Here is a 288,358-nt window from a genome sequence, read left to right on the forward strand (position 1 = left end):
CAGTTGCTGTCCGCTGCAGTGGCCGGTATATTGGGTCTAGGTCGATGTGTTTGTTGATAGAATCAGTGGATGAGTGCCATCAACAAACACATCGACCTGGACCCAATATACCGGCCACTGCAGCGGACAGCAACTGACAACCGGAAGCGGCAGAGACAAGCCACTATAAATGCCGAAGGAAACATGACAGAAGCGCTTCACAGGAGGCTCCCAAGCACTGAGGATGTCACCTAGAAAGGGGACGAAACCTTTGCAACTAAAACTCCCAGCTCGGTGAACAGAACCACAACAATCTCTGAGAGGTGCTCCAGTCCTCAAGAAATCCCGCTCCAGCAAAAGCAATGCAGATACTGATGCTCAGGAGACCCTGGCTTTGCTGCTGCTGCCACCTTGCTAACACCACCAAGAATCCAGGCTCCGGGCCTACCACTGCCAGAAGTCTCTGCTCTGGGCACTGCTGCCACCAGAAGTCCAGAATCTGGGCAAAATATGCCAGGTGACGAGGCCCATGTCTATTGCAGCCAGGATTCTAGGTTCCAGGCCTAAAACTGTCAGGAGTCTCTGTTGCGGGCACCATCACCACCAAGATTCCAGGATCCAGGCCTAAAACCATCAGAACTCTCTGCTCTGAGCACCATCACCACCAAGAGTCCAGGATCTGTGCTCTGGGCACCATCACCACCAAGAGTCCAGGATCCAGGCCTAAAACTATCAGGAGATGAGGCTCCAGGCCTACTGCAACTAGGCATCCAGGCTTCAGGCCCATCACTGCTAGGAGTTTCAATCTGTGCCTCTGTCACTGCAGTCACCATCCTCCTGACACCGCTGTGGCATTGAAAATGAAGGAGAATGGAAGAAGAAAAAGAAAGAGAGACTAAAAGTACACAGAGAAAATGATGCCACTGGCTTGGAGCAGATGGACTCTGATGAACCCGAACACTACCTACTATGCCAGCGCCATCTTGAAAATGGAAAATAATTGAAAATCAATAGGATCATTACCACTTTCATTTTTTTAAAATCATATTAACTACAGTAGTTGCCTACAATTGCTAGTTATATTTGTCGATATGAGATTCATTTCGAATAGTGTAGAATAGCTTTTTATTTGTCATTTCTACCATATACAACTGATGTAGCTGAATATAGGAATAAAGACAGGATTCTTGGCAGTGTGGAGGAAGAGCGGGATCCTGGTGTTCAAGTTGCCAACCAAGCGGAAAGGGTTGTTAAGAAAGCACATGGTGTTTTGACTTTCGTTAACAGGGGGATCAAGTTTAAGAGCCACAAGGTTTTGCAGCTCTAGAAAACCCTGGTGAGACCACCCTTGGAATATTGTGTCCAGTTCTGGTCACTCTATTATAGGAAACATTATGGAGGCTTTGGAGACGGAGAAAAGAAGGTTTACCAGGATGCTGCTTGGACTGGAGGGCTTGCCTTATGAAGAAAGGTTGAGTAAGCTTGGACGTTTCTCTCTGGAGAGAAGGAGGAAGAGAGGAGACCTGATCGACGTGTACAAGGTAATGAGAGACTTGGATAGCCGGAGACTTTTCCCCAGGGTAGGATTGACTGCCACGAGAGGTCATAGTTTTAATGTGTGAGGAGGAAGGTATAAAGGAGACGTCAGAGGTAGATTCTTTACGGTGAGAGTTGTGAATGCATGGAATGTGTTGCCAGTGGTGATGGTGGAAGCAGAGTCATTTGGGACATTTAAGCGACTGCTGGACATGCACATGGACAACAGTGAATTGAGGGGTGCGTATGTTAGGATATCTTACATTAGGAATAATCTTTGGCACAACATCGTGGACCAAAGGGTCAGTTCTGTACTGTACTTTTCTATGTTCTATGATACAGTAAAAATGAGACAGTATTCCTCCAGTACTGAGGGTGCCACATGGACAGCACAAATGACACAATCCTACATAGCATAAAGTGCATAAGTAGTGCACAAACTTGCAAGTTAGTGTGGCAGAAGAATGATGAATAATAGACATGTTTCTAGCAGCAATATGAAATGATTTCAGATGGGAAAGATTCCGATCATAGTGTTAAGGAGCCTGATGTCTTGGGGAAAGAGACAGTTGCACAGTCTGGCTGTGAGAGACCGAATGCTCCGGTATCTTTAGCCAGATGGCAGGAGGGAGAACAGTTTGACTGAGGGATGTGTGGGGTCTTCCACCATGCTCTTAGCCTTTTGGATGCAGTGTGTGGTATAAATGATTTTGAGCATTTGAATTTTTCCTCCACTTATGTTATGTTCATGGCTCTCACACATTTGCTATAAAGGTCCATGCCAAAACCCAGAGATGAGAATATACACACCTGACTTTTGTACTTCAACTCCTCCCATGTATTTTTCTAATTTCTTCAAGATGTTGATGCTTTTCTGCATATGTTTGCATGCCTGCATGTATAGATGTAGGTGGTACGATATAATTGTAGATTTTCAGACGCTTAATGTCAAAATTGTATTGCTTCATAAGCAAATATGCAATTGATTTTTTGTTTGTTGGAACTAGGTGAACAGAATTATACAATTTGAACACAGCAAAGAAGGTTAACACCGAGTACAATGGGATCTTGATTAGATGTGCCAATGGGCTGAGTGGTGGAAGATGGAGTTTAATTTAGCCAAATGTGAAGTACTGCATTTTGGAAAGGCAAATCAGAGCAGGACTTAGACACTTAATGCTAAGGTCCTGGGGAGTGTTGCTGAACAAAGAGACCTTGGAGTGCAGGTTCATAGTTCCCTGAAAGTGGAGTCGCACGTATATAGGATAGTGTAGAAGGCATTTGGTATGCTTTCCTTTATTGGTCAGAGTATTGAGTACAGGAGTTGGGAGGTCATGTGGCAGCTGTGCAGAACATTGGTTCGGCCACTTTTGGAATATTGTGTGCAATTCTGATCTCCTTCCTATCGAAAGGATGATGTAAAACTTGAAAGGGTTCAGAAATGATTTACAAGGATGTTGCCAGGGTTGGAGGATTTGAGCTTTACGGAAAGGTTGAACAGGCTGGGGCTGTTTTCCCTGGAATGTCAGAGGCTGAGGGGTGACATTATAGAGGTTTATAAAATTTATGAGGGATATAGATAGGCTAAACCGACAAGGTCTTTTCCCTGGGGTGGGGGACTCCAGAAAAAGAGGGCATAGATTTAGAATGAGAGGGGGAAAATTTAAAAGGGATCTAAGGGGCAAATTTTTCACACAGATGGTGGTGCGTGTATGGAATGAGCTGCCAGAGGAAGTAGTGGAGGCTGGTACAATTGCAACATTTAAGAGGTTTCTGAATGGGTATATGAAAAGGAATGGATTAGAGGAAAATGGGTCAAGTGCTTGCAAATGGGACTAGATTAGGTTAGGATACCTGGTTGCCATGGATGAGTTGGACCTAAGTGTCTCTTTCCGTCTTGTACATCTCTATGACTTTATGGCTCTATGCTGCATCAGGCTGAGCCAGAAATCGCAAAACAGCAAGCTGTGGTCAACTCGGTTTATTTGAATTCACAGACTTTCAGAGCACTGCTCTTTCATCAGATGAAGTCACCAAAAGCTTGTGATTTCAAATAAACCTGTTAGGTTCTAACCTGTTGTCATGTGACTTCTGACTTTGCCCACCCCAATCCAACTCTGGCACCTCCACGTGAGTCAGATAGGTTTAATACCGATTGCTTGCTGTTCAACTTCAGGTGGAAGTTTGTCCTTATTATAATAAAGTACTTGAATACTAGATGGTGGTCAAATTAACCTGCACTGTGCTGTAACTATCATCACTCTTGGTTATCTCTGTAAATGTACACCAAGAGGGTTTTGTAAACAATTCTTTGGTTTGACATTTGTGCAAGTGGCATCAGATTGTTCAGACTATGGTATATACAAGAGGATCTGAAAAGTAAGTAGTAGTTTTAGATTTCTGTTGGACATGAGACAACATTTCAACATATTTTGTCACATTCCAAGTTCGAAAATCTTGACTCTTCATTCAGTGCAAGTATGTTATTTTCTGTCTGTTCAATCCTTCCTTCTCTCTACTTTTTTCATTCCTCTCTCTCTCTCTCTCTCTCTCTCTCTGCTGTTCTGAATATACACAAAAGTTTCAAGCTGCACTTTATTCAATCCAAGTTTCTTTTAAACAATTTCTTCATTAAAAACAACAGACTGGAAATTGTGAACTTTACTTTTGAATGTTTGCCATTCTCCTGTACAACAGGCATGTCATGAAGTAAGAGTAGGAGGAACAAAAGATAATCAAGCTGAGTCTGCAGATTTGTGAATTCAATTTGAACGCGTAAACACACAGAAAACTGTCATAAACTCTGTTGAGCATTACACGCACGTGCGTCATACACCTTGAAAGCATACTTAATTATACATGAAGCATAAAGATCTCATTACTCAAAGTGTTTGATGGAAGTAATAGAGGTGTCACCTACTAGTTTTGAGAGTTAGCGAGTGAGCTCCATGCTACCTCTTTTTGTAACCCAAGCTGAATTAGACACATTCTTATGTGTCTTCCCACCACAGTGGTAAAACCTGGTACTTGGTACTCATTTGCCTGAGCAAATGATCCCTTGCCACTAAACTCACCAAGGGGTACAGCATGAAATTCTACACTCACACCTACTTCAAGTGCAAATATATCAGATTTATGGATAAGAAAAATGACCTTTATGTGCGAGCTTGTGTTTCTATCCCCAGTGCGATGAAGGAAGAGCTTTCATCATTCTCCTCTTCTAGCTTCCTCAAGAGTTTTATCAGGTGGTTCATGGAAATTTCTAGGCTTGAGGCATCTGACTGAACTTGGGGCTGACAGTGAATTTGTAGTGTGTGTAAACAGAACCAGCAGGAGGGAACTCTTCAACCAATTACATTGACAAATTCTCACAGAGACAGACTACAAAGCAGTAAGTTAAAGAAAAGGAATTCTAAAATGTTCAGGACTGAAAATATACAGAAGGACATATGCACATGATATGTGAAAAGACACAAAACTTAAAATAGTTGTACCTTTTATTTTATTTGTACATTGTAAATAGAATCTGCAACATTTTTGCTTCTGAGGGAATGAGATTTTGGATTCTAAATCACAGCCCTGATATTCCTTCTAGATAACTGGATATTTTCCTTTCCTGTTTAGAAATGTTATTACAAACCTCTAGAGAAGATGGGAATTGAATCCAGACCTCCTGGCTCAGAGGCAGGGATACTACTACTGCACCACAAAAGAACCCACTTTCTGGATTGCTAATATTAAGATATATATCAGGATCACCTGAAATCTTCTTTTCCACTGTTTAACACCCTGGATTAGCACGTGTGCGCAAACAGGAACATGAAATATTTTCTGGGTTAATGCTGGACATAGTTATGGACTAGGCCAGACCACTCAAAATATTCTTAAGCAGGCAGCCCCAGACCATAACTTTGCAATTTGTTTCAGTAAGTGTACAGTGAAAATTATCAAGATTAAGTTAGCTAGGTTGACTACCAGCTTTTAAAACAGACAAAAAATGTATTCACAACATTACACAATTAAACACCTAGAACAAAATAAAGAACACGTACAGAATTCAATATTTCCAACTAGACTTAAGTATGCTGTTCTGAATATACACTATTTCAATAAGCAAACTCCCTTTAAAAACCAGCATAAATGGAATACATGCTTACAGGTTGAAGTTGAAGGGCAGAAAAGAGAGAGAGTTTCCACACAGCTTCCTGTTGAACTTCCCAGTTCAAGACCGAACTGAAACTGCTCAGCTCAGTTCAGCTAGAGCTGACCACTCCCCTCTCTTTATACAGGTCACTTATAAAGCATGACTGCTTTGGCCTGAAGTCTCATCTGTTTACATATAAACAAAAAACTTCTCAAAATCCTTTTCATCTCGTACCAAACCAGACTGTTCAGACCCTGGCCCGGTTTATTGCCCCTCTGAAACAAATCAAGGACAGAGTCTCGTTGAGCCAAGGAACAGCTTTTAGAAAAAAAAGGACTAGCTTTGTGACAACATTTACACACAAGCATCCAGTACAGAATTCAGAATCTTGTGTGTTATATTATTTACTCTTTGCCAATTAAAGTAAAACCACACAATTAGCTGAATGCTTTGTGGTAAACTCCTAGTCCAAATTTCAGAGAGATTGCTTAGCAATGATGATCACTTAACACACTGTTAAAAGCTAAGCTATTCTTAATTGAACAAGTCATACCTTTTTCCTCTGCCTTTCAAGCAAGAGTAACTGTTACTTAGCATATATTCATGCCATTACAGTGATTTATTTGCAGATTCCATCTGCAAAGACTATAATGCCACAATATATGCTTATCACTACCAGTAACTTCCTTTATGGTTCTATGAACTACATGTGCAAACACGAGAAATATCCATCAGATTTGTCCAGTAATGATAGTGGGCACTGACAGCCTCCTGTTATGACTACCTCAAAATCAGGCCAACGTACAGTGAAGATCTCTTCTGAATAATCCTATTGGCCTTGTGTGTGAACATAGTCAAGTTAAACATGGAACATAGCAAACAAGGACAGGAGTAGGCCATTCAGTCCTTCAAACCTGCTCCACCATTCAAAATGAATGTGCCAAATAATTCAACTCCATAACCCGGTTCCCACTTTATCAGCAATACCTTTTCATTCATTTAGCTCTAAGAACAATATCTAACTCCTTCTTGAAAACATTCAGTGTTTTTGGCCTCAGAGTGGAAATGAAATTTCTGGCTGCTTGCTTTCATCCTCATGTTAGAACATGCTAATGTAAGTACAAATCTGCTGTAAATATCCTGTTCAGATAATCCCTAAGCCTGGTTAGAACTGTTTGACAAAACATTCTCCAGAGGTATGCCACAGCTTTGCATTATATCTCTTTCAACGACGACTTCCTAACAGATGTCCTTGGAAATGCCATGAATATCGACATATGCTGCAGTTTTATGATGCAGCAAAAGATCATTTTAATGCTGTTTTAGTGGACTGTGTGCTACAGAAACCTGTGAAGCTTTACTTGCACACTCTTAAAATGTCTTGGAAACAGGATTCACTTATAATCAGATCATCTAACTTCAATTCCAGAACTCATCAATCTCATTGATCATTATTACAAGGTGGTTAAAGTATAAAAATAGAGATGTTTTGTTATAATAATGACACTGTACATTGAACCACAGCTATGGTATGGAGTACAGTTTTTTTTCTTCTTATTTGAGGAGGGTTATAATTGCACTGGAGAGAGTTTGCTGGGAGCAGGATCACTAGGCTTTCCTGGGAGCTTATGAAGAAAGGTTTAACAGATTTTTTTTTGTATTTATTTGAATTTAAAAGAATGAAAAGTGATGATGTGTAACACAGGATTCTGAGAAGGTTTGATAGTGTTAATGATCAGAAGATGTTTCCTCTCATGAGGGAATCCAGAATTATATGGTACAGTTTCAAAATAAGGAGTCTTTCATGAAAGCTGTAGAGGAACTTTTGCTCTAAGAGATGCTTTAATTTTTGGTAGTCTCTATCCTACAATATAACCTTGTCAGAGATTAGAAACAGTAGTGATTAATTGTTCATATTTTTATAAGGCATATCATGATTAAAACAACAAATGCAAATATTTCTGCTTTGTTGTTGTGTGTAGAACTATATATTACACAGGTGTCATTTCCAAAAGATGTAAAATTCTGATTTGTGACTCAGTATAAATCATGTTCTCATTTATATCCTGTGGCTATGCTGCTTTCAAACAGGAGAGTTGTAAAATTTAAGAGTCATACAAGTGCTTACAGTATTTTCAGAGCCTGTTCGAATAGGAGCTCACGATACTTTTAGAACGTCTACGGAGAAATGGCATTCCTCCAAAGGACAAGTGAGAGCAGTAGAATTATTTGCAGCCATTCCACCATTTGAATTTTTTTGGGGAAAGTTCAAGGTTTTTATGAAATAGTGTTTACTTTTTCAATTACTGGGGGTTCAGTTTACATTGTTAAGAAGCAACTGCAGCAATGGTTGAATTATTAATTAATTTAAGAAGAACTTATGAAGTTTATACTGTAATTTAGTATCAAATAATAGATTATTCAGCAGTCATTCCATATCGAAATCAAATTGTGTTTTGAGGCATAAGACTTTGGCCAATTAGCCCTGAGTGCACTATTTAAAATGCAACACCTTTAACGCCAGCATTGTGTGCTGAGAGCTCAAACGTTTGGTTGTATTGGCCTGATATTAGCGCACAGCAAATAAAATGCCTTTGTAACATATACTTTTGCACCTGTTCATACTGTGACAATGATTTACTGTTTCCATCTGATATGTGAAAATGTTGCAGTTGTTAAATAATAGGTTAAATTGTTATTTTCAGTGCAGTGTGGAAAACCCATAAGTTTTCTATGTTTTGATAAAACTGATGAATATACAGTCAGCAGTCAATCTGTTATTGTCAGTTTCCCAATTGATGATTAAAGTGTACTTTCACAAAAATAAGTTTGTATTTAACTGATGTATGCAGAATGTCAAACAAGATAGTATTCTTTCAATTTTCGTCTAACGTGTTGAAACCCCTCAACGTGTTTAAAAAATAATCTCCAAATTGTACAGTTTTGATTTTCTATGTATCGAATAGGATGCACATATTTTCTTCAGGGATTGACCCAACCTACCTCAGAGAATGTAGACAAAAAATGCTTGAAATCACAACCCTTCATCAGCTGTGATGAAGAGTCATCTTGACTTAAAATGTTAGCTTGCTCTCTTTCTCACCATGGATGGTGCCTGAACCATTGTGATTTCCAGCATTTCGTAGTGTTCAGTCGAGATTCCAGCATCTGCAGTAATTTGCTCCTCCAAACAGTGTAGATGTAGGGTGGCAACAGGGAAAGTTTTAGAATTCCAATCTAGCCCTAAGAGACTTAATCCACCTAATCCTAATCTTTGTAGGGATTTCAAGGTGTCCCTCAACCTGACAGCCAAATACATTATAACAGAATTGTGAAACCTCTTAAAACCAGTCCTTCAAAACAAGCTAGCACATGCTACCAATGGTTGTGACAGTGGTCTCTATTTCTTTGCAAGAGATTCTTTACATTCACGAGATGAATCCAGATGGCCTGTGGCCTGCATGTGGTCTTAGAGGTGATAGTTTTCTCATGTTTCAGTTGCCATTCTTCTTCAAGATGGTAGAGGTTGTAGGTTTGGATGCTGTTGGTGCAAGACCCATGACAGGTTGACACAGAGTATCATGGAAATGGTTAATGTTGCATAAGGTAATGGTTGTGGAAGGGTTAATGTTCATAGTGGAATAGTTCCACTCATTCTGCTGATGCCACTCATAGTCTGTGGGCTGAGAAAACAAATTTGACTTTTTTTTGGAGGGAACAAATGTATTTGTATCCTAAAGGTAATTATACTTTGACCAAAAGTCATTGCACTTACAGCTATCCTGCATGACATGGAGGTGCCGGTGTTGGACTGGGGTGGTCAAAGTAAAAAATCACACAACACCAGATTTTAGTCCAACAGGTTTATTTGGAAGTACAAGATTTCGGAGTGCTGCTCCTTCATCAGGTAACTTGTACTTCCAAATAAACCTGTAAAGCTATCATGCAATGAACCTTCTTGTTAAGTCAGAACAGTGCCTATCCTGTAGATATTCTGTAATGGTGTACCCTCTACCAATAATATTGGACACGCTCAAGACAAAACATTATGAATAAGCCTTTCCCATTAACACATACTGCTCAAAGTGGAAAATATCACGAGATCAGCTAGAAAAATATAATTTGGTTGTAGCTAGGCAAATCTGACCCCCAGTACAAAAAGAAATCTAGAGGAAAATAAAAAGAGCGCAAGCAAGTGAATTTTCACTTCAACAGCTCTCCTGCTTTAAGAAGACGCAGACAATTGGTAAACAACTGAAACATGATTTACTGACAGGCAGAGACAGCAGTAGCCATGGAAGCAGCTGAAAGGCAAACTTGGCAGTCCAAAGGCAAAACTTCATTCAAAAGCTGATAAGAAGCAGTGCAGCTCTGGAAAGAGTGAAAAGCCAGCCACATTTCAAAGAAATAGTGACCTTAGTGAAGGAGGTTCTGAAAGAAGCAACTATAGGCTCCAGGAGGTAAATTTAAAATTCCTTAAGGGAGTAAAGAATAACTATGAGGATTGGATCAAAGATCAGATAATGAGGGACAGTAGCAGAAAGCAGAGGGTTCCACCTCACACAACAAACATCACAATCGTCAACACGAGGCCTCACAAGGTACAGCTACAGGAATTAGTGAAATTTTAACCAGGGTTACAGAGCTAGGAAGGCCTGATAATTTATTTAAGCTGAAATCAAGCTTATTTCATAGAAATCTAGTGGAAGAGTTGAGCAAAAGAAGAAGAGTTTAACAGAAAGAAATGAATTTCTGAAAGGACTGAGACTCAGTAATGAAGTTCCAACTTCGTGGGAAGATGTGTAAAGACAGCAAGCAGAGAGGCTTATTTTAAAATGTGTGTCAAAGAATTTTAAGGTGGGAGAACATCCAGTTCACCTGCAAAGAAGTGGAAAACGCCAAACTGGCTGCAGAAGATGGAAAAACCTTGGAAAAAAATAGGTGTCTGTCATTTTAATTGTTCCAAAAAGTAAGAAATCTCTGAAACAGGTGGGAAAACCCTGTAAGCTGTACAGAGGTACAGAATTACAAAGAACCAAATTTAAAATGCTTAAAAGCTCTTTTTTACAGAATGGTTAATAGCATAATGTAGGAGTAAAAAATGAGGTCTGCAGATGCTGGAGATCACAGCTGAAAATGTGTTGCTGGTCAAAGCACAGCAGGCCAGGCAGCATCTCAGGAATAGGGAATTCGACGTTTCGAGCATAAGCCCTTCATCAGGATTCCTGATGAAGGGCTTATGCTCGAAACGTCGAATTCCCTATTCCTGAGATGCTGCCTGGCCTGCTGTGCTTTGACCAGCAACACATTTTCAGCTGTAATAGCATAATGTAACAGTTTATTGAGGAAGTCAATAGTGTTAGAAATATGGAGTTACAGGCAATTAAAGGAAATACTGCAAGATACACAGTCCAAAAGTTCTACAGTCATTTAATTTAACACTGTGTTACTGAATAAAAGAATGCAAGGTTAAAGAGCAGTAAACTTAAAGCAACATTGAAATGATACAGATTTGAATCAATAATATCAATCATCACAATGGGTAGAAATGGAAAAAGATATTTCACTTCCTAGTACATTCAAGAGCAGAGAAAGGGCATAAACACAACAATATTGGACTTCACAAGGGTGACAATTTTAAGATATAGCATTGGTTTAAAATTGAAAATTAAAAGTGCTGAATCTTAAATCTTTTGACTATGTTCGAGAATTTTGGACGGGTTCTCACCACAAGACCCAAAGAGATTTCTTGCTACACCTTACAAAACTCGCTTCATTAGCCATCTACCCACCCCTTGGCACTTCTCATGTCCAAATCTAGCTCCACGTTTCCATTCATTGCTCCCAGGACAGCTTGTAACTCAGAAGATATCCACCAAAATACTGGCATCCCTCGCAACTGCTTTGACGCAACTGAGTACCCGACAAGCATTGGCAATCAGTATTGCTCCTTACAAGCAGTGCAATGGCACAGACAGACTGTCCATAGCATTGGCATGCTTGACATATACTCATACATGCAGCCTTATTCTGTCAGCCTAGACACTATTTCACCGCCAAGCCATACACTTTTTTTTAAACCTCTCCTTCAATACATCCCATCTCTGAATGCCTTCCACTGATTCTTCCCGCCCTTCACAACTCCCAACCCTGCCCTGTGGTCATCTTGTCATTGTCCAATAGGGGAACATCAGTTACAGAAAAGCACACAGACAATGGAAATGAATACAGGTTGCACTTTTCACTCAAGATGGTGAACCAAATACTGTCATCTTGATCTTGACAGTCTGAGTTCTACTGAACCCAATGAACATCTACTGTATCCAAATGTCAGTCAGATTCTGTCTGTCTTGTTATGCAAAATGCAGCTAAGCTCCGTCATCAGCAAGGAGGGCTTTCTCCAGAATACTGTCCTTCAACTTCTTCTCAGAAGACTGTTCCCTTTTGGCTCCTCAGCATCTATCCCATTGCCTCTTTATCTGATCCAGTCATGCAGGATGCATCACACCAGGAATATATGGTGCACTCTTTCTAGACTATACTGGAAGGCAACCCCCAAGACTCTCCAAGCTGTTGAATTGCATCTTCAGGACGTCTATCATCTGTTCGAGCATGGACCTGCTGGCAGCACTTACACTGACTTGGTGAATGTGCTTCACTGGCTGAGTGATGAAAAATTATATCCAGAAGGAAGAGTCTGATGTATACCATCCCTTCCCACCCAGGACCCACAACAACTTAAATCGAATTCATTAGAGTCCTTTGTGATACTTACATGATGGGTGATGCAGTGCTGATCCCTCCTCCCACAGTACCCTTGTCGGTTTCTGAAATAATAGGGTGTTCTTTCCAGCATTCACTTCCTTTTAAGTTGTTGTTGCTAAATTCTGCTTCACTGAGATGACATGGTTAGTTAGACTGGCACCAATGGCGTGGCACAATCCACTTCTGACCAGCATTGGACAAGCAAATTCTCTCTGCATGCATTGCATATGTATTGCTTCTGTACAAAGATATGTTTGCTAATGAAATATAGCTGGAATTTGCAAACCCATGCTTCAAGTATTTGGCCATTCAATGGTTTTATATCCAGCAGACATGCATTTTTGCCCATAAAAATGACACTGCCAACACCCACACTAGGTTGAATGAGCCTTTTTCAAGTTTCAATGTGTATACGAGAACGACAAGTGAGAGTAGGGAATGCAGCTCATGGCTGACCCTGTCAGCACTTGGCCTTGCCTGGTTACTAGATAACTGCTCTCAAAGCTTCCATGTCCACTATTATTGTCCCTAGCCCTGACAGCCCACCTCCACACAATGTGGAGACTCATAATACTGAAACTTCTTCCAACTGTCATTGCACCTGAATGACACACACCCAGGTTTTTTTATGCTCTTTGTGGAGGTCACAATGGTGGTCACTGCCAAACATCTACCACAGCTTACCATATCTTCTGATGCTGTTCTCTATATCCCTTCACATACCCTGTGTTTCTTTCAGTCACTGTTCTTATTCCCACCTCCACAAATACCTCTGCTCCTCTCTCCCAAACCTTGACATTTTCCCCCCACCCCCCACCCCGAACCATGCCCTTCTGGCAGTGATTCTCTATAGGCCTCCCTTGCACCCTCCTTAATTGACAGACACACTCCAAAACTGTGTTCACCCTCTGAAACAATTTTTGACCTAATTATAACTGAGCCAATCCCCACTGTTAAATTTGCAGCTCCTGGACTGGCAATACATGACTCTCCTGATTGCTTCTATATGCCCTAAGCAACCGACCATTGCCCACTCTCTGGACCATAGTGTACACATCCCTTAGTGGTAATCGTTCCAATTGACCATGACTAAGCCCTGGACTGTGTGTGGATTATGCTCCTGACTGAAGGTCCTGAAACCTCCTGACTGACAGCATCCCAACTTGATTGGATTGGGGATGAGCTAGCACCCAGTTTCTGACATGGCCATTTGGTTTAATGAATGTGCAGTATGTTTGCTGTGTGGGCAGCTGGACATCAAGATACCTACCCCCCACCCCCACCCCCAACACTTGGGCAATCCTGACTGACAGGCATGACATGCAGTATATGTCTGCACAAAACAACTCATCTGTACAGCACTGAAAGCATTGACTTTAGCTGAAGGACAAAAGCACTAACTGGCATGGCAGGCAAAAGCACTGATGCAACAAGAATGTAGGTAGGCAGTAAGTGCGCACGTGCTAAGAGAGCAAGTGAGCATCTCTGAGATGCAGCCTGAACCAATCTGAGCTGAGTGTCTATCCCTGTGTGCAAAGTGACCCTGCTGCAGCATTTCAATGCTTTTGCTACCGTGCCTTACAGTGCAAGCCTGATTTACCTAAGCAGTCAACAGGCATATCGGAATGGTGCCATGATGGTCATCGGAAGTTGGTATATGCCAATATCCATGGATAAGAGTTTGGTATGTCTGGTGCCCACGATTGAGCCCTGAAATGCTGTTTGGTCCTCTGCAACCAGTGGCAAGCCGAAGTAACCAGGTACCTGCTCTTAGTTCCATGTTGAAATTTCTTGACGTTTAGTTTGCTTGCCATGACTGGATTACTAGTTCAGTGACATTACCCTATGCCTTTCCTACTCCGAAGTATCACACAATTATTGCATTCCAGATAAAGAGTTGGTTAGAGATATTTTCTAATTGACATGTTCATGGATGTTATGACACATCTTTGGAGCAGGTTGGACTTGAATCCAGGCCTCCTGGCTCAGAGACAGGGACGCTACCACTGGAACTCAAGAGCCCCTGTTGAGGTTAGACAGCTAAGACCTTGATGTGATGTAGCAGCATCCTTTAGAAAGAACAATGAAGGCAATTATAGGAAAAGTTGCTGATCCCAATTCTCACAGAATTCGTTCATGTCATTGGATCTCTTATTGAAATTAATCTTGCTACCAACGTGAAGGTCCCTTATCCTCCATGACCAGTAACCCTAACTGTAAAAGCAGAAGCTTCAGCTTAGAGGTAAAACTACTTGGCATAGGTAAAAAGACTATCAGGACCATAGAAGAGTAAACTATTATGCTGCAACACGTGAAGGCAAGACAGTTGAAAATGTGCATGTAGCTCGCAATCAACATTTCTCACCTTTTGAGCGAGAATGCATATTTGGGTGTCAATTTCTTGAAGAATGGAAAGGATGTTTCTCACGTTTCAAGAGAATGACTGGTCCCGAAACAGTGATCCAACCAGTCAAAGGGAAACCAATAGGCTTTCTTGACTCATGGCAGAACAGAAAGGGAAGAAAGAATCTGTAGAAATCACCTATTATCATTGAAGAAATATTTCATGTGGCTAAGAAGAAGCAGTGCTGAGCAAGCGGAAAGACTACCATCCAAATCTGACAAGCAAAATATTAACCAACACTGTACTACCATTAACCAGCTTTGTGATGATGGACAATTTAACCAAGTGTCCATAAAGTTGGCTGAGAAAATATTTCTTGAGCACTCGTAACATTTCAAATCATGGATGATTTACTAGTGCATGATAAAAGACTTGTTATCCCAGCTTCTTAGACTTAGACTTAGACTTAGACTTACAGTGTGGAAACAGGCCCTTCGGCCCAACAAGTCCACACCGACCCGCCGAAGCGCAACCCACCCATACCCTTACATTTACCCCTTACCTAACACTACGGGCAATTTAGCATGGCCAATTCACCTGACCCGCACATCTTTGTGACTGTGGGAGGAAACCGGAGCACCCGGAGGAAACCCACGCAGACACGGGGAGAAAGTGCAAACTCCACACAGTCAGTCGCCTGAGTCGGGAATTGAACCCGGGTCTCTGGTGCTGTGAGGCAGCAGTGCTAACCACTGTGCCACCGTGCCGCCCCTTGAGGAAGATGTATTGTTCAGAATACACTGGGGAAACTAAGGTATTATCTGGTGCTCAGCCAGAACTCAGTCAGTGGTGCATTGGTTAGTGATCTCAAAAGAGTTTGAAGAGCTCACATTTCACTGTGAAATCGTCAAGTAAACAGGATTGTCAAGTCTAGAAAACAGTCCTGTCATCAGTGAACACAGATTCAAAGCTAAAACTCAGCAAAATATATAAGATGAAGCCAAACAAGTGTCAACAGTCCAATCCACTAAAACTCACTGAATCCTAATCATTAATGCACTGAATCTTTAACTGAAATTGTTTCAGATGCCTTTGACAAACCATTTGATACAGTGGAATTATCCATGCTAGTGACAAACACTGTTCTCTGAGTAACAATCTTTCCATAAAATGCAAAGAGTATAAGAAAATCTACTTCATCACTGAGACAAGCACAGATTACTGATACAGAAGATGCAGAGCCAAGTCAACAAATCAAAGGTGATGAGCTGCCAAGGATTCCATGGGAGACGGACCAACATCCGTAGGTCCGGGACACAGTCAATAAGATGAAACCACCTAGTTTAAGTATCCAGGAGACTGAAAGAAAAAGGATATTTCTAACGCAGTTGCTGGATTCAGAATTGAGGGTATCACAAGGAAGGAAGTAATTGCTTCAATGCAGCAACTACCCCTCAATGTTTCAGGAGATTTAAGTATCCTCTGGATAAGATAATAGATCAACAATGTCTAGAAAGAATGGCACACATCCAACTGTTCTCAAGCAAGAAACCTACCATTCTTCCAAGTCCAAAAGTAAAGTGAATGAACTGTGAAATGTCCAGACCACCTTTGGGAGAAATGGTGTTGTGGTAAATGTAATTTGGTGATACCTTTGGTTGTATTTTGAGTTAATTGACAAGAAAGAAGTTTGTGGGTGGATGCTATATATAAGGTAATGATTCTAGGGGGTTAATGTTCATGTTACATTGACTCTACCCATTTTACTGATGTCACACAGTCTGTGGATAGAGACAAGGAGTTCCCATCTAGTGTTTGGAAGAGACAGATATATCATGTCAGCTCCATAAAGTTGTAGTGATTGGGCCAGTAGTGGTGGTGAGATGATACAAATATCTACCTGAAAACAGCATCCACTGGACTAGTTGATCATTCGAGTGACTCTGAATTGTGGGTTGATTTCAAGTTCTGACTGTGTGTTGGGAGAATTATCTCTGTCAAAGGTTCACTCCATCAGAGGATTATGAACGCAAGGAACAAAAACATTTTGCCTTGTAATATTGCAGAATGCTCATTTCTTACTCTTGATGTTAAGCACTAACATTTCACACTTAAAAATTGGAATTTTTTTCCATGTGAATTTGTAGGGTGGTCATATTTCATTCAAAAGCAACTTGTGTTTTCTCCTAGATAAACACAATTCGTAAAATGTACAAAGTTAGGGCAATAAATATTATAAATTATGTTCCCATTTTGAATCTACCAGAAGAAATGAGGTGAGAGATTCACATAATTTCTCATCAGTGTGGGATTAATGGCTGCACAAAGCTATATTTACAGATGCTGCCTTAGAAGTGCTGATGTATGCATTGAGGTAAAGCCAATTTGTCCTGGCTCGCACTCAAGGGCACCTTCTTCAATAAAGAGTTGTACAAAATGTCTGCAAAAGATCGCTGACAGGGTGATTGCTGTCTTGAAACCCAAAGGACATGACTGCAAATGTAGAAGATGTCAGCAAGCTTGAGGAAAGTTGTCAATGTGTTGTCACTCAATAAACTCACATGGAAATATTTTTCCCAAGTGTGCTTTTGTCGCAAAATATTCCCTCAGAATCTGTTACTCCTTGCCCCTACAAAGTTTTCATTCAATTTTCCAGTGCTTCTAATATTACATTTGAGAGCCAATACAGCAGGATAGTACAGACATACAGCCACTGACAGCTGAAACTATTTTGTTGTCTTAATGGAGTTGCGTACAATAAAACCTCCAAACAGCCCCTGGCTGCATGATGCAAATCCATTTGTTCGTATATTGGGTGATTGAATACTGCGCACATATTTATCAGCACAGACTGAATTTAATAATTCTGTGTATGGACTAGTTCTCTCAGGGAGTCTGAGTTAAAGAATTGAAGCTGTAGCAACTGATCATCGCTGATGTCTTATTTTGAATGTAGTTTCCCTGAAGTGAGTGCAAGACTACCAGAATTAGCCTTGATCGTTGTTCTACAAACTTATTACATATCAACTCTACTTATCTGCTTTAAAGTTACGGTGTACACAATACAAGGCAACTGATCGAAATTGAACGAGGGCTGAGAAATCACAAGTCCTTGGTTCCATTTCAGCAGGTCAAGTAAAATGTCTTTTCAATTGAAAGAATTTATTATGTGAACCTAATGCTGCTCCCAGACTCAAGCTGTTATCCAAATTTTGAAAGCTCCATCTCTCTTTAAGCTCATTGCCACACACACATAAACAGAAAAAAATTCAGTCTGCAAACAAAATATTGCGGATGCTGGAAATCTGAAATGACCAGAAAATGCAGGAAAACTCTCAAACTCGGGTCTGAAGAAAGGGTCATATCAGGCTTAAAATATGAATTCTGTTTCTTTCTCCGCAGATGCTGAGTTTCTCCAACACTTTCTGAGTTTGCACAGCAATACTGTGGTTGACACTGCTGCCTCAGTGCCAGGGAACTGGGTTTGATTCCAGCACTGGGCGACTATGTGGAATTTGCACGTTCTCCCATGTATGAGTGGGTTTCCTACAGGTGTTCCGGTTTCCTCCCACAATCCAAAGAAGTGCACGTTAGTTGAATTGGCTATGCTAAATTGCCCATAGTGTTCAGAGATGTGTAGGTTTGGTGCATTAATCATGGGAAAAGTAGGGTAGGGGACTGGGTCCAGGTTGGTTACTCTTCGGCGGGTCAGTGTGGACTTGTTGGGTCAAATGGCCTGTTTCCACACTAAAGATTCTATGATTCTGTGATTTCTATGAATATTTAATCTATTTTAATTTCAGAAGATATGGACCTAATATCCAGGCTGCGCATCAATGGCTCACTGATTTCCAAACTTTGTGCTGTGCAGCCCAGTCCAGGGTTATGTTAGGTGTCTGGTTATGGAAAGAAAAATAAAAACTTATTTCATTTCTGGTCAAGAATAAAGCAGTCACACTGACCAATCTTTCTTCAAATTCACAGGATTGGCACTTTTGTTACTCTTCCCAGTTCCCTTTGAGAAGGTGGTGGTGAGCTGCCTTCTTAAACATTTCATTCAATGTAGGTATACGTTCAATGCTGTTAGGAATAGCCTTCCAGGATTTTGAACCAATGAATCTGAGGGAATAATGAAACACTTCCCAAGTCAGAATTGTGAGTGACTTGGAGAGAAACTTGCAGGTGATGGTGCATTTGATACACTTGTTACTTTAGTTGCATTGGAAGGAATAAAATGTAGATGGCAGTAGTTGTGGGTAGAAGATATTATAAGGAACCTTAGTGACTTTGAGCGAATCCTGCAAATGACACACACTGCTGCTATTGAGATTTGATAGTGGAGCTAGTCAATGTTTTTAGAGGTAGTGTTAATTTGACGGAATTTGTTTTCTTCCTTGAAGCTTCTAGAGCATTATTGGAGATGCACTCATCCAGAAAAGTGGGCAGTATTCAATTACACTTCTGACTTGTGTTTGGTAGATGGTGGACAAACTTTGGGGTTTCAAATATTGAATCAATTGCTGCAGGATTCTGAGACTGTTCTTAGAGTCATCATATTTGTATAGCTATTCTGGTTCAATTTCTGACCAAAGTAACTCCCACGATGTTCATGGTGAGGGATTCAGCAATGGTGGTCATTCAATGTCAAATTCAATAGTTAAGTTCTCTCTTAATGAAAATGGTTATTGCCTGGCAATTGTGTGACACAAACATTTACTTTGTCATTTGTCAGTCCAAACCTGGATGTTTTCTAGGTGCATTTAGACTAGGACTTCTTCAGTATCTGAGGAATTGTGAACTGTGCTAAACATTGTGCAATCATCAGTGAACATTCCCACTTATGAGTAAAAAATGAGGTCTGCAGATGCTGGAGATCACAGCTGCAAATGTGTTGCTGGTCAAAGCACAGCAGGTTAGGCAGCATCTCAGGAATAGAGAATTCGACGTTTCGAGCATAAGCCCTTCATCAGGAATAAGAGAGAGAGAGCCAAGCCGGCTGAGATAAAAGGTAGGGAGGAGGGACTAGGGGGAGGGGCGATGGAGGTGGGATAGGTGGAAGGAGGTCAAGGTGAGGGTGATAGGCCGGAGTGGGGTGGGGGCGGAGAGGTCAGGAAGAGGATTGCAGGTTAGGAGGGCGGTGCTGAGTTGAGGGAAGTCGGTTCCCTCAACTCAGCACCGCCCTCCTAACCTGCAATCCTCTTCCTGACCTCTCCGCCCCCACCCCACTCCGGCCTATCACCCTCACCTTGACCTCCTTCCACCGATCCCACCTCCATCGCCCCTCCCCCTAGTCCCTCCTCCCTACCTTTTATCTCAGCCGGCTTGGCTCTCTCTCTCTTATTCCTGATGAAGGGCTTATGCTCGAAACGTCGAATTCTCTATTCCTGAGATGCTGCCTAACCTGCTGTGCTTTGACCATTCCCACTTATGACCCTAGGGTGGAGTGACTGTCATTGATGAAGCAGCTGAAGATGTTTGAACTGAGGACACCAGCCTGAGGAATTCTTGCAAAGATATCATGGAGCCGAGATGACTGACCAACCACATCCAACTTCCATTGTCCTAGATATGACTCCCACCAGAGAAGTGATTTTCCATTAATTCTCATTGACTCATATTTTACATGGGCTCCTTGATCGTGCACTCAGTCAAATGCAACCTTGATATCAACAGCAGTCACTCATACCTCACTTTTGAAATTTAGTGCTTTGTCCATATTTTGAAACGAGTCCGTAATGAGCTCAGGAGCTGAGTGGCCCTGCAGAACTGAGCCTCCATTAGTAGCTTATTGCTAAGCAAGTTCAGCTTGATAATATTGTTAATGGTCCCTTTCATTACTTTATTAATGTTTGAAAGTAGATTGATTAGACAGTAATTGTCTGGATTGAACTTGCCTGATTTTTTTTATAGTACAAGGCATATCCATGCAATTTTCCTCATTGTTGGAACATCTTTACTAAGTGCATTCGTAATTTTGGAGCACAAATATTTTTGGTGGAACTTTGTCAAGGCCTTTAGCCTTTGCAGTATGTAGTGTCTCCACCTATTTTTTGATATTAACATGGAGTATATTGAATTGGCTGAAGAATGACATCTGTGGTTTGGAGAACTCCTGAAGGAGGCTGAGACAGATCAGCCAATAGGTACGACTAGCTGAAGATTAGTTCCAATATGTCAGCCTGATCTTTTGTTCTGATGTGCTGGGTTTCCCCTTCACTGAGGATGGTGATATTTGTAGAGCCTTCTCCTCCAATTAGTTGCCTAATTGTCCACCAACATTCACGACTGGATGTGGCAGAACCACAGAGCATAGATCTGATCGATTTGGTTGAGGAAGTGCTTAGCTATAATAATCATTTGTTGCTTATACTGTTTGCACATAAATGATCATGTTTTGAAGCTTTACACCTCAATTTTAGGTATGCCTGATGCTGCTCCTGGCTTGGCTGCCTTGTATTCTGCATTGAATCAGTGTTGATCCCCTGGCTTGACAGTAATGGTAAAGTTACGGATATGTCGGACCATGAGGTTGTAGATTGTGGTTTAAGTCCAGTTATGCTGCCGCTGACTGTGCCCCACAGCACTTTAAGTCTGACCAGTCTTGAGTTACTAATTGTGTTCAATACATTTAGTACAGTGAAAGTGTGGAGGATGTCCTCGTTGTGAAGACAGGACGTCATCTCCATAAGAACTGTGCAGAGGTCACTACTGTTAGAGAAAAGTCTGTAATGAACGGATGGATCTGCAGCGGGCAGCTTGGTAAGGATAAGGTCAGATATGTTTTCCCTTTTTTGTTCTCCTTCACCACCTGTCAAATAACCAGTCTAGCAGCAATGTTCTCTTAGGATTCTTCTAGCCCAGATAGTAGTAGTGCTGTTGAGATATTCTTGGTGATGGGCATGAAGTCCTCCACCCAATGCACCTTATGAGCCCTTGCCATTCTCAATGCTTTTGCCAAGTGATATCCCGATTCAGCAGTCTGAGACAAAGCTGGAGGTTTCCTGCTGTTATGAGTTTGAGCTTGATTTATTATCATGTGTACCAAGATATGGTAAAAGGTGTTGTTTTGCATGTGATACAGGCATACAAAGTGCATCAAGGTAGCAGAACAGAGTGCAGAAAACAGTATTACAACACCGAGAATGGGCAGAAAAAGAGATTAACATTAACATTTGAGGGGTTTGTTCAAAAGTCTGATAACAGAGCAGAAGAAGCTGTTCCTGAATCTGTTTGGATGTGCATTCAAACCGTTATATCTTTTGCCTGCTGGAAGAAGGTGGAAGGAAGTCTAACTGGGGTGGGAGAGGTCTTTCCCTTTGGTATTATTTTCCTGACGCAGCAAGAAGTAAAGATGGAGGAGATGTATGGCAGGCTGGTTTGCGTGATGGACTGGACTGTGTTCACAATTCTCTTTAGTTTCTTGAGATCTTGGGAAGGCCAGTTGCCATACCACACAGTGATGGATCCAGATTGGATGCTTCCTATGGTGCATCTATAAAAAAAAACTAGTGAAAGTCTTTGTTGACATGCCAAATTTTCTTCACTACCTGAGGAAGTAGAGGTTGCTGTGCTTTCTTGACTGTTGCGATCACCTGGGTGGACCAGGACAGATTGTTGGTGATCGTCACACCCAGGACATGATGTGCTCAGCCACCTCCATTTCAGCACCATTGGTGCAGACAGGGGTATGCCCTCCACTCCACTTCCTGAAGTCAATGACCAGCTCTTTTCCTGTATTGTTTACACAACTGCCTTACATTAGATTGGAAACAAGTTGAAGGCAGAATGTCTGCAAGTGAAGCTTTGGCTGGCAAGAAGTAACTGATTAATCAAAGGTTTTTTTTGCCTGCCACCTGCTAGACACTTGGCTGCAGGTAGCTGAACAGCTTGGTGTGAGTGTGTTCTGGCAGAAAACATTGCACCCTCTGAAGATGGAGCAGTTTTTCCTCTGCAGTATAAAGCTTCTCAAGTCTGAAGATGGCCAGTTCCCTTAACAATTGTAAGCTATGGCTCTTAACCAATAAACCAGAGATTTTTTTTTAAGCATGAATCAAGCCACTGGGTACCCTGTACAAGCAAGTGCAAGTATCTGGAGAAAGAGAATCAAGGAGCAACATGTTCTGATAAGGCAGAAGGACTACCTCAATGGAACCACTGAATTGACTTCCCAGTGTTCCCCACATTTCATTGCATCAACTTTCTTGCCTGTGTCTATCTGCATGTGTGTGTAGAGGGAGAGTTTATAAAGAGTGTTAGTTTTTATTAGGGTTCATAATCGTTGTAGCTAGAATCCATTTATTTTTAATAAAAAATCGTTCTTGTTAAGTGCAGAAACCTAATCCATGCTTTCTATCTGCTTGGGTCTAAAAGGCTGACAAATTGGGGAATTCAGTGTACTTTATAAAATATTTAGCTTTTGTGTTGACTCTGAAAATTGTGCATCTTGATTTCCAGTGCACTACCCTCGTGAGGTGTAACACTAGCACTATGTTGACTTGCTGCCCTCTGCCAAAGCCAGCTACTATTTCAGAATAATTCTACAAAAAAAACATCAACATGACTTCTTCTTTCCACTGCCACAAATCTCCTTAAATCTTCATTCTACTCTTCAGGAATAAATTTGAGGGTATCCTAAAGTTTGTTTGAGAGTATACATTGTACTCCCTCAGTTGCTCCTTCCCACTCTGGTCCTAATTTGAAGTCTGTATACTTATCTAGATTTTCTACTGTCACACCATTTCAGAGCTCACAATGTACACAAAACCCATCTTCTGATATCTTAACCATCTTCCCTTTTAAGTGATTAGATTAGATTAGATTAGATTACCTACAGTATGGAAACAGGCCCTTCGGCCCAACAAGTCCACACCGACCCGTCGAAGCGCAACCCACCCATACCCCTACATATACCCCTTACCTAACACTACGGGCAATTTAGCATGGCCAATTCTTTGGAGTGTGGGAGGAAACCGGAGCACCCGGAGGAAACCCATGCAGACACGGGGAGAACATGCAAACTCCACACAGTCAGTCGCCTGAGGCGGGAATTGAACCCGGGTCTCTGGCGCTGTGAGGCAGCAGTGCTAACCACTGTGCCACCGTGCCGCCCACCATGATCACCTGGCTTCTCTATTTGACGCTTAAGGAGCAGCATCTATGGATTGAAGAAGGAAGTGTGTGAACTTTGGAGAAGAAGTTTTCAAAAATGTGCCATAAATGAAATTTTAGATGGGAAGCTGATCTCACAGGGTGGAATTGTTTTTCAAATGAGTTTTGAGAAAGTTTTTTTTTATCAACATAACCTTGGGTAGTGGTTAGCCTCAGTTTTGACAGAGTTTATTAGATAATTTGGCCATGAAATTCTTTAAACTAAAGGATTAATGAAAACCATAAAATTTTGAGATTATGTGAACCAGAGGATTTATGTTTACATGACAGAAATTCCTGAGTAGTATGGAAAGCCATTATCCTTAACTTAAACCACCTAGGCTACAGCTAATGGACCATAAAGATTCTTTCCAATTGACGGCAGAAAAATTCCTGAGAAATGCAAGATCATTCAGGGTGGGGTGGGAGAGGTGGTGTAGTTTGTAAAAAAAAATGTACACATGATGTCAGTCACTAGGGGAAAGCACTGTTCGAGCAGCTTATTAACGACCAAAGAGTCCCAGTTATCAAGTTAAGTTTATGAGAGGAGAGCATGTCCTTTAACTAAGTGTCATCCAATTGAGACCTAAGATATTATCATTGAGTGTGTACGTAACCACATGTGACAAAAATAAGCCTACTCAGGTATTGACAGAGATTTGCAATCAACTACTTTTTAAATTGATATAAAGTCTGCATTAACAGTTAAAGAAAACTTCAGCATTTCAAATTAAGTTACGATAACCACATATTTAAGGTGACATTCCTTTCACTTCTAACTCTTTCTAATCTGTGAATAAAGTGAATGCATGTTGTGAAGCGAGAGTATAATTTTCCCATACATACTCTGTTTTATGCATATGCATTAATGAGTCGGATACTGGAGAAAATATATGTTAGGATAATATTGTGGCCAAAAAACTACACAGAAAACAGACCAATTTTAATCATGTTAAGTCCATTTCCTGTCCTCAATTGATGTTTATTCTTCTCAGAAACCTGAAGCTTCCATTTTGGCCACATCGGAGAAATTATTATAAATTGAAGTTAACTGCAGTAAGTGTGTTTGTATACATATGCTGCTATCCATATCTTCTGAGTATGTAACTTGTGTAGGGGCTTACGTGGTCTCATTATGTGAGGGCAATTGCCTTCTGATCCAATAAGAAGTCTTTTAGTATCAACAAGCTGCAATTCATTGCATCACTACAACAATTTCTAGTTTGTAAGAATGGTCTCTACGTTACAATAAAGACTGTTGGGAAGACCTAGGCTTAAGTTTAAGTCAGATGAGGTCCAAGTACTAAGTCCTCATGATTTCATCATTCTCAATTGTCCTTATTGCATTCAAGTAAACATTAAACTTCCAGATTCATGGAAGCCATCTTTACTCAGTTTTGTTCTGATAACTATTCCTGCTAAAAATTGGTTCATACAATTAATCACATACAGCACATCACTGCATCTCCTCAGACAGTCTAGAGGTATTATTCCCTTCAGTCATTGACTCTTTTTACAGAAGAATTGTAGTGTTAAGTGGAAGTAATTGATATGGACTTCCTGATGCTCTGAGACATGAGCTTCCCCTCAGACAGGAAGATATTTGATCTCTTGTATTTGTATTGTGGATGACTTCACACTTGCTCTAATAGACATTTTTTTTCTTCACAGTATCTTGAATCTTTGAATATTGCTTGTGCCTTCTTATTAGTGTCTTCCATGGAGTTGTAAGCACATTTTAAATTTGTATTAGTCTTTTATTGTTTTTGATTTCCCTTCAGATTTGTACTGAAGTAGGCATACTCGTTTCTTCAACTTGTTGAGTAATTTGGACTTTTTCATTCCTTCCCAGTAATTAAATAATCAGTGAAACCGAATTGTTCACTTCTTCAATTGTATTTTTGAAGATCCTCTGTTTTTGATGTGATATTCATTGTTGTTATTGAGGATTCTTCATTGGATGGTACAGAAGTCAAATATTCTAATAATCTTAGCCATTCCTAGATACCTCTATGTCTAATGTGTGGCATATTTATCTTGAATAGTTGCTCATGGTCCTGTTCTGTAATCTTATTCAATTCAGTTGTAGATGTTGCTATGGCCTCACATAGGCTGCTTCTTTGCCTCCAAAAAGTTTGTTGGTACTTGGAACCTGACTGTATTTAGTGTTGAAAAATTTCAAAGGCATAGACAGGAAAGCAGTATAGTTGCAACTTTCTGATTTGTTCATGATAGGAAACAAATTCCTTATTCTGATGTAAGTAATCTCTTTTTGTTCAAGATTTCACATGAGCTTTTCTTCATCTCTCCCTGAACCTTTTGTTTACCTTTTCCAGTTTTTTAATGAAATTGATGTCAATACAAGTCTTTCCAGTTGGGTGTGTTAATTCTTAGCTGTGGAATACATACAGGTTTTCTAATGTTTGGTGTATGTTCTAGTGGAGAGTTGATTATAGCATAACTTTTTAACATTAAGTTTGATGTCCCCTGGACCATGCAGTTAAATGTCTCTTAGCTGTAAGCAAAGTGTTTTGTCAATCAAAGCTCACTAGCTACCAATATTGTGATAAGTAGTCTCATGGCTAACTTGAAATTTGTGAGATGCCAATTGACGTAATTGTCAGCTTGTCAAAATGTTTAGTCTAAATCACTGATTTCCCTTGCAAAATCATTAGGTTTGGTTTATACTGGAGACTAGCCTACCATATCTATCATTTTGTGTAGTTTGTCTTTTGCTGTTTTGTAGCTGTAAAATGACTTGTTATTTTACAATAAAAACATTATGTTTTAATACCAGACCACTGTTTGCCCTGGTAGGCTTCTTTCTTCCACAGCATTGGAAAGAATGTCTTTTGTCTGCTGTCCTACCCACTGTACAGGCTTATTACATGTGTCTTTTGTCATTCTGTATCCTATGAATTGGATGGATTTTGAAGAAACTTGTGCAAAGTTTGATCTTCTCCCCATAGGACTGATCTATGTTCCACGTGAACCTCTGTTTCTCACGTCATCTGAATGGCTTTCTCCAGAGATAGGTCATCTTTGGTCTGCAACAAATCTGACAAAGCCCTCTTAGTAATAGCCACAATAATTCAGTCTCATAAATTTTGACTAGATGTCATCACGGTGATACCTCTCCATGAATCTGTCTATATTATTAATGAAATTATTTGTGGATTCCCCTTTTAAACCATGATCTTTCAATAATATTGTTAGTTCTAAGGTTGAGATAACTGTCAAAGGCTTTCAGTAAATTTAAATGTGTCTGTTGCTTACTTTATTTCTTGATGAACAATAGCGTCATCTATTAGAATTCCAACTGTGTAGATAAGTATTTTTGCTTGTTTAATTTCTGAAAAGGTATCCAGTTTAAAACATGCTATATTCTTCAAAAATTGATTTCTCGAAGTTTGTCCTATTTGGCCCATCTCTGAAATTAAATCGTTATGATGATCCTATTTCTGATTTTTATTTTGTAGTAATTCTTTAAAAGATATGAAGTATCCAATCACATTGGGAAACTACAGTATTATTCAAAGCTTCTCCTTTTCTTTAACCAGGGATTTTTAGTTTTGACTCATTAATCTCTGATATCTCTTAATCCCCTGGCTGAACCTGGACTTGTCATAGCTCTCACAGATGACTGTTACATTGTGCAGACTGTACCTCTTCCTTAGAGTTGCAAATTATATTTACTTCAACATATCTGTCAATCATTATCAGTTCTTTGAAGTATTATTTGATGTTGAGTCTTGCCATTTGGTATGTTAATTGTTTTCAGCAAGCAACAACAGTGTCCTTTACAGCTTCTGGGTTACCAGCATGATTGCCTTGTTGGGTCTGTGACTGCTAAATTAAACCTTCAGATCCCATACTGATCACACGTTCTCTGTCCTGCCATCCACATTTTCTAAGTGTGTGAGTTTTTCAGGGACCTAGGTGGTGCAAAGTGACCTTCTAATCAAATAAGAAGAGATTTGTAAAATGACTTGTTATTTTACAATAAAAACATTGTAAAGCAAGATGTTGCTTATTTTGACTCTGACTATTTGCACCTGATAAAGAAAATGTTCTTAATTGTGAAAAAGACCTAGCCTAAGGTCTGCCTTCCATGACACCAATTTTCCACTCTCCACAGATCCTCATGAAGTCACCACTGTTGGTAGTGCTAATTGCACTCTTTCAAGTGTTAACCCTTTAGATCCTTGCAGATCTATTGACTACAGCCAGTTACAGTGATATAACCACCATTTCAAACTTTGGCCACAACCTGAAAATAAACCTTTTTTTTTCTGAATAGTCAAACCCAAGAGTTTAAATGTACTGTAGACTGCATTCCTAACAGTTCTAGCTTAGAATAGTGCTGGAAAAGCACAGCCGGACAGGCAGCATCCGAGGAGCAGGAAAAGCTATGTTTCGGGCAAAAGCCCTTCTTCAGTCCTGATGAAGGGCTTTTGCCTGAAACGTCAATTTTCTTGCTCCTCGGATGCTGCCGGACCGGTTGTGCTTTTCCAGCACCACTATAATCTAGACTCTCTGATTTCTAGCATCTGCAGTCCTCACTTTTTTGCCTAGCTTTACCTCTGTTCATTTAGGGTCTTTCAAGTTAATAAAATGGGAAATGGTTATTGTTTTCACCATGTCAAAATTAGATGATCATTTATTTAGCATTCTACAGCTATTCAGGCATACAGGGGAATGAAATTACATAGTTTTTTTTCCAATAAAAATTTAGTTCATAATACAACCAATGTGTTTATGTATGTACTAGATGCTTTGGAACATATAACATGTAATTATACAGTCCACACAAGCACTGATCACTTCAAACCATATGTTAGCACTTAAAATTCTAATTCCGAGTCCAACTTATCATAACATATGCCATTAATAGTAACGTAGATGAATACGTCGACAAACACTGACTTATGTCTGCAATACTGTATTTTATATATTTTAGTCCATGCATGTATAATCCAGCGCATTTCCACATGGCTGCCTGCATCATACTTTAAGTCATAATGTCTGATGAATATGTACATGTTTAAGTTCAAATTATGCATTGTGCATGCACATTTTAAAATACATGAAAAATCTAAGAGAATTAAATTAGTTCCGTAAGTAAATACTGAAGAGAAAAGATCTGTGATATTTCTATAATTCAGAACAAATGGTTGAATTTAGGAACAGATTGCAACAAGACAGGAATCTTCCTCATCCAGAACATATGGAATTAAATTGTAAAACACATCTGCAATCATTTCTGACTGTAACGATTCATTATTGTGATTATTAGCAGACATTTTGACTTGGTCTTGTGCTGAAAATGGTTATTTGACATATTGTCCTAATGTGGCCACTTCTTCTTGCATTATGTTGTTTTGATCAGTAATAATAAATAACAACAATGCTCATAAAATGTATTGAAAAAGACAAATGTAAAACATTCACATCTGGGTAAGAATATGAGAATTTATAGGAATAAGAAAGTTTCAGCAGGTCCAAACAGCTATTCTTCATGGAGATATCTCCATTATTCCTCACTGGCCTTCAGTTTCTGTCCTCTTTGCTTCTCTTGAACTCAGTTATTCTTGTTAGAAACATTGAATCCAATGAGATGATCAGGGAACAGCAGCAAGGATGCTGTTTCATGTCACTCAGCATCACCACACAATTATCGATCACCAGTATAATGATCAGTACGTATTTTGTATGTTTGTGAATTTGAATTTCTAATTCACCCTATATCCAGTGCAGTTTTGAGAGTTCTCCACCTGCTCACTTATTGTGTATCTCTTTTATTCACCTCTGTCTTTGAAGGAGAATTTCCTGTATCTCAGAATGATTAAACAATTGGTGACTGGACAGATTTATTTGCCCTTGTTCCTGAGCATAGGTTGTGCTGGGAATGGTTGTCCCTTCTTCATTAGTACTTTACAAAAATGCAGCAAATGCACAATGAAAATATTGTTTTGATAGTATGCATGCAAACATGGACGGACCTTTTGCTGGGGAATAGTGAAGCGACAATGTGATTTGGGCCAGTCCTCACTTAGCTCACATATCCTCAAATGTTTATGATATATTGAAGTTCATTGTCATACACTTTTTTCAATTGGGGGTGTCCGACAAACTTGTATCAACGATTGTTGCACATTGAACAACAGGAAATTTAGAGAAGGCATCGATCAATAAATTGCAATCTCCCCTCCCTATGCATTGTGAATAGGCTTACTACTTTCAATCAAGATAAAGATGGAACATTTTGTGGATGTAGTGGCTCCATTGCTACTGGATTGAGTCATTCTGCTTGTCTCTCATGCATTCACAAGTTGCTGAATACCCACCTTCGTTTCTAGCTAGTTCACAGATTCATGTGCTCACCTTCTTGTGAATTTATTAACAAAACAATAATCTCCCTGAATAGACAGGTTACTGCTTCCCATTTAAAAAATCTCGAGTCAATGCCCAGAACTTAATTAAATGATGCAGCAAGTTGTTGCAAAAATCAAAGTAGGCTTCACCAGATTTCTGACATGATTCAGGCCCCTGTAAGATTCTGCCCATTGAGATAAACTTGGTATTTCCCAGCAAGTCTTTTTTAAGGACAAACAAGCCATAACACCAGAAGCATTATGCCAAGATACGATATCCCTCCCTTTTACACCAGAGACACGTGTGTTTTGAATGCACAAGAAGGTGAGCTGGTTAGGAATGAGTGAGAGTTGTTTGGTGTGTTGCCTCTCAGATGCCAGGGTTGGTGATGTCTCAGATCATGTTTCGGGATCCTTGAGGGGAAAGGGGAGCAGCCCCAAGTTGTGGTCCACATAGACATTAATGACACAGATAGAAAAAGGGATGGGGATTTAAGGCAGAAATTCGGAGAGCTAAGGTGGAAGCTTAGTGCCAAAAAAAGTTATTTCTGGTTTTGATGCCCGTGTCATGGACTAGCAAGGTGAGGAATGTGGAGAGAAAGGAGTTGAACATGTGACTACAGGGATGGTGCAGGAGGGAGGGTTTTGGATCCCTGGATAATTGGGGCTCATTCTGGGGTAAGTGGGACCTCCACAAACAGCATGGTCTACACCTGAACCAGAAGGGTACCAATATCCTAGGGGGGAATGTTTGCTAATGCTATTTGGGAGGGTTTAAACTAATTCAGCAGAGGGGTGGGAACCTAAATTGTACTTCCAGTGCCCAGGAAGTTAAGAGTGGTGAAGTCAGAAATATGGCTTCAAGGTTGCAAGAGATCACCGGCAAGCAGGAAGGTGGTTTGAAGTGTGTCTACATTAATGGAATAAGGTGGGTGAACTTGCAGCATGGGTTGGTACCTGGGATTTCCATGTTGTGGCCATTTTGGAGACCTGATAAACCAGGGACAGTAATGGTTGCTGCAGGTTCCTTGATTTAGATATTTCAGTAAGAACAGGGAAGATGGTAAAGGAGGAGGAGGTGTGGTATTGTTAGTGAAGGACAGTATTACTGTTGCAGAAAGAGCGTTTGACTCATCCACTGAGGTTAGAAACAGGAAAGAAGAGGTCACCCTGTTGGAAGTTTTCTATAGGCTTTCAAATGATTCCGGAGATGTAGAGGAAATGATAGCAAAAATAATTCTGGATAAGAGTGAAAGTAACAGGATAGTTGTTATGGGGGACTTTAACTTTTCAAATATTATCTGGAAGTACCATAGTTTGAGTACTTTATATGGGTCCGTTTTTGTCCACTGTGTGCAGGATGGCTTCCTGACACAGTATGTAAACAAGCCAACAAGGGGCAATCCCACATTGGATTTAGTACTGAGTAATCGGCCTGGCCAGGTTTTAGATTTGGAGGTAGGTGAGCACTTTAGTAATAGTAACCACAATTCAGTTATATTTACTTTAGCGATTGAAAAGGATAGGTATACAATGCAGGGCAAGAGTTATTGCTGAGCGAAAGGCAATTATGATGTGATTAGGTAAGATTTAGAATGCAAAGGATGGGAAAGTAAACTGTAAGGGATGGACACAATTGAAATGTGGAGCTTTTTCAAGAAACAGCTACTGTGGATCCTTGATAAATATGTACCGGTCAGGCAGGGAGGGAGTGGTCGAGAGAGGGAGCCAAGGTTTACTAAAGAAGTTGAATCTCTCGTCAAGAGGAAGAAGAAAGCTTATGTTAGGATGAGACGTGAAGGCTCAGTTCCGGCGCTTGAGACTTACACGTTCACCAGGAAAGGCCTAAAGAGAGCGCCAAGAAGAGGTGGGAAGAGACATGAGAAGTCGTTGGCAGATAGGATCAAGGAAAACCTGAAAGCTTTCAATACATACATTAGTAATAAATGAATGACTAGAAAAATATTAGGGCCAATCGAGGATAGTAGTGGGAAGTTGAGTGTGGAGACAGAGGAGATAGGGGAAGTGCTAAATGAATATTTTTCATCAGTATTCATACTGGAAAAAGACAATGTTGTCGAGGAGAATACTGAGATACAGGCTACGAGACTAGATGGGATTTAGGTTCACAAGGAGGATGTGTTAGCAATCCTAGAAAGTGTGAAAATAGATAAGTCCCCTGGGCCAGATGGGATTTATTTTAGGATTCTCTGGGAAGCCAGGGAGGCGAATGCTGAGCCTTTGGCTTTGATCTTTATGTCAACAGGAATAGTGCCAGAGGACTGGAGGATAGCAAATGTTGTCCCCTTGTTCAAGAAGGAGAGTAGCAACAATCCTGGTAATTATAAACCCGTAAGCCTTACTTCAGTTGTAGGTAAAGCATTGGAAAAGGTTATAAGAGATAGGATTTATAATCATCTAGAGAGGAATAAGTTGATTAGGGATAGTCAACGTGGTTTTCTGAAGGGTAGGTCATGCCTCACAACTCTTATACAGTTCTTTTGAAATGGTGACCAAACAGGTAGATGAGGATAAAGCAATTGATGTGGTGTATGTGGATTTTAGTAAGGTGAAAAGGTTCCCCACGGTAGGCTATTGCACAAAATATAGAGGCATGGGATTGGGGGTGATTTAGTGGTTTGGATCAGAGGGTGGTGGTTGATGGAAAATGCTTATCCTGGAGTTCATTTGCTAATGGTATACCGCAAGGATCTGTTTTGGGTTCACTGCTGTATGTCGTTTTTATAAATGATCTAGATGAGGGCGTAGAAAGATGGGTTAGTAATTTTGCAGATGACACTAAGGTCAGTGGAGTTGTGGATAGTGCTGAAGGATGTTGCAAGTTAGAGGAACATAGATAAGCTGCAGAGTTGGGCTGAGATGTGGAAATGGAGTTTAATGCAGAAAAGCCTGAGGTGATTCACTTTGAAGGGAACAACAGCCAAAAAGAGTACTAGGATAATGTTAAGATTCTTGGTAGAGTAGGTGAGCAAAGAGGTCTTAGTGTCCATGTACATAAATCCCTGAAAGTTGCCGCCAAGGTTGATAAGGTTGTTAAGAAGGCATAAGGTGTGTTAGTTTTTATTGGTAGAGTGATTGAGTTTCAGAACTATGAGGTCATGTTGCAGCTGTACAAAACTCTGGTGCAGTTGCACTTGGAGTATTGCATATAGTTCTGGTCACCACATTATAGGAAGAATGTGGAAGGTTTGGAAAGGGTTCAGAAGAGATTTACTCAGATGTTGCCTGATATGGAAGGCAAGTCTAATGGGGAAAGGCTGAGGGACTTGAGGTTGTTTTCGTTAGAGAGAAGAAGGTTGAGAGGTGACTTAATTCTGAATTACTTGATAATTAGAGGGTTAGATCGGGTAGACAGTGAGAGCCTTTTTCCCCGGATGGTGATGGCTATCAGAGAGGACATAACTTTAAATTGAAGGGTGATGGATATAGGAAAAATGTTGAAGGTAGTTTTTTTACTTAGATTCATAAGGGCTTGGAAAGTCCTGCCTGCAACAGTAGTATCTCACCACCTTTAAGGATATTTTAAATGGTCATTGTGGATGAAAATGGAATAGTGTAGGATAGATGAGCTTCAGATTGGTTCCATAGGTCGGCATAACATTGAGGGCCGAAGGGCCTGTATTGCACTGTAATGTTATATGTTCTGTAACTTCGTTAACTGCCGATCTTATCTCATTAGGATTTAGCTTTCTATCCTAGAAATTGACACAAACAAACTGGATGCTGAAAATTCTTGACTTGGAGGTCAGAGCAGATACCCGACAACTTCAACTCAAAGCTTGTTTCAAAGAACTTCCATATTAGACACCAGGTATCAACATCTTAGAACATGTCCTGTGGGCTTCGGTCACATTCATGCCCCATATCTTCTGACATTTGCCAGCCTTTAAAAATGCTGATGTCACATCTCCAATCCACTTACATTATACTTCTGCAGACCACTACTGCACCCTTGGAGTACAACTGCAACTTTCATAATAATGCTGCGGCAAGGCCACTTTGCACTCAATGCTAATAACCAAGCACATGAACAGAACCAGGCAGTCTGTCTAGCCTATTTATTTCCCCTTATATCATGCACTCTGAGCCGACCTAGATGTTCACAGTATCCCTGCATAGCTTTACCTTTTACTTTTGCTTGTTGCCACTCAGCCAGAAATATCTGGCTCATTCATATATTTAAGCACTTTTTTCACAATCTCAGAGTATTCCAAAACAATTTGTAGCCTGTACAGAAATACATTTGCACTCACTTCAACAGAAATATCAGCACTCTGACAGTACTGAATAAATGCCAGGCTAGATTCCTTTAAGTGGAACTTGAAACAACAACCTTACTTACCCATAAGTAACAAAACATCTCTTCATTCACAAATTTCCCTGCTGAACTCCACTCAGGCTTTTATTTCCTTGCTGGTTAATTTGCTGAGAGAGCTGAGACATGGAATTTCTCACAAAGGCACAAACAGGTTCTATCAGTGAATGCAGGGTTTGCAAATACTATGGATCCTGAAGAGAAAGATATAAATTGCCCAGAAGCTGATCAGAGTCACAATCAGGGTCCCTTTCACCCCTCAGGTGGCCAGCGAGGGAATTTCTGCTGACATATGGCAGATGGGCATTAAAGAAGCAATCTAATTGGCATTGCCAACTTCTGGCCTTATGTTGCTCTTCTACTGATCCCACAAACTTCAAATTCAAAAGCACTAATGGAAATTGACTTTGGACAATTTAAAATGCTGATTTTGGAAATTCAGGGCTGTAATAAGAGCTGTATTTCCTCTTCTGCTATGGGAGTAGTGGCTTCAGAGAAATCTAATTTAAACAAACCGTCTCTTCTTGATTTACTGACATCATTCTAGTTGCTCATTAGTGAGTTATGCGCTTACACCTCAGAATTATTCTATGATGTTAAACTTGTCGGTGCCAGTCTCAAATTAGTTCAAAATAAAAGAGTTACGTAAGCCAATATGCAGTATTGAGCAATACCCTACAAATAGTAAAAATGTATTTTTATTTCTAGCCTGTTCCTTTTTTTGCAAAATAATTAGAACAACTTGACTGGATCTGGTACTTCATTCTGTTTCAGAGCATCTCGCTTTTTTTAGTGTTGTTAGCCTTTTGTTAATTCTCATAATGTTCAGCTCCTCTTCTAAAAACTCCTCTTTCTCTCAATCTAATCTCTGATTTGGCAATTTTCTTTCATCTTTCTAGGGGAAGAATGATTGAAAGAACTGCTAGTAATTTTGCTATTCCTTTGACCATGGGCGCAAGTATCTCACTGTTATTAATGGGTCAGTATTTTCTTTCACCAATAACTTGTTCCAGAAATATACATTGTTTTAAAGCTTTAAAACAGCATGACACATTTCTTAGAGTTAGTTTAGTTTTCAAATAAACAATGTTTTGATTGCTATACTTTCATGAGTAGTTATTGATAACATAAGGCAGAAAGAAACATTTGGATTTAATTGCTGTGCATCTGAGGCAACTGGTATATACGCAGAAGAACAGATTGCATGATTTAAAATGGAAATAAAACAGCTTTCCCTGAGGACTCCGCATTTTGGGGGAAATCAAAATATTTCTTTAAGAAAAACTGTCATATGAAGTAAAATCTCCTGAGGTGTTAACAACTGCATGGTCAAAATGGGACTAGATTAGGTTAGAATTAGGTCAGCGTGGACGAGTTAGACCGAAGGGTCTGTTTCCATGCTGTACATCTCCAGGACTCTTTTTATGCACAAAAGTATAAAAATTGGGTTTCTTCATGGCTGTCAAGCTTCCTAAAATATAACCTAATGGCTTTAGGGGATCTTATCTTTACTCTATAACAAATTCATTTGCTGGTAGAAAACTTGACATTTCAGATAATTGACAGACTAATTTATTTGGCAGATTGCATGGTTAAAAAGCAAAGTTGGTCACCTTGTTGCATATCTGTATTAGTATTTATGTTTCAGTGGAAAATTGTATAGAATTTCTTAATGATCAGTTAAAAATAGTTCACAGAAAGTAACTGAGGTGGTTATGTTTATTTGCCTTTCTATTCTTCTTATACTATCACCCTTGTTTAGTTGAGCAGGTTGATATTAAAACTTTTATTTTTTTTCCCAGAAGATTATTTTACAGTTGGTAATTATCTGTGATTTCTTACTAGCAAATTAGTACTTGTGTTAAGATTTAAGGATATTGGAACACATCATGAAACAACATTGTCTTTTGCTATGTGGCATATACAATTGCAACTTCTAAATAATTGCTTGGGCTTAATATTCACCTGTTTGTAAAGCTATGAAATTGTAATAATTTCAGTTCTTTTATTGGCAAGACCTAAGGACCTGCATGGTAATTTATCATAATTGTGAATTTTCTGTCAACAGTGTTTCATCTTGATACTGCCCAGGGGCTCAGTTCTAATCAATGCTCGTTTACCTTAAGTTGACATACCTCATTCAATTTTAATGGAATATGTCAACTTAAGACAGCCAATTGCTGATTTAAAATTGGGCTCCAGGACTCCCCTTTGAAGGGAGAAGCTGTGGAGCGTGTCTGGTGTGTAAATCATGAAGGGTGTTTTAATAATATACATTTTCGCATCATTTTCATTCACACAACATAGGTGCTCTTGCCAGCTTCTTCTGTCTTCATACTTCTATAATAGAATCAAAAATCCTGTGATCTCTTGTTAATATTGAGAGGGATCAATTAATATGACTTTTTTTTGCAACTTTCCTTATTTCTACCAATTAAATTGCTTGAAAATATCTATTTATTATTTTAATCTTTATTAGTTATCAGTGAAAATAAAACCTGAAAATCGCGTCAAGATGTTTGTGCAGCCCTGAAATGACTGCTTACTATTACACTTGTTATGTAATAAGGTGTAATAAATGTAATCAAAACATATCAGCAGAAAATGATATTATTCTTTAATGCGGTATTGTTTATCGCTTCTTTCTTCAGATTCAAAAGATAGTCCATGCTTAGTACAGGATAACTTTTTTTATTCAAATGTCCACAGTAGATACTGAAAGGAAATGTCAGGTCACGTACCTTGTTATTGTGTGCCATGATTAATCGAAGTTATCTAGGGACTCGTTACCTTTTGCAGTTTTTTGCTGACTTCTAGCTTGTAAACAGGGTCTATTGCCTTTGGCTTATTAAGTATCAACTTTACATTCCCTAAGAGGGAGTTGGACAGATCCTTTCAAAACTTTACGGTTACAACTTTGTGCTGAACATTTAAGGAAAGAGATTAGAGTGCTGTATGATTAATGAACAATTTCAATAAACGTTTTCTGAACACATTGACAACTAAGCAGTTGCCAGCCAAGGTTCAGTGGTATACTCTCACCTCCTAGTGGGAACGTTAACGTTACATAATAAGGTTGCAACTTTCTGCAGCATCAGACTGAAAATCTAGCTTCCTATGTTCTCTGGACATAACAGTAAATTTTGCAACCTAATTGAACAGTGGGAACAGTTGGTAGGGAGAAAGGAAGAAGGCAAATAAACTAAAATTATTAGGTTGAGAACTACCGCTATCTCTTGTCCTCAAACAGAAAATGACAGATGTCTCTAATCATTGAAAGTTGACATAATATTCAGACATGGATAGACAGTTTGAAGACATTGTTAATGTTTTTATTATTTACAATATATGGGAGCCACCAGATAAAATCCTTCGCTGGAATTTTTATTTCATCTCAATTAAGGACACCTTTTGAAATGTTGTAATCTTTTGTTCAGTGTGACCATTTGCAATTACATTATAAGATAAATTTGATCCACTGTAAAACAAAATGAGAGCAAGCTCCCCTATCTTTTGCACTATGAAAGTGGATCATAATATTTTAATGGATTTAACTTTTTTTCTTGGTATTTTTGTTATCTACTGTATGTTTTCAAATGAAATGACTTGGGAAAATTATAATTCAATCTAATTGATTGTCAATGGGAAATCTTAGTTTGAATGCACTTGCCGTCCGAGAATAAAATGGCCGTAACAACATCCAATACACTCACATCAATATTTGTCCACTCTTCAAAGTCTGTGCTTGTAATTTGCTTGTAAGATCAATTTATAGCTTGACTGTGATAATCTATTCATTTAGGCCAGCTTTGGCCAAAGGAGTTTCAAAGGAATTTTTTTCACTGTGGTTGCCAGTTTTGCTAACCTGACTAGTGCTAGATCCAAGTGAAATGCAACCAGTGGTAAGATTTATTGGCTTTGCAATCAGAGTCAGCAATTTCCTCCTGTCTATAGCCTTTGTGAGCTTCATAATCTTTCTCTTCCTATACTGGGCATTTTGGTTTCATTTATTTAACTTATAAAAATATTTGTTTAGTTTTTATAAACTTAGAAGTATAGAACTATTTCCAAGAGTCATATCACATTGAGTATAATACAATACCAGACTTCACAGCGCTTAATTTTAATAGAACCCAAGAACAACTTTGGACCTTGTATGCATTTTTAAAAGTAGTTTTCAATGTTTTAAATCTTGGTAAGAAAGCAGTCACTCTCTCCCATTCATTCTGTACTGGCCCAATCATGTAGCTGTAGTCCTGCCTACTAGTCCAAAAGCAGTGGATGTTAGTGCAGTTTGGACTCACAACTAGAATTTGCTAGTATATCTGAACAAAGCATTGGGGGGAGATAGCATACAACCTGGTGCTTTGGGTCCCCAGCCCACTGAAAAATGTGCCATGATAATCTCATTTGTGTTCATGTATATTATTTTCATATGTGTGGTTAAACAATAGTTTGAATTTCTTTGACAATTGCTCCTCTGGTTTGATAAGTCTTTTCCTTCTGTTTTAATCACTTGCGGCTTAATGATAATAACTAATGTTCAAGCAGAACAGCAGTAGGAAAGAGCATGAATGAAATGAAAGATTAAACACAAGGAGAACCAGATGAGAAACATTGTTTCTGATAATTTTGAGTCCGATAGTAAAGGGAGAAAAGCACAAAAGGCAATTAATGATGGTTTGGGGAGACCCTGGTGAAACCCCCTATAATGATAACACCAAGGGCATGGTGCAAGAAGGAATGCACTTAGAGAAGTCCAGATTTTTCAAGCAGCAGCAACGATAAGTTATTTGCTGCTGCATTAGAAAATTCCCAATGTGATGCTGCTACACATTTCTTTTAGGATCTTTTGATCCTGGCTGTCACAGAAATGGACAGGACGGTTCCTTCAGAGAGTGAGTTGGAGCAGAGCAGAATGGGGAAAGACAGGCTACAAGCTTGTATTGTAGCATGATCTGCCATATGGTAAATTAAACTGTCCAATCTTTGAGTGTTTGTGAGTGGCTGAGAAGATTAAATGGGTGAATAGGGAATTGGATGGGGTGAGGAGACTGGATGAGGTAGGTAATTGAGCTGGAGCATCATTGAATCAGGTCAACGATGTTCACTGATTGTGGGGAGGGGGGGACCAGTTAAAGGTTAATTGGAATTTGGACCAGACCCCAGGTGGTGTTCCCCAAGTTATTCTGATTTGAAGCTGGATGTGCCAAATTGTCAAGTTGTTGGTAAGGTGGGATGAACTGTCTTCCCTTTGCTCTTCACCCTCCCTTTCAGCTTGTCACAAAAGACTTAATTTACAAAGCATCCATTTGGTTGTAGATATCTTTCACCCAGACAAATTAAAACAATGTTTTAAAAGAAATCAATTTTACCATGAAAATGAATCTTTAATTCATGAAGGATTGAGTTTATTAGTTGACCAAGGTCAGGAGAAATAACATTGCTACACACAGATTAGAAATGAGATATGAGTCCAAAATAGGTGCAAATTAAAAGATAGACCCATAGAGACTGATCAGTATATCATTAGGAGTAGATATTGGAATGTTGACAACAGAAAAATCAACTTTGGAGTTCTTGACTTTCCATGTTATTTGAAACCCTTTTGTCCAGTTTCCTTTTGACTGGTTTGCTGGCTAACCACTTTCAAGCACTCAAAGTAGAAGAGTCTTTTACCTAAACCAAAGGTAGAACAGTGGATGGTTCTTCATTCATGACCTTCACAGCATGAGTTCATAAAGCCAGGCTGGTATATATGGGTACCTCAGCCCACTAACACACATGAGCATCTCAGCTAACAAGCACACCTTTCCTTTGCGCACACAGACCAGGATTGCACTGACTTTTAATCACTTATTTTGTGTGTTCTTGAAAATGGAAGCCACAAAGCAAGTCTCTTGCCCAGACTGTGGTCCTTTCTCCATCATATTCACAGTTTGAGACAACGCCCATGAGATTATAGTACAGTTTTCTGTGCATTTCTTTCTTTTAAGTCCATTCACTAGAAATTTGTTTTGATATCTCATGATGTGTGATGTTCCAGTGTCTCTGTCTCTCTGTGTGTCTCTCTCGCTCTCTCTCTCTCGCGCTCTCTCTCCAGACAGCCACTGGATTTACATCCACAATTATTTTGACTGCATAGTCTTCTACATGCTGCATTTAATGATCTGGGTTTATGATCTGTGTTCAGATAATTGGGTTGGGTCAGATGGGTTGTAAGGTAGTCAGAGAAAATAAGTCAGAAAACAGTCTATTTTGATAGTGTGAGGGGATAATGATGGTGTTGGATCAGGCTGGTTATCTTCATGTTGGTATTGTGAATTAATCGCATGGATCAGTTAACTATAAAGGTACATCCCATGGAATTGGCTGTAGTCTCCAACTCTAGCTCAGGATATCTTTGTAGAGGGTCCCAGAGATCATGGGAACTGCCTATCAAAAGTTTAAACTTCTAATGGCAATTTCCACATGGCGTCACACAACTGGACTTATAATGCCCATCTTCAGGTATATGTCTGGATTCTGATGATCCAGAGACTGAAAGATGTGACTCAGAATACATTATTTCTCTTTAATTTTGATTGGAGTATAGTGACAAGTTTTGTTTTGCAAGCAGTACAGTCAGATCATAGCAAACAAGGACATACAGATCAAAGGGTGCTTAAGGTGAGGCATAAAAGGCTATGGCTGCACAAAAGATGCACAAAGTAAGATCAACATTATTTGAAGTTAGAGCGATCCATTCAACAGTCTAATAATGGCAGGGAAGAAGCTGTTGTCAAACCTGTTGGTGCGTGTGTTCAAACTTCTATATCTTCTGCCAGACAAAGAGGTTGGAAGAGAGCACTCCTGGGGTGGGAGGCATCGTTGGTGCTGTTGGCAGCCTTTCTGTGGCAATGAGAAGTGTACATGGAGTCCAGAGATGGGGGGGGGGGTGGGGGGCGCGGATTGACCTTTGTAATGGTCTGGGCTGTGCACACAACTTTTTTATTGTTTTTCACAGTCCTGGGCAGAGCATTTGTCATGGCAGGCCATTACACACCCAGATGGTATACCTTCTAAGGTACATCTGTAAAAGTTGGTGAGGGTTCTTTTGGACATGCCAAATTTCCTAGGCCACCTGATGAAGAAGAGGTATTGTTTTGCCTTCTTGAATCTCGCATCTTTACATCTCAGCAATCAGACACTCCTTGTAGAATTTATTTTGATTTCAATCAATATTTATTCTCTAAAATTGATCCTGCCGTTTCTTCAGCCAGTGAGTGGTTTTACTCCAGACACATACCTCTGATGAACACATGGTTTCACATGAAAAACTACACTTTAAATTGAAAATGAATTGCTGGTTTTCATCATCTTTAGTTATGATTGATGTCTTAAAGTGGGAGAAATTTAACTCATGACCTGAGAAGTGGTGGTCAACAGGTGAAAGTCATCCCATCAGCCTCAGTGATGTCTGAGCCTTAGTTGATGCCATAGTTAGGTTGTCTTATGATTGGCAAACATCCATTCTATCTAAAAGTGGCATTAGACTGCTTAAGTCTGTAAGTCAGGTTCTAAAGTCAAGATAAAAAGGCTGTGTATGGAATTTTAGTGTGAAGTGTGAATCATGTTGTCCTTGAAGAGACTGCTGAAAGCCACTCAAGAAAATTACCTGGGAAACTTGAGCTTGTAATTTTGTGGGGCCAGTGAAATCGGAGGTGTTTCAGGTTAAATGATCTCCTACAGTAAAATGATCCTTATAAAGGTCGAAGCAGCTCCAACAGCTGTGCGTATAATAATTAGCATTTTCTCTATTTTTCATTGACTACATTTAAAAGTGTTAAAATATCTCAAAGTACCACATTGCACTGTTCGGCCTCTTTGGTTAGAAAAAATCAAAACCTCAAATAGGTCAGAAGGAGTTATCTTTATAGCGAAACAGAGATCAACTTAGAAGCAGAAGAAAATGCAAGGGGCCAACAGTGTTCATTGGAGTGGTAATATCTGTAAGTGTAGGGCATTCAGTAGCCTCTAGTTTGTTCTGACATTTATTTAGATTACTGCTGATCCGCCTCTTAAGTCCTTTTACCCTTTTTGGCTCCATACTCCTAATTGCCTCATTTGATATAAATCTATTCCTTAAGTTGATGCTTTAGTTCAAATCTGAGAATATGCTGTGCTTTGAATGAGACGTAAAATCTGTTCAAGCAGATATAAAGCATCCCATCAAGTTGCAGACTGAAGAAAGAATGGGAAGAGTTCCTGATATCCTGGCCGATATTAATCTGCCAGGAAAGGTTGTCAGTCATTCAGCTCAGTTGTTTTTGGTGGGACACTGCCACTTGCAAATGGATTGACATTTGCTCACAAAGCAATAATGTGACTGCACTTCAAATGTAATTCAGTTTCTGTAGCTTTGGCAGCCCAGGAGGTACTTGATTCAGTTAATTTTCGGTACTGGATTTTCAGGTATTTAGCTGGAGGACTACATTGTGCTTCAGGGTTGAAGATTATTTCTCCATCTCAACAACAATGGTGTAAAGGATTGCATTTAAGACGGGGCAAAAAAAAAGAGTTCAAGACCCTTTGTGGTCGAATAGCTTTCGGGCACAAAATCTAAACCCAAATATGACGGTGGCAGATTACTTTTCCCATGACAGATGTATGGGTTTCTAGACAACAGTATGACACAACAAGAACAGCAGTCACTTGAAAATAATACCCAGTCCAACACCTCTGGAGAAAATCAGTCCTGTGAACATCCAGAAAACAAATTGAAGATAACTAAAATTTGACTGTGATCTATGGAATTATATCACAAAAGAACGTGTTGTTTTAGGAGAGAAAGGGAAGAGAAAAGGATTCTGGAATGAGCAATGAAAGAAACCTTGCCTAACATCACTCCACTGAACTGTAAACATTTATGATTATTTAATTGACCAGGGATAGTGTGTAAAATGTTCACATTCAGGTTGTCTTTGACTAAGAGTTTGAAATATAACTTAGGGATACAAGTTCTACCCCATATCACTCTATCGCACCTTGGATTGTACAATGATGTCAGCCCATTTAACACAAACAGAGATTAAACCTAGCACCTTCCCAATCCACATGCATCACGTTCAGGATTTAAGCACAGACTCACCATATAGCACGAGTGACTTTCATTAAATAATGCAACAATTGTCTAATTAAGTTGCTTGTTTCAAAACAAGATTCAGGGATTTGGAATTGGGCAGTGCAATGAATCAATAACCGTGCAAGAGTTATGTAGCTGGTAACCACTGTAGATTAAAAATGATTTATAAAGTTAGTTCTAGCTTTTGTTTGAATATGAATTACTCTAGAATTATGTTGCATCCTTAATCTGAATAATTTAATTTCCTGCAAAGCTGAACAATTGACATCCAGGTTATCTTCTATTTCCTAATGTCTTTACTTTGGTTCAGGTCCTTTCTTTAAGAAACGTAGGGTATTAAAATTTTTAAAATGACCATTAAATAATATTCTGTCAGGCAATTAGCTTGACATAGTTCTGCCAACAATGACAATGGAGTATTTGAACCTTTACCTCTGAATCTTCATGTAGTGTGGAGCCAGTACTGGCAGTACTTCTGCTTGAGTTCTCGACCCCAAAGGCAGGTCCACCACCCAGCACCATGATCTCCATTTGGTGGGAGGCAGGACCCAAATCCACCCCAACTGGAATAGATATCAAACACCCTGCTGTTGGCACCAATCTGTTCCTACCAGCTACTTAGCCATCTGAACCAATTGACTACCCAAGTGTTTTGAGTTGCTGTGGCAACAGATACTTGTATCTGCACATTGTAGCCCAGAGCTAATGATTGTAGAGGCTCCAGTTTCTTTCCACAATGTGGCTGATTAGGTCTTATCTCCTGCCATTGATGTATATTTTGAAGGATTTACAAGTTAATGCTTAATTTGTTTGGCCATGTTATGACACACCTTCCTTGACCATTAAGTCCTGGAGTAGGACTTGAACCACGAGCTTCTGATTTCAGAAGCAGGGAGGTACCGATTGCACCATACTGCTGCACTGTCAAGGAATATTAATAATTACTGGTAGGACAAGATAGGTGCATACATTTTCACAGTGCTATGAATAGCAAATTACAAAATCAGCATGATAACATATAATAGTTTGTCCATACCAATGAGTGCAAGGGATGATTTTTGCTCTTGAATGTAAAAGTCCAAGATTCAACTCGCACTGCACTTCATTGTGATCAAATTGACCAGGTTTAGGACACCTGATGGGTATCAATTAGCTGCTTATTGGTGGAAAATGTGCAAGATTAGGAAACCTATGATGGGATAATACTGGTTGTGGTAGCTGGAGGAAGGTGGCTACAGTTACCTTTTTTTGAAGGTTGGGTGTGGGTGTGTTGCTGAACAATCAAAATGAAGCAACTGGGGGAGAATTGACATTGATGTCCTGCCTATTACTTGCTCCACTCTTTATGGTAAAATATAGGGCAATTAGCAGGCAGGACATTTGAGATAGGCAAGATGGGTAACATATAAAGTAAAGGAGGGCATGTCGTGGAAGTAATGAAGGACGAGAGAGACTGGTGACAGGGATTGCAGGGATTTTTTATTGGAAAAATAAACTTTATTCATTAACTGCATATATATAAAGTTTTTGTTAATGTACAGAGTTTGTATACTGAGGAAAAAAAAACTCAATACATAGTGACAATTAGTGTTTGCATAATGACGGCCTACACAAAGTTTTTCATGTAGCTGCACAGAAAGATGGCCATCAGGATAAGGGCAGTGTTGTGTATGTTCCTCCACCCACCAACCCCCCCCCCCCCCCCCCCCCCCCCCCCCCCCGCAATCCAGAACTTTAAGTGGTATCCCTGCAAACCACCAGGTGAAGAGGAAGTTGGCTCAGGTGATTGTAACAGTGTAGATTTTGGGAATGGGCCAGACCTGTATCATGTACAACAACAGAGAGCACACCTTACACCTAGTGACCAGGTTTTTACCTGCAGTAGTGAGGAAGTGGTGTTCCCAAAAGCCCAGTTTCTGCCTCACCTTGGTGACACACTCCTCCCATGTTTTTGTGCATGCCCCCAACCCTTCCAAGCTATGTTTCCAGCATGCTTTAGTAGTCATCCTGACGGTGAAGGAAGAAAAGGATCGGTCGTCCCTGTTCCTAAAGAATATGGCCTCATTCTTGCCTCTACTCCCAAGGCCAGTTGGAACTGGTCATGTATGCTCATGTTAACATGCCATTCATGTACAGGGAGGCTTTGACCTGCAGGCCTTTGCTGACTGGAATAGTCAGCCTTCCAGATGGACTCTGACTCAGAATACAACACACAAAAACAAGGTAGAAGAGCGGCAGCCTGGCCTGACTCCCAATCAGATCAGGAAACTTTCTGATTCCCACCCATTGATTGAGACAGCACTAATGACGTTGGTGTAGGGCAGTCAGATCCATTGCAGATTCCCTCCCAAAGCCCATTTTGGACACCCCATCTCACGTATAGGTGTGCGTTATCCTGTCTAAGGCTTTCTCCTGGTCCAGGCTGATGAGGCAGGCATCCACTCCCCCTGTCCATCATGTTGGTGATGGTATCCCTGAGGAACAGAGGCTCTCAGAGATCGTCCTGCCTGGTATAGGACAGGTTTGGTTAGGGTGAATCACGGATCCCAGAACAAACCCGATCCATTTGACAATGACGTTGGACAGGATTTTGTAATCCACATCCAGCAGTGAAATTGGTTATCAACTTCTAATTTCCTCCTTTCCCCCCACCCCTTTCTGCCTGTAGATGAGAGTGAGGATACCTTTTCTCAAGAATTCACACATGGTACATACCAGAAGCATATTGTCCTACATCTCCGGCAGCACCTGCCCAATCAAGTCCCACAGAGCTGAATGTAACTCAGCTGGTAAACCCCTGTCACTTCCAGGAGTTTTATACTTATCCAAGAACTCGAGGGCCTTGGTCAGCTCATCCAGAGACAATAGCTGGTCCAGCCTGTCCCCCATGCTGTTGAGTAAGACCTTCATGATAAAGAACAGGACTGACTGGGAGGCCACGCTGTCTGTGGGCTTTGTGTCATACAGTCCGGCATAAAAGGATTTGCTGATTCTCAGAATGTCAGACTGAGATGATGTGACCAGGCCACCTTCTTCCTTCAGGCTGCTGATCAGAGCTCTCTTTGTTCACCTTCTGGCAGAAGAAACATGAGTACCTCTCATCCAGCTACACAGTGCGCAGCCTGCATTGAGGATTATCTGGCAACAGTGAGGCTTGCTGACTCTTCATCTACTGGACATCCTCCAGGATATCGAGCCCCATCGTCTGCAGCAGACGTAGGTTCTGCTTGCTTTACTGGAATTTGTGCAGCTTTTTCTGAATCTGTGTCTCTTTCTCTTTTTTTTTCTCTCGCTTTTTTTCTCTTTCTTTCTTTCTTTCTCTCTTTCTCTCTTTCTCCCTTTCTTTGTCTTTCATTCTCTCCCTCTTTTTCTCTTTCCCTCTTTTTCTCTTTCCCTCTTTTTCTCTTTCCCTCTCTTTCCCTCTCTCTTTCTCTCTCTTTCTCTCACTGTCTCACTCTCTCTCTCTCACTAGAACTTTTTTTGATGGCTCACTGTTTCCCATCACTCTGCTGGAGACTCAGAGGGGCTTCATGGTTCTCCAAGCTGTGTAATCCCTTTTGAGCTCCTCATTGTTTTCTGGGGTTCACAGTTTCGCATTTAGCTTCCACATTCCCTTGCCGCCACACTAGCTGTCCTGTAGGTGACAGATGGCCAGCAGGAGGCATGGTTACAGAAGAATGCCGGTTGATTTCTGTGGAACTGAGCAAGAACATACGGGAAACAAACAGGAAATCTATCCTCGAGTAAATAGACCCGTCTAACTGCGACAAGGTGTACCTACACTATGCTCTATCTTCAGGCCTCTGAAGACATTGTGTAGTTTGGCAACTTTAACTGTTTCCATCAGGAATCTGGACGTGGCATCAGTTTGATGTCAGCCCCTTTGGATCATCCATCTGCAGTGATGATATAATTGAAGTCTCCAGCCAGACTGACTGGCTTGGATGGCGCCAGCTGCAATGGGAGCTACTGCAAGATGGCCAGCCACTCACTCTGTACCACCGGGGTATACACATTAATTTGTCTCGGGGGGGTGTTTCTGTACATAACGTCTGCTACGAGGAGGCGCCCACCCATCACCTCCTTAACCTCGGAGATAGTAAAGTTGCCTCTTTACAGCAGAATACCTAGGCCAGAAGAATGGCTATTGTTTCCCCCTGAGCAAATCGAAGGACCATGGGTCCATAAACGACCATTTCCTGTAGCTGCTGAGGTGTAGTATTCTGTCCTCCTACAGAAACAGGAGGTCCATACTGAGGATGGTCAGGCAAGTCAAACATGGAAGCACATTGCGTAGTAGCTTTAATGTTAGACACATTAATGCTGGAAGTAAGACATAAATCAGAGTAGTTAACTTCAATATAAAGTCAGGAAAAATAATTTGTCCTCCTGGCTCCATATTCAGGAACTTATTTTTAAACGTACTTCACTGTTTGGTATCTGAAGCAGCTTGTTTGGTTACATTGGGCTTATTTTTTGCAGTAAGTGCCATTAGCCTTTAGAGCAAGTAAATTTTGCAAATAATGCCTGAAATGGCATTAAGACTCTTGTTTGCATATATGGTCTAATTACATTTTCAGGTGTAGATTCAAAGAGTTTTTTTTCTTACCTCCATCAATATGGCAGAAAGTTCACTTCCAATTCATAATGATTATATATTTATTGCCCGCCACATTGAGACCCCACATTTATCATTTGAAATCGGGGCATCTTTCAATCTTTATACAACCAACTCAACTGAAAGAGCCATGCTGGAAATTTGATCTTTACATTTTATGTAAATAACTGGAATCAGAAACACCATTTTGCCTTGGTCAGTCATTATGTCAACCTCCACATTGGCGGAAATATCCACTGTAATGTGTTCTTTTTGTAGTTAACTAAAGAAGAGCTACTTCAATTTGTCAGTGTTTAAATTCATTGATAATGAGTCATGCAGAAGTTCCAAATCTGCATAATCATTAGTTCAACTCTGCTACTTAAGAGCATTTTGAAGTACTGATTATTTCAAGGACTGCAGTAATTCAAGGAAAAGGAACGCTATACTGTATTGAAACTCTGCATTTGGCTTTAGTATTCAAATTCTAGTCAGAAGGAGAAAGGATTTACATTTCTGACAGTTATCCAGTGAAGCATTGATGGAAGTTGCACATGTGGATATCACAGTAAGGACGATGATTCCACTCGGTCAAATAGACTCTAATCTCTTAGGCATTTTAGAACATGTAAATAAATCGATAATGTCAGCAATACCACATGGCCATGTCTGTCTTTTTATGTCTGATTTGTGCACAGTTAAGTGATCAATGATGGTGTGAAAGGTGACACTTTTACTTAATCATAAATTGAAACTCATGAAATTTTGGACTTGGTGTCTCTTGATATATGGGATGAATTTGGTTTTATTTAATATGGTGATGATGGGTCAGACCAGTCTTAATCATTTTAAAATAAAAGGCATCTTTCCAAACAGTTCTATCATTCAGAAGTTCAAAGCAAACAACGTATGGGTTTCCTGCAGCCCATCTGTGTCATCTAAGACCAATCTCTAAGATAGCTTTATGGAAAAAAGACAAAATTGTTGCATAGACAAAGGCTTCTGCTCAATACTGTCCTGTCAGCTAAACCCCTGGAGGGGGATTAAGAGACAGCCATCTATGTTAAAATCCTTCACATCTGGACCTGTTTAAGCAATTGATGATGAATAAGCTTGATACATGGCATCAGGTTTGGATGTCTGGAATTTTGAGAAGGCTGGCATATTACAAGCTGTCCTTCATCTGTACATTTCGCTATGTTTGAAGAATAGATGTCATTAACTATCTGAAGAAGGCTGTTTATAAGACCACATCCTCATAAATGGAATGTTTACTCCCACAATGATTAGGTTGCTTGTATAGTTGTTGCTGAAGATTTGTATCTCAAGTAGATTTAACCACCATTGAATAGACTACATGGAGACCCTCTGCTGTGGTTAGAATTATGATGTACTAATGTCATGGTTATTTATGCTGCACATTATAAATAGTAACATTCAACATGGGTGCTGGGGGAAAAAATAAGCACTACCGCAGTTGGGCGGTAGTTTGGGGGGAAAGAGAAAAAAAAACAAAAATAAATAAATAGTAGCATAGTCAATTTACAGTACAGAAGGAGGTCATTTGGCCCATCTTTTCGTACTGGGTCAATGCAAAGACAACTCATCCAGTCCCACTATCCTGCTTTTATACCATAGCGTTACAAACATTTTCTGCTTGGATAATTATAAAGTTCCATTTTGAAATCCTTGATTAAAGCATCCCCCATCGCAATCTTGGTGCATTCCAGAGCATAACTTCTCACTGCAGTTAAATGTTTTTCCTCATGTCATTGCTGGTTTTTGTTGTAAGATGTGCCTTTTTAAGAAGGATTTGTTCAATCATGTTATTTTTGAAAGCAAGTTTTTTGTAAACTTGGAACTGAACTATCTGCTCGAAGTCTAACTAGCTTTGTTTCCTTTACAAGTTGGAACAATAGAAGTAGCATAAAGGGGGTAAGGTTAAGCTCCCAGAGAACCAAGAACTTCGGTTTTTAGCAATTGCTGGGGTTTTGAAGCTGGATGTGGAAGCTTTTGTTCCTCTCTCTGTTTCAGCTGAAAGCTGGGGTTCTCTTCCTGCACGTGAGACAATCTATTTTATTGAATTTGCCTTTGCCGAGGGTGTGATCATGGGATGTTACTTCTTGGAATAGTTGCTGTTGAGTAGTTGGATAATCTATAATACTGTTAAGTTTTCCAATATCATTGAATTATTCCAATTCTTTCTTTTGTTTGTATTTTAATGATAATGTAAAAATACAGTATGCTTTTCTTCAAGCTTGGACTTATCGAATTTCAACCGGAACACATCTTTCACTTGCCTTGAAAAATAAGAAAAAGTTAGGGCCTAGGCTATCCTACTGATAGATTTTGAGGGTGTTTGTTCTGGTCCATAACACTTTATTTGCCGATCACTTTAATGAGCATGGTTTCTGCCTACCAACTCTGTCCAGACCCTTTATTTGGGAGGAACTTCTGGAATCTCCTTCCTGCCTGACGCATTCACATTTGTTAGTTGTTTAACAATAGACTTATGACCATGCTCATTTTAAAGGTGTTCATTGCCAGGTCATTTTCAGATCCAAGCTGCTGTACATGACAATGGAGGATTACAGTCAAGTCAACTTGTTGAAAAAAATCTCATTAATTTTATACCCAATCCAGGGCAATGTTAATGATTGACCAGTCGGTCTGCTGCACTAATATGCAGAAAATGAGAAACTGTCATTGGTGATTCATCCAGATAACTTGCTACTTTAGGAAGAAAACTCTTGGTTGCACCATTTGCAGGAGATCAATACAATCCAAGGCAAAGCAGCCTGCATCATCATTGCCTCTTAACCTGTATCCTCCTTTCCACCCCATCTTACAACAACACACTATGATCAGAGCATGCATCACTTATCAACTCTATAAAATCCCCAGAGTGTGGAACAGGCCATTCAGCCCAGCAAGTCCACACCAACCCTCTGAACAGCATCTCACACAGACCCATCCCCTAGCCTATCCCTGCAACCCTGCCTTTCTCATGGCTAGCACACCTAACCTACACATCCGTGAGCACTATGGGTAATTTAACATAGCCAATCCACCTAAATTGCACATCTTTGAACTGTGGGAGGAAACCAGAGCAACCAGAGGGAATCCCACACTAGACATGGGTAAAATGTGAAAACTCCACACAGACAGTCACCTGAGGCCGGAATCAAATCCAGGTCCTTGGCACTTACAAAAGCAATCTTTTGCTGATGGCCTCATCCACATCTCAGACTCTCCAGGCAAGAAGCATTCTGCCAGCATTGCCATGGGAACACCCTGACATCCGGGGCTTCTTCCAACTCAAACTGAACTTTGACATGAGGGTATATTGTCATTCAATTATTGTTGCAATGTTGTGAGAACAGCAGTAATGTAAGGTGCAGGAAGAACATTTATTCACACCTCCTCAGGGCAATGCAGGAATAGCCACTGAGTATTGTCATTAGTGTTACCCACAGTTTGAAAATATTATTTTTAAGAATGGTAATTTAACAGTGCTTTTCATTTGTAAGTTGTGCAGTTTATGTCAATAAATTCACAAGAAGGCTAAATTCAAAATTCAAACTAAAATCGGGCTTGGAGATTGTGATGTGGGATATTCTCCACTTGAGCTTAAAAATGTGTTGCTGGAAAAGCGCAGCAGGTCAGGCAGCATCAAAGGAACTGGAGAATTGATGTTTCGGGCAAAAGCCCTTCTTCAGGAAGGGCTTATGCCCAAAACGTTGATTCTCCTGTTCCTTTGCTGCTGCCTGACCTGCTGGGCTTTTCCAGCAACACATTTTTAAGCTCTGATCTCCAGTATCTGCAGTCCTCACTTTCTCCTATTCTCCACTTGATCCAAGTGACGCAGGCAGTATGCAAGCTTTTTGCTCCCTAATGTTACATCATTGTAGTGCATGGCTAAACATCAAAAGGAGGTGCAAGTTTATTCCAAGGCCAACATCACTTACAGCTAGCTTGCAGTATCCCATGTTAATCAGCATCAGTTAAAACTGCAGTGTATTCTGGCTGTAACAGGAATCATTTCATGGAAAATGAGAGATGAGAAGGATGTTGCAGATATGGCACACCATGGCCCTCAAAGTTCATTCATGTCATCCCAAAGGTCTGGATGCTGACATGAATCGTGCCTTCCAGACCAGTCCTGAAGAGGCAGCTTACTGTATTATTACTTGTTGCAAAAAATAAGTACAACTACATTTGATCCAACCTCTCTCACCTCTTCTTGTGACTTGTGGAAGTCTTTAGAATCCTCCTACTGGTGTAGGACAAACTACCCTCTGGACAAGTATTAAAAGAAAGATCAAAATGCCATAGAATCAGTGTTTTCATCAGCTAATGAAAGAGAAATAATAGAACTGATGAACTATTCCAAATTAACCTATGACACAGGTAGGACTGCCAACTTCACATCAAATGTAGACCAGCTGAAATCTATTTTCACATGCTGTGAATTATAAAAACTCTATTTGCTGATCCAACATTTGCACATCTTTCCAACAATTGCATTCAATGCAAGTATGCACCCATGACTAGAGAGTTAATTCACTCTTTTAACTCCTTGGTGTCTCACGGCAGCATACAATACTTGCATGTTTGACAAACTCACCATCCCAGATTTCCTAAGTTTATGTCTATGTAATTACAAATAAAAAGCACAAAATGAAAAGGCTACCAATGTAAGACATTCATTGCATTGTAAGTTAAATTGCAATGTGGATTCTACAGACATCTAGGAAATTGAGGGCAATTATTTGCCTTTAGTATATATTACAACTTATCAGAAAGCACGCTCCTCTTGCCGAATGTGTACAAAGTTTAAAAATCACACAACATCTGGTTATAGTACAACGGGTTTAATTGGAAACACTAGCTTTCGGAGTGCTGCTCCTTCATCAGGTGGCTGTGGAGTATAAGATTGTAAGACATAGAATTTATAGCAAAAGTTTACAGTGTGATGTAACTGAAATTATATATTGAAAAAATCTGGATTGTTGGTTATGTCTCTCATCTTTTAGAATGACCATGTTAGTTTGTTCTTTCATATGTAAATTGTAAAACATTTTTAGACGCTCCATTCTCAAATGAACATTTACAATTGGTGTCATGTCGGCCCAGATAATGCACATAAGATGTGAGGTGCCCTGTGTGAGACTGTCTGTGCCACAATGGTCAGACTGATTCTCGTCTAAAAAAATGGATTTACAGAATCTTACATTGATTCATGCAGTTTTTGAGCAAAGTAAAATGTAATTCTGCAAGTACAAATTCACCTCACAAGTGTGTGTGTGTGAGAGGTAGGATGGTTGGGGAGTGGGGGTTATGAGTGTCTGTGAGAGGGTGCATGTGCGAGGGTAGGGGTGTATGTGTGAGCTTATGAGAGAGGGTGTGTGTGTGTGTGGAGTACAGTGGGGTCACCTGTAGTGTCGCATGAACCCAAGGTCCCAATTGAGGCCATTGTCATGGGTACCGAACTTGGCTATCAGCCTCTGCTCGGCCACTTTTTGTTGTTGCCTGTCCCGAAGTCTGCCTTGGAGGATGGTCACCCGAAGGTCCAAGGTTGAATGTCCCAGACTGCTGAAGTGTTCTCCCACTGGGAGGGAACACTCTTGTCTGTTGATTGTTGTGCCGTGCCCATTCATCCATTGCCGTAGTCTCTGCTTGGTCTCGCCAATGTACCATGCCTTAGGGCATCCTTGCCTGCAGAGTATGAGTTAGACAATGTTGCCTAAGTCACATGAGTATGTGCCACGCACATGATGGGAGTTGTCTCCATGTGTAATGGTGGTATTGGTGTCAACATTCTGACACTTCTTGCAGTGTCTACCATGGCATGGCTGTATGGTATTGTCCTGAAAGCTGGGCAGTTTACCAAGAACAATGACCAACGGTGGATAGAGGGTAGCTGGTGGATGGTGTATACTTGGATTTCTAGGAGGCGTTCGATAAGGTGACATATTAAAGACTCATCCATAAGATAAGAATGCATGGAGTTGTGGGGAATGTACTAGTATGGATAGAGGACTGGGCAACCAATATAAAGCAAAGAGTTGGGATAAATAGATGTTTCTCTTGTTGGAGATCAGTGGTGAGTGGGGTTCCCCAGGGGTTGGTGTTGGGCCTGCAACTGTTCATGATAAATGATTTGGAAGAGGAGGCAGAGTGTAACATATTCAAGTTCACTGATAACACTAAATTGAGTGGAAAGGCAAACTGTGTAGACAATGTGGAGGGTCTGCAGAGAAATTTAGACAGGTTAAGTGAGTGGGCAAGGATCTGGCAGATGAGTACAATGTTGGTAAATGTGAGGTTATCCATCTTGGAAGTTAAAAAAAAAAGTGGGTCAGAGTATTATTTAAATGGTGAAAGATTGCAGCATGTTGTACAAAGGGACTTAGAAGTGCTCGTACATAAATCACTGAAAGTTGATTTTTCAGGTGCAACAGGTAATCAGGAAAACAAATGGAATATAAGCTTTCATTGCGAGAGGGATTGAATTTAAGAGCAGCGAGATTCAGCTGTTATTGTACGTGGTGCTGGTGAGGCTCTACCCGGAGTACTGTGCGTAGTTCCGGTCTTCTTTCTTGTGGAATGATATATTGGCTTTGAAAGCAGTGCAGAGGAGGTTTTCAAGTTAATTCTGGCAATGAGGGGGATACCCTATGAGGAGAGGTTGAGCTGCCGGGAATTGTACTCGCTAGAATTTAGAAGAATGAGAGGGAATCTTATAGAAACATTTTTTAAAAATGAAAGGGATAGATAAAATAGAAGTAGGCAGGTTGTTTCCACTGTTGGATGAGACTAGCACTAGGAGATATGGCCTCAAGATTAGGGGGAGTAGATTTAGGACAGAGATGAGGAGGAACTACTTTTCCCAAAGAGTAGTGAATCTATGGAATTCACTGCCAAAGGAAGCAGTAGAGGCAGCTTCAGTAAATATATTCAAGACACAGTTGGATGGGTTTTTGCATGGTAGGGGAATTAAGGGTCATAGAGAATGTAAGTAGGAGAAGTTTGAGATGATGGATAGATCAGTCATGAGCTTAATGAATGGCGGAGCAGACTTGACGGGCCAAATGGCCTCCTCCTACTTCTATTACTATGAAACTATAAACTTCTGAAAGATGAAAGAAGATTTGAAAATGTAGCAGTGACTTCTCAATTGTTCATTTAATTTTGCTAGTATCTAGATGAGTTTCAAGAAGAGTATGTGAAATGCACCAGTACCAAAGGCTGGCTGACATATAGCCAGAAAGTTAAAAATAAGTTGGTTTAAGACTGATTAATGAAGGCAAACATGCAAAGGAATATGGTACCAATTAAGACACGGGTTTTAACACATTACTCTTCATGATGATGTCATTATGTTGCATTGAGGCATCAGTTGTGTAACTGATTTGATTCAGTCATGGACCTACACAAGTATAAAAATAATGATTTGCTGATTTGTATTCCCACTACCATGTAAGTTATGGAAGTCTGTAGAGTCCTTCTGCTGGTAAAGGACAAACCACCCTATGGACTAATATTAAAAAATTGTTTATTGAGGGCAGAGTCTATTTTGGCTGAAACTGTACTGTCATCTTTTTGATGCCAGTCTGTTATTAACATAGATTTTTATTCAATAAATAAGTTTTGAGACCAATATCTTATCATGAGTATTGTTCTCATTTTATTTTTCAATTGTAAATCTGTGAAAGATAAACTGAGAAATTATTGGAAGTGATGGTTGGATAAAATTCTGCTCCGCTGTCATAAAGTCAGGGCTAAACTATGCCTTTTAACAAGCTAACACATTTTGTTATAAGTGGATAACATGATGAAATCTGTGTTGAACAATAGCAGAATCTAGAATCAGATATTGTGTGCTTCAAAGATGAAGATGATACCACTTTGTACATGTATAAAGTGACAGACTTTTGTTAATTCTTCTGTGTGTAGTGGACTTGTAATAAAAGGGTTCGAAAGGTGGTCAAATAGAGCTCAAGTTGCCTGAGCATCTGGTGTATTGCCATAATTACCTTAATTAACTCTGGGATCAGATACTAGCCTGGCACAAATTGGGTTGCCACAGCAACCAAATTGTGGTCTTTCCCAAGGGCTTAAGGCCTCCTAATTCATTTAGGAGAAGACCTGTGGTAATTCACAGTGTTGACTGTGGCCCCAGGGTGTATTATATCACTGCATGTGCACCTGCCTGCTTTGGAGTATCAATGAGATCAGTGAGACTTGTCACAAATACATTTTGATGGTAATAAAGAAAATCAACTATGAATAAATTACTCTTCTGAGCTGTACTAAGATTTTAAAAACAATATTCCAGTTTTTGAAAGCAATAAAATCGGAAGCAGTTCCCGAAGCTTTTACTTGTTGCTTTGAGTTTTTTTCTTGTTTTGCTGTCCCTTTTTCCATAGGTGATTAATCATAAGTAAACACAAAAGATGCTAATTTAATAACAGCTAATACAATTACTGTGACATGTTCTAAAATCTGTCCTATTTTGTTAGTACTCATGCACTCTGTAGCTCATTTGAGTCATGCTGTTATTTTACATTCATACATTTAAAGGTATATATGAAGTTAAGAACACTTTCACACAAAGATGCAAAGATATTGTTAAGTCCATTAAAAATGATGGGCTGAATCTTCGATTTCTTTGGTTGAGTGTCAGCTACATGGAGTTTTTTGGAGGTTTTTTGGCACAAGGTCTGGAGAGATTTCTTGCTGTTTTTTTTCACCAAGCTCATTTCATTAACTACCTCCTTATCCCAATGGTGTCCCTCTCTGCTAGTTATATCCCAATCTTATCACATGCTATTCTTGGAATAGCTCACCACTCAAGGGATATCACCCAAAACCCTAGCATCCTTGGCACCCATGCCATTGTTAAAAGGCTGCCCTGCCCCCAGGCAGGTGTTTGTAATCCAATGTTATCCTTCATTGGCAAAATAATGGCAAACACAAAGGCACTCTGCCCACAGCACAGAGCCAGGATGGCTCACAATCCCAGGCAGATACAACCCACATATCTCCCCGTAGTCACTGTTTAACCACCAACCACACCGTTTATCTGTCCTTTGGTATATTTGGTCTAAACATTCTCTCAAAGTCACTGTTAACCTCGAGACCCACAGACTTCTCATTGTCCAACAGGAAAGTATAATTTCGGGAAAGCAATCAGACAATTCCAAACAGTCAGCAAAAGTGTATGCAAAAGAAATGAATAGAGGGTGTGGTTCCCCCCACAATGCCAAGAAAATGCTGACATGATGACCAATGGCTATCAACAGTCAATGATTTTCTATTGTACCTAGCTGTTACCTATTGGAATCACGAGTCAACCAGGTCCTGTTTTGTTTGTAGCATTCAGTGCAGATGAATTGTATTAACCACAAGGACTGTTTCTTCCTTCTGATGTCAGTTGTCCTGCTCAGAAGCTCGCACCCCATTCCCTTAGTTCTTCAGCATTCATCATAGAACCTTATTGCCTGGTCCAAATGTGAAGGGTACAGCATGCCAGTATAATAAGGCACACTGTGTTGCCTATTCTGGAGGACACCCTGGACTAGTCCAGGCAGAGTCAGGAACCCCATCTTCTGCTCCACCATGGCCCTGGTAACAGTATGGGCACCAACCTGGCAAAGGTACCATTACAGCTGAGAGTCAAACACATTACATCAAAAAGGGAGTGTACTCTGTCCACTGAGCCCCTCCCTATTACAGAACCACATCAATCCTTTAACTTTTCATTACTTTCAGTCAGGTCAACCATTAATTTCTATGATATACAATAAAGCAATGTTCCTCTCCTTCCTCAGCACACTAGGAAGTTTCACAAATGATGGGAGGCTTTTGGCAAGTATTCAACTCTTTTTTAAATCATTGTCATTAACTTTTGCATCATTGAACTGCCCATGTTAGACTTTGCAAGCACAAAAGCTTAATGAAGCTCACCTTTGACCAACATTTGCAGCCTAAGCATCTTCACTCTGAATGCATTGTAAATGGATGATGAAATTATTGCAATTGTAAAATATCCATATTACAGAGGAGGAGGTGCTGGAAGTCTTGAACCTCATAAAAATGAATAAATCTCCAGGACCTGATCAGATGTACCCTAGAGCACTGTGGGGAGCTAGGGAAGTGATTGCTGGACCCTTGTTGAGACATTTGAATTATCAATAGTCACAGGTGAGGTGCCAGAAGACTGGAGGTTGGCTAACGTGGTGCCACTATTTAAGAAAGTTGGTAAGGAAAAGCCAGGGGTCTATAGACCAGTGAGCAAATTGTAGGAAGGAATACTGAGGGACAGCAGTTACACTTTGGAATGGCAAGGACTTATTAGGGACAGTCAGCATGGCTTTTTGCATGGAAAATCATACCTTACGAATTGATTGTGTTTTGAAGAATTAACAAAAAGGATTGATGAGGGCAGAGCGGTAGAGGTGATCTATAGGTACTTTAGTAGGGCATTCAATTAGGATCCCCATGGGAGACTGATTAGCAAGGTTAGATCTCATGGAATACAGGGAGAACTAGCCATTGGATACAGAACTGGCTTGAAAGTAGAAGACAGAGGGTGCTGGTGGAGACCTGTGACAAGTGGAGGTGCCACAAGGATCGGTGCTGGGTCCATTATTTCATCATTTATATAAATGATTTGGATGTGAACACAGGAATTATAGTTAGTAAGTTTGCTGATGACAGCAAAATCGGGAATGTAGTTGACAGTAAAGAAGGTTACCTCAAAGTATAACAGGATCTTGATCAGATGGGTCAATGGGCAGAGATCTGGCAGATGGAGTTTAATTTAGATAAATTCGAGGTGCTGCATTTTGGAAGGGCAAATCAGAGCAGGACATATGCATTTAATGGTAAGGTCCTGGGGAGTGTTGGTAAACAAAGAGACCTGTGAGTGCAGGTTCACCAGTCCTTTGAAAGTAGAGTTGCCGGTAGATAGGATAGTGAAGAAAGCGTTTGGTATGCTTTCCTTTATTGGTCAGAGCATTGAATATATGAGTTGGGAGGTCATGCTGCAGCTGTACAGGATATTGGTTAAGCCATTTTTGGAATACCACATGCAATTCTAGTCTCCTTCATATCAGAAGGATGCTGCGAAACTTGAAAGGATTCAGAAAAGATTTACAAGGATGTTGCCAGGGTTGGAGAATTTGAGCTATAAGGAGAGACTAAATAGGCTTGGGCTGTTTTTCCTGGAGCATTGGAGGCTGAGGGGTGACATTATAGAGGCTTATAAAATCATGCAGGTCAACGTCTTTTCCCTGGGGTAAGGAAGTCCAAAACTAGAGGACATAGATGTAGGGTGAGAGGGGAAAGATATAAAAGGGACCTAAGGGGCAACTTTTTCCCATAGAGGGTGATGCGTGTATAGAATGAGTTGTTAAAGGAAGTGGTGGAGGTTGGTACAATTATAGCATTTAAAAGGCATCTGGATGTGTCCATGAATAGGAAGGGTTTTGAGGCATATGGGCCAAGTGCTTGTAAATGGGACCAGATTAGGTTAGGATATCCGGTTGGCATGGACGAGTTGGATCAAAAGGTCTGTTTCCGTCCTGTACATCGCTATGATTCTATGACTCAAAATGAAATGCAGCTCCAGTTTGTGAGCGAATGCTTCATGTATTTGCACCTTCAATATCTTTGCATTCAGCAGGTGTGGATCCTGCACAAATTGGCATTGACTCCCCTCACACTGAACATTGTCCCAGCCATTTTCAAGCTGCATTTCATATCTGGAGAAATGTAAATGATAGTCAGGAATGCCGCTCATGGTGGACAGTGTCAGCACATTTATTATCCCCATGCCTAAATGATTTTCTCTTTCAACTTAATACTTTGGATGTAGATTTGCTTGCTGAGCTGGAAGGTTCATTGTCAGACGTTTTGTCACCATACTAGGTAATACCACTGATGATACTACCTAGTATGGTGACAAAACGTCTGAAAATGAACCTTCCAGCTCAGTGAGCAAACCTACATTCAGGACCTCAACCTGAGCTAAAAATCTTCTCAAAACTCACTAACTTAATACTCTCCTTAACTGCCTTGGTTAGCCATGGTTGGTTTATCTCTCTCAAAATATTTTCTCCTTATTGGGATATATTTTTTGCTGAGAATCATGAACTAACTTCTTGAATATCTGTCACTGCTTGCTTCCTGTCATTCCTGCCAATTCATCCATCTAGTTCACATTAGCTTACTCTATTCTTATTTCATTGTAATTACCTTTATTTAAGTTAAATACAGTTCTTTCCAACCCAAGTTTCTCACTTTCAAACTGAATGTTAACTTCTATCAAACTATGATCCTACTTCCATGAGAATCTTTTACTCTGAGATCATTTATAAAAACTGCTTCATTCTCCATTCCAAGATCTGACATAGCCTGCTACCTGGTTGGCTTCATGATATATTGCTCTTGAAAACTATCCCTCATGCGCTGTATGAATTCTTAACCGTGGTAACCCTCTCTAAGTTGATTAACCTAATCCACATGAAAATTGAAGTCACCCATATTTATTGCTCAATTCTTTTTACATGCTTGAAGGAGAGATAAAGCACTCTACCACTTGTAGTGCCCACCTCTCTCTAAAGATATTGAGGGCATTAGTGGACACCACGTGCTCCCTCTTTAAGGATACCAGGCATAAAATTAAGATATAGGCAGGAAGGTTCATAGTTAGCCTTCAAACCTTTCAGACCTGGGCAATGAATGACTATTTAAATGCCTCATCCTACAATCTCAGGTATTAACACAGTGGAGATTGTACTTGTTGCCATATTGCCTCAACTAAAGCTGTGCAACCAGCTTTTTGCCTACAAAAGAAGGGGAGGAGGTTGATCCTCAATCAAGAGCAGTGTCTGATTGATAGACTACATATTAGGAAGGGTGCATCTATTTAGAGATATCCTTCATCTTTGCTGCTGACCTCTCTGCACCCTACCTCCTCTGGCTCCCTTTCTGCGAAGACCTCCCTCTCCCAACCCTCTGAGTTGCATCATGTTCCTGAGAGTCCAGAAAATGATTTTCTTGTAGCAATCATGGCATCCCTAATGATGCCGCTAAGCACAAGAGCTGCTGGCCTATAATGAGCCCCTAGCTCTCAGTGAACAAGACCTTTGCCCTGGGGTGTTTTTATCCAGTTGAGTGTCCTCTGGTGGTCTCTCCAATGCCTGCTTGTTTGTGGTTTGATAGGACTTCCTAAACAGAGACGGCTTCAATCTTTCATTTGACTCTCCACTCAGCAGATGGGAGCCCCACTGCCTGAACAAGACTTTTTCCAGGGTCTTTCTTTCAGTATTTTCAGCAACATGTAAACAAGAATATTCAGTATGGAAACACCATGCATTTACCAAGCTTTTCTGAAAGTAATGTGAGTGAAAAAAGTTGGATTAGGTTAGATTGCCTACAGTATGGAAACAGAGCCTTCAGCCCAACAAGTCCACACTGACCCTCCAAAGAGTAACCTACCCAGACCTATTCCCCTATATTTACCCCTGACTATGGACAATTTAGCATGGTCAGTTCACCTAACCTGCACATCTTTGGACTGTAGGAGGAAACCCATGCAGACACTGGGAGAATGTGCAAACTCCACACAGACTGTGACCCAGGGTGGGAATCAAACCGACGTCCCTGGCACTGAGGCAGCAGTGCTAACCACTGTGCCACTGTGCTGGATGAACTGAATGAAAAAAGAAGCCATGCATAGAAAGATCCCATGTTGTTTCATCTTAACAATGTGTTTCTCTAATTGGCAAAGAGTTGAAAGTGTTGTACATCAGGGTTGGTGTGTAGTTCACTTTTTTTCTCTCAATGCAAGCAGTAATTTGAAACCTTACCACTTGAGTAGTGATGCAACAGAGCAGAGTGTGCACCTTTCATGGAATCTGACAAGTTTATATCCAAGTGAATCAGGAGGTTTTCCTTACACTGAAGATGAAAATTGTTGTCATACGAACTATTTTGACTTGAGCTTGGAAAACAAAATATTAGAATAAATACAGCAGAATTGATTATAAAAAAAAACAAAGTGGGTTGGAAAATTATTTTCTAGAGAAATAAGATAGTGAGGTTTATCAATATGTAACAGCAATTGAGAGTAAGAATCTGAGAAGATAGCTGGAATTATTTGTACAAACAATCAATATACTTATCTGGAAGTGCAGAACATACCACAGTACTGCCATAAGTAAACTAGTTTTGAAGAAACATACTGGAATTAGACCTAAGTCACTCATAGGTAAGGGAAAACCTTCCCAATTCATAACAGGTCACAAGTAACTCGGAGATATTCAAATGACATTCAAAGTAGAACCAATTACAAAATACATATGGCAGTCTGTGACATCCTTTTTACATTGTGTGATTTTGCTAAATTTTAATGCAATAACACGAGCCAATTTGAGACAAGAAACAATGAATGAACGCATTTAATCAATTGAAATGTGCTTAATATGGGGAAATGTGTAGAGACCAGAAAACCCAAATACATAACTCCTTGAAAAGACGAGTAAAAATAGATTAAGACATAAAAAAAATGTGAATAGCATTTTATAGTTTACATTAAGTTGTAAATCAAATGGGGTTGAGGTAGCGCTTGGACAACTGAGGCATGACAGTGATAGCTCCTCCGCCCTTAAATCCTTAGCACCCGCTTTCTTTTGGGTCAAAAATTTGGAATTCCCTTCCAAACAGCATTGTTACTCCACTTATACTAAATAGCAGAAGTCATTCAAGAAGGTAGCTCACCACCATATTCTCAGGTGCAGCCAGGGACAGGCAATAAATGCTGACCCAGCTTGAAATGCCTGTGTTCCCCAACTGAATTTTTTGAAGACATTAACTATTGATGCTTACACACACACAAATATTTAACTGACTAGTGGATTACCAGTGTGTATGGGATTATCACTGAGTGAGGAAAAGAACAGCAGGGGTTAAATGACTAGATCAAAGAAAGGAATAAAAGAGAATTTGCAAAAAATTCAATTTATTCATCAAATCTTAAAGAATATGCTGTCATGTACTTCTTTGACAAAATCTTTATGCTTGACTCATTCTCATATTCAGTCATTTTACTGAAGCATTTCACACTGCAATTTTTAAGATTGTCAAAATATATTTTTGTCTCAATTTACTTGAATTTTTCAGTCATCTGTTTGGTCAGTACAACAGATCTATGTGATTAGTTAAAGCTATCCTTTGCAGACAAATACAGGCAATACTATTGTGAGAAAAAAAAATGGTGCCCCAATAAGATAGAAAATATTCTTCTGAATTTAGTCAACATCTAGGCAGAAAATAATAGAATTGTAAAAAGGATAGCGAAGTGATCTACTTTTAGACCCTTTTTCAAGCATGATTTGATCAAGAGTGTAGATATAGATCTCTGGCGTGTCACATAATTGCTGTTCAGTAAAGCTGACAAATGCCAATAAGTCTGAAACTTGATTCCTGGAAAAGGCAAACACAAGAAAATGACATCGACACTGAGCAAGTTTTTAAGTTAGTTCTTAGAACTCTGATCCTCAGTATACCAATTGTTGTATGATGTGATGATCTCTGTATTACTCTGTTCGACAATATGGCCAAGTGATCTTTCCACTTGCTTGATCAAGTGGCAAAATCAATGATGTGTCCCCTGATAATATTGTATTTCCTTGTGCTCATTCTGCTGCCTGGAGCAAAATAAAGAAAAAAAGTAAGGTTTTTGTAAATTCATATCACTGTATAATATCAAGTATGACAGATGTTTGGTAATAAATTTAAGATCACAACATGGTATTATTTTCTTGATATTCATAAACTCCCTGAACTCTGTTCCATTTATGTAACTACTGCCTTGTAATTCAAAGTTATCATCATCACATATACACTTGATGCAGTCATTTTACAACTGTATAAATTAAAATATTCTTTACTTTCTCCAGTTTCATTCATTTCGTATTTATTTTACTTGTATTCACAGTGCCTCAGTAAGTTAAACTCACTGTTAATTTACCTCCCACTGCCTGATAGAAACATATCCCAGACCTTTGAAGTGCAGCCAGGGCAAACCTAGTCCTAGTCACTTCATAAAGAAATGTTGCTGTGAGCCAGGGAGTGCAGGAACAATCTCCCAAGAACCACAAGGATATGTAAGACCACAACTTGTCCAGGCCACCCCCTCCCACTTCCTGACTAGACCGTTGAGTTATAGTGGAATATGCAAATTATGGTAATTTGCCTAAGTGTGTCACTCACGTCAGAAAGGGTGATCAGGGTAGAGCAATGAAAAGAAATATATAAAGAGAAAGGTCTTAAACATGCATGAAAAAGGTGTATTCAGTAACCTTTGGTATGTAAATGGTTTCATGTTTCTGAAGAGTGTGAAAGAAACATATTCACGGATGAGGTTGAACTATGGATGCTAGTGACTAAAAGCAATGGTGACCTAGTTAAATCAACAACTTCTAAGAGTCCATGGCATAAGCATTCACAGTTCAGAGCTACTCAGGAGAAGTATTATAGAGTATCAAACAAGCACAGAGAATGAGGAGAAGCTCAGCAGATCTGCCAGCATCTGTAGAGAGAGAAACAGTTAATATTTTGAGTCTGGTATAACTCTTCTTCAGAACTGGTCATCCTGGACATTAAACTCTGTTTCTCTCTCCACAGATACTGCAGCATTATTTGATTTGTTCCATTTTTCAAGTAGTATATTGCCTTTATTCATCCAAGAACATCATTGATTTGCATGAAAGGTAGCATGAAGCATCCTTCTTCTGCAACACTTACTCTGTCCAAGACCATTCCCATGGGGCCCCTTTGCTGCTTTGGTCAGAGAACTGCTTAACTCAAACTTCCTGGTTAGAGTAGAATGTTGTTGAGGTCCAATGTTACAATTAACCAGGCGTCCTTGCTACTCATTCCTGGTGGACACACTGCTCAGTTTGCATTGGTGTGTCCTGGAATTTAGACCCAAGGCCCATTTTTGCCCATTTTATATCTTATGTGTTACCAAATTCCCCCTTCAATGGAGGCAGGTATTGTTCTGAAAACTGGGCAGTGAAGGATAAAGAGCATGAACAAGCAAGCAGAGGAGGTCAACAGACTCAATATGATGTACAGTGACTGGATACATTCCAGGAAGCACCCCAATAACCTCTCAAGGACTAGCAGTTGGGCTTCCTTGCAATACTTTGTTGACAGCTATGATTATCTCACTCTTCTTGGTAGTCCTCCACACAGAAAAACTTTTAAGGTCCGTTCTTTGCAGCCATGCAATGGTCTGCTTCCTTGTCACTCTTCATGTCAAAACACAATATTTACACTCAACCTTAAAGCGATCAGCATGTGTATTTCCGTAATGAAGTCCAGCAAGTGTCACATTGTCTCCTGATCAGTGCACTGCAGCACTCAGACCCTTAACATGTGCCTTGTTCTTATTACAGGGGAGGAGTGAACAACTTCTAGCAGTAGCATTGGATCAGGGATGGATGCCCATTATTGGCACTCCTGCCTCCAAAGGAAGAGAAATCTCTCAAGGTGTCAACAAGCCAGACCGTAACCAAAGGAGAGATGGTGCTACAGCAGAAAGAAAGTGGTAGCATTAGTTGCTACTCAGACTCAAGTGTATGATTTTTTAAAATTTGTGTGGTAGTATCCATGATTATACATTTTAAATCCAGCCGTGTGTGAGTGTGCAAAACCACTAGCACCTACTTGCTTCACGAATTAAAGCCTTATCTTTCCCTCAGAGGCAACGTTGAGGTGCACCCAGAGTGGCAAGTGGAGATATTGCATTTATGCACATCCTCCACATACATAGGAGCCCTCATTATGGTGAGGCCTCAGTCCCGTTTGGAAGGGCAGGCACGGGGAAGCAACATATCACAGGAGTAGTTATTGGAAGCAATAACAGCCGTGGCAGTCCCCCTTCAAGAATTCCAGGCATGCTCAGGTCAATGCAAAGGCTGAGCTGTGGGATTTATAAACCCAGAGTGGATGCTTGTGGAGTAGCAAAGGGAGATGTGCAAGATCTGTGTTTCTTGAGCTGCATGAATGCTTGACCAGAAGATGGAGGAGTCAATCCATTCTGTGAATGCCACAATCTCTCCGGTATATAAGCACATGACCTCCTCTTTTGAAAGAGTGGCTATTCTCATGAGGAGGTGCACACAGCAGACCAATGAGTGGAACCTGGTCCAATGCAGAAGATTTGATTGGCTGAAAATAGTTGGGCTATGGCTCCATTCACCTATCACCTAACCTAACTGCTGCCATTTGTAGAAGCTCCCCCGTCTCCGGGATTAAATATGAATCAGGTTAACTGCTGGGGTGTTCATCGTATAAAGGTGAAAAGACCATCCCCATGAGCTGCTGGGACTGGCAGTGTCATAGGCTTATTTCAATCAAAGAGAACTGTACATTGTTGTGGGATCTTGATTTCACCCGCAACTACTGTGAAGGTGTACGTGGTGGACCCCCAAGTGAATCTTCCCTGGACTTATCCCATCACTTAAGATAAAGAAACATAGAAAATAAAAAGGGGAAGAGGCTATTCAGTGCTTCAGGCCTGCTTCACCATTCAATGTGATCAAAACTGATCAACCCACTCAGTATTCTGCCGTTGCTTTCTCTAACTATGCTTTAGCCCTAAGAGTGATATGTAACACCTCTTACTTGAGTGATACAGAGAATTGTGGAAGGTTTGCAAGTTCCTACAGATGTTAGTTGCACATCTCTGAAATGATCTGGACCTGAAATAATTGTGCTCTTGACCACAGCGGTCAGTGGTTGTCAATCCACTCCTATTGGCCGCAACAATGTCTCCCCAAGGGTGCTGAGGTCTGTGAGAAGGTATTGCAGCTTTCTGAGGCACTGCAACTTGGAAATATCCAAGATGCTGACCCTTTATCTGTGAAGCCTATTTTGAGGGAACATCGCCTTCTGTTTCTGCCTGAAATAACCAAATGCACACTGGGTAAAAAACAAAAAGAGTTGGAAAAATGTTTTCAAACCACCCCAATTTATTTTCCAAATTTTAACTGTCTTAGAAAATTCTGTTCAAGATGGCTCACCTTTGCAGCCCACCAAAAACTGAAATTCCTGGTGTGATGAGGTACTTCCTGGCAAAGCTGGAGAGAAATCAAAGTTAAGAATCACACAACACCAGATTATAGTCAAACAGGTTTAATTGGAAGCATACAAGCTTTCGGAGCGCCGCTCCTTCATTAGGTGATAGTGGAGGACACAATTCTAAGGCACAGAATTTATAGCAAAAGTTTACAGTGTGATGTAACTGAAATTATACATTGAAAAATACCTTGATTGTCTGTTGAGTCTTTCATCTGTTCGAATACCATGATAGTTTCACTTCTTTCATGTGTAAATCACAAAACCTTTTTTTAAAAAGGGGCATTCTCAGGTTAGCTGTAACAATGGTCATGAGCTAGACAATATGTTGAAGGTGCTAGTCCCCTATGTTCTCTGTCTATGCCATGATGTTCAGATTGATTGATTCTAATTTAAAATGTGAGAAAACACATTCATTTTACATGAATTCATGCAGTTTTTGAGCATAGTACAATGTAGCTCTGCAAGTACAAACTCACCCCACAAAATATATGTGTGTGCATGTGGGTCTTTTCCTGTCTGTCATGCCTGTCTGGGGTGGGGGGTTGTGAGTGTCTGTGAGAGAGAGTATATGTGTGTGCATGAATGTGGAGTGGTCTAAGTCTCTGTGTGTGTGTGAGCGTCTGTATGTGTGTATAGTGCAATGGTGGTCACCTGTAATGTGACATAAACCCAAGGTCCCGGTTGAGGCCCTCCCTATGGGTACCGATCTTATCTATCATCCTCTGATCAGCCACTTTTCGCTGCTGCCTGTCCCAAAGTCTGCCTTGGAGGATGGTCATCCGAAGGTCAGAGGTCGAATGTCCTGGACCACTGAAGTATTCCCCAACAGGGTGGAAACACTCCTGTCTGTTGATTGTTGTGGATGCCCATTCATCCGTTGTCGTAACCTTTGCTCAGTTTCCCCAATGTACCATGCCTCAGGGCATCCTTGTCTACAACGTATAAGATAGACAACATTGGCTGAGTCCCATGAGTGCCTGCCACGTACATGGTGAGAGGTGTCCCCAGGTGTAATGATGGTATCCATGTCCACACTCTGACACGTCTTGCAGCGCCTACTGTGACAGGGTGGTATGGAGTTGTCCTGAGAGCCGGGCAGCTTGCTACGAACAATGAATTGTTTGAGGCTTGGTGGTTGTTTGAAGGCAAGCAGTGGAGGTGTGTGGCAAGGTGCTCATCCTCATTGATCATGTGTTGCAGGTCACGAAGAACATGGCGTAGTTTTTCAGCTCCTGAGAAGTACTGAACAACAAAATCAAGCTTTTTAACTCCACAGACTTTGCTTATATTCTGATATCTTTTGTGAAGCACAATTGTAAAGGATTTTCCAATCTCAGATGGGCAAAATAAACATATGAACTGCTCCACAATTTATCTTTAGCTTTAAATTTTCTTTCTCTCAACCTTTCAACTGTCATTTATCTTCACCACCTTTTGCTCAACTCCAGTTCTTTCACACTTTCTCTTTCCCTATGAGCTTAATTACATTAAGTGCCACAATCACCTTAAACTGTTGCTCCACGAGGAATGAAACCTTTTATCACACGTGTTGTTTTTTTTATGGATAATGTCTTGTCAAATTAAATTGGCTTAATCGAATTTGTTCCATAATCCTGACAAAAATGAAATCCGCTGGATAACACAGACTTCAAGACTTGGCCTAATTGCTCTGATGGAACCTAAGGAAGAAACAACTGCAAGTGAATGCCCAAGTTGGGGTTTTTGGTGTCAATTTTCTGTCAACTTGTTTCCTAGCTAATTTCTAAGTGAGTCTGCCTGATAGAATGTCATGTCACCATCAGTCACACTTCTTTCCAAGATTCTGTTGAGTAATTTGACTATTCTCTATCCTGTAGCCATTATCACATCAAAACACTTTGATTAATTTGTCACTTTTTTTTAACGTGACATCTAATATGCTCAGAAGTAGGCTGTTTCCCAGCACCTCCAGATGTGGTGGTTTTCTGTCCTGATTTGTGTATCTCTTCCTGTCAGTGCTCTGCGTCAGTGTTTCCTACGTTGCCCTGAACTGACAAGTGAAAAAAAATGACTTATTGTTTTTTACTACTACCTTGATTATAATTTGAGTTCTTTATTGGGTCATTATTTCCAAGAAGTAAATTTTACGTGATTTTTTTTCAACGGGAGAGATTTAAGAAGAGAACAAGACAAAATATAATCCAAAACTGCTGATAATATCAAGGTATTTAGAGTCATGGTCCCAGAGTCATACAAGGGGAAACAGACTCTTCAGTCCAACCAGTCTATGCTGACCATGTTTTCAAACTAAACTATTTCCATTTGGCTGCTCTTGGCTCATAATTCCCTTCAAACCTTTCTTTTCATGAACTTATCAAAATGTCTTTTAAATGTTGTACTTAAATCTATATTCATCACTTTCTCCGACATTCCATTCCACACACAAACCTTGTTCTTTGTAAAACAAAGTCTCCCCTGTGTCTTTCTAAATCTTTCTCTTTTCACCTTAAAAATATGCCCTTGGTTTTGAACCTTCCCATCCAAGGGAAAAGACCCTTTGTAATTTATCTTATCTATGCCCCTCATGATTTTATAAATCTGAATAAGGTCACGTGTCTACCTTCTCTACTCCAGTGAAAAAAGTCCCAGCCTTTCAAGTCTATTTTTATATCTCAAACCTTCACTCATGGCAACATCCTAGTAAAACGTTTCTAAACCCTCTCCAGTTTAATACTATCCTTCCTATAACAGGGCAACCCAAACTGCACACAGTACTGCAGAATAGGCCTCACTAATGTCCTGTATTTATTGATCTGAGAGCATTTCTTCAAATAGGTGTGACCCTGAGCATCTAAACATAATTGTGGGCAGCACAGTGGTTAGCACTGCTGCCTCACAGCGCCTGAGACCCGGGTTCAATTCCCGACTCAGGCGACTGACTGTGTGGAGTTTGCACGTTCTCCCCGTGTCTGCGTGGGTTTCCTCCGGGTGCTCCGGTTTCCTCCCACAGTCCAAAGATGTGCGGGTCAGGTGAATTGGCTATGCTAAATTGCCCGTAGTGTTAGGTAAGGGGTAAATGTCGGGGTATGGGTGGGTTGCGCTTCGGCGGTTCGGTGTGGACTTGTTGGGCCAAAGGGCCTGTTTCCACACTGTAAGTAATCTAATCTAATCTAATATCTAATCTATAATTGGACCATTTCATGTTTAACACCACCAATCCAATATGTCCCGAGAGGTCCTGGTCAACATTTTGGGCTTCAGAAAATGTATGTGTTAATGAATTTCTCACTGTGATTATCAAAGATATAAGGCAAATAATCATAGCTATATCTCCCACTTTGTATGCAGCAGACTATGGACTTCCCAATAAATGGCATAAAAATGTTTCTCCGATGATTCTGTGGATCAATCCTTGATGCTAGAGGAAATAAATGTTTGGAAAAGAACTCATGGAATCTACCCTCTCAACTATCACTTAGCAATTACTGAAAAAAAATTTTCATTTCTTCCCTTGTTATTGTTTTGCAATCATTAGCCCTGGGATGAAATAGTGAGAGATTATGTGTTTATCTGAAATACTCTTCTCTCTGATTTTAGTGGAGGGATAAACCTCCTTCATTTAAAATATGTTACCATTGCTTGATTGATATGTTTGAAGTGGATGTCCTAAAGCTAGAAAGTGTTCCTCATTTGATTCTTGTCTTGTAATGCCTTTAAAATTAATTTGCTTTTCCTTTGCAGAAATATTTTAGAAAGATAAAATCATGATTTGTTTGCTGATTTTGCACATTTTATTTGGCCTGAAAAAAGTTTGGAAATGTGCAAATGATGTGAAGATCTCCATTCTTGGGGTTAATTTGGTTGAAGGTGTACACACTGAACTTGGTTGATGGAGTTACTAAAGTTAGAGCTGAACTATTGCTATTGACTGCCATGATCATCTCTTCCCATTGTCTTCTGAGTATTTATATGGACAGCCTTTCAATATTGACCACTCCTCCACCAAAGCCTGTATGTGTAGGGTGCAAGCATCTCAGACTCATCATTATTTCCCAGGTTTATTTTACTTCCTGCACAATGACTGGTACCTGCTCCAACTACGACGTTCCTCCACTTTGAGTTGAGGCCAGAATTAAGCAGTGCAGGAGAACATTAAATATTGTCAGGAAGCTGCAATATTTAGGCTGATGTTGATGTGAGCTGTAACTGAAGAATCCAAATGAAGAAGCCATTCCAATGTGCAAGCAGCATGAAGTTGGTATGTTGCCGGCATTACAATCACTTGTCACAAATTCACACCTTATCATCTTCCTAATGTTTAATTAGTAGAATGAGCGTTTGTCTGGTAATGGATGTCAAACAAGCAACTGTGTGACAAGGGGCGGGTTACTTGACATGGAGGGCAGATTGACGTGGGAAACATGCAAAAAATGAAGAAAATGTAGAACCCTACGCTTATTTTAAATTATGTCATTGAGAGGCAGCACATAGACCAGAAATAGGAAGGGGTGAATAATAAATCCTTCAGATGCAGAGCATTTATGTGACTGTCAAAAAGGCACAACAGCACCTCTTCTTCCTCAGGAGGCTAAGGAAATTCAGCATGTCTATAAAGTGTATCACCAATTTGTATAGATGCACGAGAGAAAGCACTATACTACGGCAATTGCTCTGCCCCTGGACTGTAAGAAACTACAGAAAGTTGTGAACACAGCCCAGTCCATCCCGCAAGCCAACCTTCCATCTGTTGACCCAACCCACACTTCTCATTGCCTCAGAAAAGCAGCCAGCATTGTCAAATGCCCCTCCCACCTTGGTTTTAATCTCCCTCAACCTCTTCGACTAGGCAGAAGATACAAAAGCTTAAACATATGTATCCACAGTCTCAAGTACAGTTTCTTCCCTGCTGTTATTAGACTTCTGAATGGACCTGAAAGTTCAAATCTAATGTTGATTGCGCTTTTAGAGCACTTTCTTTGCAACAGTTATTTTGTATTCCTCGCTCTGTTTAATCAAACTATGATTTTTGTATATTATTATCTGCTGGCACTGTATGGAAAATAAAACTTTCCACTGTACTTAGGTACATATGATAATAATAAATGAAATCAAATCATAATGGTGGGGGAGTGGGAAGTTGGTGAGTACAGTTAGATGGATGAGGGAGGAGATGCACTGGAGGAGAATGCTTTGACTTGTGGTTTCCAGGAGGTGTGAAATAATCTCACTTATAGACTCAAATATTGGAATATTCAATCAGTGTATTTCTTCAGACCTCCACAAGTGCCACTGAACAATATCATAACACCATAAGACATAGAAGTGGAAGTAAGGCCATTCAGCCCATCGAGTCCACTCTGCCATTTAATCATGGATGATGGGCATTTCAACTCCACTTACCCGTACTCTGCCTGTATCCCTTAATTCCTTGCAAGATCAAGAATTTATCAATCTCTGCCTTGAAGACATTTAACTCCGCTGTGCTCCATGGCAATGAATTCCACAAGCCCATCACTCTCTGGCTGAAGAACTGTCTCCTTATTTCTGTTCTAAATTGACCCCCTCTAATTCTAAGGCTGTGCCCACGGGACCTAGCATCCCCGCCTAATGGAAATAACTCCCCAGAGTCCACTCTTTCTAAGCCATGCATTATCTTGTAAATTTCTATTAGATCTTCCCTCAACCTTCTAAACACTAATGGATACAATCCCAGGATCCTCAGCCGATCATCATATGTTAGGCCCACCATTCCAGGGATCATCCATGTGAATCTCCGCTGGACACGTTCCAGTGCCAGCATGTCCTTTCTGAGGTGTGGGGCCCAAAATTGGACACTGTATTCTAAATGGGTCCTAACTAGAGCTTCATAAATTCTCAGAAACACATCACTGCTTTTATGTCCAACCCTCTTAAGATAAATGACAACATTACATTCGCTTTCTTAATCATGCACTCAACCTGCAAGTTATCCTTTAGAGACTCCTGAACTAGCACTCCCAGATCCTTTTGTACTTTGGTTTTATAAATTTTCTTACTGTTGAGAAAATAGTTCATGCCTGTATTCTTTTTTCCGAAGTGCAAAACCTCACATTTGCTCACATTGAATTTCATCAGCCATCTCCTAAACTGTCTAAATCTTTCTGCAGCCTCCCCACCTCCTCAGTACTACCTATCTGTCCAGCTAACTTTGTATCATCGGCAAACTTTGCCAGGATGCCCCCAGTCTCTTCATCCAGATCTTTAATATATAAAGTGAACAGCTACGGCCCCAACCCAGAACCCTGTGGGACATTCAGACAACCCACTTGTCACCCGCTGCCATTCCGAAAACGAATCTTTTATCTCACCTCTCTGCCTTCTGCCAGACAGCCAATCCTCAATGCATGCCAGCAGCTCACCTTAAACATCAAACACCTTACTCAGCAGCCTCCTGTGAGGTACCTTATCAAAGGCATTTTGGAAGTCTAGATAGATAAAATCCACTCGGTTTCCCTGATCTAACCTACCTCTTACCTCTTCAAAGAATTCTAACAGGTTTATCAGACACGACCTCCCCTTATTAAATCCATGCTGACTTGTTCTAATCCCACCCTGCACTTCCAAGAATTTAGAAATCTCATCCTTAATGATAAATTCTAGAATTTTGCCAACAACTGAGGTTAGGCTAATCGACGTATAATTTTCCATCTTTTGTCTTGATCCTTTCTTGAACAATAGGATTAGAACAGCGATTTTCCAATCATCTGGGACTTTCCCTGACTCCGGTGACTTTTGAAAGATCACAACCAACGCCTCCATGATTGCCTCAGCCATCTCCCTCAGAACTCTAGGATGTAGCCCATTGGGATCAGGAGATTTATCAATTTTAAGACCTTTTAGCTTTTCTAGCACTTTCTGTTTTGTAATAGCTACCATACTCAACTCTGCCCCTGACTCTCCTTAATTGTTGGATTATTACTCATGTCTTCCACTGTGAAGACTAGTGCAAAGTACTTATTAAGTTCTTCAGCTATGTCCTTATCTCTCCTCACTAGCCTTCCAGCATCAATTTGGAGCAGCCCAATGTATACTTTTGCCTCTCATTTGTTTCATACGTAGTAAAAGTTTCTTTCAATATCATTTCTACCTTCCTATTTGATCCTCTCCTTCCTTATTTCTCTCCTTGTTATTGTTTGATTTTGTAGTCTTCCTAATCTTTTGATTTCCCAGTGCTCTTGACCACTTTATAGGCTCTCTCTTTTCCTTTGATACATTTCCTGACTTCCTTTGTCAGCCACGACTGTCTAATCTCCCCCCCCCCCCTCCCCCCCAAAACAACCTCTGTCTTCCCCGCTAGGCTCTGCTTCCAGTCAATTTTCGTCAGTTCCTCTCTCAAGCCCCAGTAACTACCTTTATTTAACTGTAATACCATTACATCTGATTTTGCCTTCTCTCTTTCAAACTGCAAACTGACTCCACCATATTATGATTCCTGTCTCCTAAGTGTTCCCCTACTTTAAGATCTTTTGTAAAGTCTGGCTCTTTATAGCACTAAGTCCAAAATAGCCTGCTCCATTGTGGGCTCCATCACAAACTGTTCCAAAATGCCATCCTATAAGTGTTCCATGAATTCCCTTTCTTTGGATCCATCAGCAACATTATTCACCCAGTCCCCCATGATCACGTGACCTTGCCTTTTTGACATGCCCTAATTATTTCCCGGGATATCTTGCATTCCTGGTCCTGACCACTATTAGGAGGTCTGTACATAAGTCCCAAAATGTATTCTTGACTTCATATTTCCTCAACTCCTCCCACACTGACTCCACATCATCTGACCCAATGTCATTCAGTGCCATAGATTTAATTTCATTCTTAACTAACAAAGTAACTCCGCTCCCTCTGCCCACCTCCCTGTCTTTTCAATACATTGTAAATCCTTGGATGTTTAACTGCCAGTCCTGAACCCTCTGCAACCAGGTCTCTGTAATGCCTAGTACATCATAATCATTCATGAAGATTTGTGCCGTTAATTCATCTACTTTATTACGAATACTACGAGCATTCAGGTAAAGTGTCTTAATACTAACTTCCTTATTATTAAAGAATTTGGAAATCATAAGATGTCCTAAGTTTTCCTTCCTTTTTGCTACATTCCTAGTCTGTCTTGAGCTTAAACCCATCTGCACGCATGTTATCCTGATGCTTATCTTTCCATTTAGCTCCATACTTCATGCCGTTTTCACTGTTCCTCCCCTCTGACTCAGAAGTTTGAAGTCCTACTGACCACCATATTTATCCTTTTCACTAGAACACTGGTTCTAGAATACAATGTTGCTTTTGTTTACAAATTGTCTTACAGTGGTGACTGATGTGGCATTCTGACTATTCATGTCTCCATGTGTTTAACAATATAATTCCTAATTCATTTTGGGATAAAAAAGCATGGCCGATCATGTCACAGGCTGTGGACAGATTTTGAAAGAGGGGTGGTATGGGACAGTGTGTCACAGTCACAGCCACATGGGATGTTTTTGCAACTTTATTGTGAGCTGTTTTGGTGGCATAGCGAGGCAGAAACCTGACTGGAAAAATTAAAAATGGAATTCCAAACAATTCATCACCAGAGCAGGTGGATTTTTATCGGCAGATTACTCCTCCTTCAAACATTTGCAGCCTGAAATACCCTACATTGTGGCATACAATATTTACATTTTGAACAAAAAAAAAATCAGCATGTCTGATTGTCTAGCATTGTGCTTGTGCTGCTGACAAATTCTTCAAGCATTTAAAAATACCCATGTTTGTTCCGTTCCAATCCCACTTCCATTATTTTAGCAACTTTATCAGCATCTTTTTCTCTACAAATTGTGATTCAATAAATATTCAGTAATCCTTCCAGAACTTACAAATATTTATAATGGAAAGCAAAGTTTAACCCGTTGATCCAGTTGAACAACTAAATTATGTTGTAAAAAATGCATTGTGATCCTGTGGATATGTCAAGCGTGGACTCAACTCAGCTCCATTGCCATCTGAGTGTGATGGAAGTAAAATTATAAGTACAGTGATCACATTCAATGGTCAAATAATAGAATTAAGCTATTTTACAGCATATAAAAAAAGCCACCATACCAACTCTCCACAATAATGTTCCTCTTGGTTCTATCCCTCCGCTCTTTCCCATTCCATTTATTACCCAGCTAGTTATCCATTTCTATTTTCTACATTCAAAACAATCCAAGAATGTCTTGATTTCTATCATGTTTTCTGAGGGGCACAACATCATGTTTTGATGCTGCAGATTGAGAGTTTCTTTCAGTCTGCGGAATCAAAAATAATTGTCCTGACCCCTCCTTTCCTTTAGGCCCTCTACTTACCAACACACACATCAATGCATACAGGTTCTTCCTTTTATTAGAATCTTTCCTAATTGTGCAATTTCCTCATTATAAGGCATTGTACAGAAATGTAATGGCAAAAATTGACACCAAATTGAAGAAGGGTGATTAAAATTTTGATTAAGTGGATAGATTTTAAGTCAAATCTTAATGGAACAGCGATAAGTCGAGCAGAAAACCTTTTCAGCCGAAGACTGAAATTGCAAAGCATGGCTACAAATGGTGGAATGAAGGAAATATGTGATGCACAAAAAAAACGTTCAGGAAAGGCAACGTTCTTGAAAAAGGTTAGAGAGAGAGGGATTGACAATGGAGGAACTCAGATTGATGTGGACAGGATTCTGGAACCAGGCTGCCAGTTATGTATTTAAACTGGATAAGTCAACATCAGTTGTTCAGAATATCAGGAAAAAAAAGTCATGATATTTTTGCCCTTATGTTCAAAATTGATGTTGTTAAAATTGTTCACAGATATTTCCCCGTTCTGCAAGTTTTATTGTGCAGTTCCTACAACACACAGATGAAAGGAAATAATCTCGACAGACTGTCTAGGAGTGAACAGTAAACTAAATTAATATTTTTAATGTGATTTATTATCTATCTCTATGGGTAAACACAATTGATTTTCGTAAATGAAGACATAGCAGCAGGAAACAGGTTTGCTTTTTGAAACTGATAAAGTTGGACCAGCACAGGGACAGCTATTTTCCAAATAATATAAAAAATAATCTTCAAAAGTATTGTCTGCAAAATGCTTTGGAAGGACCTGAGATTGAGAAAGTCTCTAAATGAATGCAAGTTTTTTCATTTGTTTAAACTTAAGACCTCAAATATGTGAATGGGTTGTGCAGGGATTAGCGAGTTACTGATACATCTATGACACACATAAATGTTGTTTCTGATTGGTTAGCTTGTCAAAAGCATTTAGAAACACATGTTACTTCTATTATCATGCGTGAACTCACTTTGTTTTGAACGGTAAGCTACAACTTCTATTAAGTAATTATATGTTTTACAATAAATAATAAGAGTGCTTGCTTGCTAAATTATCTCCAGTTGTATCAGTTATGCATTTGGCAGTTTATGAATTGAAAAAGGAATGCCTGTGGTTTTGAAGCTTGATATTACTCACCCTTAAATTGCCCAAATGAGCAATATTTCACATTATCATAGAGGAGCTATAATTCTACTTTACACAACAGACAGTTCTGACAGATCTGACCTGCAGAATGTGTGCATACCAGGTAAAGTTGCCATACTCTTACCAGATCACAGGTCGGCCCTTTCATTTGAGAGTGACAATTGGAGTTAGTTTAACCTGAGTATCACCACATCTCAGATAAGTGAAAAGATTTGAGAAGGAGAGTCCTGCATCGTAACCTTAGCTAATACAGGAACTGAACCCATGCTGTTGGCACCATTCTGCATTGCAAATTAGCCAACTGAGCTAACTGATCCCCAGAATGTTATAGGGAATCCACAATTCTGGATTCCCAGCTTGCTGTGAAGTTTCAACGCCATAGCAATTCAGCACCTCAGATCCCTAATTAAAAATCTTAGCCATCAGGAAGACCAACAGTGGCAAAGGTGCTGGGGGCTAGTAGGAATGGTGCTGGTTCAGGGTGTCATTTTGGGGAGGGGATTGATGGATTGATTAGGGACATTAGAACTTGGCTAGGAAGGATGTGCTTGCAGAAAGTAGGGAAATGAATGAGGTTGATCTGTGGAATTCCCTACCTAGTGAAGTAGTTGATGCTACTTCAATAAATGTTTTTAAAGCTAAGATAATTGTTCAAAAAAATCTAAGGAATTAAGGGTTATGGTGAGAGGGTGGATAAGTGGAGCTGAGTCCATCAAAAGATCAGCCGTGATCTTATTGAATGGTGGAGCAGGCTTGAAGGTCCCAATGGCCTACTCCCGCTCCTAGTTCTTAGGCTCTTATGTTCTTAATTAGCTAGTTGCCTCGGTAATAGTTGGATTAGATCAATGTTTCATTATGCTTGCAGATCAGGACACAGCAACATAAAGTGATCAAATGTATAATGCTGGGATTGTAGGCCTCAGGGGTGAAGGTCATTGAGGGACCCTGATCACTGAGGCTTGTCTGGTAGGCACTTGGATCCAGAAGGAAGGAACAGCAGACACTTGCCTTGTGAATTCACAAAGTCCTCAATGAAGCAAGTTCTCCAAGGTTTAACAATCCTTGCCAACTGCAATTGCTTTGAAAAGCTAAGTAACAATGAGACTCATTGCCAACTTTCCAGCTCTCCTCAGCTAAAGGGAGACAAATGAAAGGCAGTGTTGAGTGGGGTCCCGCAAGGCTCTGTTCTTGGGCCTCTGCTGTTTGTAGTTTTTATAAATGACTTGGATGAAGAGGTTGAGGGGTGGGTTAGTAAATTTGCAGATGACACACAGGTTGGAGGTGTTGACGATAGTATAGAGGGCTACTGCAGGCTGCAGCACGACATAGCAGGATGCAGAGTTGGGCTGAGAAATAGCAGATGGAATTCAACCTGGATAAATGCGAAGTGATACATTTTGGAATGTCGAACTTGAATACTGAATATCGGATTGAAGACAGGATTCTTGGCAGTGGGGAAGAACAAAGGGATCTGGGTGTGCAAGTACATAGATCCCTTTAAGTTGCCACCCAAGTGGATAGGGTTGGTAAGAAAGTAGATAGTGTTTTGGATTTCATTAACAGGGGTATCAAGTTTAAGAGCCGTGAGGTTTTGCTGCAGCTCTACAAGTTCCTGGTCAGACCACACATGGAATATTGTGTCCCGTTCTGGTTGCCCTACTATAGGAAAGATAGAGGCTTTGGAGAGGGTGCAAAGAAGTTTTACCAGGATGCCTTCTGAACTGGAGGGCTTGCCTTATGAAGAAAGGTTGAATGAGCTTGGACTTTTCTCTCTGGAGAGAAGGAGGAAGAGAGGCGTCCCAATCGAGGTGTACAAAATAATGAGAAGAATAGATAGAGTCAATAACCAGAGACTTTTCCCCAGGGCAGGATTGACTGGTATGAGAAGTCATAGTTTGATGGTATTAGAAGGAAGGTATAAAGGAGACATCAGAGGTAGGTTCTTTACACAGAGAGTTGTGAATGCATGGAATGCATTGCCAGCTGAGGTGGTGGGAGCAGAGTCATTGGGGACATTTAAGCGACTACTGGGCATGCACATGGATAACAGTGAGTTGAGGGGTGCATAGGTTAAGTTACTATATTTTACATTAGATTAAATCTCGGCGCAACATCGTGGGCCAAAGGGCCTGTTCTGTGCTGTACTTTTCTATGTTCTATGAGTGGGTTGGAAGCCCGTTTGAAGTGAAAAATCTTTTTGTATTGCTAACTTCCAATTTGGTCGAAACCTACCTTTCTTCCCACTCTCGTGAGTAAATGTAAGTAGGAGTTAGATTTTTAAGTGGCATTGGGTTGAAGGCATCTGGAGCGTAGGCAGGAAAATGGGGTGAGGAACATACAAGCCATGATTGAATGGCAGAGCAGACTCGATGGGCTGAATGGCCTAATTCATCTTCTATATTTTCTCAACTTATGAACTTAAGGCTAACAGTCAATCCAATAACTTACTTTGGTTCACAGGAATAAATCTCAAGAACCTACTTCTGACTTATGCAATAAAGTGGGCGGCACAGTGGCACAGTGGTTAGCACTGCTGCCTCACAGTGCCAGAGACCCGAGTTCAATTCCCACCTCAGGCGACTGACTGTGTGGAGTTTGCACGTTCTCCCTGTGACTGTGTGGGTTTCCCAGAGGGGGGTGCTCCGGTTTCCTTCCCCAGTCCAGAAATGTGCAGGTTAGGTGAACTGGCCCTGCTAAATTGCCCATAGTGTTAGGTGCAGGGGTAAATGTAGGGGAATGGGTCTGAGAAGGTGGGTTGGTGTGGACTTGTTGGGCCGAAGGGCCTGTTCCCACACTGTAAGTAATCTTAAAAAAAAGTTTTTGATTGTTGTGTTTTGGGACTTTTCTTGAACCATTTTATCCACAAAAATGATTTGAAAATGTATTACATTTAGAAAGTGTATTTTAAAATAAAATAGTTTTGTGTAGATTTAGTGTTATTTTTATTACAAAAGCTATTGGAATAATGAGAAGGCATTCACAATAAGCAGGAACAATAGTTATTAATCATTTTCTCTCTGGTTTCCATTAGACATCTCACCAATTGCTATTGAGATGGTTCAATCATTTGAATTAAGTATGAGGCGTCTTCCGAGATCTTTTCCTTGAGCTGGGAAGTTATCAGTATAACTGGAAAACCCACTGGTAAATCATTGACTTGGGAAAAATGACTTACTCCGCTTCCTGTAGTTAAGTATAAGAAAAAAAATGAGAGGTAAACCTTTGCTGGATTCAGAAAACTCTATCAAATTTGGGAACTGAGGCTAAACTGTTGAAGGAAATCTCACTCATTTTAAGATCAGAGCTATCCAGAGTCAAAAGTTGAAGCAGGAAGGTTGAAAATGAGATGATATACAATGGTTTACTATCTTTGTTGATGAGTGACTCCTTCATCTTATTCCTCTGTGATTGAAACAAGCTTACATTGAAGTATTGTGCAATGTAAGATGATGGAAACATGGATAAGTTAGGTCCAGGTTTGCGAGATGGAATCCTGCAACATTATTCCCTCCCCAGTTTTGGAACAAATACTTTGAATTACATCCACACCTCTGAAGGTTCCTCCAAGTTAAGATAACCTCACAGGCCTCTTTCCTAAATGGGCTTGCCAAGGCTGCAGAGCTATTGGCCATGGAATCAAATCTTTAATGTTGCAAAACTTCCTCCATGGATGTACTTACGCTCACTTTGAATGATCCATATACCTGCAACTATGGCAGGAACAAGGAATAAAAGAATTCAATGACTTTGTGGCACAACAAGTCATAAGAAATTAAATGGTAGCTTAAAGAATGTATGCAACTTGAATGTTCTTGTTTCTTTTACAGTTTACTTTTAGGACACCTAGTTTTATGAATTGTCATCAACCTGAAGCATTATAGTGGGCGGGATTTTTAAATTAACTTTGAAATGCTGATATCAGATCTACATGGGAACCAAGAGGCCATATACTTGCTAATGGTGAGACGAGCAGTGCAAATTTCCAGAGGATGGGTTTCTTACTGGTGACCTCCACATGCATCATCCCATTAAGGTTCTATGGTGGTGCAAGCCTAATCAGCTCTTCAGCAACAAAGATAGGTCAGCATTGTTGGGACAGATCAGGGCCACATGGATGACTGAACATGGGAGTGCCCTCAGACATGTGGGTCCCATTCAAACACTTATGGACTGAGGCCAGTAAGCCCCTAGCAGTGACAGGGACACCTTGGTTTAATGCCATGGCTCTTCCTTGTCATGGTTCTTTCATTGAAATATGGACATCCTGGCTCCAGTGGCATCTCTACCTGATATAAAGTCGGCACGGGTGGCATGACGCTAGTCTGCTAGTGGCTAAACATTGACAAAAGCATAAATGTTCCAATAATTGGGATTTAAATAAGCGCAACTGGAACTTATCTCCATGCCGTGAGCAACTGCTCTGCTTCGCAGCCCAACCTGAACATGCAGTCCTATGACATTGCCACAGAAAGCTGTGAATGCCAAGCCATTGAGTATATTTAAGACTGAGATAGATAGGTTCTTGAGTAGGTAAAAACAATGACTGCAGATACTCGAAACCAGAGTCTAGATTAGAGAGGTGCTGGAAAAGCACAGCAGTTCAGGCAGCATCCCAGGAGCAGTAAAATCGACGTTTCGGGCAAAAGCCCTTCATCAGGAATAGTATCAAGGGGATCAAGGGTTATGTGGAAAAAGTGGGAGAATGGGGTTAAGAAACTTATCAGCCACGATTGAATGGTGAAGCAGACTCAATGGGTTGAATGACCTAATTCCTGATTCTCTGTCTTAAGGTTTTATAGTCTTACAGCCATTCTGACATGGATCCTCCTTTCCCAAGTTGCCATCTCTAAGCAGCCACTATAGGGCCAGTAAAATCCTTCAACTTAATACTTTTCTTCCCTCTGTAAATGATGACAGATCTGATGAGCAGTTTCAAGTGTTTTGGCACTTATTTCAGGTTTCCAGCGTCAGTGGTATTTTGTTCTAAGGTTGGAGGAGGTGGCCTCATTGGATTAGTGTTTGAAATGGCTAGGATTGACTCATATTGGGGGCTAAATGGCCTCTCAACATTCAGTATTATTTCATTATTTTGCGAGCTTTTTCATTTAAGATTATAAATTGACTTTCCTGATTGGATCATTACTTTTCTTTGAGCATTCCATCCATTTATTTGTCTAGTTCTGCTCTGTTAAAGGCCATAGGTATCTCTTGTCACAGTCTTCAGTTTATTTTGGAGAAATGCAGATGTTCCACTTTGTTCCAATTTCTTGTAGCAGCTGCTCACTTACCTCATTATGAAGACAAGATACCCTCACAAAAATTGCCCTCTGTCCAGCTATTTTCCTCATAGCTACAAGAGAGGTTCTTCTTTGGTACTTACAGTTCACATGGTGATTTGAACATGGCTGAGAGAGAATGAGTAGAGATGGAGCTCTATAATGGGGAAACGTTCTGAGTATATTACAAAGCTGACTGAAATCTGTTAAGTTCCTGTTTTACCGAGGTCAGGCAAGGGGGCAGGAGTGAACCCATTTTCAGGAGGCATGTTTACATTTCTAATTCCATTGATGGGGCTGAAGCCTGATTTCACCTGCTCCACAACCTATACTTGGAGCAATCGTGTTTTCCATGAAGACTGAGGCAAACCTTTACAGCCAAAGTGTGGTAGGACTGCTTGCTGGCAGAAGTAACTTCCCTCACAACAGAGTCATAGAGTAACATAGATATACGCTCGAAACGTCGAATTCTCTATTCCTGAGATGCTGCCTAACCTGCTGTGCTTTGACCAGCAACACATTTGCAGCATCATGGAAAGAGACCTTTCGCTCCAACTCGTCCATGTCGACCAGTTATCTTAAAATAATCTAGTCCAATTTGCCAGCACTTTGTCCAAATCTCTCAACCTTTCCTATTCATGTACCTTCTAAATGTTGTAATTGTACCAGTCTCCACCACTTCCTCTGTCAGCTCATTCTATGCACACACCACCCTCTGCATGAAAATGTCGCTCCTTAGGTCCCTTCTAAATCTTTCCTCTCTCACCTTAAGCCTTTGCCCTCTAGTTCTGGGCCCTCCCATCCCAGGGAAAAGACCTTGTTTATTTACACTATTCATGCCTCTCATAATTTTATAAACCTATAAAAGGTCATCCCTTAGTCTCTGATGTTCCAGAAGATGATACAGGATTACTTCCCTAATCTTAATCTCCCTCCTCGATTATCCAGCTCTCCTATCATCAAAGACCTCCATACAGAGGTTACTGGTGTACATTATGTACCAAGACCTAATTCCACACCAAATAGGATATCTCCACACTCTAATCCTAGGGCATGGATCAGATCCCCAACTGTCCTTGGGATTAATCCTAGGAATTAAAATCAGATTCAGCCTCTTTGAAAATGGGTACTTACCTGGTCTTGTGGTTGGTGCGCTGCCCCAGTTGGAGGTCAGGTTTGTTAGCTGAAAATGTGTTGCTGGAAAAGCGCAGCAGGTCAGGCAGCAACAGAAGCTCTCTTCCTCCCTTTCTCCTTGAAGATTTTAACCTACTGCGAATCCTCTTGCAAGGATGCCTTCCTTGAAGAAGCTCTCTTCCTCCCTTTCTCCTGGTCAGGTTTGTCACTCAGGCTGACTTCTAAGGAGGAAATCTGTTACTAACTCTCATCATTGCTGTGTCGTTATACCACTACAGCATGTGGGAAAGCCTAGATTTCTGAGATTCCAGTCAAAAGCTCCACGCTCATAATTCCAAAGCAGAATGTTTGAAATGATGTCCTGCCAGAAATGAGACATTATGCTTTGTTATTCCAGTGTAATGACTGTTTGTAGCTTCACTGTGGACACTTTGAATATTGACCCTGCATTTGTCACATTGTCATTGAAATGTGGCCCGTACAGTCCATTTTAGGGAGGAACATAGGCAATTTATTTTACAGGTCAGAGCAAAGCTAGCTTCACATTTCTTATTTGTTGCAGTAGAGTAACCTTAAAACAAATTTCATGAAAAAAAGTTGTGGTTTTGAAATCATGTTCTGTTGTGTGTGTTTTAGGTTTCTGTTTCTTTTGGCTTACAGCCATAGAAAGCACTTAATTATAAGTGCTAATTAAAAGAATCATCTACCCTTTCCCTTTTTGTCACTACCTCCCTCCAATGCTAGTCCTGTGAACCAGATGGTGATCCCTGGGTGAAGCTTATTAGAGTCTGGCAGAGAGAAAATTTCTGGTACCTGCTCAGTAGGCATCATCCAGGCAGTCTCCATCAAAGATCAAGATAGTGTATCCCAAAGCATTTCTTGTTGACTTTGACAAAACATTAAATGTAGGCAGCAGTTTAAATGTCATTTTTCCATTAATAATATGCCATATTCATTTAATTGGATTGCCAAAGGCTTGAATTAATTAAGTTACAGCATGCTTTGGTTCATCGTATTAGTTCAATCCACTATGAATATATTTTATTCCATTTACAAAGTAAGATGTGAAAGTATCCTTCCACGTTCTATAACCTGTTCATGCACATCCAAGGATTATATGAGATTTTTTCAATTTTTTGAGGGCATAATTTCTTATCATAATTGAAATCATGCAAACTTTTAACCTCTATTTGATTTATATAATGTACCATGTGGAATGCTGTAAAACACCTTAATTTATTTCAAACAAATTGTGAGTATTAATTTATTTTATTGCCAACTCAGCTGCTATAAAGTTAAAAGTAAAGATGATTGCCTGCAAATTATGCGATGAAACATTATAGTAAACCTGACTCATTTGTATAAAATTGTTCTCTCATATCGGATACCTATGATAGTAATCTTCTAATACTAGTGCCTGTTACAAAAGTGGACAGAGAAAGTTGAAAGACACCTAATTGATACGTACCTTGTGCATTGTAATTTTCAAGTTAGTAACACAAATATACAAAAATATGAAACATGTTCATGAAAGAGTTCTCCAGCAGGTACAAAAGAGATTTTCTTTTAAAAATGCAGCTATTATTTGGGTGAATTACAAGGAGTCTATGGAAAGGCAATATCTTTACAAAAGGTCACAGACAAAAAACTATTAACCCAAATAAATCCAGTTTTTCAAACATGGACAAATAACACAAATATGACAAACTAACATCCATGTAAAGTAATAAAATATCTCCGGACATTTAAGGGACACCAAGGAATAAAAGTGAAGTGCAGGCTATTGGTGGAACATGAGAGTGGCACCATTTACATCGATTTTTTTTTAGATCATAATAATGACCATCCATCTTCCATTGGGCTGTGATGGAGTTTGTCAGCTGGTTTTTTTTGTCAAAAGATAGGAATATTTTTCTCATATGAGAAAATGTGCAAATTGGAGGTTGCATATGATCATTTTCAATACTATTACAAAGAAATGTTTATGCGGATCATACGATGTTCAAAAATATGAAGTTTATCTTTCTAATTGTTTCAATGTTTCATCAACTCTGTGTAATATTTTCTTGAAATGGCTCTATCGAAATTTCGTCATAAAGTTACCTCCTTCTGTTTGTTCTCCAGTAATTCATTATAGCTACAGAGTAACCTTGAACAGAGAAGTAAGATTAAACACTACACAACCCCCTCTTACAAGCACTGTATTAATTTTTCTCTTTCTAGGAAAGATGGACAATATTATTTTGCTTCCTCTATAGTTCAAGAGATTCCACCAACAGCAGTGAGTGACAACAATTGCTGACAACAAATAGGAATCATTACATTTGACACTGGCAGATTAATGTGTCGGGCAGTTCAGGACCCAAAATATCTTTAACTTTTAGATTGCACAATCCCAATACATTACAATCATTTCATCCTTATTATTTTCTATGAAAGATTATTGATAATTGATGGTAAGAATAAATTTGTTGAACACAATGAACATTATTTGAAATTGGTCACATATCAGGTTTGGTGAAGTTGCCACTTAGAGTGACTATATCAAAACCAGCTCCATTAGAATCCAATACACAAGCCCTGGTGAAGAAAGCAATAATTTGGTATTCAGGTCAGGATACCAAGCGTGCCATAAGTAGCTATGTTATATCAAAGATAAATGAAAGATAAGACTATTGTATTTAATGTTACAGTTTATTTTATAAAATTCACCAAAACCTTTTTTAGAAAAGTGAATAACAAGTAAATTGAAGGCTTAATGATGAAGAACAGTGATTTAAACTAATGTCAAAATATTAGAAAATAGATTCTCAATTCCAGAATCTATAGTGTGTCAAATATCACACAATTCTAAAGCCATTATTTGTGAACAGTTCAGACAGTTGAAATAAAATATGGCTAGGGAACACAACGACTTTGAAATGGAATTTGCCTTGTTTTATGACCTGAAATAGGCACTGTGCATGTGCTAACTAAAATTAGGCCTTGCCTCTGATTAATACTAACTAGGCGAGTTGTGGCATCTCATGTCTACACAGCCAGCGAATGGTTTGCAGAAAATGTAAATTCTGGAAGGAGGGAGTGAAGTGGCAATGGGGTGAGGTATTAGAATAGCATCTGTGTACAATGAAAACAGTGAACTACTCCTGTTCTGATCTGACTCCACAGAGCTTATCTTTAGCTGTTGGTCACGCAGAAATCCAGATCGCAGTAATCTTTACCTTTGCCTTCACTTATCATTTTGCTGAACAGTGATTAAGATGGTCATTAGGCCATTCCATTAAATGAGTATGGAGCATAACATGTCACAGATAGCCACTACCTGAGGAAAAAAAATAAATTCTATTTGGGACACCTGTAAAACTGGTACAATGAGGCACATTTTCCTCCCAAGCATATTTTCAAATATACATGGTGCTATAGTGTACTGTGCTGGCATTTGGATCCGTGACAATCATTCTCCATGTGATGAGTTAACAATCTGTAATCTTATATAATCTTATAATTAACAGGATGCCTGGATGAATTGGAAATGAAACAATGGACAATCCGGTTATTGATGAACTGTGGGAGATCTGTATATGTGGCCATGAGCTTATCTAGAATCAGGCAGCAAATTCTACACACTATTCTCAAATTAATGACATGACTGACCTTGAAGTTAGGATTCTCTTTGTCTAAAAAAAAGCTGCAGTACTCACAGAAAAATCTTACAAGATCCAGACATCCTATCATCCTGATAGTAATGGCTAGATGCACTATAATTCAGAAGTAATTTCGGAAATATGATGTATTTTTGAAACTCATCATGCAGCACAGCATGTTACTGGACTAAGCATTCTACCCTTTGAACTAATGTCTGATTATTATGTGGAATTTGTAATATTTTCTGAGCCTTAGTAAACTAGTCAAGGAGGATTGCTGTTGGTATATATAAAAAAAAAGGTTACATGGGCACAAAACTGCAACATTACATTGGACATTAGAAATTTCCATTACTTACTCAGTCCAAAGGTGGGAATTTAAAGTGTGGAGTGGAATCTAAACATGAGTGGCATGGGCTATGGCGAGATGAGCTATGGCTACTTCTTCTGCTCCCAGTGTAGGTTATCTCCACTGAGAATCATTGGACCCTGCTGTTGTGGCATATTGGTTGCTATGGCTGACTTCTTAAGAAAGCAAAGGTGGATGAAGGGGGACCAGGGCTGACTTCAAACTCTAGGGCATAAGCAGATCAGTTCATTTGACAGAGTCCCCAGCCTAGGTAAAGCTCACTGCTACAGAACCCCTCAGATCCATGGGGTATGCAGAAGATCAGAGTTTATCAGATTCATCTGCATTTCCTCCAGATGAGCAAGGTGCAATGTTGACAGAAGCTCTGTGTGCCCTGAGACACTGTGGTGGACCTTTGCTGGATGCTGGAGCAGTAGCTGAGGGCTGCAGGAATGGAAAATCATGCTCTCCCATTGGCTGTGAAGATGACCATCACACTGAACCTATGTATTACTGGCTCCTTTTAGGGAGCAACAGGTGACCCTTTGTGAGACTTGACATCCAGAAATACAGGACAATGACCGATCCCATCTGTGCAAGGTCACGCCAGTTCACTTAGTTCACCCAATGTGAGGTCAGTGTTGCAGCCAGGGCAGGACTTGGGATCATAGCTCGATTCTCACTGTGTGCTGCATGCTATCAACTACACTCATGTGGCACTGAGTGAATCATATCAAAACAATGCAGAATTCATCCATAGGAAGCGATTCCATTTGGTTAATATTCAAGTAGTTTATGATCACTATTACGCACTTTCTGGAGGTGTGTGCCTGCTCCTTTGGCAGCTGCTATGGCTTCTGCATCTTGGGGCATTATTGTGTACCTGGTGTATTTTGAGACTCCAGATGCATTATATAGTTGGTTACTGAGAGACAATGTCCATTCACTGCAACATGGCTGATGACTCTTTGGCATAACTGGCTGATTGATGCAGACACAGTTACAACACTGCACATGCCTCAGTCAGGGCTATAGTGGAACACACAGTAGGGTGGTTGAAGGGGTGGTTCTTCTGTTTGGACTGGTCTGGGGTGTCTTCCACTGCAGTACAGACAGGGTGCACCCATCATCCTGGGGTACAGTGATCTGCACAATTGGAGCAGGAATAAGGTGACATGCTGCAATTTTGTGGAGCTAGGAGATTGGGAGCAACCTTTCAAGGAGGAAGACGAGATATGGAAGAGGAAGTACACCTTATCAATGTCAGAGCTCAGCTGTGTTGGTGTGACAAGCCAGGCAGAAGCATGTTGACCTTCATTTCAAAAAGATAGAGCTGGGTGTAGCAGACAGTTGTGGACAGTAAAATATTTATTGGCTATGATGCCAAAACCTGGTTTGTGTTGTGGAGATGAATTTCAGCCACTATTGATTTTGTTTGTGTTCCCTTTAAATATAGCTCATGTATGAATTTGTCTAATTGTTTGCCTGTATGGGATACTGCTCTATTGGACAGTCACAAGTCTATGGGTGTGCAGAGAGCATCAGAAAAAGGTTATGCTGACCTACATATTCAGAAGGTATTCAGGTAGTATGTGAATAGACAGTTATAGTGTGTGGTGTGGTGGTTATATAATGACTACCATAAGAGAATCAGTTTATGTGTGTGAAGGATCATAAATTGTGTGCTGTGGCTGGTGTGCCTTTGTGATTGCTGTTCCATTACATGACTGGTGGAGGGGAATGCTGCATTGCCAATTCTTCTCCCTGGGCATAGTGCCCTTGCAAAGGTGACGGGTGCAGGGGATACTTGTCTTTCAGTGGATATCTGCTGAGTGATGCGTTATTCTGGGAATGACATGTGGTTATATGGGGCCTGAATTGGAAATGAGGAAAATCAAAGAGATGGGGTAGGTAGCTAATATGGCGAGTTTGGTCACACTATTCTGCTTTTATTGGATTCTCTTTTGTTGTAGATTGTCAAAATTTTTGGCTCTTGTATGGATTTTTCTCACCACTTCTCTGTCTGAGCCTGAATGTTCTCCTCTTTTTGTTGCCCACAATGTATAGCTATGGAGTGCTTCATTATACAAGGAGTTACAAATGAAGTACTGTGGAATCATCAGCAAATATCCTCACTTCTGACCTTATGATGGAATGAAGGTTATTGATGAATCATTGGAAAACGTTTGCAACTATTTTTTTCTTGTGCAAAGTAGAACTCAAGTCAATGGGAACTTTTCCACAAATTCATATTGGCTTCAATTTCATAAAGGTTCCTTGACTCTACATGTAGTTAAATACTACCATGATGTCTTACTGTTGGCACTTCTCATTCAAGATTGTTCCAAATTAGGTCGTCTTTAATTATTTGATATTTCCCAACTGCAGTGGAAGGTTTTGAATTTGTGTTTCTGGATCCCTTGCAATAGAGTCATAGAGATGTACAGCATGGAAACAGACCCTTCAGTCCAACCTGTCCATGCCGACCAGATATCCCAAACCAATCTAGTCCCACCTGCCAGAACCCAGCCCATATCCCTCCAAACCCTTCCTATTCATATACCCCTCCAAATGCCTCTTAAATGTTGCGATTGTACCAGCCTCCACCACTTCCTCTGACAGCTCATTCCATACATGTACCACCCTCTGTGTGAAAAAGTTGCCCCTTAGGTCTCTTTTGTATCTTTCCCCTCTCACCCTAAACCTATGCCTTCTAGTGCTGGACTCCCTGACCCCAGGGAAAAGACTTTGCCTATTTACACTATCCATGCCTCTCATAATTTTGTAAACCTCCATAACGTCACCCCTCAGGCTCCGATGCTCCAGGGAAAACAGTCCCAACCTGTTCAGTCTCTCCCCATACCTCAAATCCTCCAACCCTGGCAACATCCTTGTAAATCTTTTCCGAACTCTTTCAAGTTTCACAACATCTTTCCAATAGGAAGACCAGAATTGCATGCAATATTCCAACAGTGGCCTAACCAGTGTCCTGTATAGCCGCAACATGACCTCCCAACTCCTGTAAAAGACCACCAATAGAATCAATGTGTTATTGAATGGAATATTTTTCAAAATGTGACTCATTGAAATTTCTGTGGGATGAGCAAGAAACTGTTCCATATACTCAGTTAATGTCAGCTTCTGCACGTATGCTATGAGCAGCCTCAGTTCACTATCACTTTTCAGGGCTCCTCCACTGTCTTTCTATTATCACATCATTTGTGCTATCTCCAGATAGGGCAGAACTTTATTTGGAACTCATATGCATCAGAAGATAAAGCAATCACAAGTTCCCTTGTCACAAAGCTAGTCCTTTTTTTCTAAAAGCTGTTCCTTGGCCCAAGGAGACTCCTTGCTTTTTCAGAGAGGCAATAAACCAGGCCGGGCTCCGATCAGTCTGGTTTGGTATAGAGATGGAAAGGATTTTGAGAGGCCTTCAATTTATATATAAACCAATGAGACTTCTGGACAAAGTGGTCATGTTTAGAAATGACCTGTATAATGAAAGGGGAGTGGTCAGCTCTAGCTGAGCTGAGCTGAGCAGTTTTTAATTCAGTCTTGGACAGGTGAGAAGTTCAACAGGGGGCTGTGTGAAAACTCTCTCTCTCTCTCTCTCTTCTGCCCTTCAATTTCAACTTGTAAGCATGTCTTCCATTTATACTGGTTTTTAAAGGGAGTTTGCTTATTGGGACTGTTGTATATACTCGGAACAGCATAATTAAGTCTAGTTGGATAGGTTGAGTTCTGTAGGGGTTCTTTATTCTGTTCTTTGTGTTTCATTGTGCAATTTTGTAAATAAAATTATGTCTGTTTTAAAATCTAGTAGTCAACCGAGCTAACTTACTCCGGGTAATTTTCACTGTACACGTACCGAAACAAATTGCAAAGTTATGGTCTGGGGCTGCCTGCTTACAAATGTTTTGAGAGATCTGGCCTAGTCCATAATGCCTTCCACATATTTTTTTCATTTATTTATTCTTTATTGGTAACTGTTCATAAGACAGATTCTTCATGTTAATTATGGCCTTTCTACAAAGATGTCAATCATTCATTAAATTTCAAACATGATATTGACCTTATCACTGCAAATAGTTAATGGGAAAGAGGGCACTGCAAGTTGAAACTGTAGCCAAATTACTTTTTGGTTTTGCAAAATACTTGACTGCTAGTAAGTTGTATCATTACAGAACGCATAATCATTTTATGAATAATTGAAAGGAGGACTTAATTAGTCTTTGAATATTTGCCCCATTATAGTCAGCAAAACTTGGACACATTAGCTGATGTGAAGAACTCCCATTACATCCCAGTGAGAGGTTTGAGAACTGCAGCACATTCAGAATTCAGGGCAAGAAGATACAAGTCATACCCAGAAACAGCACTACCTAAGAAAAATCTTATTAAAAATTTACTCAAAGACGAGTGTAATTGAAAAATAGGAAATCATTCATGCCAAATGGTTTGTGCCATTTTTATAAATGTCTTCCAAGGTAAAGAATATATCTAGCTACTTTGCAACATAAAGCTTTCTATGGTATTCTTCTCTGCTTGAAAAAGGTAGTGTATCTTTTTTTTTAAAAATTAAGTTATTTGTCTACAACAGGCAGGTACGATTGACACCCATTGAAGAAATCCTAGTGAGGAATATAAATAGCATTAACTGCAACCATATTTAAAATTCCACTAATTATGGATTAGAGGAAAGGTTAATTATTTAGACTGATAATTCTTGTCCCAGTGTCTTAGGTTGGCTATTAAAGAAATTAAAGATCGTGCACAAGAAGTATTGTATTACTGTTGGGTGTTGTGAATCAGGATTAGTGCTCAATCTAATCCCACAGCATATTATCTATTATTGCAATTATAAAACGTCCTAAAGCATTCAAATGTGATTTACACGATACCAGATTTTCATGAGATTAACCACTGCTGTCTATTACTGTTTACATTTTCATTGTTTTTTTTAAATAAGTTGTGATGAATAATTTAATTCAGAGTTACAATGAGACGATTTTAACTAATGAGGATAAATTACTAATAGGTTGATGGGAAATAGTCTAACTTTTCTGTTTAATTAACTTAAGATTTGAGTTTAAATTGTGAATATTATCAAATGTCTAACAAAATAATCCTCTGTCCACTCTTTTGATTGAGTTTTATTGTATTAATTACAATATTCAATGCCTTCTTTCCATAATTCCTGTGTTTTTCTAAGAACTGTTACCAATTTGCATTATTTTTTCATTTATTTAGTCTTTTTCTTTGCTGTACTAACTTGTATCCTTTTGTTTTTAATTAAAAACAAAAGAAGATAAGAAATAAAAGCAACAGGATTCTTCAGAGATCCTTTAGCTCATCTTCTGTATCAACTCTCTATACTTTCCTGCTGTACCACCATATTTCTTGATTTCTTTAGAGGACAAAAATCTATTAGCCTTTGGCACTGAACATGCAAAATGACAGATCCCAATGGGGTCAAAAATTCTTAAAATTTACAACCCTCTGAGGGAATAATTTCTCTTCTTCTCAATTTTCTCTTCTTTAGAATGTTCATTTTTCTCCTTGTATTTATTTTTCCTTCGCTTCATTCTTGCTTTCCTGAATATTAAATCTTTATTTTTGGTTTGACTGGAAATGTTGCAATTAAAATAAGCACCTAAATAAATGTTGAATATGGCTTTTCTGTGTACCTGTACGAAAACAACACAAGACCTTATAGGTTATTGGACCATTCCACATTATCAGTGGTAGAAAAAAAGCAATGATTAAGGATACTAAAAAGTTACTGTACCCCAATGTATCTTTCTCTTTTCAAGGATGTTACTCCTCTGAGTCTTTTCTCCTCAATTTGTGAAGTTATCTTTCCCTATCTACTGAACTATGGAACAACATGGTGGTTCAGTGGTTATTACTGCTGCCTCACAGCACTAGGGACCCAGGTTCAATTCCACCTTTTGAGTAACTGATTGCGGAGAATTTGCATATTCTCCCCATGTCTATGTGAGTTTCCTTCTGGTGCTCCGGTTTTCTCCCAGAGTCCAATGATATGGAAGTTACGTGAGTTGGCTATGCTAAATTCCCCTTAGCCTGCACATCCCTGGACACTATGTGGATTAGCCATGGGAAATTCAGGGTTATAGTAATAGGATAGGCGTGTAGGTCTGGATGGGATATTCTTTGGAGGGTCGGTGTGGACCCGTTATTTCAAATGGCCTGCTTCTGCATGGTAGAGGTTCTATGATTCTAAAGCTGGCTAAAGGTAAAGTCACAGTAGACCCAGACCACCTTAGGGCTGATCTCTCATCAGAGAGAGAGAGAGAGAGATAGCTAGTGGTGGTTTAACGTGAGGGTCATCACTCCCCAGGCAAGATGGGAGGTTGAGAAGGAAAACTCTTTGTCGTAACGTCAGCCAATGTGGGAATTGAACCCTGGCATCACTCTGCATCATAAATGAGCTGTCCAGCCAACAGAACTAACCAACCTAACCTAACTGTGGGGAGAACTGCAGGAGAATGCAATTGTACGATATTAGAACAATTATGCGTATCTTGTTGGTGGGACAGTCATGTAATATGTGACATATTTTGATACCTGCTGTACCTACAATTAAATCATTGGAAAGAAATTTCTTAGGATATACTGGCACTATTGAGGGCTCCTGTGGCACAGTGGTAATATCCTTACCTTTTAACCAGAGGGCCTGGTTTAAGCCTGATCTGGTCTGAATGTGTCACAACATATGTGAACATGTTGATCCACTGAATCTATAGGGCACTTGTGGCACAGTACTAGAGTTCCTATCTCTAACCCAGAGGATTTGCAATCAAGACCAATGTTTCTGACCTAGTTCATGAAAAATATCCACACTGGCACTTTGGAACTAAGCTGCTAGATTGTACATATTGGAAAACAGTTGATGCATTGTCCATGTTTGTCTACCTAGATTTTGTTTAAATCTAATAATGCAAATTAGAATGGTAGCAGTTATTACTCACACTCCTGTCTAATTTATAAAGCTGTTTCATCTTTGTTAAGAAGCATGGAGAACATCTGCTGCCATTTACCTAAAGACATAAAATAACCAATTTTTGGAACCTCCCAAACATTACCCATATCCAACTTTCAAATGACTCTAAAACCAAATATCCACCCTCATTTTGTTTTAAACAAATCTTTACTATTGGAGTGATGCCACAGTAATGTATATCATAAGCATGGAAAGTTCTTTAAACTCTGCTGATAAATCATCTGATCAAGCTCAGGACAGAATACAGTAAGCTGATTACTAGCAACCACCGATTTATGCTTAGGCGGTGAGGATTTACATTCTGCATTGGAAGAAAAGTACTAGACCAATCTAGAGACTAGCTCACCAGAAAATAGGAGGTTTAAGACAAGCACTTGTGCCATTCTGGGACAGATTTCTTGTATTATGATTGACAGATGAGAATTATGATGACAAATGCAAAGGTAAAAAATGACTTGCCACGAGATGAAATTGACTAGGACTATAAATCAATTGAAAGTTAGTGACAAATATTAATTTGTAGCCATAATAGCAATTGAATTTTACTTATTCTTCACAAGTTTCTGCACATTTTAGGTTGTCCGAGGACAGCAGTGAAAAGTACAAAGTTTTTTTTTATTTACTGTTTCCTGTCTATTAATAATCACTCATTTGTGCTCCCAGCAGTCATTAAGGTGAATTTGTAATATATCTGTTGATATTATAATTGCCAGAAGATAACACAATCTTGCTTTCAGATTCTGTATCTCTGGTGATAAACTCAACCGTAATTACCTTTCTTCCCTTTTAAGCAGCCTTATCAACTTGATGTGTTGCCTCCATGTTCTGTGAATTCCCAAGCCCATCTTCTGTTTTGCAGCAGTGATCTTAATTCTAGTCAGAGCATAATTAATTTTGCTATTTTTATTCACTAAAATGTATCACCTCACATTTGCATTAAATTCCATTTTCTACTTTCTAATTTATTTTTCGAGTCGGCCGATATTCCATTGCGGCATCCTTTGCTCTTCAAAAGAATTAAATACTTTGAAGTCCTCTAGAAATGTTGACACCACCACTTTACAAACTTATCAAAATCGTAGATAAATAATGTAAAAGGTTGGCTCCAGAATTGATCCCAGCGGACACCATTATCTGCTGTTTCCCAAAATCTAGGACCAACGCAAAATAGGCCCTTAACTTCTACTTTCAATAATCTTCTTGCACCCAGTTTTTAATATAGTTTTGTATCTTCTTCTAATCTCGTATCCTTTTATCTTCTAGTTACAGTAAAGCCTCTGTATCCATGAATTCATGTCTCACGAATTTGGCTATCCACTCCAAAAAGTAAGTAGCAATAAAATGCAACATCCTTGAGCAAACGCTCCTATCTATGATTTTAACTTGTATTTTTACTGGGGTCCATACTAGTGACTTTCATTATTCACAGGGGATCCAAGAAGTAGAATCCTCGTGCATACCGAGGATTGACTGTATTGGGCCAATGTTTTTCGAAAGTCCATATAGATATCATTAAGTGAATTTTCACACTCACCATGGTCATCTCCTTTCAGCATGCTATTCTGATTGTTAATCATGATCCTATCTTTTGAAAACTACTGGATGTTCTTAATTTTCTCCTGGCATTTCTATGGTAATTTCAGCTGTAATGAAAGATTTTAAAAATTTTCCTGACACAAATATTCAGCTGACTGGTTACAGTTATCCAGGTTAACTTTGACTATCTTTTTTAAAAATGGATACCACATTGGCAATCCTCCACTTCTTTGGCATCCATGCATGCTCAATCACTGTCTGATTAAAAAATAATGAAATTTTAACCAAAGCCTTAAATCCAAAGAATTGAATGGAATGTAAACTTTATTGATTTTTATCTGCTTAATAAGTCTTCCCACTTTATAATTTATTTCTTCATGTGTCCATGTGTGTGAATTCTTGAATGTATGTTTGAGACAGTCAAAGCATTTTTTAATATAGTTTTTAAGTAGATTGGGCATTGAGTACTATAAACATCTATCTTGATAGCGTGTAAGATCATCTGGGATGTCAAACCTGGCATCATGCTTGCTTTATATTGCCCCACTTTCTAATACCTGTGAAATCTCCTCCCTCTTCTGTTTCAGGATCCTCATTGATCCAAAACACTTTGTTTTCATTTAACTTAACAAAATTATCTGAAATGAATCATTCATCAACTGGAAAGAACAAATTCTTTGATGCAGAGGGGGAGGAGGGTAAACATCTATATGATTACATTTGTTTAATGTAGTGAAATGACTAATGTTATAATCAGATGAGAAGCATTGGAATGGCTCTCCACTGATCACACTCTTTATTTGACTGCAACAGTTTATTCCAAAAAACGATGTGCTTGTTAATTCAGTATGTAACTGTTTTCGAGCTGTGTCTGTAGAAGGCAAACACAGACACATTCTCTTGGAAAATTTTAAAAGACAGGGCATTAATGTTTATTGTATTCAATGCCCAAACTACTTAAAAATTATATTTAAAATGCTTTGACTGTCTCACAAACGTACATTCAAGAGTTCTCACACATGGACACATGGACAAATAAATTATAAAGTGGGAGGACTTATTAAGCAGATTAAAATCAATAATATACAGGTTCAGTAAGTCAATGTATTCAATAGTTTTTAAGGGGCTCCTAGATTCAGCAACATGGTGATTTAAAGATGTTGATGGGTGGCTTCTATTTGATTTCCTGAAATCTGCAGCTTCTGGGTTGTATTATAACTGCAGCCATGGGCATTTCTGGTCAAACAATTGACGGGATAAATTTGTAGGAGAGAGAGAGGGGATAATTCTTTTGTGTCTCATCTCTTTCAGGTCTAAAGACAAACAGTTTCTTGAAAAACAGAAGAGGTTTAATTAGCTTTCGTGTGCTCCCTTCTCATCAACTGACCAGTTGCCTAACAGAGCCGCAGCTGTTTGCTTCCACGTCTATACTACTTACTTGGTGAAGATATGGTTACAAAAGTATTCATCTCAACCAGGGTCCATTGTCTAAATGATTGTATCCAATACCATTTCCACACCTAGTTGAATACACAGGTTGTTTTCTGGATGTTTTGTGAATGGTTCAGAAGATGAGGTCATTCTCATTTCTTAAAGATGATTATATCTGATCGGTTCTTCTGGAAAGCCTGGTTCTGTTTCCAATGTCTTTAGAATTTGTAAGGCACAAGTTACACAAATGTTTAGCCATCTTTGAAGCTGCTTTTTAAGTCTTTTTCAAAAATATTGATGTTTCAACCTTCCAGATAAACAAAGCCATTCTCAATATCATCCATGTCTTTATAATACTGGAAGTTCATGATAAAAAAGAAACAAAGATGCTATCTGGGTATTCTTGCTTGATGTGGATATATGGATCAGCTCACCCATTTTATATCAAAAATGGGCTAGTTTTTTTAAAAGGGAAATTTGGATAGTATACCTATTTTGGGGCATTGAGAGTCCCCAATGAATTCCAAAATGGTGACATGACACATCTGCATACTTTTGAATCAAATTGTGATGTTTGTTCAGTTGGTGAAGATGTTAGAATGTTGGGTTGCAGATTGGACAATAATGGTGAAGGATGAGAAGCAATACATAAAATGGGGAGATAATAATACATTTGAGGGCATAGGTTATACTGGGAAGGGGATAGTCACAATTGCCTTGGCTTCAATGGGACAGCACAGTACAGAACAATAGCTGGCTTGACTTAGCTATTATCTATGTTGGGCATTGGGATAAGAATAATACTCCCTTAGTTAGAGTTCTAACCTGTGATGAGGTTAGGGATGGGTAACCTGTGAAACTTGGTTCTTAAATAGCAACACATTGATAGATGTGAACTTGAATCTGCAATGGTGAGTCAGTTGTGCTGCATCTATGTCCTGAGAAGCATTTCTTTTCACTCCTCTCCCACTACATGCACAGTGAAGGGCTGGCACCTTACCTGAGGTATGGTTGGGCTTTGAAATCTCAGGAGGTTTCAACAGTGACAAATACTTTTGGAGGGACAGAAGAATTGGATGAGCAGGTCACCATTGAAGTTGGGTGGTGCACAGCTAATGAGACTAACTGCAGAGAATAGTGTGCAAAATCTCAAGAGGATTCTCTATGAGAAACCCTCTATGAAATTTGCAAGTTTGACACTTAACAAAATTGTGCTAATGTTCAGGACAATGAATGATTCCTGTCTGTAAAACAGATATAAACTTGAATGGACGTAGATCTAACTTGTTCAAACTTTCATCTTAAGATGAACCCTTCAGCCCAAGAATGAGTTGAAAGAACCTTGTTTGAATTTCTTCAAAAGAAAATCTGTTATTTCAAAAGGTGGATGGGGAGGATGAATAGGAAGTGTCATTGATACCTGAAGAATGGATCTACTTGGCCATGATGCCCACAACACCCTTATTCAGAGATGGTCCTTCGAGACACCGCCCCAAAATACATGCCCCATTTACGTCTCTGTGGAAGTTGATTTTCACGTTACCCCACAACCATAAATCTGCTTGGCACAAACAGGGATCTGCCCATTACAGTCTTTTATATTCTCATCAATCAATCTTGTGCTAGTTAAGAGCATGTGCCTTGTCTTGTCTCAATGGGGTAAGGAGCTCAAATGAAACCCATGAGAATTATTGTTAGGTACTACAGTTGTTGTATGTTATATAGGGACAATGTCCCTTTAAGAGGTGAATCATGCTGGTGAGTGATCAGCCAGGTTTGTGGGCTTATTTAGACTTGTATTGAGCTGTCACAGCACAGTTACAGGACAAGCCCCCCGCACCCCTCTTCAAATGGACTGTATCAAATGATGAGTTTGTAAGTTCATTTAGTTCTGACTGAAGCCTAGTAACTAACTAATACGTGTAAATTATAAATTCACACATAATCATATCTTCATTGAAATAAACATAATTTATGTGACAGCAACTGTATAATGGCAGCCACATCACTCCCTTTGTGCTCTGCATACTCAAGTCAAGTCTGTTTGGTGAGGCTTCCTGCTGCTCGGAAGAGAACTACTCTCCATGCCCTGGCTACTTCCAGCATGACCTTCCGTGATAGATCTGAGAACTGGAAGGCAGCCTTTGCAGATCTTCCATCCAATTTCCTCCTTTCTTCACTCCTTTCAGTGAATGAATCATCAAACATACTATTGCCCCTTTGAGGGTTGGGGAGGTGTTTTTATGTTTTACTTGTTTCAGGCACAACATCACATTAATTTGGCTTCATTGGATAGTAACTTGGAGGCACATTCTAAAGTGGTTTGATCTGGCAAGAAGCAACCATAAGGTTCAGCACTTGTAAAGTTGGATTTGTACCTCTTGAAATGGCCCTGTCAGTGTTGCAGAGAGTAAAATTCCTCGAACTGACTTTGATAACTGATGCAAAGTCATTGATCTTCTTGCAGCACTACATTCAAGCTCCAGGGCTTGACATGAGTTAGTGTTCTTCCAGCTATCTGCTTCCAATCAACCTACTTGTCTTTTACTTACAGAACATCTCTCTTCCATTTGTCCTCCAAAACCAACACATCCAGCAAAGTGTTCAGAAGCTTTAGAGCCAATTTCTCTCACGTTGTGCCAATTCATTGCTCTTCAGATCAGATTTGGATTCTGCACAAACACCAGACATGCTCTGACCTCAATGAAATTCAATTCTCCACTGTCTTAAGGGCAGTAAGGGTCGGAAACAAATTCTGGCCTTGGCAGCAATGTTCATATCCTTTTTAACTAACTTTAAATAATTCTCTTTATGATGTGCTGGCTAACTTTCCATACAGCAGGCTGACTTGAATGCTGACTTTCTATACTGGTTCCCTGCTAATGTCTCCAAGCAATCAACAGCAGAGTTACCAGGTAAAAACAATGACTGCAGATGCTGGAAACCAGAGTTTAGATTAGAGTGCTGTTGGAAAAGCACAGCAGTTCAGGCAGCATCCAAGGAGCAGGAAAATTGATGTTTCAGGCAAAAGCCCTTTTTAGAGTTACTGCCTGCTGTATACTGGAATAATTGAAATGATTCGGCAGCAACTTGGTATGCTGTCCACTTGACAATCAATGAACCCAGATTAATTTTGCATTGTAACATTTGTGTTAATTTTCAATTTTCTCCTCATTTTAACTTTCACCTTGTACCATTGCAATCAAATGTGCATGAATTCCAACTTGCTCCCTGGATTTTGTACTCATCCCGAACCTTAGAGTATTATTGATACAATGCATAATTTTTGGTTTAGTTCTAAACAATAGTCAGATCCTTGGGCTGGATTATCTCCTTTTGTTGACAGATTTTTTCAAGTGAGATTCTTACAGCCACTCTACGACTTATCTTTTGCTCTTCATTTTCTTACTTGTACAATTGGTCTCGTGAGCATTTATCTCTTGGAATCATGTGGCAAGAGAGTTAGAATTGTTCACATCTACCAGTGCTTTGCAACATTAATGCCATTGGTGTCATATTAAAAGTCCATCTGCACACCACTTCAGATGCTGCAAGGCAGACTGCCATCACCCTGTGATCCTGCACTGCAGGCCGTATGCCAAAGGGAAAGGTCCAAAAAGGCAAGTTAGCTCCTCATTTTTCCGACAGGGACCTGGATGGGGTGCTGGAGAGGAATGCAGTGCTTTTCTGGCTGAAAGGCAAAGGAAGCCTCAGAACCAGACTCAGCCACATAGTGGTTCGGATAAATACAGTCGTCTGGCTGGAAGATAATGCAGGGAGAAGGTCAATGATCTTCTCCAATCCACAAAGGTAAGTACCAGCATTTCTCTCTCATACTCACAGGGCTAGCACTCACTCTACCTCAGCCAATGCACATGCACCTCATCAAGGACTACAACATCACTATTGCATACTTCATGTCCACTCAGCAGTTCACATCTACTTCATCCTCCCAAATTACTAGCCTTATTTATATTCACTTACTTGGGAAACCTAATCCCTTCTCCAGTTCAAGCATCAACTACTATTGAAGACATACTCAGTCCCTTTCTTTGTTTTAATGCATGAAAATTGGGCCCATCTTGGGTGACATCTAAACCATATCTCTAATGGTGCACCTGTAATATGCAAACTGCCTACACTTGGCCAGTGGGATAGATTGTAATCAACCTCCTGGATTGGGAATGAGGCCATTGAAAGACTCTGGTGGTACCCTGCAATCCTGCTTGACCCTGTTAAGAACTGCTTAGTGCATGGGAATAAGGGAGCTGCTGCTCATTACTGAGATTTCAAGCTACTTGTTTAAACCTTCCAGGAAAATTCATAATTTTTTACTTGACATCCTGATTCTGAATTTTTTTTTATTTTCACTTCATTTTTCCACATTGTCCACCCTGCTAAAATGCTAAACAGAAAGATCCCCCCCACCCTTGTTTCCCTTCATATGTAATAAAATAGATATATGCATGTTCAAATTTTTAATAAATCAATATGTTGTAAGGTTGCATCTGAAATATTCATTTCCTTTCCAGTTATGGGATCGAATATGATAAAACAATTACATTCAGTCATCTGAAATACCACCCTGTGTTCACATCTCTTTTATTTACTTTCTCATGCAAGATAGGTTTATTGTAATTCAAGAGAAAATATAAGTCAACCAAATTAGCAAGCAAATGGGAAATCTAAGTTCATTTTCAAGCTATTTTGAATTAATTTAATTTATGAGTACAGTGCTGAAAAAGAACAAACTGCTTTCAGGCTCTTCAGTGAATGTTATTTATGTGCATTATTGTTATAAAGGTAATTCTTGATGACAAAAATTTGTATTCATTACTTGGTAGATACAGCACCCTTTTGAAAAAGTGGATTTTGTACATATTTTGATCATGAATCCTAACTGCTTTGTTCAATTTGTGAAAGAGTTAGACATTTTTTCCAATAATATATACAGTTTGATACGATGATGGAAGGTTAAATTTATTAAAGCATGCACCTTAATTTGAATAGTTCTTATCATCTCCGATTTTCCTAACTTAGAAGGACATAGCAAATCTGTGCCAGTGTTCAAACTGCATAATAGTTGCTTCCACCTTAATTTGTCTAACATTATTTAATATCCTCAAAGTCTTTTCTCCCTCATCTACAGAAGTTACTTTCTCCTTAAATGTATATGTAACTAATACCCACACTACTGATGTCTGCCAAATGTTGAATGGCTGACCACACTAGAACTATGTAGAAATAATGCCTGATGACAATGTCTACCCTAAATGGTACCTGTTGTGACAAAAATACAGGTGTTATGGAGATGGATTTTGCAGATCAAAACTGTGTACAGTATTGAAGGTACAATCTGAAAAGAGAAAATACAGGACATTTTATACTGACCTGTTCATGACCACAGGGCATTGTAAAACACTTCACAGCCAACAAAATATGTTTTTATGAAGTGAAATTACTATTGTAAGACACATTAGCCAATTCAGGCACAACACACTCCCACAGATTATTATGTGATAAGGGTCAGGTAATTTGCTTTTGTTCATTGAGTGATAAATACTTGTCGGAACACTGGAAATAATTCCCTCCTTTCTTCAAAATAGTGTCCAGGGACCTTCTAGATCCACGCCAGGAGATAGATGGTATCTTGTTTAATGGTCTATCCAAAGGATAGTATCTCTGAATGTATACTCGAGCCCTAGTGCGTGACTTCAACCTGAAGGAGAGTCTTGTGTCTGAAGAGTATTACCAGGCAAGCTGTAGTTTAGCCAGAAATAAGGTTCAAAAAGTGTTAACAATGCTCCATTGCTTTTCAATCCATTCTTCTGGGAATGAATAGAAAATTAGAAACAGCAGGTGACAAGATCAGACCAACCTGTCCATCTCGCCTGCCCCACTCTCATGATGGCTGGACTGTTGTGACTAAACACAGTAATGTCATTTCCCAGGAGATCAAAAAAAAGGAAACAGCGTTGGACCAATAAATTGAAAAATGCTCTGGAAAATTCCTCTCCAACTTTCTCAGGCTGTAAATTTGTAATGATGGAAAGAATGTTTTCAATTCTCAGTTGTGTGACTTTTACTTAAAAGGGAATGGTTTTGGTCTGAACAGATGGTAATTTGAAGTTTTTTTTGGTCAGTGGGCTTGCATACCCATTTCTAGAAATTAGTGTAAAATTCATGCCAATATATGATGCAGTGCAAGAACTTAGAAAGTAGTCTTTAAAAAGATACTTCTTCCAGAACAGCTCAGCAGCAGACACGGTGGGCAAATGTGTAAGAAAGGGGAAATGCTTGGATTTCTCACATGAGTCTTAATTTCACTGTGATTCTCATTAATCTTTTTGTGATAAATTCAGTGATGACTATGACAGAAATGAACAAAGCAAGCAGTGAGACATCACATTCATAAGGAAGAAACCAAATTATCATAGTGTTGAACCTGCAAGCACATCTCAGTAAATACCACAGACTATTGGGTGCCTTTGGCAGCTAATTCTCCAGGAAACATAGCACAAGCTGGACATATGCATCCAGGACTGCAGACTAGTGATGGAAAAATACCTATGGAGCTATGTAACAGCAGTAATTTAGACTTTTGTAGTTTAAGGTCATGGGATAGAGTTTCTGCTTTGAGTACTATGGATGCATTGGGTGCATTTTGAGAATTCCATTTCACATGATTCCACTCAAATGTTTTTGAATATCTCTGAAAGCATAACATACCATGAATCAGTCCATTAGGCAGTTTCTTTGAAGTGTAATATTTTGAAAATGTTACCCTAAAATGAATCCTTGATATTATCATGGACAGAATTCATGTGTTCACTTATTATCTATAATCTGTTTATTTTGTATGTATAGGGTGTGTTTTTCGATTCTTCTCATAATTGTTTCAATAAAACAATTGCCAACAGAATTTTTTGAGTGTTAATAAAAGTATATTATCAAAACCTACCCCAGAGATTTGAAAAGAAAGGTGATATCTCACCTGTCTTTCGGTCACGGCAGAATTTCGTAGAGCAGAAATTCTTGATCATTTGCAGACCTCTTTTTGGTTGACTTTCCTTGGTATTAGTTCTCAAGTGAACTTGAAGTTGGAACAGATCAGGGTGAATCCCACTCTCACTTACTTACTTTAATGTTTATTACCCCTGCTTCTCAGTTAATGTGTGGCTGATTTGGTAGTATTTGATAGTTTGTTTGCAAGCAATTTCTTGATGTAGTTTTTAAAGTAGACCACAAAATGGTTTCCTCACTATGTGGCTTATACAAGTCCTTTATCCATAAAGGGTCAGAGTTGGACTACATATTTACTGCTGTTGTTTGATACTTTGAAATTCACCCAGTCTAGGATGGGATGGGAGACCAGCCAATACAGTGGAAGGTCAATGGAACCCATTTCACATTGATCTGACATTCTGGAGTTTTAATGTTTCTTTTTCCCATGGTGAACAGAATGTCAAGCCACCTAGAATGTTATAGTATTTGTTGATGATGCACCCTTAAATAAGGGGATGTGTGAATCCACTGGCTGGTATTGTCCAGGTTTAATTAATTCAAGAAGTGTGGTGCTGAAAATGCACAGCTGGTCAGGCAGCATCCGAGGAGCAGGATGCTGCTGTTCGGATACTGCTGACCAGCTATGTTTTTCCAGCGCCACACTTTTTGACACTAATCTCAAGTATCTGAAGTCCTCACTATCTCCCTGTATATTTGTTTGCTTGAGACTCAGGACTGTCTGCAGCTCAAAATACCAAGGATCCCATGAAGTGCAACTAATATTCTAATAGAGATACTTGCATTGAAATTGGGAAAGAGTTGTCTGAAAGTTCGTAATTACTGAAACATGTCAATGACCCAGGTTTTCTGATGGTCAGCTAATAGCTTCTGGAGCTTGGTTGCAGTTGTATATGGTGACTCTTCAAAATTCCCATTGTAACAGAATCTGAGGGAATTGCCTTGAGAATTGATAACTTTCTGAGAAAATTCACTTATGCTCGGAATTCTCTGAAAACGTTCAGTTCATTCGGAGAACCTAGAGAGTTCTGTTGAAGCTACATGAATAGTTGCTCAGGAAAAACAGCACACTGTTCACTATCGAGTAAAACTTCCAGCTGGAACTCCAACATACCTTGCATTTCTTAAACTAAACTTCCTTCAGAACTGCTACACACTCCACACCCTGAACCAATACACCCCTCCACAGAACCCGATATCTCCCCTTGCCCAGAATCCAACACAATATCCCATCTTGAGACCAAAGATTTTTCACAACTGGACTCCACCACTGGATCTCTATCATTCATCTCCTCACTGCTAGACACTCCCTCCTCCCCTGTTCTGTATCCAAAACCACACCCACCTTTCCCAACCTCTTCCTCCAGATAATCAATACAACCCAGTCTGAACCTGCCATCCCCCTCACCCAAATCTGGAGCTGATACCAGCCCATTTCAGCCCCAATATCTAACCCCCATACCACTTAGAGTTGGCCATGCTGGACCAGACCTGCTCCTCCCACCAAACTCTGGACTCAACAGACATCCCCCCCCCCCCCCCCACAACACACAACTTCAGACCCAATACTAGACCCCCACCATCTCCTCGGATCCTGACTGCACCCCATTTGGAACTGACCCTTTTGCCCTTGCTGCCAAACATAATACACTTTTCCCCACCACCAAGATTTGACTGCCCTCCCTCCTCAGCTCACCCCACTCTGAGGCCATGCCTCCAACTGCATCCAGTATCTCCCATCTATGCTGGCTTATACTATGCATTCATCCCCACCCCTGGCACTCCACCCTGTGGGAGGGTTTGTCTTGCCTCTCTGTTCCTTGCTGTGTGAGACTGTTAGAATGAAATACACCACTGTATTTTTGAAGAAGCTGTAATCGGAATCTCCTGTCAGAAATGGAGAGCTCTTTTCTCACTTAAAAGGAGAGATAGCAGATTGCCAATCATGTGAAATTGCTAGTGGGAGCTAAATCCAACCCACCCAGTGACTTGATTTTAAATTACTGAAAATGGCCATTAAAAAGTATACAGAGACATTTTCTAATTATGTTGAGTTGCAGAAGACAGTTTCTTAAGGAATTTAAATAGAAGATTTCAATTTCCTTTTGTCCGAGCAAACCAAATTATTTTTCGAACCCTCCCTGAAGGCCTATAAATGAGTGTAATTATTGGAAACTCCCAATGATGATTAATTAAACATTAGGGCATTTTGAGGGTAGAGCCAAGTTTGAGCAGTACTTTTTTTTCGACAAGTGCAAAAGTTTGAGAAATTCCAATTTGTATCTAAAAGTCTGCAATCCATTCCCTGCATTACGCCAATTTTGGGCAAATTGCTTTGGTGAAACCGAGCCAAACGTTACTCCTATATTAGTGGAGAAACTACTTTTTATTTCTCAGATGTTCTTCCAGCAATAATATCATCTAAAGCACATTGAGTTCCTTGGAAATTGGCAAAAATGGTCTCCTTGCTTTTCAGAAATACAGCTGCAGCAGATGCTTTACCAAAATTTAGCCTTTTGTAACAATAAAATCTTTGCGTAATTATTGTTGTTTAACTCCAGCTTTGTTCAAAAAGCCCCAATTGCATGTAAGCCTGGGAAAGATCTAATTTAGAAAATTGTTGGCCACCACTGAGTTTGGCAAGCAGGCCTTCCTTTCGACATCAGTTCTTATCAAATTGGGAATTTGTCCCATGTGTTTTTAGTAAGGACCAAGGCACAGTAATTCAAACAAAAAGCATGAAATTAATTTGCCTCTTTCGATGCTCGCCAAATATTACTGGTACATTATTCAACTGTAAGTTTCAATTGAAATGAAAAGAAATACATATTTTTTAAAAATCCCTTAGCATAATGATAGCACAATTCCTTGAAGCACACTTGGAAGAAAGCATACTTTATTATCTTTATTCAATGAAGAACTGAAAAAGAACTCGAAGGTGATAATTCTAATCTTAAAACTATATGTAGAAACAAATTGATCGAATGGATTGCTGAAGCCTACATCATGTCTTTTAATTAATGATATAAGTCAGATAAATGTTGACTTTTTTTCTCCCCTAATATTTATCCATTTTGGTTGTTTGAATGGTAATAATTGGCTGCCCTCAGTAAAATCACAGAGGAATTAAAGAAGACAGTACTTACACACAAATATTGAGCAACCTTGGGGAGATCTCCAGACAAAGTACCATTCTTATTTGTTTCCTTTTATTCTGTTGCAAAGAAAGTGAGGACCAGTTTTACAATTTCAGAATCATGGCAGTGCTGCAGCTGTTCTTAAGCATCAAGATGCAAGTGTTTTATCGGAAACAAATGAATGAAACCATTGGATCATGGTGACATCTTATATTGTGCTGCTGCATTAATTCCATGATTTTGCGTCTGCACAACTTTGCTAGAAGAAAGCTGAAATCATGCTAAGATAAACTAATAAGTAGTCATTTGAACTTGAGTATTGCTGAAAACATCTGAAGAAAAATCATTTTATCGAAGCATCGAGTTTTGCAGTCAATAGGACCATTTGTAATTGTGAATTGTTCTGACAAGTGCTGAACAAAAACTTTGACAGAATGTGTCTTTTTCAGCAAAGGCAATGAACATTTCTTGGCTGCATACACTATTTGTAAAGTTGATTCTTGCGAGACCTCGTCACAACTTTTCTTTGTAGGTTCAAACTATAAGTTACTTAATATTATTTGATATCACTAATGCTGCATTCTGACAGTTAACATAGTAACCATCAACACCTGATCCTACATCTGCCAACTCACAATACAAGGGCTTTCATCACCAACGCTTTGGCATCTTATTCCTTTCCCTATTGCCTTCTTTCTTCCTGGTAAATCTTATGCTATTCTCGTGGCAAGTCTGTGTTGATGCAATGTTGCTTGATCAAGAGCACACTGCGACAATTTTTCAATATTCATGTGGAAACCTAAATGAACAATTTCAGTTCTACTAGTGACTTAATAACTTGTTCAGGACCACCCTGAAATCGGTGGAAAATACAATAGGAAGAAAGTTGCTAAACAGCCAATGTTGAACCAGTTAGGAGAAAGTAAGGACTGCAGATGTTGGAGATCAGAGCTAAAAAATGTGTTGCTGGAAAAGCGCAGCAGGTCAGGCAGCATCCAAGGAGCAGGAGAATCAATGTTTCGGGAATCCTGAAGAAGGGCTTATGCCTGAAACATCGATTCTCCTGCTCCTTGGATGCTGCCTGACCTGCTGCACTTTTCCAGCAACACATTTTTCAGCTCAATATTGAATCAGCTGTCCATTTCACATCTCATATAACTTTAATTTCCGTTGAGTTCAACTGAATGCAATTCAAGTCATTGAAAATTCCTGACAAGTAAGATTTTTTTTCCCTCTGTATGCATTTCTAATTTCCAAACGGGAAAGGACCAACTTTAGGTGATATTGATACATTTCAAAGGAATTTTATGAACAGTACGAATATTTCTCAATGTTTCTACATTTCACTGTTTTTGTTGTCATGGTTTATACTGAAAGGAAAACTCATCATTGGACAGTACAGCTTAAGCATTGGCAAGAAAGTTCTGAAAATATACAGAATTTTAAAAATCTGAATTTCAATGTTGGGAGAAATTTTGTGATTTTTCTCTTTCAGTCTCAAATAGGGATGTCAGACTGTCAACTTTTTTCCACGTATTAGCATTTTATTAATAATGTAATTTACCTATTTCCAGTTGTGCACTCCCTCACAAGAAACTAGATGAGCAAAATTCCTGACATCCAAGTGGGTATATGCTGATAATACCTTTCAGAGGAAGGGGCACCGCGAGTGAGGTCAGGATCCCTCCTCCCCTCTTACCTTGCCATTGATGCTGAGCAATAGCTGGAGTGATGGAGTGCAATTCCATGCACATACCTGGTGTTCAGTGAGTGCACCAAGTCTGGTTCTCCACAGTGGTCATCAGCCTGTCCATAGAAAGAGCCAGATGAATACATTCTAGAGCTGATGTGGTACTGAAAACTTTGATAAACTCCTCCATCTTTTGATTCTGTGTTGAAAGAAGAACAACACAGTGAATATTACTGCATTGGTTGGCCATTCAGAGAGATCTGAATGCCCCGCATAAGCAGGTTTTTTTAGATTACTTAGTGTGGAAACAGGCCCTTTGGCCCAACAAGTCCACACCGACCCGCCAAAGCGCAACCCCCTGTTCCCCTACACTTATCCCTTCATCCAACACTACGGGTAATTTAGCATGGCCAATTCACCTGACCTGCACATCTTTGGACTGTGGGAGGAAACCGGAGCAAACCCAAGCAGACACGGGAAGAATGTGCAAACTCTACACAGTCAGTCGTTTGAGTCGGGAATTGAACCCGGGTCTCTGGCGCTGTGAGGCAGCAGTGCTAACCACTGTGCCACCGTGCCACCCAGTTGTGATCCTCTCTATCTCTTCACTTTGCAGAGGGCAAGAATGGTTAGCAGCTCAAGTGGAAGAGGTGAACAAGGGGGTTTGAGTGGATGTGATGCATACAACCATGTAGATGAGCCTAGCTGTGGAGCACATGCACTGCCAGAGTTAGAATGAGCACTGACCTTGTGAGTGCGAGGTAGTGGAGAGAAGATGGTGACACGTACCATTGCAGAGCAGAAGGATTACCAACCTTGTTTTTGCATTGCTTAGTGCCGTCTCTAAGGACATAGAAGCAGGCTGTTACCTGGGTCCAGTCTGGCTTGGTCTGGTGGCATGGTGATCCACATGGAAAAGTGTGGCCCCTTCCTCTTCACAATTCCATCCAGCAGCACTTCCACATGCCTGTCTGTGACGCTGGGTGGGAGCTTTTGTTTCCTCTCTAACTTAAAGTCAAGCACCACTGTGTAAGGATCAGCTCCTGGCTTGCAGTGTCTGAAGTGGAATGTAGCTGCTATTTAAAAGATGGTGCCAGCAACATGAACACCAGGCTCAGCAGTGACAAGAATGTCCATCTCTCCTGCTGTGCCAATCCACAACAGAACTACTGTTGAGGCCAGCTTCATAACTGATTACATGGAGAGCAGAAGATTGTGTTGGAAAGGACAGTCTGAGTCAAGATGGACTGGGTGCCATAAATTTCACTTGACAGAACACTTCAACTGAAAATGAGACATTTTGACAGAAAGTTAAAAGCCCTGGTCTGCATGCATATATGATGAGCAAGAATGTGAGGTGGAAATAAAAGTAAGGTTACGCGCATTTGGCATTTTTCATGTCTAAATGCTACAAAGTAAAGGGTCTACTGTGCAATTAAACTTAGCCATGCAAACATTGCTCTTCAAGTTGCACCACTCTGCTTTTACCTTCATGACGATGACATCTCGCTCTTCATCAGACCACTAAAATTCATTTAGCAATATGAAATTACTGCATTTAGTTAGTTAAACTGGCAATAAATATCTGCCTTGCAATTCCAGTCAAGATATCCTTTTAGTTAATTATGGAGAATCAACATCTCTGACACTGAAAACTAACTATCATAAGCCGTGAGTCACATTCACAGAATCATACAGCCTGGAAACAAAACCTTTCAGTCCAACTACTCCATGCCAAACATGTTCCCAAACTAAACTAGTCCCACTTGTCTGCATTTGGCTCTTATCTCTCCAAAACTTTCCTATTCATGTACTTATCCAAATGTCTTTTCAATGTTGTAAGTGTACCTGCTTCCATCACATCCTCTGGCAGCTCATTCCACACATGAGCCACTCTTTGTGTAAAAAAGTTGCCCCTCATGTCCTGTTTAAAACTTTTGCTTCTCACCTTAAAATCATGTCCCCTAGTTTTAAACTCCCTCACCTTAGGGAAAAGACACTTCCTATTCATCTTATCTCTGCCCTTCATGATTTTATAACCTCCATAAGGTCATCCTTCAACCTCCGACATTCCACTGAAAGAAGTTCCAGCCTATCCAACCTATTTTGATAACTCAAACTCTCTATTCCCTGCAAACTCCTTTTGAATGTTTTAGAATTTTGCTACTATACATGTCATTTTTTTCTTCCTCTCTTAACTCAAATATATATATTTTTGAGTTGAATTGAATTTATTGTCACGTGTACCGAGGCACAGTGAAAAGCTTTGTCTTGCGAGCAATACGGGCAGATCATATAATTAAATAACATATATAGTATCTGTGCTGAAAATGTGTTGCTGGAAAAGCGCAGCAGATCAGGCAGCATCCAAGGAACAGGAGATTCGACGTTTCGGGCATAAGCCCTTCTTCAGGAATTAGTATCAGGATATAGTATCTGTCCCAACCTGGTTTAATATTGAACATACCCATTTCACCCTGTACTTCCTTCTTTATCATCGTGCAATCCTTCAGCCCGGTCAAATTGCTTATTCTGCTCACTCAGCCCAAAATGCTTATTTTCCCTTGCTATGATATTAACAGTTCACAATTTCAGAATCTCGCTACCCTAAAGATTCCAAATTGGAAGCATCCAAGGACAATTCTAATGAATGGCATACAACATTATTTTCTGAGGCTATGGAAAATAAAATGTCAGGGAAACTTTGCGGATTCAATTGTTTAGTTAAGAAGTTAACAATTGCCAGTATCAATGTCTCATTGTATGCAGATAAGGGACAGCACCTGGGGATTTTTCTGAGTAGTTCAACATCTCCAAAAATTTTGTGTGAAACTCCCCTTCAAGAAAATGAATTGCTGATAAGATTTAAAAATTGATTATCAATTATTTGATTTCTTAGAAGTACTGCAGAGCTAAGTTATTCTGAATCAACAATATTAAATGCTAACTTTTCAACAACAGTGGAAAAGCATTCAGAATATGAAAACACAGTGGGTAGATTTTGAATGGCAAATTAGCAGCTTGTTTTCCATCTCTGCAAAAACTGCACAAATTACATTGCCTGGATAGACCATGCCGAAGTTTGTGTTTCACGTTTTAACATTCATCACTTTTGGCAGTGTCGTCACAGCTGCAGCTTTGTTTTATTTCAACCATAACAGGAAGGACTTTCAAAGTGGGACCCAACACCATGTGAATTTTAGGCTCCCAAATCTGTAAATGGCTAATTGGGCAGAAAGCAAGCTCACGGCCCAATTAACAATGCTCAGCCGCTCCAAGAAGTGGGAGCTGCCTTGTACACCATCAGCGGCGAAAGCAGGTGGCAACTATACTGGAGGTTTGCCTCTGTCAGGGTGAAGAGAGCAGGAATTTAAATTGTGCCCCACCATGGCCTGATGCTGCTGGGATTTGAAAATCTGTTCAAAACATTAAAATATGTTCAAGCAGGTGAGGCCGTTGGACTTGAATTACCCAGCAGCAAAACATCAAAAGCTCAACAATATACCAGAACAAAATGGACGGTATTATGCAGAGGATGGAATAATCCAGTCTGGATGCTCAAGGTATCTGTTACCAATCTGCTTTCCTTAGGCATATGCAGGGAACCAAAAGATAGAACAAAATCTCTCCTCTGACACCCAAAACAATGTTATAGTGTAATTTATACTATCAAGCTACAATAATTTGCACTGTTCACATGATCAACCAACTACAAGTGAGATTACATTCCAATTTGCACAACACTATGATTCACAATCCTTTATTGCTCAGAGTCTGGCCATTCCTTATATTTGACTGCTTGCCTGGCCTGTTAGATAGCATTTGCCCACACCTTGTGCTTGCCCAGATATATTTCTGCTCTACTAAGCTTGTTAGTCAGTGAGTTGCCCACTCACTGTGTGTTTGTACTGTATTAACCTTTTCAGAGGTAACTGGGCAATGCTGAGGTCCCTCAAATGATCTAGCACAGGAAGCTTAAAAATACAATGATTCTAAGTTTTATACAAAAATGTTTCTGATATCCCACAGTAAATGTAGCCTCCATTAACTAAAATGCACCAGACCATTCAGCTTCACCAAACTCACCATTACGATTGGTGCGTCAATCTCCAATTAGACTCAAAGGATATGAAAGGTCCATTAATTGAAAATGAGTGTGTTCAGTGCTCTATCACCCTGAACCCCAGGCAATATTTTGAGAGTTGAAGATGGTCCCAGAGGCTTTGAGATCCGAGATGATGCCCAGGACCATGGCTTTTGAATTGGTATTGTATTAGGTCTTGACCCCACTGGCAATTGAAAATCCATTCCAGTATAAATGGGATCCACAGACTAGGATTATTTGGCAGCAAAATTCACATTGGAATATTCAGATGCCAATATTAGAAAAATCCACAAAGCAAAATATTATGGATGCTGGGAATCAGCAATAAAGGCAGCAAGTACATGTCAATACCCTTCTGCTGAGAGCAAAATAGAGTTAGATCTATTACTTCTGTCAAAATCAGAATGTATTACAAATGCAACTTGCTTTCAAAAAACATAGATATGTGGAAAAGGGATTGTAGAACACCATGAGGCAAGAACAAAAGAGAAAGTCTAAGACAGGATAGAAGTTTCACGACTCTAGCGGGAATAGTTGACTTGAAATCCATCCCAACTATTTCGTGAGTCATCACAAATGTGAAAAATGGCCTACTTAGTCACTCGAATGACAATTGCCTGACAGTGTGCATAACCCAAAATAAAACCCAAAACCCAAAACCCATACCAGTTTTCCTCAATGAGCAACAAAATTTATTTATTATAACAAACTGTTTTGCTTTTCAAGTGGCAAAAACAGATTTTATTACTTATGAATAGACAAGCTTAAACTATACTTTAACTAAACTAATTCTGCCGGGGCATGGGAACCGAGACTGTAGCTTTAGGGTGCAGGACCTTGAGTGTAGGGAGGTTAGGAACATGGCATCAATCTCGAAGGAGGGTGCCTGTAAACAGGAAGGTGGCTTAAAGTGTGTATACTTCAATGCGAGAAATATATGAAATAAGGTAGGTGAACTTGCAACTGGGTTGGTATTGGGATTTCGATGTTGTGGCTAATACGGAGACATGGGTAGAACAGGGACAGGATTGGCTGTTGCAGTTCCAGGGTTTAAAAGTTTTAGTAGGGTCAGAGGTGGGGGTAAAAGAGGGTGAGGTGTGGCATTGCTTGTCAAAGATAGTATTACAGCGGTGGAAAGGACGATGGATGAAGACTCGCCATCTGAGGTAGTTTGGGCTGAGGTTAGAAATAGGAAAGGTGAGGTCACCCTATTAGGAGTTTTCTACAGGCCTCCTAATAGTCCTAGAGACGTAGAAGAAAGGATTGCGAGGATGATTCAGGAGAAGAGTGAAAGTAATAGGGTAGTTGTTATGGGGGACTTCAACTTTCCAGATATTGACTGGGAAAGCTATAGCTCGAGTACGTTAGATGGGTCGGTGTTTGTCCAATGTGTGCAGGAGGGTTTCCTGACACAATATGTAGACAGGCGAACAAGAAGTGAGGCCATACTGGATTTGGTTCTGGGTAACGAACCAGGCCAGGTGTTAGAATTGGAGGTAGGTGAGCACTTTGGGGACAGTGACCCCAATCGGTGACTTTTACTCTAGTGATGGAGAGAGATAGGTGTGCACTGCAGGGCAAGAGTTATAGCTGGGGCAGGGAAATTATGATGCAGTGAGGCATGACTTAGGATGCGTGGCTTGGAAAAGTAGGCTTCAAGGGAAGGGCACAATCAATAAGTGGAGCTTGTTCAAGGAGCAGCTATTGAGTGTCCTTGATAAGTATGTACCTGTCAGGCAGGGAGGAAAGGGTCATGTGAGGGAGCTGTGGTTTAATAAGGAAGAGGGCGGCCTATGTAAAGATGAGGCGTGAAGGTTCAATTGGGGCGATTGAGAGTTATAAGATAGCCAGGAAGGATCTAAAGAGAGAGCTAAGAGCAGCAAGGAAGGGACACGAAAAGCCCTTGGTTGGTAGGATTAGGGAAAACCCAAAGGCTTTCTACAGGTATGTCAGGAATAAAAGAATGACTAGGGTAGGAATGGGTCCAGTCAAGGAAAGTAGTGGGAAGTTGTGCGTGGAGGCTGAAGAGATTGGAGAGGCATTGAATGAATACTTCTCATCAGTATTCACTCAAGTATAGGACATTATTGCCGATGTGAATATTGAGTCCCAATAATTGGAATGGATGGCTTTGAGGTATGTAGGGAAGAGGTATTGGAAATTCTGGAAAGGGTAAAAATAGATAAGTCCCCTGTGCCTGATGGCATTTATCCTAGGATTCTCTGGGAAGCAAGGGAGGAGATTGCAGAGCCATTGGCCTTGAATTTTATGTCCTCGTTGTCTACAGTAATAGTGTCAGATGACTGGAAGATAGTAAATGTAGTTCCTTGTTCAAGAAGGGGAGTAGGGATAACCCTAGTAACTATAGGCCTGTGATTCTCACTTCTGTTGTGGGCAAAGTCTTAGACAGAATTGTAAGGGATAGGATTTATGAACATCTGGATAGGAATAATGTGATCAAGGATAGTCAACATGGTTTTGTGAAGGGCAGGTCGTGCCTCACAAAACTTATTGAATTCTTTGAGAAGGTGACTAAGGAGGTGGACGAGGGTAAAGTGGTAGATGTGGTGTATATGGATTTTAGTAAGGCATTTGATAAGGTTGTCCATTGTAGGCTACTGCAAAAAATACAGAGGTATGGCATTGAGGGTGCGTTAGAGGTTTGGATTAGGAATTGGCTGGCTGGAAGAAGGCAGAGGGTAGTAGTTGGTAGTAAAGGTTCATCTTGGAGTGAAGTTACTAGCAGTGTTCCTCAAGGATCTGTTTTGAGACCATTGCTGTTTGTCATTTTTATAAATGACCTGGAGGAGGGGCTAGAAGGTTGGGTTAGCAAGTTTGCAGAAGATACGAAAGTCAGTGGAGTTGTTGACAGTGAGGAAGGATGTGGCAGGTTACAGCGGGATATAGATAAGCTGCAGAGCTGGACAGAAAGGTGGCAAATGGAGTTCAATGTAGGTAAGTGAGAAGTGATTCACTTTGGCAAGAGTAACAAGAAGATGGAGTACTGGACTAATGGTTGGATACTTGGTAGTGTGGATGAGCAAAGGGATCTTGGTGTCCATGTACACAGATCTCTGAAAGTTACCACTCAGGTAAATACTGCTGTGAAGAAGGCATATGGCGTACTGGCTTTTATTGATAGAGGAATTGAGTTCCGGAGTCCTGAGGTCATGTTGCAGTTGTATAAGACTCTGGTGCGGCCACATCTGGAGTATTGTGTGCAGTTTTGGTCGCCATACTATAGGAAGGATGTGGAGGCACTGGAACGAGTGCAGAGGAGGTTTACCAGGATGTTGCCTGGTATGGTAGGAAGATCGTCTGAGGAAAGACTGAGGCACTTGGGGCTGTTTTCATTGGAAAAAAGAAGGTTTAGGGGTGACTTGATAGAGGTGTACAAGACGATTAGAGGTTTAGATAGGGTTGACAATGAGAACCTTTTTCCACATATGGAGTTAGCTATTACGAGGGGGCATAGCTTTAAATTAAGGGGAGGTAGGTATAGGACAGATGTTAGGGGTAGATTCTTTACTCAGCGAGTCATGAATTCATGGAATGCCCTGCCAGTATCAGTGGTGGATTCTCCCTCTTTATGGGCATTTAAACGGGCATTGGATAGGCATATGGAGGATATTGGGCTAGTGTAGGTTAGGTAGGCTTGGGTCGGCACAACATCGAGGGCCAAAAGGTCTGTACTGCGCTGTATTTTTCTATGTTCTATGTTCCAAACATAAACACATACATTCATACATAGAATAGAAATAAAAAAAACATATAAAATATAAGCAGAAGTTTGGAAGTTCAGCCCTTTAAGCCTGCTCCACTAGTCAATATGCTCTTGGTTGATTATCCAACTTGGTGTCAGAAGAAAATGGGAGCAGGATACTATTTGATTCCCTTAGCCCTAAGAACTAGGGACATTTAAGTGACTGCTAGACATGCACATGGATAGCAGTGAATTGAGGGGTGCGTAGGTTAAGTTATGATATTTTACGTTAGAATTAATCCTCAGCACAACATCTTGGGCCAGAGGGCCTGTTCTGTGCTGTACTTTTCTATGTTCTAACTGTATCTATCTTGAAAACATTCGATGTTTTAGCCTCAGCCACCTTCTGTAGCAGAGGATTCCATAGGCTTACCACTCTTTGAGTGAAGAAATTTCTCCTTAGAATAAAATAGGAGATGGGGTAAACAATGTCTGAAGGAATATCATGAATGATAGATTTGGGCAAAAGGCATGAAGTCTGCAGATGAGAGGGCAAAGCAAAATACATGGAATGAAATTACTTTCTCATAGTGTTTTTTTTTGGTTTTTGGTGATGATATTGTATTGTTGTCCACCGCAGAGAACTTTAATTCAGTGGACAATCAATTGGACCTTGGTCTTGGCTTGGAGGTAGCAAGGCTTTTTTTTCCCGAAGTCTTTGAATATTCTTTTTTTCCCATTCAGAGAGATCAAGAGGGAGTGATCTCATTTGCTGGAATGTTTTTGCGATCTGAGTTCCAGTTGTTTTCTCAGTCTTCTTAGTTCTGTAACAAACTTAAACAAACCCACAGTCTGTTGCTGGGCAGTTACTTCCCCCGCACCCCTCCCCCACCCCAAAGACACCTGGCACCACTCTGCCTTACAAATGCATCAAAAGCAGTTTCGACAAAAGAACTCAGCTCCACTTTGCCTTTGACTTGTCAACAAAACAACTAATAATTCAAAACTTGTATTTTCTGGTTTACATTTCCAAATAGACTATATGTACTTCTTACAAAAAGATGAACAGATTTGGTGGATGGTAATAAAGAGCAAAAAGTAGTTGATAATGGAACAGGTAAAGGAGAAGTGGTTGAGTCTTGATGTGGCATAAATGAAAATAACAATATTACTACCGACAACTTTTCTCTAAACAAAATGAGCGTTATGAACTGCAATATTTGAAATCAGTGTTGAGTCCAGAAAAATATTACATGTCTTTTTAAAATGAGGTATTATTCTTTGAGTTTCTATTCAGCTTCATTAAAACAGTTTAGGAGCTCAAGGGCAAATTTTAAAAATGATCGTGCAAAATGTCCAGATTACAGAGGAGGAAGTGCTGGATGTCATGAAACAGTTAAAGGTGGATAAATCCCCAGGACCTGATCAGGTGTACCCGAGAACTCTGTGGGAAGCTAGAGAAGTGATTGCTGGACCTCTTGCTAAGATGTTTGTATCATTGATAGTCACAGGTGAAGTGCTGGAAGGCTGGAGGTTGGCTAACGTGGTGCCACTGTTTAAGAAGGGTGGAAAGGACAAGCCAGGGAACTATAGACCAGTGAGCCTGACCTCGGTGGTGGGCAAGTTGTTGGAGGGAATCCTGAGGGACAGGATGTAGACGTATTTGGAAAGGCAAGTACTGATTCGGGATAATCAACATGGCTTTCTGCATGGGAAATCATGTCTCACAAACTTGATTGAGTTTTTTGATGAAATAACAAAGAAGATTGATGAGGGCAGAGCAGTCGATGTGATCTATATGAACTTCAGTAAGGCGTTCGACAAGGTTCCCCATGGAACAGTAATTAGCAAGGTTAGATCTCATGGAATCCAGGGAGAACTAGCCATTTGGATATAGAACTGGCTCAAAGGTAGAAGACAGACGGTGCTGGTGGAGGATTATTTTTCGCACTGGAGGCCTGTGATCAGTGGAGTGCCACAAGGATAGGTGCTGGGCCCTCTACTTTTCATCATTTACATAAATGATTTGGATGCGAGCATAAGATGTACAGTTAGTAAGTTTGCAGATGACACCAAAATTGGAGGTGTAGTGGACAGCGAAGAGGGTTATCTCAGATTACAACAGGATCTGGACCAGACGGGCCAACGGGCTGAGAAGTGTCAGATGAAATTTAATTCAGCTAAATGCGAGGTGCTGGATTTTAGGAAAGCAAACCTTAGCAGGACTTATACACTTAATGGTAAGGTCCTAGGGAATGTTGCTGAACAAAGAGACCTTGGAGTGCATGTTCATAGCTCCTTGAAAGTGGAGTTGCAGGTAGATAGGATAGTGAAGAAGGCGTTTGGTATGCTTTCCTTAATTGGTTAGAGTATTGAGTACAGGAGTTGGGAGGTCATGTTGCGGCAGTACAGGACATTGGTTAGGTCACTGTTGGAATATTGCATGCAATTTGGGTCTCCTTCCTATTGGAAAGATGTTGTGAAACTTGAAAGGGTTCAGAAAAGATTCACAAGGATGTTGCCAGGGTTGGAGGATCTGAGCTCCAGGGAGAGGCTGAACAGGCTGGGGCTGTTTTCCCTGGAGCGTCGGAGGCTGAGAGGTGATCTTATAGAGGTTTACAAAGTTATAAGAGGCATGGATAGGATTAAAAGGCAAAGTCTTTTTTCTGGGGTCAGGGAGTCCAGAACTAGAGGGCATAGGTTTAGGGTGAGAGGGGAAAGATATAAAAGAGACCTAAGGGGCAACTTTTTCATGCAGAGGGTGGTACGTGTATGGAATGGGCTGCCAGAGGATGTGGTAGAGGCTGGTACAATTGCAACATTTAAGAGGCATTTGGATGGGTATATGAATAGGAAGGGTTTGGAGGGATATGGGCCGGGTGCTGGCAGGTGGGACTAGATTGGGTTGGGATATCTGGTCGGCATGGACGGGTTGGACCGAAGGGTCTGTTTCCATGCTGTACATCTCTATGACTCTATCTGAACTTCTGTTGGATTAATTTATATAAGCAACATGCTTTCATCTGTGTAGTTTACATACCTTTTACTTAACGTAGCTGAGTACACTCCCACACTGACTGTGCATCTACACCTCCCGCCCACGCAGACATTCACCCACAGTCGTTAATTCACACGCAAAGATAAAATCTTAACCACATCCACGTTAACAAGAATTGTTGTGTTTACTGTAGAGATACATGGGACTAGCCAACGGTCTGCAAAAGCATTGCATACATACCTGCTCCACAAAATAAGCCACATTTTGCCAGGCCATTGCTTCGTAAGTAGAGAGCAGAGTTAGATATTTCATAATTCACAAAAACAGCCTAACTCCCTGAACATCAGATTCAAAATCCATTCGATGAGATTTCAAATGTACTTTAATCATTGCACATGTAAGTTTTCTGAAATTTAGCATCTTGCAAATGAATACAACATGGCTGATGCCAGGTAAGTTTGAGCTACTTAAAATAGTCAGAACCCTAATTTCCTTTTATTTACTATTAAACTGAAGTTTTTTTTTCCCCAGTTTCTCCTGGTATCCTGTGTTTTCATCAGTGGTAGATCTTTTGTAGCAGTGTTCCAGTGTTGTTAGAGGCTGTTTCCATGAACAAAGAACTGGAATTGACTTGTCCCGCCATTAAATGCATTATCGTACAGGCAATCTATGGGATTCACAGACACATTGCAACTCAAAACAAATCCTTGCTGGTAGCTTTCCAGGCATTGGGAAGTTAATGGTGTTCGACAAAAGATTACCATCAGAGTATTTGAATTGTAGCTAATACATGTTCATTTGTTTACATCTGGCACTGTAGAAAACTGTATTGAATTCAAATTGAGAGGTGTTGACAAGACAAAAGTTGCACATACATCCGAGTTAATTTTATGATGCCAGTACATATTTGCTGAATTTTGCTTCTATTACAAATATAAGTTACCATTCCTTTCTTATGACCTTAAGTAATGACCTTTTTTAAAAATAAAGACTGCTTCAGACTGTGGAAACGTTACTTCACAGTACTTCACTACTTCACAGCTAGTGTATACTTACACAAGATAAGAATTGATCAAACCTTTGATGCTGTGTTTTACTCACAGAGACAGCAGACTAAAATTTCTCCTGGTATGGTAACCAGTAATAAGGTAAAAGTCCATGTTCATGCCTTTTGCATTGTTAATGTTTGACATCCATGTTACTTCTGGCAAGAAGTGTCTCAGGAGCAAGTTGACCATCCAGCTAATGATGTCTGGTAGGCTCCAAATGCCCCTGCCCCTACTCAGAGGTTGGCAGTCCCACTTTTCTGAGTTAAAGCTATTGATGCAGGTAGGAGCTAGGGTAGACTATTCATCATTTCAAGAGATTTTTAAGAAATAACATTCAAAATGACAAAACAGCTAGCAGGTCATCATCATGGAGAGACAATTCCTCCATAGTATGGCCAATCGCTGCAATAATATGTTATGGACAGGTAAGATCCCCTCAAAACATTTCAAGAAGGTAGCCCTAGCATTTCTAGTTGATTGACGAAGATGTACAGTGGATGTATCAGGAGTGATGCAGCTGGTCCAACCAGTCAGTTTTAAACAAAATGCAATTTATTTACAGACAACCGTATGAAACACATGCAAAAGAAACCAGAATATAGAATGACCATACCTAGTTGAAGCCCTATTGCAACTTAATGACGCTGTTCCAATTTCCTGCAATATCCTCATAAGCCAACCTTTCCGTAACTGGGATTTTTAGGTGGAGATTCCATCCATGTCTGCCAGCCAAACCATTTGTGATGATATTGCCCCAAAATTAAGCTCTTGTTTTTGTTTGGGAGGGATCGTAAAGGCAGAGGCTCTGATTTGTCTGGAATAAGGCTACTTTAATAATGGTTAACAGAAAGTGCTGCAGGCAACCATCAAGGAGAAAGGCTTTTAGGTTTTATTTTGTCTTGGCAAAAAGGGTAAAATCAAACATAGGCTCTTACAGAAGAGATGTCAGCCAGAAAACCTCTTTGGATTCTGGGGACCATTTTCCTCAGCAGCTTTATTTGACCAGCACCTGCAAACTAAATCAAACTTGAAAATATCTTGAACTGGGAGAACTGGGCACCCCTTTTTTATTTAAAGGTGTTTTTAAAAAAAAAACCTAAAAGCCTTTCTCCTTGATGGTTGCCTGCAGCACTTTCTGTTAACCATTATTAAAGTAGCCTTATTCCAGACAAATCAGAGCCTCTGCCTTTACGATCCCCCCCAAACAAAAACAAGAGCTTAATTTTGGGGCAATATCATCACAAATGGTTTGGCTGGCAGACATGGATGGAATCTCCACCTAAAAATCCCAGTTACGGAAAGGTTGGCCTAAATAGATTCTTAAATTGATGTAACAGTCTACCTACCACTTATCTTCCTGGAACAAAAGTGGCTCAGAGGTGAATTGAATTATGTGAAATTGCAGAGCGGTTTGCATCTGTTTGCATCACCAGTATTAAAGTTTAGCCCAGCATGTAAAGAACAAAGTGATTTACGTACACGCACAGTAAATTGGAGTGTTCCTGCTCTTGGATTTCGAATCGATGAACTTGGGAGCGTGCCAAGATCTTAATTATTCAAATTAACCTCTGAAAATTTGCCGAATCAGAGACAATAGCCTTCTACATCCACTATATGAATATTAACATACAAAGGTGTATGTATTTGCATAAAATTCATTTGTCTAATACTCCAAAGAAGTCTCAAACCATTTATCTGAAGTGGGTTAAAGCCTCTGTTCAAATAGGAAATAAAAGGAAATGTGTTAACCGTCCAAATGCTTATACTTTCACTCTGCAATTTCAAGGGCAATATATTTTAGATCTTTGATTTACTAGTTTTCCATTTAATAAACTGATTTTAAAAAAGTGTCTGTACAGATAGAGCTGGTTCTAATTGTAGCTTTCACCCCATTTAATTTTTTTAATGGTCATTTCCCATTGGGCTTTCCTCATCACTTCTGCCAACAGAGTTAGTGCATTTGATTTAAATGTATTTGGCTTGATAATGTCCTTTCCATTTCCTTAATGCACTCACTGCTTTGATAATTGATGAATACTAACTGAACTGATTTCCGGGCACAACAGTGTTGAAATGTATAACCATTATTCAGTAAATGCTTTTTTTCACTATTAAACTATTTTACTTAATTGATCTTCACATTTACAGTTAAATGCAGAACATTAATAACAGTCATGACATCTGTTCCAGTTATCTTTTCCTATTGATTAGTGAGATAATAAAGAGAAAAACATACGATTCGTAGTCCAAAGTGAATTATATTATAAAACTATAATTTAAAGAAACTATTATGACAAAATATACTGTAGAATGTATTTACAGAGAACTTCAATATCGTGAAATTATTTTTATATTGAAAAGTTGTAATGTTCTAATGTACTTAACCATGTCTGAAACTAGCTCTACACTGCACAGCAAGCCAGAAGCCTGGATCTCAGACTTTAATTGGGAACTTTGCCCTGACTGTTTGACTGAGTTCTTCACTGGAACACCCCTTAATTTTCAACCGAATTGCATAATTGTGCTTTTATTTTCAAGTAATTCAACAACTTACATTTATGTAGTATCTTTTACTATAGTGAATACACTGAGGTAATAAATTAAAATTGTCTCACTCAATGCATGAGAAAAAACTAACAGAAAGTGACTGAAGACATTGCCAAAAATGTATCTTCTGATAAGCCTGTAACTTGTGGGTCAGTTTAGACAGACTCAACTTGACATCAGGAAAGAAATATCAATTTATTCCCCAATCTATCATAAGAACATTAGACTGTTCTGAGCCCAAGAAAATGATATTTTGTTTGGAATTTTCAAAAAAATTGACCACTTATTGGCATTTTGCCAGGCCCATTAAAAACCTTACATAAGATGTAGGTTTGATATCCAGACGTTTCATTACCTGGCTAGGTAACATCGTCAGTGGTGACCTCCAAGTGAAGTGAAGCTGTTGTCTCCTGCTTTCTATTTATATCTTTCTCCTGGATAGGGTTCCTGGGGTTTGTGGTCATGTCATTTCCTGTTCATTTTCTGAGGGGTTGATAGATGGCATCTAGATCTATGTGTTTGTTTATGGCGTTGTGGTTGGAGTGCCAGGCCTCTAGGAATTCTCTGGCATGTCTTTGCTAAGCCTGTCCCAGGATAGATGTGTTGTCCCAGTCAAAATGGTGGGTTTTTTTCATCCGTGTGTAGGGCTACGAGGGAGAGAAGGTTGTGTCTTTTTGTGGCTAGCTGGTGGCTAACTTTCTTCCTGTTTATCCTACGTAGTGTTTGTGCCTGTCCTTGCATGGAATTTTGTAGATGACGTTGGTTTTGTTCATAGGTTGTACTGGGTCTTTTAAGTTTGTTAGTTTTTGTTTGAGAGTGTTGGTAGGTTTGTGTGCTACTAGAATTCTGAGGGGTCTTAGTAGTCTGGCTGTCATTTCTGAAACTTCTTTGATGTATGGAAAGGTGGTTAGGGTTTCTGGCTGTGTTTGATCTGCTTGTTGTTGTTTGTTCTTGAGGAATCTGTGCACTGTATTTTTGAGTATCCGTTCTTCTTGAATACGCTGTGTTGGTGGTTCTTCTCTGTTTTCTGAAGTTCGCCTGTGCTGCAGTGTGTGGTGGCTCATTGGAATAGTGTTCTGATACAGCTCCGTTTGTGTGTGTTGGGATGGTTGTTGGTGTAGTTAAGTATTTGGTCAGTGTTTTGTCGGTTTTCTGTATACACAGGTTTGTAGTTCTCAGTTGTCCTTTCTTTCGACTGTGACATCCAGGAATGCGTCAAAAAATACAGTGCGCAGATTCCTCAAGAACCTGCATTTGAGAGTTCAGTTCCTATAGGATGTTGACTGCCATTTTCCTTTCTCCTACTAACTGAGAAAAGGCAAAGTGTCCATCAACAGCTTCTTACATTTTTGGACAATGATGGATCCCTTGTGTCAGATTCAGGGAGCAAAAAGTCCCAAATCCTAGCCTATTACATTATTCTGCTCTCAAAAGATTTGTTCAGCAAAGATACTCATAGTGTTCTGCGGGAGATTGCCCTCAAACATGCCAAAACTCTAGATGATCCAGACTATCTAGAGCAGCTCATTAGCATCTTCAATCCAGGGATGTGCAGGCTAGGTATGTTAGCTTGTGGAGATGCACAGTTACAGGGGCTGACCATGGAGTTCTACAGGGCATCCTGGGGTGCCTTGAGAAATGACTATGCAAGAGGAGTGATCTCTACCTCTTTATTATGTTTACTACCTACTTTTTTTTAATCTCCCTCCTCAGCACAGGCTATAAAATCTTTGCTTGCACCATGTCTTCCTGCCTTGCAGCATGCTGGACCACATAAGGCCATAAGACCTCAAGAAGTAGATTATTTAGCTTCCAGTCTGTTCCATCATTCGATGAATGTGATCATGGCCAATCTAATGAGCCTCAAACTCACTTTTCTGCATTTGTCATGCCCCTTGATTCCCTTACTGATTAAAATTCAACCTCAGCCTTGAATATTATAAATTATCCAGCCTTGACAGCCCTCTGAGATAAAACAAAACTCCAGAGTTTCACTACCTTCTGGGAAAATAAATTTCTCTCCATTTCTGTCTTAAATAGGCGACACTTTACTCTGATGTTATGCCCCTTGGTCCTAACATCTTTCAAGAAGAAATAATATTTCAGTATCTATCCCTTCAAGCCCCCTAAGAATCATAAATACTTTAATAAGATTGCCTCTCATTCTTCTAATCTCCAAAAAGTATAGGTCCAACCTACACAAACTCTCCTCACAATAAAATCCCTCCATACCCAGGATAAACCTAATGATACTTTCTTGTAAAATATAATTTTTTTTAGAACTCAACAAAATTCTGACAGTTTTTGCAACTTAGGTATCTTTTGGTATCTCCTTACCTTACTAAGGACAATTTTTTAACCCAAGGATCCAGATGCATCAGCTTTGTAAACAGCCTAATCAACGATCTTGTTTCATTCCAAGGTCAACGTCAGGTAAAATCATTGATTGTTTTAATATCACTCATTCATTGCTACACCTAAGCTCCGTGGAATTTTTAAATTTTGATATCTCTGCTGTTGAGCAGTAAACCCAAGTGGCATTGTAGAAATGCAATATTTTGATTTTCTTTAATGGATGGTGCTCATTTATTTAACTACATTTAGTACCATCATTAGCAGAAAGGAATAAATAGTGCGGTTGTTTTCTGACACTCATCACTATTGGTCTGGAAATCTATAATTATATTAAACCATTTGATTCATTTTGCAAAAGCCTTTGTTATACCTTGACATGAGCTGATGGATGTTTGAGGAATGCAGACTCCCCCCTCAGCTGCTCCCCTACAGCATGCTCCTGTGGGGAAATGCCTGGCTTCTCTTTAATGGCACATGTGAGATTGGCAACATATTGATTAAGAAATCAGTACTGTTAAATTGTATCCCACAGCTTCATAGCTGAATACAGTGAAATAACGACTATCTGATGTCTATTGTACATGTTTGTTAACATAGTTCATTTTGGCGTTAATTATGAGGGAATTAGGGATGGACAATTAATGCTGGTCAGCAATGCCTACATCCCAAAAATTATTTTTCAAAAAAATCAAACAAATGCAGCCATAGTATTTTTATCGAGAATGTGCATATATATCATTAGAAGCTGGAGTTAAATTGTCCAGAGTTTGTCTCTCTAAACCACGAATATTTGAGTTCATTTTATTTTTGGAATTTACTCCTATTAGATATGGAAATCACATTCAAGTGAGCAGTCATAATACGGAGGTGATTATCACAGCAAGCCACCTGCTTTGTCACAGATTACTATGTTTCATTCGCTTCTGTATGTAAACTGTTGCCCCTAATGCCTTTTGTCTTCAGAGTCCTTTAGCATCATTTCACTATTTAGCTCATTTTATGATGGAGACTTTACAAAACCAATCAGCTTTGGTGACTAGGCTATATAAATTATCATTGACTCCCAGAATGCATCATGAAAGAAATGTATGGAATGAGCATTGTTCTCAGAATAATATATTATTCATGTACAAAATGCACATTTTATCACACTCAACACCAATGCAGTAAATAGTAATGAGGCTGAACCTTTAAACATGATGGATTTTTATTTTAAAAATCTACAGCTTTCTATCTATACAGTCAGTATTTAAATTTTACTATGGCATCTTAACCTGCACAAGAGTTTTGGCATTTGCTCACCATTTTTCAAGAGTCATGTCATCACATCTGCAAATTACTGATGCTAGTGAGCTCCAATTGACTGTAGGAGTCCCACACACCCAAATCAAATATTTAAAAGAGATATTAACACAGCCACAGGAGGATTTATTTTGTCTTCTAAGTGCCATCAGAATCTAGCCCTAACTGACTTCAGAAAAACATGCCAAACATACCTTCCTGCAGTAAAAAAAATACAAAGAAGAATTTAGCAGCAGACCTTACACTACAGCATTCTCTCCAATTTACCATGAGTTATACAAGAAATGGATGACATATCAGCAATGTAGATTTTAAAAAATCAGCAGAATACAAGTGCTTTCAATGACCTCAAAATAATATACCATCAATTACAATAAAATAATAAAACTTCTGTTGACTAAATAAGTAAAAATAAAATTTTTAGCATAATTTTCATTTAAAGTCACATCATAAAGTGCATCTATAATCACTTTTCAATCTAATCACTTGCTTCAGCTTCTCTATGATTTACCAAAAGTAATCAATCAGTCACAAAGATCAAGAAATCTTTCCCCATCTGGTACAAAACACAGAAGTGTTGGAAAATCTCAGTTGGTCTGGCAGCATCTATGGAGAGAAATCCAAATTAAAGCCTTGGGTCCAGTGACCGCTCCCTTTCTCCATTTGATCATCAGTTTATACTCCATCAACATGACAGAGAACATGTAAAAATGAAGACGTCTTGGACAGCTCTCAGCTTGCTGAAGGGCAGAAATAAGGCAATGTTGAGTGGCTATAAAATATTATTTCTGCTACCGAGGAAATGGAAGACAGAGAAATTTAGGTGTAGGGTTCAGAAAGTTAAGACTGTTTTAGGGTGGGGTTAGGTAAGTGCGTGAGTGATGGAGGTGGCCAGTGTTAGGGGGAAGAGTTGCTGCAGTGATTGCTAATTGAATGGTTGCAGTTTTGCAAGTGGCAAATGGGTCGCACCCTCCCTTTTAGCACTTCAATAAATGTGTAGCAGTAGAAGTATTTTTATTCTAATTCCTAAAAAAAACAAGAAAAGAAGTAGCAGACTCCAGTCAGTTTAGATGACAGAAACTTTTTTATTCAAATCCATTCCTTTTCTCACTGACTGCCGGCTTCTGTCCAGTCTTGATCTGTGTCCCCTGACAATTTGTGCCACATCTGCTGCTGAATTTTTGCATTGTATCTTCTTTCTCAGTCTACTTTACTGCTCCACCTTATTGATAACGAAACAGTGATTAACCCTCCAGCAACGATCACAAGTTATATTAAGCAGGAAGCTTTATTTTTAATACTTGCTCAATTATTGAACACATGAAGATGTATTTACATTTGAGTCAATAGTTCGAGCATCTGCCAAAGATAATTTGATTTGTTGTTTCTTTTTGATTTATGCTTATGTCAGTAGATCATTGCACTTCTATTTCAGGATGATCTGTTTAAGATTCTAAACTTTTAGTGAAAATAATATTTAAAGTATAAATATGTAGAAAAAGTCTAAGATGCAAACAGAACTGTTGGAGCATGACTATTTTTAAATATTATTTATAAAGTTTAAAGGAAACCCACTTTTGAATGCTTAAATCTGAAATAGCCAAGTCCCTCATACAGACATATGAAGTAGGAGCAAAAGTAGACCATTCAGTCCTCAAGCCTGCTCTACCATTCAATAAGTACATGCTTGTCCTGTTCTTGTTCCAAGTTCCACATTCACAATTTCCTCCATTTTGCTTATGAATGACTTGCCTAACAAGAATCTATCTACTTCTGTCTTAGCAATACTTGTTGAATTAGCCTCCTCCATCTTCTGAGGTGTGGACTTCCAAAGGCACACAACCCACTGAGAGAAAACATTCTTTTTAATGTCTGTCCTGAAAGGGCACCTCCTAATTTTGTAACTGCGTAACCTAGAGCTGGACTGACCCAAAGAGGAAACATCCTTTCCAGTGCCAGATGAGGTGCCAGTCAGCAGGTGATTTGTCCTAGATGGTGTTGAACTTCTACACTGTTGTTGGAGCTGGAGTCTTTCAGTAAATACAGTGCACTCCATTACACTCCTGACCTGCGCCTTGTAGATGAAGAGGATTCTATTAGAAGTTGTAAATATATCAACACCATGAACATATTAAAAAGTACATACATGCCTTTAATATATTCAGAAACTCAGCAAAACCCTATTTAATTCTTGAATGTGATGCCAGCATCTCTCTCAGCATGCCTGGGGAACACCGTTTGGAGATATGAGCATGTCATTTGTAGCATGTTTGCAAGTGGGAAAGTGGTAATGAAAATTGTCACCATCTGGCTCCCACCTGTTTTTTTTTTGCTAATGTAGCAGAAATGACTGAAGGATATTAATCCTGGTTGCAGTCCCTCCTTGAACAAGGTCCTGTGACAAACAGAGTTTGTCTCAGTTGAGGAGTATTTGCTGACGTTTCACATTGTGCTTTTGATTGATAAGGTTCTACTTTCATGTAATCACTGGGGAGTCACACACATTACTGATTATTGAAGCATGGTTCATTCTCTGTATTCACATAATGAAGGCACTCAAGCTTTGTGTAGTGTCGGTCCTGAATAATTTCAAAAAGAACACAAGATGCCTGCTGTAAAAAAAGGTTTCCCTACCCCTTGGGGATAACCATAGCATAATCTGTAACATTGCATTCTTACTAGAAGAGCAGACATTTGAATCTGTATAAGCATTTTTTTTTCATTGTTAGAATGAATTGTTCATGCCTTGACATTCTGTATAATATCTCAACTCCTAATGTAGTGGAATATTACTGATACATTCGACTTTGATGCAGGCAAATATGTACTAATCATCTATCCAAATAGGAAAAGGACATATGTACACACACATATGCACATCCTTTCAACAATTGTAGTTTTCTTCAGTTGCTTAAGAATAAAGTGCTAATCTACGCTAAAGTCCAGTATATCACTCAGCTTTTACATATAATCTTGTGACTGTAGGTTATCTGGTTTTTCTGATTCTTTATTAAAAAGTACAATTTTTATTATCCTGTTCATACATCAGGTCCCAATATTGAAACAAACACATGAGTAAGGGCAAGGGTAGAAGTGTATTTGACTATTCGGGGACTTGACTTCCTTGTTGAAGCCCAGAATCAAATAAAGATTAGGCAAAGAAAGTTAAAAAATAATCTTTATGTCCAAATTTGAAGCTTGCTCTGGGGTACACTTTAGAAATACTGCAAATACATGCCTATCTTCATTGAAGCATGAGTACCTTCTTGAAACATACAACACTATACTACTAAGCCATTGATGTACTGTGAAAGGCATATTTTTTAAACTTTATTTTTCTCAGTTTCAACCATTTCGCAAAGAACCAAAACAGCACTAATTCCACTAGAAATTGCTGCAATTGCTGATTGGAGAGTTGGAGGACTGCAAAGGCTGAAGCTGGATAGAAGACTCTTAAACAAGAAGTTTAAGGCTTCTGCTTAAACAAAAACAGAAAATGCTGAAAGTTTTAGCAGGTTGAGCAGCATCTGAGGAGAGAGCAACAGTTCAAGTTTCAGGTCAAATACAGTTTCTTCTTGTCAGCTATGCACATTAGCCACATCTATTTTGTTGTCAGAACAATTTATACTTGTGAAGTAAATAAGTCAAGTTTATGCCTTATGTGGTTTATTGTGGTCCACCAAAGAAAGGGACTATTTGAATTTGATGTTGGTGTAACTGTGTAGGAATTGTCATGTCTTTGTCTGAAACCAAATTATGCTATTAACTAAGCAATGCTCAATCCCAGCTGTCCTAATTTTTAAAGTGTTATAAAACAATAGCGTATAATTCATCTGTGTGATCCTATTCCACTTATGGTATAAATCTATGAAACAGAAACCATGCATCCACATTAAATGCATTTCATTCATTGTTGTAGCTTTGGAGCTGACATTCGAGTCCACATAGATAACGTCGATAAAATATGGAGCTGGAAAAAGCACAGCAGATCAAGCAGCTTTAGAAGAGCAGGAGAGTCAATGTTTTGGGCAGGACTCTTCATCAGGATGGGTTCTGCCTGAAATGTTGACTCTCCTCCTCCACTTAGATAACACAAAGTAGGGACACCCCTCCAGCATGATTTCTGTGAAATTTGGTAGTCTTGTCACATGGTGTGGACATTCCCACAATGGACAAAGTGCTAACAGAGTTGTGTAGGAAATGGGTGTAATATTTGCCACCACAGCCAGCATATGATAGATAGCTTGCCACATAAACCATCTTTTGTGTCAGTTTATCTGGGATAGAGGATTGACCACTCGTGAATTTAAGCATGAAACACACTTGTCTTACATAACAAAGTTTATTGCTTGATAGAAACAAGTGCAGTCCACATTAATTTGCTAGACATGTTTACTAGGAACTCTTAGAAGACTCATACTCTTAGAATACATCTGCTTCCTTTAGGTAGTCTTGCAGAACTCAATTACCCCCTTTCAAAAATGGTGGAGTTAATGCAATTTTAACACTACCTCTTTCAAAATTCTTTCCTGTACAACAGGTATTTGATTTTGTAAGACCCCTGCCTGTCCTGGGCACATTGAAATAACACTTAAAAGATGAGTCTAGATAAGATATACTTTGGAGCAACAGAATTATATCAACAAAAAATGGAAACTGAGGTTATGATCTGAAATCTTTAAACACATATCGGATTCAAAAGGCTGTTAAGTCCCCAGGTGAAAAATGAGATGCTCTTCCTCTTTGAGCTTCTTCCAGACTGTACAGGAGGATGAGGACGCAGAGGCTAATATGGGAATGAGACAGAGAATTCAAATGACAGGTAATCTTCTCAAGAACCATTCATTGTTTTTTACTTGTCATTTTACCATATTCCTTTGCTTTGCTGCATGGCTAATCCCCCAGGACAGCAAATTGCAGGTGAACTGTGAAAACAGCTTTTCTGAGGAAGAAAGGATATGAATGTAATGAATGGCTTATTGAATGTTCGAAGAATTTGTGTTTGGAGTTAGGGGAGCTATGTCACAGGATTTTAAATGGTCCCCTCAAACACCAAAAAAGTGAATAAAAGCTGGATGAGGCATTACGTGCTTCTCTGGTGACCACGAGTTTAGTTACATGTAACATGATCACATCTGCCTTCTCCTTCTCTCTTCAACAGGATAATGTCAAGCACAAGGCATACACAGCAATTAACAGGGCAAAAATATGCACCAGATCTACGTGGGCATACTGAAGTACACCTTGAAAAACATAATGCACATTTAATGTTTGACCTTGTGATTGTGTGGCTTATATTGTATCTCTTCTTTGTTTTTCTGGCAAAGTTCTTCACAGAATCATCAGCCTTGTCTCCCAGGAGTGAACTTCTGATGCTGCCAAATCCTACTGTAAGTTTACATGATTACCTTCCCATTGTCACAAATTGACTGGACATTGAGAGAATAGTATCCCTAGTGACAGAAGAAAGGTCATAGTTATACTGAACTGTGATTGCCACATATCTGTAACTCTCTGAAGGATTAAACCCAACCACTGCAGCAAAGCCACCAATCCTGTGCATTTGTCTAGCCTTACTGATGACAAAGAGAACATCGAAGAAACCAAGGTATCAGTGAGCTGAGAGATGCAATCATTGACCACAAATTGAAGAATCCTTGAGATGTCACCAGCAGATCCTTGAAAAGAATTCAAGACAGAAGAGTTGCAGGGGTTGCTGAACCCTCAGTAGCTCTGAGCTATGAGTATCTATTGTCCTCTTTGGAAGAATCTCTCCATCCAGGCGGTCACATACACAAAAAAAAAGCTACTGCAAATTCTCACTCACCTGAGATTTTATTACTCTAGCATGGTTAGAAAATTTACCATGTATCTGTCGACCTTGTTCTGAGGATATCACTTTCTTTCTGCTGAAGTGCCTTGACCTCCCCTCTCACGTTTGGAGTAGCAAGCAGATGCAATGAAGGCAGCTTCTGTTGGCGCACTTGTTCCTGATACTCTTGGTTCTGCTGCTCCTCATGAGGGTGTCAGGCTCCTGCTGCTTATGTTGGTCCCATGTTTCAGTGAAAGCTAACAGCAACAAAGTTAACATTAAGGTGAGTATCGGTCCAAGGCAGTTTGAAAGATTTCTGGATAGGTTGGAAGTCACCCTCAAATCCAGGTGAATTCAAGGTCTCAGTATGAATCATGCTGGTTTCCCAAGTCAACAGCCATCTTGGATGTAAATCGTCTCCAGCCTAGATCCTGAGCCAAAACTACCTCCCCTTAGCAGTTACATTTCTGCTCGAGAGTTTGAAATATTTATATAGAAACAACAATCTGAACATCCTTTCAACATTATTTCTATGGAATGATAAAAATTACAAATAAATGAGTTCACTTTTGTACACGGGCAAAGAAAATTCTGAATAAATGCACAAAGCTTTCCTCTGTCAGTGTCCTGAGGTGCCGTTTGAAGCCTGTGATGGATTTGGTGTATGAGAGGATCAGTACTCTTCAATTACAATATTTTTGCACTTGCATGAAAGTTGACAAGTAACTCCTAAAATTCCATTATGAAACCTCAAAGTGGACAGATGATATTTTGAACATCTACAGTAAAGAAAACAGATTGATTAGTGGGAATAATGTACACAGACCATTAGTGTATGAATGAGTATTGAGAATTAGCCAAAATGTATGAGTTGCATTTGTAGCATTCGCATTTTTGGTAATTTATTTAAAGAATGTTTCCTACAGAAGCAGAACTGATCCTTCAATTCTCAGTTGTAACTCCATTCAATATTATTCTGATGACGTTAATCCGTCCCTTGCTTCATCCAGTGGATTCCGAGATAAAGAGCAAGTAAACAGGCAACATCTGTTGGAACAGGTCAATATTTAGGTGGGTGGGGAGGAGCTGCCAAAAAAATTTGGTGAGTCCCTTTCTTGCCAGCTATCTGCCCGTGCCTAGCCTGCCATGAGTGGCAGCTCAGTAGTGCTTCAGTGGCATGGTGGTAAGGTCAGTGGTCTAGCAATCCAGAGTCTCTGAGGCCCTGGGTTCACATTCAACCATGGCAGATGTAACCAATGTCAATTATGAAAAAAATTCAGCTGATTCACTAATGCCTTTTTTGGAAGGAAGTCTGCCATCCTTAACCGGTCCGGCCTGGATGTGATGAATGCACAATGTGGTTGGCTCTTAACTACTCTCTGGGCAATGAGAGATGAGCAATAAATGCTGATCTAGTCAGCAATGCTCAAATGTTGTGACAAATATAAAATAATGCCATCAGGACCGGTGGCCCCTGCTGGGACTGCACCAGCAGAGAGATGTAACATGGAGGAATAATACATGCACATCTAATTTAGTGGATTTGAACATTGTCGATATAATCAGGCAACCCTTAGCATGGGTTGTGGAATTGGTTGGTGACATTAGTGGCAGATGGAGAATGTTGCCATTGGGGGCTGCCTGTTTGTGGGTCCACCCACTGTTAGCAAAATGCCAGGAAGAACCCCTTACTTGGCCAGCTAAGTGTTATAAGTGACCTAAGAATTCCCTGCCGCCAGTGAAATGTCATGTCAAAGGAAAGGAAATTGACACCCTGTAAGATCGGCTTCCCTCAACTTTTCAACCTTCATTTACCACCCAACCCCTTACCCACTCTCACATGCCTCTAAAATTCAGTTAAGAAATGGAAATTTAAAGCATGACAAAGTCAACAGAAAATACAGGGTACAGTTCTAAAGTGGGGCAGGAGTAGAGACACGTGTGTTTATATGTGCACAGATAATTGGGAGGTAGATAGATTACCTACAGTGTGGAAACAGGCCCTTCGGCCCAACAAGTCCACACCGACCCGCAGAAGCACAACCCACCCATACCCCTATACTTACCCCTTCACCTAACACTACGGGCAATTTAGCATGGCCAATTCACCTAACCTGCACATCTTTGGACTGTGGGAGGAAACCGGAGCACCCGGAGGAAACCCACGCAGACACGGGGAGAATGTGCAAACTCCACACAGTCGGTCACCTGAGGGGAAATGAACCCGGGTCTCTGGCGCTGTGAGGCAGCAGTGCTTGCCACTGTGCCGCCCACAGGTAGCGAGAGCACTTAAAGCACCAAAGTGCTGCCTGCTTTATTATAATGGGCATTGATTAAGAGAATAAGGAGGTGATGTTGAACTTGTGCAAGACACTTGCTAGACCTCAGCTGGTGTATTGTGTACAGTTGTGGATGCCAAATTATAAGAAAAAGCCAAATTATCAGAAGCCGAATAAATATGAGGTGATACACTCAAATAATGTAAAGGAATATGTGATGATTGGGGAACACCAGTGATCAGAGCTAATTGGTGTGTCTGTCCACTAGTTCCATAAGATATCCAGACAGGTGGTTAAGAAGGCAAATGGTATACTTGCCTTTATTAGCTGAGGCATAGAGCTTAAGAGCAGAGAGGTTATACTGAAACTGTGTAAGACATTGGTTAAGCCAAAGCTAGAATTCTCAAATTTGTGCAATAGAAGGGATGTGATAGCAGAGGAGAGGATGCAGAGAAGGTTTGCCAGGAGGTTGCCTGAGCTGGAGAATTTCAGTTACGAACTGAGATTGGACAGACTGAGATTATTTTCCTTAGGATCATAGGGCGGCACGGTGGCACAGTGGTTAGCACTGCTGCCTCACAGCGCCTGGAGACCCGGGTTCAATTCCCGACTCAGGCAACTGACTGTGTGGAGTTTGCACATTCTCCCCGTGTCTGCGTGGGTTTCCTCGGGTGCTCCGGTTTCCTCCCACAGTCCAAAGATGTGCAGGTTAGGTGAATTGGCCATGCTAAATTGCCCGTAGTGTTAGGTGAAGGGGTAAGTATAGGGGTATGGGTGGGTTGTGCTTCTGCGGGTCGGTGTGGACTTGTTGGGCCGAAGGGCCTGTTTCCACACTGTAGGTAATCTATCTACCTCCCAATTATCTGTGCACATATAAACACACGTGTCTCTACTCCTGCCCCACTTTAGAACTGTACCCTGTATTTTCTGTTGACTTTGTCATGCTTTAAATTTCCATTTCTTAACTGAATTTTAGAAGGGGTAAGTATAGGGGTATGGGTGGGTTGCGCTTCGGCGGGTCGGTGTGGACTTGTTGGGCCGAAGGGCCTGTTTCCACACTGTAAGTAATCTAATAGAATTCGTACAGTGCGGATAGCAGAGATTGAGAGGTGATATAACTGAGATGTATAAAATTATCAGGGGCCTAAATAGGATTGAGAGGAGGACACAATGGGCTATATCTGGGTATAGTATAGATATTGGCATGAAAAAGATTGCAACCAATATCCTCTTCAGGTGTCGGAAATAACAGGAGTCTGCTTGGAACAGTATGTTAGCGGAAAACCTCTTCCTTGTCTAACTAGAGGGATCTCTTGTAGTTAAGAAGATTTAGTTTGTACCATATTAACAACTACTCACAGGTTGCATTGATAAAAAGAACATTGTTGTAGGAGGATCAGATGTTACATCCCAATCTTTTGAGATCCTAAGTTGTTCTGTTAGGAGTCTAAATTACATCATTATAGTGGGTGGTAATGATGAAATCCCTCAATATTAACCCTTTTGGAATCTTTGAGACTCATAGACTTAATAGGATGAGATGCGTGCAACAGTCACAGAGGAATCATGTGAAATTCATGATGGAATCCAAATGCAATGGTTCAATGCTGTTCGTTGGTTACATGTCTATTTACTGGGGTCAGCCTTCTAGGTAATCCTGACAATAATTAACATATGCCTGAACTTATTAAATGATTAAGAATAAGTGTGCCATAGACAGGGGATACGCATGATGATAGAAATGGCTACAAGATTTAGTTTTCCAGATTCACTAATGCTGTTTATTGACGTTTTTTTTAAGGAGCTGGGTGGAGAAGAGAGAACCCATTCACCACAGAGATCAGAGCACATTGCCAATGCAAAGGGATGGCAGAGCATGTCAATGACAGATGCTAGATTCTCTGGATAGAAGCAACTTCAAGAAAGGTCTAATGATTCTAACAGAGGAACCTTATTTGATAATGAATTACTTTCTCCTCACATTTGTGTCTCCTGCAGCCTCAACATTTAAAATGTTTCATTTTGTCACTCCTTTTTATTGTCCGATAATCACTACAGCACAATTCACTCCTTTCTTTGGTATTCATACATTCTGCACATTCGATTCTCCTCGCTACTTTAACCCTTGCTTCACCATTCTTCACATGTACCACGCAATGTAGAAATAATTCCACTGAACTTTTGACATTCTCAGAATACTTTGTCACCAATATACACCCTTCTTTCTTTCAGGAGAAAGCCAGGTAAAAAATAGGATTGGCATGGGCAATGAGAGGAGGCTGAGAACACCAACACGCTCTGTCCTCTGAAGAAAGACAGGGCCAGGAGCAGAGGAATGGATGTAGTGGACAGCAACACTCAAGGCAATGCTATGCAGGGCTTGTTCACAACTTTTGCCCTTCTTACTTTTATGTCATCCAATATGCTCGGCATGCCAACCTGGATTTGCCTTAGCAGCTGTTTTACTCTCTGACCTGTAGTAAGAGCTACATCCATGCCCCAAGCTTTCAGTTTAGGTGTAGCAATGTTGCTGCCACTTCATGAACAAGAGGTCAAACATTGTGAAAATAAAGCATCACTTAACTCAATGCTAGTGAGAGAAAGTGAGGACTGCAGATGCTGGAGATCAGAGTCAAACAGTGTGGTGCTGGAAAAGCACAGCTGGTCAGGCAGCATCCAAGGAGCAGGAGAATCAATGTTTCGAGCATAAGCTCTTCATCAGGAATCAGGACTGGCAGTGCTTTTCCAGCACCACACTCTTCGAATCAATGCAAATGAGCACCAAGTCAGAGACGGATTCCATACATACTTCAGAGGATAGGTCAGTGCAGGCCTTTTGGATTGGATTTGTAAAATGTGGTGACTGTTTTGAATTTGAGCAGGAAATGAGTTAAATCTTGCACTGAGCTGTAACATTTAATCAAATGTAGCATGATAATGAAAAAGTGTTGCATGGACATTAATATTTTATGATTTTTCCCCTGGCGCACAGAAAGTCCAGTCGGTCACATGATAGCCAGCCAGGAGCTTGAGGCAATTAGAAGCACGCAGAATTGTAGATGAAGTGAATGTAATTGAGAGGATGAAACTGAAATAAGCTGCTTCACTCTCGAGAAAAAGCTCAGCAAGCTTTGAAGCCAGCAAGGGGACCAACAAATCCAGGTGAAAGACAGCATGTCAAATAATGGCGCGCTTTATTGTTGGGACACTGGGATTATGTGCAAGGTTTTCCTGGCTTCTCTGGTGTAACTAGGGAGGAGGAACACATGCGTAATTAATATGGGTCAGCTCCCTGAAGGAGAAAAGAAAGCGCTTGAGCTTCAGGTTCAGTGTATGGGTTTCTTTCTCCTTTTAGACAAATCGATAGACGACATTTGTAGCCGAAACAGGGAGCTGCAGTCACGTGAGCCCTTTTCCAGTCAAAACAAACCTGAGTGAGAGGCAGAAACCCAGCAGTGCTTCACAGCCGCATGCAGCAGTACCCATCCCAGATGTTTCCACGCTTCATAAATCTCTCTTTTCTCCCTGTTGCCTTACACAGCATAAAACAGAAAAGCTGCAGCATAAAGATTTGCTTTGTTTCATTCAAGCCAATATTTGAACGGGGCACAGTTCATTAGCGGTGCTGCAGTTATCTAATTAACCCTTTCAGAATTCAATGTCCTTTATAGCTGGCCAAACATTCACATACAATCGTGGAAGATTAGGATTCATAAAGCAAAATTAATGCCCATGAAGAGCCAATTGTAGTTTCCTGTAACCTTGCTACCTTTCAAACTATAAATTAAATGCTCCTTGCTTCTCTAGGTCTTAAATCTGTGTAAGCCATTAATTCTTTTTAGAACTGGTTGATTTTCTGTTCTGAAACATGATACACATTGAGATATCACCTTCTCAAAGCTGAATCCTCAGACAAAGGGAGGGCTGCCAACTCTACATGTATTTCTGGACATGTTTGATCACGTGATAGCTTGTCATGTAACGTTTGCTGGTTGTTTGCAAATGCAATTGTAAAAGTTGGACTTTTTTTATTCATATAGCTAGGAAAGCTACTATAATTCAGTGCTGAGGTAAACAATTCATTGTGACTGAGGAAGGAGTTTTCACTCCTAAGACAGCTATGCACCTTCAGGAAATTTCCAAACTCTGCCTCAGGAAAATGTCGGAATCTTTGTTCTCAAGGGACCACCAACCACATTTGCTGTTGAAAGGGTGTTAATGTTACAGTTACAAAACTTTCTATGGTATGTCGAATGGGTAATTAATGTCCATATGCAGTGGTCTCATAAAAATCAGAAAAAACTCTATGATGCGGTTGCTTGATAGCAGTCCAGCACACATCAATCAGATAGACTGTGGCACTTCACAATTCACCTACTGTGTGTTCCTCCTTTCGAGGTGGTGGTGGTGGCCAACCTTCAGATGAATAATTATCTGCCTCATTCACCTTTTGTTATTGTCAGTAAAATATGACCAATTTGCCGTATGTACAAATTGATGTGCTGCGATCGCAATTTTTCTGCACATGGACCAAAGTTATTCTATGATTACTTAATCATAGTGTGATGTAGAAGGGGATCCTCCCCCAGATGATTTGTGAAAGATTGTGTGACAACAATGCAATTACGAGGAGGACTGTAAACAGGTTAGAAGAATGTCATGCTGAAGTGTAAATTACTTAGATTTTATGGAATTCTTGTATTTTTAATGACATTAATTATTAAAGTAGAATTCATTTTATACTTTTTGCTCAGTTCTCCCTTATGAATATTAACAACTGCATATTATGAAGATTTTCTTGGCCCAATAACACTGAATGGAATGCTGAAGCCTATAGTTGATTTGTCTAGTTTCCTTCCCACTTTTGAAGGTATTGTCTAGTGTAGGGATCAGCTTCCTTGGCATCTGTTACAACTTTGCTTCCACATGGTAGTACCTTGATCAGAGGTTTTTTGTTCGAGGTGGTGGTTTCATTTGGCTAGAATGTTGGAGTACATCATCTTTGAAAGGTGAGGAAACCATGATTTAATTTTATGGCTGCCATGCTGTTGTAGGTCAGGTCATTTTGCACAACCTCACCCCACCACCCCACTCCCCCCTCCCCCCTCACAATCAATCTGGGACGACAATTTTCCTAAAGTCTAGCCAAGGCACAAGGAGCCAGGAGAGAGCCTGGACTAGAACGTAAATGAGCAGCTTTGTCACGGTCAGTCAGGCAGTTCCCAGCAGGGTGGGTGAAGGGGCTATGATCAGGAGATCAGTGCAGCTGGGAGACAACTAGGGCAGGGATCACTCCTTTGTTGATGGTGATGGTGGTGGTGGGTAGTGGTGGTGGTGGGGAGGGTGGGGTGGGGTGTGGAGGGTGGTGGGGGTGGAAAGCAGTGGCTCTTCTGTACAGTCTCGCAATAGAATAGACTCCCCACAAGAAGGTCACCGAGATTTACCTATGGCAAGAAATACCTCCCACTATTGTAAAATACAGCAGTGGTTTGGATTGAGATTCGTTGTGACCAACACCATGACATATGCTCTATAGCATGTTCCCAGGAACACACATCGAGACAAACATCAACTGCGCCTGGAGAACCATCAACTTGGTGAAAGATGCTCTTTGGTCTGCCTGAAACATGTTGATCTTCCTGAGTAAGATGTTGACCCTGACTCAGTGTTGCAGACTGGCACATCCCAAGTTCCAGGACTATGTGCTGAGGGATGCACTAAGGTTGGAGAAAGCTGCTTCCAAAACACAATGCGGAAAGACCACCATCTGAGGTCTTCCTGCTGAAGGTAAATGGGGGATTGTTCAATTATCGGACCCTCCTAGTGCCTCAGATATATATATAAATATTAGTAATGTATGTATAAAAAAGGTATTTGGTTTTGTGGATAGAGTCAAAGTCCAACGTTTTTATCATTTACTTGACATGCGCCTGTACGGAACCAAACTGCTTTTTGACAAAGTATAAACACAAAGAGATTTTTTTGTGAATGAAGTATATTTTAGTAATTTTAAAAAGATAGCAGCAACAGAAGGTGATACTAACTAGCCATTAATTGTTGACTTCAGGACCTCAACTGAAGGGTGTGTAAGCTACTTGACATCTACAATGACATGAGTAAAATTCCAGTCGAATTTGGACATTACCATGACAAGTTATGGTCTTCCACCTGCCATCCTGCTCTCCTAACCAGTGATGCATGAAATTCTGGCTTTTAAATATGAATTGTCACAATGAGCTATTGGGATAGGCTGGAGCTGTTTTCCCTGGAGCATCAGAGACTGAGGGGTGACATTATAGACGTTTATAAAATCATGAGGGGCATGGATAGGGTAAATAGACAAAGTCTTTTCCCTGGGTTGGGAGAGTCCAGAACTAGAGGCCACAGGTTTAGAGTGAGAGGGGAAAGATTTAAAAGGGACCTAAGGGGTAACTTCTTCACGCAGGGTGTGGTACATGTTTGGAATGAGCTGCCAGAGGAAGTGGTGGAGGTTGGTATAATTGCAACATTTAAAAGGCATCTGGATGGGTATACAAATAGGAAAGGCTGAGAGGGATATGGGTCGGGTGCTGGCAAATGGGACTAGATTAATTTAGGAAAATTGGTCAGCATGGACAAGTTGGGCTGAAGGGTTTGTTTCCCTGCTGTATATCTCTATAACTCTATGAGTGCCAGCAGGTTAGTTCACCTTTTGGTTTCAAATCCAATTCCTTCCTTTCTCTCATCTGACATGCACAAATGTCCTTTTCCAGGAAAGTTACTGGATAGTGGTTGGAAGGAAGAACCCACATGAGTCCAGGGAAGCTGGGGCCAAATATAATCCTTCTCAGTTTGCCTTGGTTTATTTCAACACGGACCAGAAATTGAATCTGGAGCTTTCTGCTCTTAGATGTTAGTGAGACTGCCCTTGGAATATGTGTACAGTTTTAGTCCTTGTATTTAAGAATGGAAGTCTTGGTAATGATAATGAGACTGATTTGTGGGATTAAGGGGTTGATTTATCAAGACTGACTGAATAGGTTACATCTTTATTCATTAGAGATTCGAAGAATGACGGGTGGCCTTATTGAAGCATACAAGATTCTGAGGGGGCTTCGGAGGAGAGACGTTGGGAAGAATGCTTCACTCCTGGGAGAATCTCAAACCAGGGGACATAATTACGGAATGAGGGAATATTCATTTAAAATTGAGAGGTAAGGAATTCATTCTCTGAGGGTAGTGAATGTCTGGAATTCTGTTACCAAGAGAATTGTGGAGACTAAGCCACTAAAAGTATTTAAGGTAGAGGTAGATAGCATTTTGATATATTATTAATTGAGGACTATCAAGAACTGGCATGAAAGAGGATTTGAGGACTGAAGCAGATCAGCCATCATCTAATAGAAGGGCAGGGCACATTGAGAGACTGAAAGGCCTACTCCTGCTCCTATTTCTTATGTTCTTTATGGCTCAGCTTCACTTTAAACAGCTCTCATGGAGAGAAGCGTAAAATAAGTCAGTCCCATTCCTATTTATAGAGTCATAGAGTCATGGAGATATACAGCATGGAAATAGACTCTTCAGTCCAACCCGTCCATGCCGACCAGATATCCCAACCCAATCTAGTTCCACCTGCCAGCACCTGGCCCGTATCCCTCCAAACCCTTCCTATTCATATACCCATCCAGATGCCTCTTAAATATTGCAATTGTACCAGTCTCCACCAGTTCCTCTGGCAGTTCATTCCATACATGTACCACCCTCTGTGTGAAAAAGGTGCTCCGTAGGTCTCTTTTTTATATCTTTCCCCTCTCACCCTATTTACTTTCTTGATTTTCTTTTGTTTGAAACAAAGGTACTTAGGAAAAATAGAAAAGTCACAGATGACTGAAAGCTATTTTCTCATTGATTTAACTTACTGATTTCCAATTGCCTGAATGGCATCCAACAGCAAGATGAACTCTCTAAAATCTTCCAACCACTATCTTCTAATCAATCCAAATACTTATCTGTCTTTGAATATTTGTTTATTTATTTCTCTCAAAATTTGTATATTCACTGCCGAACGTCTGGCTTCACTTACCTTAAAATGATATTTGGTGTTCAATTTATTCATCAAATTGTGCTTTAGATACAATACGAATTTACTCCGATTCTGCTCCCTCTTCCCTCACCACCCCGACACACACTTTCATCTCCAAAATGAAAGCAAAGTCAATATTCCAATATTTCCACAGAAATGCCAACAATCCATTCATAAGAAAATGATGAAGACCTTGGAAGTGAATAGCTGTACACCATTTTGCCTCCTAGGTTTAAAGAATGCTGGGAAAAATGCAAGAGTTGGCTTTGCATATGAAATAACTTCACAGAGGCAGATATCCAGTCATCACATACCCCTTTTATTTATGCAAGGAAAGTCCAGCTCTCAGAGTGACAGGATGTCTGACACTCCTGTTTTTATCTGTCAGCCAGGGCTTCCTGATTGGCCTAGATTAACAGCCCCAATTAGGGAACTCATATTCTATGGCATCCATCAGACTGTCCTTGTTACAGTCACTGCATCTCTCTCCCTTTGAATCTGAGGATATAGGCTGGTTATTTGTCTTGTAGCTCTTCCCGAGATCTTTTATCATGGTTTAGATTCCTCCGACTCTGTGTGTAATATGGATGGCATGGAATGCAGAGTAGGTCACTAGATGTGCCCAGAGCATCTCAGAAGAAATTCATTCGCCTCTTCAAGATACAAAAGCATCACGACAGCAATATCTGCTTTGTCCATCTCAGATTCGAAGATCTCTTCAACACTTGACAGAGAAGGAGAACCTGCCAGACTTTCCAACTATTCCCGAGGAACTGTGCATGTTTTGCTTCCACACGGTTTGTGGATTTACAGTTTTCATTTGGTCCACATGCTTGTTCAGGACCGTCGCACCTACCTGAACTTTATACATCACTGGTCCTGACCTCGCATCAACCATAACTCTCACCCATATAGGACAGTTTCTATTGTTCCTACACCAATCTTCATCTCCATAAGTAAACTGCCTTTCTCACTTAGTGGAGTCTTGTGTCCGGCATTGCCATTCCTGATGCCTTTTCACACTCTTCCCCAGGTCCAGGAAGATCAGATTTAACCTGGTGTGGAGTCTTCTGCCAATTAGCAACTCTGCTGGAGCTATCCCAGTAGTCACATGAAGGGTGGTCCAATAATCAAATAGGATCTGGGACAGTTTGGTACCTAGTGAAGCTTTAGGCTGTTTCTTTAAACCTGCCTTCAAAGTTTGGATTGCTTTTTCTGCCAGCTATTGGACTAAGGGTGGTATGGAGTTGTCCTTATATGTTGAATGCCATCCCACTTTAGGAAATACTCAAATTCCTTGCTGGTAAACGGTGGCCAACACTTCTGTGGCCAACACTTCTGGAAGTCCATGCATCGCAAAGATGCATGCGGTGTTTCCATCATCGTCCCCATGTTTGATGAATGAACTCTCTTCCTCAATGCTAAGAATATTGAGCCATGAAAGGACGGGTGTAGCTCATGCGTAACCAAGTCCGGGGATTACGTGGATATTTCCCACAAACTTGAGGGAGTTGCTGGTGGTAATTGTTGTCCTCATTGGCACTTTGGGCATTGTCACACTAATGCGGCTATGTCAGCATCCAATCCTGGGCACCAGACATAACTTCTTGCCAACATTTTCAATCTGGAAACCCCTGGATGACCCTGGTGGATTTCAGCCCGTATCTGACAGCAATCTTTGCTCAGGCCAATCGCTCTTGCTCCCCGTAATAATTTTCCGTCCTCTTCTGTGATCTGGTCTCGCTGGGTCCAAAAAGGTTTTAGTTCTGGTTATGATGGTCCTTTGGTTTCTTCCATTATTTGGTTTCCTCCATTATCACTGGCTGTTTCAGTTTTGCCAGAATTAGATCTTTCTGCGTCCAAAGTCTGATATTGTCAGCTGTGACTGGAAATGTCTCCAGAAAATTGAAAACCATTACAGAACTTTCCAGTGGTGGTATCATCAGTGGTGTATCTATCAGCAGGAGGCAGCTCAATACATTCTCATTTCTAACTTGGCCTCCTGGACAATGTTCCAACTTGCAATTATTTGCACTTAAAGTGAGAGCCAACCACTGAATTCGGACTGAAACTATGGGAGAAACAAATTTGTGTCCATCAAGCTAAGGGTGGAATTTTCTAACACCAAAGATGACCACCAAACCTTCCTTCTCTATTTGAGCATATTTCTGCTCTGCATTAGCCAAAGTCCTGGATGCTATTGGGTTTTCCACTCCCTTGGATGAGCTATAAGTGATCACTATCACGATGCTGTACAGGGAGGCATTGCATATTAATATTAGATCTTGTGAGGCATCATAGTCCGCCAACACCTGAGAGGATGATAGGAGTTTCTTCATTTCCCTGAAAGCTATGGCTTTGCTATGCAATCACTTCCAAAGCTGACCCTTTTTTTAACAGTTGATGCAAACATTCCAGGTTAGAAGCCAGGCTATGTACAAATCTTGATAATAATTCACTAGCTCAAGGAAAGACTTAAGTTACGGTATAGACGTGGGAGCCAGGGCATCTTTGATTGTCCTCACTTTATCTTCCAATGGATGTGACCCAGTCCTGTTGACTCTGTAGCCCAAGTAGATCACTTGGAGTGCCTGGAACACAGTTTTCCCTTCTAAGGTATACGCCTGCCTGGGAGAAATATTTAAGGACTATGCCCATGTTCTCCAAGTGCTCCTTACTGATCTTCCCTGTTATTAGTACATCATCTAGATAAATGGCAACCTGGGTCATAACATTTTCAATCATCCATTGAAACATTGTAATACCTCAAATGACAGTCTTGCATATCAGAAAGTATTCGTGCATCATGAAGAAAAGACCCCTGCCAATCTTGTATATACATCCTCTATGTGGGTATTGGGTATTTATCCAACTACAAAAAGTGATTTTCTACTATGGCTAACTTGGCAATCGGTAAAGGTAAGACCGGTGCTGCCCATTCCTTCACCTTCTGATTTCTGCCTCTACTTTTGCCTGGAAGGCAAGTGGCACTGAGTGGGCCTTGCCGAATTGTGAAATTGCTTCCTGGTCAACATGCAAGGTGGCCTTGTCTCCTTGGATAATCCCTAGACCTTCCTGACAAATTTCTGATACTTAATTAGGACTTCACTCAGGCAGCCATTTTCTAATCGAAAAGTGTTGAGCCGACATAAGTGAATCTTTCTCAATCAATTTCCTCCCAGGAAGCTTGGGTCTGAGACTTTTACTACATTCAGTGACTACTGAACCAATTGATCCTTATAAGAGATGAGAACTGAAGTTATACGGTTAAACTGTAAAATTTTTCCAGTATGAGTTCTCAGTCTAGCCGAGGTCTTGCATAAACTTAAAGCTGGAGTCCAGAGTGAATTTTATTAAATGCTTGTTCTGCAATCACTGATACAACTGCTCTAGTATCCACCTCCATTAGAACTGGGTGACCATTTAACCAGATGTTTTGCTTGGTTCTGATTTGGATGTTGCTAAGCGATGTAACTATTCCAAGGCAGATGTAGATTGAATTTCCAGGTGTCCTATGAATTCTCTTCCACGTATTGACAGCAACTACAATGGCTTGCTGGCTTCGATCTTGAAGAAAGTTTTAACCATTTGTCCAAGATTTGGCTTTGTTTTGGGGCTTTGCCGTGGGCTGAATTGGAGTCTATCTATTCCAGATATGTCGTAAATGAGGCTATGCAATTGCCTTCACTCAAGTGGTGTTCCCCAAGCTCAGTCCGACCAGCAAGGATGTCCACTTCCATTGGAACACTCTGCAACTTAGATGCTCCATTTGCCACATTTCCCAGTGAAAAAGCCAGTTTTAGTGCTTGCTTGAAGTTTAGTTGGGCTTCAACCAGTCAGCACACTTGCACGCTTACATATTAATCCTGCATACCAAATGGTCTTTCAGCACCTCATTGAGGGTTAAACTAAAATCGCATGCTTCTGCCAGCCTTCTTAACTAGTAAAAAGAAAACCCATTGTTGATTCCCCTGGTTAATTTGCTGAGTAAAAATGATAGCATCTCAGAATTAGAAAAGGTTGGAGGCTATAATATTTCTTAACTAAATCCATCAACTCCTGAAAGATTTTAGTATCTGGAGCCTCAAGGACAGTTAGGCTCCTAATAACCAAAAAGGCTACAAGTCCACATGCTGTCAGGAGAATGACTTATTGCTTTTCATCTGCCCCAATGTTTTTTTCCTGGGGAGAAAAAATGTATTCTTTCCACATACTGGGCCCTGTGCTTGACATCAGGGTTGGACAAGCCAGGTTTCCTAAATAACAGCATGATGCACACAATGCTTAGCCCAATCCAAAGACAACTATTGTGAGTGGATTTTTTCAGAAGTGTGCTTTACTCTCATCACCACTGAAATAACTCCATCATCAAGTCACCCTTTTACTTACACATGGAATGTCCTTTACACTGATACAGTGTCCTCAAATCCAGTTCTCAAGGTGACAGGATGTCAGCCAGGGCTCTCTGATTGAACCCGATTAAATAGCCCTAATAAGGGAACTCATAATTTGTGTGGTCCACCAGGTTGCCCTCATTACAATCACTACAGCAAGATTGATGTGAGATGATGTGATTGAGCCCTCTGCTCAGGTAAATTTATTGAATCTGACAGTTTGAAGCAATTGATTTAACATTGATCCAGATATAGTCATTAATCTACGACTTCTCAACATCCTTGCCCTTTAAACTCTATGTTTCACAATGTACGGGGAAAAATAGCTGGGCAAACATAAACTCATGAAGACGGTCACACTGAACATAAATACCTAAGAAAATGTTTTGAAAGAGTATTATCCAAAATTCAAAATAGACTAAGCAGCAGCCACACTTAAGGGCTGAATGGTTCAGAACGGGGAAGGGGAACACTATTCTTCACTGCCCAGCTGAAAAATCACGCAAGTTGACTGACTTTAAAAATGTTGCCTTGCAGCAACAATATGCTGCGAGTGGCCTTAGTGAGGTTACTGGGAGAGGTCGGCCCATCAGCGAAAAGAAGTCCCGATCTCATGAGTGGCCAGCCAATCTGATCAGAAGACATCTGAGTAGCCAGAAATCAGTAGTGATTGTTGATCAGACTACATCCACTCCCTGGGAATGGATCCATGGCAGCCAGAATTTGAAGTAAGTCTAGGATTCATGGTCAGGGAGGGGTGAGGGACCCTACAGCGCAAGGGATGTAACACCACAAGATGCATAACATCAAAAGTGGTGTCCCCAAAGAGTGCAGGGTACAGGGCATTCTCCTGACCCCACTTCAAAGGTAGTTCCTAGTCGTCATTCTTGCGTTTTCACTGGAGATATTGAAATTTGAAGTTCATTCCTTCATTATGCTTTCTTCAGTCTTCACAAAGACACAAGGAGAATGTGCAAACTCCACACAGGCAGTCACCCAAGACTAGAATTGAACCCAGGTCCCAAGCACTGACAAGGCAGAAGTGCTAACTACTGTGCCACTATGCTGCAAGCTGGAATGCAGCATGGACGATCATTGTGAAGTCATGGAGCCTCAACATAAAAAGAGAGGGGTATATTATAGCACGGGAGGAAACAAGTGAAGTGGAAGGGTAGTCACAGCTACTCAGTGTTACTCTGGCTTTGATGAAATACACTGGTATGATTAACTATTGAGTCAAACTCCTGGATCACCACATGGACTGCTGTATTCTCAGAGCAGCAAAAAAAACCATCCCTCGCTCCCCCTCAACATTCTCCAAGCTGGGGGATGGTCAGTAAATGTAGCTGCACCAGTGACATCCACATTCTGAGAATAAAGTGGGAAAGTAAAAGATCAGCGTGAAGCTATGTAGGGCGATGGAAATCGAGCTGTTCCAATAGGCAAGAGTGGTGCCTCTTCCTCACTGTGACCAGTATACAAACAACTTTAAAGTAATTTAGTATCAGATTTAATGACAAACGATCAAAACATACATAAAATTGTGTCCAATTTCTCTATAGAAGGCAAAGTCCTAGAAATGTTCCCCTTGGATTCTCTATGTAAGTGAGTAAACATTAGCTGAAGCTGCAACTTATAGCAAGTCTAGTATCACTGTGTTTTTATATGCAATAGAAATACAAATCATTGACTGAAACTTGGGACCACTGGTTTCCCAGTTGGCCTGAGTGTTCTGCTCTGAAATATGGCCCCTGAGCTGGATACAGGAGAGTTGCTGAGTCCATGGATCCCTAATCAAGCATGAAACAACACCTCTGGGAGAGCTGGAGCTGAGAAAAGATAGAATTGTCTTGGTTTAAATGCTGTGCCACTCACTCATTGTGTTTCCAATGAACACATTCAGTTTTGCTTTATTGTATCGGGGAATTGTTTTACAAACTCATAAATTGATAGCAGCTGGAAAAGGTGATAATTTGTTAGGTGCTTTGCTTCAACTACTTTGCAGAAATACCACAGGCTGCTGCTGACATTTGAGATGGATTGAATTGTGATCAATAATGATTCTCTTACACAGCCTTATAACTATCACAACTAGATTCTGCATGATGTTCTCACTAATATATATAATTCTCCCAGTACACATTTGCAATAAAAAAAACTAAAATTCATTGTTAATGGGCATTTTTCATCCTTCTCACAATAAAAAATATGGGATGAAAATTATTAGTTACTCACAATAAAAGAGATTATAAAATGTTTATGGCATTTCCCGAAGCCTCTATTATTTTCAGTAATTTTTTTTTAAGATTTCATTCTGGCAGAATAAAATAAAGAATTCTCACTACGTTCCTGCCGTGTAGCATATTATTTGTTGGCACAAACAAACATCTGTAATGAGGTACTCAAATAGATAATGTAGGGCATTTTCTTAAAATTGTAAAGATCAAACTGTTGAATTTTTCCATTTAAAAAACGAATGATTGCTGTTTGATTCCTACCCTTTCCTTTCACCTTAATTGAGGGGGTCATTACATTTATAAAGCATCTACTATCTTTGCTAAAATTGCAGAAAGAGGAATCACAGATAATTGAGTTAAGCATTTGTTAACTTGTGGCTCACTGTATAATTTGAAGGTCAGTGAGTGTGAGCAGACTGTTTGATTCATGCACAGGTCCAATTCATCCGATCTTCACCCATTGGTTTTGGGCAAGCTCTGAGTCATTACAAGACTTTGAATTTTCTGTTGCCTCGGTCTTAGCAATCATAATAGTGACAGAATGTTTTTGAGCTGGTGTGCAGGGGTCTACAAGCCACAGAATCATAATGTGGTTACAGTTCAAGCAATTCAACTATATGTCTGCATCGATGCCCTCAAAGAGTAATTCACTAAGTGCCACTCACTTGTCTTTAGTTTTCTGTGATCCTACCCAGAAATCCTGTTATGTTCAATTACACACTGAAAAGCAGGTTTTAACATTAAGGATTCTTTTCTGCAATTGTCTTTTCACAATAATCCAACATTAACGTTCATGAAAGAGATTCTATGAGGCCTTGTTTTACACCAAAGCACCTTCTTTATGACTAGAATAGATTAGATGACTTACAGTGCGGAAACAGGCCCATGGGCCCAACAAGTCCACACTGACCCGCCGAAGCGCACCCATCCTGACCCATACCCCTACATTTACCCCTGCACCTAACACTACGGGCAATTTAGCATGGCCAATTTACCTGACCTGCACATCTTTGGACTGTGGGAGGAAACTGGAATACCCGGAAGAAACCCAAGCAGACACGGGGAGAATGTGCAAACTCCACACAGTCAGTCGCCTGAGACGGGAATTGAATCCAGGTCTCTGGTGCTGTGAGGCAGCAGTGCTAACCACTGTGCCACCGTGCCGCCCACTATCTGCAACTTGAACAGAACTACTGTATCTTAAATATTAAAAATGTACCAGATTACAGTCGGTACATTATAGACAGTAATCTAATTTTGAGGTTCAGAAAGGAAACATAAACTGCTTAAGATGTCATGTCATTGAACCCCTTAACTGGATTACTGATTTTCACATTTTGGCAACCATCCAATATCCTCTGTATGTATATCTGGAGATGCAGAACACTGTCGCTGATATTTAGGAAAGTATGTGGTGTGATATTGAATTTAAAAATTGACAAGTGTAGGAATACTGATGTAAATGTTGGGCTGGTGAAAGTTCATTAGATAATATTGACAAACAGATTGGCAGTCCAGCTACATCACAAGAGGAGGCACAGCAATATTGGACTGAATCTTATTTTGTATGACTACATCCAAAATGATTTTGGAGGAATGATTCATGCTGTGAAGCCAAATGGATTTCCTTGCCATGTCTTGCCAAACTCGGTGCATTAATTGGCATTTATGCCTTCACAGCATTCCTTCTTGCAACATGCTGTTCCCTGAACAACTTGCCACACGCCACATATCCTGGAATTCACTAGTGTCCCTCATGTTTCAGCCCCTTAGAAGGCCCATTGTGCTCCTAGACAAGCATTGTCAGTCCAGAGCTGCCATGCATAGTTCCTGACATTTGCCCTGGATGTGACACAAATTACAGATGTTTCCACACTGTAAGTAATCTAATCTAATCTAATCTAAAAAAAGAACTAATGGAGTTCTGGATGGTGCACATCATCCTCCTCCTGGACCAACCTGGGGGAGGCAGTGGACTGTTAACCCACAGATCCAGATAATGTTCTGGGGATCTGGGTTTAAATCTTGCCTTGGTGGAATTTAAATCCAATAAATATCTGGAACTAAGAATCAATGATGACTGTGTATCAATTATTGATCTTTGGAAAACAAAATCTTGTTCACTGATGACCTTTAGAGAAGGAAACTGCGATCCTTACCTGGTCTGGCCTACATGTGACTCCAGACCCACAGCAATGTGATTGACTCTTAACATTTCTCCTGGCAACTAGGGATAGACAATGAATGCTACCTGGCCAGCAATGCCTCATCCCATGAATGAATTAAAAAAGAGCAGTGGAGACTTAGTCTGAGGTAGAGAGCAGGGTTCGAGCTGTTACAACCATCTGGAGGAATGCACAGCACTGTAGAAAGAAGGTAAATGTTCTTTTCCACTTCATCAATGTAAGTGCCACAATCTTCAGCCTGATACCTCACACACTCTCAAATTCTGCAACTGACCTACCTTCCTCCAAGACACATGCTCTACCATTCTGACAGCATCTCCACCACTTGCTCAACCCCAATACCACTAACCTTGCATAACCTCTGTGGGACCTACTCATTTGCTTGGGGAAGCACCAGATCTACCACCCAATTTAATCCCCCTTAAAACCTGCCTACCTCTCATTCCAGAAGGAAAACAGCTTCCTCTAGAGCAGAATGACTCAAGATAGCGAGTGTGCTGCCCATCATTTGGCACCTCACCCCTTGAGATCTTGATTCTGATCACCCCGAGCAAGCCCTGGACTGATATTGGCACAGGGTTTATAGAGCCTGACATGTGTTGAATGCTAATTTCTGTGGATATGGGGCACATACGGCCAGTGATAGGTGTCCAACATGAAGGCTTTCTGGAGCAAACAGTGAGAACACGCTCTAAGTTCCATGTCAAGTTTACACAACAGCTAGTTTGCATGATGCAATTAGTAAGATCACATCCCATGGTGAGTTGGGCTGTTAACAAGCTGTTTAACAAGCATTAATGTCAATTGGGAACTCACAGCAGTCTAGTGAAATATTTCATCCAATTCTACCACATATTTCATCATAGCCATGTCACTCAGAGCCTGGTAAGATTCTTCCAAACATTTTGCTGCTGTATTGGAGTTGGTGAATGCATGATTATAATTACCTAGTCTTATTAAGATGAGTACAAAAATAAAATGAACAGCAATTTGGCCATCAAATCACCTCTTGAGGACAAAGCAAGGGACATCAGAAAGAGCAGTTAACCCAGGTAAACTTGGATGATCTATATCATAGAGAGGCTGCAATGGAGCTACAGTGAATACTTGAGGATGGTGCAAGACATATCGGCATTGCTTACCAAGATAGCATATCTCCAGGCAGGAGCAGTTACAGACAGTGGTAGAGTACAAATAGAGTCATAGTCATAGAGGTGTACAGCATGGAAACAGATCTTTTGGTCCAACTCGTCCATGCCGACCAGTTATCCCAACCCAATGCCTCCAAACCTTTCTTATTCATATACCTATCCAGATGCCTTTTAAATGTTGCAATTGTACTAGCCTCCACCACTTCCTCTGGCAGTTCATTCCATACACTTATCACACTCTGTGTGTGAAATAGCTGTCCCTTAGGTCTCTTTTATATCTTTCCCCTCTCACCATAAACTCATGCCCTCAAGTTCTGGACTCCCCCACCCCAGGGAAAATAAAACCTTTGTCTATTTATCCTATCCATGCCTTTCATGATTTTATAAACCTCTATAAGATCACTCCTCAGCCTCCGATGCTCCAGGGAAAACAGACCTAGCCTATTCAACCTCTCCCTACAGCTTTTCAGAATAAGCTAGCTGATGGGTGAGTGAATCTGTGTATTCTCAACTTGAGTATTGCAGAAAAAAAAATTGTCAAAGGATTTCATCTTGCAATCATCAGGACAATTCATAAGAATACTAATTCAAGGAGGAAATGACTTTTATACTGCATTAGAAGACAATGGTGATTTATTGACAAGTGAACCCTGATGGCCAGATGTGTTGCAATGGAGAGTATACAACTAATGTTGAATTACATTTGCATGTATTAGAAGCTACATATATTATTATGCAAGGCCCTGCATTGCAACTAGTAAGTCGACTTGTCAACAGGAATAGTGCCAGAAGACTAGAGGACAACAAATGTTATTCCCTTGTTCAAGAAGAGTAGGAAAATGTTGGAAAAGGTTATAAGAGTTAGAACATAGAACATAGAAGGATACAGCGCAGTACAGGCCCTTCGGCCCTCGATGTTGCGCCGACCGAATCCTACCTAACCTATACTAGCCCAATAACTTCCAAATGCCTATCCAATGCCCGCTTAAATGACCATAAAGAAGGAGAGTTCACCACTGATACGGGCAGGGCATTCCATGAACTCACAACCCGCTGTGTGAAGAATCTACCCCTAACATCTGTCCTATACCTACCACCCCTTAATTTAAAGCTATGTCCCCTAGTAACACCTGACTCCATTAGCGGTAAAAGGTTCTTAGTATCTACCCTACCTAAACCCCTAATCATCTTATACACTTCTATCAGATCTCCCCTAAACCTTCTCTTCTCCAATGAGAACAGCCCCAAGTGCCTCAGCCTTTCCTCATAAGATTTTCCTACCATTCCAGGCAACATCCTGGTAAACCTCCTCTGCACTCGTTCTAAAGCTTCCACATCCTTCCTATAGTATGGCGACCAAAACTGCACACAATACTCCAGATGAGGCCGCACCAGAGTCTTATACAACTGCAACATGACCTCAGGACTCCGGAACTCAATTCCTCTGCCAATAAAGCCCAGTACACCATATGCCTTCCTCACAGCACTATTTACCTGGGTGGCAACTTTCAGAGATCTGTGTACATGGACACCAAGATCCCTCTGCTCATCCACACTACCAAGTAGCCTACCATTAGCCCAGTAATCCATCATCTTGTTATTCCTACCAAAGTGAACGACTTCGCACTTAGCTACATTGAATTCCATTTGCCACATTTCCGCCCAACTCTGCAACTTATCTATATCCCGCTGTAACCTACTACTTCCTTCCTCACTATCCACAACTCCACCGACTTTTGTGTCATCCGCAAACTTGCTTACCCAGCTTTCAAGTCCTTCCTCTAGATCATTTATAAAGATAACAAAAAGCAATGGTCCCAAAACAGATCCTTGTGGTACACCGCTAGTAACTGCGCTCCAAGATGAACATAATCCATCAACTACTACCCTCTGTCTCCTTCCAGCCAGCCAATTCCTAATCCAAACCTCTAATGTATCCTCAATGCCATACCTCCGAAGTTTTAGCATTAGCCTACCATGGGGAACCTTATCGAACGCCTTACTAAAATCCATATACACATCATCTACTGCTTTACCCTCATCCACTTCCTTGGTCACCTTCTCAAAGAACTCAATAAGGTTTGTGAGGCACGACCTGCCCTTCACAAAACCATGCTGGCTATCCCTGATCACGTTATTCCTACCCAGATGTTCATAAATCTTATCCCTTACCATTCTCTCTAAGACTTTGCCCACCACTGAAGTCAGACTCACTGGCCTATAGTTGCTAGGGCTATCCCTACTCCCTTTCTTGAACAATGGGACCACATTCGCTATCCTCCAGTCCTCTGGTACTATTCCTGTTGACAACGACGACATAAAAATCCAGGCCAATGGCTCTGCTATCTCCTCCCTAGCTTCCCATAGGATCCTGGGGTAAATGCCATCAGGCCCAGGAGACTTATCTATATTCATCCTTTCCAATATTCCCAAAACCTCTTCCCTGCATATTTCCAGGGCATCCATTCTAATTATTTGTGATTCCATATTCACATCAGCAACAGTGTCCTGTTCCTGAGTGAATACTGATGAAAAGTACTGATTTAATGTCTCTCCAATCTCCTCCGCCTCCACACACAACTTCCCACTACTATCCTTGACTGGACCGATACCTACCCTAGTCATCCTTTTATTCTTGACATACCTATAGAAAGCCTTTGGGTTTTCCCTAATCCTACCAGCTAAAGACTTTTCATGTCCCCTTCTCGCTTCTCTTAGCTCCCTCTTTAGCTCCTTCCTGGCTACCTTATAACACTCAATCGCCCCTACTGAACCTTCACGCCTCATCTTTACATATGCCGCCTTCTTCCCTTTCACAAGGGACTCCAATTCCTTACTAAACCACGGCTGCCTCACAAGGCCCTTTACACCATGCCTGACTGGTACATACCTATCGAGGACACGCAGTAGCTGCTCCTTGAACACTCCCCACATCTCATTAGTGTTCTTCTCTTGAAGCCTGTTTTTCCAATCCACACATCCTAAGTCATGCCTCACTGCATCATAATTTCCCTGCCCCCAGCTATAGCTCTTGCCCTGCGGCACACGATTATCCCTCTCCATCACTAAAGTAAAAGTCACCGAGTTGTGGTCACTGTCCCCGAAGTGCTCACCTACCTCCAAGTCTAACACCTGGCCTGGTTCATTACCTAGAACCAAATCCAATATAGCCTCCCCTCTTGTTGGCCTGTCGACATATTGTGTCAGGAAACCCTCCTGCACACATTGTACAAACACCGACCCATCTAATGATTTAGGATTTATAATCATCTAGGGAGGGATAATCAACTTGGTTTTCTGAAAGGTAGGTCGTGCCTCACAAAACTTATTGAGTTCTTTGAGAAGGTGGATGAGGGTAAAACAGTTGATGCAGTGGATATGGATCTCAGTAAGGCATTTGATAAGATTCCCCATGGTAGGCTATTGGACAAAATACGGAGGCATGGGATTGAGGGTGATTTAGTGGTTGGGATCAGATGTTGGCGAGCTGAAAGAAAACAGAGGGTGGTCGTTGATGAGAAATATTCATCCTGGAGTTCAGTTATTAGTGGTCCCCTGTTGTTTGTCATTTTTATAAATGACCTGGATGAGAGCGTAGAAAGATGGGTTAGTAAATTTGCAAATGACACTAAGGTCAGTGGAGTTCTGGATAGTGCCGAAGGATGTTGTAGATGATAGAAGGACATAGGTAAGCTGCAGAGCAGGGCTGAGACATGGCAAATGGAGTTTAATGCAGAAAAGTGTAAGGTGATTCACTTTGGAAGGACTAACAAGAATGCAGAGTCCTGGGTTAATGATAAGATTCTTGGTAGGGTAAATGAGCAGAGAGATCTCGGTGTCCATGTACATAGATCCCTGAAAGTTGCCACCCAAATTGATAAGGTTGTTAAGAAGACATATGGTGTGTTAGCTTTTAATAGGAGAGATTGTGTTTAGGAACCATGAGGTCATGTTGCAGCTGTACAAAACTCTGGTGCGGCTGCACTTGGAGTATTGTGTACAGTTCTGGTCACTGCATTATAGGAAGAACGTGGAAGCTTTGGAAAGGGTTCAGAGGAGATTTACGAGGATGTTGCCTAGCAAGGACAGTCTTACGAGGAAAGGCTGAGGGACTTGAGACTGTTTCATTCGAGAGAAGACAATTGAGAGGTGACTTAATTGAGACATATAAGATAATCAGAGAATTAGATAGAGTGGACAGTAGGAGCCTTTTTCCTTGGATGGTGATGGCTATCATGAGAGGACATAGCTTTAAATTGAGGAGTAATAGATATAAGACAGATATCAGAAGTAGTTTCTTTATTCAGAGAGTAGTAGAGGTGTGGAATGCATTGCCTGCAACAGTAATAGGCTCGCCAAATTTAAAGGCATTTAAATGGTCGTTGGATAGACATATAGACGAAAATGGCATAGTGTAGGATAGACGGGCTTCAAACTGGCTTCACAGGTCAGTGCAACATCGAGGGCCAAAGGATCTGTTCTGTGCTTAATGTTCTATGTTCTATATTCTATGCTTCTACTCAGCACTAAGTACAGCATTCACTGGTTTATTTCTCAGGACAATGGCCTAACCATTCAAAGTCATCTATCTAATTTAAAATTTAAACAGTCTGGCTGTCAACTATCATTTGTTAGTGCATTTTCCATGGCAACACCTCTACCAATCAGAGTCAACTTGCCAACTCACTAGCATCGACCTCTTCTGTGGTATAAATGTTGATTTTCCCCCTGATTTACTATTCTTGAGAATTGTCCTGATGATTGCAAGATGTTAAGCTTTGACAATATGCATTTCTCTTCAACAATCCATAAGTTCTGTATGACCAAAGGTTCAAAAACAATGTTTTGAAAAGACAGCTGGCCCTTCTGGCTTGGCCCATAGTCCTGATACTGAGTGCATCACAATATATATACTCTGCATCTCAGCCAGAGTCATATAATCCCCTTGGAAAGGCAAAAAGATCATTGAGTACATGTAAAATGTCTCTCCAAATATACATTTTTTCTTAATAAAAGCAGTAAGAGAGGTAGGTAAAGGAAAATACTGCAAAAGAGAGCAGACTGGTTAAAAGGAGAGTGGAAGAAGTGAGAATTCAGAATGCTATCAGTATCCACTTTAAATGAGCCAGGAATCTCATTGACCAAAATACATTGGTTACAGATCCTGTGGAAAAGGAATCTTGATTCTCATCCGCTAGATGGTGAACTTTGCCAGTCTTAGCTAACCTAGCTGTGTCAAAAGGGAAAACCACCCCTGGGGAAGGAATCCCTTCCTCGCTGGCATGAGTGTGTTGTCTGGCACATTGATTCAAGAATATTATAAACCACGTGTATAAAGTGGACTGCCCCAACATGCCAACAAAGCGTATGCCATGGTTTTGGTCATCTATTTTAGGCATATTATAAGGAAGAATACCTTTTAAAAATCTGGGCATTATGATTAGAATTGTAATGATGCATCATCCAAAATGTGACAATCATCAAAGGTCACTCTATCTGCTCCTGGAGAAAGAGAGATAATGAAAAATACAGCAAGGAAGTAAAAATAGGTTTATGATCAATCAAAAATTTGTGTTTTTTTTGTCAAAACATATGGTCTTCCAATTTCAAAAGTGTCCTTTGTTTCCATTATTTTAATTAAGTTGTATAATATCTGTCTTCTGTTTTTGAATGTGGGATCCCATATGGGTCCACTGTTTACAGCTGGGAATAATAAGCTTGACAACAGTTGTTCTCACTTATGACAACCAAGGTGTTATCCTCAGTTATTGTCAATCATATTTTGGAAAGAACAATATGCAGTGAAGTTTAATTTAATTAATAATAGTTTCAGATACAACGTGATAACAACCAGATGAAAGAAATAAAGTTTGTTTTAATTTAAAACAACTTTCGAAGATAGAGAATAATTTCTTAGGAAACAACGTTGAAAGATTTATGAAGTTTTCTGTTGACATGCTGCATAAATGCTAACCTGAAAATGGATGAAAACCATTAGCAAAACAGGGCGTTGCCACAATTGTACATCATTTATTTTATAAGGAAATCACTATGAAGCCACTCCTTTGAAAGTATCATATCTGTGGTTTTACAAACATCTGTGACTTGGCTTTTGACCAGGTCTTTTTTTACACACCACAGGCCAACTATGTTCTGAATCTTTAACTGCTGCTCCAGATTTTGGCACTGTAATGATAAATCTGGTTGAATATAATTATATCTTAAACATTAAAATTCAAAATGTCATTAAAACTTTGAATGCTTCTGTTACAATTTTCAAATACGCCCATTATTTCTATTCATTTAAGTGCAGCTGCATCTTTCACATGTGCAATATTTTGTACTCTTCTCATACACTCCTTGGATCATCTGTTCTGCTAAATGAAGGATAATAAGAGTAATTCTAAGCATATTATCACAAACTCTGGTTAACAAAATGATTTTTAAGTTCAAATTTTCTTCGCCTACTTCTTCTCTTCTGATATTAGAATCTGCTAGAGCTCGAGGAGAAAGTGAGGACTGCAGATGCTGGCGATCAGAGTCGAGTGTGTGGTTCTGGAAAAGCACAGCAGGTAAGGCAGCATCTGAGGAGGAGGAGAATCGATGTTTCGGGCATCAGGCCTTCATCAGGAATCTGATTCCTGTTGAAGGGCTTATGCCTGAAATGTCGATTCGCCTGCTCTTCGGATGCTGCCTGACCTGCTGTGCTTTTCCAGCACCATACTCTCAACTGTGCTAGAGCTCTAGTATGTTAGAGAAATGATCCTCTTCCAAGTGACAACTTTGAAACAAAGAATGAAATTCTTCTTTTGCAGGAAAATGGAGGAATGCTTACTTTTTCTAATAACTTCTTATCTTCTAAAAAAATTGTATATTTCAAACCATGTGGGCTGCAACTTTAGAAGCTGGACAGAGCTCTGATGCTCTCTATATGACTGGTGGTGACTGTAAAAATAAATAGTGCTGCATTGCCAGCAACCTGCTGGGAAATGTTAAACCTTATTTCCTCAGTGTCTCAGCAGGCAAATGCTGTGCCTGATGTGACACAGAAGGTAACAAGGTAGCTCATCTTCAGCAAGGCAATGGATAGAGGAAATGCAACTGGGATCAACATTCTTTGGCTGGGAAGGGGGAAGATAATTGCCATTCCTAGTGCTAATTATTACCCAGTGATGCCTGTATGCGGCATCAATACAGATTTCAAGTGATGATAGATGTTCATATTGATATGTTTTTCATGCGAAGATGACCAGTTGATGATAAATAAATTGGCAATAATGTTGGCTTAGCTAGCAATGTGCATATCTATGAATGTGTTTTTTTATAAAAAGTGATATTCATTTAATAAAAGGATATAAGAGATCATTTTTTGTTTACTGATTCATTATCCATTAATGTCAAATTGTTGTTTTGCACTGAGTTCAATGAACAAAATGTGGCTGTCAATCCTACCTGTTTGTTATGCTACTTGAATGTATTGCTGAGGACAGGTCTCAAGTTGTTTTCCCTGAAGAATGCCCTTTCATTCAAAATTAAATTAAAACCAATATTAACGTATTAAAATGCTGATTATATGTTCTGTTGTGTTTCTGCTAATGGATATTAATTTAAGTATGTGGCAACGTCCATAGCTTTGATACACAATTCTGATTTGCTCTTTTCATTGTAACTCCATTGAGGAATGGGCAGGTGGTAAATTCTGCCTTACAGTTCTTTTCAAGTCCTTCTTTGCCATGGAGAAAGTCATGTTCTTTTCCATGAAATTGCATCTATATCACAGAATATTTTTGCACCTACCTTTTACATCCTCTGATCATTTTTGCACTGATATCAATGGACTTAAGATTAGATTACTTACATTATGGAAACAGGCCCTTTGGGGCAACAAGTCCACACCGACCCTCCGAAGAGCAAACCACCCAGACCCATTCCCCTACATTTACCCCTTCACCTAACACTACAGGCAATATAGCGTGGCCAATTCACCTAGCCTGCATACTTTTGGACTATGGGAGGAAACCAACGCAGACACAGGGAGAATGTGCAAACTCACACAGACAGTTGCCTGAGGCAGGAATTGAACCCGGGTCTCTAGCGCCGTGAGGCAGCAGTGCTAATACCGTGCCACTGTACCATCCTGCCGCCCACAGGAAAACAGATTGGTTTCTGCTAAACTGAACTGTATTATATAAAGAAAAAATAATAGCTGCAAATGTCAAAAAGGTAAGAATAAGAAAACAAAATCTAAATTTGCCTTTATGTTTTGGTAGAGTCAGGAACAAAATTATGTGGAGTTTTGTCATGCAGCTCAAATTGCCTAGGTTAACAAATCTCAGTCAGGATTTCATTGCCATTTGTCAGTAAAATCCAGGGTAAAGGAAAATAAACATACCTAATGGATTCATCTTCATGTGTGATCCCAGATTTGACTCTGAACAAAATCCTAATTTTGTCATCACTGACAATTTGGCAAGACAGCGAATACCCTTACCAACTTTTATAGGTACGCCATCAAGAGCTTTCTGTCTGGATGTATCATTACCTGTTGTGGCAACTGTACCATTCAAGATCAGAGACAGAGTGGTGAACTTAGCCCCAGACAATCACAAAGGCCAACCTTCCATCTATAAAATCCATTGATCAGGCCCGCTGTCAAGAAAAGGCTGCCAGCATTCTCAAAGACCCATCCCACCCTGGCAATGGTTTTCTACAACCTCTACCATCGGGGAGAAGGTACAGAAGCCTGAACACACGCGCTAGCCGGTTTTAAAACAGTTTCTACCCTACTGTTGTTAGACTACTGAGTGGACTCACAAATTCTTAACATTTGCCTGTACCTGTGTTTTTATTTGTGCCACTGTTTACATATTATTTAATTATCTCTGCTACTTAGCTTTGTGATCTGTCTGTATTGCTCGCAAGACAAAGCTTTTCACAGTATCTCGGTACACATGACAATAAATTCAATTCAATTCAATACAATGGTCAGAAGAGGAGCTTTGGTTAAAACTTCAGTTCACTAAACTGGAATTGAAAGATTTGTCATTGTTCTCCTACTGCTGACCTCCAAGAGAGAAAATGTGATACCTTCCTACTCTGTATGGTTCGTTATCCACCTTGAGGTATTTTGAACATTTCTGTTTTTGTAGCTCCTATGATTGTACTCATCTAATTCACGCCATTGCTTGCTTCCAATACTTTCTGTGCTCAAGGGGATTGGCATTGTTGTTTCTGAGGGTTGTTTTTTTCACTGAGGAATACCCAGGAGTTTGCAATAGGAAGAAGCATGCTAGCAGGTGTAGTCCAGTTCTGCTAGATATTTTCAGCAGGACACTCAATGATAACCGCCACACTGACATTGCTGGCATTTTCAGTGTGGCTTGCACGCTTAATAACTACAAAATTGAACTCAATCTCCATTCTCCAAGGTATAGTTGAGCATATTTATAGCTCATTAGATTTTCAAAAAAAATTGTATTGTTTCTTGGGACATGTATTATTTTTCTCTGTTTCCATATCAATATTTTCAATGATGGCATGTATATTAATAAAGCAAAACTAAATATTAGCTTCTAACTATTTACTTCCACGTATACATAGTTCAAGGTGACACAAAATGGCAGCAACCCCTCTAACAGCGCCAAAACTTCAAAAGGTAAAACAAAAATAACAACAATAGGGAAGAAATGGTTAAGTCACTGATGCTGGGTTCCATTTCAATTTTGTTCTTCAGCGTCAAAAAGTCATTGCATTTAGTTTGCTGCTTGATGTCACAATCTTTTCACAATCATCTCATTTTAAATAGCCAATCTACATCCCCTTCATTATTACATTTTTCAGCATGTTTTCTAGACCAATACAGTATAAAATTTTATTGATTGTAGCATTATAAAGTTAAACTTTATCAAACTGTAGAATAAAATAATATTGAACTTAGGTGTTTCAAAGTACAGGGCATTTCTTAAGGCAAAATACATTCTGAAAAGGTGAGAAAATATTCTGGTTATAGCTTACTGGAAGTTTATTCTCACCTCCAAACCTTGTGATCTGAAGGTGCTAGCAAACTAAAGATAATACATCATATAACATCACACCTAAATGCAAAGACAAATACAGAGAAGTGGCATGCTCAGTTCAGGTCTATATATGTTTATAGGTGAAAGGTGAATGAGTTATTGTACAGTGTTTCATTGGTTTAAATACTCCATAATGACTCTTATGAAAATGATAAGACATATTTTCAAGTTCAGTAATCTCTAAACCACAAGAATGATGCAGAGAGGTTGTAGAACATTAAAGATACACTACAGGACTGATAACTCATACAATATGCTCTCAAATGGATGACAAATAGCAAAATAAGTCAAAGATTTTGTATGCAATGTCTTCCATACATTATGAAAACTAAAACTTATTTTTTGCAAGCTTTGTATTCATTATAATCAGAACCACTTAGGTTTCATTCCCTTACACACCTCCCATTACATCTTGTGAACTGTCTCTCATGATTGCTCTTCCCCAGAAGGCAGTGGAGGCCCAGTCTCTGGATTCGTTTAAGAAAGATTTGGATAGACCTCTCAAGGATAGCGGAATCAAGGGTTATGGAGATAAGGCAGGAAGAGGATACTGATTGAGGATGATCTGCCATGATCATAATTAAAGGATGGTGCAAGCTCGAAGGGCAGAATGGCCTACTCCTGCACCGATTGTCTATTGTCTATTGTTTGTGGAAAGGAAAAGGGAAATTGTTGAAAATCTGTTTGATCAATCGATAAAATAAATAAAAGTTTCAAAAACAATTAAACTGTAGCCTTCATTACACATGTGGATTTTTAAAATATTTGGAAGTTAGTCCTTTGTCCTTTCTAGGCAGTGGACGTCATAACTATATACACAAAATAGCACTGATGATGTTCCCTAGCCAGGGAACGAAACGTTTGCAGCAAAAACTTCCAGCTCGGTGAACAGAACCACAACAATAGCTTGCATTTGTTCAGTGCATTTTACATAGTAAAATGTTACAAAAGCATTTCATAGAATTCTCAAGCAAAATTTGACATAAAAGCTGAGCAAAAGCTTGGGTTTTGTCCCTTGGTTTAAAAGAAGAGTGAATATTAATGAGTGATAGATAGATGTGTAAGGAGGATATTCTGGATCTTAGATTGCTGAAGAAAGTCAATGGAAAACCGATTAAAATAGTGGATGCGTGAAAGATCAGGATTTCAGAGGGTTATATTTTACTCTTATCATGGGCTGTCTTCAATTTCTAACAGTGCCATTTTCTTCTATTCATAACAGAATACAATTAAGCAAAAAAAAACTGTCTTATGAATTTGACTCCGGTGGTTGTTTCCTTGGAAGCAAATAAAGAAATTAATATTGCATATCCCATGTTGTGTATACCAAGAACCTTAGTTTTGCAAACAATGCTGAAATTTGCATTTAATATTCCGACGACAAGCTTCCCTGATAGTCCAGTCCAACACTGAATGAAGAGTGCCAAGGTGGACCCTACTTCGATCCATGGTCAGTGCTCAGTTGGTGGATCTCGGTCAGGATAGAAATTGTGTAGTGACAATTGATCTCATTGTTCCTTGGTTAAGAAGAGGAATTCCTGCATCTAATTGCTAAATTGCAAGCGTACCAGAGGCATGCATACGAAGACAGCTTGGGACATAGTGTCATGCTGGTGGAATTAAATAGTTTTCTGAAGCTCGTTGTGGTTTGAAAATTAACAATTGTCAGTTGTTTGAGGTATCATGAATATGATGATTGCATAAATTATATGTGATAAAATATTAATTTCCAACATAGCAGAATTCCTGCTTTCTTGCGAGGGTAGGTATTAAAGATGCATTCATCCTGTGACTACTTCACTGTGCATTTCTGTCCATTTTCTCTTTCCTGGTTTTATGCAGTTTGGAGATATAACAGGCTCATGGTATCTGTCACTGCAGCTGATTATGAGGAGTTACGCATTGGGGCAACAAAATATAAGAGTTGTGATTGCAAAGGATTAATAAACAAAATTTCAAGAAATATTTTATACAAGAGGTCCTTCCAGTAGACTAAGAGCCCACTTTGCTAATTTTAAAAATTATTTTATTTAAAATGAAGACATACGGTGCCTTTCAGATCCTCACATGTTTAAAATATTTATAGAGGTTCTAACTCACAGTGAGTTCAATTAAACTGTAGCTATGAAAAATTAATGCATTGGATGAGGGGAACAGCCAAATGCTGGAAATGAGAGAACATTAAGATGGTAATGAATCCCCAATTAAACATGTAAATGTGGAATTTATGCTGGAGCACAGTTGGACAAATGGACCTTGAATGCACCCAGTTTATGTCCGAATTTCCACACAAACTCGCTGGCATAAGGTCAGACATACAATCTCCCGTGAAACAACACAATTAAGCAGCATAATCAGTTGTAATTACTTTGGAAACAGCCCATCCTCCAGCATTATAAAATGAAGTGGGATTATCAAGAAAATTTGCTATTCTTCAATTTGATAAATTAATTGCTGATTTCTGTAGCAGAACCAGACAGAACTGCTCAGTGCTGATCACTGATCTTTAATTAACTAATTAATATTTTTGCTGCAGCAAAGGAGATCAATTGGGTGATTGAATTTCTTTGATTATGTTTTCTAAACTAATTGTGATAACACCAAGACAAAAGCAGTCAACAATTTCACTTGACTTTTGGTCACTACTGGTTAGATGACCAACATTGGATTCATATGATGAGGCTTGTTCGCCTAACAATCTGCATCCAGTGTAATGTATTTCTGAGTTCTGATGGTCATTGTCTATGGGAAACTCCAAACGATAACATTTATGGAAATGGGCATTTTCTTTTCAGTTTGCACATCCGAGGAGCTAACTCCTTGGTGAACCATGTTTTCTGATTGTTTTGCTCATAACAAAATAATGCTTGTTGTGGGATTTGTGTTTTGTGTTTAGAAAGTAGAAATAGTTACAAATGTGGAGGTTAGGCTTGAGCACAAAAATGGAAATGTACTATTCAAAGTAAATTCAGTACAAACTGTCAACATGTTGAATTTAAGCATTGACTAGGTTTGTTAAATTATTCTTATTCTTGATTAATTATTCTTTCCTATGGTTGTTATTCATTTTGTTACAACATGTCCACATTACAGCAGTGATAATGATTCTAGAGCACTTCATTGGACTGTAAAGTGTTTTGAGACATCCGGTGGTCATGAAAGCACAATTTAATTGCAAGTCTTTTTCTTTTTTGTCTTTTCTCAGAATGTGGGTATCATTTTATTGCCCATTCATAACTCCATAGAAAATTTAATGCAATGGAGTGCCTAATTAGATACTTCAGGGAGCAGTTAATAGTCAATTACTTTTGGTTTGGGATGGGAATTACATGTAGGTCAGATCAGATAAAATCAGCAGGTTGGTTTCACCAAAAGGTTTGGTGATTCAGTTGGCATTTTACAGCAGAGTTTCATTGACATATGGGATAGAGACACACTTTAAAAAGAAATTTAAATTTTCAAACTGAAATGCTGTAATTTGAATTTACACTTACCAGTCCAGGCACATAACCACAATGTTTCTGTACTCCTGATGGGTGAATAGTCGAAAATATAAGGTAGGATCTAAACTGTTGCAGGAATGCCAAATTTAGTGATTTCCATGCCAAACCAATTAAGAATCAAATTCTAGAAAAATTATCACTGCTGTAATGGAGAAGTGTTGGCATGAAAGTGTTGTCATAACAACAATATGAAAGAACAATTAGGTAAGAATAAGATAACAATCATAGTTAATGCTTTAATTATAAAGAATGATAATGTGTGCAAATATTTTTATATCCAGCTGATGGGATCCAGATCCATCCTACCACCACCTCTGTCACTCTCTTCATTCTCATGTTTCCATTTTCATCTCTATATCTAACCTGTGACTAATTCTGTGATGCCCACTTTGAGATGAAGTATATTACTTCTAATTAAACATTGTGAAGACAAGCCATTGTTTCAGTTCCTGCCCAAAACTCTATTCCCTCATCAGCGATTGTATCCGTCTCTCTGGTCACTGTCTCAAATTGACCAAAATTGTTAGTATTCTTGCCATTTTCATCCACAGCTGAACTTCCGACTTGATATCCATTTGTTATTTCCTGACTTAATTATTCCAGTGCATTCCTGGTTGAATGCCTATATTTTGTCCTACATAAACTTGAATTTGTCCTGAACCCTGCTGTTTATATTCAAACACAGGCCATCTGCCACCCATGTACTCCCTGACAAAGTTGATTCCTTGTTGGTACCTCAATTTTAATTCATGGCCACACCCCTCCCTACCTCTGTAGCTTCATCCAGCCCCATAACTCTTCAAGAACTCTACACTACTCCAAATCTTGTCGCTTGAGCATCCAGAATCCTTCCCTCCACAATAATGACCTGTTTTTTAACTATCTAGAATGTGGAACTATCTAGTTGTGATAAAGTGGAACTATCTGGTCGTGAAATTTTCCACGTAAATCTTTTCAACTCTCACTGCAAAATAACTTGTTAAATTTTACTTTTTGGACTAAATTTATGAACACACAACTTTTGCTTTATTGGTTTAGTGGCAATATATTTCTATTTGCCTTCCTGTAAAGCACATCAGGATGGTTTACTATGTTAAAGGTGCTATACAAATGGAATGAAGCATTCTTGGTTTATTCCTCTGTTGGCGATGAGTTACCTGTATTGACAATGAGGTGCTGGCTTATGAATGCTTCAAATGGCCTCAATATCCTTCGCCTAGAAACGAGGGAAGTAAGACAGATTCCTGACTGATGAATGGGTGGATGTACATAGCACAGATCATGCTTTAAACTGTATTCTGTGGCACTGAGGCTGAAAAGTGCATTCCTGCTCCCTTACCTCATTTTCCTGGAATATTGATAGCAGGGTTCCAACTGGACTGGCAGTATTCGAAAAATGCCACTACAGTCAGCTTCTGGTTCCCCGACCAATCAGAATGGTCAGCAAAAAACCTCAGAGGTAGGCCACAGATATACAGTTTAGAACTAATGTGGATTTTCTCATCCCCAACCTTTGCAATTATGTACGTGGCTGCTAATCTTCAATGGATGATCAGAATCCTGAAAGATTGTCACACAGGTCAGCAGCTCTACTCAAATCTCCTCCCATTGCTCCCTGGGCCAGAGGCATTCTGAATCTTATTGAAGACCTATGACAGAAAGTACTGGCAGTCCAGCAGCTGGACAGGCATAACATCATGCTTGCACATTACACCTGTCCAGCAATAAATTAAAGTGGACTTAGCAAACAACTATCTTATGGTGTGGAATCTCCAGCCTTGTTATGACTTAGAACTTAAAATCACATCCTGTCGCAAATCTTAAAATCCATTACTGTTATGGCATATGAAGGACGTGGACCAGGATGGCAGGAAGTATTCTGTGCCACCTTGTAAACAGGCAGAAATTCTACTGAATGGCTACAGCTGAGGAGAGTTCCTCTTGAGGGTGCCTCACGAGCAGTTAAAAATCACACAACATCAGGTTATAGTCCAACAAGCTTATTTGGAAGCACTAACTTTCAGAACACTGCTCCTTCATCAGGTGGTTGTGGAATTCATGACCTCCCTAATGCTCCATTTGGATAAAATTTCATTGTAATGTACTGAATCAAATCCGAAGGATACAATCTTGACAAATCACCTGACGAAAGTGGTGAATGTTTGTTCGTTCTGAAGAAGGGATGATGTTGCTGCAACTCCATTTTGAGCCAAGAATCCCTCCACAACCACCTGATGAAGGAGCCGTGGTCCTGAATGGTGAGGACTCCTCTCCAAAGACTCATGTCTAGTGGAGACAGATGCCGCAGGAGAAGACTTCAACATAGTGTCTTGCCTAAGGTTCACTGAGGTGGGGGTGCAGAGGGATAAAACAAAGATCTTTGCTCAGAACCATCAATACCATGTCTTTAGCCAGCATTGACTAGGTGCAATATGGTGTCAGTCTGTGTTGCGGTAGTGGGTCACAGGATGGTGCAAGTGACTTAGGGTCCAGTGAACTGGACATGATAGAAGGCATCAGAGAACAGCAGGCAGTTTGACACAAATAGAAGAAATGTAGAGAATGACAAGGATGGACACTTCAGGTTCCTGGTCATAAAAGAATGCTCGCAGTGTGTGTGCACAATTGATGCAATTGAGAAGAGTAGAGCAATGGTCGTTGCCGCGTAAGATTGTACAACATTTGTTCAACAAGTTTTAAAGGAATGCCACAGAGATATCTGAAACCACATGAATGGCCTTGATTTCTAAGAAGATAGAGTTTAAATGTTTTCCAGCTGTCTGGAAACACCTTTGCAGCTTAACATTAAAATGTATTTTAGGATTGTCCTGGAATATCCCTGATTAAAGATTAATTTCTTAGATATAGGTGGAAAATCCTCGGTATAATTAAACAAAGTGTGAGGTTTTGTCTTGTCTTTCCTTAAACCCATTTAACTATTAAAAATGTTGGAATTAATGTAGAGGAGGGTGGTGCAGGGAAAGCTGTTTAACTGGGTGGGGTGATCTAATAAAAGAGGCCATGAGATGAATCTCTTAGGAACCCATCCAGCTAAAGTTGGCAACCTGGGCTGAATGCTCTGAAAGAGCAGTCAAGAGCAATTTAGAATAGCACAGATAAGAAAGTCTCATTAATGAAAGGAGTAGTTTGCAGGAAACTATGGAAATAGCATGGATTACAGTTAATTTGCTTCAGATATTACTCTGGTGTGAGAGATTATAAAAGAGGAAATATCAGGTCCAACTAAGCAAACTGAAAATAGGCTAGAGTTTTAACAGCCCATGCACTGAAAAAGCCTCACATTTTCTGCTACAGAAAATGAATAGCTGCTCCATCAGCTGTTTAACCCTCCACAACCTAGCAAGTATTTTCCAAATCATAAATTTGATTTATGAAACCAAATAATTAAGTGGAGGCAGATGATGGGGCTCAGCTGGAGATTCTACACAGTCATCTATCAAAATTTTATATTTCCAAGTGCTGTGACCATGAACATTGCAATATTTTAATGAGACACTGCTTTTTTATTTGTCCAGAAACATCTGAACTTTAACCTTCCTGCAGCGTTTTCAATAGCACAAACGTGTAATTTATTTTTGTATTACAGGTACATGTTGCACTCAACAGCTATTATTTCATAAAATGCATCACATGAAAGGTCTATAAAAAAATTACAAAAGAAAGGATCTAAACACAGACATAACTGAAGCATACTGATAAAAAGCCATTTACACCATCAAGGTCTCAATGGAGTATACCTGATTCCATGTTGAATGATGATGTGTGTGATAGGATTGGCTGGAAACCAAGCCTGCCAGAATGCTATTTGCATATTCTCCTGCGAAAGTAGAACTCAACACAAAAATGAAGGGGCAGATTCATCCCAGACAAGCAAATTATAAGGATGAATCTGATATACAACTGAATCCTTCCTCCTAATCCAACATCAGATTAGTACAATCTGAGTAACAAGCTGCTTATCAATTTAGCAAAGCAATATAAATATATGAAAGAATGCCACAGAGGAAGCTTTTAATATTTTTTTGCTTGTCTCTAGGGTTGCTAATCAGGTCATAGAGTCATACAGCACTGAAACAGACCCTTCAGAACAACCAGCCCGTACTGACCATAAGGAGAAAGTGAGGTCTGCAGATGCTGGAGATCAGAGCTGAAAATGTATTGCTGGAAAAGCGCAGCAGGTCAGGCAGAATCCAAGGAACAGGAGATTCGACGTTTTGGGCATAAGCCCTTCTTCAGGCTGACCATAATCCCAAACTACACAAGTTCCACTTCTTGCGCTTGGCCAATATCCCTCCAAACATTTTTTATTCATGTACTTACCAAAGGTCTTTTAAATGTTGAAACTGTACTCACATCCACCCCTTCATGAAGAGGAAGTTATTCCTGACAAATCTGCTAGAATTCTTTGAGGAAGTAACAAGCAGGTAAAACCAAGGAGAATCAGTGGATGTTATTTACCTGGGCTTCAAGAAGGCCTTTGACAAGGTGCTGCATAGGAGGCTGCTGGGTAAGACAAGGGCCCATGATGTCAGATGTAAGGTGCCAACATGGATAGAAGCTTGGCTGTCTGGCATATAGCAAAGAGTGGGGATAAAAGGGTCCATCTGAAGATGACAGGCAGTGACAAGTGGTGTTCCAGAAGGCTCACACATTTGGGACCACAACTTTTCATTTTATACATTAACAATCTAGATTAGATTAGATTAGACTTACAGTGTGGAAACAGGCCCTTCGGCCCAACAAGTCCACACCGACCCGCCGAAGCGAAACCCACCCATACCCCTACATTTACCCCTTACCTAACACTACGGGCAATTTAGCATGGCCAATTCACCTGACCCGCACATCTTTGGACTGTGGGAGGAAACCGGAGCACCCGGAGGAAACCCACGCTGACACGGGGAGAACGTGCAAACTCCACACAGTCAGTCGTCTGAGTCGGGAACTGAACCCGGATCTCAGGCGCTGTGAGGCAGCAGTGCTAACCACTGTGCCACCGTGCCGCCCAGATGAAGGACCTGAGACCATTCTGGCTAAGTTTACAGATGATACAAAGATAGGTAGAGAGGCAGGTAGCATTGAGGAGAAGGGGAGACAGCAGAAGGATGTGGACAGGTTAGCAGAGTGGGCAAAGTGGCAGATGGAGCATAATGTGGGAAAGTATGAGGTCATGCACTTCGGTTGGAAGAATAGAGGCATGGATTACTTTTGAAATGGGAAGAAAATACAGAGGTCTGAAGCGTAATGAGACTTGGGAGTTCTAGGATTGTCACAAGGTAAACTTGCAGGTTGAGTCAGCAGGTAGAAAAGCAAATGCAATGATGGCATTTATTTTGAGAGGACTTGAATATAAAAGCAGAGATGTACTTCTGAGGTTCTATAAGGCTCTGGTCAGACCACATTTGGAGCATTGTGTGCAGTTTTGGGCCCCATATCTCAGGAAGGATGTATTGGCCCTGGAGCATATTCAGAGGAGATTCACAAAAATGGTCCCAGGAATGAAAAGCTTAACATATGATGAATGCTTTAGGACTCTGGGTTTAGATACAATAGAGTTTAGAAGGATGAGGGGGGATCTAATTGAAACATATAGAATACTGAATGCCCTAAAGACAATAGATGTTGGGAAGATGTTTCCATTGGTAGTAGAGACTAGGACCCGAGGGCACAACTTTAGAGTAAAGAGAAGACTTTTCAGAATGGAAATAAGGAGAAACTTATTTGGCCAGGGAGTGGTGAATCTATGGAATTCATTGCCACAGTAGGCTGTGAAGGGCACGTCATTAAGTATATTTAAGTCAGATAGCTAGGTTGTTGAGTATCAAGGGGATCAAGGGTTACAGGAAGAATTTGGGAGAATGGGATTGAGAAATTTATCAGCCATGATTGAATGGGTGAAGAAGACTCGATGGGCTGAAGAGCTTAATTTCTGCTCGTATGTGTTACGGTCTTATGGTCACCCTCCAACCTTCTCCACTCCAGTGAAAGAAGTACCAGCCTATCCAGCCTCTCCTAATAACTCAAACCCTCCATTCCTGGTAACATTCTCATAAACCTTTTCTGAACACTTTCCATGTTAAGAATATCCTTCCTATAACAGGACAAAGAAAACTGGATATAATACTCTAGTGGAGGCCTCATCAATGTCCAATGCAACCTCAACAACATGTCCCAACTCCTATACTCAAAAGGTCTGAGCAATTGAAGTAAGCATGCTAAACACCTTCGTAGCCACCCTGTCTACTTGTGTCATATTTTGAAAGAACCTTAGGAAAATCCTTATTTTGTACATTTCATGGATTGAAAGTAAATAAAGTACATTCATTTATACAACTCCTGAAAGATCTAAGCACTTAATATGCGGCCAAAGAAATTCTGCTGGAAATGTCATCACTGCTGTAATTCAGAAACATTTTAGGAACAACTATTTTTCATTGGCAGAGATGCGCAAACTATATAGACACTAACTACCACAAAAACCTTTGTTTTCAAGTTACAACCTTTCGTCTTTTGAGAATCCTATTCAGGTCAACAAAGAGGAACTGGTGGATGTAATGCGCTTAGATTTCCAGAAAGCAGTATATGAAGTTCCACACTAAAGGTTATTGTGGTTGAAAAAAGATCATGATGGAAAATTCAGCATATTGGCATTGATAGAAAATTAGCAGGATAAAAAGGAAGCAGAGATAAATTGGTCTTTTCTGGTTGGGAAAATTTAATGAGCTGGGACTGGGAAAGTATTATCAAATTTACTGATGACACAAAGATAAGCAGGAAAGTAAATGATGAAGATGATATAAAAAAAAGTTGGGTTCAATCTTATGTTTATTCACTAATTCCAAGTTGTATTGATGTTTTTGGAGGGATTTATGCATGAAGTCCAGTGAGGTCTGTCACCGTATCTGATGAAATACACCTTATTACTGGCCTACCACATCCCTCTCATGTCTGATTTCCATATTTTAGTATGCAGTATTCCCACAATCAATTGCCACTTGCGATACTTGCTGAAACATTGGCATTCCTTGTGCATGCACCATCTGTAAAGTGCCAAAGTCCTTCTGGATGAGTACTGCAATTCCAAAGCTGTCCTCCTCAGTCAAGGACAGAGTTACAACATGTCAGGGAGGAAAGGTAGAAATGACAACCTTTTGAAAAAGAAAAATATCCCTCTGATGCCAATGGAAAGAAAATAGCTAGATAAGATTTCATGTTTTAAAACTTTTACTGCAACAGACCAACTAAAGTCAACGTAAAAGTTATTTCAAATAAAAAAGCAAAGTTTCATCTTCAATAGTCAATAAAACATTCACACTACCTTTGGTATAAATGAGGAACAACATGCAATCTCACAATTTTTCCAATCGCCCTCTACTTTGTGTGATCTCTCAATTCCTGCTCAATTGTTTCAGCTCTTGCTACTAGCTCATTCCATCAAAATTCCCATAGTTACCACTGACAAGGCACATCTCCTGAATTCTTTTGTCACTAATGTCACGACCGTATTAATGGCACAGCATTCCCAAAATGTCCTTTCACGGCTCCCCAAGGTCCTCTGGTGAATTCCACCAACACTGAAACAGTAGCACTGGGTCTTGTCCAATCCATACTCCATTATCCTTTCAACCTTCAGCTCCAAGTGTATAGAACACAATAGCAAAATATTCCACTCTATTTTCAGAGAATGGAATACCAAAATTGTTTAATAAGATTGCTAGACAGAGAAAACTGTTCAATTTGGAAAGATCCTGACCTAACTCCACTCCAATTCAATTTCTATTTATCCTTTGATTTTTAGTTGTTCAGACTCAAGGCAGCCTGGGGTCTTATGGATATTTTAGAAGTTAATGATGTTTTATTCCCTATCCACTTCAGTCTTAAAGATACATTTCCTAGCACATGATTCACAGCCAATGCATTTTGCATGGTTTGTGATTGGCTCTGATAAGTTTTGACAGAGAAAATGAAAAGCTAGTTTTGCTCACCCAAGTAATTGCTTGAAACTTACTCAGGACTTTCCTTGAACAGCTGTTGTAATTTTGGTGTAAGAGCGGTGAAAAGACTATTTATTCTGACCTCAATGTGTTATTTTGATGATAATTTAGTTGGTTATCTACCAAATGCTTAAGGAACTATGTTGTTTCATTAAAAAATATGCTGTGATATCTTTCAATATATGTTTTATTGGCAAGTTTTTCTTGAATTTAAAAGACAGCAAATTAAATTTGCTTTCAGGCAAAAGGAAAGATGGAAGTCAAACAAAGAGTATGGGACAGATCTTTTGGTTTGGAAGCATGCCTGAGACATTCAAAAGAAACCTCAGAGCATTTTGGTTGCATTTTGAAACATTGATCATGAGTGTAAACAGGAGAATGTACTGCAGGAGATTTCTTCAGCAATTAGATCCGATTTGGGTCAATAAACAAAGATTCATGAACCCTACAGATGGCATCATTCACTTTTTATTATGCACTTTTAGTAACATTGAACTCTGAATAAATGCATTATACAGATTATTGACCTATGTGAAGTTTTAAGACCAAGGTCATCTTGGATATGAGAGCCAGAGGAGGTGTGTTTGCATTGAAACAAGGGAAATGGTTCTCAGCCCTCAAGATCAATATTGTATTTATAATATGCTGTTGGTGAGGTACATGTGAGGATTGTAAGTCATTCTGAAATTGTTTTCCTATTGTTGGTAATTGTATTCATTTTATTACTTTTCTCTAAAGGCGTTGTTCAGATTATTGACCACTTCAGTCATCAGTGCTCTCAATAGAGTTGCCATGGGGGTACAAAACACACAGGCACACATACGTGTAACTCTTTCTGTCAAAGAAAGGCTGCATAGGATATAGGTTCAATTGAAGGTCATTAACCCTTGAAGTTTTGACGTCAATGTTTATTATATCAATCATGTGGATTTCTGTTGGTGAGCAGTATGCAAGAGAAGCAATCATTTGCTGAACCACGTCAATAACAATTTACTTTGTGGTAATAGTAAACACAGTAGTAGAAGAGAAACTAATGCTTTGTAATTTAGGCCCTGTTATCTGGTGATATTAAATCAGAATAGTAATGTATTTCCATGTCCCATTCACTTTTTGGAATTTTGCTGAATGTAGGTGATGGTAGAGTGAACTTGAATCTTTCCTCACACCAACCTGATATGAACTTAAAATAGTTGTGTGGTCTGTTTTAAGTAACATCAACATTAACAGTCTCATTCTCTAAATGCCACAGCAAGCTGTTAACACTGGCAAATACCTAAAAATGTGTGTTGTACAATAGGCGTGTTGACCACAATAATTGTCAGGGTGCACTTTACTTTCCTATTTGTGGATGGTGAGCATTCTTGTGTGCAGACAACTTGATATTTAATGCATGTGGCAGTATATATATTCATCTGGCTTTCTTCATCAAACACAAACCCAACGGGTCAACATAAAGTTGAAAATTAGAGCACTGCAAGAAGTGTATTTTAAAGGTCAACTGACAATATTTTTAAAAATTTCTTTATTGCATTTTTAATGCTGAAATACACATTTCTTTTGATTTAAAAATAGTCATTAATGTATCTGTCACTTATTAGACTGATTTTCTTTCTTTCAAGTCAATTGATTTAGATTGTGGCAAATCTCATTTTTGCAATATCCTTGTGTTTATATTCAACCAATAAATTAAATATTCACACTACAGACTACTGACATGTTTCTGTGTAAGGAATTATTTGTTTTTAATCAAGAAGTGAGCTCCATTTTATATTCCACTCCCACCATTTTCTTCAGACTAATCTGAATCGAGTACCATCTTCAGTCAGAATGGAATTTGACTGAGAGCTCTTCCTTTGTTTTAGATGTGATACCTGTAAACAAAATGTACATAGATTTTCAGAGACCTTTTGATAATATCCCCCACAGGAAGTAGTTAGAAACATTAAACACATGGGTTAGTAGGCAATGTGCTGGCATGGACAGACAGAAAACAGAGTTGGAATAAATGATTCATTCTAGCAGGCTGTGAATAGTGGGGTACCACAAGGATCAGGACTTGGGCCCCAGCTGTTCACAATATATATCATTGATTAGAAACTGGGAATCAAATGTAATATTTCTAGATTTGCAGATGTTGCCAAACTCAGCAGAATATGTGTTGTGAGGAAAGTGTAGCATGGCCTCAGGAGGATTTGGACAGGCTTAGTGAATGGACAAAAACATGGCAGGTGGAATACAATGTGGAAGAATGTGAGGTTATCCATTGATAGGAGTAACAGATGTGCAAAGTATGTTTTAATTGGTCAGAGGTTGGAAAACATAAGTGTTCAAAGGAATCTAAATGTTCTAGTCAAAACGTCACTGAAGGCTAACATACAGATGCAGCAAGCTATTTCAAAGGCTAATGGAGAGTTAGCCTTTATTGGAAGAGGATTTGAGTACAAGAATGATAAAGGTTTGCTTCAATTGTATGAGAGATTCCTAGACCACACTTGGAATACTGTATCCAATTTTGGTCTCCTTAACATAAGGAAAAGTATTATTTCTTGTAGCGAGTACAAGACTGGTTAATCAGACTTATTTCCAGGATGGCAAGACTGCTCAGTAAAGAAGGATTGGATTAAATGAACCCGTATGCTTTAGAGTTTCGAAGGAACAGAGGCAATTTGACAGAAACTTATAAAGTCTTTCAAAAGAGGGATAAGGAAGGTGCAGGCAAGATGTTTCCATGAGGTGAAGAGGCACAATTCAGCAGGTTATTAAAAAATATGGGGGTGCCACTTAGGTTTAAGATGAAGAGTAATCTCTTCACTTGGAGGTTGTGAACCTTTGGCATTCACTTCTGCAGAAGGTTGTTTAAAGTCGAGATTGATAGAGTTCTGATTACCAGTTGTATATAGAGTTATGAGGATGGGGTGGGTAAAAAGGTTTGAAGGTTTTTATCAGCTATGATTATATTGAATGGAGTAGCAGGTTCAACAAGCTGAATGGCATACTCTTGGTCCTACGTTGCTATATACTTATTTAATCCTCTATAGTATTGCACACAATGAGTGAAATTTAATCCAGAAGATCGGGTCTCACTCGCTAACGGAAGAGTGAGATCACTTATGTTGGGGATGGCCTGCCAATGCAACAAGCTTTCTCCATGACCAAGGACACCACAGGGGAGAACGATTGTGGACATCCTGTCCTTGCAGAACAACTGGCCAGTCAGAGGCTGGCAGCTCAATTGCTGGCAGAGCCACTGGGAGCAGAGGTAATTGAAGGTGACACACCAATCTTGGCGCAGGATCAGTAAGGGATCTGACAGGAAACGGAAATAAGAATGGGAACAGAGTTGTGCGGAAGGGGCACAAAGGAAGGGAGAGGATTGGAGGCAAAGGCATTGGCATGGTTTTTAGTAGTGCTCCACCGTTTTCTCAGTATGTCAGGTTCTTTGGTCTGTCATTGAATGTCTTTACACTAAAGACCACCCTGAACAAGGGAAAACTGAAAGGGGTTTCCTTTCTGAGAAAAGCTGAAAGTGCCTTTCTCACCTGCCTGCCCACTAATACCAGCTAAATACCAGCTGTGAGAGAAGGAGGTCCCCAAATGGGCATTATTGCTTACTTGATGATCTTGATTCAGAAAATCTTCCACAAAAGGTGGAGGTGGGATTACAGTGGGATACTTACTTGGCACCTTGTTGCCTGATGAAATATAGCCATCTTCAGAGTCTCTACCGGGATGGGCATTATATTCTAACAAAGAATTTGAAGAGAATGCTGATGAGTGAAAGGCAACAAAGTTTTACAGGAAGATTGTTCCAGGAAATAAGTGTGGCATTTACAGAAGTACAGGTATGGCATATTTCTGAAATCACAGTCTTGATGGTCTACTTTGCGGAGTTTTTCCCCCACTCTGAATTTACTTAGATCTGTTTGTCTTGGTCAGGGATTGTTTGTGATGTAGGGCAGGCTGCTGACAGGATTTCCATCACTGAGAGGACGCCAGTGTAAAGAGAATGCTACTTCAGCAATAGGATGGTGATAAAGAGCTTAACAAAGGAAGAGTACCCTGAAGATGACATCAGGGTCCAACTCTAGGCCTCAGCTGTGTTTTAGGTAAATGACCTCCTTATCACAAAGTGCACTCTTGTAGTAACTGGCGACAGAGAAGTCACAATGTTCACTTTTTAATTCGAGACTTTGCTTTTTACCTTGCACTAGAGTGGGGTTATGCTAATGTCAAGGATTGGTGCAAAACATTTAAATCATGGTTCTACGTGTATTTAAATGCATCGGGATTGAAATCAGTTAAAGTTATTCGCTTAATGTAATAAAACTTTATTTTTACATGTAAGGAAGTCCTCAGTTTAATCGTCATAAGCCTGCCACTGGCTGTCCATCTCTGAAGTTGCGGGTGGAAAGTAATTCTAATATTTGTGGGATCTGCTGCAAAAATGCAAATGGTCGACACATTATACAAGTGAATCTTAGATATCAGCAAAAAATAAGGAGATCTGGAGTACTGTGCACTGCAAAAGCTGACAGCATGGCTCTTTGAGAAAGAACCACCTGCTGAGAGAAGCAGAAGGGTTAGAGATCTGAGATAGTCCAATTATAAGTCGGCTTGGAGTGGTCATTTTATGCTTGGCATCACAAGCCACCTGCAAACATAACTTTCTAAAAGACGGGCAGGTGGCTGAATATAGTTCATAGACTACTCTCAGGACATTGGAAAGCCTGTTTTTTTTTAAATTATACTTGTCCTGCTGTTCCTGCTGGATTACTTGTGGGAAGCAAACATAAAAAAAACCTTGTTACCAACTAACAGGTTTTTGAATCATTGCTCAAAGTGGCACATTACATTATTTCTGCTTTGATACTTCCACTAAAAGCAATTGTTATCAGATTATTTTGCACTTTGAAATAAGCTAACCCACAATAATAAAATGTACTAGAATCAGATGAACATGACAATGAATAGTTGAAAGTTTACAATCACCCGATGATGTGAAAGGCAAGAAATTTGTTCTCAGACTATTTCATTTTACTTCATTAAGTTTTCACTTCCATTTTTAAACTATTTTTTGAATCATAAGGCACAGCAGCAGAAGTAAGCCATTTAGCCCATCAAGCCTGCTCTACAATTCAATTAGATCATGACTCATAAAATAATCCTCAACTCCACTTGATTGCCTTAAGTCTGTCAAGTTTTCTCCACAATTACCTACCTTTCCTATCTTGACAACCTGTGTTCTGAAGTGTATCTCAGTAAGATGGTAAAGTCCATCCATCCAAAAAACTGACTAAATACTGAGAAACTCACAAATTTAAATCCTGTGGGTTAAAGATAACAGCATGCACTAAATAATTAGCTTTGTTGTTACCTTTGAATAATTGGAAAATGCACTGGTCAACAAAACAAACAAGAAAATGCACTGGTCAACAAAACAAACAAGAGAAAACTCAATGAACATCCTCTTTCTTCAACCCTGATGCATAAGAAGATGAGACTGATGTGCTTGCAAGTGCACTCAGTTGTAAGTGGTCAATGGCCTTCATAAGCTCCTTGCCATTATGCATTTTAGTGTCCAGCAAAGTCAATTTTGTTCCATTCGCATTATCATGAATCAATCTTCAATAACTGCAAATGTGTTGCTGGTCAAAGCACAGCAGGTTAGGCAGCATCTCAGGAATAGAGAATTCGACGTTTCGAGCATAAGCCCTTCATCAGGCTCGAAACGTCGAATTCTCTATTCCTGAGATGCTGCCTAACCTGCTGTGCTTTGACCAGCAACACATTTGCAGCTGTGATCTCCAGCATCTGCAGACCTCATTTTTTACTCAATCTTCAATAAACCAAGGTAATGGGACAGCAGAATAGATAGAACTTGAAATAACTCCACAAAGGCCGGTATCTCTTCACCAATTCACCCTTTATTCACATATGAAGAACTTTTGTCTCTAGTACTGCCTCATTCAGAGTCAGCTCTGAGAATAACAGGACCTCTAACAGTTGTATTTTTATCTATCAGCCAGAGCTGCTGATAACAACCCCAAATCAGCAAACTTCTATTCAATGAGGTCTAGCTAGCTGACTTCATTACAATCATGACAGAATGTTGTTACTTTCTTTCATTACAAAAATATTAATTTTTTACATTCAGTCATGGGAACCTGCGCAGTGTTACTAAAGAGCTGAAAATTGGTCAATTACAATAAATGTGCATTTTTAATGAGTGTTAGTCCACTCCCTCATTGAAAATTATTTCAAAACACTGTACTAAGCCATACCTGCTATCAGTTCTGATGGAATGTCACTGGACTCAAACATTAATTCTGTCTTTTTTTCTCTCAGATGCTGCCAGATGTGGTGAGTTTTTCCAGCATTGTTGTCTTGGTTTCAGATCTCCAGCATCTGCAGTTCTTTCAGTCTTTTTTGTTGCTCCTACGGCTTGCGTTGAGCTTTGGGGTACTGCAGCTGGGCCAAGACAAAAATGTTCACATGGCTTTGTAATGAGGTAGTAGGCAACTGAAAGCTTGGAGTCCTTTTTAAAGAGAGGATGTAGTCTCATCAGAGTGCATTTCATCTCTCCAGCACTCCATTACTGTTTCAAATTCAAATGAAGGTAATCTTAAAAGAAATTGTCAGAATATTAGAAAGATTCAGCTGGTATGGCAGAATCTGTGGAGAGATAAACAGAGTTAACATTTCAAGCCCAATATGAATTTTCTTTGGAATAAAAGAAATGTTACACTCAACTGGAAACTTTAATTCTGTTTCACCAACACTTTTTGTCTTTTTTTTATTGTTCTAAGTTATCCTGTTTTCTAATAGCTTACAATAGAATGATGTATCCATTTGTTAGAATTTAGAACTCATGAGGACATTTTGCTTTGAAATACACAATACGCTTGGATCTTTTATTTATCAAAATGTATGTGTCATAAACTGGTGGTCCCACACAAGTTTCCACAGTGCCATTGGTTAGATCTGCATGCTCCAGAACTTGAGCTGACTGGCATATAGAACAATCCTCTGCACAGCATATGTTAGCTTGTTCAAGGGTCTCTCTTTATATAGTCATAGTAGTCGCTTGGGATCGACATCAGCACATTGTCCTAGCAGAACTACTGAACCATGAGCAGAATTAGAATGCTAACCTTGGGGCATTTCTTAGCAGGAAACTGAGCTATACAGACTAAGTTAATGTGCTAAACCACTGGGGAAACCCAGTCAGTATAATCTTTGAGTTACAGTTAAAACTCTTTCTTATAACAAATGTGATTTGTATATTTAAATAAGATCCAATTAGCATATCCTATTAGTTGGTTATCCTTTAAAGCAAAATTAATCTACCCCGCATTTCATTAAGGCAGGACCTGCAACTCTATTATTGAGAAAAGCCAATTTTCTAATTCAGCTGTCTTAAATATGTAAGTCTAGTCAAATTAGCATTTTATTTATTTGCTCCTTTCAGCATAACAACATAACCAAGATGCTCCACAAGTATTAAATAATTGGAACTTTTACTTATTAAGTGGAGCTTTTGGTGGGGATGGGCAAAGATAGTTTAATAAATTAATTTATTTGAGGAGATTAATTAGCATAATTTAATATGAATTGGCATAAATAATCCAATCTCTAACTTTCACAGGATCCATAAATACCAGCTTGGAGTTATTCATTATCTCTGATAATGCTAAGCCAATGATGCTTCATTAATCTTTGGAAGCAAGAATTCTGCCACAGGCCAGGAGGATGCTAATGTTACACTTCTGTTCAAGCAAAGGGAAAAGGAATAGTGAGGGAATTGTAGGCCAGTTTGTCTTAAGGCTGTTGAGGGATCTTCAAAGGAACATTTTGACTTCACTGTGCTGCAGGGAATTTTGTTTCTCTGAAACACATATTGGGAACATGGGTACATGCTGAACAGGACTTTCAACCATAATGGTCAAGAAATCATGCGCAGCCCACACCAAAATTTTTGATATGTGCTTGCCTGCTCTCCCACCAAACCTCTTTTGATATTTTATGAAAGGTGCTATATAAGTAAGTCATTGTTGTTATTGTTTGACACATTGTTTGCTGCCACTCCTAAGAAGCAGTTTTAAACAGTTGACTGCACCAAAGGGGCTATGTAAATGCAATTTGTTGCCTTTATTAATGGTAAAAGCTTTTTTTTGCAACTTCAAAAGCACCATAGGTTTTATGAAGATGTGGGTGTACTGTACCTTTAAGAGAGTTAAAAGCAACAGAACTACCTGACAGCACCAAGTGTTCTGAAAAAAAAAGGTATAATGTAACATTTTGGTCCAGCAGTTAGGGTAGCTGGTTGCCTGGAGGCAAAAACAAATTTGAATTAGACCAATCAATTTAAATTATACCCCCCCCAAAAAAAAACAAACTCCAGTCCAGTTTTGAATATTGACAATTTTAAAAGCCAATGACACAATCCGATGCTTTGGGAGTATACGACTGGGGAAAATTGAACATTTTGGGAGGAGAACTGCCAAACCAATGACATCAGCAAACTGCCTAGAGATAGCTCTCTTAAAAGGTACCTTTATCGATCAGTAACCTGTGAAAGGAGAAAAGAAGACAGGAATACAGAGAAGAACTGAAAGCTGCCTGGTTTTGAGATAAGAATTTTTGTTTTATAAATCTTAAGTGGAGTTTTATCAGACTAGTACTATAGAAAGGAAAGTAAAAGATAGGTTAGAGGAAAGAGTTGTAAATAGTTGTTAGTTAATTATTCTCTGTTATGCTTTAAGAAATAAAGCTGTTACTTTTACTTTACATAGTTCTTGGCCTCTCGAATTTTCACAGATTACTGCATGGGATAAATCTTTTCTATGGTGTGGCTTTAAATTAAACAGGAATGTTTACCCCGTGTCGTAACAATTGAAATAAAATTTGTACTTCTTCCACTTCCAAGCAAAGTTAAATGATATGAAATCACTATATATTGATTCAACAATAATGCAGTATAATTTATGGTCATGTAAACACAGAGGGGTATTTATTTAGGTAACTAGGTCATGCAGGGGCTCTAAGTTCAAACATGGCTCATACTAAAGGGATATAACCACCTCCTCCGACAGCAGTTAAAGGGAAGGGATACTTTATGGGGAAGTAATTAGATGTTGTTCAAAACCAGTCCTTGTTATTTAATAGCTGAGAGTGAATTAGCAGAAGGTGCAGCAGAGAATGAGAAACCTTCGGTATTCACACATACAAGGAGGGCATAGGGTCAACTTATGTCGGTGCCAATTCTGTGCAAGAGCAATGTGAAACAGCTGGCAACTTCATGAAACAGCACACTGACCATTTTTACAAGTTTGTAATTCACATAGCGTAGGGTTGATATTAACTATAACATTACAGTAATAAAAGTACTTAGATGTCAGAAATAGATTTATTATGTAATATGAAGTCCATAGCAATAAACCATAAGAACAATTTTAAATAGGTTTGTTTTTAGGCTGCACGTCCTGTACTCACCATCCATACACTCCTGTGCCTATGACATCACAGCTGGCAACATGACAAGTAAATGCTTGTATTGAGGACTTGGAGCAATTAAAAGATTTATTATCAAATGTTTTCAAACCAAATCAATTAAGACCCTGGCATTGTGAAATTCACGCAGTCTTATTTCCAATATGTGTCTGCCCTGCTCATACCCCTTCACTGCCTCCCTCTGCCTCGCAGTCTTGCTCGATCACTGTTAATCCTTCACCTTCTCGCAATGGTGGCAGAAATATAAAGCAGCAGGTGAATGGTGGTGCTTGGCACAGAGCAAAGAGGTGCCCTCCAGTTTTTCCTGGCACCATCTCAAATGAAAGAAAAGTTTATTGTTTTAGCGGTGGTTGAAGTTATGTTGCATTCATAGAACCATAGAACCCCCTGCAGTGTGGAAAGAGGCCATTCAACACACTGAATCTGCACTAACCTCCAAAAAGCACCCGGACCTATCCCCACATTGCCAATGTAGTCTGCCCATTACAGGGCAGTTTAGTATGGCCAATCCGCCTAACCTGCACTTCGGGAATAAACAAGAGCAACCAATGGAAACAGAGAGAATGTGCAAACTCCATAAAGTCACCCAAGGCTGACATAGAATTCAGATCCCTGGCACTATGAGGCAGTGGTGCCAACCACTGAGCCACTATGCAACACCTGAAGAACCTGAACTCAACACATGATAAAGACAGACTAATTTCCATGTGGTGTTCTCAACTAGGCATTGTCCCCTCAGTAACAGATGAGCAATCCTGCTCCTTTGATGTTGCCTGACTTGCTGTGCTTTTCCAGCACCACTGTAATCCAGACTTAGATTTCCAGCATCTGCAGTCCTCATTTTTACCTAACAGATGAGAAATGCCTAAGTGGTATCTGCTGCCCTGTAAACTGATCCAATATAATATAAAATGGACATCTTTTAGCCATCTGAGGACTGTACTATGTGGTGAAGTTAACCCTTGTTTCATCTGTTTGAGGGCATAATTTCTATATCTATTTTAACAAATGTTGTTGGCTTATTTGTTTAAATAAAATACTCTCCATAAGAAATGAGGAGCTGATTATCAGAGAGACCATCACTTACTTGTCCCTTCTGCCTTATTGTGGGCTGCTTTCCCCTGAAATAAGATTTGAGTGAGATGAAAGTGGGTGGTACAGGTGTTGTTGCTAGTGCTAGTTGGACCAAATGGATGAGTAAATAGCGTGGAGGGTCTGCAGCGATAGGAGAGAGGGGGCTGTTGTGTGAGAGCATGTGAGGGAAGGTATTGCATACAATACAAAGAGTGGTGGAATGTGAGCCTTGGTGGGAGGTGGGTGCAGTAGCAGTGAGTGTGGGTTCACTGGGAGACGGTGATATTGACCTTGGACAAATGATGAACAACATTGTGCTTCTATCTTCACTGCTGAACATTCCTCCACTCAGTTGAGACTACAATAACCAGGGAAATAGCTTCTAGTAAGATTGGCAAGAACTGATGGCTTGGAGTCCTCTCCCCATCCAGATGTGGTTTGAGGGTGAGAGAGAAGAAGCCCCTGGCTGCTTTCCACCCCACACAGCCAGGATATCCAGGCACCTGTCCACAAAGCAGTGTGCCAATTTCTCCCCTTATCTATCGTATATAGGGGAAATGTAAATAACTGGGCAGGCCATTTTCCAAACCGACGGTGCTCATCCAGATGCCCTGTAGTCTTTTAAAAATGGTATAGACACTAGAGAGAGCCATCAATCCTGCAATATACTGGCAATGGTGAATTCTTCTGAACACAATAAGTAGTAAAATTGGGCTAGCATCAGACAAGATGGGCTCCACAGGGACAGGTTAGATAGTTAACATAGTGAGCCTGAGAAGACAGCATGAGAAAACCCATTAAGCCTCACAGAGAGAAACACTCTGCAAAACTTAGCAAAATTGACACTTAGCCTGAGGATTATAAGTTTCAGCCTGACGTGACAGTCACAGAACATAATAGTTTGAAAATATAGAAAGAATAAAGTCCACAAGTCTAAACAATTCTAATGAAAAAATAGTAGAGACACATTATTATGTTGCACAAATTATACCCTTCATTTTGTTTAGTCAGTGAGTAACAAAGGAAAAACTTTGAAAATCTGAGGGAGGTTTTTGAGGGATATAGTCACTTGACATATTTGGCATGACTAGTTGTCTGAGAGAAAAACCATCTGTGATTAGCATTGCCCCACATCCTTGGAGGATGTTTGCTGTAGGAAGCAAAGCCAAAAATGAACATACAGAAGTTCAATGAAGAGACTCCATCAAGTATTCTAGACAGTAAGGAATGTTGTCTATACTGTTCCGTGATCTTTGGGGTTTCCTGGAAAAGCCTGAGTAATAAATGAGAAATGAAATTGAATTTATAAATACAGCTGACCTTTGCTAAAGGAGAAATGAATTCTTAAGATATTTTGTTTACATTGTTATGTAGTTTAACATGTCTCAATATCCAGAAACAATATTTAAACTTTCTTTTTCCCTGCCCAGAGTGAGTAAGAGATTTTCGAGAAATTTGTTGCTTTAACTGGATAGACAGGAATATCAAGAGAAATGGCAAATTTAAACACTGGCTATGGGGACTGAGCTGTGTCATGTGTACATTAGCTCAGATTGCTGCTGCACTTTATGACTAGTTTAATGACATGTGTTTGCAATTAATATGTTTAGAGTTTATAGCATCCTTTAATGAGCTTTTGTTGGACCGTGGGTAAGTACTAGATGTAATTCCTGCTTCATGGAAGTCCTATCATTGTGCCAAGAGTTTTTATGGAATAGGTTTTAAACTATCTCTAATTCTGTTTGAAGTATATGGCTACAAGGATCATCACAGCCTGATTGGAGTACATTGAAACTTTTTTGAGAGGCCCTTGTTTTTAGTACCCTCTGTGGATTCTTCTCTCAAGACTGGTTGTGGCAGATTTTTATTTTTTCCCAGCCTCAGTATATCATCGAATGCTTCATATTTAAAAATCCTGATGTGTATAATACTATAAAGCTGTAGTGATTTAACTATAAGGTCAATTGCGAATGTTTCTGAGGCTAACTCAGACAGGTGCCAGCTCAGCATGAAACAATTTTCCATAACAAATGCAGGAACATTTCTGCCTAACGTTTTACTCTTCAGTGCAGTTTAGGATCATTTCTGATATGGCAAATTCAGTAGAAAATGCTCCAGATTATCATTTTTTAAAATGTTTGGGAGTAAATATGGGGACTACGGTAGCAATGGGATCTTCACCCTCTAGAAAGATTACAGAAGCAGCCATAAGTGCTATCAGATGCGGGTATGCCATGGGTTCATGTCCAAAATGTTGATTCTCCTGCTCCTCAGATGTTGCCTGACCTGCTGTGCATTTTGCAGTGCCACACTTTTCAACTCTGACTCTCCAGCATCTGCAGTCATCACTTTCCCTCAGTGTTATAGGCCTGCCAATGTTATCCAGGACTTCACACCAGATGGAGAAAAAAAAACAATAAATCAACCTATAGAAATGATTTGGATGTGAACATTGGAGGTATAGTTAGTAAGTTTGCAGGTGACACCAAAATTAGAGGTGTAGTGGATAGTGAAGAAGGTTACCTCAGAGTAATGGAATCTTGATCAGATGGGCTAACAGGCTGAAAAGTGGCAGATGGAGATTAATTTATATAAATATGAGGTGCTGCATTATGAAAAGGCAAATCAGGGTAGGACTTTTACATTTAATGGTAGGGTCCTGGGGAGCGTTGCTGAACAAAGAGACTTTGGAGTGCAAGTTCATAGCTCTTTGAAAATGGAATTTCAGGTAGATAGGATACTGAAGAAGGCATTTAGTATGCTTTCCTTTATTGGTCAGAGCATTGAGTGCAGGAGTTAGGAGGTCATATTGTGTCTGTATAGGATATTGGTTAGGCCACTTTTAGAAAGTTGTGTGCAATTCTGGTCTCCTTCTTATCGGAAGGATGTTGTGAAACTTGAAAGGGTTCAGAAAAAGATGCTGCCAGGATTGGAAGGTTTGAGCGATAAGGAGAGGCTGAATAGGCTGGGATTGTTTATCCTGAACATTGGAGGCTGAGAGGTGACATTATAGAGGTTTAAAAAATCATGAGAAGCATGATTGGGTAAATCGAAAAGATCTTTTCCTTAGGTTGGGGAGTCCAGAACTAGAGGGTATAGGTTTAGGGTAAGAGGGGAAAGATTTAAAAGGAACCTCAGGGGCATCTCTTGCATGCAAAGTTTGGTGTATATATGAAATGAGCTGTCAGAGGAAGTCATAGAGGTTGGTACAACTGGTACAATGACAGCACTTACAAAGCATCTGCATGGTATATGAATAGGAAAGGTTTAGATGGATATGGGCCAAGCGCTGGTAAATGGGACCACATTAATTTAGGATATCTGGTTGGTATGGATGAGTTGGACTGAAGAATCTGTTTCCATGCTGTACATCTTTATGACTCTATGACTCTAACATACAGCCCTCTATTCATCACCAGTCGCCTCTCACATGTTCCCCATGTCAACACATGATACATTATTTCCCCATCCACTGTGTCTCCTTATATTTTCTATGCCAACCTAATCTCCTCTGTCTGGTCCTTTACATCCCTATGCAAGTTCATTCCAATCCATGGTCCACTATTTGCCCTTATGCAGTCAATGCTAACTTAGCCTGGATCCACTTTAAGACACACTCTGAGATGAAACAAAATAAATTTCTATGTGCTTATCATTGAAACATTCAACAAATTTAAATTCCTTCAAGTACTCAATCATCTATCAGAACAACTATTTGCATATGCAGCATTAATCCTATAATGATTGCCTTCAGGCTTATGTCAACAAACATGCCAGTAAAATTGCAGGAAGTCACAGCAGGGAGTTTTAATTAAATATTTTGCTGCATTGAGGATTTAAATGCATTGAGAACTTCACAGCTTCAATTGGTTTATTCTCTTTTGATATACATTGTGTCCAATTTAAACACACCCAAACAGTGCTTAACCTCTCACAAAGAGGTCTCTGAATTAATTTTAAAGAGCTCCTTATTTCTCCACAAAGCTACTCGAGCTTCTTTCATTTTTGTCAAGCATAAATTTATATATTTGTCTATATAAATAATTTTATCACTGATTCACAATCACCACTGTGCCTAGAGCACTGCATCCCAGGTCTCTGTCTTCACAATTTCAGGCAGTCTGAAGATTTCATTATTCTCCTCAAAGTCTTTCTCTTTGGAAGTGAAAGATTGGTAAGCCTTGGATTGAAGGCCCTGAATCTTGATTTTCTTCTTGACAATACGAGGTCTGCAAGTCCCTTTAAACTGGAGGATCTTTTATTTCACTGAAGGTATCTTTCCTGTTGAAACAGGTAACATGTTCCAGTGTGCAATCTGGAGGACATTTTCTCACATGAATTTCCTTTGTGAAGGTTTGTTGCCATGTTTAAACAAGAAGTGGGTGGGTTTCCTCCAGCTGCTCTGGTTTCCTCCAAAGATGTGCAGGTTAGATGAATTGGCCACACTAAATTGCCCATAGTGTCCAGGGATATGCAGGTTAAATGGATTGGCCATAGTACAGGCAGGGTTACTTGGATAGATTAGTGGGTTGGGATGCTGTTTGGAAGGTCTGTGTGGACTCAATGGGCTGGATGGCCTGCTTCCACATTGTAAGGATTCTATTCTATTCTATTTTATTCTGTTCTATTCTTATCTATTCTATTCTAAGAGCTTTCTTCTTTTGCAGGGTTCAGAACTGAGGACCAGGCAATGTTTCTCTTTTTCTTTTGGAAGTATCCTGAATCCACAAACTGGGCTTTACACTATCCTGAATCTCTGAGGCAGGCAGTTTTGTATTGAACATGCCCTCAATCTATGTACATGGGTCACCCCATCTCATTAGTAGTGGCCTTAACTGTGTTGTATGATCACATAATTAATCTGTCTGAGCAGGTTTTCATTCTCAATTTGCTAGCAAATCTATATTAAAGTGCAGAGCTTCTTTGTTTCAACTTGGTCAATAATGTGGACATTTTCATACACCCACTGTAATTACATTATTAGGGAAACCAACATGCTGCTTTCCTACTTGAGGATTACTTCTTGTTTGACATGATCTATGATGTGCAGATTCCGGTATTGGACTGGGGTGGACAAAGTCTGAACTCTTCACCTGACGAATGAGCAGTGCTCTGAAAGCTTGCAGTTTTAATGAATCCTTTAGCCTATAACCTGGTGTCATGTGACTTCTGACATGATCTATGTCATTGGCACTGAGAACTCTTCCTGGGAAAATAAAGAAATCAAATTCTGTGGTTGCTCAGCACTTCACATCAGTTTCGAGTCTGTCATCATTGTCTGCAAGATGAATTATATCAGTTGAGATTTAATCAATGAATTCATACTGTTCATTGTTGTTACATCATTTGTGTTTCCTCACAAACTGTTCTGATTTTGATAGTTTGAATTCTATTCAATGTTGATAGGAGTGGAAAATATTTCTGCCAACACTGCATTGTCACTAGTTTCCATCTTGCTGACAGTATGAAAGATGTTCTTATGCCAATGTAACTAACCTTCATGGATTTTGCCTGTTGTTTTGATCGAGTAGATGATCACGAAGCCCCATTAAATCTCATACCAATTGCCCTTGACTGGTTTTCAATAACTCAAATTTCTTTGACCTGCTTTTTTTTTAACCTGACTGGTTGTTCCTTGGCCAATTATTCTATAATTGACTAAACTTTGGTCAGTGATTTCTTGACTTTTACTAATTTGAAACTTCCACCCTTTGAAGAAAATTCAAGTCAAAATATGCATTCATTCTCAAGAGTGAGAATACTGGATTGTGAATTTAGTGTATTATCTAATGCTCTATACCATTGTGGGCTCAGCGTAGCGCACTTGCTTAGGGAGTCTAGTGTTGGGCAGAGAAGATAACTCATTCTTCACAGCTGGTTTTGTGCAACCAGTGCCTTGATATTGGGGATATTGGCCTGGAGAGAATGCCCATGTTGGTATACTCAATCTGCCGAGGTGACAATTCGCTAGTGATCTGAAGTATTTGCTTTCCATGGTCAATGTTTCTGGTGCATATTCAATCTGCAAGGACAATAACATGGTGCACATTGCCTTTGAATAGGATGTTAACTCTAAACATGCTTACTCTGCATGCACTGCAAATGAATGATGACATTATTGCAAATGAAATTATTGTCCTAGTGTCCAACAGATATGAATCCTTTACTTTGCCATCAAAAGGATACAAGCTTCACCCACCCTGCATAACGTTCCAACCACTGTTCAATTTCAGTTCTAAAGAATGGCAAGTAATGCCAAAGAGCCAAAGAGTTTCTTCTGTGCTGTAGAACCTCACAGTAGGAAATGTGGCTCATAGTAGACACTGCCAGTACTGGGTACTACCTCATCATGATGTCCTCTCTTAGAACCTCCTTGTCCACTTTTACCTCGCACTACTCTGACAGCCCACTTCCAACCCTCCAATCCAATGTGGAGACCCACCACATTGATCTGAGCTTCCAGTTGTCCTATCTAACCCCTGAGACCCAATATCACACCTTAATGATGCTGACCCTCTTGATGTACAGTCCCCCTGTAGAAACCAAGATGGTGGTAATTTCCAATAACTACTATCCTCGCCTTTAGCATACCACACGCTTTGATGTGGTTCCACCTAATGCCATCTTACCCCTAATACTTTACACTCCCCCCGCCCCCCCCCCCCCCCCCCCCCCCCCCCCCCACCCCCACCACCACCACCCCATCACCACCTTTGTTTCTGCTGTGATAAACACCTCTATATTACTCCATATCCCTTATGGCAGTGTTCCCTCAACTGCTCCTACAGGCTCCATTTGTAGTCTCATTAACCCTGACAGACTCTCATACATTTTCTAGCATTCTCCATTTCTCCAAACGGGTCTGTCAGCTTTCAAAATTTTGCTCAAACCTCATGATTTGTGTCTTGCAAATACCGCTAACAAAAAGTGAATCTCTTTTACTAGTCAATCATCACTATAAATCATAGATGTGCAAAGTCCAATACATTCTCATTACACCCCCTGGCAAAAATGGTAGGTGGGGGTTCCTTCTACCCCCTGCTAAAATGTAGGCTTAGACTGTGAAACAGCCAGCAATGCTTTTACTCTCTCCTTATGAAGGCTGGTTGAAAGGCTACTTCAATTATTTGCTTGCTCCTCCTATTGAAGAACTCTGGGAGACTTAGAAGTGGGACTGAGAACATACAATACAGGTGTTTCAGATATCTTCCCTATTTCAACGATTTTCATTGACTATGGCACTTTTTAAAAGTAAAAGTGATAAATTAGAAATGGCAAAGATAATAATCTGAAGCTATTCTATGGCACTGAAAGAGTGGCACACTAATTACATAGTCAGAAAGGAAACCCAATTCTGTATTCACCAATCCATCAGACTGGTGGGCTTTTAACTTGTTGCTGGTTAAGTCTTGCTCTTGGACTTTTAAAATGATTTACAGATGGTTGCATGTAAACACAGTTGACCCACAAAATGATGCAGTGCAATCAGACTGGTAAACAAAACAAATTATTTAGACAGCTAGCCAATACAAAAATGTAACAGCATCAAAATGTTTAACCTATGACCCTTCATGAACAAAACAAATAAAAGTAGGAATGACACAGTGGATGACTGCTTAATATCAAAAGTCATGCATAATGGTTTAAAATGAGCAAAACAAATACCCAAAGCCTACCTGGCAGACAGTTATTAGGAAAAAAAAAGGAGTATGGAGTTTATATAACCCATGAGATTGTTTTCTGATTAGTCAGCACACTTTTAATTAAGTAAGTCTATGAAATTCCAATTTGAAGCTCCAGTGACATCCTAGAATTTTTGGGCAACAACAAATCTGACTGGGTATAAACTTTAAGCTACAATAGGTTAGCCTGTGATAAGCATCAAAGCTTCCTGTGAGGAGAAATCATTGATCATAGAGTCATACTGCATCCTGGTAATTCAATCCTCTAGATACAAAGGCCAGCTTTCCATTAGCTTTCATGATTACTTTGTGCACCTGTTCATGACATTTTAAAGACCATTGCATCTGAATCCCCAAGTCTCTCTGGATATCCACTGCATTAACATCACACCACAAAGTCATACAGCACAGAAACAGATACTAATTTCTATCTCGTCCATTTCGATCAAGTATCCCAACTAAACTAGTCCCACTTGCCTGGGTTTGGCCCATGTCCCTCTCTACCTTTCCTATTCATGTGCCTGTCCAAATGTCTTTTAAATGTTGTAACTGTACCTGCATCTATTACTTCCTCTGACAGATTATTTCACATACAAACCACTCTCTGTGTGAAAACACTTGCCCCTCAGGTCCCTTTTAAATCTTTTTCCTTTCACCTTAAAACTATGCCCCCTAGTTTTGAACACCCCAGCCAAAGGAAAAAGATTGTTGCTATTCACCTCATGATTTTACAAACTTCTACAAGGTCATCCCTGATGAAGAGCTTTTGCCCAAAATGTCGATTCCCCTGCTCCTCAGATGCTGCCTGACCTGCTGTGCTTTAACAGCACACACTTTTTGACTCTGATCTCCAGCATCTGCAGTCGTCACTTTCTCCAAGGTCACCCCTCAGCCTCCTATGTTCCAAGGAAAACAATCTCAACCTATCCAGCCTCTCTTTATTACTCATGGCAATACCCTGATAAATCTTTTCTGATCCCTCTCCAATTTAATAATATCCTTCATCTCGCAGGGCAAACAGAACTGCACACAATACTCCATAAGTGGCCTCGTCAATGTCCTGCACAATATGATGTCCCAACCCTGTACTCGATGGCCTGAAAAATGAAGGCAAGTGTGTTAAACACCTTCTTAACCACCCTGTCTATCTGTGGTGCAAATTTTAAAGAATTATGAACCTGAAACCCAAGGTTTGTCAATGCTACCCAGGCCTGTACCATTAACTGCACAAGTCCTGCTCTTGTTTGGTTTCCTAAAATGCAATATTTCACATTTATTCCACTTAAACTCCATCTGCCACTCCTCGGCCTATTGGCCCAGTTGATCAAGATCCCTTTGTAATCTTAGATGATTATTTTCACTGTCCACTATACCAACAATTCTGGTGTCATCCGCAAACTTACTAACCATGCCTCTTAAATTCTCAGACAAAGCACTTACTGTACATAAATGATATGCAGAAGCAGACCCAGATCTGATCCCTATGGAATACTGTCACAGGCCTCCAATCCTAAAAAAAAACCCTCCACCATAACTCTGTCTCCTACCAGCAAGCTAATTTTGTATCCATTTGGCAAGCTCTGCCTTAATCTCATGTGATCTAACTTTACTAATTAGTCAACTATGTTGAATCTTGTCAAAAGCTTTACAAAAATCCATTTAGCCAATGTCCACCACTCTGCCCTCATCATTCTTTTTGGTTACCTCCTCAAAAAGCTCAATCAATTTTGTGAGACATAATTTCCCACGCTGAAAGCCACATTGACTATCCTTAATCACTTTGAAGGGCTTATGCCCGAAACATCGAATTTCCTGTTCCTTGCCTGACCTGCTGCGCTTTAACCAGCAACATTTTCAGCACAGTATCCTTAATCACACAACACCAGGCTATAGTCCAACAGATTTGATTTGGAAGTACTAGCTTTCAGAACAATGCACCTTCATCAGGTCATAGCTACCATCTGAAAGAGCAGTGCTCCACAAAAGCTAGTACTTCCAAATAAACCTGTTGGACTATAACCTGGTGTTGTGTGATTTTTAACTTTGTCCACCCCAGTCCAACATCGGCTCTACTATGTTATCCCTAATCAGTCCTTGCCTCTTCAAATGCATGTAAACCCAATCTTTTGGAATCCCCTCCAACAACTTGCCCATTACTGATGTCAGACTCATGGGTACAGCCTGTAAATAAAGTTGCATTAGCCACCCTCCGGTCCTCTTCAATCGGACAAGTTTCCATTCCAGAATACTATCCAAAATAGTTGGTTGTTGACATTGTCTGTGCAGAAATACTGGTGAGAGTGGTTGTGTGCAATAGTATGATTCTCATGCATGATCCAGAAGAAGGGAATTTAGTGCTTACATTTTTGGGCATAGCGGGAAATTGGTTAAACACAATCAAAACATAATCATTTTTGACTGACCCTAGATAAAAATATGAAACTATTTGGGAATGTTGTATTGCATGTTCTGATGTGAACACATTATATTCCAAAAGGTATCACATAAATGGAGAAATTCCAAAATTGATTAGATTCCCTACAGTATGGAAACAGGCCCTTCAGCACAACAAGTTCACACTGACTCTCCAAAGAGTAACCTACCCAAACCCATTCCCCACATTTACCCCTGACTAATGCACCTAAGACTATAGGCAATTTAGTATGCTCAATTCACCTGACCTGCACATCTTTGGATTGTGGGAGGAAACTGGAGCACCCAGAGGAAACACACAGTGACACGGGAAGAACATGCAAACTCCACACAAACAGTTGTGCCCGAGGCTGAAATTGAACCCAGGTCCCTGGCACTGTGAGGCAGCAGTGCTAACCACTGAGCCACCATGCTGTCCAAATGCTGCAGCAAACATGATGACACAGTTGAGATATGCGAGGAGAAAATTTCCTGATGAAGGCTTATGCCCGAAACATCAATTCTCCTGCTCCTCGGATGCTGCCTGACCGGCTGTACTTTTCCAATAACACACGCTCAACTTTGATCTTCAGCATCTGCAGTCCTCACTTTCCCCACAATTGAGATATTCTACAATGGTGAAAGAAAGCACTTACGATTAATATATTCAAAGGTATCCATTAGGACCTATGCTGCACTTAGCGGTAGCCCTCAAAAATAATTAAGTACATGAGAAAATTTCACATAAAACAGTCAAGAATGGCTAAACAGAATTAAGTAAGAATTTTCTAAATGGATACCAAATCATTTTCTGCATGTCTCTGTTTGTCTATTTGACAAGGGTGTTGTTTGTATAAGTTGTTCCTTTGCATCCATGGATTTTTACTACACTGCAGTCTTAATAGCATTTTAATTAAATATAACCAGCTTTATATATTCTCAATTGATACACTAATGTTCACAAAATATATTTATTATTGATATATATCTCCGAAAATTGATTCTGTAATATTTAATGGTAGAATCTTTGGAAGTCAATGAATATCAGAACCATAAAGAGCACTCAAGAAGTATGATTTTCAACCGTGGACACTAGAATAGTGAGAACTATTTATTGCGAATAGTTGCCCAAGACCGGACTGCAACTTCATGGTATTAGGCAGATTTTAACATGTTCCTCATTGACTTGGACTTTTTAATCATCTGCTCTCTGGAGCACCAGTGGGACACCTGTGTTCAATAGTAAAGGTACATTGCTGGCAACATTTCTTCCTGGAGACATTGATGATCGGGATTCTCCCGTGACTGTTTCATAAAAATGTTGGGGATGGATTCACTGGTGGGAAGTTAAACTGACATTACACATACTTCCCAGAGCAGAGGTAACCATAGAGGAACACCACAGCATGCAAGTTCCTCTCGAAATCACACACCATCCTGACTTAGAACTGTATCACCATTCCTTCACTATAATTCAGTTAAAGTCCAGGAACAACCATTCTAATAGCCCATGGACAGGAATAGTTCAAGAAGGCAGCTCAGTACCACCTTTCTCAAGGAACATTATGGATAGTAATAAATGTAAGGCTAGCTGCATCCTACAAACTAATACGGGAGAAGTTTGACTAAGTTTATTACCTAGTGTAGCATTGTGATGAGCAATTCAGCTCATGTCTAGTTCCAGTGAAGTAGGCAGCAATAACAATATATATTTATATAACAACTATAAGTAATTGTAATAAAATGTCCTAGGACACTTCACAGAGCATTTCAAAACAACATAGAACAGTGAGTCATAAAAGGAGACTTCAGATCAGGTGACCAAAAGCTTGGTCACATTCAACACTAAGACTGAAGCTGAGCAAGAAAGTGCACACCTGTATTCAATGAATGTGACTGTGGATGATGTTATTAACAGGCAATACATCAGAGGCCAGATACTTTTGAAGATGTCCTACAAATCATTGATAATTATTTTAATAGCAAATACATGTTTTAAAAGAACAGGGCCTTTCAAAACAGTCAGTCTTGAAGAGACAATTTCATTAATGACTTGTACATATTAGTACAAAATTGAAAATAAAGAGATCTTAAATCAGAATTCATAAGAAATGGAATTGTTCTTGGAATTCTTGATTAAACATTTCAGATTTCTTAATTACAGGAAGAATTAACTTCAAGGAGTTTTGCTGGAAGCAGAAACCAGAAAGAGTGACTGATAGATCTGGAGAGAAGAAGATGAATCTCAAGATGGCAATAGAGAAAATTAACTTTGCATGGCATGGACACTCTACACAGCCTACAGAGAGAGCGAGATCAAGCCACATATTTGATGCAATAAAGCAGCATCAGTTTTGAAGGACTGTAGAGCTCACACGTATGGAACAAGGCATGTTACAATTGAAAAACTGTAGATCATATCCAAAAGGTATACAAAAGTAAGACAAAGTTTTGAAAAATCAGAAATACTGGTGGTCACACATATGACAAGATACTCCATTGGAAAAGATACCTGAGGTATTCCAAGGGGAACTCCTTAATCTGGGTGAGAGTCAGAACATGTTAATGGACATCCTGTGGATTTCCTGTTTATGCAAGAACAAGTGTTACCATCCTCTCATTGCAACTATCATAGAGAAAGCTTCAGGCCACAGAAATAAGACTACATGGTGCAATGGACTAACAATCAAAACATAGGAATGCAACAAATTACAAGACAAATGAAGTGTACACAAAAAAATTGAAAATGTGTATGTTGTTCACAGTCAATCAACTTCACTTTAGAGATGGCACCCAACTTTATCAGAAGAATTGGAGGAAATCGCCAACTCCCCCAGAGAATAACGGGTTCAGTTGTCTAAACACTTGTTCATGAACAAACCGTTAGTGAACAAGCAGTCAAGTAGTAACAGTAGAGACTTGATTAGGCTTCACAAACTCAAGGTGGAATCTCAGCAAGAGAAAGAATCGCGTGAGATTATTTATGTCAGCATAAGAGAGCTGATTAACATTGTCAACAGAAAACAAATCACATACTTCATAGAAATAATGCCAATGTTCAATCCTTAATCTTCTAAATTGGAACAGTCAATGTCAGTGACAGTGATAGTGCTCAGCAAGCAACAAATTTTTAATAACCTAACTGACTTTCTGAAGCAGTTTACTTCAAACAACCACAATGGGTGATGAAAGATATCCAGCCTGATGAACAACAAAGCAGAGCCATATCCACAGATCCAGAACATGGTCAAAAAGAAATTGGTTTAAGCACCCAAGCACAAATGGGACAGCTTTTTTCAATTAAAAGGAGTTTGCCTGATCCAGAAGAACAGCTACTCCCAAGCACTCATTTCAGTAGAGCGGGTATTGCCAGGAAGCATATTCAGGGGATTAAGTGCCCTCCTGATGAGGTGATGGACCAACAAGAATGTCTACAAAGAACAACATCGTTCACAATGGATACATAACAGATAAAAATCCTTCAGTTGAGAAATGAGCTGAAAAGTCTCAACATTCCTTGAGAAAGAGACTGACTATTTTTTCAAGACCAAACACAAATGCCCTTTGGGAAAACACCAATCATTTCTTATGAAATCAAAGACTTGGAAGGTTGAGGTGGGTGGCAGTGGGAGAAATGTGGTAATGGTAAATAGAATGTAGTTATAAACAGGACTGAATTATGGGTTAACTATGGAGAAAATGATGGGAAATGTAAATTTTGGATGAGATAATGGTTCTGAAGGGGTTAATATCGATGTTACAAACTGATTTCAGCATGCACTGATGTCACAAACTGTCTGTAGGTGCCCACAACGTATTTTCCTCTAGCTTTTAGAAGTATCAGATATATTTGTATCAATTCCCTAAAGATCCAGTCATTTTGCCTCAGCAAATGTATTGTTATCATTCAAAAAAACTTCATATTGACAAAAAAACCTTCTGTGCCTCTTCTTACATTTTCTATGGTGGTGTATCATCTGCTCCTGATCGCGAGAGAGGCCCAAGACAAAGCAAAGACATGGGGATCGATGGCAGTGAATGACTTCAACCAACACTGACACAGGAACACAAACTAATGGAGGTGGCAAATACTGCAAGTTGGCAGCAATGATCATCTGGGAAAACATCACAGCCATCTCAGGACAAGAGCAACAGCGTTAAGGGAGAATCACTACCTATAGCTGCTCCTCCAAGCCACACATCATATAGACTTGGAGTAATACCACTGGTCCTTCAATATTATTTGATTAAATTCCTGGAAATCCCTTTCTAACAGCACTGTGGGTTTTCTGAAATGACCAAGATTAAAACGTTTTACCCAGTTACCGAAATGGCCAATTAAAAACTCTACTTATATTAGGTTTGGAATAAAAACAAATCCATCACAATTCTTAATAAAAATCAAAATTATTGGTTTATTGTGAAAAGATGATTTGTTCAGCAAAAACAATTTAGTAGATTAACACAATTTTAAACACGTAATTGTAAGTAAGTATTTATAATTCTAAACAACTCCCACAAACATGCACATCTACATACCAAAAAGGGGAAAAGTAAATAACTTTCTCTGTAGACCTTAGTTTTGAAAAAAAAGTAAACACTAGCCAAATAAAGGTTAGTGCTTGAAGTAAAAAAGGATGAGGAAGAAATGTTCAGGATGGCTTTCAGTCTGCTTTCTGCTATATGTTGATGGGTGTCCCTAAACGCAGGCACTGGTCACTGAGAACTTTTCAGAAGCCATTCATTCACAAATTGCTAAGAATTCAGAGACATTTCAGATGAGTTGCTGCATTGGTATTCTACATTCTCCAAAAACAAAGGCTCTCCACAAATGCTACCAGACCTGTTGAGCTTCTTGTAATTTTATTTCAGTTTCTACCATTGAAAAGATGCTGCATTCTGAAGTCGGAACCTTGTGGTCTGGGGTTCCATCTGGTATCCAGCAAAGCCATCTGTAATCTCCCTCAGTGAAGACCAGCTGCTTTTCACCAGCCATGTTGCAATCACTGAGGTACTACTGTGTAGGAGCATCTGGATAGTCAAAAGCACATGGAAGGCACATACTGAGGGACTGTTGAGGGGTTCATTATTTAGTTTTATATTATTAAAAGTCTTGTTGGATAAAGTTGGTATCAAGTGATCTTTTTGGTGCTGGCTTTTATTTCAGGAATGAGGATAGTGTTGTAGAAGAACTGAAAGCTGGGGAAAAATAAAGCAAATGATGGTGTAGAGAGGTGAACTTTTGGACACTGAAGTGAAAGCACTCTATTAAGTGAAATTCGCCCAACATTGTGACATTGCAGACTGAGTTTAACTCAACTGACCCATCGGGATTAGAGGTGGGATTGGAGGTGGGAGCTGACTTGGCGTCCTTTTTATTCCTTAGCTCATCAAATCAATTGTGTCTTTAAAGCTTGAACGTGCTCTTTCTCCACTACTGCAATGATGTCTTTAACTTGTATTGTCAACACTCCTTGTCTTTAGCTATCTTTTCTGAACACCTTGTAACCAGGAATATTTAACATCCAAACCTGCCCTTCCCTGGGCCAAATTCTTCATATCACCATCACATCTTAATTCCACATGGCAATCTGTGCCTGTAACTCATTAAACTGTCTATTCACATGAATGCAGCGTAACCCAAATTTAGACTTCATTATTTCTCAAACAAAAACAGAAATTGCTGTAAAATTTCAGTAAGTCTGGCAGCATCTGTGAAGAGAAATCAGAGTTAACTTTCAGAACTCTGTTCTGTACTGTTCTGTTCAGAGGAAGGATCACTGGACCTGAAACGTTAACTCTGATTTTTTTCCACAGATATTGTCAGACTTGCTGAGATTTCCCAGCAATTTCTGTTTTTGTTTCAAATTTCCAGCATCTGCAGTTCTTTTGGTTTCTTCTTCATGATTTACTCCCTTACTCTAACTCCAATTATTAGTCATAGATTCACAGAGATGTACAGCCCCTTCGGTCCAACTCATCCATGCCGACCAGATATCCTAATCTAATGTAGTTTCATTTGCCAGCACTTGGCCCATATTCCTCTAATTCCTTCTTATTCATAAACCCATCCAGAAGCCTATTAAATGTTGTAATTGCACCAATCTCACCACTTCCTCTGACAGCTCATTCCAGACACCTACCACCGCTGTGTGAGAAAGTTGCCCCTTAGGTCCCTATTATGTCTTTCCCCTCTTACCATAAATCTATGCTCTCTTGTTCTGGACTCCCCAACCCAGGGAAATGATCTTGCCTATTTACCCTTTCCATGCCCCTCATAATTTTATAAACCTCCATAAGGTCACCCCTCAGCCTCCGATGCTCCAAGGAAAACAGCCCCAGCCTATTCAGCCTCTCCCTATAGCTCAAACCCTCCAATACTGGCAACACCTTTGTAAATTTTTTTCTGAACCCTTTCAAGTTTCACAACTTCCTTCCAATAAGAAGGAGACCCAAATTGCATACAATATTCCAAAAGTAGCCTAACCAATGTCTTGTACAGCCACCATATGACCTCCCAACTCCTAGACTCAATGCTCTGACCAATAAAGGAAAGATACCAAATACCTTATTCACTATCCCATCTACCTACGATTTTACTTTCAAGGACCTATGTCTGTGCACTCTAAGGTTTCTTCGTTCAGCAACACTCCCCAGGACCTTACCATTAAGTCCTGCTTTAATTTGATTTTCCAACATGCTGCACCTCGCATTTATCTAATTAAACTCCATCTGCCACTCCTCAGTCCTTTGGCCCATAATTTACAATTATCAGTGTAGTAGTACCTGCCTCTCCGAGAATTTTATGCACCTTTGTACTTTTTCTAATATTCTTTTTAGCTCTCACATCCCTGCTGAATTAATTTAAACCCTCCCCAACAGCGTTGGAAAATACCCTGCATAGAATCTTGTCTTCACCCTTTTCAAATTGGCCATGCAACTCTTTCATGTCCCTAACATTGGAATTGGGTGGAACGGCATCATGATTTTTAAAACTTCAATCCCCCAGTCCTACAAATCTGCCTATTTCTTGTGGTTGAAATCCACTCCCCTCCCTATCACATCTAAATACTTTGTTCTTTCATGTGTTAATCCCACTCCAGTTGCATGTAATTGTTTTTTAAAGGTCAATCTCACTTTGAGTTGAACGCACTGTCAATTCAGTTCCCATCAGATTATCATTGGATGTTGTAAATGAAGTGAATGAAAGCACAGTGTTGCAGAGAGGAGGTCAGTGTCATGTTTGTACACAAAGGCTTAGGGGGTGCACTTAGGTTTTCCACCAATTCACGACATCAGCTAGTACCTTCATCTTGCTGAATAAGTTATTTCAGCAGAACACCAACATCAATAAAAAGGGAGTCTGGTGGAGCTGAGTGGTCAATGATGATATCGTTGCATTTACTGGAACCTTGCTGGCAAATTGCCAAGGAATTAGAGGCAAAACGTACACAAATGTCTTAAGATGGCATTTGCATTTACTACTATTGAGTAAGGACGAAATCAATAACACTCTGCAGCAAACTTACTTGCCATGGCAACAATCAGCATTTTTGCACGAATAAATTTTGATCAGCAGTGAATTTTGCCAGCCTAAATAATAACGCACCTGGAAAGAGTGTGACAGTCAGCAATGTAGTTTTATTACAAGGGTAGATCAGCTCTGACTGTAACTGGATTAAAACAGAGAGATGTAAAAAAATAACGAAGATATATATGCATCCAGTTCCCTGTGCTCTTTTCAATATTTATAAAGCTCCATTCCCAAAGTGGACTTAAAGAGGGTGTAGCTAACATTATCATTAGAGGGTCATTCATGTTTCAAATGCAAAGACTCTGGCTCTAAGAAGAGCGAAGTGGGGAGGGGTAAGTGAGGTAGAGCTTGACATAGTTCATGCTGTTCACATTATTCTTGTAATGTTGATGTTTCAAACTGTTTCTGAATGTGGCTTAGATATGCTGTGTGATATATTCAAATATTTATGATATATTCATATTAAATTCCTTCATTGATTTTTTAAGCAGTAAAATATGCCTTTGTTGGTTATTGCTATTATTAAAAGGATGGATGCAATAAGCGTGTGAGCCCTGTGCCACAGCACAATTGTTATATTCATGCCCTGAAGTTTCCGTGTGGCTTTTTGATCGTAAATTGCGAGCGTTAAATATCATTACTGAAAGTGACTGCAACTTCAGCATTTGGTGCAGGCTCAGACAAATGAGAAAATCCTGAATTTACAACCTGTCATTTTTTGCTCCACCACAGACTGCACTGTATTCTCCACCATTGCCTCCACCCTCTGAAACTCAGAGCCAGCAATCAGTGAAATCAATTGATTGAGCAAGAAAATGTCCTTTCTCACTCTAATAACTCAGTTGGAAATGCTTTAAAATATTCAGCCTCATTTAGTCAGACAAAACTGTATCTTTAACAGTGATTTGAGTAATAACTACTGCTGAATAACCTTAGTAGCTGAAGGAAATGTTGAAACATTGTTAAATTTATCCATTATGAATAATTACTAGAATTTTGACCAATATTTTTGAAATGATTACACTTTTCTGTTTAAACATGCTCTTTTTATTTTCTGTTTTAATCCCATATGTCTGTCACAATCTTTGTTTTATACTCCATAGAGGTTTTGGAAAGGAAGCGTGCTTTGTATTTCCTGTTTTGCTGTCTGGGAAAATTCTTTACAATGATTGGCTAGCTTGATGACAGGTGGTGGAAATGTGTTGCTGGAAAAGCGCAGCAGGTCAGGCAGCATCCAGGGAACAGGAAATTCGACGTTTCGGGCATTAGCCCTTCATCTTTCCTGATGAAGGGCTAATGCCCGAAACGTCAAATTTCCTGTTCCTTGGATGCTGCCTGACCTGCTGCGCTTTTCCAGCATCACATTTTCACCTCTGATCTCCAGCATCTGCAGACCTCACTTTCTCCTAGCTTGATGACACCATGACAACTCAACATTGTTCAAATCAAGTGTTCAAACTGCATCGGGATGGCTAGATCTAACAGTGCAGCTTTCTTCAAAATCAAACACGTTCATGTCACTTCACTCCAGATTGCAATTTATGGGCCTATATCTTTTGAATAGTTCAGAACAATCAATATTATTAACTACATGACCATCGCCAATTCAGACAAAAGAAAAAGTTTCTTCTCCTTTTATGGTCACTAGCTCTCGTATGTGCTTGTACTCCCTTCCTGAAGGCATGGACTACATCTAACCCTAGGGTAGATTTTTGGTCATTCATGCAGTTGAGGGATATAAGGGGAGCAGGTGGGAAAAATAAGTTGAAGTAGAGGATCAGCTATGATCATATTGAGTGGTGAAGTAAGCTTGATGGGCCACACAAACTACTCCTGCTATAATCTTGTATGCCTTTCTGTACTTACTCCACAATCTCTGATCATTTCCCAGTACTTTCCCTACCTTGACTATTTATGGTGGCAAGATTACAGTGGTGCTGGAAAAGCACAGCAGGTCAGGCAGCAGTCGAGGAGCAGGAAAATCCTGATGAAGGGCTCCTGCTCGAAACGTCGATTTTCCTGCTCCTTGGATGATGCCTGACTTGCTGTGCTTTTTCATCATCACTCTAATCTTGACTCTGGTCTCCAACATCTGCAGTCCTCACTTTCACCTAATTATTGTGGCAGGCGAACCCATTTCAGACAGTGCCACAGATTAGCCCAATTTTATGCTTTGTCCAAAATAAAAGCTACTGAATGGAAACTCTAAGATATTTTCTTCTTCTTCATCCTGGGATACAGATGTTAATAGAACTATTTGTGCACATGATCCAACTGAGACCAAAGGAGAGCATACATGGACTTTTCCTGGCTGGTATAGTCCAGCAACTCCCTGCCTTTACCAGCTAAACCATTAGAGAAGCCTCTGGAATATAAGTTACAGAATAAGATGTGGTTTCTCACTGTGAATAATAGGGACATTATATCTGATCATTCATGAACTGATAATGATCATGGAGTTGATGATAATTATTACCGATTACTGTCTTCTTATTCCCCTGTCCTAATGCCTTTCCTCACAAGCATATTTGGACATCATATCTAGATGCCTTACATACATAAGATTAATCACCATTGCACTCTAATATTAATTAATTGTGTGGACACTTTAAAGTAATGTGATAGTGAAATGAATAAGTAATACATGTGAGATTCTGAAAGCAACATATATGTCCATTGCTATCTCTCAATTTGACTATGCCAATGTTGCTTTGGCCAAACTCCCACCTTCCATTTAACATAAACCTGTGTTCATCCAAAACTCTGCTGCCTAAATCAACTCAATCTAATTCTCATTCACCCAGTGTTTACTGATCTTCACTGGAAATGTTTCCATTTTAAAATTCTCATTTTTGTTTATCAGCGTCTCATTAACTTATCCATCTCTATTACTACAATCCCATCCATTGCAAGATTTTGAGATCTCTGAGCTGTCCCAATTGTGGTCTTCCTTGCATTTCTGAAGCAAGATGGCGGCAGTGTAGCAGTGCAGCCTGGGAGCTCAACTACTCCATCTCCTTTTTACTTCTTTTATTTCTCTGCTTTTTCTTAACATTTCCATTTATAATCTTTTTTAAATGTCTTCAGCAGAAGATGATTACCCCCAACTCAGGCCCAGCGAAGTGGAGACTTCCAGCCCAGTGTGGCATTCTTGGCCTGGTGTGGAGGTCTCCCATTGTGGCGACCTCATCCCAGAGGGGTGGTCTCAGCTTGGCATGGCAGTCTCCAGGTTTGCCGGTCTTGTCTTGTCATTGTTGTGGAGGTCTTCAAGTATTCCGGCAGCCCAACATAGCAATGCCATCCAGCCCTGGTTGAGGGGGTCTTGTACTGCAGCCTGGATTGGCAGTCTCCTGTTATAGCAGCCTTATCCTGGAGGGGGTCTCTGCATGTCAGACTCTATGTTTGGCGGTCTTGTCCTGGCATGGAGATCTCATCAGTGTGGAGATCTTCAATGGCAGTGACTTCTGGGTATTCCAGTGTTCATTGTCTGAATTGACTTTATTCAAATTGAAATTGATCTGAGATAAACTCTGTCCTAATTTTTACTTTTTTCTTCTTACATATAACTTAGGGTGGCACGGTGGCTCAGTGGTTAGCACTGTTGCCTCACAGCACCAGGGTCCCAGGTTCAATTCCAGCCTCGGGTAACTGTCTGTGTGGGGTTTGCACATTCTCCCTGTGTCTGCATGAGTTTCCTCCTACAGTCCAAAGATGTGCAGTTGAGAGGAATTGGACAAGCTAAATTGCCCATAGTGTTAGGTGCATTAGTCAGAGGGAAATGGGTCTGGGTGGGATATTCTTCGGAGGGTCGGTGTGAGCTGGTTGGGCCGAAAGGCCTGTTTCCACACTGTAGGTAATCTAATCTTCTGTCATTAATATAGTCACCAAGGTATGGCAACTTATAAAACTCTTTACCATTTTCTTTTGTAAAAATACACGTGACAATAAATTGTTATTCTTTTAATTGCTATTCTGTTCTTTTAATCACACCAGCATTGGTGGCCTTGGCATTAAGCTGTGGAATTTACTCCTTTAACCTTTCCACTTCATTCCTTTTAATGTTGCTGCTTAAAACCTATCTCTTTGATCAAACTATCTCACAGTGAGAAACCTCATCTTGTTCTGTAACTTACATTCCAGAGGTTTCTATAATGGTTTAGCTGGTAAAGGCAGGGAGTTGCTGGACTATACCAGCCAGGAAAAGTCCATGTATGCTCTCCTTTGGTCTCAGTTGGATCATGTGCTCAAATAGTTCAATTAACATCTGTATCCCAGGATGAAGAAGAAGACAATATGTTAGAGTTTCCATTCAGTGGCTTTTATTTTGGACAAAGAATCCTAAGACCCCCGTGTTTCAGTGTCAAACGTATGACTAAAGTTTTTTATTGATATTGCTCTGATTAAGTGCCTTAGGATGTTTTGCTGTGTTGAGTAGAAATAGAAATGTAAGTTATTTATGTTATTACTAGTTGGTCTGATGGTCCATTGGATCAAAGTTGTAGTGTTGATTTTTATATTGAAAGAGATACAAGTACTATTGATCAAATGGAGGTATCAGGGATCACTTAGTGGGATCATTATTTACAGGGATCAGTTTATAGTGATGCTCCACCAATATACCATTCCATGTTCTATGCATATTTGTCATTGTTGTCATTCATGACCTTGTTGCCTACCTGCCAGCTTTATATTTAAGCATTAGCTTGCCTTTCACCAAGCTCTGATGTACTTGGTGCTCGTTTCTGTTGGCCAGGTACTTTTGCAGGAGATGTCTCAAAGCTGTCTGTGAAATTTGAAATTTGGTCTCTTGTCTCTGCATGAAAGCCGTGGTCTCGCCAAATGTCTTGTAAAGTACCTCCAAAGACAATGCAAAATATGCACACTTTAGTCAGACTACACTGCTTGTGTGCCTTTGTCCCACTTGTAACATTCCATGATTTGTTCCTAAATCAACTGCCAGAGTTCACTCACTTAACAGTGCCACAGTGATGTACAGGCTAGTTTAAAAACCATAATAATGCATGCAGTTAACAGGAAGATCAGGTCTTGCAATAGCAACAACAGCAACAGTGCTGTACAGTTCCAGATTTTTGTCACAGATATTCCTCCACCTTCTTAAACTTTCTCCATGACTATTAGGAAGAAAGAATTCAAACCTGTGCAATTTTCTTCAAAGGCTGACTGAAAAAAAACTAATTCAATGATGCACACTCCTTTCCCAACTTCCTGCACTGGATTGATTGCAAGATTACCTGATTTTTGTTCCCCAAGCCATTCCTGCACTTTGCAGTTCCAAATGTCGGAGAGTAATAGTTAAGGCAGTACTAAGAAAATGAAGCAAATAAAATACTGCTTAAGTGAGAGATTATGGTAGCCACATTTTCATTGGTCTAAACAACATAGAAGTCATGGTGATCACATTCCCCTTTGGAAAGCCACAGAAAACCCATGCACTCCTGTACCAAAATGTTTATTTGGAGGATTATGGTAGCTGAATTTTAATCAGCCGAATTAACTTGGGAGATCATGACGATTATTTTGTTATTTCACACAACACATTGGAAAGCTTCAGAAGTGCCTAAAGAAAACATGACAGACAGATGAAAAAAGACACAGACACACACACATACACACACAGGCACCGACACACACTCCCCATCCATTTATAGTAGATGTTTTAAAAAAGCAACAAATACTATGCAACTTCAGTTCAGGTTCTTGCAGTTCTGGCTGCTATGCTGGGCAACCAAAGATACCTGAAACTGTCCTGCAGTTCTTAAATCCATTCAGTAGGTTAATTGTCAGACAGTGATGCAGAGTGACAATGTACACTCAGAAGGTGCAGCATTCCATAAAATGGCTGCCTACTCCCTCACCAATGTATATTGAGTCAGAGGTTTCTTTTTACTCTTTCAGCAACAACAGCAAGAAACAAATGATCATCCCCTTTGGAATGGGTGCTGTAATATTAATATCACAAAAAAATCAAAAGGAAATTGAAATTATATTCCTTGGTTTGGTAAAAATACTTTATGATCTCCTCAGCCTAACCTGATTTAATTGAGATACTGAAAAACATCCACATTCTTTCCTGTGGTATATTTGTCATGTGTTTCTCTTTAATGTATTGTTGAGAAATGAATATGAAATCTAACTTCAGGTTCAATCTATAACAGGTTTGCCAGAAGATCAGGGGCTAACATTCCTTCCAATTTTCACTCGCTCACTCTCTCACTCACTCACTCTCTCTCTCTCTTTCTCTCTCTCTCACACACAAAGACCCACGCGCGCACACACACACATTCAACCATCCTAGCAGCACAGCTGTGATTGAGAACTCACCTGAACTCATACTACCTTTGGGCAATGATAGAATCTTATCGCGACAGCATCTGAATTGCTTCAACATCTGGCATGAACATATTTCATATTCTCCCAGCCTGGCCTGATATGACTCATGGACTCAGGGCCTGACTTTATAAGCTCTGCAGGTATTAGGCAAGGAGGCAATTGGGTGCTCAAATTAGTCCAAGTGATCAACATGGGGGTCGACTAGCCTTCATCCCATCCTTGGCTGTTTTTGTGAAGTAGAAAAGATATCGTGAGTGGGGAGCATTGCTACACATCCTGTCAGATCACCCTAAGCAGGTCTAAACACAATACCTTGCAGTGGGGCCTCTCCCAATCCTATGCAATGCAACAACAGCTGCAAAAGCCAATTTTTACATTAAGGTTTAAACATTTATTCAAGCCTTAAGCTTTTAAGCTCCATTTTCAAGTGGCCTTTCTTTTCTTCTATTGCATTTGACAACTACTTTCAAGTTAGACGATCCCTTTATTGGATGACAAGCTAATTTGCTGGTTGCTCAGGAAGTTTACAATGAACGGTTAATGCTCTGTCATGGGGTGGTTTAGTGGCATTGACCTGCAGGATTGGTGGAAATTCCTTACCACCTTTCCATGATAAGCTTGTTGCTTTTCCAAGGTAGTCTGTCAACTGATTGAATTCGACCTCCCATTGAATTAAAAAGTGTGTTGATAACTGATCATCCTGAAATAAGGACTTGGGGTGGAATGAGGTTGTGACAGGAGCAGAAGAAAGGGCTGAAGCTTGAGCAAGGTAGTAGCAATGGTAGTGGAATAGCTTTCTGTGACCCCAACTCCACTACTTCCTGATTCCAAGCTCATTGATCAGACACAAATGCCTTTGAAAGAGGGCTTATTTGAAAGTACAAGCTTTCGGAGCGCTGCTACCAAACAAACCTGTTGGACTATAACCTGGTGTTGCATGATTTTTAACTTTCGTCCACCCCTGTCCAAAACCGAATCCTCCACAACTTTGAAAGAGGGACCACACCTGAAAAGGCATGTACACAGGAGCACCCAGATAAGGCCATTCAGTGGTCAGATATGATCTTCAGCTGGCCTCTGGGTGAAAAACTTGCCCAAAATGGAGGCATTAAGGTGATGAAGAACCTACTAGCATCCTTTATTTTACTACCCAATCATATGACAGCCTACCTCTCTGAACCCACCTCAGGTGCTATGAGAGGGACAATAAGCTATGCCTTGTGTAGGCATCTGATCCCTATTTATGCATGAAAAATTGTCATCATAAAAATCAGTCATGCTTTTGGCAACACATTGTAAATAGCAGACTTGCAGTTAGATTTTTGAAGCATTGAATAAAATCCCTGCAGTGTGGAAACAGGCTCTTCAGGCAAACAAGTCCTCCGAAGAGTAACCCACCCAGACCCATTCCCCTACCCTATTATCGTACGTTTAACCCTGACTAATACATCTAATATACACATGCTGAACACTATGGGCAACCTAGCATGGCGAATTCACCTGACCTGCATATCTTTGGATTGTGGGAGGAAACACATACAGACACTGGGAGAATGTGCAAACTCCACACAGACAGTTGCCCAAGGCTGGAATTGAACCTGCGTTCCTGGCGCTGTGAGGCAGCAGTGTTAACCACTGAGCCACTGTGCCACCAGTAATATTTCATAATTATTGGTCTGAATGTTCTGGGGTTTCTTGCAATCCAGCTTCCACCGTTAAAAACAGCAGGTGGCAGGACCCTTTGGTTGTATTTTGTGAGCACTGGCTGATTAATGAGTCATCATTAGGGTTTTACCAAGGATGATAATCTGTCCCCAAGACTGTTCATAGGGAAGTGGGGGACAGTCACATTGCTTGGCATCGACATTGCCAACATTGCCATCTTCATTAGTCATGGAATACTCACAGAGAGGGCCCATCTCCATTCTTGGGAACCAACTGGAAGGTCAACGGGGTTGAACCAGCTGCCTCTGCACATGGCCTCATGCCTCAATAATGCGGGCAAAATGTCCATTTATTGGCAAGATGGCAGAAGTTGACCCTTCCCAAACTGTTAATTCAATTGGTTGCCTGTGCCTTCACTAGTCTATTGCCAATCCTCTCACTTCCCAGCCTGTCTCTCATAATTGAAGAAAATTCAGCCCATCATTTTTACCCCAGATATGTTTTCAAGTATTAATTTTCAGTCCAATATTGTTAAATTTAGCAATTCAATATACAAGTTAGAATATTTGGCAAGATTTGGATTATTATGCAGAAAAAGCAGTTTTGGCTACAGCAGAAATTAACCTTAATTCCTAGTATTTGTTAACAAGCCAAATAATTTGAGTACAGTAAAGCCCTTGTCCAGACATTATTTTATTAATCCTGCAGGCATGGGCTTTTGATCCCAACAGATTGTGAGCTGACTGTCATATTCTAACAAACATATAATTTCAAACATATCTGTTATTAATCTGAATTGTTGTGGATTACTTGGTTACTTAATGAATCATGACCCGTCTCTTCCTTTAATAAAATCTAGAAGTATTTCTAGCATTGCATCCTTTTATAATAATACCGCTGAAAAAAACAACAAATGCATGAAAGAGACCATTTAAAAGATTGTTTCACCAGAATGCATATATCAAATGTCTTAAAAACTTGTCAACAATCAGAATACAAAGGAGATAGTTAGTGTGTGAGGAATTGGTAGATATACACATTCACTTAATTAAAATAAACAGATGTTTGCTGGTTAAGTGTGCACTGTAATGGTACAATGACAGTGATGCAGTGCCTAGTTCATTAATCTAGGCACAGCTGTTTACAGATTTCAGTGCCTAGCTTTATAAATCCCACCAGAGCTGAAAATGTGCTCTCAGTAGATGTGCTTTACATGTATTCCATTAGGCAAATCACGTGCAAGATGTTTACATTATGGCAGTACCATAAATATCATTTTATTCTTTTTCTCTTTGTTTAACTTTCTAATGCATGTAATTAAATCAAACAAAACTCAGAGTATAGTCTGATAGTGGCATGGTGCCTTAGGTAATGGTCCAACATGCTGTGCCACAGAATATTAGGATGTGGTTTCTCCATAAAACACATTTTTGATCTCAGTTATGTTGCCAGGAACAATAGGGAGCAGGAAAGACAAGTCACAAGGTGTCACTTCAGGTCACTCTTAACCCATTCTTAATGGATGTACTCAGCACGTCCGGAACTTGCCCCTATGAGAGCCACAGTCCTTCTGCACACTTTCATATAATGAGCTGAAAAATGTACCATGGGATCTCAGAGCATCAGGGCAACAAGTTCAAAACAGAAGTGTTCGTGTTCATAATGGAAATCACATTTCAAATGGAATTGTCGTCAATGTTAAATCTCTGTAATACTTTTAAGTACTATACTATTCATTTTATGTTCATTATGTGTTCTTTAAAATCTACCTTAAGTTGCTATTCATTGCAGGATCAAGGAACAAAAGCAAAAAAAACTTTGCATTTATATCGCTCCTTGCATGACCAAAAGATATCCCAAAGCACTTTGTAACCAATGAAATACGTTTGAAGTTCAGTCACAGTTGTAAGGAACATAACAGTCAATATATGGAGCAAACCTCCATAAGCAAATGTTAATAACCAGAAACTCTGTTTTGGTGACATTTTTGAGTGATAAATATTGACCAAGACATCAGGCTTTCTTTGAAATATTGACAAATTTAATACATATCTGAGGGGTAGCTGGAGCCTTAGTTTAATATTTCATTTATAAAATGCCATGGAACTAGATGGCAGCAGAGTAAGGCTCCTGAGTTGGGGCTATTCTGCTCCAACCTTTTTTCCTTTCTTTTTCTCTATTTTTGTTTTCCCCTTCTCCTTTCCTTTACTTACCTCTTGTCCTTAGCTCTGGTAGCATTGATGGTGGTGAACAGTCCCAGCGCAGACTCGAATGTGTCCTTACTAACTTTTCTGGAGTGAGCATGGGACCTGCATCAGAATGGTGGCTGCCACATCAATGGTGGCAACCGCAGCGAGATAGGCCCAGCTGTGAAGATACGTGACTTCATTGATGGTTGGGTCAGGCACTGGCTTCTGCAGAGCAGTGGCAGAAGGGCATCACAGTGACATTGATGAGGTGGGCCCAGTGGCAAGAGATGTTGATGCGTTTGGCGTAGCCTGTGATGAGGCCGTCACTGAGGCAAATTGGCCCAGCAGTGAAAGATGGTACCTGAAGAGTGGCAACGTCAACCTTGGTTAAGTACAGTGTAGACAACGGCAAGGTAATGAAGGAGGGATGGAGACTCAGGCATCATTGATGAAGAGCCGGCTCAGGACTGAAGGGCACTCTTTATGCTATATCTTTCTAATTTTTTTCTTATTCTTCAAACTATTCAAAATGATGCTGGATCGTAGTGACAGTGGCATAGCTTTTTGGTACATTTTATAGTTTTTCTCACTTTAAAATACACATTACAATAAGAAAATTCATTCACTTCATTCGAATATTATACTCCTAGTTTCAGCAACTGCACAGTTTATAAATGAAAAGAAAGCACAATATGTGTCGAATCAATGGCTTCAAGAAATATATTTTGTCCGGGCTTATTTTTTTAATGAAGCATGGTTGAGACAGAGGTGTCAAGTGGTCTGCTTCAAACCTTGTGAGGCATTGAGTTTTTTTAAATTGAAACAATAGAAGCAGCCTGAAGGGTGGAATCAAGCTTCCACAGAAGCAGAATTTTTCGGTTCAAGTTTTCAACAGTTGCTGGGGTCCTGAATCTGGATGTGGAAGATTTTATTCCTCTCTCTGTTACAGTTAAAAACTGGGGTTCTCTTCCTTCTACTGGAATTGCATGTAAGACAATCTATTTTACTGAATTTACCTTTGCCAAAGGTATGTTGATGGAATGCTATATTGGGACAGTTAATTAGTAGTGTATTATTTTCTTTAATATTTTGATAGAGTTACAGTTAATCCAATTCTTTTTTTATTTTGTGTGTATTTTAACTATAGTCTGTGTATAACATACGCTTTTCTTCGAGACCGATAGTTTGACCAATTGAAAATAAGAAAAAGGAAGGGCCTAGGATACCTCCTTGACAGGTTTTAAAGGGGTTTGGTCTGGTTCATGACAAGTATGCCACTCTAATTTATGCAGTTATTTAGGACTATATCAAAGTTCAAGAGGACTAGTGAATTCTTGTGCCTATTACTTTCATAGGGCGACACAGTGGCTCAGTGGTTAGCACTGCTCCCTTACAACATCAGGGATTCAGTTTTGCTTCCAACCTCGGGTGACTGTCTGTGTGGAGTTTGCACATTCTCCCCGTGTCTGCATGGGTTTCCTCTGGGTGCTCTGGTTTCCTCCCACAATCCAAAGATGTGCAGATTAGGTGAATTGGTGATGCTAAATTGCCCACAGTGTTCAGGGATGTGTCGGTTGGGTGTATTAGTCAGGGGTTAAATGCAGGGGAATAGGTTTGTAGAGGCTCAGTGTGGAGTTGTTGGGTTGAAGGGCCTGTTTCCACACTGTATGTACTCTTTGATCGTCATTGTCATACAACGGGTAGGATTTGCCTTCCCTAGAGGTAGCAGGTCATGTGACAAGAAGGGCAAATAATTGGGTGGGTAGGCATAGCCACAATAGCTGCCTCTCCTTCGCACAATGTCAGTAATCATGTTCTGAGTGAAAAGCTTTGCAGGCGATCTTCCTAACTCCATGCCAATTAACATCCTTAGATGATCAATTACAATTAGGGACCTCAGACGGCACAGCTTCAACTAAATGCCTTCCTGACAGGGGAAGCAAGGCAGCCTACCTGCCAGATCGGTGGAGTGGGGGAGCTTCTATCTGACCAATGTAGGGGCTGTTATGGCATGGATGAAAGTGAAGGTTAACTGCTGAAAGCCAACCCATTTGACACCACTTTTCCGTGATCACCAGCCCATGATCCCAAAAACTCGAGCCATTTCCTCAGCAATCCAGCCTTTTATATCTTTACAGCCTTGGCCTACAGCAAGGATCTCCAGCTCTTAGAAGCTGCTGGATGCTGTTTGACCAGTGGGATAGGGCATGGTGGAACTTCCATATAAAACCTGTAATCTGCTGAGATGTCCACCGCTGTTAAGCAGCTGATTGGAACTTGGTCAGATATACTCTTATGGAGTATGTTTAAAACAGAGATAGACAAGTTTTGATTGTCAAGGGGATCAAACGTTAGAGGGAGAAAGTGGGAGAATAGGGTTGAAAAAACTTATCAGCCATGATTAAATGGTGGAGCAGATTCAATGGGCCAAGCGGCCTAATTTCTGCTCCTATGTCTATGGCCTCATGGCTTTCGGAATGTTTGGAGCAGGGGATTAATCATCACAAATGTGCTTGGCAGTACACTTAGTGCAGAGAGCATTGAATTAAGCCCAATCTACATTTTGCTTTAAAATTGCCTACTAAGAGTGCCACTTTCTTTCAATACCCTGTGCCAAAGTCTTGTTTCACAAACCCAAATGAGACTCTTTCAAAGAAATGCACCCATTCCTCACCCTCTTTGAAGCTCATCTTTGAAGCAACCTCACTGAGACATTGGTTTCCTTGGCTAGTCAAAGTGGCGATGAGCTATTTAATGATAGAATGCTTTTTGAACAGTTGCAATGAACTTCCAGTGCAGTTACGCCTCTGCATTCCACTGGATGTGCTAATAGAACTTTATTCTTTGGCTGCAGACCTTACTTGCAGAGGCTGGCACAGGGCATTATTACTGGAAGGTAATCTCCCCACACTAACTCTTCTTGAAGACATTGTATTTAACAGACATATGGTACTTTCAGCACTTTTGGCAACACATCCCTGCAGATCCACAAAACTCTTTGTCCCAGATCTCAAAGACTTTGTTTTCTCATCATTCCTTTTCCCACTCTAACAATAAGCTTGAATTTGTAGCCAGTTGCGTACAGTATGCTCTTCCCAATCCAATGAATTACATATGGTTCATAGAACATAGAACATAGAAAGATACAGCGCAGTACAGGCCCTTCGGCCCTCGATGTTGCGCCGACCGAATCCTACCTAACCTACACTAGCCCAATAACTTCCAAATGCCTATCCAATGCCCGCTTAAATGACCATAAAGAAGCAGAGTTCACCACTGCTACTGGCAGGGCATTCCATGAACTCACTACCCGTTGTGTAAAGAATCTACCCCTAACATCTGTCCTATACCTACCACCCCTTAATTTAAAGCTGTGTCCCCTAGTAACACCTGACTCCATTAGCGGTAAAAGGTTCTCAGTATCGACCCTATCTAAACCCCTAATCATCTTATACACCTCTATCAAATCTCCCCTAAACCTTCTCTTCTCCAATGAGAACAGCCCCAAGTGCCTCAGCCTTTCCTCATAAGATTTTCCTACCATTCCAGGCAACATCCTGGTAAACCTCCTCTGCACTCGTTCCAATGCCTCCACATCCTTCCTATAGTATGGCGACCAAAACTGCACACAATACTCCAGATGAGGCCGCACCAGAGTCTTATACAGTTGCAACATGACCTCAGGACTCCGGAACTCAATTCCTCTACCAATAAAGCCCAGTACACCATATGCCTTCCTCACAGCACTATTTACCTGGGTGGCAACTTTCAGAGATCTGTGTACATGGACACCAAGATCCCTCTGCTCATCTACACTACCAAGTAGCCTACCATTAGCCCAGTAATCCATCTTCTTGTTACTCCTACCAAAGTGAATGACTTCACACTTAGCTACATTGAATTCCATTTGCCACATTTCTGCCCAGCTCTGCAACTTATCTATATCCCGCTGTAATCTACCACTTCCTTCCTCACTATCCACAACTCCACCGACTTTTGTGTCATCCGCAAACTTGCTTACCCAGCTTTCAAGCCCTTCCTCTAGATCATTTATAAAGATAACAAAAAGCAATGGTCCCAAAACAGATCCTTGTGGTACACCGCTAGTAACTGCACTCCAAGATGAACATAGTCCATCAACTACTACCCTCTGTATCCTTCCAGCCAGCCAATTCCTAATCCAAACCTCTAATGTATCCTCAATGCCATACCTCCGTAGTTTTAGCATTAGCCTACCATGGGGAACCTTATCGAACGCCTTACTAAAATCCATATACACAACATCTACTGCTTTACCCTCGTCCACTTCCTTAGTCATCTTCTCAAAGAACTCAATAAGGTTTGTGAGGCACGACCTGCCCTTCACAAAACCATGCTGGCTATCCTTGATCACGTTATTCCTACCCAGATGTTCATAAATCTTATCCCTTACCATTCTCTCTAAGACTTTGCCCACCACTGAAGTCAGACTCACTGGCCTATAGTTACTAGGGCTATCCCTACTCCCTTTCTTGAACAAGGGGACCACATTCGCTATCCTCCAGTCCTCTGGTACTATTCCCGTTGACAGTGATGACATAAAAATCCAGGCCAATGGCTCTGCTATCTCCTCCCTAGCTTCCCATAGGATCCTAGGGTAAATGCCATCAGGCCCAGGAGACTTATCTATTTTCATCCTTTCCAATATTCCCAGAACCTCTTCCCTGCATATTTCCAGGCCATCCATTCTAATCATTTGTGACTCCATATTCACATCAGCAACAGTGTCCTGTTCCTGAGTGAATACTGATGAAAAGTATTGATTTAGTGTCTCTCCAATCTCCTCCGCCTCCACACACAACTTCCCACTACTATCCTTGACTGGACCGATACCTACCCTAGTCATCCTTTTATTCCTGACATACCTATAGAAAGCCTTTGGGTTTTCCCTAATCCTACCAGCTAAAGACTTTTCATGTCCCCTTCTCGCTTCTCTTAGCTCTCTCTTTAGATCCTTCCTGGCTACCTTATAACTCTCTATCGCCCCAACTGAACCTTCACACCTCATCTTTACATATGCCGCCTTCTTCCCTTTCACAAGGGATTCCAATTCCTTACTAAACCACGGCTGCCTCACAAGGCCCTTTACACCATGCCTGACTGGTACATACTTATCGAGGACACGTAGTAGCTGCTCCTTGAACAATCCCCACATCTCATTAGTGTCCTTCTCTTGAAGCCTGTTTTTCCAATCCACACATCCTAAGTCATGCCTCACTGCATCATAATTTCCCTGCCCCCAGCTATAACTCTTCCCCTGCGGCGCACACTTATCCCTCTCCATCACTAAAGTAAAAGTCACCGAGTTGTGGTCACTGTCCCCGAAGTGCTCACCTACCTCCAAGTCTAACACCTGGCCTGGTTCATTACCTAGAACCAAATCCAGTATAGCCTCACCTCTTGTTGGCCTGTCTACATATTGTGTCAGGAAACCCTCCTGCACACATTGGACAAACACCGACCCATCTAATGAACTCGAGCTATAGCTCTCCCAGTCAATATCTGGGAAGTTAAAGTCCCCCATAACAACCACCCTGCTACCTTCACTCTTTTCCTGAATCATCCTCGCAATATTATCCTCTACTTCTCTAGGACTATTAGGAGGCCTGTAGAAAACACCTAACAGAGTGACCTCACCTTTCCTATTTCTAACCTCAGCCCAAACTACCTCAGATGGCAAGTCCTCTTCCATCGTCCATTCCACTGCTGTAATACTATCTTTGACAAGTAATGCCACACCTCCCCCTTTTTTACCCCCATGTCTGATCCTACTAAAACATTTAAACCCTGGAACCTGTTCAATTCAGAGCTGCCTTGACTCTTGCTAAAACGGGACTTTTATATCTGTCTATGATGAGGAACCAGCAACTCTGTTAGAAAATTACACATTTCCTTTCATCACTGTTGGAAAGGCAATATGTATGTTAGAATTTTTTTACTCATCTGAAGTTTTTTTTTATGACACATGGTCAGGTTACATGATTTGAGTCTTGGATTGAAGAATCATTGCATCCCAGTGCAGTACCACTCCCATTTCCTGCCAACTTAAGAAAGTGTGAAGACCAGGGTTAAATCGATAATAATTATGAGGAGGCTGGAGCTGGCAAATAGAAAGCTAGCTCTTGGAAGGATTGGAGATGCTGGAAAGGGTGGCTGAAATGGAAATCAAAAAGCGTTTGGTGTTGACGGCTGGGAGTGGGCTGTTAGAACCTGTCTGGCACAGGAAAACGGTGCAGAAATGCAGATACAAGAAAATTACACTGAGAAGTATTTTTGATTTTATCATTAAAATAATGGTGAAATTAATGCCTCTGAACACTATTTAAGCATAACATGCACAGTAATGTCAATGTCAACACTCTAAAAGTCCAACTGTCCAATTCCAGTTCCAGTTGTGTTATTTCATTACTTTGCAAGAACTGTTTCTTATTAATTCCCTCACGAAGTGTTTTGAATGTTCTACAGTTGTTGTATTTATACAGTGCCATAAAGTAAACTTATGAGAAAAAAATAAGCATTTTCTTTGTTAAAATATACTTTTAACAGCATGATGGTAGGAAATGTTTAAAATTCAATTTAAGAACTAAGTAAATAAAATAGAGATGCAGGGCTAGGCGATGTATTGTACCTGTATGCTGTGGGAGCTGGTGGACCCCATTATGGTTCAGAGTGACCACATCTGTAGCAAGTGTTCATTACTTGAGGAACTCTGGCTCAGAGTTGATGAGCTGCGTTTGAGCTTTGAATAGTGTGACATGTCAAGAAGGCGAATAGCTACCTGGATGCTGTGTTTCAGGCGGCAGTCACATCTCTTAGATTAACCATCTCAAATCCGGTCAGTGGTCAGGGATTCGAGGGTGCGAGGCAGGTAGAGGGAAGCAGGAGGTAGTGCTGAAGGAATCTTAGCCCTTGAGCTTGCCTAACAGGTTTGACATTCTTGCTGTCTGTGTGCATGAGAGTGGGGACTGTAGGGATGTTGAGCAAACTGACCATAGCACCTCGGTACCAGGAGCCATTTGAGAAAGGGACAAAAGAGAAATGTAGTTATAATCAGGCATATTATAGTCGGGGGAATAGATTCTGTTCTCTGGATCAACAGTCAGGATCGACTTGCTTGCCTGGTGTCCAGGTTCAGTGTATCTCATCTAGGCTGCAGAAGAACTTGGAATGGGAGGGGAAAGATTCAGTTTTTGAGGTTCACGTCGGTACCAATGACATAGGGAGGAAGAGGAAAGATGTTCTGCTGAGGGAGAAAGGGCTCAATTAAAAAACAGAACCGAAAGGGTAAGAAGATAATAATCTCTGAATTATGACCTGAGCCATGAGCTAATTGTCTCAGGGTCAACAGCCTCAGAGTGAATGGACAGCCCTTTAGAACTGAGGTGAAGGAGAGTTTCTTCAGACAGTGGATGGTTAATCTGTAAAACACATTGCCATAGAGGTCTGTTCAGGCCAAGTTATTGATGTGTCATTCAGACAGTGATGGATAGTTTCTTGATTAGTAAGGGAATCAAGCTTTATGAGGATAAGGCAGAAGAATGAGGTTGAGAAACACGTCAGCCATGATCAAATGGCAAAGTAGATTCAAGGGCTGAAAGGACTAAGTCTGTTCCTTTATCTTATGGTCTTATGGTCATTAACAACTGCCAAACATCATCCCCGGTACTGAAAGTAAGCAAGTTAAATTATAGGGTCCCATTCCTTCAGGTATCACTTACTGGAGATCTTTAAAGATATTGAAGTTAATCTTTATTTGGTTAGTCTTACTTTTTGCTTTGATATCTTGTTCTTCTCTTCTAATACAATCTTTTCCTTCCTCCTTAGTTAACATTTCTGTAACTATATGACATTGAAGGTATTTGTCCTAACTTACATTGCTCCTCCAATATGCTGCTGCTTAAGCTTCCATCTTACAATCCAGGTGTTGAGGAGGTACACAGTTTCTAGCTCTCTCTGACTTTTGAGGTGCCTGGTTTCTTTCACCACGTATTTATCAGTTCACACTTTCAACAACTTGTCACACACACAAAAATAAAGTGAAAACCTGAATGTGTTCAGGAAAATGTAATTAGTGCCATTAGATGCCCTGCCACTACAAAACCTGTCCCTGTATGATCATCCAGCATTGCCACAGTGAGAGCAGGGAGAAGAGATTCTAATTTCACCCTGACCTCTTCCCATGATAGGAAGCCTGACATCCTGAGGTGACTGTCTCAAAGTCCTGACAGTCATGGAATTAAAGTCTGGGATCAGAAACAATAAGGCAAAGTCCATAACAAAAAATCACGACCCAGATATAGAACCACTGAAGACCACTCTCTCTTCAATCGATCAGATTCTGTGTAAATCTATTCATTGAACACTATCAAATAAAAATCAAGTTGTTTCAATGCATGGAGGCTGCACACATCCTTTAAAGACAGAGATCTGAATTAAAACATCATAGTTTTCTGAATTAAAGCTAATCATTATTTTTTTTAATGTAGTAACTCTTTAAAGACTATTCTGTTCTAAATATAGTCTATTTTTTAACATTTATTGACCCAAGAAAATCTGCAAGAGGCATTCCATTGCAATATTGATGGGGTGGGATAAAAGTAAAATAGTTCAATTAATTCCTTTACCAGCTTCTTACTGTCAAATTGACTGTGAACTTCATTGTCACCTTTACTGCTTTCCACATGCAAAACAGGGATATAATAATAAAAATGTTATGGTGGAATGCTTGTGGTCATACCATGCCAAATGTGTCCTAAGCACCTGTACTGGATCATGCTGCTTTATAAATGCCCCCAGCCATTGCAGGAAACACTCAAATAGAAATATCCGAACAGGAGAAGGCCATTCAGCCCCCTCAAGACTGTTCCACTATTCAATCAAATCATGACTGATATGACTCCATGTACATAACTTTGGCCCATATCCCTTAATACATTTGCTTAACAAACATTTATCTACCTGAGAGTTAAAATTAACAACTAATCCAGCATCCACTGCCATTTCGTGGAAGAGCATTCCAAACATCTATTCAGTGTGCTTAAAATCTGGTCCCCTCTGCATTCGGGAGACAAATTGTAGTCTGGGTTGTCACTTTGCAGGACACATATGTTCAATCCTCAAAAATGCCACAGCATTTCCTGGCTAATATCTCTGTCTCAGGCTTTCTGCAGTAATCCAGCTAAGCTCTGTTCAAGCCAGAACGATACCATCTCATTTTCCGCTTGAGGACCCTGGAGTCTTCAGGACTCAGTTCTGAAATCAATAATGTTAGAGCCTTCTCCCATGTCCCTCTCTCAACCCCATATACCAGGCCTTGTCATCACATACAAGTCAGGCAGCATCTGAGGAGCAGGAAAATCGACATTTCGGGCAAAAGTCCTTCATCAGAAATGAGGCTGGGAACCTTGGGGAGAGGGGAGGAGAGATAAATGGGAGAGGATAGGGCTGAGGGAAAGGTAGCTGAGAGTGCAATAGGTGGATGGAGGTGTGGGTGACGGTGATAGGTCAGAGAGGAGAGTGGAGCGGATAGGTGGGAAGGAAGATTGACAGACAAAGTACTCACTTTCGCCTTGTCATCACATGGGCTGTTACCACAGTCAACCTATTGTCAACTACTAATGGTCCCCATTAGCAGCTATTGATTGTTCAAGGATGATCTTTAATCATTCCTTTATCTGCTCAACTGCTGCTTTTTCTCCCTGGGCTCCATTTCCACTTATCATTTACTCCTCCCATCTCCCTGCACCCTTTCTTCACCATTTATAGCAAACTTTCCGAGTTACAATCAGTTCTAAAGAAGGGTCACTAGACCCAAAACATTAACTCTGCTACAGGTTAACATCTCACAACGGATGCTGTCAGACCTGCTGAGGTTCTCCAGCAATTTCTGTTTTTGTTCCAAATAAGTACCACTGTTTGTGTATGGATATGCTTCCTAACACCTTTACCGAAAGGTCTGACCTATTTCGCAGACTAGGCTCCTGAGTTCAAGAAACCCCAACCACCAAAAATAATTTAAGTTTATCAAACCTGTCTTTTCCTGTTAATTTTGTGAAGGCTTTGATCACATCACCATTTAATTCAATAAATTCTAAAGAAAACAGACTTAATTTGTGTAATCTCTCCTTGTAACTTAACCCTTGAAGTCCATTCTTGTAAACCTATATGGTACTCATTCCAAGGTCAATATATCCTTCCTTTTGTGTGATGCCCAGATGTGCTCACTGTACATCAAGGGGGTCTAACCAGGGTTTTGCATAACTGCAGAATAACTTCTACATCCTGGTACTTTAGTCATTCAGATATAAAGGCCAGCATTCCATTAGCTTTCATGATTACTTTCTGTGCCTTTTTCTATATTTTAAAGTTCAATGCATCCGAATCCCCAAGTCTCTTTGGACATCCACTGTATTAACTTCATTCATAGATTCAGAGTCATACAGCACGGATGTAGAGCCTTTGGTCCACCTCGTCCATACCGACCAAGTTTCCCAAACTAAACTAGTCTCAAATGCCTACATTTGGCCCATATCACTCTAAACATTTCCTATTCATGTACCTATCCAAATGTCTTTTAAATGTTGTAACGGTACCTGCATCTACCAGCTCCTCTGGCAGATTATTCCACATACAAATCACCTTCTGTAAAAAAAACCTGAGCCTCAGGTTCCTTTTAAAATCTTTCTCCTCTCACCTTAAAAATATGCCTCCTGGTTTTGAACTCGCCCACCGTAGGGAAATGATCTTTGCTATTCACCTTATCTATGCCCCTCATGATTTTATAAACCTCTATAAACCCCTCAACCTCCTACTGTCCAGTGAAAAATGTCTCAATCTGTCCAGCCTCTTCCTGTAACTCAAACCCTCCAGTCACCATAACATCCTGGTAAATCCTTTCTGAACCTTCTTCAATTTAATAACATCCTTCCTGTAGCAGGGTGTCAAGGACTGTACACAGTGGCCTTGCTAACATCCTGTGCAACCTCAACATGACATCCCACATCCTGGGATGGTACTCAATGCCCTGAGCAATGAAGGCAAGCATGTTAAATGCCTTCTTCACCACCCTGTCTACTTGTAACACAACTTACAAAGAACTGTGTACCTGAACCCTTAGGTCTCTCTGTTTGACCATGCTACCCAGGGCTTGACCATTAACTGTGGAACTTCTGCCCTTATTTGTTTTAACAAAATGAAATACCTTGCATTTATCCAAATTAAACTCCATTCCTCAGCCCATTGACCCAATTAATTAAGATCCCTTTGTAATCTTAGATAGCCTTCTTCACTGTTGACTCTACCATCAATCTGATACCCTGATCTATCCTTTTTTGGTCTAAAATGGAAAATCTCACATTTATTTATGTTAAACTCCATCTGCTACAGTTTTCCCCATTCACTTAATCTATCAATACTGCTTTATGCAATTAACCACACAGTCTACACTGGCTTAACTTTTTGTCATCAGTAAATTTGGATATATGATTCCATCATCCAAGTTGTTAATCAATAATGTGAATAAATGAGGACCTAACACACATCCTTGGAGGACACCACTGGTTATATCTTCAGCAACAACCCATGATTACTACTTTTTGTCTCCTGCCACTCAATTGACTTCCCAGCCATGCCAATAATTTGCCCTCAATTTTGCGGAGCTTCTACCTTATTAACAATCTCTTATATGCAACATTGTCAAATGCTTTGGAAGTCCATGTAAACAACATCCATTGCAGTGCCCTTTCCACCATCTCATTATCTACTCAAAAAATTCAATAAGGTTTGTCAGGTATGACCCACCTGTCATGAATCCATGCTGGTTCTCCATGATTAACTGAAAGCTTTCAAGGTGTTCAGTCACCGGATTCTGGATTACAGACTCCAACAATTTTCCCACTTCCAAAATGATTATGAATTCATGTCAATTAGGTTCCTACTCTTTGAAGATCCTTTTGTAGTAATGATCTGTCATAGCACCAAGAATTGCCAAATGATAAACTTCTTCAGCAGCTCACAATGCTAACTGGCCATGAAGACTTGAGCAGAGTTAACTGACTGACTCATCCCTGTAACTTGGTTAGCTGTCGGTTAACATTTGGAGAAATTTTGTCCTCATCATAGTTCATTTTGTGAGTCTTGTGTTGGATTGGTAGTTTCTCTACATCTTGGCTACCTGTCCCAGAGGCGTGACATCAAAACAGATTGGTGCAAAAAACCTTTCCAAGCTCATTCTGACTTGTCAGAAGTTTTTACATTGCTGCAATTTAGTTAGTTGCCTTCAAAAGTTTTAGTAAACCTTTCTGAGGAGAAATATCTGGGAAACTTCCAAAATTATGCAATCACTGATCTACATAAATCACTGCAGTTACAGCTCGAAATGGCATAGTCAACAGAACCTGTTGCAATCCAGGACACAATGTGTCTTAACTGTTATGCCATGGGCTCCTTTGAGGTGGCAGACAGTTGTTGGCGTTGACACATGCAATATCAGAGGACAAGGATATTGTAATATAGGAACAGTAGGCCATCCAGTCCATTGAGCTTACCCTGAAATTCAATATGTGCAGGGGCTGATCAAACACTTCGATGCATTTTATTTATTAATAGTCAGAATTCCATTCACCTCAATCTTAAACATCCTCAAAGACTGGGCTTCTAAATGTTTACAACCCTCTGGGCAAATGGATTTCTCCTTATCTCAGACCTAAAAGGCATCCCCAGTATTTTTAAACCATGCCCCTGGCTTTTGACTCCCAGCCACTGAAACATCTTACCTGCATCAACCCTGTCTACCCCTTTATATTTCACAGATTTCCATGAGATCATCTCTCATTCTTCCAAATTGTATAGAATACAGGCCCAGTTTCCCCAATATCTCTTCATAGGACAGTCCTACCATCCCAGAATCAAGTCTAATGGACTTATTTCACTCCTTCATTGATAAAAGTGTCTTTCATGAAATAAGGAGACACAGTAGTCCAGGTGCAGTCTAACAAAGCTCTTTTATAATTGAAACAAGACTTCATGACTCCTGTACTCAAATCTTCATGCAATAAAGGCTAACACTCCATTAACCTTCCTAATAGCTTGCTGCTTCCGGATATTAGCTTTCTGTGACTTATTGGCATCAATAAGGTCTCTTTGTGCGTCTCCACTTTTGACCCTCTTACCATTGCAGAAATGCTCGACACATCTGTTTTGACTCACATTTTTCACAATATATTCATTTGCCATGTTCTTACCCATCCAATAAACCTGGCCAAATCCTCACAAAGCAGCTTTACATCTTCCTCACAACACACATTCCCACTTCGCCTTATACCATCTGCAAATTTGAAAATATTGCATTTGGTCTCCAACTCCAAATGTTTGATATATATTGTGAACAGCTGGGGTATATATACTGATCCTTGAGGTGTCCCTTTGCAATATCAAATGGTATGCTTCATCTGGGGAATAGGGAGATTTGGGGGAAGGATAACCGCTGAGGCTGATACCAGGGAACAGTGAGAGACAACCGGGTTTCACCCAATTTTAATGGTGTCATTAGTTGTAATACAATCTGCAGACTGCATCATCATTGCTTTGACAGATTCCCATCATCATCCTGGATCCTTCATGCTTAGCAATGGATTTCACCCCTCAAATTCAGTTTGTTAGTGTTCATTGGCAAGCCATCATACAGCTCAGTGTTGATTTACTCCACACACATTGTTAGATCACTTGACACATTCAGACTGCTTCAGAATGGCTTTGATGGGTGTTTTCGAGTCGATCAGGGTCTTGAGGGCTCACCTGCAACTGCAACATCTTGAAATGGGCCTGGTCTGCTTCCAGAAAAGGAGTCATGTTTCTTTCTTCTATCAGTGTGTATATCATGATCAGAAAATATGGAGCAGCATTTCCAGCATTTCAAAAACTTTTTATTTCAAAAATATAATTTATTCATTAAAAAATCTCTTTTTTTAAAGTCACAAGCATAGTTTGGTTCTGTAAAATAGCAGATGAAGGAAACAAGCAAATATTGAAGTTTGACTCTCTCCAAAAAACCAAACCAAAGGCATCTCCTTACATGTACAAGATTTCACTTACATGCATTTGAAGCACCAGGCGGTCTGATAATTAAAAGGACCTCCATTTAACTTCAGCAGGAAGATCTCAGATAATGGTCTGTACCTTGGCGACAGCTCCCCTCGGCTTTTGTGTGTGCCATAGCACATAGTCCTGGACCCTGGAATGTATGCTCCGTTTCTTCCTCTCCTGACATCCCCACTAGTACCCTTCTACTGACACTCTAATTCGTTTGGCTGAACTGGTCCTCACCTTCAATTATTTCTCCTTTGAATCCTCCCATTTCCTCCAGATGAAAGTGGTAGCCATGAGATCCTGCATGGGCCCCGGCTATGCCTGTCTCTTTGTCGGCTACTGTTACAGTCTAGCTTCCATAGTTACACTGACAGCACTCCCCACCTTTTCTACTGCTACATTGATGACTGCATTGGCGCCACCTCATGCTCCCATGCAGAGGTTGAACAGTTCATCAACTTCACCAATACTTTCCACCATTACCTTAAATTCACCTGGGCCATCTCAGACACCTCCCTCCCTTTCCTGGACCTCTGTATCTCCATCAATGGTGAACAACTCAACATTGACATCTTCAAAAACCCACTGACTCTCACAGCTACCTGGATTACACTTCCTCCCACCCTGCCTCCTGTGAAAATGTTATCCCTTATTCCCAATTCCTCCACTTCCTCCGCATCTGCTCCCAGGAGGACCAGTTCCACCACAGAAGACACCAGATAGCCTCGTACTTCAAAGACCACAATTTTCCCTCCCACGTGGTTGATAATGCTCTTCAGCGCATTTTATCCACTTCCCGCAACTCTGTCCTCGGATCCCACCCCTTCAACCGCAACAAGGACAGAACCCCCCCAGTCCTCACCTTCCACCCCACCAACCTCTGTATGCATGGCATCATCCGCCGCCATTTCCTCCATATACAAATGGACCACACCACCAGAGATATATTTCCGTCCCCACTCCTATCCGCTTTCCATAAAAACCGTTCCCTCCGCAACTCCCTCATCAGATCCCCACCTCCCAAAAACCCACCCTCCCCTCCCAGCACCTTCCCCTGCCACTGCAGGAATTGTAAAACCTGCACCAATACCTCCCCCCTCACCTTTGTCCAAGGCCCCAAAGAGCCTTCTACATCCATCAAAGTTTCACCTGCACTTCCACACGTCATTTACTGTATCTATTGCCCCCGATGCGGTCTCCTCTACACTGGGGAGACAGGACACCTACACACAGAGCACTTCAGAAATCATCTCTGGGACAGTCGCACCAAGTAACTCCACTGCCCCGTGGCCGAACACTTCAACTCCCCCTCCCGCTCTGCCAAGGACATGCAGGTCCTGGGCCTCCTTCATTGCCACTTCCTAACCACCTGACACTTGGGGGAAGAACGCCTTATCCTCCAACTCGGGAACCCTCCAACCCCACATGTGGATTTCACCAATTTCCTCATTTCCCCTCCCCCCACCTTACCCCAGTTCCCAACCTTCCAGCTTATGGTCCTTATGACCTGTCCTACCTGTCCATCTTCCTTCCCACCTATCCGCTCCACCCTCCCCTCCGACCTATCACCTTTACCCCCACCTCCATCCAACTATTATACTCTCAGCTACCTTCCCACCAGCCCCACCCCCCTCCATTTATTTCCACCCCCCCACCTCATTCCTGATGAAGGGCTTTTGCCTGAAATGTTGACTCTCCTGCTCCTTGGATACTACTTGACCTGCTATGCTTTTCCAACACCACACTCTCGATCCTGGAATGTGTCAGACTACAACACTCAGTCGAGGTCAACTCTTTGTTTGGAAAGACCAGCAAGTTTTGGGCAAACCAAACAGCTTCGAATTGATGGTCCTCCAAACGCAGTTGATATTATTGCGGTGTGCATTCTGGGGAATAGACCATAGAACACACTGTCTTGCATCATGCAGCTGCTCAGGATGAATCTTAGAAAAACCACTGCCTTTTAAAAATTGAAGATACACTAAGAATCCAGGCCTTGTTGAAAGGTTGCAGCTGAGGTCACTTGGTACTTTTTGCACATCACAGCTAATTTGAAGTGAGCATTTGAGAAAGTGGCTGTGATCTTTGCAAGCTGTGCAGACGTATGTGAGTATTTTAGTGGATTAGTAAAAAGAGTTTCCTGCAGGAAAATCAATCAGGATGAACAAAAATAATTCTTTAAGCATTCTTTTCAACTAATTTATTCAAAGAATGTTTTACTAAAAGGCATTAAGAGCTGAAGACACAGATGTCTATACACTAGCTTAATGACATTTGCTCATGAACTCAGCAGCTCAAATTAAGCAGGACCCTGCCACGCCTCAAAGCAGAATGCTGCACTGGGAAACACTGAGAGCTATGGCAATTAGTCATCCTGTTCAATGTGCTGATGATTGCAGAAATAGTCATTCTTCCACCTCTGGGTACAGGTTTTTTTTATTCATTTTTCGTCTTATTAAAAGAAATCTTGCAGAACAAAAACAGTCCCATCAGAAATCCAACCATCCATTCCAGACAGTTGAGCCAGTCCCAATTTACTGCATTTATTTCTCATAAATATATATTTATAAAATTCCGCTGGCACTAACGTTCAGTAGTAGCAAGATTTGGGTAAATCATATTGTTTTCATATTTTTACCTTTCATCATGGCCTATTACACATTCAACAAAATTGCAGAAAGCTTAGCTGTTAATCCATTTGCCAAAATTATAAAGGATTACAATTGTTATAAAAATAAATTGTTTTACTGCAAACAGACGGCAATAGTCGTCTGAGGGGATTTGAGGTTTCAACTAAAAGGCATGGATATTCTTTTACTAAATAAAACTGTGTAAATTAAAGATGAATGTAAATCCTATGTCATTGTTAAAATCCTGTGACAGTTATTGGTTATTGTTGAAAGCTGTGTTAGTTTGTCCCAAGATGTTTCACAACAATGCCAAGCAACATGAAATCAATGGCATCTGTAAGTTATAGTATCTTAAGCCTGATAAATGGCCAGTTTTGGTCTTCATCACACCTTCTGGAGTTTTTTTATGTCGATTCTCTTCACCGTTTCAGCAAGTAGTTTCTTCAGCAAATGTGACCTGTTCATTTCTATTTTCCATTTTCTTCAATTGAATTTGAATTTACCACTATAAATGCCAGAGGAGACATCACAGAAGCGCTTCACAGGAGGCTCCCAAGCACTGAGGATGTCACCTAGACAGGGGACGAAACGTCTGCAACACAAATTCCCAGCTTGGCGAAGAGAACCTCAACAACGAGCACCCGAGCTACAAATCTTCTCACAAACTTTGGAATTTACAAGTAGTTACCATTTTCTTGGTGGTTGATGTTTTTGGCTTAGCTGTTCTTATAATTACCTATTGAGTCAAAGAGGTTGGCCAAGATGGCAGCTAAATATCACAACTACAGTTCACTGTCCATGAGCTCAGCAAATGAGAATACAAAAACATAAAGGCAAAAATGTCTATTCAGTTGATTTAGACCAAATTCAAGACCTACTTTCTTGAGACCACACTAATTAAAGTGCATTTGGTCATAAAAGAACCTTGTCATATTGGCATTGAATGAGAATACAACCTTCTGTACCTACTTTAGTGATTATTATTTGTATCTCCAGCACCCCACCCATCCTCAGAGAATGAAGGTATGGCTAACTTTTGGCAAACTTCTGCCCTAACAACTTTGGACAGTCTGCTGGGCAATGGGTGCAAGTAAAAACCTTCCCTGTGTTTCATGGCATAGCATCTCACCTTTACCTAAAGGATAGTGGCTAATTTATGGTATAGAGTTACTGGGAATAAACAATGTTGATAGGCCTCTAATACACTCCACAATTACAAACATATATTTATATGTTATAATGGATAAAAAAAACCTACTCTTCAAGGTCAGAATATTTATTGACAATTTCATTCTTTTTCAGTGTTTCATATTTGATACAAATCTAGAAAAACTGAAAGAATGTGCACCATCCAAATACAAAACTTTCAAACGAATCTTCCTGGGCTGAAAGCATTGCACTCTGTGGTGAGAAATTTAGGAAAATCAGGTGAAATGTCAAGGGAGGTCCTTTTCAATGCTGAGAGCAAAAAGCTGTATTTTCCAAACAAATCCCAGATGTAGAAAAGTAACTCTCGCTAGAGACCATTGAAAGGTTTTATAACAGGGATTACCATTCATCACCCTCCTTCATTACTTCCTGATCTTGTCTCATTCATTTGCGGTCCCTTTTCTCCAAACTGCTGGTTAGAAAGTAGATGTTGAGATTCCCTGACATGAAAATCTGAGATGTTAGTTGGACCCTCAAGCCAGTCACTTGCTCCTTCAGACCTTCAACTCGGTTATTCAGCACAATGTCAGCATGTCCATTCTATGTGGAGTGGCCACATGCAGGCCACATGCATAACCATTAGTACATTAGCATTCAACATGTAGCAGTCTCTCTACACCATCATGGCACCATCAATTGACAATATGCTTCTGCACTTCAATGTTGCACTTTGAGGCACACTGGCATCTCTCATTGAAATGTTGTTGCAAGGGCACTATACAAGCCAAAATGGCACCCAGCTCACGGGGATGGGATGGGGTGGGGTGGGGGGAGCAGCTTGGGCATGGAGTGGGAGTGGGAATGTATGTTCTACCTCCTTCAGCTGGCACTGTTGGTATTAACCTATCTCATTGTGAGGTCAAAGTTCTCGCCCCTCTGTCACCTTGCAGTTGATGCTGAGCACCAATGATTAGGCTGATGAAGTGCAGATTTCAGCACATATCCATCAGAATCTGAGAGTACCGGACTCCATGGCGACCACCAAACTATTAAGTGGTGTTTTCCTCCAGAATGAATGTGTGAAAGGGATTGGGTGAGATGAAAGTGGGTGGCACAGCTAGTGCAGCTGGGGGAAACACAGTGAGGTGTTCCAAGTGAGTGAGCAGGCCGTGCATAGGGCATGCAGGATCACTAGGGTTGGAGTTTTAGGAAAGGTGAGAGTAAGGAGTTGGGAGGTCATGCTTAGGCTGAACAGGACATTGGTTAGGCTACTGTTGGAATATTACATGCAATTCTGGTCTCCTTCCTATCGGAATGATTTTGTGAAACTTGAAAGGGTTCAGAAAAGATTTATAAGGGTGTTGCCAGGATTGGAGGATTTGAGCTACGGGGAGAGGCTGAACAGGCTGGGGCTGTTTTCCCTGGAGCGTTGGAGGCTAAGGGTTGACCTTTTAGACATTTACAAAATTATGAGGGGCATATATAAGGGAAATAGGCAAAGTCTTTTCCCTGGGTCGGGGAGTCCAGAACTAGAGGGCATAGGTTTAGGGTGAGAGGGGAAATATATAAAAGAGACCTACGGGTCTACTTTTTCACACAGAGGGTGGTATGTGTATGGAATGAGCTGCCAGAGAAGTGGTGAAGGCTGGTACATTTAAGGGACAACTGGATGGGTATATGAATAGGAGGGGTTTGGAGGGATATGGGCCAGGTGCTGACAGGTCGGACTAGATTGGGTTGGGATATCTGGTCAGCATGGACTGGTTGGATCAAAGGGTCTGTTTCCATGCTGTACATCTCTATGACTCTATGATAAGTGAAGGCAGACTTTGAACATGGTAGAACATGAGTCTTGCTAGAAAAAGGTGGGACCAGCAGCTGAAACAGAGATATTTGAATACCAGAGAGATAACTTGACAGAGCTTCTTGCAGCAAGACTTCGCATTCCTCCACACTGTGAAGGCTGCACTGACTCTGGAGGTAATCTCATTCAGGCTGGCAGGGTCAGGTGCCAGAATAGTTGCCAAAATGCTGGTGATAACTCTCATCCTCTTTTTCAAGATAATGCCTGAAGGACAGCACTTGAGCCGTTACAGTATTCAATTTGATTTCTGTGCACCTAGAATGAAAAATACAAAGTGAACTGTTGTTGACCTTCTAATTAATTCCCATGCAGTTGCCACATGTCTCATGACTGGAACGTTAAGCAAGGGAATGCTCAATAGCTGAAGTGCTATTCATCAGGCTTTATTTTGAGAAAGAGAAGGAGATTACTCCCCGTGCTACGAGCTAGTGAGGGTAGGAATAGGAGGATAGAGCAGATGAATGCATGGCTGAGGAGCTGGTGTAAGGGAGAAGGATTGACATTTTTGGATCATCGAAATCTCTTCTGGGGTAGAAGTGACCTGTACAAGAAGGACGGATTGCACCTGAATTGGAAGGGGATTAAGATACTGGCAGGGAGGTTTGTGAGAACTGCTGGGGAGGATTTAAACTATTATGGTGGAGGGGTGGGATCCAGGGAGATAGTGAGGAAAGTGATCATTCTGAGACTGGTACAGTTGAGAAAAGAAATGAGTCAAATGATCAAGGCAGGCAGGGACAAAGCGGCGAACAAGGTAGGACTGATAAATTAAACTGCATTACTTTCAATGCAAGAGGCCTACCGGGGAAGGCAGATAAACTCAGGGTATGGTTAGGAACATGGGACTGGGATATCATAACAATTACAGAAACACGGCTCAGGGATGGGCAGGACTGGCAGCTTAATGTTCCAGGATACAAATGCTACAGGAAGGATAGAAAGGGCGGCAAAAGAGGAGGGAGAGTGGCATTTTTGATAAGGGATAGCATTACAGCTGTGCTGAGGGAGGATATTCCCAGAAATACATCCAGGGAGGTTATTTGGGTTGAACTGAGAAATAAGAAAGGGATGATCACCTTATTGGGATTGTATTATAGACCCCTAATAGTCAGAGGGAAATTGAGAAACAAATTTGTAACGAGATCTCGGTTACCTGTAAGAACAAAAGGTTGATTATGATAGAGAATTTTAACTTTCCATACATAGACTGGGACTGCTATAGTGCTAAGGGTTTAGATGGTGAGGAATTTGTTAAGCGTGTACAAGAAATTTTCTGGGTCAGTATGTGCATGTACCTACCAGAGAAGGTGTAAACCTTGACCTACTCTTGGGAAATAAGGCAGGGCAGGTGACTGAGGTGTCAGTGCAGTAGCACTTTGTGGCCAGCGACCATAATTCTATTAGTTTTAAAATCGTGATGGAAAAGGATATACCAGATCTAAAAGTTAAAGTTCTAAATTGGAGGAGGCTAATTTTGACGGTATTAGGCAAAAACTTTCAAAAGCTGATTGTGGCAAATGTTCGCAGATAAAGGGATGGCTGGAAAATGCAAAGTCTTCAGAAATGAGATAACGGGAGTCCAAAGACAGTATATTTCTGTTCGGGTGAAAGGAAAGACTGGTAGATGTAGGCAATGCTGGATGACTCAAGAAATTGAGGGTTTGGATCAGAAAAAGTAGGAAGCAAATGTCAGGTATAGAAAAGATAGATCGAATGAATCCTTAGAAGAGTATAAAGGCAGGAGGAGTATACTTACGAGGGAAATCAGGAGGGCAAGAAGGGGACATGAGATAGCTTTGGCAAATAGAGTTTAGGAGAATCCAAAGGATTTTTACAAATACATTAAGGACAAAAGGCTAACTAGGGGGAGAATAGGGCCCCTCAAAGATCAGCAAGGTGACCATTGATACTAAAAGGGAGAGATACTAAACGAGTATTTTGCATCAATATTTACTGTGGAAAAGGATATGGAACATATAGAATGTAGGGAAATAGATGGTGACATCTTGAAAAATGTCCATATTACAGAGCAGGAAGTGCTGGATGTCTTGAAATACATAAAAGTGGATAAATCACCAGGACCTGATCAGGTGTACCCTAGAACTCTGTGAGAGGCTAGGGAAGTGATTGCTCGGCCTCTTGCTGAAATATGTGTGTTATCGATAATCACAGGTGAGGTGCTGGAAGACTGGAGGTTGGCTCGGTGCCACTATTGAAGAAGGGTGGTAAGGACAAGCCAGGGAACTATAGACCAGTGAGCCTGGTAGTGGGCAAGTTGTTGGAGGGAGTCCTGAGGGAACTGGATTTACATGTATTTGGAATGGCAAGGACTGATTAGAGATAGTGAACCTGGCTTTTTGTGTGAGAAATCATGTCTCACAAACTTGATTGAGTTTTTTGAAAAAAATAACAAAGAGGATTGATAAGGACAGAGTGGTACATATCATCTATATGGACTTCAGTAAGGCATTCAACAAGATTCCCCATGGGAGTCTGGTGAGCAAGGTTAGATCTCTTGGAGTACAGGGAGAACTAACCATTTGGATATAGAACTGGCCCAAAAGTAGAAGATAGAGTGTGGTGGTGGATGGTTGTTTTTCAGACTGGAAGCCTGTGACCAGTAGATTACCACAAGGATCAGTACTGGGTCCACTACTTTTCAACATTTTATATAAATGATTTGAATGTGAGTATAAGAGGTATAGTTAGTAAGTTTGCATATGATACCAAAATTGGAGGTGTAGTAGACAGCAAAGAAGGTTACCTCAGATTACAATGGGGTCTTGATCAGATGGGCCAATGGGCTGAGAAATGGAGATGGAGTTTAATTTAGATAAATGTGAGGTGCTACATTTTGGGAAAGTAAATCTTGCAGGACATATACACTTATTAGTAAGATCCGAGGGAGTGTTGCTGAACAAAGTGACGTTGGAGTGCAGTTTCATAGTTCCTAGAGAGTGTAATCACAGGTTGATAGAATAATGAAGAAGGCATTTGGTATGCTTTCCTCTATTGAGTACAGGAGTTAGGAGGTCATGTTGTGGTTGGACAGGACATTGGTTAGGCCACTGTTGGAATATTGTGTGCAATTCTGGTCTCCTTCCTATCGGAAGGACATTGTGAAACTTGAAAGAGTTCGGAAAAGATTTACAGGGATGTTGCCAGGGTTGGAGGATTTGAGCTATAGGGAGAGGCTGAACAGGCTGGGGCTGTTTTCCCTGGAGCTTCGGAGGCTGCAGGGTGACCTTATAGAGGTTTACAAAATCATGAGGGGCATGGATCGGATAAATGGACAAAGTCTCTTCTCTGGTGTGGGAGAGTCCAGAACGAGAGGGCATAGATTTTAGGGTGAGAGGGGAAAGATATAAAAAAGACCTATGGGGCAACTTTTTCACACAGAGGGTGGTACGTGTATGGAATAAACTGCCAGAGGAAGTAGTGGAGGCTACTACAATTGCAACATTTAAAAGGCATCTGGATGGGTATATGAGTAAGAAGGGTTTGGAGAGATATGGGTCGGGTGCTGGCAGGTGGGACTAGATTGAGTTGGATATCTGGCCGGCATGGACGGGTTGGACGGAAGGGTCTGTTCCTTGTTGTACATCTCTATGACACTATGACTCTGAGAGTTATCACCAGTATTTTGGCAAATGTTTATCCTTCAATAAACAAAACAAAAATAAAATGATCTATTCATCATCACATTGTTGCTTGTTGGAGTTTGCTTGCATGTAAAAAATCTCCTGCCAATGCACTGGAAGTGGAGCTGGAAGTCATGCATCCATTGTTGCTGAGAATCCAGCACCCCATCATTCTCTGAACCTCTCACCACCCTGCTCACTGCTCTCCCTGCTACTCTATTCTCAGCCTTGACTTGACTTGTTACTGCCTCAATGTTAGAATAATTTTCACTTCTTGTCAAATATTCTATTAAACAGCGTGGTGTTTGGAGAGCCAATAACATGTTGAATGTTCGTTTGTGTTGTATGCGCTGCTACCAGTGAATGGTTAGGGTAAGGTACTGCCACCAAATGTCCTTTTCATACTGGGTGTGAGGGTCTATTTAGTTACAGTGTTGGAAGGTGAACCTCATGTCAAACTTAAAGAGAATGATCACTTGTCTTAGCATGATCAAGTTTATTGCATCATAGCAAAACATTGGACTTGGGACTCAATCTTGTGTTTCTTTAGCAAAATGTGAATCATGTTGAGATCTTTGGAGGGTGTCTCATGAGGAGGCCTTGTGAGATTTCTCAGCAGATCTTACTAAATTTGCCTCATTAACTAATTACCTCACTTCAATGGTATCTCGCTCATCTAATCCCGTGCCCACTTTACCATGTGCCATACTGGAGCAACACATCACTCTGTAGACATCTACCAAAAAACTGGCATCCTGGCACTTGTGCCAGCTTTGAAATGCCACTAACCACCTGGACAAGGATTGACAGTCTAGGGTTCTTCTCATCAGCAATGTAATGGTAAAGCCGTCTCAAAGCCATACTGTCTATAACATGGTTGGCTCTAATTTACACAAACAAACCCATTCTCTCACTTTAGTTTCTGTTTAACCAACGAGCCTCCCAGTTTAACTGTTCTTAGTTGCATCCTGTCCCAACAGCGTCTCAACGTCACTGCTACTCTGTCCCCTATCTCCGCTATTAACCCACATCTTATTGTCCAGTTGGGACACAGCACTTTCAGGCAAGCAATTGGACAAATCCAAACATGAGCTTTTATTTATTTGCTGCTAGCAAAAGTGAGCACAAACAAAATGAATTGAGGCTGCAGTTCATCCCCAAAGTATGAACCAAATGTTGGTATCATAACCAGCTACAATCTTATGGTTCATGATGGTCTTCTTCACACAGCTCTCATCTACTGGAACTCGGTGTCAATCAGGTTCTATCTACCTGGAGGCCCAGTCTCTGGATTCATTTAAGAAAGAGTTGGATAGAGCTCTCAAAGATAGTGGAATCAAGGGTTATGGAGATAAGGCAGGAAGAGGACACTAATTAGGAATGATCAGCCATGATCATATTGAATGGCGGTGCAGGTTCGAAGGGCTGAATGGCCTACTCCTGCACCTATTGTCTATTGTCTATTGTCTACCTTGCAGTGATCAATGCAACTCAGCTCTGCAATGCACAAGGTAACATTCCTTCTCTCCATGTCCTTGTCTTCCTTTATGCTTCCCTTCCCCTGGGTCCTCAGCATCTGTCACATCACCAAATAAAATGTGGCTGGAGTTTGTAAATGCCTGCTTCATGAACTTGCTTTTTCAGTGTTCTAGTGTCTAGCACACTAGAACCATGAGTCCACTCATCAAAATGACACTGTCTTTGCCCATACTGGTCATTGCCCTCAAACACTGTCCAGTTGTATTTTGCATTTAAGGAACAGCAAGTAATGGCAGGGAATACAGCTCATGGTGGACCACATTATCAGCACTGGGTTCTACCTGGTCAGCAAATAACCAAGCTCCAGCCCCCTCCCCTGGTGTTTCCATGTCTCTCTTTACTTTGCTCTGCCTAACAGCCTGTTTCCACCCATTCACCCAGGTAGAGACTCACCACATGGAAGTGCACCTCCAACTGCACCGCCATCATCCCCTGAACCCAGACATTACACTTTGATGCCTCTATCCTCCCCCAGTAGAGGCCATACTGTTGGTCACTACCATTAGCTAGCCCTCCGAGAGCCTACCATGTCCTCTGACACATACTCCCAAATACTTCTTGTGTCTCCTCCCATCATCATCCTTATCCTCACATCTATAAATGCCTCTGCTTAACCCCTCCTCCCCCGCCTTGACCCTACTGTTGCCCGTATAGTGCCGCCTTGCATTCCTGGCAATAATCAACATACAGGCTCCAGGGCTGTATTCATCCCCAAACCTGACCATCTTTAACAATCAGTCCCTCGTCATAAGCGACCAGACCCCTGACTACAATGTATATGAGTTTTTGATTGCTAAGAGTCTATTCCCTGAAGTCGGTGTTGGCCCAATAGGATTATTGCCAAGCGCACAGACTGGAGTTGGACAGATCCCTTCTCCTTGAACAGCTCGAAGAGACTGACTATGGACAAGGCCTTGGACTGTACCTGTGACTGATGGTACTGGATCCCCTTACAGGTAGAGGCCCTCTTTGAATGAGTGACAACTCAACCCCACAGTTTCCAACCTGTCCATTATATTTGAATACATTTTCAGTGTGTTTGCTACATAGACAATTTGTATATCTCCATATGCTGTACGTGAATGAGACCACTTTCTCCCCTGACAGATCTCAAATAAATTGTCTGTCTGTGGGAAGGAACACCTCAACATGGCAGTACTGATAGGTTTTTGCTCTGGCTGAAGTGACAATGTGTTAAATGACCTGACACGTCCTGCGAACATGTGGGCAAGCACTAAGGGAATGAGTGCCAAGGGAACAGCACTGAGATATAGCCTGATCCAGTCCATGAGTTTGGGTCCTGTCCCTGTGCATGTATTGTCCCTGCTGCAGCTTTTCAATGGTAGTTCGCAGTCTGCAATGAGAGTCTGTGCTCCCTGACTAGCCTGAAAGTGGATCAAGTAGGTGCCATCATAGTCATGAAGGGTTGACAAATGTCAGATGCTAATGTCTGTGGATGACAGGGTGCATGAGCCTGGCAGCCATGGATCATGTGCTCAGAAGCTGTTTGTTGCTCAGCAACATAAAGCCACCTCACTATTAGTGACGAGCTGACGTTGTCAGGTATCAGCTCTGACTTCCATGTTGAGGATTCTCAGAGTTAAAAATCACACAATACCAGATTATAGTCCAGCAGGTTTATTTGAAAGTACAAGCTTTTGGAGTGCTGCTCCTTTGTCAGGTAACTAGTGGGGCAGGATCAGAGGACACAGAATTTATAGTAAAAGATCAAAATGTCATACAACTGATACAATGTATTGAACAAACCAAATCTAGGTGGTGAATGAGCAGTGCTCTGAAAGCTTGCACTTCCAAATAAACCTGTTGGACTATTACCTGGTGTTGTGTGATTCTAACATCTCCACATCAAGGATTCTCAGCGTCTAGTTGTTTAGTGCATTTGACTAGATAGTAAACTGAATATTAGTGAATCAATGTTGATGTTAATAAAGCATTTATTAACTCTGTTCCGCCTTAATTATGTTGCCTCGTGAGAAACTCACCTCACTGCTCATGCAATGAATAAACGATGCAGTGAGTTGCTGCCAACATCAAAATAGGCCTCGATGGATTTCTCACTTCATACTGCCCACAAGTCAAGCCGTAGCCCAAGTCACTCAAACCCGATAACATCCCATCCACAATAACTAAGACTTCCAGGAGACACACTCAAAACATTGGACTCCGTCAGGACCTCAAACTGGACTCCTCTTTTCCCTACCAAAACATGGGAACATAGAAGATAGGTGCAGAATTAGGCCTTTTGACACTTCAGGACTGTTTTGCCATTCAATATGGTCATGGCTGATCATTGAACTCAATACACTGATCCCACCCTCCCTCCTCCATACCCCTTGATCCCTTTAGCCATTCTATGTCTTTCTCAAAAACTCATCCTGTTTTGCCCTCAACCACCTTCTGTGGTAGTGAATACCACAGGCTGGGTGATGAAATTTCAACTTGACTCACTCCTAAAAGGTTTATCCCTTATCGTTAAATTATGACCCCCTGGTTCTGGACTCCACTGGAAACATTGGGAACATCTTTGCTGCATCTAGTCTGTCGAGTCTTATTAGAATTTTATCAGGATTTTTGAGATTCCCCCTTTATTCCTCTAAATTCCAGTGAATACTGTTCTAACCGACTCAATCTCTCCTCATACATCATCCTGCCATCTCAGGAATTAATTTGACAAATCTTTGTTAAGCTCCCTCTATTGTAAGAATATCCTTCCAAGGAAACCAAAATTGCACACAATATTCCAGCTATGGGCCTCACAATGCTTTGCATATCTGCAGCAAGACATATTGTACCTGCACTCGAATCCTCTCACTATGAAGACCAAAATATAGTTAAAAATCACACAACACCAGATTATAGTCCAACAGGTTTAATTGTGAGCACTAGCTTTCAGAGTGCCGCTTCTTCATCAGGAAAACCTGTTGGACTATAACCTGGTGCTGTGTGATTTTTAACTTTGTAAACCCAGTCCAACACCGGCATCTCCAAATCATGACCAAAGTATAGTTTGCTTTCTTTACTGCCTGCTATATTTGCATGCTTGCTTTCAGTGACTAGTGCAGGAGGACACCCAGGTCTCATTGAACACTTTTTTTAATTTCAAAAATATACTTTAAAGTATTTTATGAATAATGGTCTGTACAGTTGGACATGCCATACATATGTGAACATTCCATTTGTTTGCATACCGAAAACAGAGTAATTATTCCTATTTACAGGTCTGTACGATTACATTTTTAGCTGAGGCTTCAGCAGAGCCCAAATGACTGCGCGGGCCCCCTGTTCTTCTTTAGGCAGGCAGATGTTACACAACGGTCTTTCCTCACCGCGCCTTGGCGGCAGTTGCCCCAAGCTTCAGCACGTCCCTCAACACATCGTCCTGGACCTTGGAATGTGCCAGTCTGCAACACTCAGTTGGGGTCAACTCCTTCAGCTGGAAGATCAACAGGTTTCGGACCGCCCAGACAGCGTCCTTCACCGAGTTGATGATCCTCCAGGCACAGTTGATGTTTGTCTCGGTGTGCGTCCCGGGGAACAGACCGTAGAGCACGGAGTCCCGCGTCACGGCACTGCTCGGGACGAACCTCGACATACACCACTGCATTCCTCTCCAGACTTCTTCTGCGTAGGCACATTCCAGAAGGAGGTGTGTGACAGTCTCATCCCCCCAGCAGCCGCTTCGAGGGCAGTGTGCGGTGCGGCTGAGAGTCCGGGCGTGCATAAAGGATCTCACAGGCAGAGCCCTTCTCACCACCAGCCAAGCCATGTCTTGGTGCTTGTTGGACAGTTCTGCATTCTGCCAAATGGCTTTGACAGTCTGCTCAGGGAACCACTCAATAGGATCTGCCCTCTCCTTTTCCCGAAGGGTCTCAAGAACACTACGTACTGACCACTTCCTGATGGACTTGTGGTCAAAGGTGTTTTTCTTCATAAACTTCTCCACGAAGGACAGGTGATACAGAATGGTCCAACTACTCAGAGCGTGCCGCGGTAGCGAGGCCAGGCCCATCCTTCGCAACATCGGGGACAGGTAGAACCTCAGTACGTAGTGACACTTGGTGTTTGCGTACCGGGGATCCACGCACAGCTTGATGTAGCCACACACAAAGGTGGCCATCAGGTTGAGGATGGCATTTGGACCCGGTCCATGAACATTTTTTTGTTTCAAAATTTACTTTATTCATAGAAATAAATCTTTGGTACCTGTACAATTTGTCATGTCGTTCATAGATATATACATTGCATGTCTTAACATTACAAAGAACAAATTGAATTAATCAAATTTACAGTTATCCTATTTACAGTTCCCTTTATTAACCATCCAGTCTCTTATTATTTAGCTGTGGCTTCAGCGGAACCCACCTAGTGAGTGGGTGCCCTGTTATACGATAGCAAAGGAACCTTCTTTAATCCCCAGTTTATGGGATTACCATTGTCCATTTGACTGTCCTGTCTCTGGGGTAGCTGTCTACATCCCCATGGTGAGCACGAACTGCTGGACCTTCGCTGGGCTGAGGTAGCTATCCAGCTCCTCACTGGGGTCATTTACCCGCTCTGGTGTCATTGAGCCAAGGCAAGGGTCTGCACCGTCCAGTTCTGTGTCTGACAATGGGACTGTCAGAGGATCACAGCTTTCAGTTACCTGTAGTTGTGGGGCAGTGGGTACCCCCTGGTTCTCACTGGGTGGAAGGTAGACTTCGGGGGGTCCATTGTTTCCTGGTTGAGAGGAAATGCCCTCCTCTTTATCTATGGCGCTCTGTCTCTTCTTCTGGTGGTAATGACCTTCTTTGCGTCCGTCTTCCCCATCTGAAGCGCTGGCCCGGTCCATGAACGTGCCTCTCAAAATTAACAGCTGTGGGATTAATATCTTGCCTTCTTAGTTTTGTTACCAGAGCAGATACTTCACACTTATCCACATTATACTGCATTTGGCATGCATTTGTCCACACACTCAGCCAGTCCAAAACACACTGCAACATCTGTGCATCTTCCTCATGATTCACACTTCCACCCAGTTTTGTGCCATTTGCAAAGTTTGAGAAATTACATTGAGTTCCTTGTCTAAATCATTACCTTGTATTACGAATAACTGGGGTCCTATAACCAATCCCTGTGGAACCCCACTGGTCACTGTTTGCCATTCAGAAAAAGACCCATTTAGCCCTACTCTGTTTCCTGTCTGCTAACCAAAACTGTATGACATCATCAGATTGAATGGAGCTTTACACAGTCTCCAACATTAACTCTTTCAGAATCTGACCTGATAGAACAGAACCGAAATGTGATTGCATGATGCGATTTCTTTGACAAGAGTACAGGATACTGATGAATTGGCTGTCTCAATGTCCTTACCAATGCAGATTTTCAGACTTTGCATTGGGGTGTTCTTCCAATAATTCTTATTGTCAGAGTGGAATGCACAGGTGCCACTGGCATTTCAACTGCATGTGCAGTGAGTGCACCCCCTGCAGTTGCAATTGTAGCAAATACAGCCATGCACAAATCACTATTGCATTTCCTACATGATAACAGTGACTGTTCTTTAAAAGTACTTAATTGGCTTTGAGATGGCTGTGGGTGTAAAAAGCGTTCTTCAAGTGCAAGACTTTGTTTTCTTTCTCACACTGATGAGCAGCTCAAAATACTTTATAAGGTAAATGTCAAGATGAAATGAAGCAATCCAGAAGGACAGGGGAACTGAATGAACAGAGAGAATTTGCATGTCAAGGTAGTTTTGAAAAAAAATTCAAAGGGCAAGATTTTTTTTTAGTTGCAAGGTTAGCATTTAATGATGGAGTGAAAGGAATAGATGACAGGCAGTAAAATGGAATGTGTGGGCTTTGATCTGGGACGGGAGCAGATGTCCAAAAGAGGGTGGGACAAAACGGTGAAGAAATTAAAAATATTAAAAAGCAAATCACCCACAACAAAAACTTATGTATTTTTAAAAAATAGTTCTTGCACCAATTTTTCTTTTGTAAGTTAAGCTCAGTATAATTTGTCAAAGGAAAAAGATGTGTGAAACTTTTGCTGCATGGAATTTGCAAAATTAATCATTTGCTCCTGTTCAACATTTAACGCATTGTGAGTGTAGTTTTATGGGATGTGGCTTTATAGAAGAAGATGCATTCGAAAAGAGTGTAAGTGTGACTGCAAGTGTAATTAGCAAGAGATCCTGAGATAGTGTCTGCTACCATAGAAATCAGGGCTTTGGATTGTCACTTCAACGTTCAAAAGGTCTATTAATCAGTTGAAAAGAACAATGAAATCTTGCTTCTTTGACAGCCCTTCTGAGTTCTGTGACTCTACGCCTGAGAAGGAGAAGTACAGAAGGTTTGTCAGAATGCCCCAATTGGTTCAATAAGGGGCAGAAAGTACTGAGTTGTACACAAGAATACTGCATAATCTCCATCTCAGCATTCAGCTAAGGGACTTGACTATGGGAAATCCTCAACCTGTTATCTACTTTTAGTTATTAAAGAAGTTGACACCAATCCCATTTTACAGCAGGAAGTATCCAACCTGGACAGTGGTCTATCTGCACACATTTTGTGTTAGGCACAAAAACTTCCGAAAGCCTGCCCACCACCTACAAGGTCCAAATCAGGAGTGTGTTAAAACACTCCCCACTTGCATGAATGAAGGCAGTTCCAGAACTCAAGAAGCTTGACATTTCATCCACGACAAGGAGAAAGTGAGGACTGCTGATGCTGGAGATCAGAGTCAAAAGGTGTGGTGCTGGAAAAGCACAGCAAGTGAGGCAGCATCCAAAAAGGAGAGTCAACATTTCTGGCATAAGCCCTTCATCAGCCCTTTCCTGAGCAGCAACACATTTCCAAGTTAGGGTTGTGAGTGGCTTGGAGGGAAATTGTATGTATCTGCTGCCTTTGCTTTCTAAATGGTAATGGTTCAATTTTTGCATAGTTCTGTCTAAGGAGCTTTGGTGAATTTTTAGAATACATCTTATAGATGGCGCACACTGCTGCGACTGACCTCCTGTGCTTTTCCAGTGCCAAACTTTTTGACTATTATCCATGATAAAGTAATCTGCTTGATTGACACTGTATCCACACTATCCACTCCATCCACTACTTATGCTCAGTTGCAGCAGTGTGCGCCATCTATAAGATGCATTGTAAAAGTGCACCAAAGCTCCTTAGACAGAACTTTGCAAAAATTGAACCACTACCATCTAGAAAGCAAAGGCAGCAGATACATATAATTTCCCCTCCAAGCCACTCACAATCCTGACTTGGAAATATATTGCTGTTCCTTCAGTGTTGTTGAGTCAACATCCTGGAATTTCCTCCCTAACCCAATTGTGGGTCAGCATACAGCACATAAGACCATAAGAAATAGGAGTGGAAGTAAGACCATTCAGCCCATCAAGTCCACTCCGCCATTCAATCATGGTTGATGGGCATTACCCGCACTCTCCCCATAATAGATTGCAGCAGTTCAAGAAGGCAGCTCACTGCCACTTTCTCACAGGCAACTAGGGATGGACAATGGCCCACATCCCATGAATGAATAATAAAAGTATATAAATAAGAGCATCTGCCCTACCTTGGAAAAATGTCCTATGCGGAAAGCATACCTCCAGGAAATCTGTGCTGCACGCAGTCCATCAGCAACTTTCAAAGAGGCCACTTGAGGTCATCACTAAAGGATAAATTTCAAAACTACCCACTTGAATGTGCAGCTTAAAGGAGTATCAGTGCTTTCCAAGCTCTGCTACAAGTGCCTCCTCTTGTCACTACCATCCTCCACCATGTGAGTTCCCTTCCTGAACTAGCCTACTTCACAGCATTCCCCCTCCAAACTCTATTGCCCAGATCCTGTAAAGTTGCTTCCCTGCTCCCTCACACTTCTAACTTTATTACTTCCCAACTCTCCTAATTGTCTCACAGTTCAAAGAACCCACCACATTTTCCCAGTCAGCCCCTGCCCTTCCCCACTTGCTCCTCCCTCTTAACAACAGCTACCTTTCTCAAAAATACAGTGTCATTGCTCTACCAATTGCCTCACCCACTCCAAATCAGCCACATGCACAATCTTCTTTATCTCCTATCTGAGGTATATCGTGATAGTGACAATGACCCAAAATCCAATACTGACTTACCGGGGAACTTTCTGGCATGTTACTGTGCCTCAGCAGTCACATTGAAATAAGGTCCAACATTGAATGTAACTCAGGCCTACTTATCTCTGATACAGAACTCATTCCTTTACCCAGTTCATGTCAGCACAAAAAAATTCCCAGTTCCTGGACTTTTCTCATTCTCAAGCTCAAGCTGTCTTTGCACAAGGGATCATGATTAGACATTTGAACTGATAAATAATTTCTGTGATAAATGGTACCAGCCTCTGCTTTGGAAATTATCCTAAAAGGAAAGAAAGTGAAGGATTTCTTACAATTCCGCCAAATTCACATTAAACCATCTGATTCAATTGCTGCTGTACTGCAAAATGTGGTGGTTTCTGATTGCAGTTACATGCTTTAGGAGCAGATGCACTTGGTATGATTAATAAGATTCCATGACAGACTCATTAAAAACACACCACAGGCAATTTCGGGGTGGCATTTTTGGGAATGAAGTCAGTGTTTGCATTGAAACAACCTTTATCATTTTAATATGTTAAAATGTTTGACTGTTGATGCATTAGCGATAAAATGGGAATCTTATCGGCAAAATGAATTATATTCTTATTAAATTGTGGCAACCATCCACAGAACATTCTGAACTTTTAAACCGAAAGCTACTAATTCCTATTTATAAATTTATAAAAGTGTTTAAAGTTATAAGAGAGCTAAAAGCATCTAAAATGTGTAAGTATTCTGACAATGATGACATCTTTATAGTCACTGTATCCATTGCTTATTCATTGCTGTTATTCATAACTCTTAGCCCAGGTATTAGTCTGTCATGGTAATTGAATTCAATGCAGTACATATTCATCACTAGATCTACAGATGGAGGCAACTTATCCTGCTCAGAAAGCTTCAATACCTTCTTAGAATGTATATTCTGTTATAAACACTTGGGAATGCATAGGAACTGTACTGAGTCACAGACCTGAAAGGCAGTTTTTCTATGTAGTCTTCTTTAAAATGGCCTATGCTTTCAACCTCACTCTCTTCTCTCTGACTTTTCAGCTTAACGTTCACAAATTTGGTGCATGACACAGTTTTTGCCATGATTTCCACATTTGCCCACTTAAGAAATGAAATATTGGATCCCTTAATGTTCTATGTCCACAGCTTGGCAGTTGGGGCACTGGAGTCAAACGGGAAATGCTGTTAGATGAGCATGCTCAGTGCATGAGCTTGTATTGGCTCCATCACAGTGAATAGGCATTTTGATTGCCTTTTTTTTGGCACAGCAAAGATTATTGTGGAAAATGAGAGCTCATGGAATAGGGGGTATCATATTGATAAAGGTAGAGGATTGGCTGTCTGGCATTAAGCAAAACTTGCCATGGATGGGTCTTTTTCAGGTTGGCAAGATGTAACATGTAGTGTGCCACAGAAATCAATACTGGGACCTCAACTGTTTATAATTTATAAGGTCAATGACTTAGATAAAAGGATGGAAGGTATGGTTATCAAATGTGTGAGTGACTCAAAGAGTTTTTGGAAAGTAAATTGTGAAGAGGACATAAGGAGGTTAAAAATAGAGGGTTACAAATAGGTATTAGTAAATTAATTGAAAGAGCAAATATGTGGCAAATGGAGTATAGGAAAGCATAGGAAAATATGAAATTGTCCATTTTGGCAGGATGAATATAAAAGAAATATATTATCTAAGTAGTGAGGAACTGCGGACCTCTGCCATGCAGAGGAATCTGAATGTCCTTGTATATGAATTGTGAAATAGTAGCAGGTTGGAATAATAACTAATTAAGAAAATTAATAGAATGTTATTATTAATCTCAAGGGAAATTGAACATAAAGTGAGGTTATGTTCCAGTTGTGCAAGGCTGGAATAACTAAAGAATTGTGCATTGTACTGGTCATTTAAGGAAGGAAATAAATGCATTGGAAGCAGTTCAGAGAAGGTTTATGAGATTAATACCTGGAATGATGGGTTGTCTTAAGGGAAAGGTTAGACAGACGCGGGTTATATTCACTGGAGTTTAGAAGAGTAAGAAGTGATTTGGTTGAAACGTATAAGACACTGAGGTATCTTGACAGGGTGGACACAAACAGGATGTTTACTCTTTGGGAGACTTTAGAAATAGGGATCACTGTTAAAGATCAGGTATCAACCATTTAAAACAGAGATGAGGTTAAATGATTTATGTCAGAGGTTTGTGAGCTTTTGGAACCAACTTCCTTTTAAACGATTGTTGAAGCTAAGCCCTTGAATATTTTTAAGGTGGAAATGGATACATTCTTGTTCAACAAATGTGTGCAATCTTGTCAGCGGTAGTGGGAACGTAGATTTAAGGTTAGATTCGAATCAGGCATGAACTTATTGAATTGTGGAGTAGGCTTAAGGGGTTGCATAGCTATTCCTGCTCTGGATTTTTTCACAGGCGCCAAATACAGTACAAATCAGTCTCACCAAATGTCTGTAATGACACACGATCCTATGTTTTGTGTTTTTGAAGACCCGAATATTGCTTTTGCACAAGACTTGCAAAAGCATCAGTTTAACATGAAAATCAATACTAACAAGATGAAAATCAGCGCAGGTATGTTTTCCTGGTCTTCTCAGAGGGAATGTCTCATGCATTTAGATTGCTGACATAAGACGGATAATGAGGCACAGTTTTTGGGAAGGCAGAGTGTAAAGAAGGAGAGCTTGATTGAAGCAAATGTAAAATAGACTTTGCATTTGTTTTAAACACAAGAACTGTCATACTGTTGTTAACTTTGTTCAAGAAAGTTTTGTCATTCCTTTGATTAACATGCTGACAACGTGAATGTCATTAGGAATTCCTCTCTTTGGGTTATTTGGAATTGTTGGGAAATGTGTAAGGCCATCCATTGGAACAGGTGCACAATTGACCACACCTGTTCTTACCTACATTGAGGTTAAAATCGGATCAGCCATGATCTTATTGAATATCAAAGCAGTCTCAAAGGGCTGAGTGGCCTACTCATGTTTGTTATTTGTAAGTCGATAAGCCAAGATACTTCGACAGGAAGCCATTTGTAGGATTTCCATCCCATGCATCCCACGTTGCACAGTGGCTCAGTGGTCAGCATTGCTGCCTTACAGCACCAGGGATCTGGGTTCGATTCCAGCCTCAGGCAACTGTCTGTGTGGAGTTTGCACATTCTCTTTGTGCTTGCATGGACTGGCGCTGGGTGCTCTGGTTTCCTCCCACAATCCAAAGATGTGTAGATTAGGTGAATGGGCCATGCTAAATTGCCCATAGTATTCAGGGATGTGTAGATTAGGTGCATTAGTCAGTGATAAATGTAGAGTAGGGGAATGGGTCTGAATGGGTTGCTTTTCAGAGGGTCGGTGTGGATTTGTTGGGCCAAAGGGCCTGTTACCACACTGTCAGGTTCAATTCTACGAAAAATTGCCTTTACCCTGTCATTGCTGGGTGCTGCCTTCAGGTGTATCGGGTCCAATTTGTAGAAATCCCTGCCTCACCTTTTGCTCCTCAGTACCTCTCCTTTCTTCTTTAAGCTGATGCTTAAAACTCAATGTTTGAGCTAATTGGTTTTTTCAACTGCCTACTTAAGTTACTCAGCATAAAATTTTCTTTTACAACAACTCCTGCAAAGTTTGTGTCTTAGACAACACCTTTCAAACCCAGCACCACTTTATCCAAAAAGACCAAGACAGCTGACAGATGGGAATGCCACAAGATCCTCTCCAGGCCACTCACCACGGTGACATGGAAATATATTGCCCTTCTGTCAGATGGACTGTGTCAAAACTCTGGAACTTCCTGACTAATGGCATTGTGGGTCTGACTGCAGCATAAAGACTGCAGCAGTATGAGAAGGCAGCTCGCCATCTCAGTGGAAACAAGGAATGGACAGTAAATGCAGTGTCAGCCAGCAATGCCAACATCCTATGAATGAATTGACTTTGGAGGTTTTATTCTCATTGAGGTGCGATATTAACATAAGCTGTTTATGATTGTAAAGCTGGAAAAAGTTATCAAGATAAAGAGGGCTAATGTCATGGAGACTTGTATAGTATATTCAAAATTTCAAAATCAAGCTGGTGAGGGGGTACCAGTTGATAATTGATTATGTGAAGAGACATGAGGCTCAGAAAGCTGTAGAGGCCAAATCACTGAGCATATTCACGTCAGATACTGGTACATTTTTATGGGATATGTGGAGAAAGCAGTAATATAGCATTGAGACATTGGATGAGTCATGATCATATTGAATGGCCTACTCTTGTTCCTAGATTTTATGTTCCTATATTAACAAGAGTGATTGATGACTGGGCCTTATGGGTATTTGGATAAAGGCAGCTGAGTTTTGAAAGAGTTCTGCTTTCAAGAGGTTGGTAGTCAGAAAAGGTAAAGTTGTTATAATCCCGGGAAACCATAGGGTTGCTCACTCATTAGAATCAGACGGCTGGTCATAGAACATAGAACATAGAAAAGTACAGCACAGAATAGGCCCTTTGGCCCATGATGTTGTGCCAAGATTTAATCCTTATGTAAAATATAGTAACTTAACCTACGCACCCCTCAACTCACTGCTATCCATGTGCATGTCCAGCAGTCGCTTTAATGTCCCCAATGACTCTGCTTCCACCACCACAGCTGGCAACGCATTCCAGGCATTCACAATTCTCTGCAGAAAGAATCTACCTCTGATGTCTCCTTTATACCTTCCTCCTAATATCTTCAAACAATGACTTCTCGTACCAGTCAACCCTGCCATAGGGAAAAGTCCCTGGCTATTGACTGTATCTATTCCTCTCATTATTTTGTACACCAGAGAGAAAAGTCCGAGCTTATTCAGCCTTTCTTCATAAGGCACGCCCTCCAGTCCAGGTAGCATCCTGGTAAACCTTCTTTGCTCCCTCTCCAAAGCCTCTGTATCTTTCCTATAGTAGGCGACCAGAACTGGACACAATATTCCAAGTGTGGTCTCACCAGGGACTTGTAGAGCTGCAGCAAAACCTCACGGCTCTTAAACTCGATCCCCCGTTAATGAAAGCCAAAACATCATCTGCTTTCTTAACAACCCTATCTACTTGGATGGCAACTTAGAGGGATCTATGTACTTGCACATCCAGATCCCTCTGTTCCTCCACACTGTCAAGAATCTTATCTTTAATCCTATATTCTGTATTCAAGTTCGACCTTCCAAAATGCATCACTTTGCATTTATCCAGGTTGAACTCCATTTGCCATTTCTCAGCCCAACTTTGCATCTTGTCTATGTCACGCTGCAGCCTGCAATAGCCCTCTATACTATCAATGACACCTCCAACCTTTGTGTCTTCTGCAAATTTACTAACCTACCCCTCAACCTCCTTATCCAAGTCATTTATAAAAACTACAAAGAGCAGAGGCCTAAGAACAGAGCCCTGCGGGACCCCACTCAACACTGACCTCCAGGCAGAATACTTCCCATCTACAACCACTCCCTGCCTTCTGTCAGCCAGCCAATTCTGAATCCAGATAGCCAAATCTCCTTCTATCCCATACTTCCTGACTTTATGAATGAACCTACCATGGGAACCCTATCAAATGCCTTGGTCATGGTTTAACCTGAGAGCCACCACATCTCAGGCAAAAAAGTGAGGTTGAGAAGGCAGGTCCTTCAGTAGTCTGGTTTTGGGTTTGAAGGCGAGGAAAAGAAAACATTTGGATTTCAATGACTGAGACAGTACGAACGTTAAGATTAAAAAGCAGTCTACATGATGGAGATGGTTTGATGCCAAATGCTCAGTTCAGTGCCAAGTAGGGCACTAAGTTTGTACCACCCTTAGAAAATAGCTATTGAGAGGGATAGATTGGTGCCAAAGGAACAGAATCCGTGTTAGAGTTTGGAGATAACATTGTTCCAGTGTTCAATGGGAGGAAATCGAAGCTCATCCAAGCAGAATATGGGGAAACCAATGTAACAACACGGAAAGGGGTGATGATGAGATGGAATTTGTGCTGTCATAGCAACTGAGCAACTGTCATCCTGTGTCAATGATTTCATCAAGAAACAGCATGTAGCTGAGAAGTAGAATTTCTAAACTTACTGTTAAAAGTTAGCTTTCAGGTTATGTTAAAGTCACGGTGATATCCAGTGGCTGGTGTGAATAATATGTGACAGGACCTGTTATTCAATGAAACTAATTTGGAATCAGTGGTCTGCATTAACCTACATAAAACTTCAAAACAAAAATGTGCCTCAGCCAGTTGAGCAAGTCTTGAAGAGATACCAAGTTTCGGGGCGTTGGCAAATGTGAGCAGATGACACTTAACTTAAGAAATAATCTTTGCAGAAATCACGAAATCAAGGCGACAGCCAAGAACAACCATATTTACTAGCTTAGTCATTTTGATCACAGGATGTGGTAGCTGTTTTAGTTTCTTGGAGTATTCTGCACCAGTTTGACTGGGTTATGATTTTAAGATGATATCTGCTCTAGTTCCGTTACTCCTGACAAGAGTTCAAAATGAATTATTCCTGGGGCTCTCAGTTCATTGACATTTAAAAATCAAAGTCCTACAAGTGCACACAGATCTGCAAATGGACATTTGCGTTGACAATATAAAAATATTGCATTTCAGGAATTTATTCTGGCAGTGTTAAATTTCATTATGTGCTTGAATATTTCTTTTATTCCGAATTTCAGATTGGGTTTGTAAAATGAAATAAAAATAAAAAAACATTTATATGCTGTCTTTCATGGCCATGAGATATCTCAAATTCTAGGAGAAAGTGAAGACTGAAGGCGTTGGAGAGTCAGAGTCGGCATCGCAGGAAACTGATGAAGGGCTTATGCCTGAAATGTAGACTCTCCTGCTCCATGGATGTTACCTGACCTTCTGTGCTTTTCCAGTGCCACACTTTTCGAAAATATCTCGAACACTGTACAGTTACTGAACTTCGTTTGAAGGGTAGTCACTATCTTAATGTAGGAAATGCAGCTGACATTTGCCTAGAACAAACTCCCAGAAACTGCTAAGTGAATGAAAGTTGTATGAATGATGATTTATTATCACTTGTATTCTACAGTTAATAACACAATAAAATACGGTGAAAAGCTTCAACGACTGCCACATCCAGTGCCATTTGAAATATCTTAAGAATAAAAACTTAAATCTAAATGTAAGTCCGTCACTGTTATGCCACCTGCACCATGAGTCCTGAGCCTTGAGCCAGCTGACCAGTGTCACCTGCTCTGCCACCCCTTCGCTGCCCGCACGAAATCTACCAACCTCGGAGTCGCCACTTTTCAGTTTTTTCTCCTCGTCACTATGCCCACCTTGCAGACAGGCCAGCAATGCCAAGTCCTGTGACAAATGCACACTCACATCTGCAGCCAGGAACCCCACAGTTCCACTGCCACTGCGCTTCGCCGATAACCAGGAGGCCCCAGTCTGCGCTTACTGCAACTAGGAGGCCTTGGCTCTGCTGCCACCGCTACCTCAATGATGCCTGGAGTTCCATCTCTCAGCCTACCACAACCAGGAGTCCCCGGTCTGGGCCTAACGTAACCAGGCTCTGCTGCCATTGCTGACTTGATGATGCCTGGAGTCCCATCTCCTGGCCTATCATAAACAGGAGTCCCTGGATCCACTGCCAGGCCAGGCCGCAGTCTCGCAAGAGTCCCACTCTGACCACCCTCTCAGTGATGTCCAGGAAAAGAAGATAAAGAAGTAAGTCAAAAATATTAAGGAAAGAAGTGAGGAAGCCCAAAGGCCGCCTACCTTGCTCGTGCCACCATCTTCTAATAATAACCAGATAATCTGCTAGCAGCGTGTTGATTGAGAGATAAACATTGACAGGATACTGCTTGTCCTTAAAATTGCCCCATAGGTACTTTTACATCCATCTGAGCAGGCAGCTGAGACCTTGGCTTAACATCTCAATTGAAAGCTAGACAGCACCTTCTACAAAGTAGCACTCCCTCCACATTTCATTCAGTACTGCAATGGATTGGGTGTCAAGAATTACAATAAACATTTTAGGTCTAAAAGATTTGTGACGTTTAAGTTTTTTTTACTTGAGGTTACAGAATGTTTTTAAAGAACAATTTATTCCTGCAGTTTCTCTAGCAATTGCCTCAAGTGACTGATGTTGCATAGCACTTACTTGCCCTTGTCCCCAGTTTGTTTACCTTCACATCTTCTCCAAAACCAATGAGTAGCTACCTGATGAAAGAACAGTGATCACCAAACCCCACCCCACCCCACCCCCATCCCCCACCCCCACCACCCCCTGAAAGCTAGTGCTTCCAAATAAACCTGTTGGACTATAACCTGGTGATGTCTGCATGTAACTTTGTCCACCCCAGTCCAACACCAGCCCCTCCACATCTTGATGAGCTGAGGCAGCACCACTCAAAACTAATATGATTGATTGATAGCAATTTCAAAAAGATTTCATAAGGAAAAAGGAAGAATTTCATTCATAATTGTAAAGATGTGAATGTTCAGAAATTATGTATGTTCGTATATATAGCTGAAAGCATTATATTTTCTTGTCAGCAAACAGGAAATGAAAAGCATCCGGTAGAATTAACACCCAGTGCAATGTGCGGCCTTGTGGTCATGATGAAAAATGAGATCAAAAGTGCTACCTTTTGTCTCTATGCTTTTGCCATATCTTGTGTATGGGCTGCAATTTATTCAGACCTTCTTATGAAGGCATATTTCAGAAGAAGATAAGTGATAGTCTGCAATGAAGATGTTCCATGTTGACCATTGTCTGAAAGATCTGTGGGCAAATGTGTTTTTATGAATATATTTTTCAATAAGGGCAGGAAATATGGCACAGTGCAACGGTTTGGAGAATTCCACAACAATGTGGCCAGACCCATCCTTCACAACACCATAGATAGGTCAAACTTTAGCATGAAGAGACACTTGGTGTTTGAAAACTGAGGGTCTACACACAGCTTGAAGCAGACACACCCAAAGGTGGCCATCAGATTAAGGGCATCATTGCTTATGTTTTCCACCATCTCTGTCCAGGCTTTTGTATACGGAAACTCTGTGGTGGAGAGTTTTAGATATAAGGAAAGGCTGGATAGGCTGGGACGTTTTTCACGGGAGCATGGAGATTGAAAGGTCATCTTATACAAATGTATAAAACAATGAGGGGGTATAGATAAGATGAATGACAGGTGTCTTCTCCTTAGTGTGGGGGATTTCAAGACTTGGGGCATATTTTAAAGTTGAAAGAAGAAAGATTTTAAGAGGTAAATAGGCAAAGTGTTTTCCCTGGGGTCAGGGAGTCCAGAACTGGAAGGCATAGGTTTAGGATGAGAAGGGAAAGATAGAAAAGAGACCTACGGGGCAACTTTTTCATACAGAGGGTGGTACATTTATGGAAGTGGTGGAGGCTGGTACAACTGCAACATTTAAGAGGCATTTGGATGGGTATATCAATAGGAAGGGTTTGGATGGATATGGGCTGAATGCTGGCAAATGGGACTAGATTGGGTTGGGATATCTGGTCGGCATGGACGAGTTGGACCAAAGGTCTGTTTCCATGCTGTAAACTATATGACTCTCTGACTCTAAGACATAAGAGGCAATCTTTTTACACAGAAAATGATTCATGTGTGGATGAATTCCCAGAGGAAGTGATGGATGCAGCTACGTTACAACATTTAAAAGACATTTAGATAAGTACATGAATAGAAAATGTTTGGAGGGTTTTGGGCCAAGTGCAGGCAGGTTGTAGTAGCTTCGTTTGAGATAGTGGTCAGCATGGACTGGTGGGACCAAAGGATCTGTTTCTATGCTATATTACCCAAGACTATGACACTATAACATGATCTATTTTTGACCTCCAGATAAAGTAGGAGATCGCTTGGGTTTCCACTGCAGTCTTGGCTTGGGGAATGGGCCAGAGATCCTCACTCCATTCAGAAACACTGAAAGGACCTCACACATGATGACCAGGTTGTTACCCTCATGAGAGAGGGAGTGTCACTCCCACCTGTCCAGTTTCTGCCTCATCCTGGCAAAGTGGGCCTGGAGAGAGATAAAATGTTTTTTATTGAGGTTCATCTCGAACACATATCTGATGTCAGCATCTGTGATCTATAGGCTACTCCTAGATAAAGAGACAAAGATCAACTGCACCTTCAAGATCATCAGCTTGGTGAAAGATGCTCTGTGGTTTGCCTGAAACTTGCTGGTTTTACCGTTACAAAGAATGTTCCCAACTGAGTGTTACAAAGTCACAAAGACCATTGTTTAGAGTCTTTCAGCCATAATATACTGAAGGTCTGATAACTTAAAGAACCCCTCAGACTGTTTGCTCAGAATGGAGTGCACATATTCTATGTCTCTTGTTTTGTAATTAATTTGAGACACAAGTATATTACAGGCTCAAAAGAGAAAAGTGCTCATACTTTGTGATCAGTTTGGAATGTCTCAAACAGTATTTTTATATATTAAAGGAATAAAATATGTTTTTTGCAAAATAAAAATATAATGTGTCCAGAATTCTTTGAAATGTGATCACAACCAATACTGTAGTGAAATATCTCACACCATTTTACTTGTTCTCAATTTCAGATTAAAATGCTATTTTGTCAAGTGCCATCTCCTCACGGTGCTCCGGTTTCCTCCCACAGTCCAAAAATAGCTGAATTGGCCATGCTAAATTGCCCGTAGTGTTAGGGAATAGGTCTGGTAGGTTAAGCTTCGGTGGGTCGATGTGGACTTATTGGGCCAACGGGCCTGTTTCCACACTGTAAGTAATCTAGTCTAATCTAATCATTTTATGCACAAAATTGTCTCTTAACCTATTAAATTTCATTACCTTAATTACTTATCACAGTTCAATTTCCATTCAAAACCCTGTCTTTGACCTTCGATACTATTCGAAGGAAACTCAATGAGAGCTCGAAAAGCAAAGTCTTGGACAGAATATCTTGGTCTCATAGAGGGCAAGTTCGGATAAGGGAGGGACACTTACTGAAGGGGTGACATGGTGTCTAAAACCTTGTCACCTTCTCAACTCCACTAGGATTTGGTCCAGTGTGAAAAAGTCGATGGACAATCTACCCACTCCGTGGTCAATTGAGGCCCTTAAATGTACAGTTAAGGATGACCTAAGAGCCTTAGCCCATCACTGAATTAATCCAGCTGAAAATGAACCTGTTGCCATATGGTAAGCCTAACAGGTTAACCTGTGCAAGCAGCCTATTATTTTCAAAGGAGTGTCTCTTGATCAAAGATAAACATAGAGCAGAGATATGTCTGTTGAGAGCCAGCCCCTTTCACTTGCATCCAACACCCCTGTCCAAAGACCTTTAAACTTAGAATCCACACCCCACTTCCTCACATTTAATTCTTACTGGGTCCTCCACAGCCTTGGATGCTCTTCCACAAGCAGCTATGGACTTCTCTGTGGCACTGTCAGTTGTAACAGCCTCTAATTGGTCTCTCATTAAGCAGGACCTCCTTCCCCAAGATCTCAATTGCAGGTGAAAGTTCACCAGAAGTCTGACAGGACCTGACTAGAACAAAGAACAAAGAAAGTTCACAGCCCAGGAACAGGCCCTTCGGCCCTCCAAGCCTGAGCCGATCCAAATCTACTGTCTAAACCTGTCACCCAATTCCTAAGCATCTGTATCCCTCTGCTCCCCACCTACTCATGCAACTGTCCAGATGCATTGTAAATAAATCTACCGTGCCTACCTCTACCACCTCTGTTGGCAATGCGTTCCAGATGCGTATAGGATTCAGTGAGCCTTCCCTGGAAGCCACACTGAGGATGTCTCACCAGTCAGCCAGTTGCTGCAAAGACTCATACCAGTTTAAAACATTTTCACCCCATGAGAATTTGAAGCTTTGAGACATTGATATTGACTTTTAATTGATTTAGATTTTAATTATTGCATCAATTTTCTCGGAAGCAGGGCTGCCAGTAATGTGTAATTATTTGTGGGAGATGGAATGCTGGCTCAGGTTTGCATTAAAACCTTTCAGCAGTGCTGATGGAGGAATCTGTACCTTTGCCCCTTTCGAGACTGACAAATCTAACAATGACTACAGAGCAAATTGTCAAAGGCGTTTCACAAGAGCATTCTGCAAGAAAATTTGCCACAAAACATCGGTTGGAGATTGTTTGAAAGAGATTGAGTCTATGGAGGATTTTAAAGGTGAAAACAGAGGAAGGGAGGCAGAGGAATTTCATGTGGAGTCCCAGAGTTTTAGGCTTTGGCAATTGAAATTGAGACCACCAATGGAGAAGCGACTAAAATCAGCAACACACAAGGTGACTAGAATTGGTGAGGTGCCGACATTATAGGATCACGAGAGATTACAGAAAGGGAAGGGCTGTGAAGAAATTTTAAAACAAAGATAGAATTTTAAAATTGAGTCATTGCTTACCTGGGAGTCAATGTAGGTCTGTGATTATAGGGGTGATAAGTGAACAGTAGAGCTAACACAATGGGCTGAAGCATTTAGAATGACCTGAAGTTTACAGGAATACAATGTGAGAATATAATGTTGGAATGACTGAACCTAGTCAAAACAAAGTCATAGATGGTGAATTCAGCAACAGCTGAGCTGAAACAGGGGCAGAGTCAAGCAATATGTTAAATCCTCACTTAAAGTAATTGTTGCACTCCTGATGATTCACCTTCTTTTTCGGTGGAACCTGTATAAAAGCTTTAGTTAGATGCTGTGTGATCTTCTTTGTCAGAATAAAAATCATGAAAATATTCTCCTCTGTAAATGGAAACATTTTACCTTGTTAATTTCCAGTTGTACAAAATGAAAGGATTATTGCAATGTGTAATTTAAAAATACAGAATAAAATAAAAATCATATGATAACTTTTTCAACCTATGACCTGTTCACAGGCTATGTCTCTCCTTCTTATTGACTCCCTCCCTCTCGTTGCTTCCCTGCTTGGCTGTCCCACTTGCACCTTCCTTTCCCAACCCTTGCAGCTTGCTAATTCCCTATTGAATTCTCCTACTCATTGCATCCTCCCCTGAAACTTTGCGATGGGTGAGGGCTTACTAGGAAAGCAGTAAGATGAAGGAGTGAGTGGAGTTGTTATTGGAGGGGATTGTGGAATGAAGCATTGAGCTGAAATGGTCAGGAGATGAATCAGCTAAAGGGAGAGTTAGGCAGAGAGGTGAGAGCAGGAGACTTGGCCAGAAAGTTGAACAGGATTCTGGAGAACAATTCTCATAGACTGCTCCAATGTGATACCCATCAGTCAAGAGAGCTTGACCAAATATGGATGAGCCAATGTGTCATGATACACAGATCATGCAATGAGGATACCAGCAATGAAGATGCATAAGAACATAAAACAAACACTGCAATATAAATTTAGGAGCAGGCCTTATAAAATAAACTACTTTAAAATGAAACAGCATTAAGCATGGTAACCTAAAATGGGAGTGTACTATATTATGATAAGGAAACAAGATGCCTAAATAGTCCTGTGGCTATGTTGTTTTAAGCTCATCACAGAGTCAAATATGACACCATTAATGTGGGTTGACCCTCCAGCAAATTCTCAAGTGAGGAATGAATTCAGTGCCTAGGGTATAGGAATCGCAGCAGGGACTGAAAGCAACAGTTTCAGTTGTCTTAATATTTAATTGGGGGAAACTTGTGTTCTATAGCTTGAGATGTCACTTTTAATACCACTTATAAGAGAAATGACTTTTAGATTTGTTGAATAATTTATGAAACATAAATAGGAAGCATTTTAAAACTAAAATAGGATTGCCCACAACTGTGGAAATATGAAGCTTTCATGGAAAGTACCACAAACATTTGTTTATGTACGTATCCTTGGAACAAATCATATTTCTTCCTTATATGTCCAAATGCCTTGTTAGCACATTTTCAAGGAAAAGTTGCATATTATCATTAAATTCAATGTAACTCACATTTAATTCACATGTAACGTAAGCCCTAGCAAACATTTATGATATCTTTTCTGCAGGGTGATTCATAAATAGTCTCAGTACAACCAGATTCCAGAACTCATGCAAAACAGAATAATATCATGCAGTAAATTCAAAGAATTAGATATCACAGTTAATAAAGAGAAATGTGTCCACATTGAGAGTAAAATGTAATTAAAACAATAAATGTTAAGATCAACCTAATGCCGCAGCCATGAGTTAAAGAAAGCAAAAGAATATCGTCTGATATCATCAATTCAGAGCATTTTTCTAATCAACTGTTCTCGTTAAGGGATTTTTTTGTCTATTGGTTATCATGGGTAGGGTTATCTGTTCTAAGAATTGAAAACATAAAGAAACTACTGAGCAATACTTTCTTTTGTGATAAACTTATGAGATAAAACTGCTCAGGAAGAGTATGGAAGGGGTTTAGTGTTAACAGCAGTGGACTAGTAGGAAGTGGCAAATCTACCCAGACCCTTTGCAGCCAATTCCCCTCCCCCTTCCCCTTAGGACCTGATTCAATGCTGATCCAGCATTTATCTGGTCTGTGCCTGTGTCCAGCTGCCATCACTGAGCATTGCCGGACCATCAGAGGTGGGGAACTCTCCTCCTGTACAGAAACCTTGGCCACCGTTGGTACTGTATAAGGTTCAAGCTTCAGAATCATCATTGAACCCTGGAAAGGAGGGCATGCCACTCCGAGGTGGTAAGGCTCAACTGAGGAAGGAAGCATGCCTAAAATCTTTTACCAGTAGACAGTTGTCTCCTTCATGGACAGCCCAGATCTCTGCAGTGTGTTTAGCTGCCCAAGTTAAAGGCACCCTCCCTCACTTCATTTAGCAGGATGGCCACATAACATTGAATACAAGTGGTAATGGGATGAGGCCCTCTGTAGCACTGACATTCCCTTTTAGGGGGCTTAATTGCCTTCCAGATGGATGGGTCATTCCCATTCTGGTCTTCGGAAGGCACAGTCAAGATAGTGATATGGTCTCACACTTCAACTTTCTGTGCAAATCAGTGGGCCCTAATCTGCCCTATGTATTATACCTTCTTTATGCTGTCTGTTCCAACAGTTTCAATCCCTATAAGAGAGAACACAGTATAATTCAACCTCTCGTTGATTAGTAACTCAAGATACTGATTCTCTCATTGTAACATTGTCCCATAAATTTGATTGACCTTTTTGAGGAAGTGATGAAGATGACTGACAATGGTAAGGCAGTGGATTTTGTCTACATGGACTTTACTTAGAGCATTTGACAAGTTCCCTCATGGTAGGCTGATCCATGGTAAGTTGGTAAATTGATTACAGAATTGATCATAGAAGGTAGAGGGTGGTTGTGGAGGGGAGTTATCTGACTGCAGTCCAGTGACCAGTGTTATTCCAAAAGACAGAGTGCTAAGACCTCTGTTTATAACTTGTATAAATGATTTGGATGAAAATGCAGGTTGTCTGATTAGTAAGTTTGCAGGTGACTTGAAAGTTGATGGAGTTGGGGATAATGCAGAAGTTTGTCAAAGGATACAGCAGGATATAGATCAGTTAGAAAGTTAGGTGGAGAAATTGCAGATGGACTTAAATTCAGACAAGTGTGAGGTGATGCATTTTGGGAGGTCAAATGGAATAGGAACATATACAGCAAATGGCAGGACTCTTAGGAGCATTGATATACAGAGAGATATTGAAGTCCACATCTGTAGCTCCCAAAAAGTAGTGACACAAATAAATAATGTGGTTAAAGAAGTCAAACAGTATACTTGCCTTCATTGGTCTGGGCATTGAGTATAAAAGTTGGCAAGTCATATTGTAGCTAAAGCTGAATATGTGTTGCTGGAAAAGCGCAGCAGGTCAGGCAGCATCAAAAGAGCAGGAGAATTGATGTTTTGGGCATGAGCCCTTCTTCAGGAATGAGGAAAGTGTGTCCAGCAGGCTAAGATAAAAGGTAGGGAGGAGGGACTTGGGGAGGGGCGTTGGAAATGCGATAGGTGGAAGGAGGTCAAGGTGAGGGTGATAGGCCAGAGTGGAGGTGGGGACGGAGAGGTCAGGAAGAAGATTTCAGGTTAGGAAGGCGGTGCTGAGTTTGAGGGATTTGACTGAGACAAGTTGGGGGGAGGGGAAAGAGGAAATGATGCTGCCTGACCTGCTGCGCTTTTCCAGCAACAAATTTTCAGCTCTGATCTCCAGCATCTGCAGTCCTCTTTTTCTCCTCAATGTTGTAGCTAAATAAAACTTTGCCATATTTGGAGTATTGTGTGCAGGTCTGGTCACCACACTATGGGAAGGATGTGGAAACTTTGGAGAGGGTGGAAAAAAGCTTTACAGTTTGTCTCTTGGATTGGTGTGTATTAGCTATAAGGAGAATTTGGACAAACTTGGATTGTTTTCACTTGAGCATCTGAGGCTGAGGGGTGGACTGAGAGAAAAATGCAAAATTGTGAGTGGCATGGATAACTTGGATAATCAAAGCCTTTATATGTTTTCTATTTAGAAAGAAAATGCTTCCATTTATGGAGCAACTTGCACCAGCACCAGGCTTTTTTAAAGTGCTCAGTCAGTCAGTGAAGTACTTTATGGAGCTGTTGTGTCAACAAATTTGAGTGCAGCAACACCTGCAAACAATATATGATAACGACCAGATAATCTAATGCTCTAATGTTGATCAAGGAGCAAACATTAGCAAAAAAAACAAGGTTTACTCCCTTGGTCTTCTTCAAAATAGTTCCATGGGATCTTTTACATCCACCTGAGGCAGATTGGGCTTTATTTTATCGTCTCATATAGAGAAACAGCACTTCAGATAGTCCTGCACTCCCTCAGTACAGTGTTGGAGTGTCAGCATTAATTTTTGTCCTTAAGTCGTAGAGTCATAGAGATGTACAGCATAGAAACAGACCCTTCGGCCCAACTCGTCCATGCTGACCAGATATCTCAAACCAATCCAGTCCCATTTGCCAGCATTTGGCCCATATCACTCTAAATCCTTTCTATTCATATACTCATCCAAATGTGTTTTAAAATAATTGTACCAGCCTCCACCATTTCCTCTGCCAGCTCGTTCCACACATGCACCATTCTCTGCGTGAAAAAGTTGACCCTTTGTTATCTTTTAAATTGTTCCCCTCTCACCATAAACCTATGCCCTCTAGTTTTGGACTCCCCATCCCAGGTAAAAGACTTTGTCTATTTACCCTATCCATGCCCCTCATGATTTTGTAAACCTCTATAAGGTCACCCTGCAGCCTCCGAAGCTCCAGGGAAAACAGCCCCAGCCTGTTCAGCCTCTCCCTATAGCTCAAATCCTCCAACCCTGGCAACATCCTTGTAAATCTTTTCCGAACTCTTTCAAGTTTCACAATGTCCTTCCGATAGGAAGGAGACCAGAATTGCACACAATATTCCAACAGTGGCCTAACCAATGTACTCTACAGCTGCAACATGACCTATCAACTCCTATATTTGATGAGCTGAATGATAAGAGAGACCATACCAAACCCCTTCTTCACTATCCTATTGACCCGTGACTCCACTTTCAAGGAACTATGAACCTATACTCCAAGGTCTCTTTATTTAGCAACATTTCCTAAGACCTTACCATTAAGCGTAGAAGTCCTGCTAAGATTTGCTTTTCTAAAATGCAGCCTCTCACATTTATCTAAATTAAATTCTAAGTTTGTGCGAAGATTTGTAGCTCGGGTGCTCGTTGTTGTGGTTCTGTTTGCCGAGCTGGAAGTTTTTGTTGCAAACGTTTCGTCCCCTGGCTAGGCGACATCATCAGTGCTTTGGAGCCTCCTGTGAAGCGCTTCTTTGATGTTTCTTCCGGTATTTATAGTGGTCTGTCCTTGCCACTTCTGGTTGTCAGTTTCAGCTGTCCGCTGTAGTGGTTGGTATATTGGGTCCAGGTCGATATGTTTGTTGACGGAGTTTGTGGATGAATGCCATGCCTCTAGGAATTCCCTGGCTGTTCTCTATCTGGCTTGCCCTATGATAGTAGTGTTGTCCCAGTCGAATTCATGTTGCTTGTTGTCTGCGTGTGTGGCTACTAGGGATAGCTGGTCGTGTTGTTTCGTGGCTAGTTGATGTTCATGTATGCAGATTGTTAGCTGTCTTCCTGTTTGTCCTATATAGTGTGTTGTGCAGTCCTTGCATGGTATTTTGTACACTACATTAGTTTTGCTCATGTTGGGCATCGAGTCCTTCGTTCTAGTGAGTTGTTGTCTGAGCGTGGCTGTTGGTTTGTGTGCCGTTATGAGTCCTAAGGGTCGCAGTAGTCTGGCTGTCAGTTCTGAAACGCTCCTGATGTATGGTAGTGTGGCTAGTCCTTTTGGTTGTGGCATGTCCTCGTTCCGTGATCTTTCTCTTAGGCATCTGTTGATGAAGTTGCGCGGGTATCCGTTTTTGGCGAATACCTTGTGTGTACCTTGTATATACCTATACAAGGTATTTGCCAAAAACGGATACCCGCACAACTTCATCAACAGATGCCTAAGAGAAAGACCACGGAACGAGGACATGCCACAACCAAAAGGACTAGCCACACTACCATACATCAGGAGCATTTCAGAACTGACAGCCAGACTACTGCGACCCTTAGGACTCATAACGACACACAAACCAACAGTCACGCTCAGACAACAACTCACTAGAACGAAGGACCCGATACCCAACATGAGCAAAACTAATGTAGTGTACAAAATACCATGCAAGGACTGCACAAAACACTATATAGGACAAACAGGAAGACAGCTAACAATCCACATACATGAACATCAACTAGCCACGAAACAACACGACCAGCTATCCCTAGTAGCCACACACGCAGACAACAAGCAACATGAATTCGACTGGGACAACACTACTATCATAGGGCAAGCCAGATAGAGAACAGCCAGGGAATTCCTAGAGGCATGGCATTCATTCACAAACTCCGTCAACAAACACATCGACCTGGACCCAATATACCAACCACTACAGTGGACAGCTGAAACTGACAACCGGAAGCGGCAGGACAGACCACTATAAATACCGGAAGAAACATCAAAGAAGCACTTCGCAGGAGGCTCCAAAACACTGATGATGTCGCCTAGCCAGGGGACGAAACGTTTGCAACAAAAACTTCCAGCTCGGCGAACAGAACCACAACAAATTAAATTCTATCTGCCACTCCTCAGCCCATTGGCCCATCTGATCAAGATCTCATTGTAATCTGAGGTAACCTTCTTTGCTGTTCACTACACCTCCAATTTTGGTGTCATTTGCAAACTTACTAACTATACTTCCAATGTTCATATCCAAATCATTTATATAAATGACAAAAAATAGAGTACCTAGCACTGATACTTGTGGAACTCCATTGGTTGCAGGCCTCCAGTCTGAAAAATAACCCTCTAGCATCACCCTCTGTCTTCTACCTTTGAGCCAGTTTTGTATCCAGATGGCTAGTTCTCCCTGTATCCCTTTTGTCCTTAATGTATTTGTAAAAGCCCTTTGGATTCTCCTTAATCCTATCTGCCAAAGCTATCTCATGTCCCCTTTTTGCCCCCCTGATTTCCCTCTGTAATATACTCCTACTGCTCTTATACTCTTCGAAGAATTCACTCTACTGTCTATACCTGCTATATGCCTCTTTCTTTTTCTTAAACAAACCCTCAATTTCTCTCATCATCCAGCATTCTCTACACCTACCAGCCTTACCTTTTGCCCTAACAGGAATATATTGTCTCTGAACTCTCGTTATCTAATTTTTGAAGGTTTCTTGAGCAAACATCTGACTTAGAGACTTGACATTTAGCCACAGAGCCACGGATGACATATCCTTATCAAAGAAGCAATTTTAATGTGTGAACTGATTAGTGAGTAGAAATCTGTGACATTGATGAGTGCAAAGCTTCTTTCAGGATTTATTTCAAATAATAATCCTGCTTTTGAACTATGACAAAGATATCATCAAAGAAATGGCTTTCGATAAATGAAACTGTTCAGCAATAACATGAAATAACTCCACAGAGACTGATACCCCAACACCAAGCACTCTTTATTTAGACATGGAGAGTCCTTGACACTGATCCAGAGGGTGAACAGAACCTCTGACACTGCAGTTTTTGTTTCTTTTACTCCCTGCCCTGACACTTCACACTGAACCAGCTCCCTCAGAACCAACTCCCAGAGTGAAAAGGGTGACTGTTCTTTTTTTCTCTGTTTTTTCTTTTTTTTTCCCTTTCTCTCCCCACACTACTACCTAACAGCAGTAGTGCTTGTTATTCCCTGACACCCCTGTTGTGTGTGTGCGCAGGTGCTGGACACAGTGAAGAACAACAAGTGCGTAAACCTTTATTTACAGTCCACCACCAGGAAGACAGGAAACACCTGAGTGGTCAGTACAAGCCGTGCCCTTCACATCAAAGGGCAATGCTGCGTGATCAAAAAAGTGAGACACTCCAGTTTGTATCTGTCACTCAAATTTATTTTTTTTTAAAACCCCCACACTATTGCCTAACTGCGGTAGTGCTTATATTTTCCCCAACCCCCATGTTGTGTGTGTGCAGGTGTGAGACACAGCAAGAGACACAAAGTGTATGAATCTTTATTCTAATTTCCACCACCAAGAAGAAAGGAAACACCCGAGTGGCCTGTGACAAGCAGTGCCCTTCACATCAAAGAGCAATGCTGAGTGATCAAAAAATTAAGACACTCCAGTTTATATCTGTCACTGAATTTATCTCTTTTTTTCCTCAGAGCGAGCTCTCAGAGTGAACAGAACTTCTGATGCTCCTGTTTATTTTTTTTCCTTTTTCCTTTTTTTTAGAGTGAACACTCCTGTATTTTTTTGTTTCTTTTTTCTTTTTCTTTCTTTTTTCGTTTCTTTTTTTAAACCCCCACACTACCGCCTAACTGCGGTAGTGTTTATTTTTCCCCAACACCCATGTTGTGTGTGTGTGCAGGTGTGAGACACAGTGAGAGACACAAAGTGCACGAATCTTTATTCAATTTCCACTACCAAGAAGGTAGGAAAACACCCGGGTGGCCAGTGACAAGCAGTGCCCTTCACATCAAAGGGCAATGCTGTGTGATCAAAAAATTGAGACATTCCAGTTTATATCTGTCACCTGAATTTATTTTTTTCTCTCTTTTTTTCTTTTTCTTTTTTTTTACAAAGTGCACAAATCTTTATTCAATTTCCACCACCAGGAAAAGTAGGAAAACACCCGAGTGGCCTGTGACAAGCAGTGCCCTTCACATCAAAGGGCAATGCTGTGTGATCAAAAAATTGAGACATTCCAGTTTATATCTGTCACCTGAATTTATATCTGTCAGCCAGGGATCCCTGATTGGCCCAGGTTAACAGCCCGAATCAGTGAACTCATATTCTATAAGGTCCACCTAGCTGACCTCATTACAATCACAACATAGCACTTATTATAAGTTGATACAGAATTAAGAGTCGAGAGTGTGGTGCCAGAAAAGCAGGCAATATCCGAGGAGCAGGAGAGTCGACATTTTGGCAAAAGGCTTTCATCAGGATTGAAGCTGTGAGCCAAAGGGGTTGTGAGATAAATGGGAGGGGTGTGGGACTGGGGGAAAGGTAGTTGAGAATGCAATTGTTAAATGGAAGTGGGGGTAATGGTGATAGGTCAGAGGAGAGGGTGGAGTGTTTAGGTGGGGAGGAAAATGGACAGGTAGGATGGGTCATGAGGGTAGTGCTGAGTTGGAAGGTTGAATCTAGGATAAGATGGCGGGAGGGGAAATGAGGAAACTGGTGAAATCCACATTGATGCCTTGAGGTTGGAGGGTCCTGAGGCAGAAGATGAGGTGTTCTTCATCCGGATGTTGAAAGGATTCAAAAAAGATTTACAAGGATGTTGCCAGGGTTGGAGGATCTGAGACACAGGGAGAGGCTGAACAGGCTGGGGCTGTTTTCCTTGGAGCGCCGGAGGCTGAGGGGTGATCTTATAGAGGTTTACAAAATTATGAGGGGCATGGATAGGATAAATAGACAAAGTTTTTTCCCTGAGGTCGCGGAGTCCAGAGCGAGAGGGCATAGGTTTAGGGTGAGAGAGGAATGATATAAAAGAGACATAAGGGGCAACGTTTTCACGCAGAGGACGGTACGTGAATGGAATGAGCTGTCAGAGGATGTGGTGGAGACTGGTACAATTGCAACATTTAAGCGGCATTTGGATGGGTAAATGCATAGGAAAGGTTTTGAGGGATATGGACCAGGTGCTGGCAGGTGGGACTAGATTGGGTTGGGATATCTGGTCAGCATGGACGGGTTGGACTGAAGGGTCTGTTTCCATACTGTACATCTCTATGACTCTATGAGGTGTCAGGTGGCAAGGGAGTGGTGATGGAGGAGGCCCAGGACCTTCATGTCCTTGGCAGAGTGGGAGGGAGAGATGAAGTATTCAGCCACGGGATGGTGGGGTTGGTTGGTGCGAGTGTCCCAGGCATGTTCTCTGAAGCGCTCTGCGAGTTGTCATCCTGTCTCCCAATGCAGGCCCGAAAGAGTCTTCCACATTCATCAAAGTGTCACCAGCACATTCACAATTGTCATTTACTGTATCTGTCACTCCTGATGTGGTCTCCTCTACACTGGGGAGACAGGACCAACCAACACTACTGGCCCATGGCCGAACACTTCAACTCCCCCTCCTCCTCTGCTGAGGACATACAGGTCCTGGGCCTCCTCCATCACTACTCCCTTACCAGCCAATGCCTGGATGAAGTATGCCTCATCTTCTGCCACGAGACCCTCCAACCCCATGGCATCAATGTAGACTTCACCAGTTTCCTCATTTCCCCTCCCCCCCATCTTATCCTAGACCCAACCTTCCAACTCAGCACCGCCCTCATGACTTGTCCTACCTGTCCATCTTCCTTCCCACCTATACACTCCATCCTCCCCTCTGACCTATCACCATCACCCTCACCTCCATCTAGCAATCACACTCCCAGTTACCTCTCCCACAGCCTCACTCCCTCCCATTTATCTCACCACCCCCTCGGCTCACAGCCTCATTACTGATGAAGGTCTTTTGCCCAAAACGTTGACTCTCCTTCTCCTTGGATGCTGCCTGACTTTCTGTGCTTTTCTGGCACCACTCTCTTAACTCTAATCTCCAGCATCTGCAGTTCTTACTAACACCTTGAAACAGAATTAACCTAAAGTTTGTTTTGACATTAACCATTTATTTTTATTCACCTATATTCCCTGCTGTATGGACACATGTGGTCTCCATCATTCACTAACGGAATAATAATTTTCCCAACCATGTGTTACTTAATTTTTGCCTCAACTCCTGCTACCTGAGACATTGGATGGAAATTAGAGTTTTGCAAGATTATAGTAATATCTTACAATACTACTAAATATATAACAAACATAAAAATATATCAGGTACAAGACCAGCTCTTAATATCAACCAAATTCCTTTTTTGATATTTTTGCATAACCATAAACAAAGCTAAAAAGCAGTGTAATCAGATGTCCACAGTGCAATGCATGTGAAAAATAGTCCACTACATTTGAAGCATGTGTACACAAATAATGACAGCTAAGGTACAACATACCAATTACTATAGTAACAACCACGTGATGAAGGAGCAGCGCTCTGCAAGCTAGTGCTTCCAATTAAACCTGTTGGACTATAACCTGGTGTTGTGTGATTTTTAACTTTAGGAGAAAGTGAGGACTGCAGATGCTGGAGATCAGAGCTGAAAATGTGTTGCTGGAAGAGCGCAGCAGGTCAGGCAGCATCCAAAGAGCAGGAGAATGCTCTTTGGATGCTGCCTGGCCTGCTGCACTTTTCCAGCAACACATTTTCAGCTCTGATTTTTAACTTTGCCAATTTAAAGATCCATAATGCAGGACTTAGTGTTGTCTTTATGTACAAAGCCCTGCAATGTCAATATATATATTAAGGTAAGAGGATAATTTATTTTACTTACTTGACCTGTAAGAGTTTTGATGGTCAGAAATTTGCAAGGACTCCACAATTCAGAAATCCCCACATGATGGTGTTTAAAATCAATCAGGGGACTGCTGAGGAAGGAGTGAGAGAATGGAGCTTGTGTTGAATGTTGAAGGTCTTGTGATAGTGAGAAGAGAGTGGTGGGAGGGGCAGATCACTAATCTCAAGAGCAGTGGGGAAGCAGAGGCCTCTGTTCATTTTCCAAATCATACTGTATTGCAAAGGGAATTGTGAATCCAGACGTGGTTTCTGCAAATGCATTGAATTCAGTAAGCAAACCTCTATCAGCAGAATTACGTGCCAACTTTTGCGATGCGCAACAACTAAACAAAAGCCTTGACACTGATCAAATCAAAGTTGTATTGAGAAAAAAATCAACCAGCAACTAGAGTTGATGGTCATTTCTAAATTGCAAAGGGTGCTGTTGAACAGAGGTTCAGACGTGCGAGATTAAGGAAATGCGTCATTGATCTATTGACCACCAAAACGATGATACTGAATCGTGATCTGTCTGCTCTGATTTTTTTTGTCAAATGATCACTGAGCATGAGTGAATATCTGGACCAATATAGCACACTGCCCAATTCACATCACAGGGAACTTTATGCAGGCAGTTGTAATGCTAAAAAATGGTGATACATTTTTAAAATTTTTCTTCTCAGTCCAAGCCATATACGAATGTGAAATAAGACAGAAAGGAAGATGCAATTAAATGAATGACATAACTGTCTAACTTATTCCCTAATAAGGGTGATCATGAGTCTAATGCAGGCACAGGAATATTTCTCTGCATCCTCTGTTTGCCAAATGATTTATTCTTTCTTTCAAAAGGAGTCAAAACAGGGTAATATATAAATTGTTGTGGTCACATTCACAATTTTCTTTATTCACTGCTCCCTTGTTATTGAAAGAAGATTAATGAAAGTGATAAGTGGCTGCACTTCCTACTCAGCAGCCTGCCTGAGAACTAATGCATCACGTTGTGCATATTGGTTGTTGGACAGATCCTTTAATCCATGATTGCTGTGGTGTGAGCTACTAAACCTTGCATTCTTGTGCTTAATCTCCTCACTCATTAGTTCTGTCACAAACAAGCAAGCAAGAAAACTTCAGATGTTCGCAACTCCGTTTTCAAATGACAAACTAACAAAGTAGGCCTTTGATGCATTGGCAAGTTGTGCTACTGTGTCTGAAGTGTAAATTAACTAACCGTTGCCTTTGCATCCGTGTGCCATTGGTAATCACTTGTGAATAGAGGAATTACTTAACTATCCTGTGCTATTGACAAGCACTGTATCTAACAACAGGTAGTAAAATCTGCAATTGCAATGGCTTTGTTTTGGGGGCCTGTGGCAGACATACTGACTCCACATACTGAGCATGAAATGGCCACCTGCAGGGCAAGGGGTTGAAACTTTTGATTATGTGAGGTCTGGCTTTGATGGTCCTATAGCATAACACCTCAGAGGAAATGCTGATGGTGGTCTAAGGACTGCAGAAGGTGGGAAGATGTCAAATGAGAATTAGCTCCATGCATACTGTCAACTATGCTGCCACTGATGGCAATCATTGGAACTGAAGCAGTCATTTATACTGTTACTGAACTGAAATGAAGCATAACTTCCAACTGAGGTCTGGATTTCATCCAAGTATGAGTGCTGCAATTGGTTACATTGGAATTGGTTATATGTTGCTTCCTTTCAAATTGAGTATAAAACTAAAGACTCATAAAGTTAAGCTGCTGACTTTGTTTTCTTATAGTTTTAAACTTCACACACCAAGCTGTTTTCCTTAATCAATTATTATATAAATAGAAATAATGATCCTTTCACTTACACACTTCCAAATTAGGTTATCAAAACATTGTTCCATCCAATTAAATATTGTTGATGAACAGTGGGGACTGTTAGTATGCACACAGAATTTGAAAACAACAACAACAACTGGTATTTATATAGCACTTTAAACAGAGGAAATGCTCTGTGGTGCTATCCATCCTTGTTTTCTTCTACTGAAGCTAACTGTTTGAGATTAGGTAAGGGCTGAATTCACTGAAAGAATACAATACCTTTAGAACATAGAAGGATACAGCGCAGTACAGGCCCTTCGGCCCTCGATGTTGCGCCGACCGAATCCTACCTAACCTATACTAGCCCAATAACTTCCAAATGCCTATCCAATGCCCGCTTAAATGACCATAAAGAAGGAGAGTTCACCACTGATACAGGCAGGGCATTCCATGAACTCACAACCCGCTGTGTAAAGAATCTACCCCTAACATCTGTCCTATACCTATCACCCCTTAATTTAAAGCTATGTCCCCTAGTAACACCTGACTCCATTAGCGGTAAAAGGTTCTTAGTATCTACCCTATCTAAACCCCTAATCATCTTATACACTTCTATCAGATCTCCCCTAAACCTTCTCTTCTCCAATGAGAACAGCCCCAAGTGCCTCAGCCTTTCCTCATAAGATTTTCCTACCATTCCAGGCAACATCCTGGTAAACCTCCTCTGCACTCGTTCTAAAGCTTCCACATCCTTCCTATAGTATGGCGACCAAAACTGCACACAATACTCCAGATGAGGCCTCACCAGAGTCTTATACAACTGCAACATGACCTCAGGACTCCGGAACTCAATTCCTCTGCCAATAAAGCCCAGTACACCATATGCCTTCCTCACAGCACTATTTACCTGGGTGGCAACTTTCAGAGATCTGTGTACATAGACACCAAGATCCCTCTGCTCATCCACACTACCAAGTAGCCTACCATTAGCCCAGTAATCCATCATCTTGTTATTCCTACCAAAGTGAATGACTTCGCACTTAGCTACATTGAATTCCATTTGCCACATTTCCGCCCAGCTCTGCAACTTATCTATATCCCGCTGTAACCTACCACTTCCTTCCTTACTATCCACAACTCCACCGACTTTTGTGTCATCCGCAAACTTGCTTACCCAGCTTTCAAGTCCTTCCTCTAGATCATTTATAAAGATAACAAAAAGCAATGGTCCCAAAACAGATCCTTGTGGTACACCGCTAGTAACTGCGCTCCAAGATGAACATAATCCATCAACTACTACCCTCTGTCTCCTTCCAACCAGCCAATTCCTAATCCAAACCTCTAATGTATCCTCAATGCCATACCTCCGAAGTTTTAGCATTAGCCTACCATGGGGAACCTTATCGAACGCCTTACTAAAATCCATATACACAACATCTACTGCTTTACCCTCATCCACTTCCTTAGTCACCTTCTCAAAGAACTCAATAAGGTTTGTGAGGCACGACCTGCCCTTCACAAAACCATGCTGGCTATCCCTGATCACGTTATTCCTACCCAGGTGTTCATAAATCTTATCCCTTACCATTCTCTCTAAGACTTTGCCCACCACTGAAGTCAGACTCACTGGCCTATAGTTACTAGGGCTATCCCTACTCCCTTTCTTGAACAATGGGACCACATTCGCTATCCTCCAGTCCTCTGGTACTATTCCCGTTGACAATGACGACATAAAAATCCAGGCCAATGGCTCTGCTATCTCCTCCCTAGCTTCCCATAGGATCCTGGGGTAAATGCCATCAGGCCCAGGAGACTTATCTATATTCATCCTTTCCAATATTCCCAAAACCTCTTCCCTGCATATTTCCAGGGCATCCATTCTAATTATTTGTGATTCCATATTCACATCAGCAACAGTGTCCTGTTCCTGAGTGAATACTGATGAAAAGTACTGATTTAATGTCTCTCCAATCTCCTCCGCCTCCACACACAACTTCCCACTACTATCCTTGACTGGACCGATACCTACCCTAGTCATCCTTTTATTCTTGACATACCTATAGAAAGCCTTTGGGTTTTCCCTAATCCTACCAGCTAAAGACTTTTCATGTCCCCTTCTCGCTTCTCTTAGCTCCCTCTTTAGCTCCTTCCTGGCTACCTTATAACTCTCAATCGCCCCAACTGAACCTTCACGCCTCATCTTTACATATGCCGCCTTCTTCCCTTTCACAAGGGACTCCAATTCCTTACTAAACCACGGCTGCCTCACAAGGCCCTTTACACCATGCCTGACTGGTACATACCTATCGAGGACACGCAGTAGCTGCTCCTTGAACAATCCCCACATCTCATTAGTGTTCTTCTCTTGAAGCCTGTTTTTCCAATCCACACATCCTCAGTCATGCCTCACTGCATCATAATTTCCCTGCCCCCAGCTATAGCTCTTGCCCTGTGGCGCACGATTATCCCTCTCCATCACTAAAGTAAAAGTCACCGAGTTGTGGTCACTGTCCCCGAAGTGCTCACCTACCTCCAAGTCTAACACCTGGCCTGGTTCATTACCTAGAACCAAATCCAATATAGCCTCCCCTCTTGTTGGCCTGTCGACATATTGTGTCAGGAAACCCTCCTGCACACATTGTACAAACACCGACCCATCTAATGACCCACCTTTGTGGTTATTATCTACAAGAGAAATCTCAAGGCCTTGTTCAATAATTTGGAGATGTGAATTCAGGTCCCAACATGATATGTTGTGGAATTTAAATTAATTATTGGGATAAAAGGAAGAATATGTGATTTCCTCCCAAAACCCATGAGACTCCAAGCCAATGTGTTTCTTTCTTAACAGCCCACTGAAATGGCCTAGTAAGCTACTCTATTTTACTAACTGCCTATACGAAGACACATTAAATATAAAATTGAATGATTATGTTTTCGTCAACATATCCTTGCCCTCAGTGGGAGCAGTTCCTGCCCTCCAGAGTTTTGTCAATCGAGTTGCAATGTATTGTGGTCCTTGCGGTGTCAAAGATCAATGGTGGGTGTTGCTGGGTCTTCAGGTCCCATGAGGAAGGCAACCAGGGATCCTACACCAATACAAGTCAATGGAATTGAGAAGGGAAGAATCAGGCATCACAGGGAGGGGAAATAGGGGTTGGCTTTACAGGAAACGTGGTGAGGAAGGAAGTGATACGATTTTCTAGAACTGCTCTCAATATGCATCCGGCATCCCTCGAAAATTGTAACCATCTTCCTTTCTGCATTTTCAAAACAATTTTTTAAGTATCAGAGCATTCACTCTTGCTCACTTATCCATGCCAACTGTATTGCAGATTGAGAAGTTAATATTAGATTTCTTGAAGTTTGACAAGCACAACTGATCCTTAATTATTCATTTACATACATTGGCTATGTTGTCAATTTTAATGCCCACTCATTCACCATATTATTGGGGTGAGCTCTGTGGGCAAATAGGAAGGTATGGTCATTCCATCTGTTTGTCTGTCAGACCTCACGGAAAATATGCCGGCAAGAGCATATATTAACTGACCCACAGTCGTGCTCACAGACTATGTCTTATACTTAACATCCTAGTCTTCTACATCATCCAAGATGTGTTTGTCTCAATAAAGGGATGATGACATAATTATAAAGAGTCAGGAAGTATGACGTTAGGAGTCATTAACATTTACTGATTATGAATGATTATCCTCAGCAACTGTGTTTCCCTCAGCTGATGAATCATTGCATCTGATTCGGTAGACAGGGAGGCAATGGCCTCCTGGTATTGTCATTGGACTGTTAAGCCAAAGACTCAAGTAATGTTCTGAGGACCTGTTTTGAATACTGCCATGGCAGATGGTAGAATCTGAATCAATAAAAATCTGGAATGAAGAGCCTAGTGGTGACTATGAATCCATTGCCAATTGTCAGAAATAACTATCGGGTTCACTAATGTCCTCTAACAAAGGAAACTGCCATCCTTACCTCGTCTAGACTACATGTGATTCCAGACCTTCAGCAAAGTGGTTGACTCTTAACTGCCGTCTGGGTATTTAGGGATGGGTAGCAAATGCTAGCTCATTCAGTGACAATCACATCCCATGAGTGAATAAAGCAAACCTATCAATTGGATCAATTAGCTTGGTTGGCTGGATACCTGACTTGCAATGCAGAGTAATGCCAACTGGTTGAGGTTACCATGAAGGACTGTCCTTCACAACCTCTCCCCTTGCCGGCCTCAGATTAAACAAACACCAATCATCTCTCATGAGGGAGCAGTCCTATGGCTTTGTTGGACTTTGGCAACTTTAGGTTCAACACTACTTGGAACTGACACTGAGATTTGTCTCGGTTCACAAATATGGAAAGATCTATATTTATATCACACCTTTTATGATGACTAGTCATCCTAAGATGCTTCAGAGCCAATGAAGTACTTTTGAGGTATAGTCATTGTTCTAACATAGGAAATATAGGTGCTATTGTGCATTACATGGTTTCACAAATAGCATTGTGCTGATGACCAAATAATTTATTAGAGTAATCTTGGTGAGAGATGCATATGTACTAAAATAGGATAGCTTCCTCATCTTTGTTTGAAATTGTACCATGGAACTTTTATGTCCACTTCAAGAGAAAGAAATTGTCTAATTTTAACACCTCACCTGAGAGATGGTAGGTTTGACAGTGTAACACACCTTCCATATTGCATTAACGTATCAGTCTTGATTTTGCTCCTCCAGTCCAGGAATGAGACCTGAACCCAAATCATCTAACTCAGAGGAGAGTGTGCTGCCAACTCAGCAATGGCTGAAGCTTTCAAATATAAAAGAAAGCAAGAAAATGTGGAACTACCTGCATAGCTCATGAAATAAACAAAACAATTGCCAGTTTGTGATTCAATGATGATTGAAGTTTGTTCAAATGAATATACATCATTTGTTTAACAACAGCATGTTTGATTATTTGCATTGTGCACTCTGCTGCTTCACTTGAAGCAGAAAGACACAATAGAACATTGGTGTGTTCTTACCCAACTCATTATCATGAAATTTTCTGAACGAGAATAAGATCTGATGTGGAAGAACAGTTCCTCTTGGAAGCCATGAACAGCAAGAAAACTTTGCAAAATATCTAAATTTCAGCTTCTTTCACAGTGAATAACAATTAGCTGGATAGCTGGATTGTGTTGCAGAGCGATACAACAGCACAGGTTCAATTCCTGAAACTGGCTGAGGTCTCCATGAAGATCCCACCTTATCCTTCCCCTGACATGTGGTGACTCTAGGTTAAACCATCACCAATTGTCTCTAGGCTTTGTGAGTTTGGAGACTTCATCTTCAACTGTTACACTACAAATTCTGCAAGATCTGTGTGTAGCCTCTGTTACACACTAGTTGGCCATTTCCCTGATGCCAACTGCTTTTCTACAGACACACATATTGCTTCTTTCTGTCTTCCATGTCCATATCTCCCACTAGCTACTGAAATAGCTTCTCGCTAGACTCCTTGTCAACTTCATTCTGAAATGTTGATCAAGAAAGTCACATAGCAACTGTGACTTGTATCTTTCAGGAATCAAAGGTTGGGCTTCTCACATAACATGATTTTTATCAACTGGGAGTTCAATGGCCTGACTTCTAGATCAAGTATTTGTGTTAACCACCCTTTGGCAATTTGTTGTATCCTTGCCAGCGTGGGAATGCTATGAATCATTCTAATGCCATCTGCTATGAATCTATCACCTACTATTGGGGTGACTTCTGCCAATGCCACCTGCTGTCACATGCCACCTGCATGTGAAAAGAAAACACATCCTCCCTCTTGGGCTTTACCTCCATTGAGGGTGGCAATCTAGGTAGCTCATCAACATTGTTCTTCTACATTTGTACTTAATGTTGTATTCATAAGTAGACAAAATCAATGGTCATTTCCACATGTAAGCTAATGCTAACATAGGTACTGGAGACTTAGAGCTCAAAATCACTGTCAAAAAAACTTGTGAACTGCTTTGATTGTGAAACTGGAACTATACATGCATTTATGAAATTTTAGTTGTCCTTGACTAAGTATTGCAGACAGGCATGTTCCAAAGACCACAACCAACTGATGAAGGACATGCTAATGTTTGGAGCAGCTGCTACAGAGCGCAATGGGGAAAGTCAAAGTGTAAGGCCTTTCAACCATGGTACACTGAAGGGCTGGGAACTGTGGAACCACTGAGCTGCGTGCCTTACAAAATGTATATGTTCTAAATCAAGTCTATTGAAAAGGTACTGAGATGCTTCAGAGTGAAACATGTTTAATATCTATTTGCACTTTCCATTAATTCCAACTTGAAATGCTTTGCCCTTAGGCTGCATACTGGATTTGGAATGTATTTTGTAAATATTGCGACTGTTATCAATCAGGTTGAGTGGAATATGTTGTCTTGGGAGGTATCGAATTTTCTTGTAAGTTCTGTAATATTAAGGCCAAAATATTTTAGTAATCCTTTTGTTTTCAAATTTTATGAATAAAGTATATTTTTGGAACAAAAAATTAATTTCTTTGTCCAGAAATGAAAACAATCATTTATGTTTTGAATGACAAAAATTTGTTCACTGGCACTACATTAGACAAATGCAATCAATTTCTCCTCACTGTTATTTAGGATATGAGAGAGCGCAACAACTATTCCATATCGAGAGGTACCACATCCTAACTTGATCCTTTTGGACACATCATAACATACAAGCTTTGTACCAGCTACCAATTTCCTTTTACATGAGTGAACTGCTTTGTTACACTCCCTTGCCCAATTCTATGGAACACCATTCCTCAAAAGCTTGATCAGAGGATACAATAAGATTGCAAAATGTTATATGAGTTTACTATGATAGTTCGCTTGACCCAAAATAGATCTGAACTCAGGAATTGAATTCTTTGTCAACATTACGACCCTATAAAGTTGTGAATCTATAGAACTTTGAAACATTTTATATTGTGTGCCTTCACGTGAAAGCTATACTTTTCTGAAGACTGGAGTTTATTGTTCAGCCTTGCATCAATAATCTGCCTGTTTGAAGATGAAATAATTAAGTCACTCAGGTAGCACACTACTCCCTGAGTTCTATCACCAAATTTGGATCAGCATCCTTGAAAATTTCAAGGCTAAAGAAATACTAAATGAGAGGCTATGAAACTGAAATAGACCCATTTGTATATGAATCACCTGATATGACTTAGATTCATTATTTCACTCAAGTTACAGACAAGAATCTGTCAGATCTAATTTTGCAAAATCTCTGGCATCTTGATAATTGTTTGAAGAGATCCTCCGTATTCGGCAATTCTTTAGGCATAGAAGTGATGGTTTCGTGGTTTTGTTGCAAGATTAGTAATCTTAGCTTAGTAATTGAGGTAATGTTCAGAGAGCCCAGGTATGAATCCCCATCAGAGCAGATGGTGGAATTTGAATTCAGTAAATACAGAGGAACCTCAATTATCTGAAGGACACAGGTGTGGGGTATAATCAAATGCTGGATAACATATTTTAGGCAAGCATCAGAACCTTGCAGTTTTGCTGGATAATTGGATATTCGGATAATCAAATGCTGGATAACATAGCTTAGCCAAACATCGAGACCTTGCGGTCTTGTTGGATAATCTGATATTCTGATAATCAAATGTCAGATAATTGAGATTCCTCTGTATTTGGAACTAAAAGCTTAAAGAATACCTGATTCACTAATGCCCTTTAGAGAAAGAAGCTGCCATCTTACCTGGTCTGTAGGTAACTCCAGATTCACCACAACGTGGCTGATTCTTAACTGCCAATGGTGTAGGAAGCCACTCATTGGCAGCTGCTTGTTATCAACCAAGGCACCAGAAATGACCACAGTAAACACAGCTCTGTCAACCCTACAAATTATCTTGTGCCAAAATTTGGAAAGCTGTTTCACACATTTTAACAGATCAGCAATTCACGAATCACATGACTGTTGTCCCTATCTTCATTAGTAGTTCAATACCACTTGCATTATTATGCTCTCTGAATTTCTGTCGGATATCTAATCCCATGGATTTCAACTGACTCCTCATCAATCTTTTCTAATGATTGTATGTGGTGACTGTTATTTCTTCAAGTTAGAATTTTCTCCATTGACCTTTTTCCAACATATCTTGGCAAGATGACACTTACTTTTGTAGCTTTCACAAATGGACAATCCGATGCCCAATTTTAACTTAACTACCAGTAACGGGACTTTGCTCTATTAACTGCCTACATTGAGGCCTTGGTTTACTGATCTACACCTTATTTATTTCAGCAGACAACTGGTAGTTGTTGAATCTGATTTCTCTCCAGTCACACTCCCTCATGTCCTTGGGCATTGTTGTTAACTTTGGCAATGTCGCCAGCAACCTACTGTGAATATATTCACTTTTAAAACTACACAGATCTGTCCTGCAATGCTCTGCCCTGAACATTTCTGAAATTACCATGCATTTTCAGCTTTTTCAAAGTCTCAATATAATTTAAAATCTTCACAGGGCAACTGATTCCTTGTTCCAAACTGACAGTTTTCTGCAATCTTCAAGAATTCAGATTGCCATATTGCTCAAATGTCTGACAGTAACTTCATTGCTTTTTGACTTGGAAGAGAGAAGCTAATTCTTGACAGTTTCGTAGACTTCTGATCCAACTTTGTCAAAAATATCAGCCCCTTCCCAAACCACCTATGGCCTGATTATTAGGATTATTGGGAATGTTATTCACAGTTAAAACACATTTTGAGCTACCCTATATTTGAACCGAAACATTCTTGAGCACAGTCACACTCTACCATTCTCCCAAACACAGCCCGATTATGATATCTTTGCAGGACAGAAAAGAGACAGGATGTTACATGAAAAACCAAGTACCCAAATAAACTGATTTATTGTGGTTTGAATTTGAATGCATAGACACATACATAAGTGGTCCCAATGGGGTTCCATTACATGTGGGTGCTATTCTACCACCTTCAACATTCACTCCATTCACCATTGACGCATATACCATCCATAAGATGCACTTCAGCAACTCACATAGACTCCTCCAATTGCACCTTCCAAACTTGCAAACTATCTCCTATGTACTGCAACACATTGTCAAGAGCTATTAGGCATGACCAATAAATGCTGGTCTAGCCAGCAACACACAAACCTTTGAACAAATTAAGAGACCTCCGTAAACCTTAAGCCAGTTAAAATTGAGATGTACATATTGTAACACTCTGGAAGTCCTGGTCCCCTAGTATCCCTGCACTCATTGATCTACAATGGCACCCAGTCAAAGCTTTGTTATTTTTTCAAATTTTCATCTTTACTTTGGAACTTTCCATGTTTTTGCCTTTCCCTAACTCTGTATTTGCCTTTAAATTCACAACTCTCTGAATTATTTAAGCTCTTTTAATTCTGGTCTCCAGACCATCCCTGATCATAATCATTCCACTATTGCTGGCTGTACAAGCATTTAGGCATAAGCTTTGGAATATCCTCCATATGCCTTCTTGCCTCTCCCCCTTCGTTTAGCACTCTTCTTAAGACACTTTGATCAAGCATTTGATCTTATAGGTCTTTGTGTGACTTACTCACGTGTTTCATTTTATAGTGCTCCAAGAGCTGTTGGGGGGACACTGTTGTGCACATTACATTAAAAGTGCTTTAAAATATAATTGCTTTCTTGCTGTTGTCATCACCAATGTTTTTTGTCTTAAAGGTACACCAAGCGAAAATAAATAATTTTCCCAGACTTTGAGGCGACAAGTGCTATTTGCTCTGGGTCTACATTCAAGCATACTACCCTGGAAATGCTTGTACTAACCCACAGAGACGAGTGTTCAATGAGGCCAGAAAGCAAAGTGCCATATCCTTGAATAAGCCACATCCTCTCAAATCTCTTACAGAAGGCATTCATTATTGATAAATAACTCCTTAATTATAACCCAGGAATAGAATTATGTACCTACTTTGACTCTTGTCATGGTTGGACAAATGAATGAATTTCTAATCATGTTTTGCTTCATGTTGGTTTGCAATAATAACTTAATAGAGAGAAATGACCTGACAACTGAATGTGTGACAGAGGAAACACAAACATATGTATTTATCTTTTGCATATCTTCATGTTTAATTGTTGACAAATGCTGCAATGCAGGAAATACAGCACAGAGTGTAAACTGCTCAAAACCGTTTTTTCACATATCTGATAGATCAAAGGACATGTAGATAAGATCCCAAAACAGAAACCGATTTCTTTTCAAAATGAATAATTTTACCAGGGCCCTTGGTATGAAGTTTGTTCATCAATGTTTCAGTATTATTAGCTGTTGAAAATGGCTACATTTGCCTATCTCAAGTTACAAGAGTATGTACTTATTCTTTTTTACTCAGTGCTTCCTGGCCTGAGTGCCACTTCTGATGTAACAGACCTTCCAAGAATGAGCTTCTGTCTGAAATAAGGCATTGCAGAAAACTGTTAATGAACTTTAGGAGCATGAGGTATACTGGAGTCGTGATTTCTCTCCTGAGACTACATCACTCGCACCACACTGCACAACCCATAGGAGTTCAGGACCTGAGTATATAAAACTGATGCGCATTCACTGGAATTTATATATAACTTCAGCCTGGGGTCTTCTGTCTCTATGATCACCACTCTTCAATTTTCCACTCATTTACTTTAATGGCCAGAAAATTGCAGGTTGGCAAGCTCAAAGCACAAAACCCTGGTCAAATGGTTTAGTGTTTTAAGATGATAACCAAATTTCTTCCTCCATTCCAAATCAATAAAATGAAATAATTTTTGAGGCAATATAGCTTGCTATGCACTTTCACAGTCGCTCTTTTTTCAGAGATACATTTTGTACTAAAATTAATAATTTGGTAAAGTAACACACACTCTAAAATGGGCTTGTTGGTGGCAACAGGGGTCAAAATTCGCCTTGGCTAGAGTGAGGATTGCAGATACTGGAGATTAGAGTCAAGATTAGAGTGGTGCTGGAAAATCACAGCAGGTCAGGCAGCATCCATGGAGCAGGAAAATCGATGGTTTGGGCAGGAGCCTGATTTCATTACCAATGAAGGGCTGCTGTGCTTTTCCAGCACCATTCTAGTCTAGACGCAAAATTCATATAGTCCATAGGAGAGGCGATTTTTGCATTTGTTCTGATTGGACCTGATATGCATCATTTTGGGAGTTAAAACAAACATAAGTTTTACAAGACTTCTAAACAAAAATCAGCCAAAATCCTGCAACTGGAAAGTGCACTCAATTCTGTCTAGTCCTCCTTTCTTTTAATCATTGTCAGTGACATAAATCATCCTATGCATTCAAAATGCCTCATCAATGCCAAATACTGAACCAAAATTGCACTCTCTGCAGCCTTCTCTGCTAACCTCCAGCACTAAACCTCAAAAGTTAATGTTGAGAGGTGCACAATATATTTATTTCACTTTGAACTCATTAGAATTTAACCACAAAGCAAATTAATTTACAAGGTCCCCTATAGGATTGTATGCTCAGGTTGAAAGAAAAGCTGAATTTTCACATCCCTTGTATGAAGGTGATAGATAGCCCTACTTTGATGAACACTTTGCAATAAAACTGGCTGACATCTGCAAAGTTTCTTGCACGGAATTGGCTGGTGCTAAAAACCATCTTCAAATTCGCATCATGTTGACAATCATTGCACACATTCAAAATTAGGAGGGAATGGAAATTGGATTGAATGCAAGAAGAAACTTTTCAGAATTTTCTTAATTTAGAGATTATTATAAAACATTCATCAAAGTTGAAAGAGGCTAAAGGGGAAAGGTTAACTTGATATCACAAACATCAGGATTTACAAGTCTCAGTGTTTAAGGAGAACTCAAAAAGTAACTACAATGGCAGAGGGCCACCCTTTCATCACTGAGAAACGTTTTATTTGTGTTTTGCCTTGAGTCTCACCACATGCTAGGTAAGGGTCAAAGTTGAGAAGTTGGGACCTTCATGCTAACATCAGCCAGAATGTATATTGAACCCACTCCATTGGTGTCACATTGCATCACTGACCAGCCATCCAGCCAACTGAACTAACCGACACCTACGGAGAACTGGAAATCTGGGGTAATATGGAGTTCAACAGTGTTAAAATCCCAGGAAATAATCAGTACAGAAGATTGTGTTGTGCCTTGATAGTGGGTAGACAGGGATGAGGAGTAAGTGCTGGTGATGACAAACATGGAAAATTCTTCCATTTTGAGGAAGCAAGACAAATTGGTTATTGTGGCATTGACCATTATAAGACCATAAGGGAAAAGAGCAGAATGAGGCCAAGTAGCTCATTGAGTCTGTTCTGCCATTTGATTATGATACGGAGGTGCCGGTGTTGGATTGGGAGGGATAAAACCAGATTATAATCCAGCAGGTTTATTTGGAAGTACTAGCTTTTGGAGCACTGCTCTTTCATCAGATAACTAGTGGGGGCAGGATCATAAGACACAGAAGTTATAGCAAAAGATCACAATGTCATGCAATTAAAATCATATATTGAACAAACCTAGATTGCAGTTTATTCAGAAAATCATTTTAATTGCATGACACTGTGATCTTTTGCAATAAATTCTAGGTCTTTTGATCTTGCCCCACTAGTTCCCTGCAAGCTTCAATCAGATCTCCTCGTCATCCTTCTAAACTCCATCAAGTACAGACCTAGAGTCCTCAACTGCTCCTCATATGACAAGCCCTTCATTCCCAGCATTATTCCTGTAAATGTCCTCTGGGCCCCCAGCAATGCCAACACATCCTTCCTTAAAAACCCAAAACTGCCACAGTATTCCAAATGCAGCATGACCAGAGCCTTATACAGTCTCAGTGTACACCTCTGCTAAAACATAGAACATTACAGCTCACTACAGGCCCTTCAATCTTCGCTGTTGCGCTGACCTGTGAAATTAATCTGATGCTCATCGAGCCTATATCATTCCAGTATAATCCATATGTATGTCCAATGACCATTTAAATGCCCTTCATGTCAGTAAGTCTACTACTGTTGCAGGCAGGCTGTTCCACTTTCCTACTACACTCGACTGAAGAAACTATCCCTGATATCTGTCTTAAATCTATCATCCCTCAATTTAAAGCTATGTCCCTTTGTGTTAGTCTTCACCATCCATGGAAAAAGGCTGTCATTGTCCACACTATCCAACCCTCTGATTACCTTATACATCTCAGTTAAGTCACCTTTCAACCTTCTTCTCTCCAACAAAAACAGCCTCAGTTCACTCAGCTTTTCCTCATAAGACCTCCCTTCCATTCCAGGCAACAACCTAGTAAATCTCCTTTGAACCCTTTCCAAAGCTTCCACATCCTTCCTATAATGCAGTGACCAGAACTGTACACAATACTTCAGGTGCAGCCTTACCAGCTGAAGCATGACCTTGTGGCTCCAAAACTCATTCGCCCTACCAATAAACACCAACACACACCATATCCCTTTGTAACAACCCTAAAAACCTGGGCGGTAACTTTCAGGGATTTATGTAAATTGAACACTGAGATTTCTCTATTCATCTACACTGTCAAGAATTTTACCATTAGCCCAGTGCTCTGCATTCTTGTACTTCTTCCGAAGTGAACCACCTCATACTTTTCCACATTAAACTCCATCCTTCTATGCCCTCATCCAAATCATTTATAAAAATGGCAAACACCAGCAGCCCCAAAACAGATCCTTGTGGCACACCACTGGTAACTGAGCTCCAGGATGAACATTTCCCATCAACCACCACCCTCTGTCTTCTTTCAGCTAGCCAACTTCTGATCGAAACCGTTAAATCACCTTTGATTCAGAAATTCTGTATTTTGTGCAATAGCTTATTGTGTGGAAACTTATCAAGTGCCTTACTGAAGTCCATATACACCACATCAACCCCTTTATCTTCATTTACTTGTTTTGTCACCTTCTCGAAGAACTCAATAAGATTAGTTAGGCATGACCTACCCTTCACAAAACTGTGTTGATGAGCCTTAATCAAGTTATTCCTTTCCAGATGATATAAATCCTTTCTCTTATAATCTTTTCCAATATCTTACCCACAACCGAAATAAGGGTCACTGGCTTATAATTACCAGGGTTGCCCTGACTCCCCTTCTTAACCAAGGAAACAACATTTGCTATCCTCCAATCCTCTGGCACTATTCCTGTCAACAATGATGACATAAAGATCGAAACCAAAGGCTCTGTAATCTCCTCCCGGGCTTCCCAGAATCTGGCTCAAGGGTCCTATCTACTTTCAGATCTTCCAAAATTACTAAAACCTCCCTCTTTGTCAATCACAATCCCATTTAATCTTGTAGTCTGTACATCAGTATCCTCACAAATATTGCCCTTTTCCAATGTGAAGACTTGATGAAAGGTATTCATTAAACACTTTCTGTATGTCCTCAGATTCCCACACACAACTTCCAACTACTGCTTTTGATTGGCTCTAATCTTACTCGAGTCATTCTTTTATTTCTGATATGCCTATAGAAGGCCTTAGGGTTTTCCTTAATCCTATCCGCCAACAACATCACATGTTCCCTCCTGGCTCTTCTTAGCCCCCTCTTTAGATCTTTTCTGGCTGACTTATAACTCTCAAGCCCCATAACTGAGCCTTCATGCCTCATCCTCACATAAGCCTTCTTCTTCCTCTTGAGAAGAGCTTCAACTTCTTTCGTGAACCATGGCTCCCTCTCTCGACAGCTTCCTGCCTGCTTGATAGGTATATGTTGATCAAGGACCCCCAGTAGCTGTTCCTTGGATAAGCTCAACATTTCAAGTGTGTCCTTCCCTGCATCCTAAATCTTGCCTGATTGCATCATAATTGCCTTTCCCCAGTTACATCTCTTTCCCTGCAGGATACACCTACCCCTGCCCATTGCTACTATAAACATAATCGAATTGTGGTCATTATCACCAAAGTGCTCACCTGCCACCAAATCTAATACCCGGCCATGTTCATTCCCCAGTACCAAATCCAGGAAGTACTGTGTCAGAAAACCCTCCTGCACAGTTGAACAAAAACTGACCCATCTAAACTGCTTGAACTATAGTATTCCCAGTCAAT

Source organism: Hemiscyllium ocellatum, chromosome 26 (assembly GCF_020745735.1).
Source record: "Hemiscyllium ocellatum isolate sHemOce1 chromosome 26, sHemOce1.pat.X.cur, whole genome shotgun sequence".
NCBI classification, from domain to species: Eukaryota; Metazoa; Chordata; class Chondrichthyes; order Orectolobiformes; family Hemiscylliidae; genus Hemiscyllium; species Hemiscyllium ocellatum.